This window comes from Saccopteryx bilineata, chromosome 3, assembly GCF_036850765.1.
Source record: "Saccopteryx bilineata isolate mSacBil1 chromosome 3, mSacBil1_pri_phased_curated, whole genome shotgun sequence".
Classification (NCBI taxonomy): domain Eukaryota; kingdom Metazoa; phylum Chordata; class Mammalia; order Chiroptera; family Emballonuridae; genus Saccopteryx; species Saccopteryx bilineata.
In genome coordinates, this window is record NC_089492.1 from 163,943,386 (window position 1) to 164,231,743 (window position 288,358).

The 288,358-nt window shown below is 42.3% G+C and overlaps 2 protein-coding genes, 2 non-coding genes and 1 pseudogene across 4 annotated transcripts; 2 read left to right on the top strand and 3 right to left on the bottom strand.

Annotated features, from left to right (window-relative positions):
- Positions 1-20,089: 20,089 nt before the first annotated feature.
- ADAM30 (ADAM metallopeptidase domain 30) lies at positions 20,090-22,369 on the bottom strand. The gene has a single exon (XM_066266494.1). It carries the CDS (start codon positions 22,367-22,369, stop codon positions 20,090-20,092), a length of 2,280 nt encoding a protein of 759 aa, XP_066122591.1.
- A 16,162-nt stretch (positions 22,370-38,531) lies between these two features.
- On the bottom strand, positions 38,532-216,661 carry NOTCH2 (notch receptor 2). Its single transcript, XM_066268137.1, has 34 exons — positions 216,321-216,661; positions 167,548-167,629; positions 134,093-134,352; positions 130,520-130,855; positions 119,243-119,365; positions 98,297-98,530; positions 96,849-97,004; positions 95,959-96,147; positions 94,936-95,049; positions 94,029-94,142; positions 91,432-91,665; positions 87,697-87,807; positions 79,017-79,209; positions 76,644-76,789; positions 75,367-75,480; positions 72,500-72,619; positions 71,728-71,880; positions 67,734-67,962; positions 66,778-66,979; positions 65,292-65,445; positions 62,793-62,977; positions 61,082-61,214; positions 58,089-58,325; positions 55,526-55,638; positions 53,754-54,256; positions 52,062-52,409; positions 51,338-51,480; positions 50,931-51,141; positions 50,398-50,494; positions 48,802-48,970; positions 46,996-47,297; positions 44,711-44,858; positions 43,953-44,050; positions 38,532-43,105 (listed from the first exon to the last, which is right to left on the bottom strand). Exons 1-34 carry the CDS (start codon positions 216,391-216,393, stop codon positions 41,717-41,719), a joined length of 7,413 nt encoding a protein of 2,470 aa, XP_066124234.1. The 5' UTR covers positions 216,394-216,661; the 3' UTR covers positions 38,532-41,716.
- TRNAT-GGU (transfer RNA threonine (anticodon GGU)) lies at positions 60,644-60,719 on the top strand. The gene has a single exon. It is a non-coding gene; the product is annotated as a tRNA-Thr (tRNA).
- On the top strand, positions 108,168-108,566 carry LOC136328669 (ubiquitin-conjugating enzyme E2 D3 pseudogene; annotated as a pseudogene).
- On the bottom strand, positions 110,586-110,661 carry TRNAD-GUC (transfer RNA aspartic acid (anticodon GUC)). Its single transcript has one exon. It is a non-coding gene; the product is annotated as a tRNA-Asp (tRNA).
- Positions 216,662-288,358: the final 71,697 nt, after the last annotated feature.

Genomic DNA, 288,358 nt, shown 5'->3' on the forward strand with positions numbered 1-288,358 from the left:
TAAAACAGAAAAAAAATTTTTTCAAAAGATTAATAACTTTATTTGTTTACATATAAACTGGAACTAAAATAACAGACAATAACTATTGGAGTGGATGAGATTTTGGAATAAAGTTAAAATGTTCTAATACCTGATACTGATTAAATTTAGACTTTATAAAAATTATTTTATTTATTATTTTTTAAATGTTTACTTTATTGATTTTAGAGAGAAGAAGGAGAGAGAAAGAAACAGGAACTGTTCTTGTATGCCTTAACTGGGGATCAAACTGGCAACTTTTGTGCTTCAGGACAATGCTTTAACCAACTGAGCTATCTAGCTAGGACAAAAATTTTACTTTGAGGTCCTGGCTAATTGGCTCAGTGGATAGAAAATTGGCCTGGTGTTAGCTTGCAGAAAGAGGGATGCACAAGGCCTGGTGAATTTTATAAGAAGTTTATTTATGCATCTGCGAACAGATGGGTTGAGACCCTAGCTGCGTCAGCAGCGAGAGGCTGAAAAGCCTCTTCCAATATGGGACTGAGTTTGGGTGTGTTTCTTGCTGCAGGGGGAAAACTTCTGTTACCTGTGGATTTTTTTTTTTTTTTAATTTTTATTTTATTTATTCATTTTAGAGAGGAGAGAGAGGGAGAAAGAGAGAGACGGGGGGAGGAGCAGGAAGCATCAACTCCCATATGTGCCGTGACCAGGCAAGCCCAGGGTTTTGAACCGGCGACCTCAGCATTTCCAGGTCGACGCTTTATCCACTGTGCCACCACAGGTCAGGCTACCTGTGGATTTTTATACACTGGGGGAGGGAAGGTGGTGCTAAGTAAAGAATGCTCAGGTAAGTGATGGAGGAATGACTAAATGTCAGGGTGCCCCAGGGTTGGACAGAGGTAAAATATAATCAGGATTGCTCAGGTGGAGAGTCACAGGACCTGCCCTGGCCCAGGGTCACCTAAAGCTCAACCTGGCTAGTTGAGGCTATTGGTAAGGGGTCCTGGACCCCGAACCTAACACACAGCGAATGGACGTCCCGGGTTCAATTCTCAGTCAGGACATACAAGAGAAATGACCATCGCTTCTCTCCCCTTTTCTCTCCCCCTTCCATCCCCTCCTGCAGCCAGTGGCTTGATTGGTCTGAACATCAGTCCTGGGCACTGAGGATAACTCGATGATTCGAGCATTGGCCCCAGACCGGGATTTCTAGGTGGATCCTGATTGGAGCATATGCGGGAGTTTGTTTCACTATTTCCCCTCTGCTTGCTTAAAAAAAATTTTTTTTGAGTATGTATATGCATTTCCAGAGTACCATTTGTTTAATGCAAACTTGATGTTATCTATATGATGATATATTAAAATTGAAGCCTACTTCCATCCAGGAAAACTTTCCCAGACTTAGCCCCCTTCTGTGACTCTAGTCTCCCACACTGACCTTCATCCACTCATACTTGTGCTCCATCAGCACTGTGTGTTGGTATTTCCTGGGACACACCATACAAGGTCATGGTCTCGTGCCTTTTTGCCTATCATTCCTTTTTGCAATGTTCTTCTTTTGTTTAGTCATATTTATTTACCTTTTAATTAATTCAATAAATGTTGAATGTTATTGTGGATGAAAAAGTGGTTCTACAGAAAGTAACCTCACAGGGAGATCTGATAATAAATTTCTAATGGGGCAGGTCACGGTGGGTAGTCATACCCTAGGCAAGTAACTTTTTTAGTAAAAGATTTATCATTGCCTTAAGCAAGTCCTGTTCATTGTTTTTGTGTATCTAGGTTAACACACACACTTTTTTTTTTAAGTGTGAAGAGGGGAGATAGATATCTGCTTGTACCCTGATTGGGATCTACCTGGCAACCCCCCTATGGAGCCAATGCTCTGTCCATCTGGAAAGGGTTGAATCAATACAGCCATGGCTGTGGGAGAGAGAGACTGAGAGAGAAGGGGGAAGGAAGGAGAAGCAGATGGTCGCTTCTCCTTTGTGTGCCCTGACCAGGAATCGAACCTGGGATGTTTGCACACCAGGTTGACGCTCTACCACTGAGCCAACTGGCCAGGGCCTAACACACCTTTGAAATAAGCTAACCATCCTCAAAAGAGCACATAATCTTGTTAACTATCCTATAATCCAAATCCTGCCTTGCTTTCTCCCAACTCCCTGTAATCTTTCTTCTGTTCCCTTAAAACAGGGGTCCCCAAACTACGGCCCGCGGGCCGCATGCGGCCCCCTGAGGCCATTTATCCGGCCCCTGCCCCATTTCCAGAAGAGGCACCTCTTTCATTGGTGGTCAGTGAGAGGAGCATAGTTCCCATTGAAATACTGGTCAGTTTGTTGATTTAAATTTACTTATTCTTTATTTTCAATATTGTATTTGTTCCCATTTTGTTTTTTTACTTTAAAATAAGATATGTGCAGTGTGCATAGGGATTTGTTCATAGTTTTTGTTATAGTCCAGCCCTCCAACGGTCTGAGGGACAGTGAACTGGCCCCCTGTGTAAAAAGTTTGGGGACCCCTGCCTTAAAGCATAAAAGAAATTGGCAGAACTCTAATTCTTAGGAGCGTTTGAGATCTCCTTTCCTGGTAATTGTCTTCAGTTTGGCTCAAATTCTTATGAAAATTCTCTACAGGTTTGGACATTTTTACATCAATACTATTAAGTGCTAGGGTCTGCAAGTGTGAGCGTGGGTGTGAGTGCAATGGTGAAGAAAACAAGAGGTAAGTTTGAAGACCCATCTGGTCCCAGACTGCAGGAACTTCAGTGTCTCGGCAACTTCCTGTTGGAAGCTTTTCCTCCTTCTCCGCTGACAGCAGAGGTGCTTCTCCTCTGCTCACCTACCACATGCTTGTACTTGTCAGTGGTCCCCAACCCCCGGCCATTTGGTACCAGTCCACAGAGAAAGAATAAATAACTTACATTATTTCCATTTTATTTATATATAAGTCTGAATGATGTTTTATTTTTTAAAAATAACCTGATTCCCTCTGTTACATCTGTCTAAGACTCACTCTTGACACTTGTCTCGGTCACGTGATACATTTATCCGTCCCACCCTAAAGGCCGGTCCGTGAAAATATTTTCTGACATTAAACCAGTCTGTGGCCCAAAAAAGGTTGGGGACCACTGACTTAAATTCTGTTTTCTGTGTGTCTTCCTAATAAATCTCTAAGCCACTTCAGGTCTGGCATCATGCCTTCCTCATCTCTACAACCTTATGCTCAGGAGTTTCAATGCCAAATGGACCAGAAACCAAACCTGCTCCTTTCTTTTCCTTGGTGTTTGCTTCTAGAGGACAAGCAAGCTCATGCATGTCCCCCCACCCCCAACCCCCAAACAAAAGCTTCACTTTTTTTTTTTTTGAGAAGACATTCACCTCTTTTTGAGAAAGAAATGTTTTATTATCTTCTCTTGGAAGAATTCATAATCTAAACCCATTTACAGTATTTTGCCTTCATCTACTAGATTCTACTAGAATTCCTGAAAAGACCTCCTGCAAGTGCAAATACATGCTATGCCTCTGCAGAAGGGAGATAACATTTTTGAAAAGAGGAAAGTGGTTTTAAATACTTATAACAAAGTGAATTTTCTGATGGAAAATAAAACATGAACCTACCCTGGCCAGATAGCTCAGTTAGTTAAGAGTATCGGCTGGAAGTGCAAAGGTTGCTGGTTCAATCTCTGGTCAGGGCACAGACAGGAACAGATCAATGTTCCTGTCCCTCTCTCTCTCTTTCCCTTCCTTTCTCTAAAATCAATGAAATAAACATTAAAAACAAACAAACAAAACCATGACCCTCCTGTGATATTTCCACTAATATTCAGTAAGCTCTTGTTAAAAACAAAGAGCCTGAGGCCCAGGTGGAGCTGCTTGCCCCAGGACACAAGCCTAAACCACAGTTTCTGCTCCTCTCAGGAGTGGAATTTGAAGCTGGAATTTCCTGATCAACACTGCTTAGGTCATCTGTCTGGTAACAGCCCTGCCATCCCCTTCCCCCAAAGACAGGTGACCTTACCCGCAACAATCCTTTCTTTCCTTTTGCTAACTCTTTTGTCCTATCCAGGTTCCTGCACAAACCTTGTGTCACCTGTTGAGGGGTTCTTGCCCCCTTTCAGGATAGAAACCAAGCGAGCAGGCGAAACAGATTCAAAAGAACAGACATTTACTAAAAACTGGGTGAGAGGAAAAGGGAGGGAGAAGGAGGTCACACCGGCAGAGTTTGCCCCTCACCCCGCCTTCCCTGCCTCACAGTAGTCTGGCTCACAAAGTGCGTATTTCTGCGCAGGTGCAGACTGGATCTCTTTCTACTCCAGGTTCCCACCAGGGACCGGAAGTGACTGATGCTACACATATCTGGAGGCTACTACATCAAACAGTGCAGAGCAGGAAAATGGGAGTAGGTTTTTTGTACAAACTGGTAAATGGGAAACAAAAGAGAAATTGTTTCTATTGGCAAGGAAGCTTAGAGACAAAGGGAAATTGGAGAAGTGAGTCCTGAGAACTTGAAGGAATTGTGGGCAGTTTAGAGGGAGAAGGGTGTAGAATTTGAATTTCAGTTAAATTTAGTTAGATGTTTAAGCTGACACCTGGGCTATATACTTCACTAAGAAATCTCTGTCATATCTGCAGGATGTTTTCTGACTCCAGTTGTCCTTGGATGACAGTGACCCTTTACCTTCCTCTTCAAATGACCAGTGAACTCCATTTTGAGCCAAATAGTGGAGCTTCTCATTGCTTCTTCATTTGAGGTCAAGGAATAATTTTCTCCAGCTTCGGTGTGACAGCAAGTCACTTAGTACACATTTTAACTAATGAACAGTTCCTACTTTACTGTTGGTGCCTGTTGGAAGTTTTGTAAAAGGTCATTTTTTTGCCTTGCCTTGGTGGCTCCATAGACAGAACCTTGTTTCTGCATACAGAGGTCGCAGGGTTGACTTCCCATCAGGCACAGATGAGAAGCTACCTGTGAATGCACAACCAAATGGAACAAGTAAGTAGAACAACAAATAAGTGTTTCTCTCTCTCTCTCAAATCAATGAATAAAATTTTAAGGGTATTTTTAAATTTTTATTATTTTTGTATCTAAATATTTGAATACTATTAGATTGGCATGAAGAAAGAGCCTCAGCCAGGCAGAGGCGGGGGGTTGGAAGCACATGATGAAACAGTCAGTGTGAGAAAGATGAGATAAAGGTGCTTTAGGATAATGTGGAAAATGAAGTCTGGTAGAAGGATCTGGGGGAAAAATCTTAAGTGACTGTATAATGCAGTGGTCCCAAACCCCTGGGCCGTGGACCGGTACCGGTACAGGTACGTGGGTCATTTGGTACCGGTCTGCAGAGAAAGAATAAATAACTTACATTATTTCCATTTTATTTATATTTAAGTCTGAACAATGTTTTATTTTTCAAAAATGACCTGATTCCCTCTGTTACATCCAAGACTCACTCTTGACGCTTGTCTCGGTCACATGATACATTTATCAGTCCTACCCTAAAGGCCGGTCCGTGAAAATATTTTCTGACATTAAACTGGTCTGTGGCCCAAAAAAGGTTGGGGACCACTGGTATAATGAATGGTAAGCCTTGAAATTTTTTAAAATTCTAAATCCTAAGAAAACAGCATAAACTACTCATTATTTAAAAGAAAAAAGACTATGGAAGAATTCTTCCTCACACCCCTAGCGTGCACATTTTTACAATCTTGGACTTTGTCCTTTCATATTTGACAAAGATATTGATCATGAGCACTGCTTCAAGCAAACCCTGTGACATCCCATGATTCTGGAACAAATCCTATCAGCAGGAGAGATGAAATGAGTCATTGAGGATGTGTTCATTAACTTTTACTGCCATGGAAAAACTCTAGTCTTGAGGACAGTAGAGTTTCTGCCCACTCACTTAGCCTTGATGGGGACAGGTGGCACAGAGCAACCTACCCTCTCCACGTTTCCTGGACAATCTATTATGTATTTTGTGGAAAGCTCTGTTAGATAGAAAGCATCAGTTGATTTGCTCAAGAGATGCAATGGAAGTTATGCCACAAAGTCAACTGAAAAGTAGACAAATAATACACAGATGATGTATGATAGAGTTGCACACCGGAAACCTATATAATTTTATTAATCAATGGCACCTCAATTAAAAAAAAGTCTTTATGTGACTAGCTCCCTCCTACCCTCCTTCCCTCCATTCCTGCTCTCATTCTTTAAGTCACTTCATTTTCATTGTACTATCTACTTGCTTCTCTTCTGAGGGGCCTTAGCATATCACATCTTTCAAATGACTAGGTGGAAATGAAATTCCCCTTGTTGCCAAATTCCTCATATTCTTCATATAATTTTTCTTGTTTTGCATTTTAAAATGATTTTTATGTTCCTGGCTGGTGGCTCAATGGATAGAGCGCCAGCCAGCATATGGACATCCCAGGTTTAATTCCTAGTCAGAGCACATAGGAGAAGCCACCATCTGTTTCTCCTCCTTCCCTCTCCCCCTACTCTCCCTTTTCCTCTCCCATAGCCAGTGCCTCTGTTAGTTTGAGTGTGGCCCCAGGCACTGAGGATAGCTCTATTGGCCTCAGCCTCAGGTGCTAAAAATAGCACAGTACTTGAGCATCAGCCCCAGATGGGGATTGCCAGGAGGATCCCAGTCAGGGAACATGTAGGCATTTGCCTCACTATCTCCCTTCATCTCACCAAAAAATAAAAAATTATAATGACATTATTTTATTAAGTTTACTTTACATTGAATAAAATGTACATACCTTAAATAGGAAACTGGAAGGATTTTGACAAATCTAAACACCTATATGTAACAATACCCAAATCCAGATCTAGAACATTTGTTACCCCAGAAAACTCTTTCCTGGCCCTTCCCAGTCAGTCCCCAATCAAGGCAACAACTATTCTGACTTCCAACAACACAGATTAGTTTTGCCTTTAAAAAAAAACTATTATATGAATGAAATCCTATAATATGTACTGTTATGCCTGGATTTTTTTTCACTTGACATAAGGTTTTTGTGACTCTTCCATGTTGCCACCTGTATTAATAATTTGTTATCATGCTGAGTAGCATTTTGTTGCATGAATAAAGCACAGACTGTTATTGTGATCACTCCTTTAGTTGATGGACATTTGGCTGTTTCTACTTCTGACTAAAACTGCCTTGGACATTCTCAGTCCCTAGGTGGACATATGTTTTCATTGCATGATTAGTGGTGGGATTGCTGGGCTGTGGGATGGGGGTAGATCTGAGTTTGTTTGAAAGTGATAAACTGTTTTCCAGAGCATTTGAACCATTTTACCCTCCCACCAGCAATGGATGAGAGTTCCAAGCATTCCACATCCTCAGTGACACTTGGTGGTGTCAGTCTTACTATTTTCCTTTTACCGTAAAAGGTAAGACAGTCATGGCCTGTGCTGTAACTGATCACAGAGGATAGAATTAAAAACTGCCCAAAGAAAATGATCTAGACTTTAAGGAGAAGAGATTTCATATGTGGGAGAATCACTCTTTCTTTCTGGGCCACATTATTGTTTCTAAAGTAATGGCACTGGAGTGAATAATTTCTGAGGCATTTCTAGTTACAACAATGAACTTATTTATATTTTTTTCTTATTTTCCAAATGAGAGGAGGGGAGATAGAGAGACAGACTTCCACATGAGCTGGACCGGGATCCAACCAGCAACCACCATCTGGGGCCGGTGCTCTGTCCATCTTGGGCCATGCTCCCAACCGAGCTATTTTTAGTGCTTGAGGTAGGGGCTCCACAGATCCATCTTCAGTGCTCGGGGATCAATGTGCTTGAGCCAATTCAGCCATGGCTGTGGGAGGAGAAGAGAGAATGAGAGAAAAGGGGGAGGGGAAGTAGAGAAGGTTGCTGTTCCTGTGTGCCCTAACCGGGAATTGAACCCATGACATCCACAACCTGGGCTGACTCTCTACCACTGAGCAAACCGGCCAGAGCCCAATAATGATTTAAAGGGAGGCAGGCGAGCAGAAGTTGTTAATGCCTGGGCTTTGGCATCAGAGACTCTCACTGGGCTCTGCCACTTCTTCACTGGAGGCTTACAATAGATACTTAGCCCCAATTATATTCTATTTTCTTACTAATAAAATCAGATGTGAATTGTACATATACCATAGAAATGTTAAATATTTCTATGGTAGATGAATATTAAATGAGATAATGAATGCAAAGAGTTTTGCATAGTAAGAACATAATAACTATCAAAAAAAAATTTTTTTTTTAAAGTTTTATTTTTATTTTTATTTATTCATTTTTAGAGAGGAGAGGGAAAGACAGACAGAGAGAGAGAGAGAGAGAGAGAGAGAAGGGGGGGAGGAGCTGGAAGCATCAACTCCCATAAGTGCCTTGACCAGGCAAGCCCAGGGTTTCGAACCGGCGACCTCAGCATTTCCAGGTCGACGCTTTATCCACTGCGCCACCACAGGTCAGGCTCAAAAAATTTTTTTAAATGGACATTTTTAAAGTATATGCTGGGGGAGAAAGTGGTATTCTCATGAACATGGCCAACTCTCATGTGGCTCTCATGATGGAGAAGGCAATCTCCCTCCTGGGATCTTCACAGACTTGAAGGACTTCATTATCACAAAAATTTTCAAACATAAAACAAACTTGGCCCTGGCCGGTTGGCTCAGCGGTAGAGCATCGGCCTAGCGTGCGGAGGACCCGGGTTCGATTCCCGGCCAGGGCACACAGGAGAAGCGCCCATTTGCTTCTCCACCCCTCCGCCGCGCCTTTCTCTCTGTCTCTCTCTTCCCCTCCCACAGCCGAGGCTCCATTGGAGCAAAGATGGCCCGGGCGCTGGGGATGGCTCTGTGGCCTCTGCCTCAGGCGCTAGAGTGGCTCTGGTCGCAACATGGCGACGCCCAGGATGGGCAGAGCATCGCCCCCTGGTGGGCAGAGCATTGCCCCATGGTGGGCGTGCCGGGTGGATCCCGGTTGGGCGCATGCGGGAGTCTGTCTGACTGTTTCTCCTTGTTTCCAGCTTCAGAAAAATGCAAAAAAAAAAAAACAAAAAAAAAAACTTAAAAGACTTTACAAAGGTGATATATTTTTACCCGGATACTCATCACTTAGAGTCTATCATTAGAATTTTACTATTCTGGCTAGATCACATACTGATGCATTTACTATCTCCTAATCACCTATAAATCTCTGTTGGTGTTCTCTTTATGCATTTCAAACTAGATTGCAGACATCAGTACACTTTTCTCTAAATTCTTCATTGTACATATCATTTACTAAAGTTTAATATTTATTTTGCTTTTTATTTTGAGGTACATTTTACATACAACACAATGCACATATCTCTAGTACATATTTGCAGAGTTTTGACAAGAGCAAACTAACATGTAAACCAAACCATTTAAAGATATAGAACATCTCCATCACCGTAGTTCTCCATGCCCCTTCCAAACAAATTCCTATCCCATCTATAGGCCAGTACTATTCTGATTTTTTTCATCATTGAGTAATTTTAAATTTCATAACTTTTATCACTGGAATTAAAGAGTGCATACTCTTTTGTGTATAACCTCTTTCAATTAATAAAATGTTTTTGAGATTCATCTATGCTGTTCTTTGTATCAGTAAATCTTTTCTTCTTATTGTTCTCTGTTAGTATTTCATAACAAATATATCAAAACTGATCTATTCTATGGATAGATATCTGAATTTTTCCACTACTTTGCTATAATAATAAAGTGGCTATTAACATCCTCATATAATTCATTTTGTGGACAAGTTTTTTTTTTAATTTTTTTATTTTATTTATTCATTTTTAGAGAGGACAGAGAGAGGGAGAGAGACAGAGAGAGAGAGAGAAGGGGGGAGGAGCTGGAAGCATCAACTCCCATATGTGCCTTGACCAGGCAAGCCCAGGGTTTCGAACCGGCGACTTCAGCATTTCCAGGTTGACGCTTTATCCACTGCACCACCACAGGTCAGGCAACAAGTTTTAATTCTCTTAAATAGAAACCTAGGAATTACTGAGTAATAGAATAGGTAGTTATTTAGCTTTGTAAGAATCTGCCAAACTTTCTTCCAAAATGCTTAAAGCGTTTTACATTCCCACCAATTATATATGAGAAGGGAGAAAGCTTTTGCTGCTTCCAAATGGTTTTCCATCTACATGTGTGCATTTGTTTAACTGGAGACATGGCTGATGAACCACCATCATCACCCTGGGCTTTAGAAAGTAGGTTAATAGTGTAAGGAATCCCAGGACCAGCATGAGCTCTTGTCAGACCATGCAGGGCACTCAAGTGATTAGGGCAGAGGAGTCTCTGAGGTCAGTGGGTGGGAAGTGTCTCATGGTGAGTCATTACACCTGGTATCCCTTGAAGATAAGGATAGTAGTGATACTAATACTAATACTACTAATAATATCATATCTCAAAACCCAGGTGTTGATAGATTTAAAAGAGAGGAATAGAGGGTTAATACCAAGAGGCAGCCAGGGGGCATTAAATCTGAGCGTTGGGGTCAGAGTGGAGTTAAATATACACGGTTTTTGAAAGAAATCACCAGTTGTTCTTTCAGAGCAGACATTTTTTGGGGGGAGGAGGCTTATTTTTTCCTGTAATATAACCCATATGCTTAGCTGAGAAAGCTTCTTTATATTTCTTCAAATGACAATGTCCTCGATCAACAATTTGCTAAACATTCTTTAGATAAGAATTTTATGGGCGTCCTTCATTGGGTTCAGCCTTAAAATTAATAAATCTTATGGTTTTATTGCAAAGCCTTGTGTTTGTTTTCTTTTCAAGATGACATAATTTATAACATGCAAGCTTTGTCTCTGTCTCCTCCCTTTATGTACACATCAAATGAGCAAACATTTGGCCATGGCACAGATGGTCACAGAGTTGGTTCAATACTGTGAATACAGCCACCAGGAATCTCTTATCTAAAATGGCCCTAGGAATGCCTGGACATAGGGGATGGAAGGTGTTCAACTAGCTCCTTTAGGATATGTGCTTCTAGAAACAAAGTAGTTGAAAAGAAACCAGAATTACAGAAGGTCAAGCCAAAGGAGAATTTAGATGTCATTGATACCTCTTCCTCCTCTTACAAGAAAGAGAATGGAACTGAACCATGGGTAGGCCCGACTTTCGTGCTTACAGTTCACTGGAGATCGTACAGTTGGTGAAAGGGTACTAGAATCTAGCCAGTTCAAATTCAAGTGGGTTTACTTGAAAGGGTAAAGAAGCATCTTGCTGAAACAAAGCATGACTGGGCTTTATGGGCTTTGGCTGGGGAAATGAGAAGCCATTAGTGGTTGATGCAGTGATGCTGGGATAAATGGTCTATCCTTCCTTTGGGCATCTATTCTACTCTCTTGCTCCTCCCTTAGGCGCATTCCTTGTGTTTTTACCAACATATAATCGAACTGGCTGCCCAGCCACAGTACTGTGTAACCCTTTAGGTCAGACTGAAAAGCATGAAATGGCTGGCTTTTTATAACATGTCTGTTAGGATGAGAGTATAACATCCCAATATCTTGACTCCTGGCTTAGTGATTTATCCTAAACTTTCTTTTCAAAACGTGAGCACAGATAGTGGACGATCTTAGCCTCAGATCCCTCATTGTTAAGTCAGGGACAGTAACAATTCTACACTGCAGAGCTTTTGTGAAGATTAAATTCATTTAATGTGTGTAAATAAAACAATGCCTAGAAAGTATGATACTGGTGTTACCCAATATTGTTATAGGGTATTCTCCCCCACTCACCCCTCTTTCCACTTGCTCCAGATCCACACTGACCTCCAGAGACAGGTTGTGTGGCGGAGACCCTCTGTAGGCTAGAGGTAATGGTGGGAGACGTTGCCATGGGTTTTACTTTCTGACGTTGGTGGGAATAACAGAATTCTGGAGAAGGAGAAGTGAAGGACAGGAGAAAGCTCTTACCCATCTAGAGGCAAGGTAGGAATAATTACCTTGAGAGGCAAGGATATGTGGTGGTGATGAATTATCCTGGGGTCCTCAGGAATGAAATAGATGGGAAGCTTTCTACAAAATGGTTTGATTTACATAATAACTAGAAAAATGCTAGTGTGGGGTGACAGAGACTTGATTGAGTCACAACAGTGGGAATTTGTGACCCCTTGTCAGTTCTTGGACCTGGAACTCCTTGACTGAGGAACAAGAGTATGTGGGCTTATTTGCTTCTGGCTGTGAGGAATGCTAATCAATGAGGATTGTGGTGATCATGAAAATCCATCACTCACATCTCCAGCTGCAGGAAGCATGCCTCACCCGCAGCACCAGCCGGTGTGCTCTAGGTCTGACACCATCCCAGGCCAGCACTAGCCCAAGAGAGCCTCAGCTCCCTGCCCTCCAGTGCAACCTTGTTCTATACATTTTCTAAATATTTATTATTATTTCTCCTCTTAGCCATGATTTATTTATCAGTGTATTAAAATTTAAAAAAATTCCAAATATATGTAGTTTTTGTTTATCATTTTGTAATTGTTTTATATTATCTGTAGTTGATTTATGAGAGATTCTGGTATGTAAGATATCTAATTTTGATGATGTGAAGGGTTTTATGAGCCAGTAAGAGACCTGCTGAACTTACTTGCTCTGAGCTCCAGCACTGGGACAGTGGCTCAAAAGTCACCAGGAACATATGTAGAGGAACTGAGTTGTCTGGCTTTGGGGTGAGAGTTGGAAGAGCAGCTTTCTCCTGGACAGAAGTGCTAGAAGAAGCCATTGTTCCTTTGCTGAGCCCTCCCCCAACAGAGCCAGCAGGCAAGTGCCATAGCTGAGTGTTCATCAACCTGGCTTACACTGTTCATCCACCCTGGTGATTCCCTGAGGCCACACCCCACCCAACTTTCAGGCCCACCCAGGTCATTTCCAGAGGCTTTTCCATACAAATGGTCTATCAGATATCCTATTTTATCTAAAATCTCTCAAACAAGCAGCATCTGGCCTTGGCATGCACCCTACCTCTTGATAAATGGCCCCAGGCCTGGCACTAGTGGCAGCTGTCCTCAATTTGTAGCTTAGCTTCTCCCAGGAACCTCCAGACCCATTAGGGGTGGCAGCCATCTTTAGCTTGCTCTGTAACTCATGCTGGGTGGCCCTGGGCAGGGCACAGGCAGAAGCTGGTCCTTGCCTGCATCTCCTGGGAGGCCCCAGGGCCAGTGCACCTTTGGTCAGCTTCAGATCATGCTGTAACACCACTCCATCACCCCCATGAGCAACACACTCAAGAGGCAGAGTCATTGGACACCAGAGCCCTACTGAAGGGAGTCTTTCTCCATGGGGTCAACCTTTGCACAGAAGATCTGCTATATGCTTAGCCAGTCCTTGCAGCCCATTGGCCTGGGGGTAAATCCCTCCCATTGATGTGCCAACAGCAATCAAGGCTCAACTACAACTGAAGGGTATACACGGCCCACATGGGGGATGCACCTGGAATGCCCAGCTCGCATGACCAGTAAGGCTGGGCTCTACCCAAGACTGGAAAACATAGCAGCTCTACATAATAAATAGAAACAAACATAAGGAGGCAGCCCAAATGGGAAGGCAAAGAAACATGTTCCAAATAAAAGAACAGAACAAAGCTCCAGAAAAAGAACTAAATAAAATGGACACAAACAATTACCAGATGCAGGTTCAAAATTCTGGTGATAAGGATGCTCAATAAACTTAAAGTAAGAGTATAGGAACTTAGTGAGAACTTTAACAAAGATAGAAGCATCATAAAAATGCAGACCAAAAACATAAAAAAACCCAGTCAGATATGAAGAATACACTAACTGAAATGAAGAATACATTACAGGAAATCAGCAATAAAGTAGATGAAGCAGAAGATAAAATTGGAAGATAAGAAAGCATAAAACACTCAGACCAAAAAGAAGTAAGAATTAAAAATAAATGAGGATCATTTAAAGAGCCTTTGGGACAACTTCAAGCATACCAACATTTGCATCACTGTGGGTACCAGAAGAAGAAGAGAGAGAGTAAGGGATAGAAAACCTATTTGAAGAACTGATGATGGAAAACTTACCTAACCCTGTTGAAGGAAATAGACACACAAGTCCAAGAAGTGCAGAGTCCCACAAAAGATGAACCCAAAGAGGCCCACACCAAGACACATCATAATTAAAATGCCAAAGGTTAAAGACAAAAATAAATTTTAAAAGTAGAAAAAGAAAAGCAGTTTGTTACCTAAAAGGGAGCTCCCAAAAGACTGTCAGCTGATTTCTTAACAGAAATTTTGCAGGCCAGAGGGATTGGCACAAAATATTCAAAATGATAAAAAGCAAAAACTTACAGCCAAGATTACTCTATCCAGCAAAGAATTGAAGGCCAGATAAAGAGCTTCCCAGATAAGAAAAAGCTAAAAGAGTTCATCAACACTAAAGCAGTATTACAAGAAATATTAAAGGGTCTTTTTTAAGAAGAGGAAAAAAATATATATGAATAATAAAATGGCAACAAATATTTATCAACAATTACTTTAAATATAACTTGATTAAATGCTCCAATCAAAAGATATATGCATATATAGCTGCATGGATAGCAAAATAAGACCCATGTCTATAAGGGAGCTACTTTAGATGGACACACACAGACTGAAAGTAAAGGATAGAAAAGATACTTCATGAAAATGAAAAAAAAAAAGCATGGGTAGCAATACTTGCACCAGATAAAACAGATTTTAAAAACAAAGGCTATAAGAGACAACAAAGGACCCAGCAATTCTACTTCTGGGTATTTATCTGAAGAAAATCAAAACACTAAATTGAAAAGACATATGCATCCATATGTTCATTGCAGCATTATTTACAATAGCTAAAGTATGGAAGCAACCTAAGAGTCCATCAATAATAGATGAATGGATAAAGGAATATGACTCAGCCATAAAAAAATGAAGTTTTGTCATCTACAATGACATGGATGAACCTAGAAGGCATTGTGCTAAGTGAAATAAGTCAGACAGAGAAAGACAAATACCATATGATATCATGTATATGTGGAATCTAAAAAACAAAATAAACAAACAGAAGACCAGAAACAGACTTATAGATACAGAAAACATTTTGACAGTTGCCAGATGGAAGGAGGGTTTGGGGATGGGTGAAAAAGTTGAAGGGATTAAGAAGTACAAATTGGTAATTGCAGAATAGTCATGGGAATGTACTCAGATGGGTACTAGATTTATCAGAATGACTACTTTGTAAATTATATAAATGTCTAGTCACTGGGTTCTATACCTGAATATAATATTGTATGTCAACTGTAACTGAAAATAAAAAATATTAAATTGGGTGATGGGTATACAACATAATCAACGGTTCAAGTGCTATAGAGATGTTTACCTGAAACCTATGTACTCTTTTTTTTTTTTTGTATTTTTTCTGAAGTTAGAAGTGGGGAGGCAGTCAGACAGACTCCCGCATGCACCCGACCGGGATCCACTTGGCATGCCCACCAGGAAGCGATGCTTGGCCCATCTGGGGTGTTGCTCTGTTGCGACCAGAGCCATTCTAGTGCCTGAGGCAGAGGCCACGGAGCCATCCTCAGCGCCCGGGCCAACTTTGCTCCAATGGAGCCTTGGCAGCAGGAGGGGAAGAGAGAGATAAAGAGAAAGGAGAAGGGGAAGGGTGGAGAAGCAGATGGGCACTTCTCCTGTGTACCCTGGCTGGGAATCAAACCCGGGACTTCCACACAATGGTCCAACGCTCCACCGCTGAGCCAACCGGCCAGGGCAAAACCTATGTACTCTTATTGATCAATGTTACCCTGTTAAATTTCATTTTCTAAATAAAATTTTAAAAATATATATATATATTTTTTACAGAGACAAAGAGAGAGTCAGAGAGAGGGATAGACAGAGACAGACAGACAGGAACGAAGAGATGAGAAGCATCAATCATTAGTTTTTCGTTGCATGTTGCGACGAGCTTAGCTGTTCATTGATTGCTTTCTCATATGTGCCTTGACCGCAGGCCTTCAGCAGATAAAGTAACCCCTTGCTCGAGCCAGCAACATTGGGTACAAGCTGGTGAGCTTTTTGCTCAAACCCGATGGGCCCACGCTCAAGTTGCGACCTCGGGGTCTTGAACCTGGGTCCTTCTGCATCCCAGTCCAACACTCTATCCACAGCACCACTGCCTGGTCAAGCTAAAATATATATATTAAAAAGGAAAAAAAACAGTTCGGCAAAGGACATTTTCCCACAGAAGATATAAAGATGTCCCATAAGCTTATAAAAAGATACTCAACATCACTAATCATTAGGAAAAAGAAAATCAAAATCACAAGGAGATATCACTTCATATCCATTCGGATAGGTAGTACCAAAAACAATAGCAAAAATGAACAAACAACCCGACACAAAAATAGCAGATGTTGGGGAAGATGTGGAAAAACAGGGACTGCTGTGCATTGCTAGCAAGAACATAACATGTGTAGTTCTGTCTAGGGCAGTCTGGTGCTACTTCAGAAAATTAAACAGAATTATATGATCCAGTAATTGTACTTCTGGGTTCAGATAAAAAAAGAACTGAAAGCAGGAACTCAGGTATTGATATTTGTACACCCATTTTCATAGCAGCAGTACAATAGGTAACAGGTGAAAACAACCTGAATGTCCCTGCATAAAATGGATAAATAAACTGTGGTCTACGTGATGCTCCTTGGCATAAGATAGGGTTTTGTCTTTAGAAATGTATCATAAGTTAAAAATATAATAAGTCAAAAAAGCATTTAACACATCTAACCTACTAAACAGCATAGCTTATCCTTGCTTACTTTAAATGTGCTCAGAACATGTATATATATCTACATACAGTTGGACAAAATAACCTAACATAAAGCCTAGTTTATAATGAAGTGTTGACTTTTTCATATGATTTATTGATCACGGTACTGAAAGTGAAAAACAGAATGATTGCATGAGTAGCACTTTTGCATTCTTGTAAAGTCAAAAAATTGTAAGCCAAACCATCACAAGTTGGGTCATCTGTACATCCTATGAATTATTAGTCAAGCAAGGAAATTCTACTACATGCTATAACAAGGGTGAAACTTGAAGGCATATGCTAAGTGAAATAAGCCAGACACAGAATATTGTATGATTCCACTCTCATGTGCTACTTAATCGAATTCATAGACACAGAAAACAGAATAGAGCATCAGGGCCACAGGGAAGAAGCAGTAGGAAGTTGTTATTTAATGGGGATAGAGGTTCAATTTTGCAAGATGAAAAAATTCTGGAGATTGGTTTCACAATAAGGTGAATGTATCTAACACCATTAAACTAAAAAAATATAAGATCCGAAACTGTAAAATGTTTAGAAGAAAACATATGGAAAAAGATCCTTGGCATTGATCTTGGAAATGATTTCCTGGATAACCCATGAAAAACACAAGCAATAAAGAGCTAAAATAAACAAGTGGGACTACAGCACATTCAAGAGCTCTGCATAGTGAAGGAAACAATCACTACATTGAAAAGACAACTTGGAAAATGGAAGACAATGTTTGCAAACCATATATCTGAAATATATAAGGAATCTAAGATTCAACAACAAAAAAGCAAATAATCCAATAGAAAAATAGGTAAAGGACCTCAGTAAATATTTTCCCAAAGAAGAGTTCTAAATGGCCAAAAAGCATACGAGAAGATACTTAACAGTATTAATCATAAGGAAAATGCAAATTAAAAACACAATAAGACATCACCTCATAACTGATAGAATGGTTATTATTTAAAAAACCAAGAAATCACAAATGTTGATGAGACTGTGGAGAAAACTTAAACACTGTTGGTAGGAATGCAAATTGGTACAGCCACTGTGAAAAACAGTACAGTAGTTCCCCCCAAAATTAAAAATAGACCTACCATATGATCCAGCATCCCATTCCTAGGTATATATAAAAAGGAAATGCACTCTATATTTCAAAAAAGAGATATCTGCACTCCCCTGCTCAATGCAGTATTATTTACAACAGCCAAGACTTGGAAACAACCTAAGTCTCCTTCACTGGATGAATTGATAAAAAAAAAAAGTGATGTGATGTGATGTGTGTGCACGGTGGAATGTTATTCAGTCATAAAAAGAAATCCTGTCATTCGTAACACCATGGAAGAACCTGGAAGGCATTATGGTACCTGAAAGAAGTCAAACAGAGCAATACAATTTCTACGTGGTATTACTTACATGTAGAATGTAAAAAAAAAAAAAGAAAAGAAAGAAAGAAAGCACTAATTTCATAGAAACAGAGACTAGAGTTGCCAGAGGCTGGGGGAAGGGGAAAGTGGGTATATGCAGGACAAAGGTACACATTTTCAGTTATAAGTAACATGGTTCTAAGAATCTAATGTACAGCATGGTGACTGTGGTTAGTAATACCCATAGTTAATAATATACCTGAAATTTGCTTAGAGCTCTCTTAAGCATTATCACTCTCCTCCAAAATTAACTATGTGATGAGACAGATCTGTTCATTACTTCGATTTTGGTTGCCATTCCACAATGTATATGTATATCAAATCATCTCGTTGTATGCTTTATATCTATACAATTATATTTGTCAATTATGTCTCAACACAGTAGAAGAAAAATGGGTAAGATGGCAAATATTATGTACTTTTTATCACAATTAAAATTTTATTAAACACATTTTCTAGTGGGTAAATATCCATACAGTTTTTAAATAAATCCTCTCTCTAAATTCACTTATTTAGTATCTATAAAAGGCTTCCTTGAATAATGTCATTACTTTTCAGTTATGTGATGTTGAGCAGATTATTTAACTTTGTTGTGCGCCAATTTCTCTTTTGGGAAGGGGGCAGTGATAATAGCTACCTATCAGAGTTGTTTTCAGGAGTATGCCATTGATACACGTGAGACTTTCAGAACACTGCCTGGCATGCAGTGAACTCTCAATAAATGACAGCCAGCGTTACCATGTTTGCAGTTGTTAATCAATGTCCTTGTTGATTTTTTTTTAGGATATTTTCTAGTGATGCCCAAGCTTGACAACCACAAAATAGGGGTTATCTTGATGGTCTCTGAATAAAAACAGACCCCAAGCAGTCTACGGGGCCACTATTGTGAGGCATCTCAACTTCTATAATTAGAAGAATGACGTGGCTAAGAAAAGAGGAGATTAGAGTGGGGATAGTGGACTTGCAGTGACACTTGGAGAAGGTGTCCTGAGGCAAGATCAGAGAACAGCAGGAAGGCTCAGCCTAAACAAGATCTGAAAACACGTGGGCTGACAAGGTCTGGGAAGGATGAGACCCTGCCTGGGCCGAAAAGGCAGGCACTGACTCCTCCGAAGGGTCACTCAGTCTTTCTCTCCTCCCTGTAAAGCACTGGACAAAGGGAAGAGAATTTTTGGAGGCAGCATGGGAGTACTTGGGAGTGGAGGGTGTTCTTCACTTTCTTATGACCAACCTAGGGGTGTGACAAACCTAGAGCCAGGCATCCCTCAGCATACATGCACACATGACTTGTCTCTGTGAATAGAATCCCAAAGCACAGAAATTGTTAGGTCCTTGACCCCTGCACAGTGCCAGGGCTTGTCATCATTTACATACTGTGGAGCAAAGCATGAGATTAGCTAGTATCCTCAATCCAAATGAGGTCACCCCAAAAACTGAGTCAAAGGCTGGAGTGACCCATATAGTGACTGTACAGAGGAATATACTTATCTGAGTGATACCTTCATAAAGTGTCACTATTTTTAAAATGTGGGGTCACCATTTGTTGTTCAGGGTGGGACACAGGCACAGACATTTTCACTGATCACTGTGAGGGAGGCAGAGACAAAGACAAATAATTGCTTTGTTCACTGGGATTCTGAGAGACAGGACTTGACTCTGAAAACCACTGTAATTCTGTTGTAATTCACAACTTCCAGAGCCTTAGTGTTTGGAAAAGCCATTAGGGCATTCTTCTCTGGACATGTAAACCCTAATCACGAACGGAAGGGCAAGTAAATACTAGGAAAGTCAAGGGCACTGATTTGTTTCCCAAACAAGAATGTTGTTTATTGGCTTATCAAAACTAGAAGGAACAGAAAAAATTGGAGGAACAATGAGCTTGTTCACTCTTTGACCCTGCCTTTTGGACCAACTGCGAATTTCCCGATTTCTTTTTGTTCTTTTTTAACTTTGTTTGCCTCAGGTTTTACAACTTCAGTGTTAGTTGGTGGTGTTTCTTTTTGTCTGGGTGTGAAATAATTTCCTATAAGTCGTCTGAAAACCACAATAATCACAGAGATGACTAACAAAAAAAGGCGCACTAACATAAGGGACACGATCTGAACTGAGTCGGGCACCTCCACTTTCAGCAGTCCCGGGGGCCCACTGTCAATGCTTCCTCCGTACCCTGCATGCTCACAGAATGGAGGCGCCCAGCCATACAAGCAGTGGCAGTTTTTGTTATTATTGCAATAGCCTCTGTGGTTGCACTTCTCTGGCAAACAGTCAAATTTCAGGGCTGAACTATTCAGACAACTTCTGTTCAAACACACCCGATCCTTTCCACAGGAAGTACCGTCATTTATCACACCAATGTCGGGGATCCCCATGGGCACCATGGACAGCTGATAGCCTAGGCCCCAGCACAAAAGATTTTCATTCCGCAGATGAGTAGAAATGATGTTAGTATGATCTGGCATATCAGGGAGGGTTTTGACATTTATACACTGTACCCTGCCACATTCCACATTGCTCTTGGTGCACTTTTTATAGTCACTAATTCCTTTAACACCACAGTTCCCATATTGATCACCTATAACATTAACTGCTTCATAGCACTGATTAGGAGCTGCCGTGGCATCAGGTCCAAAAATGCTCTGGCACTGCATATATGTGGATTGACACCCCTTCCTGAAACAACGGGCTTCATACCTGCATGGTGTTCCATCCTGCTTATATGTGTCATTTGGGCAGAGATTTGAGGCCCCCGTACAGTACTCTGCAAGGTCACATTCATTTTCTTCCTTCCGACACATATACCCAAATGGACGAAAGTGACAATTATGACAGCAAAGCCCAATGCTACAATTGGCACCATGTTTCAATTTACAACCTGGTTGACAACACTGGTCTCTTTCACAGTCCTCTAATGAACCACAGTCACATTCTTCATTGTCTTCCACAATTTTGTTTCCACATCTCTTAATCACAAAATCTTGTCCTGGGATGTTATTTAGACAGTCTCCTTCTTTACGTACGTGGTTAAAAAACTGGATACTACTACAATTACTAAATCCATTTCGTCCAGTGCCCATGATGCAACTACGCCTACCGTTACATACGCAATCTTTTGCATCATGTAACATTCCCATGCTATGGCCCAGATTATGAGCACCCCAAGTGGCTGGTCCAAGGATACTTGCATCTGGAAAAACACTTACAGATCCAGCATATCTCTTAGTACATACTTTCCCCCAGGACCATGCAAGAGCATCTATATAATGTCTTTTCGTGTATAGCTGTGCCCAATCTATTGTAAACTTAGCACTTATTATATTTCTTTGGTATATCAAAAATTGGCCTAATGCTTGCTGTAATGTTGGTAAAGCAACATTTGCTCTGTCTTGATCTGTCCATACTTCAAGTGCGCTCAGTAGTATTCTCGTATGGAGTTCCTGAAAATAAGTGTCCATAATTGAAGTCAGAAGAATGGCATCATCTGTGACGTCACTAAGATTGGAATTTGAATACAAATATCTCTCATGATCAAAGAACAGGCCTAGTTCCAAGTATTTTTGGTGCATAGAGGGTCCAGTAAAGTCCCTTATCCTAGCCACATTCTTATGCTGGGCCATCTGCTCTTTTATTTCATCTTGGGGTAAGCCACAGATCTGATCATGAAATTCCTCCTTGTTCTTCAGTTGATATATGACATGTTCAAAACTGGAAGAGGTCTTGAGGGGCTCGATTTGGTAATCTTTGCCATCAATTTTCAATATGCCTCGGAGACCCCCCGTGCATGTACTTAAAGTAGCTTGAGAATTCTCAACTCCTTCAATCAAGCCCATATAGTTGCAGTCCCTGGGTATGTAAGGGTAATCTTCCAGAAGTTCCCCCTGTTCTGTGTAGGAGAAAACCTGAAGATGTCGGGGCAACAGAAACCTCTTGGGCCTTAGGTGGAGGACATGCTTCTGACCTTTTACCTGCAGGAGGTAGGACACGTGGTTGGCCACACCCTGCTCCCTTCCCCAGCTCAGCTTTTTGGGGATAGTGATTTCATACGACTTAAATTCCAACTCTGGGTGAAAAATTAAATCCTCGCCAAGGGAGTCAACCAGGAGCACCGCCAGAACCAGCACGGGGAGCAAATGGCCTTGGGAGAGTAAGGTCCTCACTGACCTCATGGCACAGCTGGGCTCCCCAGTTGAGTCAACCCCTGCACTTCTAGGCACCGCCGCTAGAGGCGTGGGAGCGCAAAGTGCGGGGTCGGAGCAGGCAGCGTGCTGGAGCGCCAGCCTAGGTCTGGGATGGGTCAGGGCGCAGGGCCTGTCCAACGCATCTAGTTCGTTTTCTGGGCGGTGCCGTTGGGCGCACGTGGAAGAAACCAGAGACAGGTGCGCGAGAGTAAAAGAGAAAGGACGGTATAAGATAGAGAGCTTGAGGACAGAAGGAATGGAGAAATAGGAGGAAGGCAAGAGAATTTGTTAAGGCTGACTGCATCCTGTGCACCCCTGATGTTTTCTAGGCCTCCGTGCTTAAATCGCCACCACACCATTCCCAGTTTCCCACTGGAATGCGATTGAGGAAAAGGGAAGGAGCCCAGAGCCTGCAAAAGGAGCAGGAGAGCCTGAGAATATCAGTTAGACGCTACACCCGGATCTGGACCCCAGGCCCAGCAGCACCTGTTTTCAGGCAAGAAAGTTTCCCAGAAAGCTTCACTTTGTCAGGTGGTTTTTCTGCTGTGTGTCCGTGAGGTGCCAGGGGATCAACACGATTCGTTGGTGTGTTTGCTGGTGGGAGCATCTAGGAAGAGGAAGGTACCTGAGAAAGAGACAAACCAAGAACTTTTAGATAATAGCAAATAGTTGCTTATGTTTTTAATATAAAGGATGGGCAAGAAAGGAGACCCCAAAGATCTGCTAAGAGCCAGTGTCAGACAGAGGAGGGACTTGTCCATAGATAAACCACAAAGTCATAAAGTCTGTTCAGGGATCTGTCACAAGGACATTTTAAGGTTTGTTCTTGGGAATTCATTCTGGCTGCATTCCAAGGAAAGTTTTGAAAAAGCCAGGCTTGCCCTGGCTAGATGGCTTGGTTGGTTAGAGCATCCTCCTGAAGTGCAGAGAACCCTGTCAGGGCACATACAGGAACAGATCGATGTTCCTGTTTCTCTCTCTCCCCCTTCTCTCTCTCTAAAAACCAATAAAATAAAGATTAAAGAAAAAAAAAAAAAGACCAGGCTTGAGTTAGGAAGAGCTGGAAGAGTTAGTTAAGAAGCTCTTGTATAACAATCCAGACAACCAATGTTGTCTGTAGGCCAGAAATAATGGCATTGGGGCTTACAAGAAACACATTATTTGTGGAAGGCTTATTGTGTGCCAGGTACCTGCCTAGGCTTTTTGGATGGATCAGTCCATTAATTCTTCACAATAACCCTATTTTGCAGATAAAGCGAACCCTATTGTTACCATTCATATTTTGCTCATGAGGAAACCGAAATTGTACTTTGTTTCAGATGGTGATGTTTGTGACACAGTCGCTACAGACATCTGGGCAATTACACCACAGAGCCTGTATTCCTTGGTCACCTCTGTGCTCTCTCTGGGGAAAGACACAAATGGGCAGCTTTAAAAAATATGAACTGATGCAGACTCTGCTGGATTTAATGATTGAATGGATTCTGCCTGCAATGAAAAAGGCAAAAATTAAAAAGAACATTCACACCATACTAAACAGCCAGAGTAATCAAAACAGCATATTACTGATATACAAAACAGACATACAGAGCAATAGAACCAAATAGATAACCTAAAATTAAACCTACACCTATGGTCAATTAATCTATGAAAAAGGAGCCAAGAACATACAATAGGGTAAAAACAGTCCAGTCAACAAATGGTGTTGGGGAAATTGGACAGAAACATGAAAAAAATGAAACTAGACCACCTTCTTACATCATTTACAAGAATAAACTCAAAATGCATTAAAGATTAAATATAAGACCTGAAACCTTAAAACTCCTAGAAGAAAACATAAGCAGCAAAGTCTCTGACATTCTTCTTAGCAATATTTTTTTCTGACATATCTTCTCAGGCAAGGAAAACAAACAAACAAAATTAACAAATGAGACTGCATCAAACTGAACAACTTTTGCACAACAAAAAAACCCATCATCAACAACAACAAAATAACCTATTCAATGGGAGAAGATATGCACCAAATTATCCATTCCATAATAGGTTAATATCCAAAATTTAAAAAGAACTTATACAAATCAGCAGCCCCTCCAAAATTAAAATAAATAAGTTCAATCTAAAAATGGGTAGAAGACCTGAATAGACATTCTTGATGGCCAATAGACGTATGAAAGATGCTCAGTATCATTAATCATCAGAGAGATGCAAATTAAATCCACAATGAGTTATTTCCTCACCCTGTTGGAATGGCTATCATCAATAAATCAACAAATAACAAGAGTTGGTGGGAATGCAGACTGGGACAGCCAATATGAAAGACATTGTGGAGGGTCCTCAAAAATTTAAAAGTGGTACTTGCCTTATGACCCAGTGATTTCACTTCTGGGAATATATTTTTAAAAATCCAAAACATTCATTTGAAAGAATATATGCACTCCTATGTTCATAGCAGCATTATTTATAATAGCCAAGATATGGAAGCAATCCAAATGCCCATCAATAAATGAGTGGATAAAAAAAGCTGTGGCACATATGTGAAATATTACTTGGCCATAAAAAGATGAAATCTTACCATTTGCAACAGTATGGATGGACCTAGAGGGTATTACACTAAGTGAAATAAGTCATTCAGAGAAAGACAAGATATAATTTTAATAATATGTGAAATCTAACAGATTTAAGGTGTCAGAGGAGAGGAGGATGAAGGGAATAAGAAGTACAAATAGGTTGTTACAAAACAGTCATGGGGATATAGATTACAGCATAGGGGGTACAATTAACAATATTATAATAACAATGACCATTATAATAATTTTTAGTACCATGTAGATACTAAAAATATCAGGGGAACACTTTGTAAAGTATATGACTGTTTAACCATTAGTCTGTACACATAATACTAATACGAACGAGTACATATTGAATATAAACTATAATTGAAAACTAATTTTTTTATTAAGTGAGAGGAGGGGAGGCAGAGAGACAGACTCTCGCATGCACCCTGAGTGGGATCCACCCAGCAAGCCCTCTATAGGGCAATGCTCTGCACATATGGAGTCATTGCTTCATTGCTTAGCAACCAAGCTAATTTTAGCACCTAAGGCAGAGGCCAGGGAGCCATCCTCAGTGTCCAGTGCCTGGGGCCAACTCCCTTGAACCAACTAAGCCATGGCTATGGGAGGAGGAGAGAGAGAAAGAGAGAGAGAGAAAGAAGGGAGAGAGGGAGGGGTGGAAAATCAGATGGTCACTTCTCCTGTGTGCCCAGGAATCAAACCCGGGACATCCACACACTGAGCTGATGCTCCACCACTGAGCCAACTGGCCAGGGCCAAAAATAAAAATTTTTAAAAAGCAGAGTTGAGGATATTTATATAAATTTATTGCCTGTTACACAGTGTAAAAAATAGCTATTTCTGCTTGGTATAGCATGATCATCTTATGATGCCTCACATTTATTTGAACTCTAGTATGTAAAAATGTTGGCTTTGTAACCATATTTGATACATAGATGGCTATATGCTATTCTATGTATTTAACTCTTATGACATCTCCACAAGGGATCAGGTAGAATACAAATAAATGCTTGTTGATTGAAAATAAAAAGCTTCTTTGATTTCTTTTAACAATGTTGTATAGTTTTCAATGTATAAGCCTTTCTCCTCCTTGGTTAAATCTATTCCTAAGTCTTTTGTCCTTTTTTGATGCTACAATAAATGGGATTGTTTTCATAATTTCCAATCACTGTTCATTGTTATTGTATAGAAATTCATCTGATTTTTGATTGTTGATTTTATAACCTGCAACTTGGACAAATTCATTTGTTAGGTCTAATAGTTTTTTGGTAGCTATTTAAGAGTTTTTATATATAAGACCATATCATCTGCAAACAGAATCTTTTAATTCTTTTTATTTCTTTCTTTTGCATGCCTTTTATTTTTTTTCATGTCTGAGGTAGTTTCATTCTATTCCTAGTCTGTTGAGTGTTTTTATTATGAAAGTGTTTTGTCAAATGTTTTTTCTGCAGGGATTGAGATAATATGTTTTTGTCCTTCATTTTGTTAACAAGGTGTTGATTTTCATATGTTGAACTATCCTTGTATCCTGATATAAATCCCATCTGGTCATGATTCTGTTAATGTGCCACTGAATTCTGTTTGCTAGTATCTTATTTACAACTTTGGTATTGATTCATCAGGGATATTGGTTTATTGTTTTGTTGTATTTTGTCTGTTGTTGTTATCAGGACAATGGTAGCCTTATAGAATGAGTTTAGAAGTGACTCTTGGCCCTGGCTAGTTTGCTCAGTGGTAGAGTGTTGACCCAGTGTGCAGAAGTCTTAGGTTCAATTCCTGGTCAAGGCACACAGGAGAAGCAACCATCTGTTTCTCCCCCTCCCCCCTCCCACTTCTGTCTCTCTTCTTCCCCTCCCACAACCATGGCTTGATTGGCTCAAGTGCATCAGCCCCAGGTGCTGAGAATGGCTCCAGGGAGCCTCTGCCTCAGGTGCTAAAAATAGCTTGGTTGTGAGCATGGCCACCCATCAGCAGAGCATCGGTCCCAGGTGGGGGTTGCCCCAGTGGACCCTGGTTGGGGTACATGTGGGGGTCTATTTATCTCCCCTCCTCTCACTTAAAAAAAAAAGTGACTTTAGTTCTTTGAAGAGTTTGACAAGGATTGGTGTTAATTATACATTAAATATTTCCTAGAATTCTCCAGTGAAACAATCTGATCCTGGGCTTTTATTTGCTGGCAGATTTTTTGATTACTGCTTCAATCTCCTCGTGAGTTATAGGCCTGTTTACATATTTTCTTTCTTCATAATTCATCTTTGGTAGGTGATATGCTTCTAGGAATTTATCCTTTTTATTTTTTATTTATTCATCTTTTCAGAGAGGAGAGGGAGAGAAAGAGAGAGAGAGAGAGAAGGGGGGGGGGGAGGAGCTGGAAGCATCAACTCCCATATGTGCCTTGACCAGGCAAGCCCAGGGTTTTGAACCGTCGACCTCAGCATTTCCAGGTCGACGCTTTATCCACTGCGCCACCACAGGTCAGGCAGAATTTATCCATTTTTAATGTTATTTAATTTATTAACATATAATTGTTCATAGTAGTTTCTTTTCTTTCTTTTCTTTTTAAGTGAGAGGAGGGGAGATAAAGAGATAGACTTCTGCATGCGGCCTGACCAGGATCCACCCGGCAAGCCCCATCTGGGGCCAATGCTCTAATCAACTGAGCTATCCTCAGCACGCAAGGCCATGCTTGGACCAGCTGAGCCACTGACTGCGGGAGGGGAAAAGAGAAGGGGTAGAGCAGCGGTTCTCAACCTGTGGGTCGCGACCCCGGCGGGGGTCGAACGACCAAAACACAGGGGTCGCCTAAAGCCATCGGAAAATACATATTTATTTATTTATTTTTTGTATTTTTCTGAAGCTGGAAACGGGGAGGCAGTCAGACTCCCGCATGCGTCCGACCAGGATCCACCCGGCACGCCCACCAGGGGGCGATGCTCTGCCCCTCTGGCCAGGGCCGGAAAATACATATTTATTATACAATACACTTTTAAATAAAATATGTATTTCTGATGGCTTTAGGCGACCCCTGTGTTTTGGTCGTTCGACCCCCGCCGGGGTCGCGACCCACAGGTTGAGAACTGCTGGGATAGAGGAAGGGGAAGAGAAGCAGACGGTCTCTTCTCCTGTGTGCCCTGAGGATTGAACCTGGGGCTTCTGCACGTCGGGCTGACACTATCCACTGGGCCACCAGCCAGGGCTGAGAGCTTGCTTCTTTTTTAATGTCAGCACCCATTGCTACGAATTTTCCATTAAGTACTTCTTTTGTTGCATCCCATGTTTTTATATGCTGTATTTTTGTCTTCATAATTTTCTAAATTCCCTTTTTCTTTCACTAATTTGAGGATTAAAAGTTCATTGCTTCATTTCCTCATATTTGTTGATTTTCTTGTGCTGTTATTTCTGGTTTCATTCCATTATGATTGGAGAAGATATACTATATAATTTTTCTTAAATTTGTGAAAACTTAGGCCCTGGCCGGTTGGCTCAGCAGTAGAGTGTCAGTCTGGCGTGCGGGGCACCCGGGTTCGATTCCCAGCCAGGGCACATAGGAGAAGCGCCCATTTGCTTCTCCACCCCCCTCCCCTCCTTTCTCTCTGTCTCTCTCTTCCCCTCCCGCAGCCGAGGATCCATTGGAGCAAAGATGGCCCAGGCGCTGGGGATGGCTCCTTGGCCTCTGCCCCAGGCGCTAGAGTGGCTCTGGTCGTGGCAGAGCGACACCCCGGAGGGGCAGAGCATCGCCCCCTGGTGGGCAGAGCGTCGCCCCTGGTGGGTGTGCCGGGTGGATCCCAGTCGGGCGCATGCGGGAGTCTGTCTGACTGTCTCTCCCCATTTCCAGCTTCAGAAAAATACACACACACAAAAACAAAACAAAACAAAAAAATTTGTGAAAACTTATTTTGTGGCTTTATATGTGGTCTATTCAGCAGAATGTTCCATATGTACTTGAGAATGTCTATTCTATTGTTGTTGGGTAGAGTGTGCTGTATATGTCTGTTATGTCCAGTCGATCTCTAATGTTCAAGTTCTCTCTTTTCTTAATTGACCTTCTATTTATCAATAACTGAAATTGTGCTATTGAAGTCTTCTTTTACTGTGTTGCTGTCCGTTTCTCCCTTTAGTTCTGTTGGTAATTCCTTTATAGATATATTACGGTGCTCTAACATTAGGTGAATACTTACAATTATTATATACCCATGGCCAATTGACTCTTTAATTATATTTCCCATGTTCTTAGTGACATTTTTTGCCTTAAAGTCTAATTTGTCTGATATAATGAGAGCTAGTCCTCTCTCTTTACACTTCTAATATCTTTTTTCACTTTAGCCTATGTGAGTTCTTACATCTAAAGTCTCTTGGAGGGAACCTACAGTTGAAACTTTTTTTTTTTTTTAATAAATTTTTATTAATGGTAATGGGATGACATTAATAAATCAGGGTACATATATTCAAAGAAAACATGTCTAGGTTATTTTGTCATCAAATTATGTTGCAAACCCCTCGCCCAAAGTCAGATTGTCCTCCGTCACCCTCCATCTAGTTCTCTGTGCCCCTCCCCCTCCCCCTAACTCTCTCCCTCCCTCCCTCCCATGTCCTCCCTCCCCCCCCACCCTTGGTAACCACCACACTCTTGTCCATGTCTCTTAGTCTCATTTTTATGTTCCACCAATGTATGGAATCATGTAGTTCTTGTTTTTTTCTGATTTACTTATTTCACTCCTTATAATGTTATCAAGATCCCACCATTTTGCTGTAAATGATCTGATGTCATCATTTCTTATGGCTGAGTAGTATTCCATAGTGTATATGTGCCACATCTTCTTTATCCAGTCTTCTATTGAAGGGCTTTTTGGTTGTTTCCATGTCTTGGCCACTGTGAACAGTGCTGCAATGAACATGGGGCTACATGTGTCTTCACGTATCAATGTTTCTGAGGTTTTGGGGTATATACCCAGTAGAGGGATTGCTGGGTCATAAGGTAGTTCTATTTGCAGTTTTTTGAGGAACCACCATACTTTCCTCCATAATGGTTGTACTACTTTACAGTCCCACCAACAGTGGATGAGGGTTCCTTTTTCTCCACAGCCTCTCCAACATTTGCTATTACCCGTCTTGTTGATAATAGCTAATCTAACAGGAGTGAGGTGGTATCTCATTGTAGTTTTGATTTGCATTTCTCTAATAACTAATGAAGCTGAGCATCTTTTCATATATCTGTTGGCCATTAGTATCTCTTCCTGGGAGAAGTGTCTGTTCATGTCCTCTTCCCATTTTTTTATTGGATTGTTTGTTTGTTTGTTGTTGAGTTTTATGAGTTCTTTGTAAATTTTGGATATTAGGCCCTTATCTGAGCTGTCGTTTGAAAATATCAGTTCCCATATAGTTGGCTGTCTGTTTATTTTGATATCAGTTTCTCTTGCTGAGCAAAAACTTTTAATTCTGATGTAGTCCCATTCATTTATCTTTGCCTTCACTTCTCTTGCCATTGGAGTCAAGTTCATAAAATGTTCTTTAAAACCCAGGTCCATGATTTTAGTACCTATGTCTTCTTCTATGTACTTTATTGTCTCAGGTCTTATATTTAGGTCTTTGATCCATTTTGAATTAATTTTAGTACACGGGGACAGGCTGTAGTCGAGTTTCATTCTTTTGCATGTGGCTTTCCAGTTTTCCCAACACCATTTGTTGAAGAGGCTTTCTTTTCTCCATTGTGTGTTGTTGGCCCCTTTATCAAAGATTATTTGACCATATATATGTGGTTTTATTTCTGGGCTTTCTATTCTGTTCTATTGGTCTGAGTGTCTATTTTTTTGCCAATACCATGCTGTTTTGATTATCGTGGCCCTATAATATAGTTTAAAGTCAGGTATTGTAATGCCCCCAGCTTCATTCTTTTTCCTTAGGATTGTTTTGGCTATTCGGGGTTTTTTATAGTTCCATATAAATCTGATGATTTTTTGTTCCATTTCTTTAAAAAATCTCATAGGGATTTTGATGGGAATTGCATTAAATTTGTATATTGCTTTGGGTAATATGGCCATTTTGATTATATTTATTCTTCCTATCCAAGAACAAGGAATATTTTTCCATCTCATTGTATCTTTTTCGATTTCCCTTAACAATGCTTTGTAATTTTCATTATATAGGTCCTTTACGTTCTTTGTTATGTTTATTCCTAGGTATTTTATTTTTTTTGTTGCAATCGTGAAGGGGATTATTTTTTTTGAGTTCGTTTTCTAATATTTCATTGTTGGCATATAGAAAGGCTATGGACTTTTGTATGTTAATTTTGTATCCTGCGACCTTACTGTATTGGTTTATTGTTTCTAATAATCTTTTTGTGGAGTCCTTCGGGTTTTCGATGTATAGGATCATATCATCAGCAAAAAGTGATAGCTTTACTTCTTCTTTTCCGATATGGATGCCTTTTATTTCTTTGTCTTGTCTGATTGCTCTGGCCAGAACTTCTAGCACCACATTGAATAAGAGTGGAGAGAGTGGACAACCCTGTCTTGTTCCTGATTTAAGGTAGAAAGTCCTCAGTTTTATGCCGTTTAATAGGATGTTGGCTGATGGTTTATCATATATGGCCTTTATCATGTTGAGATATTTTCCTTCTATACCCATTTTGTTGAGAGTCTTAAACATAAAATTGTGTTGTATTTTATCAAAAGCCTTTTCTGCATCTATTGATAAGATCATGTGGTTTTTGTTCTTTGTTTTGTTGATATGGTGTATTATGTTAACCGTTTTGCATATGTTGAACCATCCTTGAGATTCTGGGATGAATCCCACTTGATCATGATGTATTATTTTTTTAATATGTTGTTGTATTCGGTTTGCCAGTATTTTGTTTAGTATTTTAGCATCTGTATTCATTAGAGATATTGGTCTGTAGTTTTCTTTCTTTGTGCCATCCTTGCCAGGTTTTGGTATGAGGGTTATGTTGGCCTCATAAAATGTGTTTGGAAGTATTGCTTCTTCTTCAATTTTTTGGAAGACTTTGAGTAGAATAGGAACCAAGTCTTCTTTGAATGTTTGATAGAATTCACTAGTATAACCGTCTGGGCAGGACTTTTATTTTTGGGGAGATTTTTAATAGTTTTTTCTATTTCCTCCCTGCTGATTGGTCTGTTTAGGCTTTCTGCTTCTTCATGACTCAGTCTAGGAAGGTTGTATTGTTCTAGGAATTTATCCGTTTCTTCTAGATTGTTGTATTTGGTGGCATATAATTTTTCATAGTATTCTACAATAATTCTTTGTATTTCTATGATGTCTGTGGTGATCTCTCCTCTTTCATTTTGGATTTTATTTATTTGAGTCCTGTGTCTTTTTTCCTTGGTGAGTCTTGCCAAGGGTTTGTCAATTTTATTGATCTTTTCAAAGAACCAGCTCCTTGTTTTATTGATTTTTTCTATAGTTTTTCTGTTCTCTATTTCATTTATTTCTGCTCTGATTTTTATTATCTCCTTTCTTCGGCTGGTTTTGGGTTGTCTTTGTTCTTCTTTTTCTAGTTCCTTAAGGTGTGAAGTTAAGTGGTTTACTTCGGCTCTCTCTTGTTTGTTCATATAGGCCTGAAGTGATATGAACTTTCCTCTTATTACTGCTTTTGCTGCATCCCAGAGATTCTGATATGTCGTATTTTCATTTTCATTTGTCTGTATATATCTTTTGATTTCTGCGCTTATTTCTTCTTTGACCCATTCATTTTTTAGAAGTATGTTGTTTAGTTTCCACATTTTTGTGGGTTTTTCCCCCTCTTTTTTGCAGTTGAATTCTAGTTTCAAGGCTTTATGATCAGAAAATATGCTTGGTACAATTTCAATTTTTCTAAATTTGCTGATATTGTCTTTGTGGCCCAACATATGGTCAATTCTTGAGAATGTTCCATGTACACTAGAGAAAAATGTATACTCTGTCGCTTTGGGATGAAGTGTCCTGTAGATGTCTATCATATCCAGGTGTTCTAGTATTTCGTTTAAGGCCACTATATCTTTATTGATTCTCTGTTTGGATGACCGATCTAGAGCCGTCAGCGGTGTATTGAGGTCTCCAAGTATAATTGTATTTTTGTTAGTTTTTGTTTTAAGGTCAATAAATAGCTGTCTTATATATTTTGGTGCTCCTTGGTTTGGTGCATATATATTAAGGATTGTTATGTCTTCTTGATTCAACTTCCCCTTAATCATTATGAAATGACCATTTTTGTCTCTGAGTACTTTTTCTGTCTTGTAGTCAGCATTATTAGATATGAGTATTGCTACACCTGCTTTTTTTTGGGTGTTGTTTGCTTGGAGTATTGTTTTCCAGCCTTTCACTTTGAATTTGTTTTTATCCTTGTTGCTTAGATGTGTTTCTTGTAGGCAGCATATAGTTGGATTTTCTTTTTTAATCCATTCTGCTACTCTGTGTCTTTTTATTGGTAAGTTTAATCCATTTACATTTAGTGTAATTGTTGACACTTGTGGGTTCCCTACTGCCATTTTATAAATTGCTTTCTGTTAGTTTTGTATCTAGTTTGATTCTTCTCTTTTGTTTTTCTATCATTTGTTTTTGTTTGTTTGTGTTCCATACTTCTTTCCTCTGTTGCTACCTTTTTTAAGTCAAGTGTTTTTGTGGTGGTTTTTTTAAGGGTGGTTACCATTAAGTAATGAAAAGGGTACCTACCATATTCATTGTAGTACCCTATCTTATAAGTATTTCTGCACTTCATCATCCTTTGCTACTGTTAATCTCCATCCTCTCCCCCCTTTTTTTCCTTTGTTGTCACAGTTTAAGTTTGGTTTTATTGCGTTCTTGGTGGAGCTGTTACTTGTGGTGTTGTTTTCTTTTGTTCTTTGAATCTGGTTGGAAAACCCCCCTTAGTATTTCCTGGAGTGGGGGCTTTCTGTTGATAAATTCTCTCATCTTTTCTGTATTTGTGAATGTTTTTATATCTCCTTCATACTTGAAGGATAGCTTTGATGGGTATAGTATTCTGGGCTGAAAGTTCCTCTCTTTCAGGGCTTTAAATATTGTGGTCCACTCTCTTCTAGCTTGTAGAGTTTCTGCTGAGAAATCTGATGATAATCTAATAGGCCTTCCTTTATATGTTGTACTCTTCTTTTCCCTGGCTGCCTTGAGAATTTTTTCTTTGTCATTGGTTTGTGTCATCTTTATTATGATGTGCCTTGGAGTGGGTTTGTTGGGGTTAAGAAAACTTGGTGTTCTGTTTGCTTCTTGAATTTGAGGCTTTAGTTCCTTCCACAGGCTTGGGAAGTTCTCGTCTATTATTTGTTTGAGTATATTCTCCATTCCATTTTCTTTCTCTTCTCCCTCTGATATACCTATTATTCTTATGTTATTCTTTCTGATGGAGTCAGACAATTCCTGTAGGGCTTTCTCATTTTTTATTATTTTTGAGTCTCTTTCTTCTTCTCTCTGTTGTGCCTCAAGTTGTTTGTCTTCTATTTCACTAATCCTATCTTCAATCTGGGCTGTTCTGTTAGCTAAGCTTGTTACCTCGTTTTTCAGCTCGTGAATTGAGTTTTTCATTTCTGTTTGATTTGTTTTTATCGTTTCAATTTCCTTGGTAATATATTCTTTGTGTTCATTGAGTTGTTTTCTGATCTCCCTATATTGCCTTTCTGTGTTTTCTTGTATATCTCTGAGTATTTTTAAGATTTCTATTTTAAATTCTCTGTCATTTAGCTCCAAGGCTTCCAATATGTTGTCTTTTCTCCATAGATTTTTCCACATCTATTTGTGTTACCTCTCTTTCTTTTGTATCCATAATATTTGATTTCCTCTTTCTTATCGGCATCTGAGGGTGGTCTTATTGATAGCACTAATTAGAATTAATAAAGAGTAAAAAGAAAAAAAAAAAAAAGGGTAAAACACCCCACAAAAAAAAAACAGTAATAATTTATTATTTCCCCCTTTTTTTCTCTCTTCTCTTTCCCTCCTCTCCCCTCCTCAGGGAAATATCGTGCCTATAATGGAGGGCCTGATTTGGGGTGAAGAGTTCAAGGGGCAAAAAAAAGGGAGTAGGGACCTACTAAATGCAAAAAAAAAAAAAAAAAAAAAAGGAAGAAAATCTTAGACAAGCATAAGATGATTTGCTTGTAATTGATGGTCAACTAAGAGATATAATGAGAGGGATAAGAGGGAATCAGAAAAAAGGACCAAAAAAGAATAATAAAGAAGAAAAAATAAAGATAAGTAAAAATCTGTTGTATTAAGTGGAGCGAAGACTAAATACAATGGAGACCTTGGGTTGGGAGGACCCAAAATGCCACAAAAATAAACAAGAGAAAAAAAAAAAACAAAAGCAAAAAAGAGAAATAAAGCCAAAAAAAAGCCTTGAGTCCCAAATTAACTAATTTGTTCGTGATTGAGGATTATATGGGAGGAAAGTAAAATGAGAAAAGAAAAAACGAATACAAAGGAAAAAATAAGAAAAAGAGAAAAACGAAGGAAGAAATAAAATAGGAGGAGAAATAAACAAAATAAAGCAAGACAAAAAAAACAAAAAAAAAACAAAAGAGGAGAGAGTGAGAGTTAAGTGTTTTGGAGTATAACCTTAAAGGAGGGTGAGGATGAAGAAGAAAAATAAAATGCAACACTCATGGGTAGTGTAGTTCAAGAAAGGGGAAGCATAAGATGGGCAGAGAATAGAAGGACCGAGGTGGAGGAAATAAAGGCAAAAAGATAGAAGAAACAAACAACAACAACAACAAAAAAAAATTAGTGGATCAAGTTGTAAAGTCTGTGGGTTTTTCTTGATTTTGAGAGGTTAACTTCTTCCTTTTTCTTTTCTCTCCCTCTTCCTAGTCGGTGACTCTGTACCCCAGGCTCTGCCCCTGTGTCACTCTTAGGTAGGGATTTGCAGTTGATGGGATTCTATGGCAATGTCATATAATTGGCTTTAGTCTTGCTGGAAGTAAAGGCTTGTTGGCGTTTGCAGGGTCCAACGATGAGAGAGTTTGCTTTCCTGGATTCTCTCTCCTAGTCCCCCCTTTCTGAATTAGCAGCCTGGTGATCCAGCTATAAGGCTGCAACTGCTTCTGCCTGGGGAGTAAGAGGCTCAAAGAGCTGGGAAATCCCCATTCTATCCCCACTCAGTGCAAGGCTTTGGGAAAGGCTCTGAGAGTCAGGGCCTCCAGTGTAATCAGGCGGGGGTGGGAGTCAATTGTTGTCAAGGTGACTGTTCAGCGCCTATCATTTAGTTGGACCTCTCAACCCAGGCTTTCCATACTTTGTAGCCTGTTTTTGGAGGGAAGAAGAGGCACTAGTCTCTGCTTACGACTAGTGTAGTATAGACCTTATTATCTGCCAAGTCCTTCTTGTTAGCGTTTATCCCTGAATATGGAGGCTCTATCAATCAGAAGTTGCCCCCGCCCCTTTAGCGAGAGGCACTAAAAAATATCACGCCTCTTGTCTTGGATCGCTGAACTGAGAGAGATCTTATCAATTAGAACCGAGGGTGCGCAGATTTTATGGGTTAAGCTAATTTCAGTGATTGGGTCGCAGCTGTGTTTCCGAAGGTATTTTAGGCTGCCTGCGCGCGCCCCTCCCCCAACGCTTGTTAGCTTGAATGGCTGGGTGAGGTGCCCCGCCCACGGAGAGAATCTCCCAAGCCTCTCCCGCTCGCCCCGCCGCTGGCGGCTGGACCGCACCAGGCGCAGGATAATGGAGCCCCCTGGGTGTGCGGGCCAGCAGGGCGCCCTGGGCGCGTGGAATGCCCAAGGCACGCGCGCGAATGGGGCGCTCCGGGCACCGGTGGCCGGCGACCCCCACTCGCAGTGTGCGGGCCGCTGGGAACGTCAGCGGTGCTCAACCAGACCGGGCGCGCGCGCTGCGGCTCGCGGGGGCTTGCGGCGGCTCGCGGTTCCCAAGTATATGGGCTGACTCACCGCAGGCGCACTCCCTCGCGACTTGAATGAGCGTCGCTGCGGTAGCTTCCTCCACACCCTCGTCTCTCAGATTCAAGTGATAACAGTCCTTTTGCTTTCAGTTTGTGTGGAACTCCGGAATGCTCCGAGGATAAATTTTTCTGTTTCTAGTTGATAAATTTGTTGTGATTTAGGGGAGAGCTGTCGGACGCGCTTCTCACGGCGCCATTTCCGTGACGTCCAGGGTTTTATTTAAAAATCTTAAAGCAACAGCCTTCCCCAAAGCCATTGCAATAGCTGGTCCTGTTCTAATATTTCAGGAATCCAGTTGAAACTTTTAAAAATATGTTTTTCCATCGGTATGTTTAATCTGTTTACATTTAAAATAATTACTGACCAGGCGGTGGCGCAGTGGATAGAGCACTGGACTGGGATTCAGAGGACCCAGGTTTGAGACCCCGAGGTCGCCAGCTTGAGTGCGGGCTCATCTGGTTTGAGCAAAGCTCACCAGCTTGGACTCAAGGTCACTGGCTTGAGCAAGGGGTCACTCGGTCTGCTGTAGCCCCACGGTCAAGGCACATGAGAAGGCAATCAATGAACAACTAAGGTGTCGCAATGAAAAACTTATGATTGATCATCTCTCTCCGTTCCTTTCTGTCCCTATCTATCCCTCTGTCTCTGTAAAAAAATAAATAAAAAATAATTACTGACAGTGGTGGGATTTAGCCAGTTTGCATCGGTTCGGCAGAACTGATACCTAATTTTTTGTTGAGTTCAGTGAACCGGTTGTTAAAATGGCACTTGTAATCAGGGTTCTCTCTAACGTGAGTGCCTGGGCAGCTGCCCAATGTGGAAATCACAAAGTTACATTCCTTACCTTTTTATTTTTTTATTTTTATTTATTTTTTTAAAGATTTTTTATTTATTCATTATAGAGAGGGGAGAGAGAGAGAGTGAAAGAAGGGGGGAGGAGCAGGAAGCATCAACGAAGCATCAACTCCCATATGTGCCTTGACCAGGCAAGCCCAGGGTTTTGAACCGGCAACCTCAGCGTTTCCAGGTTGACGCTTTACCCACTGCGCCACCACAGGTCAGGCCCCTTACCTTTTTAAATGTTCATCTGCGCAACAGCACATTTTAAATGCCTGCCTGTAGTAATGTTCATTCTGTCCATAAGTGAAAAAAATTGCAAGTGAGGATGCCAATAAAGAAGCAATATGGAAATATCTTAAATAAGTTTTATTGTTTTTTGTCAGGTATTATTTTTTTTTCATTAATATTTTAAAATTCTTTTCCTAAAACATAATCTAGTTTTGTTTACCTCTTTTATTTTTCTTAAGTATTAAATGCATGAAGTAATAGTTTTTTATACTTAAAATGGTCATTAGAGCAGAGAACTGATTGTTAAAATTATTTGAATCTCACCAACTTACTACCATTTAAAACACTGTTTTTATGTTAAACTATTTTACTGCTTTTTACATCTCAATGTCTTCCTTTGTGTTTCATTTATATATGTGTTAAAGATTTTACTGATTTTAGAAAGAGGAGAGAGAAAGGCAGGGGTTGGGAGCAGAAAGCCTAGTGCTGGGCCCCATGGGACTCAGAACGAAGATAAGGACTTGTCCCTAAGCAAATGACATGAGCGAAGTCACTGCCAGAGCAGGGAGGCAGGACCGAGGAATAAAAACTGCCATGCTACTGAGCTTCACATGTAACTGTTTTTATTTTGTGATAAAAATGCTTTCATATAAATTTCATCTTAACTACTTTTAGAATGAAACTTTGAAAAGTAAAAACGAAGTGTGCATTTTCCTTACTAGGTATAGTTAGGAAAATGCAGTCATTTTATTGGTTACTAGGCATCTCATACATACAGATATAATATCATTCAAGAGAAATGTACATAAGGAAGGAGCCACAGTACCAAAGTCAGGGATGGGAGCCTCAGGGCATACAGCATGTCCTATCAGATAGTCATCATGCACCCAACATGTTGGTGAAGGTCAAACTCCCCACACCAACTGCCCACAGTACGTTAGACCTCTGGTTCTTTCCCATGCAAGAATTATGAGGGAGCAAATGTGCTACTAAGATGACATCATGGACTTGGGCATCACAGCAGATTGATTAAAATCGTTAGCTCCCAGTCTCTCTTGCCCCCAACAACTGACCTCCCTCACCATCATATAAGTCAGAAGACAACGCTTAATACAAAACAAAATAAACAAAAAAATCTATCCCCAGAGGATGACAGAAGAGTCAAATAAATTCATACAAATAAACCAAAAAATAGGGAGTTGACCTATATACGGCATAAAAACTGGGATGCCTTAGAAGTTAGTCTGCCATTTGGAACCAAGTGAGTCTCGTTCTTACCCCTCTTTTATTAGGTATGATACAACTCAAGGGCCCTGAAAACCTAAGAGACTGGCCAATGCCTGAGAGGCAGAATCTTCCTCTTCATCACTGGAGCCTGTTGTCTGGAACTGCAGCTTTCACATTCCTTTCTCCTAAACCCAAACGATTCCAAGCAGAAACAAGCAAGTTAGGCCTACACTGCGCTTAGAGAGGGAGGAGGATATAAAAGATCTAAGCTGCTGGATCAGAGGCTGATACTTTCAACATGTGGGGCCAGAACAGGGTGAGCAGGGAGGTGGTGTGGTGGGGTCCACAGTGATCCAGGCCTATAGGTCCCCCCATCTGTGAATTAGCAAATGGGGCCAACGACAGAAAGTCAGCATTTAAAATGATAAAATGTTACCCATTATGAAAGGGGCTGGCAGAGTTCCCACACAATGGAACAAAATACAGAATAAACAGACACTCTGCTTCTATTAGAGCAGAGTTAATTGTTTTTGTTGGTTCATGATCTGGGGCAGGACTGAAGCAATCATCTGTAGACTCATGCTAAGACACATAGGACTTCTATGTGGGGCCAGTCAGTAAGCAGGAAGCACTGGGGACACTGCTGGCCACGGCAGGAATGAAGACTGTCATTCAAACCAAAACAGAGGAGGCAATTCACCTGTTAACATCCACCAGATGCTCCAGCAGAACTCTAATGTCCCAGGTGTCATGACATCAGAGCACCAGGCAGGTGTGACAGTGTGGCCATAGGATTTGCTGACTCAGAAAGAAGGGGAAAAAACTGTCCTCCTGTTTCTAGTGTTAACTAGAACACATCTGCCCTTGTCAAAGGGTCAAGGAAGTTGACAAAACCACAAATACAAAGGACAGACTTAGGTGAGATGCAATTCCAAAATGAACATGAGGATGACAGGGACTGTGAATCTGTAACTGTCCCTTATTGTCTAGAAGGCAACTGCAGGTAAAGAAAATGTTCCTGATAAGTTTCTTGTTAGTTACCTACAAGGTGATGTCATGACTGCTTCAAAGGAAATGAAATGGTAGCAAAAAACACCAAAGGCTGCCTCAGAGTTCCTCCTTTCCAACCTCCTTATAGGACTTGGCTTGACCCTAGAAAACTAGGCCAGCGTTCTATTTCCTGCCCTTGAAAATCGCTGTGTTCAGTGAGAACGTACTGGGTGCACTAGTGACCAAGACCAGACCATGTGGGAGGAAGACTGGAGGACAGCCTGCGGTCAGAAAGGGAAGCGGGAAGCAGAGACTGATCACCTGACAAGGAAGGGAAGACTACCATCCTGGGCACCCTTGAGCAGAGAAAACTTCCATTCTAGCAGGTGAGGAAATACCATTTGAGACACTGTTTTCTCTAAGGATTGATGGAAGGAAAGGCTCAAGATATAGGCTAGCTTCATCTGCTGGGTGAGTGAGGGAAGCACCCGAGGGCTCTAAGGTCTGGGAACTAATGTGTTTCACATTGGAGACCATGCTCAGCTCGGCAGGACGGGAAGGGATCGGTCAGAGGGTAACACTTCTTGCATTAGTAGGTCATTCCAACATCCCAAATTTTTGTGTTTGTTTTTGTAAATGGGATCAGAGTATCTACACTGCCAAGGATAGAACTTCACACTAACAAGGCCCACAGATGGAAAAGTGGATTCTTCTCCCTCCTCCTGTAAGGTTTATTATATGAAGCCCTGTGGGCAGGTAAGAGAACTAGCTGCAGCCTCTGGAGGGGCTCTCCTGTCCCCAAATTGGGTTCAAAGAAAAATATTTTGTTCCTCTTCTAGGAAAGCTATTATGTAGGAGAATGCAGTGTGTCCATTTTCTAAAGAAACATACTAGAAAGGTTTATGCTGAGAACCATAACCAAAGTGAACCCTGTGAGACTTCCAGGGACACTGGACAGTGGGAGGGAAAGGAGGCAGAATGTACATTCCAGAACAGGAATGATGGAAGGCACAAAGGCCAGGCCCTATGACTTGTGGAGGGGCTACCACCACAGAGGTGCAAAACTTAAAAGCACCACATGAAGTCAAAAGATCTTCCAAGGTTGAGAAAATGAGACAGGTCACTTCACTTCAGCTAGAATTCCAGGGCACAATCCCAGGATTCTAGTGTAGAATCTTCTTGTGGGTATGACAGAAGCCACCAGGGCTTAAAATGTAGTCCAGGCTGCAAGAACGTCTGGGCTACAGCAGGCTTCCAGTCTTGTCTCCAAATAAAAGAGCGTAAACATGGTTCCCAGTCTTGTATTCATCTTGCACGTCTACAAAGTGGCTTGATGGACAAGAGGTTAGAAAGAGTCTTGTCACCACCCCCCGAAAAAAAAACTCCCCTGCAAATACCCAGTGAAACTGATGAAATTGCTTTCCTTGCATTATCTGGAAGGGAAGAGAGTGTTCTCTCTTCTGTCTTCAGAAGCTGGTTCCAGAGATTTCTTCATTGCTCTCCGGATGGCCTTCATTTTCTGCTCAGCAGCATGTTCAATAGGCAGTTCTGTCCCAACATGGGAGGCAGATTCTTTACGCGTAAACCTGCATGTTGCTGCGTGGTGGCTCAGACATGTGTGTCCCAGGTCCCCGCTGACTTCCTCCAGCACCGCCAGGAGTAGGGCTGGTGGTCACATCTGACCAATCAGAGGCAGAGTGAGGTGACGAACTGGACCACTGGTCAGGAGACTCTGGGGATGGTGTCAGGTAGGGATGCTCACCCTGCAGGTGGCCACTGTGACTGGGCGTTCGCTCAGCAGCATTTGAGGAGGCATAACTATGCTGTGAAGGGGGCGTGGGGTACTTGCCCACAGAGGCTGGGAAGGGATGGTAGGTTGGGAGAATGGTCTGAGCAACCTGCCCTTCCTGCTGGGGCATCATGGCAGTGGGGAAAGCCATACTGGGCAAACGAGCCATTTCTGGAATCTGGTACATTGTAGGCAGGGGGCCTGTAACAGCTGGAGGGCAGTTGGACTGAGGCTGGGGTGCCCCAGCTGGCTGGGCCATATTGCCTTTGGGGATCAGCTGGAAAGTCACAATAGGGGGCAAGGGTTCCTGAGGGGTGGTTATATGCTTCCCTTCTGGTGGCCTGCTCTGGGGAGCCAGGCCAGGAGGGGTGCCCTCAGCCGGCGCGAGTACCATACCAAGCATCTCGTTGTACTGGCTGTCATTCATCTCCATGCGGTTCACCCACTCTGCTGGGACAGGGACTGGATGCAGCCTGCCCAGGCTCCCCGCTCCACCACTGCCTGGGGGCACCATGTGGTGGTGGGAGAGCAGCTGGCTCACCGAGGGAAGCACAGTGGTGGCCCCATGAGCCAAAGGCTGAATCTCATGGAGGTTAGAGAAAGACAGTGCATGCTGTGAGTGGATGGGGGCCGGGGGCCCAGCAGTGGCCAGCAGAGGGTTGGGCGAGGCCTGTAAGAGGCCAGGGGAGGTAATCATTGGGGAGGATGTGGTGTCAGAAATGTAGGTGTGAGGGGATTCTAGGGAATCAACAGGGGATAAAGTCACTGAGCTCTCAGACAGCTGGCCCTTATCACTCAGCGACTTCTTCCTCCTATTACCCTTGGCATCCTTGGCCTCCTTGGCCAGGTTAGACAGGCTAGTGAGCATGGCACTCTTGGCATTGGGCCGTCTGGGTTTCTTGCCCATTGGAGTGTGTTTCAGACTGAGGAAAGATCTGTTGGGCCCACAGATGACAGGGGAGAGGGCAGCAGTCAGCACAGTGCCTGGAGGGCTTGGTGTTACATTGTACTCATCCAGGAGGCGCACAATGTCATGGTGCATGCGTTCCCGAGCCACATCCCGGGGGAGACGGTCCATGTGGTCAGTGATGTCCCGATTGGCGAAATGGTCTAACAGGATCTTGGCTGCTTCATAGCTCCCCTCCCGGGCAGCAAGAAACAGAGGTGTCTCTTCCTACAGAACAGGCCCAGAGAGAGCAAGTTAGCAACATCCTTGAGGATAGCAGTGTTTCTCAATCTTTTTATTATTGCCTCCTTAGGCATTTTTTCCAAACGACCTCCCTGTATGAAATTTAAATAAAACAGATAAACTGTATTCCTACTATGTGCTGAATGGATACCTATACTTTAGACAGAAAAAGAGGAAGATTATTTCACCCTGCCCCAGAACCCCTTTTGCCCATTGTGGGCAGGATCACCTTAGGTGGAAATGTGTGAAATAAAGCACGCTACTGATCCAGAGACTCACTTAAAAGAACACCAAGCTTATCAAAGTAGGGTTCTAAGGGGAGAAGAAGTTCAAAATAAGAAAGCTAAGAGGGAAGAACCTAAAGGATGTGCAGAGCAGGGAAAATAATAGAAATAAAAGGAAGCAGAGAAAATACTTGGAGAAAACCTAAAAAGAGGGAAACCAGAAGATAAAGATGAGCCACAGAGGATAGTAGCCGTTCCACTTGGAGCAGGAAGATACCTGGTGTCCAAGCACAGACAAAGCCCCAGGAAACAAAGAAAACAAGCACGGGAAAAGGAAGAAAGCATGAGGCCAGGAGGGGAACGTCAAAGAAAAGCAAAGCAGGGAAGGCAACAGCAAGCTTATCTACAGAGCAGCCTGGGTCAGACAGGACTGAGCAGGCAGACGACTTAGCCCCGCCCCCCCCTTGCTTCGCCTGATGCCCTTCTGCAAGCTCTCCAGAACCAGCTCCTGTCCCCTGCTTCCACCTGCATCTCCACCTATCACGAAAGGAGCTAGGGGAGAGAAGGGCACGGCTATGCCTGCCCTCCACTCAGAGCCCATACTGCACCTTGTTGTCCTGCATGTCTCGGTTGGCCCCATTTTTCAAAAGCAGAAGTGTCGCCTCCACATTATTGACAGCAGCTGCCCAGTGAAGAGCAGATTTTCCTGTAGGGAGAAACATTCGTAGAAGCAGACAAGGGAGAAGGACACATCCCATTCCCAGTATAAGGGAGCATCGTGACTTGCACAAAGAAACTGGGCTGCCCAGAGAGCAGCAGGAAGTCTGTTCTCGCTGGGGGCCTATAGGGAAAGAAGTGTTATCTTCTTTCCCTTTGCTCTAGAAATACTTCAGTACAGGCTGCTTAGCCTTCAGAAGACCGCTGGGTATAAGAATCATTTGTCTGTGGCACTCCTGTCCTGCACATGGTGGAATCTACTCTGTCACACACTGAAGAAAATAACCTCTTTGTGTCTTACATGCTTATATTTAGGATATCTAACAGTACCCCCACCCCCAGTCCCAGTGAACTCAGCTCTCATAAGTCCTCATGTCAAAGTGGCATGCCAGAGACCTTACATAGGCAAACCTTTCACAGACCTGCACTGAAGTCCAAAACCTCTCACTAACAACTCTTTCCCATCTTCATCTCTGGACCTCCCAAATGGCTCAGTTCTCTGAGCTCAGGGTGTTAAAAGGAAGAATGAATGAATGAATGAATCTTCACTGAATCTGGATCTGAGGTAGGTCTTTAAGGATCATGTAACAACTCTGCTCTTTAGAGGAATCTTTGCAAGTAAAAATCCCAGCCCCCGCCTTGTGCTCACCATGGTCATCCACTGCATTCACATCAGCTTGGCAGTTAATCAGTTCTGCCACCATTCCCTCCACAGCCAGGCGAGCTGCCAGGATCAGTGGTGTGGTTCCATCGTTCATCCTAGCATCTAGATCAGTTACTCTGTTGCGGATCAGAATCTAGAAGAAGAGAAAGTAAAGACAAGAGGGTTACCCAGATTAAGGATGTAAGGAAGCTGAGAGAAGAAACAAGGCCATCATAGCTGAGGCTACTCTAACTTCCTGCAGGACAAGAAATGTCTTATTTTTGTGCCCAAGTTACCACCACGGTCAATCAACACATGTTTGCTGGATGAACGAGTGAACAAACATGAGCTCAACAGACAACAGTCCCCTGTAAAGTGAAGTACTTCTACTTTCTAAAGAAAGAAGAGGACTGTGGGAAAATATCACCATCTCAAATACGGTGTACAGAATGCTTCTAATTTCCTCATAAGGGTGTAATAAAAGGGCATCAAGGAGGACACTGTGAACCCACTTAAAGAAAACCACAAAGGACCATGTGGAAGCCCATATGGTCAGATTAATCTACAGGCAGAAGCTGACAATATCAAAAAGGCTTCGTAACAGGTTATCACTCCCATCTGATATACTCATTTGGGAGACATTTTGGCACATCAGAAAACATGGTGATTAAGAATCAGAAGATATTAAAAATTACAACTAAACTACAGAACTATCATTCAGAACCTCCTGAAATCTGGCTGAATGGAAATTGTAAAACTAGGTAATTTAAAAAAAAGAAGCCACATTGAGACTGGGGGCGGGGGGGAGATGGGGAATGGGTTGGTTCCACAACCACGTGTGGCAAATAAAAATTGGGGGGGGGGGTTATCTTGGTTGCGGAGGTCTCTCCTGAGGATCCAGGATCCCAACCCCACACCAGGCCCTCAACCCAGTTCTAGGAGGAGAAATCCCCATAACTTCTGGCTATAAAAATCAGTGGGAACTGAGGATAAGGAAGACAAAGGCTGCTGGAGCCCCACACAGTTTCTCTGAAAGGGCCCATGTACAGACTTACTGGGACTCACTCCCTCTGAGCTCCAGTACTGAGGCAGCAGCTTGAAAGGCACCAGAGACACACGGGGAGGAATAGAATTATCCAGCATCAGAGTGAGAGCTGGGACAGCTTTCTCCTTGACAGAAGTGCTGGCAGAGGCCATCTCTCCTTGATAAGCCCTTCCCCCTCAGAGCTGGTAGGTGGGTACCATTTCTGAGACTATCAAGCTGGCACACACTGTGTGCCTCGCCCTGTGATTCCCTGAGACTCCTGCACCACCCAACTTTCGGTCTCACCCACGCTGTTTCCAGTGGCTTTTCCATTTGAATAGCCTGGCTGACTCATGCTTCAGATTTCCCTAAAATCTCTCAAACAAACAGCATCTGGCCACATCGTGTCCAGTATCTCTCCCTAGGTCAGGGGTCGGAACCTTTTTGGCTGAGAGAGAGTCATGAACGCCACATATTTTAAAATGTAATTCCGTGAGAGCCATACAATGACCCATGTACGTTACGCATTATCCAATAAAAATTTAGTGTTGTCCTGGAGGACAGCTGTGATTGGCTCCAGCCACCGCAACCATGAACATGAGCGGTAGGAAATGAATGGGTTGTAATACATGAGAATGTTTTATATTTTTAACATTTTTTTTTTATTAAAGATTTGTCTGCGAGCCAGATGCAGCCATCAAAAGAGCCACATCTGGCTTGCGAGCCATAGGTTCCCGACCCCTGCTCTAGGTGGCCCCAGGCTCGGTTAGCAGCAACCAGGCTTGATTTACAGCTTGGCCTCCCCTGGGCACCTCCAAATCCAGCACGAGTAGAAGAAGCTCATGCCAGGTGGTCCCGAGCAGAACACAGGTGGTGGCTAACTAGGCCTGCACCTCCCAGGTGTCCCCAGAGCAAGTGCACCCAGTGGACAGCTTCGGGGCACATTGAAACCTCACCACCCAACTACCTCCATAGGTCACACACTCCAGGGGCAGACTCAGCGGGCACCTCAGTCTCTTGGAAGTAAGTCCTGCTCTGTGGGGTGGGTCAGGACTTGCAGCTGATCAGCCTGGGGAAAAATCCCTCCCACTGACGTGACAAAAGCAATCAAGGCTCAACTACAACAGGAAGGTGTACACGGCCCACATGGGGGATGAGGGGTGGGGGTGGGAGGAAGGGTGCACCTGAATCTAACAGGATGTTAAGTGCCTTAACAAAGATAAGACATTACAGATCATAAAGAACCAACTCTTCCCATGTTCTTTACCTGGAAGACACCTTGGGCATCAGCAGCCACTGCAGCATGGAGAGGGCAGCGGCCCATGTTGTCCTGGGCGTTGGCATCGGCACCTGCATCCAGGAGACGCTTGGCGGCATCTGCCCGGGAGTAGCGTGCTGCGAGGTGCAGGGCCATCTCGCCAGTCCGGTCTGTCTGGGCCTGGAGGCTGGCACCCTGGTAGACCAAGTCTGTGATGATGTTGGCAGAAGAGTCCTCTGTGTCTTCATCTTCGTCACTCATATCTGAGCTGCCTACTCGGAGGGAAGCCAGCATCAGTGGGGTGCACCCATCTATAGGAAAGGAAAATCCCAAAGAATACTCAATGAGGAGAAAGACATTAATGTTCAATTAATCCTACATTCGGAATAGTTCAATACGAGTGAAAATTATTGGTAGTAATTTTTTTCATTTTTCTTAAGTGAGAAATGGAGAGGCAAAGAGACAGACTCCCACATGCTCCCCAACCGGGATCTACCCAGCAAGCCCACTAGGGGGTGATGCTCTGCCCATCTAGGACCTTTGCTCCGTTGCAACCGGAGCCATTTTTTAGCACCTGAGGTGGAGACCATGGAGCCATCCTCAGTGCCCAGGGCTAAAATTTGCTCCAACCGAGCCATGGCTGCGGGAAGGGAAGACAGAGAGAGGGAGAGGGAGTGAGAGTGGCAGTGAGAGAGAAAGAGAGAAAGAGAGAGAGAAGGGTTAGGAAGAGGGGTAGAGAAGTAGATGGTTACTTCTCCTGTGTGCCCTGACTGGGAATCGAACCCGGGACATTCAATGCTGGGCCAACGCTCTCATGGAGCCAACTAGCCAGGGCCAAGTGAGTGAAATTATTCTGATAGGAAAATATCCTTGTGCTTCTTGTGGTCAATGGGCACCTCCTTACTCTTCCTCTGATAATGTCCTTTCTATAGAGTAGTGAGACATAAAGAAGAGGTTCTTCTTTAAGTTTATCAAACCTTTCTGTTCAAGTTTCTAAGTGTTAGGTTATTTTAAAATGGACATTTTATTTATTTTTTTAAATTTAATTTTATTGGGCTGAGACTGGTGAACAGGTTTCAGGTGCCCAAATCTACAATACATCTCTGCACACCATATTGTGTGTTTAACTGCCTCAAGTCAAGTCTTCATCCATCACCAATTATCCCCCAATACCCTCCTCAACTTCCCTCTTCCCCTTCCCACCCTGGAAATCACCACACTGTTGTTGACTGTGCCGATGAGGGTTTTTTGTCCTTTTTTGCTCTATTCCTCCACCTCCCTCACTCAACCCCCTACACTTGACAGCTGTCAGCCTGCTATGTATGAGTCTGTATTTCACTTGTTAGTTCATTTTGTTCATTAGATTCCACATATAAATGAATCATATGGTACTTGTCTTTCTCTGACTGGCTTATTTCACTTAGCATGGTGATCTCTGGGTCCATCCATACTTGGACAACATTTTAAAATATTCTATATTAACAGAACTATAGGCAGTAAGATACCACCTACAGGCAATAAGATACCAGCTGTCTGACCTCTGCTTTGGTATATGATTTTTCATCCTACTAAAATCTATTCCATATAATCAGCCTCTTTTCTCAAGCATGCTGTTATGTGAAGCAATGTGAAATCCTTCTCACACAAGTTTATAATTTCTGCACGCCTGTATTCCTTAGGCATTTGTGTCTTCAAGCTGAGTTAAGAGTCTGTGAGATTGACAGGGGGTGCATCACCAAGTACAGCAAACACGGGAATGACAACACACAACAGGGCCAGGCACGGCCTTGTGAAGGGGGAAGCTGGGGTGCTGACCTGGGCCCCGGACATTCACGTCCAGCACATCCACCTCCTGCTCTGCCTGCGGAGGAGTGAGAGCCAATGACGGCGTCCTACGGATGTCTGCGGCTTCGAGGTGTTGCTGTGTCCACGGGCGTCTATCAACGGGATCTTCTTCTTCCGAGAGTAAAGCCTCATCTTCAGCCTGAAAGGGGACAACTCTTGCTATTAACCTGGCCCACCACCAGGAACTGCAGACACAGAGCTAGTCTGGCCTCCCCCCATTTCTCTTCATCTCCTTCCCAGTTTTCTCCCCACTCCTACTCTGACCTTCTGGGTTTGCACCTGCACCAGTCACCCACGACTCTCATGATGTGGCTCCTATTTACCTGTAGCATCTGTACAACTCTCCCGACCTCCCCATCCCAAACTGCAGGCTTCAGCCTGGATATGTAACCTTACCTGCCTGACATTCTATTTATAGATCCCTACGGCAGCATTTTCTTGCTTCTGGGTGTTTGCTCATGCTGTTCCTTCTATCTGCGCTAGTCTCTCCCAATTCTTGAACTCTCAAATAAATTTAGACTTTAATTTCTTTTGTTGGTCCTAAAAAGCACATTCTGCTCACTTCTACTTAACTGACATGTGTTAAGTACTCACGTGGGACTTCACAACCATCCCTACCACTGGACTGTGTGAGGTTCATGAGAACAGGGGACAGCCCTTTTCCAGGCTGCCTGCCTAGATGGTTTCAATGCCCAGCACACAGCAAGTATTCAGAACTCAGGACATATTTGCTAGGCAATAATTATTATTATAATGTGAAAAACATCCACCTTTTATGGAATATCTAGTATGTGATAAAAAATAAGGGAGACACTTTACACGTACAGCTGTATTTAATCCTCACAAAACTCACAGAGAAAATAATGATTAATATCCCTACTAAAAGCCTTATTTTACAAATAAGGATAATTAAGTACAGCAAATAATTTTGCTGGCTATTAGATAGCAGAGTTTTGGACTTGACTCTGATTCTGACTGTAACTACAGCAACGCTCTCAGCCACTGCATGCTTGTATCACTCGAGACACTTCCCCACACTGAGTGTCCGTGGGTGCACACATACCCAGCCACAGAGAGCTGCGGATGCACGGTCTCCCTTTTCACACCAGCCTCAGCCCAATCTCCCTCTTACTTCTCAATGGTTTTTGTTTCCTAGGCTCAAGATGAGGAGTCTCTAAAGTCAACGGTCACTGGCTTTATTCCACTGTTTAATTCCACCTTCCCTTCCGGAAGCAGAAATGCCCAGATAGAATAAGGGAGAGATATAGCCATGTAGGAAATTACTATTTAATACACATCAGTCCTTATTTGACAAGTCCTTATTTGACAAGTATCTATGGCACTTCAGGAAGGAAGCATGTTTGTTTATTATTTTTAGAGTTTTTACTAAGAACATATATAGGTAACCCAAGGGTATTGCTGACCTAAAGAATTCCTGTTGTGACAACCTGGGGTAGCCACAGGCTGGGCAATGTATAAAGACTATCACTCCCATTTGGGACACTCTGGCTACCAAGGACAGAACCTGAAATGTGACCAGCTAATGTCTGATGATGTCCAACTTACCTTGGCTTTCTTTGGCAGGGGCCCTTCCTCATCAGCCCAATGTTCACTTGTTCCAGACCGAATTATGTTAGCCTCCGAGACTTGCACTGAGAGATTTCTGATATGCCAGGATTGTGAAGAAGAAAACAAGAGCAGAGGCACAGCACCAACTAAGATAGCAGATTTCAATACTTTACCCACCATGACACTCTCATTGCTATACTCAGACTTGTAGGGGCCCTGGTGCAGAAAGGCGGGGCAGTATTTCACATCCCGTTACATGAGTAAACATCCTTCCCTTTTCAGAGCTTACAACAAAAGTACACCCCGACACAGAAGCTGAGTACCCGAGCGCTAACATGTATACAGCAGAGATACCCAGACTCTGCCTGTTTATTCCTTTACTCAGTGGGCATTTGGAATTACAGTCAAGTGTGATAACGTGGCGTGGCCAGAGCTTAGAATTAAAAATCATGACTCAGAAAGATCTGCTTTTCTGACTGATCCCTGCTTATCATGACTGTGAGTTGTGGCGGGTTGGCAAACCAGCTTACTTCAGCCCCACGGCATCCTGCCCCACCGGCTCCCGGCGCTTGTGATTGCTGGAGTCCCGGCGGAGGATGAAGCCTTCAGGTAACCAGAGAGAGCCATGTTTACGCTTGCGCTTTGCCATGATGACGCCCAACAGCAGGATGAACAGGAAGATGACCACCGCAACGGCAAACAGATAGAGAAACTGGGGGCGTTTTGGAGTTGAGGATTCACCTGGAAGCACAAGTGACAGGAAGAGTGCAGAGGAAAGGTCAGCCCGATGAGAGCTCTAACCCTGCCTGCAGGGCAGTGCCAAGCTCCCCAGCCCTGACAACCAAAGGGCTGCACGTAGAAAAGTGTGCCCTCTCCTCCTGTGCCACAGGTGACACCTTCCCCTCGCACTACTCCTGTTCCCAGCAGTGCTACTCACTGATGACGGAGACAAGGGGGTAGGACAGGGTGCCCTGGATGGCATGGGAAGCCAGAAGGGCCGCTGCCGCGTCCGTGTTCTTGAAACACTGGTCTGAGTCCTGGACACACTGGCGGTTGTCCATTTCCAGAAACACCTTAGAGCTGTGGGTGCCAAGGGAAAGGGGAGGAGAGGGAGATGGTGAGGAACACTGTACCATCCAGGCAAGCCAAGTCAGAAGCTGCGTGAGCCGTCCTTCGTCCCTGTCAGGCCTGGCCTCACCACCACCTTCAGATGCTGCCTCCTCCAGAAAGACCTCAGAATTACAATACATTCCATTAGATCCTAAACATTAACTCCCACTCAGGGAATGTCTCATCTTCCTTGGCCTGGCTGAGTCCAAGCCTTCTGACCCTGGTCACATGGCTGAGAAGCCAGTGAATACAAAAGGAGATGAACTACAGGGAGCTGAGGCAATCTGGCAAGAGGCTCGGGGTCCCGGCATCTGAGGCCTTTCTGACATCCCCCTCCTGCTTGTTCCAGCCCGCCTGTCAGGATCCCAAGATCAAGGCAAACCTTTACCCTTTCACACAGATACTGGAATCGTGTGTTTGTTTTACCCAGTGGGCTGTTCTATTTGTTTGAGCTTTGCATTTTGATAGTTTCAGTTATGACTTTTTCTGGGTTTCAAAGTGCTTAGATTTATCAAGTTAAACTTTAAGGAGGTCAGAAAACAAAAACCTACCCAGCCACCTCCTGTTCCTGATCATCAGGAAGGGACCTGCGTGCCACCCTCTGCTTCTTCATGGCAGCTGACTTCTCCCCATAATAGGGGTAGACCATGAGCTTCCCCTGAGAGTCCTGTTTGATGCGCAGGTTGGTGTGCAGCAGGGTGCCTAGTGCCCGCAGGAAGCTGCGAGCATCCTGGAGGAGCTGTTCCGGTGGCATCAGCACCACGATCACCAGGGTGCCCTCCGCCAGGTTCTCCGGCCGGTCAGCAGCACAGTCCAGCCCGTCCCAGCCACACTCCTCACTGTTGCAGCCCTGGTCACAGTGGTTGTCTTTGAAGTGGTCTGCACAGTACTTGTCATACCTAGGTGGGGGATAGAGAGAGGGATGGGGCTCAGAAGAACTGGAACTTATTTGGTTTTCCACTGGGAACTACTGTGGATTTTTCCTACCCGTCTTCTGCAGCCCAGACCAGACCCCACATGCCCATGAAGCCCTCCTTGAATGTCCCATCCCTGCCATCGTAGAGTCCAGAGTCTACGCCACACAACACCAGTGACTGCACGCTGTATGAGACAACGTGGTTCCCACTAGGTCACATGGGCTTATGGGCCTCCTGGCGGCTCATCTTTTTAAGTCAGATGTGTGTGAACAAAGCTCTATGCCTGAAATGAAATTCAACCTGGTTCATGCCTCCTGTATTTTTGTATCCACTGCCCCTGGTGAGGTAATGATGGGCTTTTGGAAGTAAAATGTGTTTCCAGAAACTGAATACAGACCTCTGAACCATCAAGAGTTGCTATACAGAGGACCTTGTCAATATGGCCTATTTTTTTCCCAATCAAGACTAAATGTCAACTATGGAAGGTGGGTGAGGAGGTGTGTCTCATACAGGATACCACTGGTATAGCCCCTTTCAAATACTGGGAAAAGGACACCGAGTCCCAAAATCTGAATGATGCACAAATCATTTCATCTACACTGCCCCACAGTGCCCCCTCCCAAGCTCTTGGCAGTCACACCATTTGGTCCAACCTGCCATGCCAGCTCAGTGAGAGTATGAGGCCTCCGGAAGTGCTGTGCACGCTCTGATAAGTGATCTAACCTCCCAGGTCTCGGCACCCCCCCACCTTTGAAAGACCAGTCACAATACCTACGCCTCACAAAGCTGTTGAGAATTCATCAGGGTCAAACTGAATGGGATGGCTAAAAGGAAAGTTACTCTGTAAACCACAAAGCACCTGGTAACTGCAAAGTGAAGACAGGAGGATTAAGTAGCCCAATCTAGCTTATGCTTCCTGATGAACTAGAGGGGAAACCCAGTCTCAGGGACAGGGACGGGGTAAAGAGACAGAGGTACAGACCTTTTCATCCATCCTGCAGGCAGGTTATGTGAGACGCTGCCTGAAAGTGGGTAACACCACTTCAAGTTATTTCCCCAGGAGGTCACGAGAGCAGCAGGTGAGAAGGCAAAACTAGGCAGAGAGAGGGTGGCGGTGCAGTGAGCACTCCTGGACCTCTGTCAGCAAGGGAGAGCACAGGGCAGCGTGCGATGGGACAGGCTGACACCAGGGAGAAGGCCTCAGGGCACCAGTCTGAAAAGCAGAGGCAGCTTGGGCCGAAGTGCTGGAGTGGTTAGAAGCGAGAACAAGAAACTATGTGTGTTAGTGACAGTCTCCCGCATCTTCCAGGGACCCTGGACCCTTACTTGCATGCCTTGCTGTTTCCCTGGCATTCAAAGTTGTCAAACAGGCACTCGGCTGTGTTGCATAGCTCATCACACTGGTTGTTGATATAATCCCAGCAGGGAAGTGGGGAGGAGCAGTTGGCCCAGGGGTTCTCCATGGTGAGGGAGCAGTCTCCCCCATCCCACTGGCAGGCATGGCTGTTGCAGGCCTCATCGCAGATGCCGTCCCGAGCTTTGTCAGCACAGTATTGGCTGAGACAGGTGGCAGCGGGGGTGGGCGGGGCCATGTACCATTCACAGCGACTGCCCCAGAACGGTGGAGTGCACTGGCAGGAGTAATACGGGGGCTGGCGCTGCGGGAAGCAGCTTCCCCCATGCTGGCAGGGGCTACTGACACAGCCTGACTCGCAGTCCTGGGGGTTGGGGCAGAAACAGCGGGGGCCTGAGGCCGTGTGGACACACTGCTCCCCTCTCCTACATTTCACTTGTCCACAGCTGCTCTGGCATCTTGCGCCGGAGAATCCCTGGGGAAATCAGCAAACAAATGAGGATGGCGGATCAATTCTTGAGGACATGTCCCATGGCCCCCCCACACACATACACCACTAGGGAGTTACAGACGAGAACCTTGGCTGAGTACCCCCCTCCCCACAGCCTCCTGGATCAAGTTCTAGGAGAAGATCTCATCAGGTCAATGTACATGTCAGGGTTAAAAGTTCCATAGGGTGATGCAGAGTCTATCAATTTAAGAGATCACCTCCAAAGTAAGTCCACAGGTTGTGGTGGGATAAGGCACAGGTAAAACTATATTAGCACCTTTCCTAACCATCATTAGATCACTAATAGCCTGACCAGGCAGTGGCACAGTGGGTAGAGTGTCATCTTGGGATGCTGAGGACCCAGGTTCGAAGTCCCCAGGTTGCCAGCTTGAGTGCAGCCTCATCCAGCTGGAGCGCGGGCTCATCAGCTTGTGTGCAGGTTCACTGGCTTGAGCCCAAAGGTCGCTGGTTTGAGCAAGGGGTCACTATCTCAGCTGTAGCCCTCAAGGCACATATGAGAAAGCAGTCAATGAACAGCTAAGGTGCTGCAGTGAAGAACTGATGCTTCTCATCTCTCTCCCTTCCTGTCTGTCTCTATCTGCCCCTCTATGTCTCTGTCTCTCTCGCAAAAAAAGATCACTTATATAATGGCTTTATAGGAGTGCAGGCAATCATATCAGGAGTTCTGAGTGAATAAAACTTTTCCATGTCAGTTCATTCTTAGACTTCCTGCTTAGCCCAGGCCAACGTTACCACCTAGGTCTCCTGTTGGCGTCTCCCCACACAGTGATCGCTGTTTCAGGGAGGTTTCCACTTCTGGCAGTGGCAAAAGAGTTTGAACAGAAAATGGCTAACATTAGGCTTACTTCCAGTTTAAGAAGCACCTGGCCCTCAAATAGCCCTGGTAAGGAATGGAAACAAAGTAGCATTTCTAACCAATTCTGTTCCCATCTGGGCAGCAAGACTGCCTTTCTGCGTAGGACCCAGAAGCCTGAGACAGTAGTCCTTTATTCCAGGGAAAATCCCACCACTTCTTGTGGTTCTCCCTTAGTGCTTCTGATGATCGACAGTCACAGATTATGGAGCTCACTGTTTTGGGGAGTATCTTAACAGCCTAAATGGAAAACCCAAGCACATTCTTTCGAAGGAACTAAAATAAGAACCTACCCACCAAGAAAGCTCCCCACAGAACCTGGGAAAAGCAGATTTACACTCAGTTTTGTCAGACTGTATGGAAGACAACATGGCACTTACCGGGGGACAACGGCAAATGAAACCATCAGGCATGTTGCTGGCTGCAGAACAAGTCCCTCCATTCAAGCAAGGCTTCTGGGGACACACATCCACGAAAGTCTCACAGTGACGACCTCAAAGTGGACATGAAAAGGAGCTTTAAAAGGCAGAAGTAGGGACTGCAAGTCACCGAACAGAACCCTGCTGGGACAGGAGCTGACCAGAAGGGTCAGAGGTGGAGGAAGGGGGATGAGAGTCCCATTCTAAGCCTAAGGGCACATGAGAAGATAAAACACTCACTGGACCTCAACGTGACCGGCCCACACCTGGATCCCCTCACCTGTTTGTCTACATCATGAGCATGCATGGCATACATCCTGACTGACTCACAGAACGGATATGAAAAATGACTCTAAAACCATCACCACCAGAAAAAAAAGGGGAAAATGACAACTTTTTTGGGGGAAGGCACTTAGTTTTCATCAGTCAAAAGGCACATTACCAAAACTGTTCATTACATTTTGCTGACATTGTCTGCTTCACACGAGATGCAGCCCGAGGCCAACACAGATAAATGGTGATTTGCAATTTATAGATATTTTTCACCTGTAAAATCTCTTCAGTCCTATTTTTTAGCCTTTCTGTAACCTGATTGGCACTGCTTTAAAACTCAGCTTCACTTTCCCACTGCTCCACAATAAAGTGAGCTCAGCATCTGGATCCTGGGGAGGCCTGGGGAGGCCGGGCCACCTGGCAAAGAGCAGGAGACAGGCACTGTTTGCCCTGCAGTCACGTAGAAGAGAAGAGGTGACTTTACAAAGGAAATTCGAGTAGTAATCATTCTGGCCAAGTAGAATGAAGAGCCATAAATCACAGGTGTTCTCCTCTTTAAATCACAGCAGCAGCCATCACCCAAGAGTAGCCACTGCATGAAGACGGGCTCCAGGACCAAGGTCTCTCAATGCTCATCTCATCAACAGCACCCCACAATCATTCCAGTCAGCGAGCTCCAGTCACAAGCGGGGGAAATGCATGAACACCACTTCCTGGCCCCCTGACGCAAGGCAGTCTCCATTCCTTGCTCATCTGTTTCCCCCTTTCCTTGTCAGTGCCTGTCACTGCCGCAGAGAAAGGATGCCTCAGTACAGCGAAGGAGCAGAGGCAGCTGGCCACCCTAATGCCCCCAGCACACCGTGGCGGACGTGAGGCTGTGGGCAGATGTTCACTCTCCTGCCCAGTGCGACCTCAGTGGGTATGACGCACACAACACACTGTTTCTCTTCTGATACTGCAGCCAGGCATCCTTCATATGGCAAAATCCTCCCCATTCTTTATAAAATCCCAAAGTTCTTAAAGGTAACGTATCTTCAAATTGGAAGAAAGGAAGTCTAGAGATGGTCTCAAAATGCAGCCTAGGCCAACTCGCCGAATTATTAGCAAGGAGACCACTCAGCCTCTTGTCTGACTCCCAAAGGTACACCACAGGGTAAGAAGGGAAATGACCCCAGGAACACAAGACAGACTTCTAAATGGAGTCTCTGATGATACTGCCACCTTGAGACACAAACAACTATTTTAGTCTCCAAAGTCACCAAACTGCCCTTTTCCAGAAGTAACTAGTGAGTGCCTATGACAAAGCCCCTATTCCGATTATCTTCATGCTCTATGATGAAAATAAATAAGAGCTTGAGAGAAGTCTTAGCATTACAGGTCACCCTAGTGACTGCAGCAGCTTCCCAGTGCATGACCCCATCCACTGACTGGGCTCAGTGCACCGCAGTGTGGATCACTTCTGCCAGGGTCCCGGAAGACCCTCCGCCTCTCTGCGTCCCAGAGATGAAAAGGTCACAGTGGCAGTGAGTACAGTAACTCAAGTCATTACATGCCAAATGAAGGCAGTGTGATGAAGCCAAAGTTAGAGGTAAGGGTCCTGAAAACCAATCACTCCTTTGCTCAGATGAAGAGTCCTGTGGCTGGCTGGTGGTGACGGTGGTACGACACTGTGGGTGTGATCAGTAGCACTGAACGGTACACTTGAACATGGTTAAGATGGTCAACACTGCTATGTGTATTTTATCACAATTTAAAAATGTTATTTTGCTCAACTACTCCCAACATTCTTTTGCTATACATTGATTTTATATGCATGTATGTATATGTGTATATATGGTAGACACACACATACACATGTAGAGGTTGGCAAAAGTAGGCTTACAGTTAGTATGAAAAACAACACAGTAATTAATAATATAAGAATCAACTTTCACGTACTTTTAACTATAAACTTACCTTTGCCCACCCATTTATAATGTATATACATACATAAAGCAGAAATACAAAGAAAATAGAATGCTATTTTGCTCAGATGAAAAGAGTTCTGTGGCTGGCTGGCTGGCTGGCTGGCTAAGACTGATTAAAACATCTGTGGAGCACAGATGTAAGAAAACAACAGGGCCCTTGCATGAAGCTGGGCTAGTGTTTCCTGCAGAGACAAGCATCCCTCAGGTCTGAGCAGGGTCACAGAGGCCCATCCTCTTCAGGAGACGTGCTTGCGTGCTGGGCCAGAGCCTCTGGCGGCGCTCACCAGTGAAGGCGCTGCGGCAGACGCACAGGTAGTCATTGGTGAGCTGCACGCAGTCCAGGCTGCCCTCGGAGCTGCAGGGGCTGGAGAGGCACTCATTGATGTCCCCCTCACATCGCTCTCCAGCAAAGCCAGGCAGGCAGCGACAGCTGTAGCCCCCAATCTTATCCACACACTGACCACCGTTAAGGCAATGGGGCCCCCTGGCACAGTCATCAATGTTCTCTTCACAAAGCAGGCCTGAAAGAAAGAGGAGAGACAGTTAGGACAGTGCTTAGAACACTGCTTGCCAGCAAGGACAGTCCCCCATGCTGGCACTTTCAAAATTCATCACTTAATAAAAAAGAAAAGGTCTATCCTAAAACTATCTCTACTTAATACCAAGTTCATGGTCTAGCACTGATTAACTATTCAGTGAACACACCCATGTACTCTCCCACATTTCCCAGTCTCCCCTGGAGTCAGGGTGAGATCATTTTACTAATTCTGGCCAACGTCTTACTATGAGCAGTTGTGATGGCAGACATGAGGCTATGGGCCGCACAACACACTGTTTCTCTTCTGATACTGCAGCCAGGCTGTATACACTTCCAGACAGCTATACAACCCTGTAAGTCTGCTTCTCTGCCCCTACTGAGGAGGCCATGAAGACCAAGTACTTCAAACTACACTTCTAAAATTCACAGAGAAGCAACCCAACACACTCAGGAATTTGAGTGACCAAAACAAAACAAACAAAAAACAAAACCATTGTTGTGTTAAACTACGGATATTTGAGGATTAATTTGTTATTACCAGAATCTTAGCTAGTCCTCAAAACAATACACTTATTCAAAGGAATAAACTAATAATCAAAGGTGACTTCTACTTTTGTTTCAACTATTGATTTCTAGTGCAGAGAACAACTCTCCTATTCATGGGACAAATCTTTAAATGTTTAGAGGCTTGTTTCTTCTTAGTTTTCTTTCCACTTTAAACCCACTGCTCATAACCAGCCTACTACTTGGGTACTATTCTATTTTAATTTAGCCAAACTCTGAACTCAAGGAAAGATTTACTGACACAAAGGTCTAAGTAAGTATAAATACTTCCTTGACATTCTCTTTAATATTGAGAATGAGTTTCCCACCACTGTGGATGGCCTCTTACATTTTCCCTCTACAGGCTGTTAGAACAGGTACCATTATAACTACATCTCTTCTTCTTCTTTTTTTTTTTTTAAAGTGAGAGGAGGGGAGATAACAGTCTCCTGAATGCGCCGGGATCTGTCCAGCAACCCTGTCTGGGGCTGATGCTCGAATCAACCGAGCCACTGGCTGCAGGAAGGGAAGAGAGAAAGAGATTGGGGAGGGGGAGGGGAAGAGAAGCAGATGGTTGCTTCATCTGTGTGCCCTGATGGGGAATCAAACTCAGGATGTCTGCACACCGGGCTGACACTCTATCCACTGAGCCATCAGACCAAGGATACAGGCCTACTACATCTCTTTTAACAAACAATACTTTGAGCTCCTTGCAGGAGACAGAGGCCATAGCAGAATGACGGCTCCACCGTCCACAGTCCAGGACTGTGTCTCACCAGGCCTCACTGCAACCCTTAGCTACAGTAAGGCCGTCAGGCTCCTCCTTGGGTTGATGAAACCAGGCAAATATTTTCATCCATTTATTTTTCCACCTTAGGGAGGCAAGACTTTGAAAATTTTAAAAAATACATAAGCTGGTAAATGTGAATTTATTCAAGAGGCCACTGGTTGTTTTTCCTTGAAACTCCAAGAGATCTTGCTAACCAGGCTAATTTTGTTGCAACATTATACATTTCTACATTCTGTTTCTTGGAACATAAGATGTCAACATGATCCAAACAGCACTAAAAACACCAGTCAGAACTTCAGAGCCAGGCAATAAATGAGAGAATGAAATGGCTGAGTTACCAAAGTTTAGAACTAAATGTCTGATTATAAAAAAACCCACGGCCCTGGCCGGTTGGCTCAGTGGTAGAGCGTCCGCCTGGCGTGCAGAAGTCCCAGGTTCGATTCCCGGCCAGGGCACACAGGAGAAGCGCCCATCTGCTTCTCCACTCCTCCCCCTCTCCTTCCTCTCTGTCTCTCTCTTCCCCTCCTGCAGCCGAGGCTCCATTGGAGCAAAGATGGCCTGGGCGCTGGGGATGGCTCTTTGGCCTCTGCCCCAGGCGCTGGAGTGGCTCTGGTCGCGGCAGAGCGATGCCCCAGAGGGGCAGAGCATCGCCCCCTGGTGGGCAGAGCCTCGCCCCTGGTGGGCGTACCGGGTGGATCCCGGTCGGGCGCATGCAGGAGTCTGTCTGACTGTCTCTCCCCATTTCCAGCTTCAGAAAAATACAAAAAAAACCCAAACAATGCTTTCTACCGAAATGTCAAGAATGTTGTGCATACCTGTTGTAATAGCTATGACTTTGTGGTTTATCCCCTTAAATACTGCTCTCTCCCTAGGCTCGGGGCTGTTAGCTGTTTCTCAGCTAGCAGTCACCGGCTGGCTAATAAAGGCTTTTTAAATTAAAAAAAAACCCAAAAAAACAAAAAAACCAGGCCCTGGCCAGTTGGCTCAGTGGTAGAGCGTCGGCCTGGTGTGCGGAAGTCCCGGGTTCAATTCCCGGCCAGGGCACACAAGAGAGGCGCCCATCTGCTTCTCCACCCCTCCCCCTCTCCTTCCTCTCTGTCTCTCTCTTCCCCTCTCACAGCTGAGGCTCCATTGGAGCAAAGATGGCCCAGGCGCTGGGGATGGCTCCTGCCTCTGCCCCGGGCGCTAGAGTGGCTATGGTCGCGACAGAGCGACGCCCCCTGGTGGGCGTGCCGGGTGGATCCCGGTTGGGCGCATGTGGGAGTCTGTCTGACTGCCTCCCCGTTTCCAGCTTCAGAAAAACAAACAAACAAACAAAAAAAACCAAAAACAAAATCTCAACAGTAAAATTGGTTTATAACTTAGAGACTTCCCTGGATGGAGAACAGGTAAGGCTGATGTCATACCCCGAGTGCCTGGTGGGCAGGAGCACTTGAAATGGTTCACCAGGTCAATGCAGGTGCCTCCATTCTGGCACGGCTGATTCTGGCACTCATCCACTTCATACTCGCAATTGACACCCTGATATCCTGGGGAGCACTGCCGGAGCAAACAGAAAGACAAGAACTACTGGACCATCGCTGGAAACAGGCCATGAGAGCGAATGAGATCGGGAACGTTACTGCGACCCTCTGTCCCGCAAGCTCCCCCAGCTCTTGTATATTTCTCCAACATCGTCACACTCCCAGTAGTCACCCTGTGCGGGCTGACAGCAGCTTACCAGCATGTACTTCTCCATGCTGAAAAAGCCATGTTAAAGAGAAGGCAAGGACCGAATATCAAGGGATAGGATAGGGCCCCTGGGCAAAACTTCTGTCCCTCCTGTGTGCAGGCTGTCCCACCTTCAATACACACGTTCCTTTGGATGTGAGGAGGACGCTAGCATTGAGTCAAGCAGTCTGTGTGGGTCTCAGTAAAGACCCTGCATTTGTTCATCTCTAGGACCAGGGAACCGTATGCACGTTGAGACAGGCTGCAACTGGGGGGGTGAGGGAAGGGAGGTGGGAAAGCAAGATGTGGGATTTCAGGGCTGATCAAGAAAAAAAGATACTGACCACAAGGTGGCTTTATTTGGGCAATGCTGTGACAGGTGTCAATGCAGAGGAAGTCCTCCATAGCACACGATCACCCGAATGGGGAAGGAGGATAAGAAGAGAAGGGAAGGGGTAACTGAGAGGGATTAACATGTTTGGTGATGTCACACAGCAGCCAGGCCAAAGTCTCTAGGTCGGATAGCTTTGAAGGGCAGCAGTGCTTGGGGTCTTATGTTCTTGGGCTTAGCTACAGCTAGCAGATACTGGGTGCTGTTTTGCAGAATACACAAAGCAGGTAGGCCCAAAATGCCTAAAAATCTGCTTATTACAGCTACGTTTAAAACAAAAGGATGTGTAAAGTTCTGAGTTCAGCACTGGTAGCCTCTGAGCTAACGCGCCCCGCCTGCTATGAAAAAATAAACATCTGGGGGCAAATGCAGAGGCCACCTGTGGCTCATGCACCAGAGGTGGAGAAGTAAAGCTTTTCTCGTTGTGCTTAGTGGCCTGCCTTGGTATCAAATTCATGTCTCTGGTACTGTGTTAACATCTTGCTGAAACCATTTTCAGCCCTGACATTTAGACAGTGAGATGTCCCTTAAAAGACACACAATTCCTCAAATATACAATATAACAGTATAATGCCACCCGGAACAGTCTGAGCAACATTTTTTGGAAAGAATTATTAGTTGACTGCTCAGACTGGATACAAAGATGGCATCATCAAAGGGACACTCCTCACAGTGGCTTCTCCTGTTTACCTGTTGTTCAGGGCACCGCCGGGGCCACGGGGCTGGATCGGCCTGTGAGTGTGCCCAGGCAGTAATTCTAGCTCTGAATCCCAGAGGCAGTGCTGTGGAAGTGAGATCGTTCCAGAACTCTATGGGAGTATCTTACCAGAGCTACGTTAACTTACTGCACAGGGGACTGAAAGAGACAGTGATGAGTACATACTACAACGGGGACTGGTTAAAAAAATGTATACACTTGTAAAAATAAGACAGAAGCAGCTAAATTCAACATGCTAGTGTTCACAATAGTGTCGCCATCTCCTAGGAGGTCTCCGAGGGGCGCTGACTTATCTTACCTCACATCTGTATCCACCAATGAAGTCACTGCAGGTGGCTCCGTGCTGGCAGGGGTTGGGTGAGCATTCGTCCAGCTGCTCCTCACAGTAGCTCCCTGTGTAGCCCAAAGGGCACTGGCAGTGGTGTGAGTTGCCAGCATTGATACAGACGCCTGAGTGCTGGCACAAGCGATCAATGGGAAGCCCTGGGAAACCCCATGAAGGAGAAAACGTCACAGAAGAGCACATGACATGTCAGGTTCAGACCAACTAATGAGCAAACTCATCAAGCCAGCTGACACATCTAATTTTGATTCTTGTCTAATTCATGACCCTCAACACAAGACATGTATTGGAAATAAGCCCTAAAAGTGGAATATACCTTTGTTTCATTTAAAATATATTTCTCATTTTTATTATAGTCCACATACAATGTTTTTTTTTTTCACATAAAATGTTGTATTAGTTTTAGGTGTACAACGTCATCATAATTTGACATTTATATATCTTAAAAAGTGATCACCATGATAAGTTTAGTAACCATCTGTCACCATACAAAGTTTTATGGTATTATTAACCGTATTTCCTATGCTGTACATTACATCCTCATGACTTATTTTATAACTGAAAGATTGTACTCCTTAATTCCCTTCATGTTTTTAACCCATTCCCTCAACCCCTCTCCTCTGACAACCATCAGTTTGTTCTTTGTATCTGAGTCTTTTCTGGGTTTTTTTTTTTTTTTTAGATTTCACATATAAGTGAAACCATCTAATATTTGCCTTTCTCTGACTTATTCCACTTAGCATAATATCCTCTAGACATCTATGTTGTCACAAATGGCAAGATTACACTTTTTTATGGTTGAGTAATATTTCCTTGAATATATACCACATCTTCTTTATGTATCATCTATGATAGAATGTACAATGGAAAAAAGTCTCTTCAATAAATGATACTGGGAAAGCTGAACAGATACATGGGAAAAGTGAAGCTCTACCACTTTACAAATTTTTTTTCCATTGATTTGAGAAAGAGGAAGGAGGGGGAAGGGGGGGTAGGTATCGACTCGTTCCTCTTAGTTGTGCACTCACTGGTTACATGTCATGTGTGCCCTGACTGGGGTTTGAACTCGTGACCTTGGGAGTGCTGGGATGATGCTATCACTTAGCCAGGGGCTAATATCAGCCACTTTTTTTATATCATAAACAAAAACTCAAAATGGATTAAAAATTTAAATGTAAAACTGATACTATAAAACTCCTAGAGAAAAACAGACAGTAAAATCAACAGCATTGGTCTTAATATTTTTTTATATATATTTCCTTCGGCAAGGGCAACAAAAATAAACAAATGAAACTTTAGCAAAATAAAAAGCTTCTGCACAGAGAAGGAAGCCATTAACAGACCGAAAGGACAACCTATTGAATGGGAGAAGATACTTGCAAATCATATATCTGATACAGAGTTAATATCCAAAATATAGAAAGAATTCATATAGCTCAACATAAAAAAACCAAAACATTTCCATTTTTATAACGGGTAGAGCACCTGAAAAGACATTTCTTCAAAGAAGACATAGAGATAGCCAACAGATATATGAAAAGATGTTCAATATCACTAAACATCAGGAAAATGCAAATCAAAATCAGTGAGATATCACCTCACACCTGTCAGAACAGCTATTATCAGAAAGTCAACCAATAACAAGTGCTGGTGAGGACATGGAGAAAAGAGAACCCTCTTGTCCTCTTGGTAGGACTGTAAACTGACATAGCAACTATGGAGAAACAGCATGGAGGTTCCTCAAAGAATTAAAAATGGAACTGCCATATGATCTAGCAATTCCACTTCTGGGTATTTATCCAAAGAAAAACACTAATTTGAAAAGATATGTGACTCCTCCATTCATCACTGAATTATTTACAACTGCCAGGATATGGAAGCAAGCTAGGTGTCCACTGATAGATGAACAGATAAAGAAGAAGAGGTACACTAATACATTGCTTTTTGGAATCTCTAAACCTCTTCCTCTGCCCCTTCATCTTCCATCTCAGACCAGAGCCAGAGCTGTGCCCCCCAGCACTGTCTGTCCTTTTTTCTTTTTTTTTTTCTTTTTTGAGACAGAGAGAGTCAGAGAGAGGGACAGGTAGGTACAGACAGACAGGAAGGGAGTGAGATAAGAAACATCAGTTCTTTGTTGCGGCATGTTAGTTGTTCATTGATTGCTTTCTCATATGTTCTTTGGCCAAGGGGCTACAGGTGACCAGGTGTGGTGCAGTGGATAGAGTGTTGGACTGAGACACAGAGGACCCAGGATCAAAACCCTGAGGTTGCCAACTTGAGTGCGGGCTCATCTGGTCTGAGCAAGGCTCACCAGCTTGAGCCCAGGGTTGCTGGCTTGAGCAATGGGTCACTCTGTCTTCCTTCCCTCTCATCCCACAATAACACTGTCTGTCCTACGAGGCTGCTGGCCAGTCAGTACTTCAGAGACTGACCCTCAGGCCTGAGGGGTCTTACCTTTGCGGGAGGCTGCTACGTCACAGGACACACTGGGCACATCACAGTAAGCACCAGCCCACCCAGACGGACACAGGCACCAGGACTCTGCTTTCTCCTGAACGCAAGTACCTTTGTTTTTACATGGAGACCGGCTGCAGAGGCTCACCAGGGTCTGGAGCAGAGGCAAACACACCAACATCCACATACAAAAAGTGAAGAAGAGAATTTACACTGCATTTTAAGAAATTAAAGAAAAGCACTTAATTTTTTTAAAAGGCCCTCACACAAGCCTTAAACTATTAATAGATCCACTGTTCCCACGTAATCTAATCGTTGTATGTAGTCCAATTCCTCTTAGCTCTGCTATTTAAAAAGTTCTTACCATACCATAGAAATTTAAGCCACCCTGTAGGGCTAGAAGCAAGAGTCAAAGCTGTCAGACAGGTAAATAACTCTCTGTGGAACCCCATGTGAGAAAGCCACATGGGTTTTGAGCAAATCTGTCTCTGGTGACATGAGTAAAAGGACTTAAAGTCTGTGAATAAACCTAAAACCATCAAACAGCTTATTCTGAGGGGAGAAAATTTGGCTTATGAACAACATGAGGCAGAATGTGCAGACTGGCACCTTTCTCCACAGTTCCCATGAGGGGCCTGGTCTCTGGGGAGAAGAAGGCAAGTTTACAATACAGAGAGGAAGGCACATTTGTGAGAGAAGGGGTCCATGCGGAAGGGCAGAGTGTTCCGCCATCATTTATAATCTCACATCACAAGAATGAGCAGACAATGGCAAAAGCTGTTTCACATGCAGAGGTGGTAAGAGTTGCATGTCCAACACAGACAAAGCCTTGCTCAAGTGCACCTGGAAGGCTAGTGAAACTTGGCCATTTCTAAAGTCTTTAGAGTTCTGTAATTCTATCACTTTAGCTTTGTTTTAAGAGGTAAAATAACATAAAATTAGATACAATGTTTGATATGCAACTTTGGAAGAGTTACTTTGTCTCTCAGGCACTCAGTTTCTCCTTGCAGGAAATGAGAACCTAGACTTATTGGTTCTGAGGGGTCCTTCCAGCCTGAGAGTCTACAAAAGTATAAATTTACATATTTGAATTTAAAAGATGAGAATATTACATGATAGGGCATCATACTTATTATCCCCTTTGATACAGTATCTGACCTTTAAAGATCGGACTGTGATTGTTCTCTCTTCCCCTTTCCTTTTCCAATGTAACAATGAGCTTACTTCCCACATGTATTATATTTCCCACAGTTCTCAGTGAGCCTGGTAAAAACAGGCCTCCTCCTGCTCATTCTCATCGTCCTGCCAGTGTCACTATTTTGGAATCTATCAGCTATTAACAAGCTACCTGATTTATCTCAGGGACATCCCTGAGATCTAGAATTTTCTCTTTGAGGATGGGCTTATTTATTCTGCCTAGAAGAGAAATAGGTACAATACTTTGGTAGTCTGAGGAAGTAGAGTGAGTGGGCTGGTATCTAATTACCTGACAGTTTTTCCCAGTGTAGCCCAAGGGGCAGGTGCAGCGGTAGGTCCCCAGGCCATCAAAACATGTTCCTTCGTTCAGGCACGGATGTGAGTTGCACTCATTGATCTTATGAAGGCAGAATGGGCCGGTGAAGCCCACAGGACACAAGCAAGAGAAGGAGTTAATCCCGTCAACACACGTGCCACCGTTGAAACAGGAGCTGAGAAGCAAACAGGGAAAGCACCATCAGCTATGTCATCTGGTCCTCTGACCTGCTATTTAAAAAGCAAGGTTCCTGGAATCTAAGATGCTACAGAGGCAAATACTCCTGGGCATCCCAAATTCCTACATCCAGTAAATTTTACCTTTTCCTAAACTAGACTGGCTGCCCATTGGCCTTGAGTCCCAGCTTCCTTTCCACAGCCCAGAAGCTTACATAAGTATCTAAAATGCTGTTTATGAGAGATTTCCTGAGACAGTGAAGGTTTCCAGGTTTTACCCTGTCCTTCTACATCATATTTCATTTTATCCCTAAGTCAATTTAATTTAAAAGAAAAGTGCTAACTAGATGGTTCTTGACTCTAGATTTCTTTATGAAAGAGAAGTACAATAAATTTGTTGATAATATTTAAAAAAGAAACAGACCTCCCAGAAATTAAACAGTGACGACAAATCTGCAAAAAAATGGGAATTTTAAAATTGTCAACTAATAGGAACAAAAGAAAAAGAGGAGAATTTGTTTTTTGTTCAGAATTATAGCTCTTACTGTTCCCTAAGCAGGGAATAAGATGATGACCCATCCCACTAGGCTTGTCAACCCTGGGCCTTGGAGCTGCTAACTACACATAGGAGTCAGGACTGGGCAGCAGAAGCTGCCTGTGGCCTGGCCCCAAGGGGATGCCTTCCTCCACCCTGCAGTCCCAGTCCTGTGCACCTTTCCCGTAAGACACTGACACCGCGTGCTGGTGGCTCACCTCTCAGTGCACTCGTCGATGTTGTTCTCACAGTGGACGCCTTCAAATCCCACCTGGCACTTACAGGTGTAACTGTTGACATAGTCAGAGCAGATGCCTCCATTCTTACAGGGTTCGCTCAGACACTCATTCAAGTCTGCCTGGCACTTGTCCCCAGTGAAGCCCGGAAGGCACAGGCAGGAGAAAGTATTCACTTCATCCACACAGGAGCCTCCATTCTGGCAAGGATCTGAGTCAGTACACACAAGAATTAGAGCTCTGAACAGCAGCAGTAATTTAATCTTAGTTTCATAATGGTGAGTGGCCTGACATGAGTCATACAAAGAGCTATAACAATGCTGACTTTCCTGCATGTGAACTTTTCCTTAACTCTTTGCCCTGACTCCTCCGTTTATGAACATGAACGCAATCTTACTTGCCCTAGTCTTACCCTGTTTGAACTGCAATGAACTTGACAGACACTACAGTTTTGCAAAATTAAGAGTCATAACACTTGCACCCCCCCACACACATTTACAAACCAAACATGTGCCCGAACACACAGAAGCTCAGAAAAGTCAATAAAAATTTTCTGAAGCTGTACGGGACAGGGAGTGAGTGGGACAGGACAAATCAATCAGCCTCTGAGCTGATCCATCAGTCTTTCTTTTCTTTTCCCGCCATTCCTGCCTTTCATTCTTCCTCTCTTTTTGCTTTTAATTTTTAGGTTTGGATAGAATCAGGATACAAAAGTTTTTTGTTTTGTTTTTGTATTTTTCTGAAGTGAGAGGCGGGAAGGCACACAGACTCCCACATGCACCCAACCAGGATCCACCCGGCATGCCCACCAGGGGGCGATGCTCTGTCCATCTGGGGCGTTGCTCCATTGCGGCCAGAGCCATTCTAGTGCCTGAAGCGGAGGCCATGGAGCCGTCCTCAGTGCCTGGGCCAACTTTGCTCCAATGGAGCCTTGGCTGCAGGAGGGGTAGAGAGAGGTAGAGAGAAAGTAGAGGGGGAAGGGTAGAGAAGTAGATGGGCATCTCTCTTGTGTGCCCTGACCAGAAATTGAACCTGGGACTTCTACACGCCAGGCTGACTACTGCTGAGCTAGCCAGCCAGGGCACAAAGGTTTTTTTAATTTTAAATATCGCATAGCTCAATCTCAGAACACATTTTATATTCATATCAGTTAATCAACAAATTTTTAGCTACCATCAGGCTCCATCATCCACAATTTGATGGCATTCAAATCAGAATAAGAAAAATGAGATGCAGCCTTGCTCTTAAAGACTTTAAAATATAGCCTGACCAGGTGTGGTGCAGTGGATAGAGTGTTGGACTGAGACACAGAGGACCCAGGATCAAAACCCTGAGGTTGCCAACTTGAGTGCGGGCTCATCTGGTCTGAGCAAGGCTCACCAGCTTGAGCCCAGGGTTGCTGGCTTGAGCAATGGGTCACTAGGTCTTCTGTAGCCCCTTGGCCAAAGAACATATGAGAAAGCAATCAATGAACAACTAACATGCCGCAACAAAGAACTGATGTTTCTTATCTCACTCCCTTCCTGTCTGTCTGTACCTACCTGTCCCTCTCTCTGACTCTCTCTGTCTCAAAAAAGAAAAAAAAAAAGAAAAAAAAGACTTTAAAATAAAATTGCAAAGATAGGCCATAAATATATAAAGAAAACTAAACACCAGGTAGGTAATGGAACTCCTATTTTATAAAAGGAATATTTAATACACCTTGTTCTTCCATTAGTCTCATTTAATTCTGGGGCTCACCTGTAATCTCTACTATAGACAGTAATTGTAAAACTTGTAGTATCCCTTCTAGTTCACAGGACACAGTATACAGCTAGCATAATTTCCATGGTAATTTACTGAGTTATTTTAAATTAATTGTAAGCATTGCTAGTTTTATTTCCAATAGAAAAAAAAATTTAAATACTGAAAAATTTGACTGACATACTAATTAATGTGAGAAAGGAATCCAAATGGTTTGATCCACTTCCTTAAATTTCTCCATCAGTTATACCTAGAACACACTAAATTGCAATAACGCAAAAAATAAATGAATAAATAAATGCACATAGATTTCAAAAGAAATAAAAGGTATTATGGTTGTATTTATTTAGAGTTAACATGTTTATCTCTGTAAAAAACATCATAGGACTCTAAAACTAGCAGCTAAACTAATCTAGAATGGTGAATTTAGCAAGAAAACAAAATTACTCTTTAAAACAGTATACGAAAAAAAATAACTCAAAATAGATTATGGACCTAAATGTCAATGCTAAAAGTTATAAAACTTTCAGAAGAAATCAAAGAAGATAAAACCTCAGTGGGTCAAAGATTTTTTTTTTTTTTTTTTTTTTTTTGTATTTTTCTGAAGCTGGAAACGGGGAGAGACAGTCAGACAGACTCCCGCATGCGCCCGACCGGGATCCACCCGGCACGCCCACCAGGGGAGAGGCTCTGCCCACCAGGGGGCGATGCTCTGCCCCTCCGGGGTGTCACTCTGCCGCGACCAGAACCACTCTAGCGCCTGGGGCAGAGGCCAAGGAGCCATCCCCAGCGCCCGGGCCATCTTTGCTCCAATGGAGCCTTGACTGCAGGAGGGGAAGAGAGAGACAGAGAGGAAGGAGGGGGTGGGGGGTGGAGAAGCAAATGGGCGCTTCTCCTATGTGCGCTGGCCAGGAATCGAACCCGGGTCCCCCGCACACCAGGTCGACGCTGAGCCAACCAGCCAGGGCCCAGACAAAGATTTATTAAACAAGAAACATGAGCTATGAAAGTAAACAATAGGTATATTGAATTTTATCAAAATTATAAACTCTTCCTCTTTAAAAAAATTAAACAGAAGCTATATGTTGGCAGGAAATAGTTGTAATGCAAATATATGACAGAATATTTATCTAGGATATAAAGAACTTTTCAAACTTAATAAGAGAATCAATTTTTGAAACGGGCAGATTTGAATAGATACTCCACTAAGTAAGATATAAAACTGGCCAATAAGCACAAGAAAGATACTCAACCTCATTAATAAATAGGAAAGCAAGTTAAAACCACTGTAAAATGCTATATGCATCCAGCAGCATGGCTAAATTAAAATGAATGATCAAATCAAGTGGTCCTGAAGATGTGATTTATGTGGAACTCTCATACAATGCTTATAAGAGAGAAAATAGTACAACCACATTGGAAAGTATTTTGACAAACAACTTTGTAAAAAGTTAAATATACACTAACTACATAATTCATTTAGTCATCTGTAGTCTAGCTATTTAATCAAGAGAAATAAAATCACATATTCACAGATTTTTATTGAAGCTTAATCTGTAATACCATCAGACTGCAAAAAAGCTAAATGTCCTACTAGTGAGTTGTACGTCCAATAACGAAACACTACTCAGCTATAAAATGAAATGAACTATTCACACACACAGCATGGATAAGTCTCAAATAATATGCTGAACGAGAAAGTCACATTCCCTCTCCCCGCAGAAATAGTTTGTATTATAGGATTCCATATATAAAAATTGTAATAAATGCAAACTAATCTACAGAGGTAGATGCCCGATTGCCCGGAACAGGGAAGAGAAAAGGGGTTAAATTACAAAAAATAAGAACACTTTTAGGAAGATGGATATGTTCATTATCTTGAGTGATAGTTTCAGTTGTCATATATCAAAACCCACTGAATTATATATACATTTAAAATATTGGCAGTGTACTAAGTGTTAGTTATACCTCAATTTCTGCTTAGAAAAGAGCTATCATAGCACTGCCGCACGCTGTCAACGTAAACCATTATGTGGATGCTTAAAAGAGATTCCGTTGCTTTACCTCCTAAATCTTCAAAAACAAGATTTTAAAAATACTAATATTAAAGACACAGGATAAACTATGGGGGTGGCCAGTATTGGCAACAAGAGGCCACGGCCTCCACTGAGCTCCTCTGTGCCCCCGGTGTGCTGTTCTGTCCCTTAGGGCTTCGGAGCGGCTGCATACTCACTGGCGAGACAGTCATCGATGTCCTCCTCACAGTCCATTCCGCTGAAGCCCGGAGGACACTCGCACATGTAGCTGCCCTGGGTGTTATGGCAGAGACCTTGGTTCATGCAGGGCTTGGAGACACATTCATCAATGTCAAGGGTGCACCGCTGACCTAGGAACACAGGAGCAATGAATGGTCCAGTCTTTAAAAGCTGACTTCCAGAGAAATTTTCGTGGGACCTGAGCCTCAGTTGAGGTAGATGGGGCTACTCTATGGGTATTCTGGTCAGTCCCCTGCTTTGAGAAGTCCCTTAGGGCTTCTATGCCCCCAGTAAATTGCTGCCCAGTGCTAAACTTCCCTGTAGGACATCAGGGTTTCAGATACAGGCTGGAGTCTTCCAGCCACTAGGGGATGCCACATACATGCAAAATGGAAAGAGTTTCTAAGTCATCCCAGTTAGCAGCTCCTATACAAGGCCTGTGTTCAGGACAAAGACCCAGACCAGTGATCAGCAAACTCATTAGTCAACAGCCAAGTATCAACAGTACAACGATTGAAATTTTTGAGAGCCAAATTTTTTAAACTTAAACTATATAGGTAGGTATATTCCTTATCGAGGTAGCGTCCACACGTGGTATTTTGTGGAAGAGCCACACTCAAGGGGCTAAAGAGCTGCATATGGCTCACGAGCTGCCGTTTGCCGACCACTGACCCAGACCTACCATGTATTCTGATGACCTGACTACTTTAAAAAAAAAGCCTTTTGGTTTCTCCCCTCTCGCGTTTTTACCTTGCCAGCCAGGAGCACACAGGCAGGTGTAACTCTCAAAATTCAGTGCCTCTTTGCAAACAGCAGCATTCTCGCAAGGGTTTGGAGAACAGGGGGCCAACACAGTCTGACAGTTCTTGCCTGCAAAGCAAATGACAGAGTTTATAGAGAAAGCTGGCCAAGGAAATGGAAATTCCTCCAAATTCTATACCAAAGGATGCTCTCTGAATGCAAGTCTAAGTAGTGGTTAAGACCTTTGGAATCTGAGACATTTGTGGTCCTTCAAGTCTTGGCTCTGACTTGATTACTAACTGCATGGCCTCAGGCAAGTTCTCTTCTGGGAGCCTCCCACTGAAGTAAAATGGGAATCAGGATGGCCCATGACTCCTAGGCTTTTTGAGGCTTAAGTGAGAAAATGCTTACAAAGTCCTTATAGCCTGGTGCACAGAGTGAGTGCTCAACAACAGGTGGGCTGCTCCACCTTCATGTTAGTTACTATCACGAGAGCCTGCATGCACTGGGCCCCCTGCAGCAACCAGGAGTGACAGTTTCTGCATCTCCCCAGCTAAGACTCTGCTTACTCAGAGGCTCAGCCACACAGGTCCCCCTTCATGTGAGCAGGAAGAAGCAACAGCATGGCCTCCTGTTCCTCACAGCTTCTGCTGGCCTGTTCCAGAAGGCACTGAGGTTGATCAGGAGGCCAGAGGCAGAAAAAAATAATTCTGACTTCCTAGTAACATGTCTCCTCATACTGACATCAACAACATGACATCGGTATTTGCCCATTATTTTCTGCCTTAGTTTGCAGAATATAGGCTTCTAGCAAAAAAAACCAGATGCTCTTATTACAAGGAAGATGAGGTTGTTTTTCAAGTCAAGTCATAACTAACTCAATTTAAAATTTTATTCTAAAATTTTGTATTCAGAAAAAAAAAGAAATACCATATTCCCCCCATGTATAAGACGCTCTCATGTATAAGATATACCTTAATTTTGGGGCCCAACATTTGAAAAAGATGTATTACATAAAGTTATTGAACTCAAGTTTTATTCATCATACAACTCCTCATCACTGTGAAAACTCCCATCCATTAGCTTGTCTTCATCTGTGTCTGATGACGAATCACAGTCGTCAACAATGAGTGTAAAAACAAGCATGAAAAAGTGAGAAATGAAAAAAAAAAGTGAGAAATGCAAGTAAAAATCTACAACCACTATATAAGACGCACCCAGTTTTTAGACCCCATATTTTTTGAAAAAAGGTGCGTTATACATGGGGAAATACGGTACTACAAATGATCACCAATATCTGCAGCCAGCCTTGAGTGTGTGTGGTCAGACTGGTGGCTCACAGGGGAAGACCCTGCTGCTTTGTTCCCCACATGCTGGCCAAACTCAGTGACACATGGAAACCTTCACTAATCTTGGTACTAAAATTGTACCTGTGTGGGCTTTCAGTCTAATATAATTTCTCAAGTTCACACATAGTAAATCCTTTTATTGGTATCCTCATCTGAAGAAAAACCAACAGCCAGCATATAGTCAAATATTCTTACAATATCTGAATAGCAAGAAAACAAATAATTTCAGGATGAACTGTACACATGTCACATTCAGGTACGTCTATGATGTGCTGAGTACAGTGACACCTGCTAACTTCTCCCCACAGCTGTCAATTCTGTCTTTATAGTTTTCAGTGAGATGATCTCCTCACTACCAACAAATGTGGTCAGTCGCTATGAAATGGCAGGGTAGAGACTGTCTTTGTCTGGGGACAGCAAGGGTTAACCTTGATTTTATCAACCAGGCTGGCCAAATGCCTTCCCCTAGATCAGCGGTTCTCAACCTGTGGGTCGACCCGCAGGTTGAGAACTGCTGCCCTAGATGAACATTTCTCCTAAAGCCGGGCGAAGGGAACAGTGCAGTGTGGAGTCTTTCAGGTCAGAATCATGCTCCTGGCCACTCTGCCACTCTACACTGCTTAGAGTCACTGGTCACAGCTCCCATGAGCAGCCTAGGACTCCCAAGCAGGAGGGCTCAGCCATGCTCTCGCCTGCATGCTGCACACTGGACAACCATGCAGAACTGTCATCCATGTTTCTGTTCTGTTCCCCAGAGACGAGGAAAATAGATGACGAGGGGGTAAACAAGCCACACAAATACAACCAATCACAAGACAACAGTAACAGGCAGGAGAACACAAAGCGGAAATGTCCAAGCACACTCTTAAAATAGCACCTGAAATAAAGATCGCCTGGTATGAACTGAAGTCACACCCAAGTCTTCCATGTGTGATCACCATCCAGGGGCAACACCACTCTGAATGAGACACAGTTGCACTGAACGTGAGGAGAAGAATGGCAGGTAAGAGGATAAGCTGTGGATTCAGAACTTGGATAGAGACCACCACCTATCTCTGTGACCTTCTGCAAGTATCCTCTCTTTGCCTCAGCTTCTTCATGTACAAAATGGTGACAGGAAATCCTATTTGTAGAATTATTGTGAGAACCAGAGTAAATAATTCAAAGTAAGTCAAGTGTCTGGCACACAGTGAATTCACTGTAAGTAGCAGGGTATTTTTGAAACTAAGACTAAGAACACAGGCCATGGAGACATGGGGTCCATTCACATAATGGACTAAACTATCCACTATGCATCAGTTCAACCATAAAGAGCAAAGAAGGCAAATAAGTCTCCCCAGCACTGGCATGGAGGGAGGCCAGAGAGCTTTCTCAGAGCTCAGGATCTGGGCAGTGAGGGAAGGATGGGCGACGGGGAGTCCTCAGAGTGTCGTTCCTGGCCCATAGGCTCCGTTTCTGCGACACAGAGGTTTAGAATGACAAGGCGGGCCCGAGCGTCCCCTCTATCCCTGCGCCTACAGGGCTCACCTGTGTATGGCAGCACACAGTGGCAAGTGTAGCCACTTATGTCATCCAAGCAGGTTCCTTGGTTCAGGCATGGATTTGAAGCACATTCATTGATATTCACTTGACAGTTATAACCTGTGGGCAGGAAAGAAGAAAGAGCAAACACAGTGAAACTGCCTGTTAGCCTCATGATCTGAACCACTAAGCACTCCTCTCAGTGCTAGTACTTCCTGAAGTAACCAAGCTGCCTTCCCCTGATCCAAGACATGAAATCTACTCCCACCACAAAAAGAAAAAAAGGAAAGAAGCATTAGTGGGGACAGGACAGTACCCTACACTATACTTCTGTGCTTCTTCAATAAGGACTGGCTCAGAGCCTTAGACCAGAGGAACTACAGGACTGTAAAAAAACAAAAGTATGACCTGGGAGTGCCGAGGGCTGGCTAGCCAACAACCACCCGATTATGGATTGTGCATTTTGATTCTTATTTTGTTTGTTGATCAGCAAGTCTCAGTGACATAAAGAAATAAAAGTGCTTTTAAATCTGTAAGTTTCTTTGCAAAGGTAATGTAATATGTCAGTAAATTAATGACTAAAATATGGTTTCAGAAAATTTTCAAGTCATCAAATAAAGGGACTCTGAAACATACTGATGATTCACAGCAGCCTGGTACAATTTTTGAGTGGGGAATTCAATGCTAAGTGAGTAAAGCAGTTCAAATATGAATGAATTATCCACAGATTTCTCTCTCATGAGTTTCCAAGAGAAAACTGATGGCAGAAATACAAGTGACAACTCCAAAAATAATTGTGTGCAATATGCCCCTATTATGCCTTTCTCCAGAAGGCCATAGGGAACAATGTGCCTACGAGTATCTCAGCATATGACAGAATTTGCTGGAAGGTTTGAACACATGAAAGCTTCCATGATATTACTGCTATCAAAATTACAATGAGACAGTATTTTCATTCTACTCTCAATATCTCTTTTGAATTATAGAATCGAACCTGCACCAAAAAGCTTACAATTCGAACCTATCCAAAGCTATGTAAGTGGCATCCTAGGTGCTCACCTTCAATAGCATTGTTTCAATAGCTCTCCTCTCCACTAGGCTGAAAGAAGAATCTGTATCTATTTATGTTTTTATTTCCTAAGTGCCTCATAAATATTAGGTGCTTAAATTATGTATGTAGTATAAATGAATAGAAAAAAGAAAAGAAAGAAGCAAGTAAGCCTAGCAGTATGTAATATAAGAAGGCAGAGCAGGGAGACTGAAATATGCACTTCTGTCTTTACCTTTAAAGCCCTTCTTACAAGTACATCTGTATCCATTCACCAGGTTGTCACAAGTTCCTCCATTCTGACATGGATTGGAAAGACATTCATTTTTGTCCACTTCACAGTTGATGCCAACCCAGCCTGCATCACAGAGGCACTTGTATCTGAAAGGAGATAGAATTCTTTACTAAGGCAGATGAATGCACAATTGAGTCAGAGTTGAATATAGGATTTGGTGAAGAAATGAGAGACAGAAGATGAAGGTAAGCTAATCTCATTTCTACTCTTCTGGGGACTTATGAACAAGGTGTGAAGCATGTGAGCCCATCTGGAGTAAAATGACCTTTCTTCCTGGTGTTTACCTGGTTCACAAAGATGCTAGAGAAATTAATTATACTGAGCTTTCATATGTAAAGAGCATTGTTGGTACCATACATTAGACCAGCGGTTCTCAATCTGTGGGTCGCGACCCCGCCGGGGGTCGAACGACCAAAACACAGGGGTCGACTAAAGCCATCGGAAATGTATTGTATAATAAATATGTATTTTCCGATGGCTTTAGGCGACCCCTGTGTTTTGGTCGTTCGACCCCCGCCAGGGTCGCGACCCACAGGTTGAGATCCGCTGCATTAGACCAATCTGAAAGACACGTCAACATGGATAAATCTGCAGTTGTTTTCTTATATATAAAACTAAAGTAAAGCAAACATTAGGATCATTTGTTTCTGGTACAAAACAGAAACCCAGGAAGCAGATTGGTATCAGAGACTCTAAGTCACTATGAAGATCTTCTGGATTTCTGATGTCTGAGATATGCTTTGTTCTTACTTGAAACCCTTCCCCAGAAAGCACTTAGGGTACTGAGCAGAAAAAGGATAAAAAAATTAAAGTTGATTAAAATATATGGACATTGCTCACAACTTGCACATCACTAGCACTTAGGATGTGGTAGCAGGAGATGACAGCCTCCTTGTAGAGATTTTTTAGGAAAAATGTGGATGGGTTGGGATGCTTTGAAGGCTGTGCTACTCTGAAGCAGGAATAGATGAAATTCATCTGAAAAAATAACTTGATTTCCAATTTGCCTGTAAACACACTCTTCATTATTTCACCTGTTTTAAATAAAGCAATATCCAGAGCCATGTCCTCTGGCAAGCATAGCAAGAGTATAGGTCTACCTCATAGGTGACACTTTGTGATTATAGAAAATTACCTAACACCTGATCAGCAGTGGTGCAGTGGATAGGGTGTCAATCTGGGATGCTGAGGTCCCAGGTTCAAAACCGGCTTGAGCCTGGGTTCATCTAGCCTGAGTGTGGAACACTGGCTTGAGTGTGGGATTATAGACATGACCCCATCCATGGTCGCTGGCTTGAGCTCAAAGGCCACTGGTTCAGCCACAGCCTTTCCAGTCAAGGCACGAATGAGAAGCAATCAATGAACAACTAAAGTGATGCTTCTCGGCCCTGGCCAGTTGGCTCAGTGGTAGAGCGTCGGCCTGGCATGCAGGAGTTCCGGGTTCGATTCCCGGCCAGGGCACACAGGAGAAGCGCCCATCTGCTTCTCCACCCCTCCCCCTCTCCTTCCTCTCTGTCTCTCTCTTCCCCTCCTGCAGCCAAGGCTCCACTGGAGCAAGTTGGCCCGGGCGCTGAGGATGGCTCCATGGCCTCTGCCTCAGGTGCTAAATGGCTCTGGTCACAAACGGGGTGATGCCCCAGATGGGCAGAGCACTGCCCCCTAGTGGGTGTGCCGGGTGGATCCCGGTCAGCGCATGCGGGAGTCTGTCTGACTGCCTCCCCGTTTCCAGTTTCAGAGAAATACAAAACAGAAAAAAAAAGTGACGCTTCTCATTTCTCTCCCTTCCTATCTCTCTTTCTCTCTCTCTCTCTCTTTCTCACTGGAAAAAAAAGAGAAGAAAATTATGTACCAACATATCACTAACTCTATAGGGCCTGCATACCGCAAACATTTTAGCCAGGCCCCGTCTGAATCTAGCTGAGTACACTTCTACTTCAGAGGCACACACTGGTAATGTATTAGAACAGAATTGAGCTTCTTTAAGCAGGAGAAAGACATAGAGAACCTCCCTCAGAACTCAATCTGGCAATAAATATTAAAAGCACAACTGCCAAAGACTCATAACCCTGCCATGGGTTTCTCCCATGTGCCGACTACCCACACGAGGAAGCCATTGCCCCTTGCTTTCCACCTGCTCAGTTCCTGGAGGTAGGGAAGAAGGGATAATTCAGAAGACTATGAAACAGACTGCCAAACCTTTAGCTGAATCTCAGCTCAAGTCCCTGACCGACATCTACAGGGTCTGGCCAGAACTTAAACCCATCTGGCTTGCACAGGTTGCTCAGAAACTACTACTGCACAGCAGCTACTCACCCACTGAGGCCCCCGGTACAGTTCCCGTGGATGCAGGGGCTGCTCAGGCACTCGTTCACCTGTGAGTAGCAGCTGGGGTGATGGGGCCCCTCGGGGCATACACAGCGGAAACCGTTCACATTGTTGATGCATGTCGCACCCTTGCGACAGGGATTGGAGGCACACTCGTCAATGTCAACGTTACACCTCTGCCCTGTAGAGAAGGGGGACAATGTTTGTCAAATCCAAAATGCTTAGGGAACAGACACAGAACCGAGACACTGTGTTGGAATCTTCATCTGCACAGGCACCAAACAACACCATTAAAAATACAATACCAGAAAGCACTCCATGCCAAGAGGGAGAAGCAAGCAGCACTGTCTTTTGATAAAGAAGCAAAGTTAACAGAGTGCTGGAATGGTGTGTAGTGTTCTGACCTACATGTCTTCTTCACTCCACCCTAGAAAGGGGAAACGCCTTGAGGATTTAGAAAGAGAATATCAGTCACCAAAGTACTTGACGTTTCTCTGAGTAGTCTCAAAGAAACTCATCTTATCACTGTCCTCAGCTGGTTTATCGGAAATTCATGGTTCCAGTTAGTCAACTTCTCACATTTCTAGGTACAGCAAACCTCAATAAACTAGAATGCTAAGCAAACTGAATATTAATTGAATGATTAATTTGGTTAAAAAAAACTTTTGCTTTCATTTGTAGAGCTGTATTAATTATCTGCCTCAGGAAGAATATTATATACACACACACACACACACACACACACATAAAATGTCTTCTGATAACAGAAAATCATTTAGGGTCTTTCAATCTAGACCAGTGGTTCTCAAACTTCAATATGCAAAAAGAGCTGCTTAAAGTACTTTTTATTTTAAAAGGAGATTCTTAAGTCCCATTACCGTGGACTGTGATAGGTAGGGACTAGCAAACCACATTTTAAATAATGCGGGCGGTTCAAATGTACTACATTTTGAGAAAACTCTGATCTAAACAATTACTAGGTTATCATCATGGAATAATGTAACTGCTCAGAACTTACGAAATTGAAGCATGTTCTTCCTCTAAAACATATCTAAGATAGTACTTCGAACAGGTACCTGCTACAACCTTAATATTTATCACTTTAAGCTGAATAAAGATACCAGTTATGAGTTTTGCTTTGTTACATTTTGACTGAGATTTAACTATACATTCCACAATAATAGAAAAGTTTAAAATAATCCATAATTCTGTACGAGTGGCAACAAGTAACTGTTATAAAGGAACTCACAATTTTTTATTTTTTTTTTTGCATTTTTTCTGAAGCTGGAAACAGGGAGAGACAGTCAGACAGACTCCCGCATGCGCCCGACCGGGATCCACCCAGCACGCCCACCATGGGGCGACGCTCTGCCCACCAGGGGGCGATGCTCTGCCCATCCTGGGCGTCACCATGTTGCGACCAGAGCCACTCTAGCGCCTGAGGCAGAGGCCACAGAACCATCCCCAGCGCCCGGGCCATCTTTGCTCCAATGGAGTCTCGGCTGCGGGAGGGGAAGAGAGAGACAGAGAGGAAAGCGCGGCGGAGGGGTGGAGAAGCAAATGGGCGCTTCTCCTGTGTGCCCTGGCCGGGAATCGAACCCGGGTCCTCCACACGCTAGGCCGACGCTCTACCGCTGAGCCAACCGGCCAGGGCCAGAACTCACAAATTTTAAAGACTGCAATGTTCTGACTCAGAAAAAAAACTCCATTTTTATTTAAGAAAGAGTAACCCTGCATTTAGAGCAGGAAATTCCGAATGAAATAGACACACTCCCTTAAAGTATGGGTATTAACATTTTTTCACCCTCCGTTGCCCTCTACACCATGATTGGTGGTTCTTTTGGTAAAGACCCATAATCTGGTGTGGTTGCTGTATTCCTCTTAAGTGTTTTATTAATAACTTATTTTAAAATACGACTTCCTTCGCCTCAACCTCTAAATTTTTTAGATGTTTGCCAATGGCACCAAGACAGGAACCAGAACTCTGCAACTGCAGAGCTATGCTCAGCCTGCAATGCAGTGGAGAATGAGAGGGAAAAGCCTTCATTTTCTGTCCTTTTTTGGAAGCATCTTCTCAGAAGCCACTCTTTCCAAGTTTTCTTCATTTGCTTTTAAAACTTTCCAGAATCAATTTCTGAGAGAGTTAAGTGCAGCCTTGTGCAGTCTCCTACGTGAACTGGCTGGCGGCTGCTTCCGTAATCATGTCCTAAACTTCAGGAGTTCCTACGCAGCATCAGAAATGCCCAGTACAAAGTTACGAACCTTGTTGGGCTCAGGAACTACTGAGTGAGAAGTTAACCAATGTTTCTCAGTTTGTGTTTAATTAGTGTTTAATGAATGAAATCACAGGATAGCTCAGACTCAAGAGTCTGTTGTTGGATGTTAGAGGTCCCATATTTGAGTTCTAGTCATTTATTGAGCAACACTTACTGTTTCTTCTGTGCCAGACATTGTTTTAGACAATGGCTAAAAAGACGATCAGAAAAGTCCCTACCTTCTGAACTCATAGTTCTAGCTGTGTGATCACTAACTGATAACATGGGCATAAGCCCTATCTCTCAGTTGCTTCACTTGCTAAATGGGGATAATAAAACTCCCCTATCCACTGTTTTGTCCTGTTAATTATTTTATTGAGATATAATTGACATGTAACATTGTATAAGTTTCAGGTATGATACATACGTGTGTGTGTGTGTGTGTGTGTGTGTATCTCACATCCTTTTCATCCTTCATCCATTGATAAGACACTTAAGTTGTTTCTATATCTTGGCTGTTGTGAATAATGCTCCAATAAACATGGGTGTGCAGATATAACTTCAAGATACTGATTTCAATTCCTTTGGATACACTCAAGAATGAAATTGCTGGATCATATGGCAGTTCTATTTTTTTCTTTTTTTTTTTTTGGTATTTTTCTGAAGTTGGAAACGGGGAGGCAGACAGACTCTTGCATGCGCCCGACCAGGATCCACCCGGCACGCCCACCAGGGGGTGATGCTCTGCCCATCTGGGGTGTTGCTCTGTTGCAACCAGAGCCACTCTAGCGCCTGAGGCAGAGGCCACAGAGCCATCCTCAGCGCCTGGGCCAACTTTGCTCCAATGGAGCCTCGCTGCAGGAGGGGAAGAGAGAGACAGAGAGGAAGGAGAGGGGGAGGGGTGGAGAAGCAGATGGGTGCTTCTCCTGTGTGCCCTGGCCGGGAATCGAATCCGGGACTCCTGCATGCCAGGCCGACGCTCTACCACTGAGCAAACCGGCCAGGGCTATTTTTAATTTTTTGAGGAACCGCCATACTGTTTTCCATAAAGACTATTTTACATCCCCACCAACAGTGCACCAGGGTTCCCTTTTCTTCACATCCTAGCCAACATTTGTTATCTCTTATCTTTTGATAATGCTACACTATCAGGTGTGTCATGATATCTCGTTGTGGTTTTGATGTTCATTTCCTGATAATTAGTGAGTTGAGCACCTTTCCCATTTGTATGTCTTCTTTGGGAAAATACCTATTCATGTCCTTTTGCCCTTTTCCCCACCCTGATTCTAAACATTTGTTTTCTTCCATCATTTGTGCATTTTTGGAATGTATATACATTGCTTATACTTTTTCCAATCACTTTCTTATGTATGCAGTCTGCATTCCCCATCATACTTTAACTCTCTCTAAAGTCATGAACTCATTTTCTACCACCTTTGCTGCAGGGCAGTGCTCCTCACTTCTTGTTCTCAGCAGTGCCCTCTGCAGCACATGTTGTGCAGCCCACTGCCGGGCTGGCTAAGGGACAGGGAACCAGAAGCAACTGCATATGCAACATTTGCAAGTTAGTAATTTATAGACAGTTATACATGTCATTACTTACTAGAAACTATGATAAGAGATTGACATTATAAAATATAGTTATGTTCTTTCTTGTATTTTGGTGGTTTTCTATAGTTTTATAATGGTACTGTAATGATGATTAGCTATACTAGTAGACTTGTTACTCATGGTTAGCCTTTCAAAGGTTACTTGAAAATCACTAGGCTTTGGCAAACTGTGAAGCTTTCAAAACTTCACCTGTTTCAAATAATACTGGATTTCTAAATACAATGATTTACAGCTTAAAATGACATAGTCTGTGTTTAAATCAAATAGCTTTGAGAGTTTGTGTGGACACTTCCAGTATTGTCTACTCAGAAATTATTGGAAAATTTCTAATAATATTTTCTAAAATTATGTTTAGCTATTCCCGTCTATTGTGTTTTCATAACTGAGGAATAATAAAATACAACATTATATTTATTTCAGGTGTATTGTACAACACAACTTGGTATTTGTACATACTGCAAAATGATTACTACAATGTCTCGTTAACACACATCACCATATATAGTTACAAAATCTTTTCCTTGTTCTTTGTCCATTTTTAATTAGATTATTTGCTTCTTTCTTACTAAGTTATATGACTTATTTTTATGTATTGGATATTAGCCCCTTATCAAATGTTGTTTTTATAAATATATCTATAAAAATGTATTTTGTATATTATAAATGTTTTTTCCCATTCTGTAGTTGCCTATAACTTATTGTTTCCTTTGCTGGATTAATGCAATCTTACTTGTTGATTTTTAAAAAATCATTGCACACGCTTTTTAGTTTCTTATCCAAGCTCTCTACTTTTATGGACTTAAGGAGAAGTCAGCAAAATAATGAATGTGAAGGTAAAGCTGGTAGTTTATAAAATCGAAAAGCACCTTATCAAAATAGCACATGATTTCTTGGTTTCCCATTCAGTCGGTAAGTATAAAGAGGCCTGAGGAGAACAGAGATGTTACTCTTAAAAAACAACAAACTCCCTTGATAAGATGCATTCTGAAGAAGGACTACTGTATATATAAAATGTATTTTGCAAAAACCTAATGGTAACCACACACACACACACACACACACACACACCCAGAATTGAGACACATAATATAAAAAAGGAAGAAACAGAAGGGAAAAAATCAGAGAATACCACCAAACTAAAACAACAGAGAAAAAGGGAAAAGGAACAATGGAGACATAGAGCTACCAGAAAACAAATGGTTAGGCAACCTCAATACACCCATACTCAACCTAAATGTAAATGGCAAAGAGTAACAGTAAAAAAAGGCAAGAGTAGCAGATTATACAAAAAAATAAAACTGCCTTTAAAAGGTATACCTCAGCTGCAAGGAAAAGTATTAGAGTAAGGGTGAATGGGTAAATGATTTTCTTTTCTTTTTTTATTTTTGTGAGAGGACGGGAGGCAGAGACAGACTCCCACATGCGCCCTGACTGGGATCTACCCAGCAAGCCCACTAGGGGGCGATGCTCTGCCCATCTGAGCCCCTGCTTTGTTGCAACTGAAGCCATTTTAGTGCTGAGGCGAAGGCCACGGAGCCATCCTCAGGGCCTGGGGTCAACTTGCTCTAGTTGAGTCTTGGCTGCAGAAAGGGAGGAGAAGGGGGGGGGAGAGAAGCAAGAGGGGGAGGGGTGGAGAAGCAGATGGGTGTTTCTCCTGTGTGCCCTGACCAGGAATTGAACCTGGGACTTCCACACTCCAGGCCAACACTCTACCACGGAGCCAACCAGTCAGGGTTCTTTTCTTTTTTTTGTATTTTTCTGAAGTTGGAAACGGGGAGGCAGTCAGACAGACTCCCATATGCACCTGACCGGGATCCACCCGATATGCCCACCAGGGGGCGATGCTCTGTTGCAACCAGAGCCATTCTAGCGCCTGAGGCAGAGGCCACAGAACCATCCTCAGTGCCCGGGCCAACTTTGTTCCAATGGAGCCTTGGCTGCAGGAGGGGAAGAGAGAGACAGAGAGGAAGGAGAGGGGAAGGGGTGGAGAAGCAGATGGGCCCTCCTCCTGTGTGCCCTGGCCGAGAATCGAACCCAGGACTCCTGCACACCAGGCCGATGCTCTACCACTGAGCCAACTGGCCAGGGCCTCTTTTCTTTTTTTAAAGGATGTCTTAGTTCTTTATTGATTGCCTTTTAGAAAGACAGAGAGGGATAGAGAAGGATAGAGGGGGATAGAGTGGGACAGAGAAAGCATGGAGGAGGAGGAGGAAGAGGAGGAGGAGGAGGAGAGGAAGAGGAGGAAGAAAAAAATATATATACACACATGATAACAGAAGGGGATATGACTTTGGGTGGTAAACACATCATGTAAGACACAGGTGATATACTCCAGAATTCTACACTTGAAACCTACATACATTTATTTTTTTATTTTATTTTATTTTTATTTTTTTGTATTTTTCTGAAGCTAGAAACGGGGAGAGACAGTCAGACTCCCGCATGCGCCTGACCGGGATCCACCCAGTACGCCCACCAGGGGGTAACGCTCTGCCCACCAGGGGGCGATGCCCTGCCCCTCCGGGGCATCGCTCTGTTGCGACCAGAGCCACTCTAGCGCCTGGGGCAGAGGCCAAGGAGCCATCCCCAGCGCCTGGGCCATCTTTGCTCCAATGGAGCCTTGGCTGCGGGAGGGGAAGAGAGAGACAGAGAGGAAGGAGAGGGGGAGGGGTGGAGAAGCAGATGGGCGCTTCTCCTGTGTGCCCTGGCCGGGAATAGAACCCGGGACTTCTACACGCCAGGCCGACGCTCTACCACTGAGCCAACCGGCCAGGGCCAGGAAACCTACATACATTTATTAACTAATGTTACCCCAATAAATTTAATTAAAAAAATTTTAAACTCCTTTAAATCTGTTTAAAATGTAGTAACAAAATAAAACAAAGGAAAAACTAAAGCATCTCACATTGATAGATCTGAGTATATACCATAGTTGTCTCTGATATTTTCAGCAGCTGGTTTAAATCCCCCATCCTCCCCAAAATCCCAAACCAGACTAGAAAACAGTTCCAAGAATAGGGTACCACCCAGTAATCAAAACATTCCATTTTTTGTTTATGCAGTCTCATTCTACACCTTAAGTTTATTTTAGAATATTTTTAGCCTATGTCCTCCCTCCTTGACCTTCCTGGTTTGCTGAATGTTACCAAGAAAGAAACTATGACTCACTGATATTTCCAAAAAGAAGGCATAGAAAATGCTTATATACCTAAAAAGAAACCACAACAGACACCTGCTAAGGCTGACCAGTGAAGTGGGAATGACTGTGGGCTCTAGAGTAGGATCCCCTGAGATGGATCCTAGCTATAGTGCCCTACTGATATTACTCAACTTCTCTAAGCTATAGCCTTCTCATCAATACTGTAGGAATGACAACAGCAGTGACAGTTAAATGAGATTAAGCACTTAATTTAATGTCTAACTCAAAATAATTAAGTTATTAATAAATGGTAAGTATTCTCTTATTTAACAAAAATGCATCTAATATCCTATCTAGCAGGAATTTTGTATATCTTGTTGACTGTCACCTAATCTTGTAGTAATAAGTTTCAGGACATAGAAGTACACTTGGCCACCACCAGTAGTGCTGGGCACCGAACATGAGAGCTTTCATTATACATGTCTTCTGAGCGATCTCCCATTGAACAGGGATCACAGTGACACATGCAGGCCATCAGCATTCCTCTCCAGCATCCACAATCACACAAAGCAGGAGCATTGTAAAATACAGAGGAATGTAAGTTCCTGGCAGGCAAGAGGCAGACTTTATTGGCTCCGGTCGCCTTTTGACATCACAACTAAAGAGGCTTTGAGGGAAGTTTCTCAGATTGGTTGCAAATGACCTCATGGTATTTATTAAATGGTCACATCATGATGTTAGTGCCTGGTGTGAGTGGCACTTTCTAGGAAGGATAGGCTACGCACAGTATATGCCCCCTGATGATGACATTAAGGCACAGGTGTGTAAGGACCTGTTTCCTCAGAAGCCTCCGAGCACTTTTTAATCAGGAGGGTAAAAGATAATCGGATTAACAACAAGAAAGAAAAGAGAAGATGTGCATACATCTTCATGCATACATGTGTAAATGCTCTAGATGCTTATAGTTTAAGAAGGATTCAAGCCAATTTTCTTTTAGGCAACAAAGTTGTTCCTCTTACAGAGAAAACACCTCAACTGTGCTAGCCAAATGAGGTTGGTTCTGGCTTCATCCAACAAGCTCCCATAAGAAGTAGTACTAAAAAAAAAGCATTTAGTACTTCACAGAATTTGACCCTGGCTACGCCATCACAGAAAGCATTCACTACCCAAGTGTAAAAAAATAAAGGTGGCTTTGGAAGCTATCTAACTCAAGCACAGTGAGTGACAGAAATTCAGGGTCTGACTAGACATTCTTCTCTGGTAGCTATAAACACATGGTCTGAGAACCTAACTAATGAAAAGTTTCATGTTACAGTTTAGGGAAGGCCTGTAAGGAGAAAACTGGGCCAGAGAAGCACAAAAACATACGTCTAACCTTCTAAGAGACAAAGAAATGAGAAACATTTAAAAAATAACTCTCCTGCCCTGGGCACTGAGGATAGCTCGGTAGATCTGGGTGTCAGCCTCAGATGCTAAGGATAGCTAGGTTGTTTTGAGCATTGGCCCCATATGGGGGTTGCTGGGTGGATCCCGGTCAGGGCACCTATGGGTACCTATCTCCCTTTCTCTCACTTAAAAAAAAAAAGTAATGCTCCTTGAGATGCCCTTTTACCAAAGGAATGGGGCTGAAGGTGCATTCTCCTTCAACAAAAAGAAGCCTTACCTGTGAATCCTGGTGAGCAGACACAACTGTAACGATTAACTCCATCCATACAGACTCCATGGACACAAGGGTTACTTGCACAGTCATCAAAATTGATTTCACAATTAATACCTGCAAGGACAAAAGCAATGCGGACCGATGCAACACTACCAGAGAAATATCCAGGATGTGTATGCGTGATGCTAAGTGTTAAGAAGTCTAGAGTAGCCAGCCAGCCAGCCCCAGGGGAGAGCAGCAAGTCTCACAGTGCAATTCTCCAGACCCTGCCAGGGGGACTACGAGGGCACATTGATCTTTGCCATCACACTAACCCACTTTTGGCCTTTCTCACTGACATGCAAAAACAATGGCAGTAAGTCTACTGGCATCTTGGCAGGAATCAGAGCAGTGGCACCACACTGTGCTAGGTCACTGATCGCCTCCGTACACTCCCAGTAAACACTAACCAAAAAAACAGGTGCACTTAAGAATGACTTTGGTGAAGAAGTCAAAATTATTAACTTTACCACTTTACTATATCTTGACCCTTGACTATACTTTGTTCTGTGTGATGAAGTGGGAAACAGACGTGAAGCAGTTCCACGGCACGCCACATACAGAGCTATCTCCGGCAAAGCAGTGTGTGGTTGAGTCAGACTGAAACAGCTGCTTTTCCAAGGAATCTAATTTTCATGGAAAGAACAACTGACAGACGAACCAGGGCTATTGAGACCTAAGTATTTAGTTCATATTGAATGAAAGAAGAAAACCTGTCATTCCAAAACAAACAAACAACTGATAATACTGTGCTCCAAAGATAAAATTTAAGCTTTCACATGAAAATTAGAATTTTGGAACTTGCATCTACCCCTACAAGCTTGAAACTGACAGTCACTATTCTGGGCTAAAGTTCAGGCTAAATTTTAAAGAGTCTGGTAACTTCCTTCTGGAGTGTGCTGCCTTCCACCTGGTCTATTCCCAAAATGAACTGTACAGTCTGGCTATGTTAAGAAAGGTTTAACTAAAGATATGGGTAACTACACAGGAGAGACTTACCTGTCATTATTGTTAGCATTATTTGGTAAAAATACTCATGATATTTCATGATTAATTTAACAAGAATTTAGTGATCTTTTTTGAGTACTATAGAAGAATACCTTGGTGATTTGAAAAGTCTAAAACATAAAACCTGGTAATAAGAATGATAAACTAATAAATGAAACTTGAGTGATATAATGCTATACTTTTGATTTACTTTGTATTAACATTTATTAATAGCAATAATTTCATCAAAATTTATTAATCCATTATTATGTACAAAGTACTCTGCCTCCCACTTCACATAACTTTTCTCTAATCTTCTAACTCAACCATCAAATCAAGTTGTGTGACACACATTTCATCATGACTTGTACAATCACAGCAGCAGAATGGGATGTGCTCTCTGGACTCTACACTGTTCACCATGCCATACTGGTCATTCTGTGAATGATGATGCTCTGTTGCCTCTTTATCCACAAAGGAGGCAAGGGTTTCCATATTTCTTATACACTTGTAAGAAATATGTCCAGCCCTTGGCTGACAATCCCGATTTATCCCCATATGACCAAGCAGGCCCTAGAATGCTAGGTCCAGTGTGACTTCATCCTCAAAACCATGTTTAATTTGAGCAGGAAGAATCACCTGGTCCAAGCTGGGCCAGTGTGATTTTCTCACTGGAATGTAGAACCATGAATTATGTGACCTATGGTGTATAGATGGCCCTGCTTCCTGCTAATGTCTGCAAAGCTTTATTATTTATTATTGTTGCAAACTCATTTGAAATCCATAAGATGCTTTTTTGTGCTTTCAATAAATTCCTTCTGCTTGGTGATTAATAATTCTTTAAGCTAGTCAAATTGGATCATGTGATTCTAAATCAAAAATAACTTAAAACAGTGCCCCATTATAAGAACACAGGTGAAAAAAGGCGTTGGCAGTGAGTGCGGGTAGTACCTCCTACTTTCAGTGCCCAGCGAGTAAGAAACCACAATAGCAACCAGCACATTATAAAGCATCCCTTCTACGTACACACTCATCCAACCTAGGACCATACTATGAATAGTTGTAAATTCTTACTCTAGAACTCGAGAGTCTATTCATAAGGATTAACTGAATGAATCCCTTCACCCAGGGCCTTACATGCCAGGTCTCTCTCCAGCGATATAGGATTCCTTTATGTTGTCTGGGTCTCTCTGCTAGAATTCTCCTAACAGCCACAGGAGTGCCTCTCTGGCAGCTGCTGAGGTTCTGGGCCTTCCTTCTGTGCTGCCTGCACAGCACTCACATTCACATCCTGCTTCTCAGTGACAGCTACGTACACCTCACCTTCGCTGTCCTCCCCAGAGAACACACCTGATACATCCTGCTGTGATGATATCAACACAGAGAAAATGAAGTGCTTGCTAACCCACCACTCACCCAGGCTTCCAGTATGCTTGCTCGAATGGGAAGGAGAGCAAGGCCTGAAACAGCCCCACCACTCTAAAGGCCTCCATTCAATTGCTTGTAAGTCTCTCAAATTTCTTTTCATACTGCAATTTCTCATGTCTGGGGACCAGCCCGGAAGCAAATTGCTTTTGGAAGGTTGCACAAAGATCTATTCAGTGCTTTTAGTGAGTTATCTAAACATAGGGAGGGGGAGGCATTTTCCCTGTGGAGGCATGGGATGTTTTTCATATGCTTGAGCAACTGAAAAAGGACTTTGTTTCCAAACCTGGCATGTACGAGGTCCTGGATGAAGCCCAGGGCCTTAGACAAGTTTGAAGGAATGCATTTGGAAATAACAAAATAAAATGAGGGCAACTAGCCACCTCCCCCATCTTTGCCCCCTACCTAGGATGTTTTCCTTAGATGGAGAATAAATTCTTAATAAATCACTCTGCTGTACCGGCAGGCTCCCTCCTAACAAAGGCACACACTAGTTAACCTTCCACTAATACGTTTTCCTTTGATCTGAGACATAGTACTTCTCTGTCCATTAACCACAGTCGTGACCATAATTATTCCTCCAGTAAGTAAGTAAAACAGAACCCAGTGAGACCTGTGTAGTGTTGCTGCTTGAGAAAAGAATTCAGCGTTCCCCCAGCAAGGAGCAGCATGTCCTCACCACCAAGAGAGCCGGTCAGCCGGAGTCAGGAAACCGCAGTGGACGCGGGAGGAGAACCGCTGGCTCTGCATTTTAATTCCCAGTGACTAGGGGTGGAGGGGGTGGCGGTCTCTCCCCTCCCTTACAGTCCCCACCAATGCCCAAAGCCACCAGAGACAAACGGCACAAGACAAGCATCACATTAAGACACTGGACTCTGAAACAGAAAAGTATTGGACAGACAGGCTAAAGGGTGGGTGCAGGAAAGGGATGGGGTGGGGGGACAACCTTATTACAATAGTCTGTGGTAGAGGCTGCAGAACAAAAAAAGACAATAAAAGCAAGGTTTTCAATTTTAAATAATAATTTCAGTGTCTTGAAATGGTCTGCCTCTTTTTAGGGAAAACACATACATAAAATCACCAGCTCTATAGAACTCTTGTCTAATTTCTTCCCTGGCCAGAGCCAGCTCCCTCAGCAATGTTTCTGCCTGTGGCTTGGGCTGTGCTTCTCAGAAAAAGGACTGTTTTTCAGGGATTTACCCATGTGCCGAGAAAGTCGGAGGCATCTGCATAAACCGTTTGGAGAAGCAGGTAAAACGCCAGAGGCAACAGGCAGGGAGCGCTTACCTGACGTGCCCGGCTGGCAGTTGCACTGGTAGCCATTCACCAGATCTATGCAGCGGCCCTCATTCAAGCACGGGCTGCTGTAACATTCATTGATCTGGTCGCTGCAGATGGCGCCCATGTACCCCGGGCTACAGATGCAGGTGTAGGAATCAATCCCGTCCTGACACTGGCCATGGTGGCAGGGATCGGGGTTACAGTTGTCGATGTTCTCCTCACATAACACGCCCGTGAATCCTTGGGAGGAATGACACGGAGGCTTAAAAACAAGGCAGGGATGCCTCACTTGAACACGTGGATGGGGCCACATCCAGGGATTTGGCCACTCCACGCCTAATTCACACTGCAGGAAGGAGCAGTTGAGACAGACTATTTGCACTGATTTTAAAAGCAGACCTAGAGAGTTGTGCTTAAAATAAAGTTCTTCAAGTCAAATTTGTAGAATTCAAATACCCCTTTCCCAGTGATCAGTACTCATCGCAGAGATGCTTTAAGCACATCTTCATTCCATATCGGGCTTCAGTGGGGAAAAGCTCCATGTTTCTCCTGACGCTGTTTACCTCTATATCCCTCTCCTCCAAAACCTGACATGCAGGTGCTACAGTAACAGTGTCAGGGATCTCATCTTCCCAATTCTGACTTCAGAAGACAGAGGACTTTTCTTTATTTCTCTCAACTCTTCCCAGAGAACTATGCATATATAGTAAGTTTTCAATAAATACTTGTTGAATAGAATGAACAAGTTATGAGCATTTAAATGAAAAAGGGACAAATGAAAACTCTATGCAGCATGAAATCTCTTCTAGAAGGCTCTCCTCCCTTACGACCACGGCCTCAGGGATTCCCGCCTCTCTTCCACTAAGGCTGTTCACCATGAGCACAGTCTAGCCCAGGGGTCCCCAAACTTTTTACACAGGGGGCCAGTTCACTGTCCCTCAGACCATTGGAGGGCCAGACTATAAAAAAAAACTATAAACAAATCCCTATGCACACTGCACAGATCTTATTTTAAAGTAAAAAAAAACAAAACGGGAACAAATACAATATTTAAAATAAAGAACAAGTAAATTTAAATCAACCAACTGACTAGTATTTCAATGGGAACTATGCTCCTCTTACTGACCACCAATGAAAGAGGTGCCTCTTCCAGAAGTGTGGCGGGGGCCGGATAAATGGCCTCAGGGGCCGCATGTGGCCCGCGGGCCGTAGTTTGGGGACCCCTGGTCTAGCCAGAGGAGGCCACATCAGGAACTTCTCCAACCAGAGACAGCAGTTCAGGACGGGAGAAGGAAGTTCAGTGCTTCCGCTGATGGGGCCTAATCTAAATAAGTCTAGTCAGTGGTAATGTTCCAATATTACTAAAATTGTTTATTTTTGTGACATAGTTTGCTTTTTTATGATCAGATATGCACATATTTTATATTAAGAACTCATTCTCTCCTCAAAAAAGAGTCTTATATTATATTCCTAACTTCTTTTTTTTTTTTTTTTTGTATTTTTTCTGAAGCTGAAGCTGGAAATGGGGAGACAGTCAGACAGACTCCCGCATGCACCCGACCGGGATCCACCCGGCACGCCCAACAGGGGGCGATGCTCTGCCCATCTGGGGCGTCGCTCTGTCGCAACCAGAGCCACTCTAGCGCCTGGGGCAGAGGCCAAGGAGCCATCCCCAGCGCCTGGGCCATCTTTTTGCTCCAATGGAGCCTCAGCTGCGGGAGGGGAAGAGAGAGACAGAGAGGAAGGAGAGAGGGAGGGGTGGAGAAGCAGATGGGTGCCTCTCCTGTGTGCCCTGGCGAGGAATCGAACCCGGGACTTCTGCACGCCAGGCTGACGCTCTACCACTGAGCCAACCAGCCAGGGCCTCTAACTTCTTTCTCAGTTAAGCAATGGGATAAAAAGGAAATCAGAAAATCACCTTTTCTAATCATTTCTAGTGCTTTCCTACAATTCCGGTCCTGTGCGGAAACCAATGTGTGATAGGGCATGTTTGGCTTATTCAGATCATTCCCAAAATGGGAAATGTGGCCACAGATCAGAAATGTAGACTATTTCTAAACAGATCCTTTTTCACACTAGTAGCAGAATTCTGGAACGAGGACTCACACTTCTCAGACAGAGCTCCCACACCTGCTCAGAGACACACCTGGCTCTCACGCATGCATCCTCTTTATGCAGGAACCCTCTGCACTTGCACATAATCACTTTTAAGATTTCTGCACCTTTGTTCAATCATTTCCCTCAAGAAAGACAGCGAGAGGCTTCCTACTGAGAACCCCAGTAAAAAATAGCTTTCCACTGGAATGCGTCCCTTTCCCCAGGGAGCAAGTCAAGCCAGCTGGAAATTGACCACTGCCAAAATCTGTCCCAGAAAGTCACGGACACTGAATGGACATGTCCCAGGACAGGCCACTATTGTGGTGGAGAAGAAGGCAGGTGTTGTGGAAGGGAACAGAGATAGCAGCAAAAACTGCTGGGACAAGCTCTCTTCAAACACAGGCCAGCCCCGTCAGTGGACTGGCAGGCAGGGCCGCTGGACGAGGACAGCCCATGGCTTTGTGCAGGTGGACCCACCGGAGGAGTAAGTATGGGAACACTCTTACCTGTGGCACACTGGCACTCGTAGCCATTCGGGTGATCAATGCACTTGGCCCCGTTCAGACACGGAGTGCTGGAGCAGTCATCAATATCAATCTGGCACACGGGCCCAGTGAAACCTTCAAAGTACACAGGGACGACACAAGTCAAAGGGTCATCCTATGTCCTTCTTTACTAGAAGAGCACTGGGTTAAGTGACTGGCAGGGCTTAGACCAAAGGGTCAGCAAAAGTAAAATGATTCTCCCCACAGGTAACTGGACAACTGGGTGAAGCTCCAGGCACCAGCGGCACCTGTGTGTGTCTCCGCCTCTGCTTCTTCCCCACACACATTTCACCTCCAGGTAAAAGAGGGTAGGGGGTTCCAGGCGAAGCACGACAGCCAGAGTGCAGTGGCAGAAGAAGGGGACCTGCCCCCAAAAACTACAAGAGACGCTACCGTGCACGGCGGAGCTCGCGGCCTGTCTTCAACAACGGCTTTGGGAACAAAAGGAGAGGCAGAGCAGTCTTTGGAAAAAACTGACTTGCGTTGTCTGTTTCTGGACTTTGAGGTGAAATGTCTAAAAGTAATAACCTCACCAACGGGCTCTGAGACAATGACCCATGGCGGGAAAAAGTAAAATCCTGAATAGCCTAAACCTTAGGCCTCTGTCAGATACGAACTTTCGGAAACATACAAGCAGACAGAGAGGTCATGGGCCTTTTGGAATAGACTTGGACATCTGGCCACAAATGGCTGAGAGACACACTAGATGAAACAAATGCCCCGTTCTGCACACACTCTCCTACCCTGAAGCTCTCACTTTAATGACTTTCTTGTGTACGGCTCACACACAGTCTCTCCCTCCTCTTCCCCCTGTGGTCAGTCAGCTCTGTGCTTTCAGAGATAACAGGGGCAGGTGGTGGGCACTTACCAGGTGGACACAGACACTGGAAGCGATTGACTTTATCCACACACTGCCCATTGTTCACACAAGGGTTGCTGTGACATTCGTTTATCTCCAATTCACAATGCACACCTTTGAAACCTGAACAAAAGAGACCACACAAGTGGCTCAGAAAGAGAGAAAGGCATATTCTAGCCAGGAAAGCATAAACTTGCAAAGATTATTATATCCTCTGTGAGCATGAGGACAGGAGGACTGGGCCATGATAGTGACAGTTACATCAGACAGGAGAATCCTCTGGGATATCCATGTCACTATAAAGAGGGGGAAGAAGTTACCTCCAAAGACACTGGTGAGACCTAGCATGCCAACAAAGACTGTGCCACATTCTCTGACCAGGTCAACCTTCGCTTTCAGGATAGTACCAGGCCCATAGGATGCCCACCACTTGCTCCTAAAGACCAGTTAAGTCAGAGATGCTGCTGCTCTCATGGTGCAAGTCAAGGTCAGGAGAGCCTCCCAAGGCTAGAGCGACTGGCATCCTTAGTGAGGAAGCAGTCACTGCCAGCCTTCACCGTGAGCTGGCTCCGCTGTGCTCTCTGAAGACTCAGGAGTGGTCCTTGCCGAAAAGCTCCAGACTACAGCTGATTAACTGTGGGGACATCACTACAGATAAATGGCAGGTTCCTATATAATTATGGGTAAAACTAATTTCTATAAATGGAATACATAAGGGAATCAGGAAAACTTGCTATTTTAAAGAGTTTTATGGTAAGTTATTAAATTAAAGAATACTTGAATAAAAACAATTCTGAAATTTTCTATGTTTCTGAGTTTGACAAGATAGGCTTGTTTATCTGGGTCTTCATAGCTCTAAGAATTCTAGCACTGCCTCACTCCTCACAGGTCCCTTGGCCAGGAACCCTGTTGTTACCAAGAAGGGAATGCTATTGGTGCTCATGGAATGGCCAGTGTCTCGAGTGCCCCACCTCAGGGAAGCACGGTTTAGTGCCTCCTGTCTAGACCCCGCACACGGAGGGGCCCAAGTACCTGGCATGCACAGACACGTGAAGCCTCCAATCTTGTCCAGACAGGTGGCATCGTTCTGGCAGGGGTCTGAGTGGCACTCATTGATGTCCATCTCACAGCGAGGCCCTGCGTAGCCTTTCAGACACTCACAGTGGAAGGCACCGTCGGTGTTCACACATTTCCCTGCATGCTCACAAGGATTGCTATTGGCTGAGAAAGACAAGAACCAATTATCAGGATCAAAGCACTTGATAGAGTTCCCACAAATGTGGACTACAGATGTGGATCTAATTGTCACAAGCATTACAGCTAGGCATTTAATAGTCTGGTTCTCAGTTTCTTATTTTCTTGTTAACAAATTAATTAAAAGACCAGGGCAATCTCAAGTCTCATGTGTCTCTGCTGCTCTTTTACAAAACTGTCTCTAAGGCAGGGCTTTATGCTAAGAATCACCATATTTCTCCATGTCCAAGACACTCCCATGTATAAGATGCACCTTAACTTTTGAGGCCGAAATTTGGAAAAAAAAATGTATTACATAAGTTATTCATCATAAAAGTTTTATTCATCATAAAATTCATACAACTCCTCGTCCATGCAAAAAAGTGGGAAATGCAAGTAAAAAACCCCCTACAACCACTGTATAAGACGCACCCAGTTTTTAGACCCCAAATTTTTCGAAAAATTGTGCATCTTCTACATGGGGAAATACGGTAAACACAGACTGCCCATATATTTTAATTTCCCAAACAGAACATATGACCACACTGAGAAGTTAGCTGTAAACAGTGGGCATGTAACAGGGGATCTGAGGTTGGGAGAGGCATGCTCCTCGAGAAGAAATGCTCTAGTTTAAATACTTGTTGAGCTCGACAGACACATGGGGGAGGGGAGAGTCTCCGTGAACTCACCCATGGTACACTCATCCACGTCCTCTGTACAGTCAGCCCCTTTGTAGCCTTGTGGGCAAGTGCAAATATACTGCCCGTTCAGGGGGTTGGTATCACACAGTGCCCCCTTGTGGCAAGGATTGCTGATGCAGGCATCATCCAGATGACATAAGAGACCTGTGGCAGAACAAAGAGAAAATAAAATGTCTCTACTTAGGGAAGAGTTGTCTCTCTCACAGAGGAGAAAAAACCTTATATGGGTTTATAATATTCCAATATGGAAATTGAGGCAACTTTCACCTGATCCTACCTCAGAGACATGCTGCCAAGTAAGAAGTGTCTGCAGACAACCCTGGTGTTCTCACCCTATCCCTTGGCTAGACCTCTCCTTGGGGGTAGGTCACAAAGTGAGACAGTTACATGACAGACAGGCAAGTGGTGATAATCTTCCTATGGCACTGCCAGATTGAGCTAACAAAAACAGAGGATGCCCAGGTCAATAGTAACTTCAGATAAACAGTAAGTCATTTTCTACTGTACATACAAAATACTGCATGGACCTGTATTTTATTTGGCAACCGACTTTCCCAAGATCACGTTACCTGGTGACCACGGGGCACCAGCATCTCACTAACTTCAGAAGAGAAAAAAAGCCACTGAATACCATCTGCTCTGCTGGGCATATGTTGATCATAGCATCAACACGCCTGTCTCAGGTGCCCTCGGGACTCTGAAGGTATCAGCAGGCCCCGTGTTCTGCATAGTTCACATGGGAACTGGGTTTTTCACTCTGCAATTAGCTTAAGAATAGGTAGCTACTGCTCCTTTTACAAAGCTGGAGGTAGGGCTTTTGGAAAGGCCTAAAAATGAGGACATTTCAGAAATGCTGGGCACAAAATTCTCTCACCCAAGCTATCTTCTTCCATCACATTCCTCCCTTCCTTGCTCTCTACTCCTGAAACCAGAAGCTGTCAAAATGAAGAGCACAGCAATACTAATAGTGAAGTCAGTAAAAACCCTCCCTCAGAGGAATGTTTCTACAGATGCTGACAGCTGGAATGCACTTACATGCTTCTGTCCTGCCAACCTCTCTGAGTCAATGGGTTCTTTCTTCTTAATATAGAGTCCCTCCATCCATTTATTAGTAATTTTGTCTTTATTTCTGACATGCTTTTCAACCTTGAGGTCAAAAGATGCTCCCAAGGCAATAGTGACTTTCTTTTTTTCTCTTTTTTAGGGTAAAAGACTGAGGTACATAAAGTTGAAATGAGAGCCAAAGGTGCTAAGTAAGAAGACTAACTTCATAGCACTCTGGCTAATGATTACATTTCCAGAGTAATCTTGAGTGATGGGTTCCTACCAATAGTAATTAAAAGGACCCAGCTACCTGAATGAAGAGAAGATGGCAGAAATCTGAATGCTCATGGGCCCCTACCCCAGTTCCAACTCTGTCCTTCTGCTGGGCTCACCTGCCTTTCCCTCTGGGCACATGCATGAGAAGGAGGCCACTCGGTCGATACAGGTGGAGCCTGCAGTGCAGGAGGCAAAGGCACAGTCATCGATGTTCTCACTGCAGTCATCTCCACTCCAGCCATTCACACACACGCAGCCATAGCCTCCATTGCGGTTGGTGCAGGTGCCACCATTCTGACAGGCATTGGGCTGCAGCAGGCACTCGTCCACGTCCTCTGTGCAGAACTGCCCTATGGGGGGGGAAAGTGCTTTGATTAGGTCTCCTAAGTCTCCAAGGATCAGCATAATGCCAGCCCCCCCCCCCCAAGTCTCCACCCTAATGTGACTTGCTGCAGATTAAGGCAGCAGAACGCACAGCAGATCAGGTTCCCACAGGGATATTAGGGCCACCTTGAGCCCTCCAAATGCTCTTATTCTACGCCAATAACTTTTTTTTAAAAAGTGAAAGTTGCTATCCCTAGAAACTCTGACAACATGAGAATTTAGCCAATATGCTGAGGAGAAGATAAGTCTTTTAGGATTCTTGCCTCAGTTACATTCCTGGGATGATGAATATGTAACTGAGAAGAGCGAGGAAACATGAGCCTAAGAGATAAGCAAGGAAAAGAATAATAAGAAGGAATGTAAAAGTCAAAATGTTACGGCAATTATTCTGTATCAGAACCATCAATGTCAGCAAGCTGGTTATGCTACTGTACAATAGTACTGCAAGGTGATGTCACTTCTGAGGAAGACTTGGTCAAGGGTGTTAACACAACTGCATGTGAAATTACAATTATCTGAAAATAAGTTTAATTTAAAAATGAAGGTAAGGGCAAGCTAAGGTAGGAAGATTAAGGACAATAAAAGCCTTAGTCAAATATGGATGTGACAATAAAGCCGAGATGACGAGAGGGTACAAACTGCTCAGCCTGAGTCCCCCCCCCTGGCCTCAAGGATGCAGATTTGTGGATAAGACACAGAATGTAGACCCCATGTAACAGAAGACAGAAAAAAGGTCAGCTCTGGCTGGGTAGCTCAGTTGGTTAGCGCGCTATCCTGGTATACCAAGGTTGCGGATTGGGTCCCCAGTCAGGGCACAAACAAGAATCAACTGATGAATACATAAATAAGTAGAACAAACCACTATTTCTCTCTCTCTCAAATTAATAATTTTTTAAAAAGAAAGGAAAAGGGGTTAGTATGCTCTGCTTGAAAAAGAGCAAACTGGAGAATAATAGACACAAGGCCATTATGGGCTCACCGCAGGCACTACAACAGCAATGGATGGGGGACTATGGAGAAGGCTCTTGGGACCCATGACCAGGAACAAAAGCATGTCTTCAACTCATAAGCAAGGAATTTGTGATTAACAAGCAGTTTAGTGCTAGGCCAGTTGAACTGTAAAACAAGCTGATGAACTGGTCTTATTGGAGGTCTTTTAAGGTCAGTTTAGAGAGCTACCAAAGGGAACTAATATTAAGGTCATTTAAATTCTCTAAAACAAGCACAAGTGGCTAAAACTCAAAAAACTTCAAGATGTCTTTAATTCTTTTTTTGTAAAAGAACTCAATAACTCAAAAAGACAATCTGAAGAAGAGGCTTCTTAATGAGAACGTGCACGACGCTTACACTCAGAAAGTGCGTAGGCTATCCCTAGTCCCCAGGATACCTAACAGTAATTTAATTGGCTCAAGTATTTTCAAAAAACCTGCAACGTGCCCAGCCATGTAGCCATGCTAACGGGAGCTAGTTGTATCTGCTCTACCCTAACTGACTACCCATTTTATTTATTTATTTATTTATTTATTTATTTATTTATTTAGAGAGCTAGAAAGGGAAAGGAGAAGCGTCAGCTCCTAGTTGTGACACTTTAGTTGTTTATTGATTGCTTCTCATATGTGCCTTGATTGGGGGGCTCACGCTGAGCCAGTGACCCCTTGCTCAAGCCAGCGCTCTTGGGATCATGCTGATGCTCCCTCATTCAGTAATCTCGTGCTCAAGCTGGCGACCTCAGGTTTCCATCCTGAGGTTCCAGTTTGACACTCTAGCCACTGTGCCACCGCTGGTCAGGCGAGCACCCATTCTTTATACTCATTACACTCATTGCAGAACCAACATCACTCTACTGCACTTATTTAATGGCACATCTCCCATCACTTGACTGCAACCAACCTCTCAGTTCAGAGGTTGTTTTTTTTTTGTATTCCCTGGTAAGATTCCATGCCTAGGATGGCAGGACGAGTATGTGGGCATCTCTGAAACTCCGTGCTCAGCGACTCCCTTCTGTGCACCTTGCTCGTCCCACTTCATCTATATAATTCCTGAAGGAGCCACCAGGTCTTTACACGAGCATACCCTCCTGGGCATCGCTGACTGATACAGGAGGGCATCTGATACAAGTTATATATCACTATATCTCTTTCCAAGCTTCTTGACTGAGGACCTTTGGGTACATGAACCAAAAGAATAAAGTGGCTGGTAGAGAAAATAATAGAGGTTAATCAGAAGTGCACACAAAAGAAGAGAATCACAATGCATTCAAGCTAATGGTTCCAGTTGTTCCTGAAGCCCACTACTCCAAACCCTTTCAGGGGCACAACTATTCTGAGAGGTGTCCCTTAGTGGATTTCCCTAACTTCAAATAGGAACCTGTCAGTTGCAAACCAGAGTATTTACCAGTACAGAGTTAGTGAGTGAGTGCACGCACTGGCGATGACTTCTCCCAGGGCAAATGATGTCATCTATTACAGAAAGCTCTGCTCCCTACTGCACTGACAGACAGACATGCTACCACAGATGTGTAATTAGGACACAGGTGGGATTTAGAAATAAAAACATGACCAAGCAGTAAGTGAAGAGTTGCTGTAACCTGGAAATTCCTGAGAATCTTATCTCTTACACTTCTGCTAACTTAAACATCTATGCTACCCTTAAACCAAATGACTTGCTCAATGTGAGCAATTTAGATGTTATTTTTCTTTTTGATTGGCTCTGTGATGATTCTGAGTATAAAACAATCTGTGTTTAAAAATATCTAATGTATTCCTCATGTATTATAATACCCACACATTTATATACTGTAATAAGACAGACTAGGTAAATAAAAAGTACGTGGAATGCAAGTTTGGCACTCTCCGGAAAGAAAACCAAAAGTCATTAACTGCCTGCTATGAAGTAGGCATTGTGCTTGAGCTGTAACCAAAATTGTGTCATTTATAGTTGAGGAAATCAGGCTCAGAGAGGTATAATAACTTCCCGAGTGTGAAGTTTTCCACACTGAAGGAGCTGGGATTTGAAATAGAGATACCTGATTCTAAAAGTCTCAACAAAGATTTGAGATGTGAATCTCACCTTATCCAAACCATCTCTGCATGCCTCAGGTTCCCAAGCACACAGGCATGAGGAAGTAGAGAGGATTAAGAAGAGGTGAGGATTAGAATCATGACTCATATAATCTGTTTACTGGAAAAATTTATGAGTGCAGATTACTATCCAAAAATCAAATGGGTTCAGTTTACCATTTTTTGAATGAGATTGATTTTTGAAGGTTAACAGAATACCTTAGGATTGTATATCTTAAATATATACATACTTTGCGATAGAGAAATCAAATCTAGAGGCAATAGCACACTGGCTTATAAGAATTTTCTACAGAATGGATTGTTTTTCTCTAAATTGCAGGCACATTTCTCCAGAACTACATTCCTTCCCAAGCTCATTTCTGCCAGAATTTTTTTTTCTTTTATCTCCACCTAACTCCAATTCTATCAACCATTTTTTTAAACTCAGAAGGTAGAAAACAGTAACCAAGGTGGCCACTACAGTTGCTTATTCAAAAATTCCCTATGGAAATATCTACTGAGACACTGCGCTTCCTTCGTGTCACCACCCTGTTGGCCCAGCAGGAACCCAACACAGAAGCCCAGAAATAAGAAGCTCAGAAAGGTAAGGTGGCCTTCCAAACCCAGATTAGCCTGACTCCACATCTACTGCCTTCTACCACAGCACAAATAAGTATCCAACTCTGGATTTGATCAACAACATCTGCAGCTAGGTCCTTGATCCTAGGATTTATTTATTTATTTGTTTGTTTGTTTATATTTATTTATTTGTTCTTGTATTTATTTATTTATTTATTGAGTGAGAGGAGGGGAGGCAGAGACAGACTCCCACATGAGCCCCGCCAGGATCCAACTGGCAAGCCCACTAGGGGGAAATGCTTTGCGCATCTGGGGCCCTTGCTCTGTTGCAACCATAGCCATTTTTTAGCACCTGAAGCAGAGGTCATGGAGCCATCCTCAGCACCCGGGGCCAACTTGCTCTAATCGAGCCATGGCTGCAGGAGAGGAGGAGAAGAGAAAGAGAGAGACAGAGACAGAGAGAGAAGTGAGAGGGTGAGGGGTGGAGAAGCAGATGGTTACTTCTCCTGTGTGCCCTGGCTGGGAATTGAACCCGGGACATCCACATGCCAGGTTGAGGCTCTACAACTGAGCCCACTGGCCAGGGCCAACTCTGATCCTAGGATCTTAAAGCATGCTGAGAAGGTATAAATGCATGAGACAATTAAAGACCATCCTTGTTAGAAATGAGTAAAAGCAAAAGAAATTAATTTAGTATGGTAGAAATGTACTATATACTAAAGTAGGAAAATGTCTTGGTGATCATCTAGAGCAGTGGTCTCCAACCCCCGGGCCGCGGACTGGTACCGGTCCGTGGGCCATTTGGTACCGATCCGCAGAGAAAGAATAAATAACTTACATTATTTCCATTTTATTTATATTTAAATCTGAATGATGTTTTATTTTTTAAAAATTACCTGATTCCCTTTGTTACATCCGTCTAAGACTTACTCTTGACGCTTGTCTCAGTCACGTGATACATTTATCCATTCCACCCTAAAGGCCGTTTCGTGAAAATATTTTCTGACATTAAACTGGTCCGTGGCCCAAAAAAAGTTGGGGATCACTGATCTAGAGAACTGGTTTTCAACCTTTTTACACTTGGGGACTGATAAAAAGAGAAGAATTATTTTGGGGATGACTAAGGCAGAAATCACCCTGAGCATAAGCAAATTTGACTGAGATCACTGGGTATATGATCTTCATACAACATCAAGATGCTTAACTCTTTTGCAGACCTACACAAATTTCTGGCGGACCAGCGATTGAAAAGCACTGATCTAGAGAGGTGGGGTGCAATTAGGTCATTCAGCTCTTCCTACTTCATCCTGGGCTGGAGGGACGTGCTCACTAAGGGTGGTAATACTTGGTCTTGAAGATACCAAAACAACTAAAGTATACTCTTTGTGGCTGGGGTTTAAAAGGAGAAAGGCTGAGAATTGTTTGAAGCTATGAATCCAATTATGAATTCTGAACTTGATACAACAAGCAAGGGAGTTATCATAGGCTCATGGGGTGGGGGTGGGGGGAGACAGGAGCAAAATTGCCTTTGAAGATTAGTCTGCAGTAAAATGTAGGAGGGACTAAGAACAAACAACTTTCTATTAATAGGGAGAGAAGGAAGGAGCACTAAGTTATGAGCTACCTAGCACATAAAAGCCTCTGGTGAAACCATGCTACTAAATCCTCAACAAACAAGTCTCAGCCTGTATCATCATCTGTCTCAACAAACTGCTGTGAACTCTAAGTATGTTGTACAAAGCTCAGTTAGACAAGTTTGTGGGGGTGTCAATGATCCCTCTGAGCAATATGACCTGCCACATCGTGGGGCTGTAGCCACTTAACACTAGAACTAAGGTCCTTCCCCTTTTTGTGTGTAAAAGAAAAATAAATCACTTATTTTTAGAAACTACCTTCTGGATTGCCACCATTAGTCTGGACTAACTTGGTATAAAATGCCACACAGCCAAATCCTTTCCTGACACCTTAAATGCTTAGAGCCTCCTGTAACTACCAATAATTTCCTGGCTGATAGTTCTGCCTCACACATGTATCTGAAATTCATATCTTCCCTTCACACATTTTACTCCAGCCATGACAGCTTACTGTTGGTTCCTTAAAAATTAACTTCTTCCCTATCTCGGAACCTCTGTATATCCTGTTCTCTCCCCCTCAAATATTTTCCTCCCACTTGTTTATATGGCTGGTTAGTTCTCCTTCCACATTCGAATGCATGAGGGCAAAGGTTGTGTCCACCACTCACCTCAGTTTACATGTCAAACACTGTACCAGACCCTTGGTATCAGTGGTGAAACAGACCTTAGACCTAATCCAATGTGTTCATTTTTACTGATGAGGAAAGTAAAACCAGACGGGTACAGTGACTTGTCTCCATCTGCACAGCAAGTTGGAAGAACAGTTAGAGACAAAATTAAAAATGAAAATCGTTAAGTGCTGACAGCAGATCAAGTTAGTTTTCAAAATGGGGAAGGGGACTCTGAGCTGACTGTTAAGGGACAGGGCAGGATTAAAAACCACAGGGAAGAGAAAGTGCCTCAGGAATGCTTCTAAGGAAAACGACACTCTGAATTCACCACTAGAAATACAGCACGCTGTGTCAGCCTGACAGGCGCAGATCGCTCTCATTCTGATTGCTTCTAATTGTCATCCTATTGTCTGAAAACCATCGGCACATTTTGGTGCAGTGTGGCAATAAATATAACAGTGAACCCAAGGGGACTGCTGAAATGGACACTACGACCTGGACCTCATTAGCATCAAGTTCTAGCCCAGGGTGCTGCGGACCATGAAACAGATACCAGTTGTGAGCTGCAATACCCTGGGATACAAACAGCTCATTGTAGCTTTCTCAGGACACCACAAACAAACCATCAATCTCACTTGGAGTTACAAGGACTGAGAAATAAGAGGAGGAGGGGGGGGGATAGAAGAAAAGAAATGATCGCTGAGCCTTATCACTTTGGGAAGAAGTCTTCTCCCTTCCTAGTCATCTCTCAACTGTGAAGTGTGTAGGAAAGATTTTTATCACATGAATGGCCCTGTTAAGGGTCAACTCTCATTGCAACAGCAATCACCACATGAGAACATATTTTTTAAAAAGAGCCTGCCTGGCCCTTGCCCTGACCCTGCTACCTCCTCTTCTGTAGTTAAATCAAGAGAATTCGGTCTCCAATATATGCTTCCAACCAGTAGTCGCCCAAGCTCCTGAGTGGTGGAGTTTCATCTCTTCATTTCATAGCAGAGCGTTCTTATAACCTCTGATCTACAACTACAAAACCTTCTCTAATACAGCTTTTCCGTTCCTCTGCTGAAGTGAGAGGACAGGGATAAGCCTGACCATTCTGCCACCTGCTGGGATGACCACTGGTCGAAGCATTTCTGTATAAACCCTGGAGTCCGCAGGGCCTGCCTCGTGAGAGAATGTGTGTGCACAAATATGAATGTGTACATGAGGCCAAGGGTATATAGTGGCTGAGGGGGAATGCAGGGATGAGGATACACGTATAGATAAATGCAAGAGTCTCAGTGAATGTGAATGCTGCCACAATTCCTAGACATCATCACCATTTTCCAGACTCCTCAAAAGCCTGGTTTCCTTGCATCCTGATCAATAAACTTACTAAAGAGTCACCAGAATGGTACCAACGTGTACAGTGGACTGTGCCCTCCCTCTCATGGCTTCCATTATACTTAGGATAAACTTCTAAATACTACCCAGGTTTTCTGCTCATCTTTCTAGTTTCTTCTTTTGAAAGAGCATTAGCTCTACCTTTCTGGCTTCTTTGCTTTTTCAAACTTATCACAATTTTTCCCCCTTTGGGGTGTTTGCACATGCTGTTCCCTTTGCCTGGAACACTCTTATCCCCACCTTTTTCTAACTAATTCTAACTTGCTGTCCAGACATGAAATGTTACCTTCTTAAAGAGACATTGCATGCTTACCCCAACTTCAGTTATTTCTTCCTCTTAATATGCTCTCCTCTTTTCCTGAAGGCATTTATTACAGGTCAAAATCTTGAAATAATTACCTGATTTATATCTCTGTTTCTTACTAGATTTAAGTTCCATGAAGAAATGGGTGGTAGCAACTCACTTCATGGGTAAATCCTCAACACTTAGCACAGTGCCCAGCTAATAATACAAATATTGATCTACTTACGACCTATGCAACTTACAACCATTCGACTTTACGACCACAATCGCTAGCCACGACTGCTCTGCATCTGGCAGCGCAAGCAAGCGTTGCTCAGCTGGGGCATACGACAGTGTGGACTAGCTTCCGGCAGCACTACCATCTCTGTGTGCACCATTTCAACTGTTATCCCAGACTCGGTACAGCAATTTGTGTTTTGTGTCTTGGATATTTTTCATCAAACCCCTCCCAAGATGTCTACCAAGAGGAAATTGTCTTTGCAAATATTAAACCAGTTGTACTGGTAATGCAGTGTTTTACTTAAGCCTGAAAAATGTAAAAATAAGAAACAAAATGGTGTAGAGATGATACAAATGGCATAAAATGAACAAAGAAACTGATATATGACAATAATAAAAGAAAATTATGATAAAATATGACTTAAAGATTTTTATAACATCATTTCACACTAATGTACATATAGCCTACTCAACTTACGACCAAATTGTGTTACGACTGGTCTGTCGGAACCAATCGTGGTCGTAAATCCAGCACTAGCTGTACTATAGTTTGAGTACAGGGGTTTCTCGTGTTATGACAGTCTCAACATACGACGTTTCAAGTTTATGATGCTCACTCCCAAAATACTTAAAAATTTGAGATGTGAGTGTTTCAGCTTACACTGTTAGAACTGCACTTACAGACTATGTAGGTGAACTAGTTTGGTTGTGTGAGGAGGAAGAATACATAGTAACATAGTATATGAGTGAGGGAGTTGGACTTTTTCTGTGGCTTAGTTGTGTTTTTATGTTCTAGATTATGATTTTACAACTATGTTAGGATAGGTAAGTGACTTAGGCTAGGGTGTGTTTTGATTTACACCAAAATTTGGGTTACATCACTGTAATAGGAACGGAACTGTGTTATAACCCGAGGACCCCCGGTAGTATTCAAAAATATCTGTTAAACAAATGTTTATATGCTCCTGCATTCTCATAAATCACTTTAATCCCCAAATAATACTCATCTTTCATCTCCTTCACACCTTTAGGGTGTCTCTATTCTATTCATACTTCCAAAGTCTGCATCAACCCTTTTTCTCTATCCACCAATCAATACATACAACTTCTCATTCCACCCCCACTCCTCAGCTGCTGAACTCCATCTCATTTGGGTAATTCTACATTATAGTGGGTACCTTCCCTCTTAAATTCAAACCTAAGATTTCCCCAAAGACTATATCCCAGTCAGCCCTCTTTAAGAGAGGTCCTCCTCCAATTGCTTCCATTTGCATGAAGGTGAGTAGGCAAAGAATCCATGTTTTCTTTATTTCTTACTTAAAGCAGTAAAAAATTATTCATTACTTCCAGGTACAAGCCATTGTGTTATGTGCTTAACTGGTTGTCAAAGGTAATCCTTTCATACAATTACAGTACTCCAGTTTGGCAGATGCAGTGCAGTCTAGTTCATACTAAAGAAAGATACTACAGTATCTCAGGAAAGTAAGGACAGAGACCCTGAAAGAACCCAATAACAGACCTAAATTTGTATAGATGATGGCTGGTCAGAAACAAATGGAAAATGTAATGCCCCAATTCATTCATTCATTCAACAAATATGTGCATGCTATATGCCTACACACACTGTAATTATATTGGTGAATAAAACAACTGTGGCTTCTTCCCTGCAGAACTTTTCGACAAACAGGGGTTTTACAACTAAACAAACAATTATACAGACGGTGAAAACTGTTCTAAACGATACATGTTGTCTTGGGAGCACAAAGTAGGAGAACAGAGAAGAAGTATATTCTCCAGGACCAGCTGGGGACAATATGTTTCCCTGGCAAGCTACAATCATGGCACCTAATGACATCCCATATCAAGGCAGTATCTTCTTTTTGACAATTTATTTTTCTATAGGCTATCCCTTCAAACAACCTAAGTTTGCATTAACAACAAGAATTTATTATCCAAATATTAACAGTAATGGTAGCATTTGGCTCCATATTCTAAGGTCATAGTGGTCTCCCGGTTTAACTATTTCTAAAGTTCTTTTATCCACTTGTTTGCTGCTGTGTAATCCAAACCCAGAGGATTCGCTAGTGCCAGAGATTGCACGAATCTATGAAATGGCCAGAAATAAGTACAATAGAATATCTGGGGAACAGACTCAGAAGCATGCCATCCAAAGCTACCTTAAAGTCAGAATAAGCTGCATTATGGCTGGATGAACCTGAAATTAGATAAAGGCTGGCTTTCTATGTTAATCAGGTTGTGTAAGAGTTTGTGCGTGTGTGGGAAGGATGAAGAGGAGAGTATTTCAGGCAGAAGGAAGTGTATGTACACAGGTTTGAACAGAAGAGAAAACACAGCTCCTTTGAGGCAATGAAAAAAATCAGTGTGGTTCAATTATAAGGCACGTATTGCAGAGATAGGGCTGCAGTGGGAGCTATAATGCAGAGCCTTGGAAGTCTATCTAAAGACAAGAACAGAGATTCAAAACACTGAAGTGTTTTAAGCAAAGAGGCAACACAACCCCACTGGTGTCTCAGAAAGCCCACTCAGCTGCTGTGAGGAGAATGGACTGAACTCCATCTCACCCTTCCAGGTCAACAGCAATTGAAAACACTGTAGTGTTCCAGGGCTCCTGTGGCCACTGGGGCAATGAGAAAGTCCGCAGTGTATCTGGGGCAAATTCCAGTTGCAGCAGCACCAAAGAGCATCCAGCTTGGACTGCCTGGTGAGCAACAGAGGCTGTGCCCATGCTGGGCGTTCTGCTGACCCCTGGCAGAGCAGCTTCTCCACACAGTGAAGACAATGATGCCAAGCTTCAGTCCTCCTCCTAGAGGCCCACACTGTTTCTCTCCCCAACCTGCCCTGGGCTGCTGGGCTGTTGTAACAGTTTACATCAAGAGCCCCTCACTTCATTGGGAGAAAAAACTAACTGCAGCAGGGGTTCCAAAGAGAATCAGCCTATCTAGTTATGGGCAAGCAGTGACCTCGAGCAGAACGAGTAAAATGGAAGAGCAACAACATGGGCCCTTGTAAGCCATCCTAAAACATGAAAGATGGGGAGCATGCCACTGAAGATATAGGCAAAGGGAGCACTCATGAAAAATAGTCACTTCCAGGTCCTGGCCGGTTGGCTCAGTGGTAGAGCATCGACCTGGCATGCAGGAGTCCCGGGTTCAATTCCCGGCCAGGGCACACAGGAGAAGCGCCCATCTGCTTCTCCATCCCTCCCCCTCTCCTTCCTCTCTGTCTCTATCTTCCCTTCCCGCAGCCAAGACTCCACTGGAGCAAAGTTGGCCTGGACAATGGGGATGGCTCTATGGCCTCTGCCTCAGGCACTAGAATGGCTCTGGTTGCAACAGAGGAATGGCCCAGATGGGCAAAGCATTGCCCCCTGGTGGCCGTGCTGGGTGGATCCCAGTCGGGCACATGCGGGAGTCTGTCTGACTGCCTCCCTGTTTCCAACTTCAGAAAAATACAAAAAAAAAAAAAAAAAAAAAAAGAAAGAAAGAAAAATAGTCACTTCCAGGGACTAATACATTTTAGAAAGAACCGCTTCTGTATTCTCAAGAAATGTAGACACATGTAAGCTCTAAAAAGAAATGAAAAATAATGTAGGGCACCAGACTCTGATGAGAGAAGGCAGGCTGAGAGAAAGTCAGAAACAGAGTAGACCTATTTACAATGAGTAAACGCTGTAATAATATAAAATGCAGTTCAAATAAAAATCAGAGCTGGAAGCTACAAAGGACAGAACTAACAATGAAGAAAAATAATTCAGTGTTATGAATAAAAAGCTTAAGAAGTTCTCATAAAATGCAAAGGAAAAAACAGTAAATTGAAGTACCGAGAGAGAAGATTTCGGCCACGGGGAAGAATGGAGACCTAATGCAAAGATAATAGGTGTTCCTAAAAACACAGAAACAAATGAAAAAGACAGTATTTTCTTTTTTTTCTTTTTTCCGAAGCTGGAAACGGGGAGGCAGTCAGACAGACTCCCGCATGCGCCCTACCGGGATCCACCCGGCATGCCCACCAGGGGGCGATGTTCTGCCCCTCTGGGGCGTCGCTCTGTTGCATCCAGAGCCATTCTAGCGCCTGAGGCAGAGGCCACAGAGCCATCCCCAGCGCCCGAGCCATCTTTGCTCCAATGGAGCCTTGGCTGTGGGAGGGGAAGAGAGAGACAGAGAGGAAGGAGAGGGGGAGGGGTGGAGAAGCAGATGGGTGCTTCTCCTGTGTGCCCTGGCCGGCAATCGAACCCAGGACTCCTGCACGACAGGCCGACGCTCTACCACTGAGCCAACCGGCCAGGGCCAAGACAGTATTTTCTGAGGTGAAAACAAACCTGAGTCTGTAGATCCAAAGGGCTCAAAAAGTACTAGGATAAATACTGATAATCAACATTAGTTAAAAATTTGATGTGAGGGAGAGGAGACAGAGACACACAGAGTGACCTGTCTGACATTGAACTTTCCTATAATATGACAAAAAGCAAAGGAACAATGTCCAGGAACTTGATAAGATTAATTTAGACCCAAGAATTCAATATCTAGGCAAGATGCCATTTGTTTATAAAAGCAACTAAATCAAAAGGTATTTTCCAAAAACCCAAGAGCTCTGAAGATATGCCCACATGTAAATTTTCTGGGGGAAAAAATAATACTCAAAGATGTACTAATTTAACACACACACATACACACAAAAAAATAAAAAACTCAGGAATGAAGCCATTGGCCATTGTGATAGAAATGTACTGGTTGTTAACACAAAGCAAGTTACACATAGAACTAAGTCTAAAACATTCTAAACTGGATTATAAAAACAGTATAAATGTCAAGATAATTTTTTAAAAATATGTATAATTTTAAAATTCAATGCTAATAATACTATAATATAAAAATCTAAATGCCAGTTCATATAAACAAAATCTGGAGAGTGAAGCTTGAGACAATATTCCTTCTCTTACAGAAAAGGCAATTAATATAGTTTCATTTTGATACTAAAACATAGAGAGAAGTATTCAAATCCAAATATATCTAAACATGTATACCTTTAAAAATAAAGAGAACACTAAACACTATAATTTAAATCATCTCACCTCTGTCTATTGTCCTCATGGACCAATTTCCACCTCCTTAAACGGATCACGCACATGGCTTACGTTCTTCTCGCTCTTTCCTCTCCCATCTCTCATGACATCAATATCTGGGTTAGGTACCAGTAAGGTCATTTGGGTCAAGAGTTCTTACTGTTCTCAACTCTACAGACCTCCATATCACAAACAGACTCACGTTCTGGATCTCATTATATGACACTCCCTGTTCCAATTCCAAGATCTCAAGCTTGGTATACTCTCTGACTATAACTTACCATCATCTCTCTCCTTTCTCATTCACAATAACCATTTCACCTCATTTGTTCCCCACTAAAATTTGTAAAACTAAGTCCCTCTTAAATAACCCAGTTCATTAACCAACCCCCTTCTAGCTCTCTTAATTCTTAGGCTAGCCAAGGTTCTATGGCCGGGCATAGGAATAAAGCTTCCGTGACCTATAGCTCCAGCTCTGCACCTCCCTCTCTCCCTTTTCCAGCTGTATAAAATCTTGAGTCAGTGACTATGCCCACTCCTCCCCTTCCTCCTTCCTCAACACTCACTTTTCTTTTTAACCCCTTGCAATCTGGCCTCTTTCCCTCCTTTTTATTGAAACCACATTTTATAAGATTTCTAATGAATTAAAAAATTCTGATTAACTCTGTGCAGTTATCATTCTTGCTTGAGTGTCCTGGTTGTCATCCATTCAATGAACATCATTTGTTAAAACTGAACCTGGGAATACCAAAATTAAGTAAGGCCAGTTCCCAATCCTCCAGAGGCTGACAGTCCACTAGGTGAAACAAGCATATAAGTCAGAAAGATTACAGGTACTACAACAGAGGAATGTGGAGTGGAGTTAAGTGCACAATCTTAAAACACACCCCTGACTTGGTGATGCTATAATGGTGAGCTCCTTCCCAACTTCTACACAATCCCCCTTCTTTTTCTTTTAATTTTTTATTTTATTTATTCATTTTAAAGAGGAGAGAGTGAGAGAGAGAGACAGAGAGAGGAGAGAGAGACAGGGGAGAGGAGCTGGAAGCATCAACTCCCATATGTGCCTTGACCAGGTAAACCCAGGGTTTCGAACCGGCGACCTCAGCATTTCCAGGTCGACGCTTTATCAACTGCACCACCACAGGTCAGGCTACACACTCCCCTTTCTTATCTTCCTTCTTTGCATCCCTTTCCTGATTCATTTTCTTCAGTGTAGACATTCTCACAATTCGGATCCCAATCCTCTGTTCTTCTTACTCCACACACCTTCCCTTACAGACCGATACAGTCCCAACGCAACCAAAAACAAGACTCAAGATCTGAGTCTCTAGCCCCTACTGTTGTTCTGAACTCCTAGGTCTTACTGCTGAATGTTTTTCTCTTGGAAAACTCACATCAAACTCACCATCTTCTCTAGCCTATTTCTCTGTCAACAGTCCCCACATTCTCCCATTACTCAGATTCAAAACAGGAGTTAGCTCTTCTCAATCTCCCCCTCATTTGATGGTACTTAGTCCCCAACTCCTCATCATCCTTCTTTCAAATTCACATCCATTCACACTTTCTACCTCTATTATGGTTGTGCAGACTTCTTTCTACTAAATCTGATCCTTCCTTAAAGATAGAAATAAATGTATCTCAAGACTCCTGTGGCATCTAGCATAGTACACTGAATACAGCAGTTGTGGGGGCTTTAACAGCCATGGAAGAAAACTGGCTCTCGCCTGGAATGTAGCCAAAGCTGGACACTGAGTCGTGGATGAGGGTAGAAAAGTTCCCTCAGTCTTGCCTCCGCATTTAGTGCGAGGCTTCACTAACTGCTTACCGCTGTTCCCACCAACACAACACTCGTCAGCCCTTAGACCTTTGGGGTGAGGGTGCTTCAGGTTAACACTCTGGCAGTCTGCCCAACTGACAGCAAACTGAAATTGGGATGGGGAGGCAGAATTCCAGAAAACAGGCTCATTATGAAGCCCTGAGCATCAGAAGTAACAGCAGAGAGAGTGAACTGGAAGGTGCATTCTCCCATTCTCCATGCAGAATGCAAATAAGAAAACTTCTCCAGTCCCAGATAGAATTCAAAGGCTTCCACTCTCAACTAAAAGGAGCAGAAAAGTGGTTATAAGAAAAGCCTTATCCTAGAGAATAGCTGGTCCTCAAGTCGAGGCTAGACTGGAATAGGAGTGTTTAGTTCAAAACCAAAATACTACCATGAAAAGACTCCACTTTCAGACATGAGAAGTTCATGCAGTACCTCTGGCAGTATATCCTTGCTGGCTTGTGACAAAATTTTTTTTACTGAAATTGGAGCAACAAACAGCAAAGGGAATCATAACACACGTTTTGGGCTCGTTGTGACACAAAGGAAAGCCTAGAGAAAATGTGGTCAGTTTTGACTGGCATCCACCGAGCTTCCATTGTCTGCTTCTGCTCTGAGTCCCAGAATGCTATTCTAAGCCCAAACTGAAATTACGCTCTGGGTTAGTAACAAGCAGAGGAAAATAAATCATGTCTGCCCTAGGAGTGAACCCAAAACCAAGAGCTGCCAGAGAGGAATTTGTGAGTTGATTTCAGAGGTAACTTTAATTCTAAAGGAAATGAACCTTTAAAAAGAAGTCAAGTAACAATCTACATAGACAAAACATTAATCTACACTGCCTTAGTTAATTTGGGAGATTTTCATAACTTTTTTCCTTCAGTGGATATCAGCCAGACCAGGACTTCTCTCACATCATGGTCGATGGTCGGAGCCAAACGCAGTAACAGTGAAAACATTTGGGCTCAGGCTTCATCAAATCCGTAGGCACACTTCAATTTTGTAAAAAACACCTCTCTCTATAACAAGATCCCAATAAAAAAGTCAATCATTTGTCCAACCCCAACATCATTTCTTTCTTCTACTTGGGCTTTAGCTTGTCCAGAAGGCACAAACTAATACTAGATATAATACCTTGATAGCAACATCAGGTAGAAAGGGTCCGTGTTAGGCTGGAGAACAGCTCTGCCCACCACTGATGTGGAACCACAGCAGAGCAGCCACACTTTCCTCTAGTGAAGCCAGCACAGGGCCCCCTTTACGGATAGCTACCAGTCCACCCTCTATCCCCCGGATTCAAAAAGGATACACCCTCACCATGGCTACCATTACTCCCCAGGATCAGAGAAGATACACCCTCACCATGGCTACCATTACTCCCCAGGATCAGAGAGGATACACCCTCACCATGGCTGCAATGGTAAATACCTACAGAACATCTATGCACCTAAAATAGTGTTGTCCAACAGAAATATCTTAGAGATACATATGTAATTTTAATTTTCTGGTAGCACTTTAAAAAGAAACTGGTAAAATTAACTTTAATACTATCTTTTATTTAATTCACTGTATTTAAAACATCATTTTAGCATCCAATCAATACTTAAAACATTATTAATACGACATTTCACTTTTTTTCATACTACACCTGCAAAATCAGGTATTCTACAATTGTGGTACTCCTAAATTCAGACCAGTCATGTTTCAGGTGCTTAATATCAAGATGTGGTGGCAGCCCTGGCCAAGGGGCTCAGTGGGTAGAGCATTGTCCCAATGCACGGAGGGCATGGGCTCAACCCCCCGTTCAGGGCATGTCCAAGAAGCAATCAATGAAGACATAACTAAACAGAACTAAATGGAAAAATAAGTTGATGCTTCCCCCCCCCCACGCCCATCTCTCTCAATCAATGGAAAAAAAAAAAAAAAGTTGTGGCTAGTGGCTACCGTATCACAGCATAATATAGAATGTTTTACATGATACTTGTTTGCTGAGTAAATGAAAAACTCAAAAAGCTTTTTACCGCATCACTTATTCATCCAACACCCCAATAAAGTAAGGAAGAGCTATTAGTTCCATGGAGGGCAAATAAAGCCTTAAAAAAAAAAAAAGGAAGCTGACTCATTTATCCCAAATCAAACCATAAATAGACTTGTAAACACTTCTGGTCATCCTGAAGTCTAAAACTTGCTGCAAAAGACTGACCCTTCGTATGTATACACACAACACAGTATGTATCAGGCTATTCTCATTAATAATACGGCAAGTTCCCAACTCTTCTTTTATTTCAAATTGATATCGAGTTTTTTTCAGCTGTATAATTCCAATTCCATCCATTCTTTTTTAGATAGCTGGCAACTTCATTCCCTCATGAGTAGCCTACTCTAACCCTTCCTTCTCTGTTTCTGTTTTGTCCAAAGCCAGACCAAACAATTCATGCTTCAACTGTACAGCTGGAAATTATTAAAAGGAATTCTGAACAAAGTTGTAATAAAATTCTTAGGTATAAGGAAGAAAAAGCCCACCAGACCAAATATAAAGCATTAACTTAATGTTAACTTCTAATCTCAAAGTAATCAGATAAACTTTTAAAAAGGAAAAACACAAAAAATAAATCACCACACCAGAACATAATATAACTATAAATTGAACTTTCAATCAATGAAAACAAATCAGAGTTCTTAAAAATAAAAAATATTAAAGACAACTAATAGAGTAAATTTGTAGAGGAAAAAAGACCACAGACTGAGCACAGACTTGGAGTTCATTAAGACTGGGTTCAAACTCTAGCCCAACCACTATGTGCCCTGAGTAAACTGTTTAGGCCTTTTTGTATCCATCAACTCCAAAAAGGGTATATAATAAATTCTACCCTAATGCAGTTATTGCAAAGATTATACAAAATAAAACATTGTAATTTGCACCATATTTGGGTGGTAATAAACATTAACTCCCAGCCCTCAGCCGCACCCATTTCTTTAATTTGTATAAAGCAGAAAATACTAATCTGAATTTATAGCTCTAATACCAATAGAAATAGGAACTCTATGAACCCAAATTATCTTTCTATTCTTCTCATAATGAGATGGGAGCTCAGCTACATGCTACTGAGAACAAAGGTCTATAAAGAGCTCTAGAAACTGGTGTCATATAGAAGAGTTGACCCCCTGCCCCTGTAACTTGGTACTTACCACACCTCGAGAATATAATGCCAATTTTAATGTTATGAACATTATCACAGAGGACTAGATGGGACAGTGAGGAAGCCCAGAGCAGAACACTTAGCTCAGCCTATAGAGAAGTGAAAGAGGTCACAGAAGGCTTCCTAAAGGAGGTAACCACTTAATCTGAGCCAGGCAGGCAAAAATGGTGATGACCATAGGGAGAGGAGAAAGGACATCTAGAGAAAAAAAAAAAACCAGTATCAAGGGAGACACAGGACATGGCAGATGCAGGAGAACTGGAAACAGTTCTGATGGCTGCAATATGAAATGCTGCTGAATGCATGAAAAGCCTGGAGAAGCAGACAGGACTGAGGCCAGGAAGGTGTTCATTCATACCAAGTGGAAGAGCCTGGTATTTTATCTTGTTGGTGATGAGGAGAGCAAAAAAATATGGCTGTCACTGGAAATCAAAGAACCAGCAGGAGTCAAATAGAGAAACCAAAGACTGAGGGTCACTTTAAGTGACAGCAGATCTAAAGAAATAAATGTTGCCACAGTGAATTTATCCATCATTTCTACCATCCTTTCTAGAAATACCAGAATACACAAAGAAAAAAATATCTCATAAGGACCTTCACAGAAAAGAGGTATTTATTAAACATCCTGGGGTAAGAAATTTTGGTAAAATACCATTTTACTGGGAAAGTTTCCCCCAAGATTTTTTCCCAATTAACAGCAAAGCAGGAAACTGAGTGGTATCAAAGAAAAATCGGCAATGAAATCACAGTATCAATTCATCCTAATTGGCATCAGAAGCCTTAGTATCATCCAGAGCCACTCTCCCCCAGGGCCAGGGAGAGTTGAGAACGGGGTCAAGTTCCTAAAAAGTATCTCATCCCGTTCAATACCACTGTGAGGGGCATTAAAAAGAGAAAAATTCAAATCTTTACAAAAGGTTGTCATATAATTAACTTCACAGTAATTTTAGTTAGAAAAAAAAAAGGCCTTATAAAATCTACTAGAGAAATGGCAAAAGCTAAAGAGAGAACAGGACAGAAAGAGCAGAGGCTAGGGAGCGAAGTCCTAGTACCAAGATAGCAAAAAGAAATTCTAGGGGAGTCCAATTCTAGGGAAACCCGGTGGGAAACTATTAAAAAAGGACAGTTTGGGGATTAAAAGCAGAAATGTGTGCCCTTCCAGGAAATTCTGTTACTAAAGTTTTAAACCCTTTTAACCATTTTTTATTCAGAGTCTACAGCTCTAAAAAATACTCTAAATAATTAACTGCTATCGATAAGGAAAGCAATTTGCAGCACTAAATACCAGGTAGCGTTGGCGGCAATCCAACATCAAGACTTCTTTTCTGGGCACCAACCCTCACTGGTACTATAGTTTCTTCCTCAACTGTAACTTAATCTTGGGTTTCCACATTAAATCAATCAATTTCTCTCAAAAGGCTCCATTCTTTATCACTTAATCAGTTCTTAATTGTCTCCACTTTCAGTTAAATAAACAAACAGAAATTGGATCCAAATGTCTGCATAAAATCACTTCACTTTCTTTTTTTTTTTTTTTGTATTTTTCTGAAGCTGGAAACGGGGAGAGACAGTCAGACAGACTCCCGCATGCGCCCGACCGGGATCCACCCGGCACGCCCACCAGGGGCGAAGCTCTGCCCACCAGGGGGCGATGCTCTGCCCCTCCAGGGCGTTGCTCTGCCGAGACCAGAGCCACTCTAGCGCCTGGGGCAGAGGCCAAGGAGCCATCCCCAGCGCCCGGGCCATCTTTGCTCCAATGGAGCCTTGGCTGCGGGAGGGGAAGAGAGAGACAGAGAGGAAGGAGGGGGGGTGGGGGTGGAGAAGCAAATGGGCGCTTCTCCTATGTGCCCTGGCTGGAAATCGAACCCGGGTCCCCCGCACGCCAGGCCAACGCTCTACCGCTGAGCCAACCGGCCAGGGCCATCACTTCACTTTCAAACAGGAGTGGGAAAATCTGCTTAAGACAATATTGGAAACTTTCAAGAGGTTGTAAAATTAAGCAAGAAGACCCTTCTAGTGTCAAAGGCCAGAAAATCTATTTTTGTCCTATGTGCAAAAAGGATACAAGAAAGGGGAAAACAGAAATGTAGATGGATGTTATAAAAATATGTCATCAAGAGTGCCTGCCCAGCCCTTTGCATAATTTAGGACACCACAATAAGAAGAGACAGGGTTCTGTCTGCAAACAAACAACAAACTCTGAACTCTTGAAGTCTCTATAACTCCACCTTTTCGTAAGTTGAAGAGTATTCTAACAGCTTTTTCATAGCAAAACTTGACAAGTTGTAGTGTCTTTTTTTCCCCAGTTTCATTGAGATATGCTTGACATAAAACACTGTTTAAGGTCCACAATGTAATTATTTGATATACATAGATAGCAGATAATTACTAAATAAGATTAGTTAACATATCCACTACCTAACATAGCTACCACACGTGTGTGTTAACATGTATAGTTTTGCACTGAAACATGTTCTTTTCCACTCAAACATTCATGATGCATCTAGTATGTTCCAGGCAGTGTGCTACTTTTCCCAGATAACTCAGATTCTGTAAAGAATGCCCTTCTCTCATATCTGCTACAGCACCCAGCATGGTGCTAAGGTCAGAGCAGCTGCCCAATAAATACCTGTGAACACATTTCTTTAAGAGAACACAGGAGAACACGGAAGGTCAGCACAGTGATTCGGCACAGAGATCCTTGTGACAGGTGCCTACTTCACCAATTGCCCGCCTCTGGTTACCAACCTATGCCTCATGCTGGCCAATTTGCCACCCTGTGCATACCTGTCCACTGAGGAGGGCAGCGGCAGTTGTAGGTGTTGACCCCGTCCACACAGACCCCTCCATTCTGACACCTGTGGTTAGGGCAGTCATCAATATTCCGCTCACAGGTGCTGCCTTCAAAACCTGGTCAGAGAAGAATAAGAGAAAGTGATGACTGCACAGAGGAAGTGACTTTACCTCCCAACACGGCCATCAGCACGGCCCCACTCATGACTGAGGCCCACCACCAACAGCCAGCTGACCTAGGGCTCACCATGTTAAAACCCCACAAGTTCCTACCTCCTCTTGCCTCCAGCACAGCCAGACAGTTAAAGTGACTCATTATGCCAATGACATGCTTTCACAGTTACCTCACAAGTATTTCAAAGTGTGTCATGAAATAAAATACCAGAGAAGATAAATTTCTACTTGGGACAGCTCTTCATTGGTTTTTCAAGAAGGGGTTGAAGATTTACCCCTGGTTCCATGTTAGATTACTGAGAAGAACAGGTAAAAGATTATCTAATTAGATTTACATCCTTCCCCCCTTGGGATAACTGCTTGGGAAAATTACATGGGGGTGAAGGGCATGAGAAAAATATTGAACTTAAAGTTTGAAGATATAAGACAGGTTCCAACCTCACTACCTAGAACAGGAGTCCCCAAACTGAGGTCATTTATCCGGCCCCCGCCACACTTCTGGAAGGGGCACTTCTTTCATTGGTGGTCAGTGAGAGGAGCATAGTTCCCATTGAAATACCGGTCAGTTTGTTGATTTAAATTTACTTGTTCTTTATTTTAAATATTGTATTTGTTCCCGTTTTGTTTTTTTATTTTAAAATAAGATATGTGCAGTGTGCATAGGGATTTGTTCATAGTTTTTTTTTTTATAGTCCGGCCCTCCAACGGTCTGAGGGACAGTGAACTGGCCCCCTGTGTAAAAAGTTTGGGGACCCCTGACCTAGAAGCTACTTACCACCTGGTAAATTCCTTGCTCTGAATCAGCTTCCTCGTCTGTGAAATGACGCTGACTCCACCGGCCTGTCCTGCCTTTCTAGCTTGTTACAAGTGCCACATCACAAGTCAAATGCAATATAAATATAAAAAGCTATCTGAAAATGGGGTGGCATTATTACTAATTAAACTTCCCAACTCTTCAAAGTCTTCACCCTCCTCTTGACATTTATAGCATTGCTTCCTTCCTCTTGATTTTCCCCTTTTATGAAAAATGAAACTAGCATAGCAAACTGTACCTCACTGCCCACAGTAATTTAGGTATTGGGCTTTTCCCTTTCTTTCTCCTCATAACCAAATCCCTTAGCTATTTAAAATAAAAGGCTACCAGCTTTTAAAACAAGACAATATGCACTAAACATTATCCTATTTGAAATATAACATGTCTACGTACTTGGCCTCTTCAAGATGTCTGTTAAGGTTCCCTCTCACACAACACTTCTTGAGTCTCATACAATGTACTGGGGAATGTAAGAGTGAGTAAAAGAAAGAGAGAGTTCCTGCTTTCATAGCCTTTACAGCTTGCTGGTTGTGAAGACATTAATCACACCTTACTTTACTCATTCCTTACCACAAGTGACTGTGGTATTGTACACCTGCTCTGTGACACCAGAACATGGCTAGTTTCTCTGAATTCATTGGCAGTCATGTGAGTATAATCAAGTGGCCAAAATCATTTCCCAGAGACCAAGGGAAATCACAGAAGATGGGGATAAATGAAAGTTTGACTAGAGAAAATTATTTCCCCTTGTATTTGGTGCTCAGGTCATTCAAGCAGATGAATCGCTAAATTTGAGAAAGACAATAAAAAATTTCAGACACAGATTTTAAAAAAATTATCATATTACTCACATATGTGTAATCCTATGAAAGTCTTACAAATGGATAAGTCAGAAAATGTTATGATAAAATCTACAGATCCACCCAGCAGCAGTCCCCAAACAAGAAATCAAGTTCTATGTTCCCAGTCTAGCTCTGGTAATGGAAATAGCCTTTAGGGTGTTAAAGTTTCAGTTTTAGAGTGTGGGAGAGAACTCGGGTTCCTGATCCACCATTGCTAGAATCTGTGAGGTCTGGTGATGTTCTAGAATGGGTAATGGTCATCCGCCCCCTAATTTGACCCCTCTGGTGACTAAGACTAAATATAATATATTATTGACTAGGGTGTCAGAGAGATGATGAAGTCTTTGCAACCAAACTATAAGGACTGGAAACGGTGACTCTGTATTTATATAAGCCAATGCTACAACTACCTGAATTCACCAACCACAGACAAATTAAAAAAGCAGAAGCATTTCAGCATAACTACAACATACAAGAAATAAAATATTTCCTTTTTATGACTAATTGTTCTTTGAGGTAGTGCTTCCCTGCCACTAGGTAGACAGGTAAGCAGGAGAGAAGGGATAGAGTTACTTCATGGTTAAAACATGGGACTCTGGGCCAAACTGCCTAGGTGCAGCTCTCAGTCTTATCAAGCAATATCTGAGTTAGTATGGACAAGACACTTAACCTTTTCTCCCTGGGGGAAAAGACAGGATCTACCTCAAGGGATTGTTGTAAAGGTTAAATGAGTTAGATATAAACAACAACAACGACAACCTTTGATTCAATAAATGGTGCAATTAGGTATCAACATCCAAAAGAAAAAAGTTGGACCCCTTCCTCACAACATGAACAAAAATGAATTCAAAATGGTAGTCAAAATTATAAAACTCTTAGAAGAAAACTCAGAAGTAAATCTCTGTGACTTGGGCTAGGCAAAGCTTTCTTAAATATGACCAAAAAAATTAGCAACAAAAGAAAAAATAGTTTGGACTTCATTAAAATTAAAAAAACATTTGGGCTTCAAAGGACACCAACAAGAGTGTGAAAAGACAGCCCACAGAATGAGAGAAAATATTTGCAAATCATATATCTGAGAAGTGTATCTAGGATACACAAAGAGCTCTTAAAACAATAATAAAAATACAATTTATATTATAGTAAAAAGACAACCCAATTACAAATGGGTTAAGGGTCTGTATAGACATTTCTCCAAAGAAGATATACAAATGGCTGATAAGCACATGAAAAGATGCTCACCATCATCAGCCATCAGAGAAAAGCACATCAAAACCACGAGATAAAAAAAAAAAAAATATATATATATATATATATATATTTTTTTTTTTATTGGTATTTTTCTGAAGCTAGAAACGGGGAGAGACAGACTCCCGCATGCGCCCTACCGGGATCCACCCGGCACGCCCACCAGGTCGCGACACTCTGCCCACCAGGGGGCGATGCTCTGCCCCTCCGGGGCGTCGCTCTGCTGTGACCAGAGCCACTCCAGCGCCTGGGGCAGAGGCCAAGGAGCCATCCCCAGCGCCCGGGCCATCTTTGCTCCAATGGAGCCTCAGCTGCGGGAGGGGAAGAGAGAGACAGAGAGGAAGGAGAGGGGGAGGGGTGGAGAAGCAGATGGGCGCTTCTCCTGTGTGCCCTGGCCAGGAATCGAACCCGGGACTTCTGAACGCCAGGCTGACGCTCTACCACTGAGCCAACTGGCCAGGGCCAAAACCACGATTTGATATTAGTTCATACCCACTAGGATGGTGATAATCAAAAAGACAGATAATAACAAGGATTGGTGAGGATGTGGAGAAACTGGGAAACCTTATACACTGTTGATTAGAATGTAAAATAGTATAGCCACTTTGGAATACAGTCGGCAGTTACATAGTTAACACACCACTCAGTAATTCCTCTCCTAAGTATATACCCAAAAGAAATGAAAACATGTCCACACAAAAACTTGGGCAAGAATGTTCATAGCAGCATTATTCATAATAGCCCAAAAAGTAGAAGCAGTCCAAATGTCAATTAACTGATGAGTGAGTAAGTAAAATGTGGTAAATCCATACTATAGAATATTATTCAACCATGAAAAGGAATAAAGTATTGATACCTCCACAACATGGATGAACTTTGAAAACATTAAGTGGAAGAAGCAAATCACAAATGATCACTTACTGTGTGTTTTGATTTATATGAAATGTCCATAACAGACAACTCTACAGAGACAGAAATTAGATTAGTAGTTGCTTAGTGCTGGGAGGATGGAGAGTGACTACTAATGGGTACAGGGTTTCTTTTGGAGTGATAAAATGTTCTAAAATTGACTGTGGTGATGGTTATACATATTATTGAATATACTAAATACCACTGAATTTTACCCTTTAAAAGAGCATAACAAACAATATGCAAATTATATCTCAATATCTTATTATATTAAGAAGGAAAGCACTTAAAACAGTACCTCATGCTTTACAACTGTTCTACATATATTAGCTAATACTATTAATCAATGGGATCAAAGCATCTCTTAAGAGATTACCTGCTCTAACCTTTTTATGTTACAGATGAGGAACCTGTGGGGCCCCAATCCAAGTTTCCATGACTAGCAGGTAGAGGTCTGTACTGAACTAGGAATTTCCGCTAGTTTCAATCAGCATGTTCTCTGGGACCTCAGAGTTCTCTTTCAATAATCTGAAAAACTGTCCTTAGGTCAAAAGTTCCCATGTCTGAGAAAAACTCATGCCAAGTCAGTTCTCCAAAGTTAAGACAGGATCTGTTTTAAAAAGAGAGACAGAACTCTTTTTCGAAATAGCTAACAAATTCTTGTAAGGAAGTTTGGGGCGGGGGTAAAGTTTACATGAATAAGTTACAATGCAATCACTTCTTTAAAATATATTTTAAGGTTTCAGGGAAAGGGAAACAGACAAGGCTCCAGACCTGTGTGTGGGATGGGCGTAGCAGCTTACAGAGAGGCTCCCATGACCGTACTGAAAGGAATCTACTGCTTAAAGCCAATTCACATCCTTAAAAGGCCATGAGGAGAAATTAAACTTAGGAGGAACATTTTAAGACTGCTGTTATAAAACCGTGGGCCATGTAACTGATAAATAATGGCAGTGAGGGTGGGGAGCAAAGGAGAGTCCTTTGAACTTGTCATCCCACACAGAGAACAGCATCTCTCCAGAGAGTGTCCATATCTTTCCGATTTCAGACCCCGGGAGGTGTGAGGGTGAAAAGGCTAGATGGAGAGGCTTGAAGAAGAGAACAAGATGGAGAAGATGAGATGGCACAGCCCGATTCTCCCTGGCCAGGCTGAAAGTGCCAGGAAAAGCTTCCGTGCACAGGGATTAAAGAATGAGGGAAAACCCAGAGATGCCTGCAATGGTGGGAACAAAGGCAAGAAGGTAAAAATCGACAAGACTTCCTTCTTCTCCACCCCCTGGAAAGAAGCCTGTCACAAAAGCACCTGGTCCTCCTGTCTAGGTCCAACTGATCTTCTTGGCACATATCTTCCATCTTCCAAATGAGCCAGATGAGCTCACTGACCCCTATGACTAGCCCCCCTGGTCCCGGGCCACACCACCCACCCTGGCTGTGGCTCCTGCCTGCCTCTGTTGGAATCTCCCCAATGCTCTACACTTTCCTTTCTAACTTTAGCAACAAAGAAGTCGTGAAAGTGAATAAGGAGATTCAAAAGAAATGAATTCAGTACATTTTAAAAAATTATGTAATATAGGAATTCTCTTCTGTATCACATTCAATTCATTCACTTGTCAAATACTGAGCCTCAATTCTGGGCCAGGCACTAGCTGGGTACTGGGGGAAAGTTAAAAAGAGAGTGTCTACTGGGAAAGATGAAAAAATAAACACTCTGCTACAGGTATACAGGTTGCCAAAAGGCCCTAGAGCAGGGGTCGGGAACCTATGGCTCGCGAGCCAGATGTGGCTCTTTTGATGGCTGCGTCTGGCTCGCAGAGAAATCTTTAATAAAAAAATAATAACGTTAAAAATATAAAACATTCTCATATATTACAATCCATTCATTTCCTATCGCTCATGTTCATGGTTGCGGGTGGCTGGAGCCAATCACAGCTGTCCTCCGGGACAACACCAAATTTTTACTGGATAATGCATAACGTACACGGGTCGTTGTATGGCTCTCATGGAATTACATTTTAAAATATGTGGCGTTCATGGTTCTCTCAGCCAAAAAGGTTCTGGACCCCTGACCTAGAGGGTCTCTTATCCCCAAGGGGGGAGGGAAAGCAGAAGGCGTTTCAGAGAAATAGGTGCCTTTGACACATCATAAAGCCTGAGTTCTATATAAAAATGTGGAGTGGGTGCGTGGGGGAAGAAGGTGAAAGAAAGCTAAGGAGAGAGCATTGGCAAAAGTACCTAGCATGGGAGAACAGGAAACACTTCTGAGAATATCAAGAAAACTGGACATGGGGCCCAAGGCAAAGGAGCTAAACAATGCACTATGGAAAAAGGCATCAGCAGATTTCTGCACCTGCTCCAGAGAAACTGCCAAGCTATGACTGCCACGATGCCCAGGAGAACATCGCACGCCCTGTGTATGAGAATGCAGGCTATGACTGCCACGATGCCCAGGAGAACATTGTATGCCCTGTGTATGAGAATGCAAGAGGGGATGCTTTCTAACAGTTAAAAAATTTTTTAAATTTACTGATTTTAGAGAGAGAAGAGGAGAGGGAGATAGAGAAGAGAAGGGGGAGAGGGAGGGAGAGAGGAGGTAAAGGGAAGAGGGAGGAAGAAAGGGGGGAGAGAGAGGTCGATTTGTTCTTCCACTTACTCATGCATTTACTGGTTGAGTTTTATATGTGCCCTGACCAGGGATATGCAACCTTGGCATATTAGGTCGACACTCTAACCAACTGAGCTACCCAGCCAGGGCTATTTCTAACAATTTTAAGCTCAGCAACAACGGGGAAGACATAAAAGCCACAAAATGTGCGTGGCTTTATTCCAATGACATAGGGATAGTACACATAATCACCCTGTGAAGTATAGGGTGGTTTACAAAAGGATAAATGCTCATTGTTCAGAGAGGACAGATCAGACGGCTTTTTATAAAGTTTTTAAAAAAATCACAGAGGAATAAAAAGATATGGGAGAGAAAGAAAAAGGGAAAGTACATTGGGGACTATTTAATCCAACTGTGAACTCCTGAGGCACAGCCAGTAGGTTCAAAAACCCACTGTTTGCGTATTATATGTGCGACTTTTTTTTTTTTTTTTCATTTTTTTTCTGAAGCTGGAAACAGGGAGAGACAGTCAGACAGACTCCCGCATGCGCCCGACCAGGATCCACCTGGCATGCCCACCATGGGGCGACACTCTGCCCACCAGGGGGCGATGCTCTGCCCATCCTGGGCGTCGCCATGTTGCGACCAGAGCCACTCTAGCGCCTGAGGCAGAGGCCACAGAGCCATCCCTGGCACCCGGGCCATCTTTGCTCCAATGGAGCCTTGGCTGCGGGAGGGGAAGAGAGAGACAGAGAGGAAAGCGCGGCGGAGGGGTGGAGAAGCAAATGGGTGCTTCTCCTGTGTGCCCTGGCCGGGAATCGAACCCGGGTCCTCCGCACGCTAGGCCGACGCTCTACCGCTGAGCCAACCGGCCAGGGCCATATGTGTGACTTTTTAAAATGTCCACATACACAAAACCAGACTAACTCATTCTCTCCCCACTTGCTGGCCTTAATCCCAAAATACTGTGAGTCAATGACTGAAAAATTTATTTTCTATTTTGTTCTTCTGTTAAAATTATTCTGGCTGAGTGCCCCACCTTCAGAGCATCTGCTACACACTGCACTTAATGGTAGCGTTGTGAGGGTCCACGTTATTAACAGCTGCTGATCCGAGGAGACAATGAAATACAGTTCCTGGGTCTAATTCTATTAGTACCCTCTTGAATATATATTTTTTTCTTCCCTCTATAGAGAAATACTTCTTTCTTTGTCACACAAGGTAAGTCATTTTTTCAGTTTTATTCGCAGTTTTAATGCCCCCTTACAATAATACTAAAATCAACTCACTGTAACAATAGTGCCCTTTGCAGGAAAAGAACTATAACTAAACCATTTCAGTATAATCATTAGCTTATGTGGCGTTCACTGACTTCCAGAGGAGAAAAGCACTCAAAAACTCTTCTTATACAGTATTAGAGAATACAAGAACAAAAGGAGAAGCCAGACGAAGATGCCTGCCACCAGGAAGAGAATGAGAAGATCACAAAAAGTTACATTCCCAATGCTGCGATATTATACTTAACTCAGTCAGTCGATAAATACTTGTGGCCCTGGTTTTAGGTGTTTGGGATACATCATTAACAAAAACAAAGGTCCTAGCTTTCATGCTGGAGAGGGGAAGAGGGAACAGAATTTGGAAAAGATAGACAATAAACAATAGACATATGAAGTAAATTATATAGTGCAAAAATTACACAGTAAGAAGATAAGTGTTCTAAAAAAAGAGGAGAAAAAGTAAAGAAGGGCCAGTAATTAAGGGGCTTTGGGGGACAAGAATAATCTGAAAAAAGATGATCAGGGTAGGCCTCAACTGGAAGTACAGAGACTTGAACTTGAAATGTGATGGGAAGTGGCCATCTGGGAGTCACACAATAGTTTCACAAGCAACTCTGCCTCCTCCTGACTTGGTTTCTCCATTTTTAGCAGTGAAATATTGATTCGCTTCAAATAAAGGTGTTATTTACATTGAGACAGTAGTCACTATTTTATGTAACATTTTAGTTATTTAGTCATTTAGGACAGTGTGGAGGGCAATGGACAGAAGCACAAGAATGGTGTTGCATTTATCAAAAAAAAATATTCTAAAAGAAGATCATCTTCCAGGCACTATATGTGGAAATAAAGTTAATATTTTCCAAACTCCACCTGGGACATAAAAACTAGGAGCATAAAATCTTACAAACTGTGCAAATACCTATTTAATCACAGTGTTACTGCCTCATCTGTTCTTTTGTATTATTTTTTAATGTCCTTCTATACATTGTCCAAGCTGATGTCATCTGTTTTATAGATCATGGGATCCTGAAAGGCAAGAACTAGTCTACCTAACAATTTTTAAATGTCTGCAAGATGTCATACTTGAAGATATTAACGAATACTAGTCGATTGTAAGTAGAAGTATCTCTTTTTTTCCTTACAACATGAACTTACTTTTCTTTCTAACTCAAAAACCTCATAACATTTAACAAAAGTTTCAGACACATTCAAAGTCCCTTCGGGGTAGACAAGCAGTGCAGGGTGATGCAGGTAAACTCAAAGCACAGGCTTTGGAAAGAACCTGCCTGGGTTTTGGGACTCAGCCCATTAGCAATGCAACTTTGGGTAAATCATTTGACATCTCCAAACTGGCGTTGCTTCACCTGGGGAAACTTGAAAAATAATACCTGTCCCTAAGCTTTTGTGTAAATGAGCTAACAAATGCAGAAGGATCTGGCATCGTGCCTGACTCATAAAAGGCATTAAATAAATGTTAGTTTTCTCTTTGCCAAATCACCACCCCCACCCCCCACAACCTCAACACACACACACACACACTTCTCATCAGTGAGTAAATAAATGTCTTGCTTTAAACTACAAGCAGAGCATAAGAGAAAGCCAAGTTCTCCTCACTGCATCCCAGAAGCTTGGCAGCCTCTCAGCTGTGGAATCCCTGGTTATTTCCTTTCTCAAGGAGGAGATACTATTCTGGCTTGACAGAGCCTTTCCTGACATACTCTCAGAATTCTCTAAGGTTCTTATCGCGGCTAACGAATAACAATGCAGAGACTATGGGGGTGAGTAATCACTCTCTCCTAGCTAAAAACTTCCTTTATTGACTTCTCTAACTTCCCGTCAGTATTTTGCTGCCAAACCAACCGCCTGTTCTAGGCACCTATTAAAAGTAATTCTCTTGAAGCTTAAAAACACATGTAGCCTTCCTTCCACAGTAAATTACACTAACCTCAATTACTAGACACTAACACTAGTAGCCTATTAGAATATTAGTAAAATTAAATTGTTCACATTTCTATGTCCTTCCTTAACCTTTGAAATGAAAACAGGAATAAAGAAAGATACATTTTAGCTATTCTTTCTACAAGATAATGTAGATGACAGCAATATTATGTCAATGCAGTTTATTTAGAGTCTAGAGTGATAATATAAATATTATCTACTCTTCATTAAAAGAGAAACTGAAAGCCAGGCAGTGAGAGCTCACTCTTATGGCTTATGGTTAACAGTGTCATGTTTTCTATGACGTGGCAGTCTTGTATCGCTGTCAGAGCCCAAGCACATAGCAGTGCCTAGAACATGACTGGCTGTCAGTAAATTTTCACTAAATGAAATAAATAAATCCCATTTGGTTTTATTCTGGGGACCAACGTATGACCTTTAATTCCCAGAAAAGAAAATACACAAGCCCATTACATGTGAACCACATATCTTCACACCCAGAATCAAAAACTCTCATTCCCAAAGATTAGAGAGAACAACTTCTTTTTGAGGCAATTCTACTTACTTAGCACATTATTGCCCCGTCCAGTTTTCCTTCTTTTGTTTTTGTAAGGAGAGTAATTGTATAAAAACAGAATCTTTGTTGCTTAGTAATTCATCCGTTCCAGCTGCTTGTGTTCTGTTCCCAATCAAAATTCTGTTTTCAGCCTCATCGTTTTTATAAGGAGTTTAGTGAACTGGCCAGGCTTGCTCCTTCCTCCACCTCTGCAGATGCTGGGCCCCCCGTTCCCATACATGATGCCTCTTTTTGTAACTATCTTGGGGTTATGTATGATTGTGCCATGTACAACCCATCAGTGTCCATTCATAAAGTGCTCACTGATTAACAGAGCACCACCCCTCACCCCAGTTCCCAAACCCTCTAGCTTCAAGTCAGGACAGGGTTACCCCAAAGTCAGAGAGGGTAGCTGGAGAGGGCTCTGCAGGACAGAAGCCTGGGGAAAGTCACAAAGGTGTAGGTGGGTACATGTAGGTAGACAGGAAAATATTTTTTTAGAGATAAAAGCATATAGGAAACTTGATCACTTATTATTCAGTTTAAAGCATGTCATTAACCACAGCAATTTTCACTAATTCTTGTGTTCTTTTCCACTCCACATACTTGTCTACCCCTTTCCCATAGCTATTTCTCTTACTTCTGTTTCTCCAAAAAGGATAATAAACAACTTCCTAGCCCCTCATCATCATAAACCCTGACATGTTAAATTACCCCCTGCTCAGTTTATACACCACATCAGGCCCATAAAACTCTGTCTTCATCAGTAACGCCCCTCACACAAAGTTCTCACTTCCCCTTTTCCCTGCTGGGAAGGGCACCTTCTAAAGGAGCAAATGGGCCATACCCACCACCGTCCTTCTGCGCAAGAGGTGCATCTCCTGTCCCAGGACGTGAGAGAGATTGCTTACCTGGAAGGCAGTTGCACTCAAAAGTGAAGTCACCCGTCTGCCGGCAGGTGCCTCCATTGACACAGGGGGAGGGTGCACAGGGCACGTAGAGGCTGTCACAGTGCTGGCCTGTGAAGCCCTGGGGGCACTGGCACTGATAGGAACCTGGCAGGTTGAGGCAGGTACCACCATGCTGGCACTGTCCTGGAATGTCACATTCATTGATGTCAGTCTCACATTTCTGCCCTGTGAAGCCTGCAAGGCACTTGCAGGAGAACTGGTTGGACACAGTGGTACAGGTGCTGCCATTCGCACAGGGATGAGACAGGCAGGCATCAGTCCACTGGCAGTGGTTACCTGGGGGAAGGAAAACAGATCTCAGCACTGCTCACAAAAATGGGAGCTGGCCCCGCCCTCACCACTCCACGTCTCCCACCCAACAGGTGATCTCCGGGAGTTACTGCATGGAGAATTCCTAAGCTCTCTGAACAAATAAAATGTATTCATCTTTTCCATAATATATAGTCACACACAGACCTCTTCGAAGATACAAACACGTCAATACTTCTTCTATTTCCTTTAAACACAACACACATGCACACCTATTCTGGGAAACATTTTATTAATTGTGGGGCTGCTATCAATATTGCTTGATGTGTCTGAAGAGGATGAAGAGTCCCTGGTTCCTTGTTTATGAAAACTAGACAGAACTAGAAGCTGTCATGAGACTAAAAGTCTAGAGAGGTAACTCCTGTGGACTCTCTCTGGTAGGAAAGTTCCAGAAGAAGCAAGAAGGCTCTAATGTGCTGGACACTAAGGCATGACTACAGGAAGCAGAGTAGAGAAAGGTAGAAAGAAAAAAAAACACACCCATGCTGGTATTCAACTTGGTATTCATGTGGCTTTGTGCTTTCATTAGCTTAAGCTTTTGTTACAAACTAAAGATATGAGAGTCCCCGGAATCCCTAACACTCCAAGTGGCTGTCAAAGTAAACATCCAAATCTTTGGCCCCATTGGGAAGCAAATGACAGTAGTGACAGCTTTTGTAAAAGAGAGAACAAGGTAACACTGAGCACAAAGAACTGCTCTCTGCCCATCAGGAATGTCAAACCCAAGGGGGAGGTGCACTAAAACTTGGGCACAACACATACATCTAAGCAGAAAGAAAATGAAAAAAAACTGCTATTTTTCTTCTACTTTCTCTTCATTCCACTGAGTGCTACTTACCTACAGTGGAAAGGAGATTAATGGTTACTTTTGACAACCATGTGTATCAGTGTTGGCCTATAACTGAAATAGGTCCCTGAACTTGGTTTTCTACAAATGTTACATAGTAAAAGCATTAACATCCTGCCTCTGTTTCTTCATCTAAGAGGGTATATCAGCTTCTAAAGTCAGACTGGGAAGGATATAAGTCTACCATCAAACCAAGAGGGTGAACTTGATGTGGGACGGACAAAAGTGGCAAATGTGCAAAGATGATCAGACGTGGCAACATCAAGAAGAAACCCTTCTAATGGCAAAGGGAGAAATTTTAATTTGGGGATCATTTCAGAGTAACATTTTAATTATAAAAAAAAGGCATTACTGCCATTTCACCCAGTCAGGATTAAACTCTTCTAAATGGGCATGGCCTCCCTTTGCCTGTGGAACAAAACAGCTCAAAACTAATAATCAGGAAAGATTTATTCTCTCAAAGACTCCCAGCACTGATGTATCACAGTCACAACAAAGATAACGGACCACCCCTACTGTTATCTACACCAGTGGTCCCCAACCTTTTTTGGGCCACGGACCGGTTTAATGTCAGAAAATATTTTCACAGACCGGCCTTTAGGGTGGGATGGATAAATGTATCACATGACCGAGACAAGCGTCAAGAGTGAGTCTTAGACGGATGTAACAGAGGGAATCTGGTCATTTTTAAAAAATAAAACATCGTTCAGATTTAAATATAAATAAAACAGAAATAATGTAAGTTATTTATTCTTTCTCTGCAGATTGGTACAAAATGGCTCACGGACCGGTACCAGTCCGTAGCCTGGGGGTTGGGGACCACTGATCCACACCTACCAACACCCTTTAATGAAAAATCAATAGAGCAAAAGTTCCAAACCAAATGATCCAATCTCATTTTCTAAGTGTGTTTTTCATTTTTTCCTGATTATATTTATAGGATTATTGGTGCTGTGGGGAACAAAATGGTGACTGGTTCTCCTTTTCTCATCCAACTTAATAAACACTTCTGATTCATTCTGAATAAAGCTCAGTGCTACCTTTGAAGAACCCATAATCTACTCAGATGAGAGATGTAAAAAATGAATTACAATGAATTGTGACACATAAAATAATAGAGCACAGAGACTAACTGCCTAAAGAAATAATGAAAGGGCCAGTGAGCCAGAGTTTTAAGTAACATTGGGTAATCACCAATTATAGAAAAAGGTATTCCCAGCAAAGGAGTGTGCAACAGCACAGAGGCAACAGGAAAGTGTGACATTTTCAGGAAATGATGAGAATGATGGCATGACTGGAGCTCAATGCTTGTGGGAAGGTGAGGCTATAAAAAGGTGTAAGGGCTAGACTGTGAAGGGCTAGGGAAGCCGTGTAAAAGAGTTTCCAATTTTCCCAGTGGCTGATGGGAAGTCATAAGGCATTGTAAGCAGGTGAGTTTATGAGAGGATTTGCATTTACAATGAAAGCTATGGTAATCTGACAGGTGAACAAATGGGAAGGTGGTAAAGGCAAGGAGACCAGTTAGGAAATGACTGCAGAAGTCCAGGTGAGAGATGACTGGGAGAGTAATTGCAGGGCAGGAGAGTAAATGGAGAGGAGCAGACAGGTCAGAGGTAACTCAGAGGGTGATTGATTGGGTGCTGAGTCTAACGGAGTTAAGGATGAGGGAGAGAAAGTTTCTAGTCTGAAGTACTACTTGGAGTGTATCACAATTTATATTACCATGTTGAGTCTGAGGTACCTGTTGAATTTCCAAGGATAATAGGCAATACATAGTTAACAACATGAGTCTGAATGTCAGGGTTAGGATGAAGCAAAAAGATGACTATCAGAGTCAATAGCAACTGATGAAGACAAAGACAATTAAAGCAATCAGAGATCATGAGATTCCCAGGGAAAAGCTGGAAGACTTAAAAGAGGCCTCAAAACAAAATTTCAAGGAACACAAAAATGCAATGGACAAGGACAAGGCAATGCAGAAGCAAAAGGAACAATTGGAGTTCAAAAAGTCATAACAGCCAATGCCCTGAATGTCCAGGGAGAGAATATTTCAAGAAGCAAGTGATTAACAGCTTTTCTTCCGGTGACAGTGAAGTGATCCTGATCCCCAAGCCTGACATGTATACTTTCAGCAGTCCAATACCTCTGAATATTTGACTCTTTTTTCTTCCTCCTCTTTTAAAACTCTCAAAAGGAAGCTAAAAATAGTTGTTTAGAACATTCCAGTTCCTTACCATAATATTAAGTATGTACCAGAGTTGGGGAACCCTTAAGAGCCAGATGTCAAGATCTAAAAGATGCTAAATAAAGAGACATACTGAGAATAGTAAAGTGTGGGCCAGAGTCCCATTTGATACCTGTAAAACCAACTTGGCAGGTGCACTCATAGTTATCCTGGCTGAGCACATGACAGGTGCCTCCATTTAGACAGGAGGGAGATGTATAGCAGGGGTGAGTGGTTGAGTACTGGCAGTCCTCGCCTGTGAACCCCAGAGTACATTGGCATGTGGCTTTCCCCAGCATGGCCTGGGCCACACACATGCCTCCATTTTGGCAGCGGTTCTTCTCACAGGGGTCTCGATGTTGACAATATTCTCCCAAGAAACCCTCTGGACACCTGTGTGGAAAAGAGAGGAGTCCATAAGAACATTTGCCGTCTTGCAGTCCAGAAACGTACAAGATAATGCAGTCCAGTCAAGAAAATACTAGATTGTGGACTGAGAGCCCGGAAGGTACAGCTGTATAACTGCCTTACTTTAAGAGAAGAAGTGTTTAGAGAACTTAATTAACCACATACTCCATTGTCCTTTTGAGTCTAGGCTGGTGACAGAATATTAGTTGGTGATCCAGCATGGTCTGCCAGGGCCAGTCAGCATGACTACTTAAAGGCAAAATGCAACCATATTTTTTCATGTATATACAGGCTGGTATGGTGTAACAGCACCTTTTTGTGTAGCATTGTTGATACATGTCTGTGCAAATTCATTAACTTTCATTTTGATTAAGCCATTGGGAAGGATTAAGACATTCATATAATTATGCATGGGCTGACCCTCTTATCCTCTCTAATTTAAAGTACATAAAATACCACATGTCTTCTCTCAATTAAGCATTAAGAAATAGTGAGTTCTCTTTTTCCTGTTTCCACTGAGACACCAATCAGTCCAGATTTCTGGGTTATGTTCATGGAGTTGAGCCTATGATGAAGAAAAAGGAGGTACAGAAGAAATAGGGAATGGTTCACAGGGAAAGTGTTTTTCCTTTCAACCTAAATCTGTTTAGATATAAGTAGTAGGCAGCTTCTTTTTAACCAAATTAAAAAAAGTACAAAATATAATTAAAATAACATTAAAAATATCTGACTGTATAGACACCAAAGTGAAGAAGGGAAAACAATTCCAGAGTGGCATTCTATAACATTTCCACATGGTGTATTGAGGAATTTCTGTATATATCACCCACTGATTCATAACACGCACCATCCCAAATTATCTGTAATAGATGTACTTAAAACAATTTTCTCTGAACACCATTAAAAAGGCATGGAAAGTGTCCATTTTCATAATGAAGAGGTTGTTTAAATGTGACCCCTCTCTAAGAAGAATTTAAAAGATATATGATGACTTTGATTCTACCATATATTTTGCCACGTGGCTGTCACCCCCAATGATTCGTTTCAGAACGATTTCTCCATATTTACTTCTAGGGGCACAGAAAATTAAATCTACAACAATGTTCCACCATTACCTCAAAAATAACACATTTAATTAAACCCTAGATCTTCTTTCTCAAAATCAGCCCCTGGGAGGGGCGTTGGGGACTGGGAGAATGAGATGAGGGGATTAAGAAGTACAGATTGGTAGTCACAAAACAGGACCATGTGAAGTGCAGCATAGGGAACAGAGCCAATAGTATTGTGATAATCGTGTATGGTGCCAGGTGGGTACTAGAAATATCGAGTGGGACACCATGTAAAGCATATGGTTGTCTAACCACCACGCTGTATACCTGAAACCAACACAAAATAAAGTTGAAAGTAATCTGTAATTGAAAACCAATAAATGAATAAAAACCTGCATGTGCGTGCGCGATCACACTCACAACATACACATACATACACACACACAAACACACACACACAGACATATTTCTGCTGCTATTACAGCTTCTTCAACCCAATCACTGTGTCCTGATTCTCCCAGTCTTCCAGACTTGAAGCACTGGCATCATGTTGTATGTACTTCTTCCTGCCTTTGCCAGTCATACCCCCAGACTTTTAATTAGCCCTTGGTTGGCAAGGGGAAAGTCTTTAGAGGTCATAGTTATTGAGAAAAGAGGAGAACCAAACATTAGGGAACTAATATAGAAAATGCCCAGAAGAAGTACTCAGTAGCTAAAATGGCTGAGGAGGAAACATGTGGTAAATAGCCACAGTGGGAATGATGTAATTAACTACAACCTCTTCATGCCTTCCCAGTGCTGTGCACAGTCGGCACACAGAGCCAGGGGCAGCCGGAGCTTCCAGCATCTGCACGAGCAGGTGAAGCTGGAGAAGAGAGGCAGTGAGAGGTGGGCACAGCATAAAAACCAGAGGCCACCTCCAGTTTCCAGCAAGGAGTCTGCACCACCTCGTTTGGTCAGGCCTATTTGGAGTCCTGGTGCTGTAACCTTGGACAATATTCTTAACCTCACTATTAGTTTTCTCAGATTGCAAATAGTAAGACTTAAACATTGTGGGGTTGTGGTAAGAATCAAATAAAATCAAGTATGTGAAAAACCTTTGTATTAAAAGGATTCACAAATAAATTTTTTTTTCCCTCTCTTGTACTTACCGAGGAAAATGATGCATTATTTAAATCACAGTTTGATTTGATAATAGGTTATTTTCTGTTTTGTTTTATTTTTTAAGTTGGGGAGTAAAACTGCCAATGTAGCATAGCTAAAATTAACTCTGAGCTATATTATTAAAAGCATTTGCAACTTATTCAAGAAATCTGTTCTGGATAATGCGGTCCTCTGGACATTAAGCCTGGCTGACAACACTTGATTCCCTCATATAGGAATTACCTTGTAAATAGTGGCAAACTTTTAAATGTGGGTGGGCTCTGCCCAGGTACACTACCATGACCTCCCCAACACTATCATGTGGCATCTGCTCAGCGAATGCAAACTCACTGAAGTGTCAGCATCATAAACACATCATGAAACCAGAAGTTTCCCAGGAAAACAGAATGAAATATGAAAAATTCTGGCGCCAAACAAAAGTACTCCTGAATTATTACTAGGTTCAATCTACACTGTTGCTCCTTCTATGGAAAAATAATTTCAACTACAGTATGCTTAAGAAACCAATAAAAGTAGAGGTTGGCAAAGTGCTCTGGAGGGTGCACTCAGGCCCACTGCCTGTTTCTATATGGCCTGCGAGCTGAGAATGGTTTTTATATTTTTAAGTGGTTAGGGGGAAAAAACCCCAAAAAAGGATATTTCATGACATTTGAAAAAATTATGTAAAATTAAAATTTCAGTGTCCATAAATAAAGTCTTATTGGGACACAGGCACACACCTTTATTTATGGATTGTCTGCAGCTACTTCTGCACTACAATAACAGTGTTGAATAGTTGCAATGAGACTATATGGCCCACAAAACTAGTTTTATTATCTGGTGCAGAAAAGTTGTCAAGTCCTGGGTAAGAGAATATATGAAGCCTAATTCTGTAAGTAGCATCCTACATGGTTATTAATAATGATGTTTTGATGATGAAAAAGATGTTCTCATATCTGTTTCCACAAAGAATATTACACTTATTCATTCCTCCAACAAACACTTAGTAAGTGTATTATCTGTCAGGCATTGTTCTAGTGCTAGGAAAATCCTTAACTTGGGGACTTGAAAATTCTAGTAAGAGAAAACAGAAACAAAATTAATAAGTAAAATATCTAATTTGTTAGGTGCAGTTAAGTGCTATGAAAAAATAGAACAGGAAAAAATAAAACGGAAAAGGATAGAATTGGGATGGTAGGGGGTAGACAGAAGTGAAGTATGTTGGTGTTAAATAGGAAAACCAGAGAAGACCTCACTGAAAGGGCACATTTGGGCCAAGACCTGAATGAGGTGATAGACTAGCCATGCCAGTATCTAGGGGAAGCGTGTTCAAGGCAGAGGGAACAACAAACACAAAAGCCTTAAAACAGAAAACAGCCCTGGCATGTCTGAGGAACAGCAAGGAGACCTCTGTGGTTCTACCAAAGGGATTAATTTTAAGAAAAGAGTAGCTGAAAACAGATCGACAGCTGTCACCAAAGGCAGATCACGAGGTGCTTTCAGGGCCCTGTAAAGAAGGATTCAGAGTTTTACTCTAGTGAGATAATATTTAGACATGATTGATGTATAACTGATAATATTCTCCTGAAGTCCATACACAGAACCACATCTTATCTTTATGTGAAACTAGACCTATTGTCAGTATAATAATAAAGACTTAATTTCTTATCTAAGACGTTCTCTGCGGCTAGACATCAGCCCATTTCTTTACAGTGCAACTCTCCTTTAACCTACATTTTTCACTAAGCCTCATTTCCCTTTCACAGCCAAACTCCTGTAACTGTGGCCTAGCTTCATAGGTGTTTTCCTTTCCTTTCCATCTACTTCTTACTTATCCCTTTGTAACACAACTTTCCTTCTAATTATTGCCCAGAAACTATGTTCTAAGAGCAATGACTTTCACCTTGTGAAGTTCAGTGGTCTCATCTGAGATTCCATCAGAAGGAAATTTTCCTCCTATAGGAGGTATTGCTTCCATCATTTAAATCCTTTTTACATGTGGCCTTTGTGACTCCCTCCAGCTCCAAGCTCATCAATGCTTAATGCTGATTGCTCTTCTCCTTCCCCATCAATTCTGGCCACCTTAAAAGTTCAAGCCTCAGCTGCCCTGCTCTGTTCTCTCATATGCATTTGTTATTGCTGTTGTTCATTTGGCTTTAAACAACTACCATCATATAATATACAGCTCCAGTTCCCCATGTTTACTAAAGTCATCTCCTTCCCCTAATATATACTGCCAATACTTGAATCGAAACATTTAAAAAGTGGCATCATTTTTCCATAAGACTTCAAATTCCTCCATTTTTCTAAGGTTCTATTCACAATCTCAAAAGTCACTTTTGGTTAATCCTTTTAAGTTACATATAGTTTATTACCATGTTCTGACACTCTTGTTAACTGAACTCCTATAATAATTATCATTCAAAAATTCTAATCACCTGCCTCAGGACAGACATCTTATTGCTGGCTTGTTCCCACTTCCATTCATCCTTGGAATAACAGAACCTTGGGATTCAAGACAGCCTAAGGTAATTTCTACTCAGTGAGACAATTCTTCGTAAAATATTACTGAAAGATGATTAGCAGCCTGTGAGAAATAGTTAGAATTTAATAAATGTTGAGATTATTGTGCCTGCTATTAATAGTTCAAACTCTAGAACCAGACCACCTGGAATTCAATACCCACTCCCCGTTTACTCAATGAGTGGTCTTGAGCTAAACCCTCCTTGTTGTAAAATGGATTTAATAATAATGTCTACATCATATGGTTTTTAAATAATTGTAAAGCGCTTACGATATCTAGCAAGCACATAGTAAACGCCATGCATTTATTAAGTAAAATAAAATTACTGGCTCACTACTTCAACAAGACAACAATCTTTATTATGGGTGGATCCCATTGATGGAAAGCATTTTCTTCCTGAGGTTGAGAATCCTGCCTCCCACTTAGGTATATACCCAACATAGCTAAAAGCACAAGTCCACCCAAAATCTGTAAAGAATGTCTGTAGCAGTATTATTCAGAATACCCCAAAGTGGAAACAATCCAATGTCTATAGCTGATGAATGGACAAATAAAATGTGATATATCCATACAACGAAATATTGTTTGGCCATAAAAAGGAATAGAAATCTAATACTTGCTATGACCTGGGCAAACCTGAAAATGTCATGCTAAGTGAAATATGCTAAACACAAAAGGCCACATATTGTATGATTTCATATTTATAAAATATCCCAGAATAAGCAAATCCATAAAGATTAAAAAGATAGATTAGTATGCACAGGGGCTAGGAAGAGGAGGAAACAGAGAATGACTACTAACGGCTAGAGATTTTCTTGGGATCGGGGAGGAGAGGATGAAAATGTTCAGAAATTAGATGATTACACATATCTGTAAATATACTAAAAATCACTAACTTGTACAGTTTAAAAGGGGAAATTTAAAACTGTATAAATTATATCTTATTTTTTAATATTATGCCTGCCTATAATTTCCACCCACCGGCTAGCCTTGTCCTCTAGAACAAAAAGGAGCAAACCTTCTACTCTTAAACAAAGCCCCTCAAGAATGTGCAGATAGTTGTGTTAGTCCTTTGTTTTCTTTTTTCCAGGATTCAGTGCTTTGGCCTATTTCTTAGTATAAAATCATTTCCAGGATTCCTCATTATTTCAGTGGCTCTTCTATGCTTAAGAAAACAACAACAATAATAACAGTCACTGACATTTTTGAAGCACTTATTATGTATTTGCTAAGAATTTCACAGCTGTTATCTCTTTTATTACTCCCTAGAACAGTGTTTTATATTATCATATCCATTCTGTAAATGAGGACCTTGAAGGTTAGAAAGAGTAAGATTTCACAGCTAGTAGACAGAAGAAGTATCAATCCTCTCTTGGTCCTCCCACTAGATCCGTGATGGCAGAACTTTTTATAAAAACAGCCCACTTTTGCAGTGCTGGTCAACCTGGTCCCTCCCGCCCAATAGTGGGCATTCCAGCTTTCATGGTGGGTGGTAGCAGAGCAACCAAACAGCGTCGCGATTGGCCCACCATGAAAGCTGGAACACCCACTAGTGGGTGGGACCAGGTTGACCAGCAGTGCATAAGTGGGTGGTTTTTCTAAAAAGGTTTGCCATCATGGCACTAGATGATTCTAGTTCATCAAAACCTCTTTAAAAAAAATATTTCATGCAAATGGAAAGGAAAGGGAAAAAAAGCTGGGGTAGCGATACTAATATCTGACAAAATAAACTTTAAAACAAAGGCTATATATAGTAAAGGATAAAGAAGGTCACTATATAATGATAAAAAGAACATTACAATAGAAAGATATAACTATTATAAATATATATGCGCCTAATATAGGAGCACCTTAATATATAAAGCAGATTTTGATGGACAAAAAGGGTGAGATCAACAGCAATACTATAATAGTAAGGGATTTTAATACCCCACTAACATCAATGGATGGAACCTCCAGACAGAAAATTAACCAAGAAACAGTGACCTTAAATGACACACTAGATCAACTGTATTTAATAGATATCTTCAGAACTTTTCACTCCAAAGCAGAATATACATTCTTTTCAAGTGCTCACAGTACATTCTCTAGCATAGACCACATGTTAGGACACAAAACAAGTCTTAATAAATTTAAGAAGATTGAAATCACACCAAGCATCTTCTCTGGTCACAACGACATGAAACTAGAAATCAACTACAATAGAAAAACTGAAAAACATTCAAACACTTGGAGACTAAACAGCATGCTATTAAATAATGAAAGGGTTAACAATGAGATCAAAGAAGAAACCAAAAACTTCCTTGAAACAAGTGAAAATGGAACATACAACTCAAAATTTATGGGACACAGCAAAAGCAGTCCTGAGAGGAAAGTTCATAGCACTACAGGCATAGCTTAAGAAGCAAAAAAAAGCTCAAATTAACAAGTCAACCCTGTACCCAAAAGAACTAGAAAAGAATAACTAAAGCCTAGAGGAAGTAGAAGGAAGGAAATAATAAAAATCAGAGCGGAAATAAATGATATAGAGGAAAAAAAAACCCATAAAAAAACAATATAGAAGACCAATGAAACCAAGAGCTGGTTCTTTGAAAAGGTAAACAAAATCGAAAACCTTTAACCCAGTGGTTCTCAAAGTGTGTGCCTGGGCGCACTGGTGTGCCCTAGAAGGTTTCCAGCTGTGCCCTATGGTGCTCCAGAGATATATGTGCCTGTTGGGGACCAAAAACCCTGTTGCGATTTTGGAGTTTAGATTTATGGGGGACAGAGGTGTGGGAAATTGGCTATAAACTGAAAATCTGCCCAACCTCACTGGCCTGATTAGGTTGCAAAAGGCTGTTAAGCTGCTGTGGTACTGGATTATTTACACTACCCCTTATGTTCCCGGGAAAGACTGGAGGCAAGTTTCTTCTATCCTTTGTTTGGTGTAAAGTTAAGATGATATGTATGGTGTAGCTTTTGGATTGATGATTAAACATAAGGAATTGTCTCTTGAAGCCTTCTGGATTTCTATAAAAGTAGAATATGTGGCAATATCTAAAAAAGCTTTGAACATTTTACTACAATTTTCAATATCCTATTTATGTGAATTAGGATTTTCTACCCTCAACACAATTAAGAGTAAAAAGAGAGGAATTCTTCAATCTATTGAAGAAGAAATGAGAGTTGGCCTTTCAAATATATGCCCAAACATTGAAGAAATCGCTAGGACACGTCAGGCTCATGTTTCTCATAAACACAAAAATGAAAAAACTTAACACATTCGCGCCGGGACCTGACGAATTTGCTAAATCTTACTAAGAATGTATCTTTATATATAAAAAGATAACTTTTTTGTCATTCTTAAAATTTTTTAACCCCTTTTTAAATGAATTCTAAAAAGCGTAACTCAAAAAATGTATTTTTAATATCAGAATAAATTTAATTTTGTCATATTTACTGTATTTTGTTTAATTACCATAAAAGCATGCCTGGACTTTATATTTTTTTCTTTAATATTTGACTTAATTATTATAACATATTTCTCAGAAATTTGTATACAGTGCACCTACAATTATTTGTAGGATTTTAAATGTGCCCCAACCTCTAAAAGTTTGAGAACCACTGCTTTAACCAGACTCACCAAGAAAAAAAGAGGGCTCAAATAAAGTTAGAAATTAGAGTGGAGAAGTAACAGCTGACCCAGCAGAAATTCAAATGATTGTAAGAAAATACTATAAAGAACTATATGCCCACCTGACCAGGTGGTGGTACAGTGGATAGAGCGTTGGACTGGGATGCAGAAGACCCAGGTTTGAGACCCCGAGGTCTCCAGCTTGAGGGCGGGCTCATCTGGTTTGAGCAAAAGCTCACCAGCTTGAACCCAAGGTCACTGGCTCGAGCAAGGGGTTACTTGGTCTGCAGAAGGTCCATGGTCAAGGCACATATGAGAAAGCAATCAATGAACAACTAAGGTGTTGCAACGCGCAACGAAAAACTAATGATTGATGCTTCTCATCTCTCTGTCCCTGTCTATCCCTCTCTGACTCTCTCTCTGTCTCTAAAAAAAAAACAAAACTGTATGCCCCAAAATGGGAAAACCTAGATGAAATGGATAAATTCCTTGAAAAATATAATCATTCAAAAATCAATCTGGAAGAATCAGAAAACCTAAACAGACCAATTACAACAAAAGAGATTGAAACAGTTATCAAAAAACTTCCAACAAACAAAAGCCCTGAACCTGATAGCTTCACAGGCGAATTTTACCTAATATTCAAAGAAGAACTAACTCCTATTGTTCTCAAGCTATTTCAAAAAATTCAAGAGGAGGGAACACTTCCAAGCTCCTTTTATGAGGCGAACATAATCCTCATTCCAAAACCAGGCAAAGACAACACAAAGAAAGAAAACTATAGGCCAATATCCCTGATGAATTTAGATGTTAAAATTCTCAACAAAATATTAGCAAATCAGATCCAGCAATACATGAAAAATAATCATACATCATGATCAAGTGGGATTTATTCTGGGGAGACCAGGCTGGTACAATATTCACAAATTAATCAATGTGATTCATCACATAAACAAAAGGAAGGAGAAAAACCACATGATAATTTCAATAGATGCAAATAAAGCATTTGATAAAATCCAGCACCCATTCATGATCAAAACTCTCAGCAAAGTGGGAATACAGGGAACATACCTCAACACGATAAAGGCCATCTATGACAAACCCACATCATACTCAATGGGCAAAAATGAAAAGCAATCCCCTTAAGATCAGGAACAAGGCAAGGGTGCCCCCCTTTCACCATTCTTATTCAACATAGTTCTGGAAGTCCTAGCTACAGCAATCAGACAAGAAGAAGAAAGGCATCCAAATTGGAAAAGAAGAAGTAACTTTCATTATTTGCTGATGACTTGATACTGTACATAGAAAACCCTAAAGTCTCAGTCAAAAAACTACTGGGACTGATAAATGAATTCAGCAAGGTAGCAGGATATAAAATCAATATTCAGAAATCAGTGGCATTTATATACACCAACAATGAACTGTCTAAAAGAGAAATTAAGGAAACAATCCCCTTCACTATTGCAATTAAAAAAATAAAGTACCTAGGAGTAAATTTAACCAAGGAGGTAAAAGACCTGTACTCAGAAAATTATAAGACATTGATAAAAGAAATCAAGGAAGATACAAACAAGTGGAAGCATATACTATGTTCATGGATACGAAGAATAAATATCATTAAAATGTCTATTCTACCCAAAGCAATATATAAATTCAATGCAATTCCTATTAAAATACCAATGTCATACTTCAAAGATATAGAACAAATATTCCAAAAAATGTATATGGAACCAAAAAAGAACAGAAATAGCCTCAGCAATCTTGAAAAAGAAAAATAAAGCAGGGGGTATCACACTTTCTGATATCAAGTTATACTACAAGGCCATTGTACTCAAAACAGCTTGGTACTGGCATAAGAACAGGCATACACATCAATGGAATAGAACAGAGAACCCATAAATAAACCCACACCTTTATGGACAACTGATATTTGACAAAGGAGGTAAGAGCATACAATGGAGTCAAGACAGTCTCTTTAACAAATGGTGCTGGAAAATTGGTCAAATACATGCAAAAAAATGAAACTAGACCACCAACTTACATCATTCACAAAAATAAAGTCAAATGGATAAAAGACTTGAATGTAAGTCGTGAAACCATGATCATCTTGGAAGAAAACATAGGCTAGGCAGTAAGCTCTCTGACATCTCTTGCCACAATATACAGTGTGTCTGTAAAGTCATGGTGCACTTTTGACCGGTCACAGGAAAGCAACAAAAGACAACAGGGAATGTGAAATCTGCACCAAATAAAAGGAAAACCCTCCCCGTTTCTGTACGATGATGTGGCAGCATGTGCGCATGCACAGATGATGACGTAACACCGTGTATACAGCGGAGCAGCCCACGGCCATGCCAGTCGAGATGTGGACGGTACAGAGGAAAGTTCAGTGTGTTCTGTGGCTCGCTAAATTCGAATCCATGACCAAAGTGCAATGTAAATATCAGCATGTTTATAACGAAATGCCACCACATAGGAATAACATTACTCGGTGGGATAAGCAGTTGAAGGAAACTGGCAGTTTAGTGGAGAAACCCCGTTCTGGTAGGCCATCAGTCAGTGAAGAGTCTGTAGAGGCTATATGGCAGGGGTCCCCAAACTTTTTACACAGGAGGCCAGTTTACTGTCCCTCAGACTGTTGGAGGGCCGGACTATAAAAAAAAAACTATGAACAAATCCCTATGCACACTGCACAAATCTTATTTTAAAGTAAAAAAAAAAAAAAAAAAAAAAGGAACAAATACAATATAAAGAACAAGTAAATTTAAATCAACAAACTGACCAGTATTTCAATGGGAACTATGGGCCTCCTTTTGGCTAATGAGATGGTCAATGTGTCCTCTCACTGACCACCAATGAAAGAGGTGCCCCTTCCAGAAGTGCGGCAGGGGCTGGATAAATGGCCTCAGGGGGCCGCAAGCGGCCCGCGGGCCATAGTTTGGGGACCCCTGCTATACGGGATAGCTACATAAGGAGCCCTAAAAAATCTGTGTGTGAGCCCTGGCCGGTTGGCTCAGCGGTAGAGTGTCGGCCTAGCGTGCGGAGGACCCGGGTTCGATTCCCGGCCAGGGCACACAGGAGAAGCGCCCATTTGCTTCTCCACCCCTCCGCCGCGCTTTCCTCTCTGTCTCTCTCTTCCCCTCCCGCAGCCGAGGCTCCATTGGAGCAAAGATGGCCCGGGCGCTGGGGATGGCTCTGTGGCCTCTGCCTCAGGCGCTAGAGTGGCTCTGGTCGCAACATGGTGACGCCCAGGATGGGCAGAGCATCGCCCCCTGGTGGGCAGAGCGTCACCCCATGGTGGGCATGCCGGGTGGATCCCGGTCGGGCGCATGCGAGAGTCTGACTGTCTCTCCCTGTTTCCAGCTTCAGAAAAATGCAAAAAAAAAAAAAAAAAAAAAATCTGTGTGTGAGCCCACATCAAACTGCACTGAATAGGTATGAAACTGGGAGAGTTTTCCTTTTATTTGGTGCAGATTTCACATTTCTATCATCTTTTGTTGCTTTTCTATGACCGGTCAAAATTTACTGATTTATATCCACAGGCAAGTTAAATAAAGGACAGGATGAACAAATGGCACTATATCAAACTAAAAAGCTTTTGCACAGCAAAAGACAACATGAACAAAATAAAAAGAAAACCCATACAATGGGAAAACATATTCACCAACACGTCCGATAAAGGGTTAATAACCAAAATCTATAAAGAACTTGTAAAACTCAATACCAGGAAAGTAAACAATCCAATCAAAAATTGGGCAAAAGAACTGAATAGACACTTCTCTAAAGAGGACTTACAGATGGCCAATGGGCATACGAGAAAATGCTCAACATCACTAATCATTAGAGAAATGCAAATTAAAACCACAATGAGATACCACCTCACATCAGTCAGAATGGTGCTCATTAACAAAAACAACACATAACAAGTGCTGGTGAGGATGTGGAGAAAGGGGAACCCTCCTGCATTGCTGGTGGGAATGCAGACTGGTGCAGCCACTGTGGAAAACAGTATGGAGATTCCTCAAAAAATTAAAAATGGAACTGTCTTTTGACCCAGCTATCCCACTTCTAGGAATATATCCTAAGAATAACAAATCACTGATTCAAAAGAAGAAATGCATCCCCATGTTTACTGCAGCATTGTTCACAATAGCAAAGATCTGGAAACAGCCCAAGTTTCCATCAGTGGATGAGTGGATTAAAAAGCTGTGGTACATATATACAATGGAGTACTATGCAGCCATGAAAAAGGAAATCTTACACTTTGTGGCAACATGGATGGACCTGGAAACTATCATGCTAAGTGAAATAAGCCAAGCAGAGAAAGTAAAATATCATATGACCTCACTCATATGAAGAATCCAATGAACAATGTGAACTGAGGAATGGAAGAGAGGCAGAGAAAGGGTTAAAGAGTCCAGAGGGAAAGCAGTCATAGGGAAAGGGGATGAGAGGAAGGGATCAAAGAAAAGAAAGACATTAGGGAATTATATACATATATAACACAGAGAGAAAGAGAGCAGGATAGTAAATCATAGAGGGAAAGGGGGAAGGGTGGTGAGGGGAGGGGGCTTGGGGGTAGCAAGGAGAACACGGGGGGTGAAGGGAGATATATTCGGGGGAACACTTGTAACTATGTAAACACAACAATTTTAAAAAATAAAATATAAAAAGTAAATTAAAAAGCTGGAACCTAAAATGGTAGGAAACACCCACAACCCACATTCTCACTGGCGCAGCGCAGTTGCATCATCAGCCTGTGAGTGCTGTTTCTCCCACTGCAGCCTAAAATTCTGTTTACTTTTTTAGAAGCCACAAAGTACTATTTCGTGCTACTGAACACACGGCCAGTTAAAACGCCCTGATATTTTTTACATATACTATTTTTATAGCACACTCTTCTGTACTCACACACCATGTCTGAACCCAATGATTGAAGCTATTATTTGTTCCTTTTAAACTCACCATGTTGAATCTTTATCCCGCGTTTTCCTGATTGAGATAATGTTTGCACTTTATTCATATGATCACAGAATTTCAGTACTCACCATATTTCAGAAGCCAACTGGTCTGAACGCCTACTGCACTGATGACACCAAGGCTAATGGACCTGCCTCCAGGTGTGTGGATTTAGCAATTCCCCCTAGTTTTGCACCATCCATAACTGTGTCTTTTTCTTTACCTAGATCTTTTATCAAAACATAAAAAAGCACTTGACTGAAAGTGTTCTACTAGGTCTTGCCCTGAGACTGGCACCTACTCAGTCAGCTCTTATCATCTTAACAGCACCATCATCCTATTCACACCTCTCCATCATAGCCAGGAAATTCCTTGCTGACACTAATCACACTGCTTAAAGAATAACCCTTTGAAAGCACGATTTTGATCATGTCACTTCTCTGCTCAGAAACAAGTACTAGTGACCAACCCTATAAATCCAAGTCCCTTAGAATCTGTGACTGCACTACTGTCTGCACTACTTAGTAGTTCACAATACAAACACTGCAGATTACATCCACACTGCTGTCTACTGATCCCTATATAAAAATTCTTCTTTCTACTTTCAAGTGAGAAATACTGTGCTTTCCCATCATTGGGTCTCTAATTTATGTTCCTTTCTTCCATATTTGCTTTAAAGATCTGCTCAAAACTCATGTCCTCCAAACCATCTTACCCAGCTCTGATCCCTCTAACAGTGGATGCAATGCCATGCTATGCACCACATTATTTCTGCCAGGATGCCCTCCTTCACTCTAGCCATTGTTTTGTCTTTTCTATGCCTCTGTCAAACTCCTACTTGATTTTCTGGGTTGTTGGGGTATAGGGGGAGGAGTGAAAGGGCATGTCTTGAGACCCTGGTATACTACAAGCACCTATGCAGCATTAGGCAATGGTTCCAAAGCAGGTTAAATTTCATAGGATAGATGAAGCCAGTCTCTCAATCCAAATTTGCTACAAATCCCCTTCCAACCCCACACTATGCTCTGCATGGTAGAACACAGGCCAAATCAACTCTAAGAATCATCCTGAGGTACCAGATTATCCCTCAATCCCCAAGAGGCTCAGCAGAATTACAGACATGGAAAGAAAGGGGAGAAACGGGTGAGACAGCTAGAAATAAAGACCCATGTTCCCTACAGCAAGAGACCTTTCAACTCTGCAAATCCCTGTTCAACTCTAATCCAAATACACCACATACCCTGCTAATCTGAGTGGGAATTAAGACTCTGCCTGAAAACAAGAGCATAACTAGCTCTCTTCTTGAGAAGGCTCAAGTTGAGTCTGGGTTACGGCTAATCACCCCAGCCCCCCACCCACAAATCTAGTCAGTTACCCCAGCAAAATTCTTCAGAAATTAGCCTCCATCTTGAATAAAAGTCTATGTAAAATATATTCTAAAATATAACTGAATAAACCTAACAGCTGCCTTTTGTTCCCAAAACTATCTGAATGCCCCCTCCTGGAAGGAATCTATCACTTAGTTTAGTGGTTCCTTGATGCCTGCCTCCTACGCTGTCCCCCTCCGCTAGCCTGGAACTCTGAAAGAACACTGTCCACAGAGGAGGCTGTGGATACAGGGAGCCTTCTGGGGGGCTTTTTTCCTGTAAAATAATCCCCAAAACTGATCTGATTATTTATCCGATCCATAGAGATACATATATATTCATGCGTTTTCTGACACAGTCTGCCATTTCTGACATGAAAAGGTCTACACTTTCAGCATTACTGTATACACACACGCTCGCACAGCAATGAGGTGAAGAGGAGAGAAGGAGGGAGAAAAAGTGAGAAAAACAAGGGGTTCCTCCTAATGGAACTAGAAAACTTTTCAATAGAGAGGGTGCCCATACAGCCCCCCCTCAGCAAAGCAGATGAAAGCCAGATCTCAGCTCTCACGTGTCACTGGCAGCCGGGTTTCGTTTACATGTAGCCACTTTACAGATTTCAACGACCCTGGGGTTTGAATAGCAATTCCAACTTATCTGGCCAGCTGCTTCTCAGGCTCAGTCTCCCTAGTTAGTAACGCAGGACAGAGAAATGTGTTCTTTCAAGCTGCTTAAGTGAAGAGCCACTCGTCTAGAGAAAAGTTGACAATCCTGCAGCAGCGTGTCAGCTCCAAGATGACTGAGGTCTGGGCAGGAAATAAGCCCCTTTTCCAAATCAAAGCCTGTGTTCTGGGTCCTTATTTTCTCAGAAGAATGTTCTGTGTCTGCAGGGTGAGCCCAAATTGCATCCAGGGCTTTGCTGCCACTTAGCTGTTAGCTTTTTTAGTGAGGATTTGGTCATTAAAAAAAAATGAAACAACAAAGCAAAAACCCCATCACATAAAAGAAGAAGAAAAAAGGGGCGGGATTTACAAGAGCTATTTCAAAATCATGATTTTTTAAAAAAAACTATATAGAATGTGGAACGGAGGGGAAAAAATGTCTCATATGGGGTGTGTCGGCCCTGCAGCTGCTCCTCATTAAAGCTCCTCTTTACTCCCTCTGGGCTCGTTTCCAGCAAAAAATTCTTTAAACAGAACTCTGCTTTCAACCCACTTTCTTCTTGCTCTGGGCCTCTCTGCCCCCAATCCGCAGTGGCAGCCTGCCCTGGCTGAGCTCGAGAAGGGGGAGCTGTCGTTAAGGTAAATGAGGTAACAACAGGGTGGGGGGAATAACAAAACTCAGAAACCAAATTAAGCACTGGTCCAGCAACAAAGGTCTGCAGTTTGAAAGGGACCCCAATCAGCCTGTTCTTTTCTGTGACCAGAATGCCAGCCTAGTTTCCTGCCCCCACCCCTGCTCCGCCTGGTAAAATAGATAAAAATAATTGCTAACAGCCAAGACTAACTGTAACCAATGAAAGTTCCTATTTAACATTGAATTCCCAAGGCTCTGGTTACAAACTTCTAGAAGCCCTGTAGCCTACAGAATCAAGTAAAATAAACTCGGTTGGCATTCAAGAGGCTCAACCTATTAGTCTCACTCATGGTTTGCCTCCTCCCAATACCTCCACAGTCTGACATCTCACCAGACTGTCAACTTGTTAATTTCGTCACTCTGTGTAAAGGTAACTAACTGGGTTATGCTAATTACTGATACTGTGAGAAAAAGAAAAAGGAAAAAGAAACATAGTACATGAAGACTTCTAGCTAACTTCCTGATAGAGAGGAGAAGAAGAGAAGAAACTGTCATGTTGACTTCCTGCCATTCTCTCTCCCACTCTCACTCCCCACCAAAAAACACTATAGCTTACTCAGCAAGATGGGGAAACAAAACAAACAAACAAAACTTAAACAAAGTATTCATGTGCCTGACCTGTGGTGGTGCAGTGGATCAAGCGTGGACCTGGAACACTGAGGTCACCAGTTCGAAACCCTAGGCTTGCCTGGTCAAGGCACATATGGGAGTTGATGCTTCCTGCTCCTTCCCTTATCTCTCTCTCTCTCTCTTCTCTAAAATGAATAAAAATAATTTTTAAAAAAGACTAACATAAAAAGAAGTATTCATGTACAAATATTGATCTACTTATGACCTATGCAACTTATGACCATTCGACTTTACGACCACAATTGCTAGCCATGACTGCTCCGCGTCTGGCAGTGCAAGCGTTGCCCAGCTGGGCACATGACAGTGCGAACCAGCTTCCGGCAGCACTACCATCTCTACATACACCATTTCAACTGTTACCCCAGACTCAGTACAGCAATTTGTGTTTTGTGTCTTGGATATTTTTCATCAAACCCCTCCCAAGATGTCTACCAAGAGGAAATTGTCTTTGCAAATATTAAACCAGTTGTACTGGTAATGCAGGGTTTTACTTAAACCTGACAAATGTAAAAATAAGAAACAAAATGGTGTAGAGATGATACAAATGGCATGAAATGAACAAAGAAAATGATGATAAATAACAACAATAAAAGAAAATTATGATAAAATATGACAAAGATTTTTATAACATCATTTCACAGTACTGTACATATAGCCTACTCAACTTACGACCAAATTGTGTTACGACCGGTCTGTCGGAACCAACTGTGGTTGTAAGTCGAGCACTAGCTGTATAGAGTTAGAACCCCTATTGGGCTGGTTTGTGGTAAAACATTTTCCAGGGCTTTGCTGATTGGATGTAAAGGAAACAAAGTCAAATATACAATCAGTTCTCTCTCTCTCTCTCTCTCTCTCTCTCCCCCACACACACACATTTTACCACAACTAATAAATAGAAACTACCAGATACTTTAGGACAGCCCATTTTCCTACTATGTAAATTCAGCTTCCGGAACAGAACATTTCTGCTTTTCTTGCAGAGGTATTTCAGAAAATGTTAATCTTGGTTCCCACATTAGACTGAATGCTTCCAAATTAAAAGTTTCCCACAGGAAAAGAATTTCACAGGGAATTGTGAGGCTGGGAATCATCTGAAACGCCACCTCACTTGGTTTTCATGTGTTCAGGTTTTTCACTGTCCTCCCTTCATCTGAATAAAGCAGTAAAAACACACTGATTTTCATAAATCCAAACCCAAAAGAATCTGCGGGGGTACTGCTCTGAAGCTGTTCATTCACAGCATCATTCATCTTCATCAGGGACTCTGAAATCAGTAACCCCTGCATGGGAAACCAGGCTTTATTTACATAAGAATTTGCAAATGCCCTTATCTTCTATTTTGCAGTCTGGGCTCATTTATCAGAACTCCAACACCGAACTGAGCACCCAGTCTATTCCATCATCACCTGGAAAATTGGGCAAGGGCACACTAATGGTGCTGAAAGATGGTGCTGCCACTGCAACACAAGGTGGTCTTTCCTCTGTCTTCTAGCACACAATCAGTGCCTCACCATACGTCACCACAATGAACCCTCAGAAAGCGTCTACTGTGATTAAAACATGGCACACATACTCTAAACATATGAGTTTACAAAAGCACCCTTAACAGTAGCCAGTTGTTCCCAAGCTTCGCACTGTAGTAGTTATGGCAGAGAGCCTGCAAATGCTTAGAAAGCACTCTCCAGACTACTAATGTCCTGTCCACATTTAAGTGGATTTTAGATGCTATTGTGATTATTAAACTATAATGGTAGTATAAAATGGTTATTAAGTTCTTAGTGGATCCCCATATGCATTGTATTCAAACGAGAGACTGAGAAATGGTTTCATCCCAAGAGCATCCCTCCTTTACGCATTACATTCTTATGCATTACTCACTTCTTTCAGCTCCCAGAATGTGCTACAATACACAGCTTCTCACCTCCAGACCTTTGTACATGCTGTCACTCAGCCCAAAACACTTTTTCCCATCCTCTTCTCAAAGCTAAGCCCTAAAATTACTTTAAGGTTCCACTTAAACGTTTTTTCCTTGGAGAAAGAAGCTTGATACTCTCTGTATATTCTCATAACCCTAAACCAGCATATCTCTTATTATACTTTATTATGAACATGTATCCTCCCCAACAAACTAACATTTGTTCATCACCACACTCCAGGTGCCTAACACAGTAAGTGGCATAGAGAAGGCAGTCAACTATTCAGTGCTCATATTCTTAATAAAAGCCAAAAGGCAAAACAGAACAGTCTGTGGAATCTCTATACCTTAAAAAGACCCTATTTATACTAAAAGTCTGGGAGCTTCTAGGTTGAGATATTTACTCAAAGATTATCAAAACAAATTAACATTCCTGATATATAGAAGACTTTTTAACTTCCATTCATCCCTAAATCTTTCAAAGTGGGCCAGCCAATGCCATATGGAGACTTTTTTAAAATCACATTTTCCCCAAAACATGACATTAACACACACACACACACACACACACACACACACGGCTTCATTTCCTCTTGCTCTTTTTATTAATTTCTGATAAAACACTGACTGCATGAACCACCAGGAGCCTGGAGCCCTGCGGGACAGAACATCCCCAGCCTCAGAGGAGTGCACTGCTGGGTACTTCAGAGACTGATTAACAAGACTTTAAGGAAGAAGAGTGTGGTGCTTGCATCTGTTCTCTGAGTAAGTGGATGACTACTTTCCAAGTTCTGAACTCCAAAAAAAATGAACAAAACAGTTCCAAAAGCTATCGTTTGATCTGAAAAGATTCCTAGAGTTCAAAATAATTGTACCCAAATTGTATAAAGCCAAATGTGCCTGTAAAAGTAAGCTAGAGAAAAATCTGCATTTCCTCAAACTTTAAGAGGGCAAAAATATTTTTGTAGATTTTGAATAAATCATTCTCACCCTGGCCAGTTGGCTCAGTGGTACAGTGTCGGTCCAGCATGTGGAAGTCCCAGGTTCCCTCCCCGGTAAGCGCCCATCTGCTTCTCTACCCTTCCCCCTCTCCCTCTCCCTCTCCCTCTCTCTCTCTTTCTCTCTCCCTGTCCCCCCTGTAGCCATGGCTTGATTGGTTGGAGAACATTGGCCCTAGGCACTGGGGAGGGTTCCCTGGAGCGTTCACCTCAGGTGTTCAATATAGCTTGGTTGTGAGAATAGCCCCAGATGGGCAAAGTATTAGCCCCAGAGAGGGGTTGCTGGGTGGATCCTGATAAGGGTGCATGTGGGAGTCAGTCACTCTAACTCCCCTCCTCTCACTTGGAAAAGAAGGGGGGGAAAAACCATGTCTAGTGGCAGGTAAAATGTATTTAATGCATTGGAAAAATATGATACATATATATGAATAAAAATATAACTAGCATATTGTTTTCAAAAATATCTCACCCAAAACCTTGAAAGGCTCCCAGATCTTTTTGATAGAGTGGCTCCCAACAAACCTTCCTCTGGACCAGCCCTGGCTCTGCTACTAGAGGTTCACTTTGAATAAGCCACTTTTACCTCCCTGAGCTCAACCTCCTCATACATTAAAACAAGATGCTTGGGCAAATAATCTCTACTATTTCTCTAGTTCTAAAATGGTGTGATTCTATCAGGGACATTCCATAGTCCCTCGGATATGAGGAACTCAAAAGAATTTCTAGTGTTTTGTTTTATGGAACATTAAAAAACAAAATGTACAGCTAGAACTAAAATTCTTGGTCTTTCAGAAAAATTGCCTCGAAAAAGCCCTAAGTTTTTTTTTTAACCCTCCATATATATTATATATTAATACTATATATAATATAAATACATAATATATGTTAATATTCAGCCACATCAGTTCCTTGAGGGCTGATAGCAACAATAAAAAAATATAATGCTGAATCTTTCGATTGTCTAAGTAAGGCTGGAGAAACAACTTTCAGTCCCAGTCTACATTCTAATTAGTTATATAACACAGAATAAGTCATGTGGCAGTATTAAGCCTTGGGCTCCTCACATACAAAACAAGATGGGTAGAAAAGGTGCTCACCAAAGTTCCTTCATTGTCCTAAGTATGATGACTCTCCAACTTTGGCTTTTCAATTCCCTCAGCAATACTGCCCATGGATGCAATACTTGCTGATATTAATGCCTGGGGTCAGTGGTTGTGTATGTCTCGCCATTCTACCTATTCTAAGCAAGGGCTCCCTGGGGCAAGGAGTGCACCTAGTGCCTCTTCTTCTCTATTCTCCACACTGCCTACAAATTATCCTTGTAAATGCACTGACAGTTCAACACTTGTACAATGAACTGCTGCACAATTTATACTCTCACCTAACCCCTTGCAGGAAGCATGGGGAAGCAAAGAACAAGCAAAGGAGAAAGAAAAATATATTTAAACACATGAACGATAAAAAGGAATCCTGAACTTAAAAGAGAAAAAAAGTCTTAGCATCTTCCCCAAACAACTGGCCAACATGAGAGCCCATTTAGTTCAGCACAGAGTGGTGGTAGACCCTGAAGTCTCTTTATGGAATCTGAGCTGCTATTATTACACAAGGCTAAAAATGACTGATGTGCTTATAAAACAACAGTCTGGGAAGAGATGCACCAGATTTAAATTTGCAGGGAATCAAACACTCAAATCCATGCAGGACCTTTTTCCAGGTATCATTTTCACATATCCTCTCAACACATTAGGGCCTGTCTTAGTCCCCCAGGTCATGATGCTTAGAATTTAGGAAAGAATAGGTAATATACCATAATGCTTCTGTGGAGATAAATTATGAACACTGAGAATCAGTGACAGCCTTTGCCTGGAAGGAAATGAGTCAATGTTTCATTAGTAATCAAGCTGTCCATTTTTGAACAGTGACCCAGAAATTCAAGGCTGTAAGTTTTAACAGCGCGAGCTAGCAAATCAGACACTACAATCATTACATACAAATAGGACTAAAGCAGAAAAACTGAAGTCAGAGAGGTTCCTGAGGTACTCCAGGATGACTGAGGTTTCAGAAGGGGCTAGCTGCGCAGTGAAATAATTCCTCCAGGAAATGTGTCTGGCTTCTACAACAAGAACCAGCATTTCAAAATCTTAAAGGAACAGGTGATTAAATGGCTAAGGCTCTCCCATGGTTGAGGCAAGAGAATCATAACCACTGTCAAATGTTTTCCAAACAGAATAGGCAGCCTTGATTTACTCTGGATAATTGAGGGTTTGGAGATGTACTACGTCATCAGAGGAAACAGCAGTAAGAATGTGAGCTAATTTGGGGTAACTGGGCATCTGGCTAACAGATACTGGCTCACTCGGTATCCCTGACCTGACCTGGATCGAGCCAGTGAGGTGCTGGACAGAGATGTGAAGCTCGGATACCTGACTCTCAGTCCAGAGAAGGCCCTATGTTGTGGGTGAAAACTCACCCTGTTCTTAGTGTTGCTGCTTTCCCGTCATTCTGCCTATCCCAGCCCATTCTTCTTGCCTCGGAAATTCTTGAGTTATGACTGTCAATGGTGTCCACAAGCCTATCTGGCTGCTCTGTTCTGGAAGCAGTACAAGAATCTACAGTCAAGTCCAAAAAGGTGTGATGGGGACACAGGGAGGAGGTGAGTGCCCCAGCTGTCCCCTTGTCTTGTCCCCAGGTCTTACCCCTTATCTCTCACTCCTATATTCTACCTACAAGCATGCCAGCCAACATCTGCTAAGGAATGACTTTTAAGGCACTTGTCTGTTGCTACAAAACCAGATTAATCCACATACTGGGTTAGTAAACCTCACACAAAGGCAGAAGGGAGTGACCAAGATGTAGAAAAGTTTCAAAACTATGTCATTGAGAAAAAAAATGAGCCCTGGCCGGTTGGCTCAGTGGTAGAGCGTCGGCCTGGCGTGCAGGAGTCCCAGGTTCAATTCCCGGCCAGGGCACACAGGAGAAGCGCCCATCTGCTTCTCTACCCCTCCCCCTCTCCTTCCTCTCTGTCTCTCTCTTCCCCTCCTGCAGCCAAGGCTCCACTGGAGCAAAGATGGCCCGGGCGCTAAGGATGGCTCCATGGCCTCTGCACCTCAGGCGCTAGAATGGCTCTGGTTGCAACAGAGGAACAGCCCAGATGGGCAGAGCATCGCCCCCGGGTGGGCATGCCGGGTAGATCCCGGTTGGGCGCATGCGGGAGTCTGTCTGACTGCCAACTTCAGAAAAATAAAAAATAAAAAAAATGAAGATGTTGGTAATGATTCTGCCAGGAAATAATAGCGCTTTCACTTCCATCATTCTACCTATCCACCTCCTAAAGCATCAAGAGTATGTTCAAATTTGTAACCCTAAGTTACCCACTAAAACTCTTCTGATTTTCGTCCTCTGTCCCAGCTGCTCTCTTATCTGAATCACCATAGTTCTTAACATCTATGCTGCTATATCGAGCAATTACAAATGGTTTTATTTTTACACATATGTACGCCTCATCTCCCCAATAAGATGGTGAGGTGTCAGAGGACTGTCACCATGTCACATACTCTTCCCAATACCCACCACAGTACTCAATTATAGCAGCTGGCTCAAACAACACAGTGTGATGAAACTTAAACTCTTCCTTGAAGAGTTATAGACTGAATGTTTGTGCTCTTCTCTACCCCCACAAATTTGGATATAGAACCCACTTCCCCAATATGATGGTATTTGGAGGTAGGACCTTTAGGAGGTAATTAGGTAGATGAAGTCATGAGTGTGGGATGCTCACTATGGGATTAGTGCCCTTATAAGCAGATAAAGTAACCAGAGCTCTCTCTCCTTACCATGTGAGGGTATAGTAAGAAGGCTGACATCTGCAAACCAAGAAAGACCTCACAGAGAACCAAGTCAGCCGGCACCTTGATCTTAGACTTCTCAGCCCCCAGAACTGTGAGAAATAAATGTTTGTTGTTTAAGCCACTCAGTGTGTGGTAGTCTGTTATAGCAGCCCAAGCTGACTAAGACAAAGAGTGAGGATCCTACAGTGCTTTGGAGTCTATCTGACTTTCAGTATTCAGGATATAAATTTATAACATAGTAACTGCAGGAAAGTGGCCTGAATCTATAGAGACTCAGTACCCAAAATGCTACTGTTCTCTAGAAGTCCTAACCTGGTTATTTTCTCATTAACACCTACTTACCTTCTCCTCATACTTGTGGGAGGGAAAAGTATTGGTTATAATATTCCAGTTGGATGTATTCACTGAGTAATATCACCTGTTACTTAAATAATGCCTTTATTAGTCTTTGCTTTCACTTTTCTTTTATAAAGGCCTTTTCATAAAGATCCAAGTAGGACATGTTTAGGAGAGGAACATTTTAAACAGAATATAACTGTATTAACAAGGACAGGCTGAAGGCAACAGTATAAGAATCAGTGATACATTTTTGGACACAAAGGACAAAGTACTAGTGAAGATTCCTGGCAATGGCAAAACATAGACAACTTTGGGAAGCCCCAGAGAAACTATGGTATACCTTAAATTGGGATGTAAAGTAAAACGTAGCTAATACAAATATGGAAACAAAATTCCCACATAATACATACACAGTGGGGTGAAGGAGACCATAAAATTCATTCCCAACTACAAAGTCCCTAGGTACGGATGCTGAGAGGAAGCTTAATGAAACCTCCATCATACACACACATTTATGCTCGCTTAACAGAGAAGACAGTACTTGGAAATTTCTAGATAATCACATTTTTATCACATTCTGATATTCCCCGCCCCTCTGTATTCAATCTTGATAAAAGACGGACAGCCAATATTTAAAATGAAGGATTTAATTAAGCTACTCCAGATCCTGAAAGAGAAGTATTTCTGATCCTGCTTAGTCACAAGAACAAAAAAGGGGGCAAAATAATTCCTAAATGAATTAATAGTGCTGACACACCACTATGGGACAATAAGAAAGACACTATACACATGATTATGGTTAACCTGGGAACTGTGCTAAAAGACGTCTAGTTCAAGTAATGTCTCTTTGTGCCAGGTTTGCAGGCCAAAATTAGCTGATTTACTTATTGGCAGTTACCCAAGATAGGCAAAAAAAACACAGGCCTAGCCTAAGCACCACCCTCTCTTAACACTTAAGTTTATAAAAGTTCCAACCTAAAAAATAAAAATTAGTGAAAAGCATATGGGAATTCTGTTGTTATATATCGACAAGAAGCTGATAAGCAAGATATCCCTTATGAAAAATTCCCAAGGAACACTTAACATACTTGTTTAAGAGGATGTTTCAAGGATATGTGTCACTCACTTAGGAATGATACTGTTGAAGGTCCAGATCTAAGTCCTCAAGGAAACCTCACAGGACATATACCTGGAACTTGTTATGCAAATATAAGGTGCTATGTTTAATGGCCTGTGGTTCTGCTCTGGCTACAACATTTATCAGAAGTCACTGAATCTGACCCTACTCGGGTTCACAGCTGCCTCAAATCTGTCTGGACTTGCTCATCTTCCATTAAGAAGAAGAGAGAAGTTTCAAGTTTTTTCATTCAGTTTTCTCTGCTAAAGAGCATTTTAAAGGACAAGACCCTCTATCCCCACCTTCACTGCTCTCGTCTTATATTTAATCTGCAGGAATTATACTAAGATTTCAGGTCAAAGGCCACTTCCAAAGAATGTGGCATTAGCCAAGCCTGAACCCTGTACACTCATGTGGCTTACAAGCAGGTTCAATATCCTAGTATTCTCTGAGATGCCTATGCCTACCTAATATTACTGTCTCAATTTTATTTTTTTTTATTTTTTTTTTCTTTAATTTTTCTGAAGCTGGAAATGGGGAGAGACAGTCAGACAGACTCCCGCATGCGCCCGACCGGGATCCACCCGGCACGCCCACCAGGGGAGACGCTCTGCCCACCAGGGGGCGATGCTCTGCCCCTCCGGGGCGTCGCTCTGCCGAGACCAGAGCCACTCTAGCGCCTGGGGCAGAGGCCAAGGAGCCATCCCCAGCGCCCGGGCCATCTTTGCTCCAATGGAGCCTTGGCTGCGGGAGGGGAAAAGAGAGACAGAGAGGAAGGAGGGGGTGGGGGTGGAGAAGCAAATGGGCGCTTCTCCTATGTGCCCTGGCCGGAAATCGAACCCGGGTCCCCCGCACGCCAGGCCAACGCTCTACCGCTGAGCCAACCGGCCAGGGCCTACTGTCTCAATTTTAAAATCAGGAACTATATAGAGTTTTAACAATATCCCTTAGCTGAATAATCACCTTTCCTATTCTTTCAGATGTTCCACATTTCCTTAATAGAAGGTCCTGTTTGAACTACCACTTTAAAATAAGCAATTTTCCCCCATTTTACTGGTAGGCAAATTGAGACTCAGAGTGAAAGCACATTTCCTAAGAGGTCAGCTACCTAAGAGTTATGTGACTGTGGGCAAGTTATTTAACCTTTCTGAGTTTCCACTATAAAACAGACATAATAAGACTAAGTACTTTACATGCGGACTAAAATGCATGTAAAAAATTTAATTGAGCACAAAGTCTAGCACATAGTAAGTGCTTGATAAATATTAGCCAGCAAAATATTCTTTAACTTGTCAAAGATCTGAGTGGCCACAGGAATTACAGCTGAGAATCAAGTTTATCTGACATAAAATCCTATGTCCTCTCCACGTCACCAGACAGGGCACTTCCAAATGCCTTAATCCACTTACCAGTGGCAGACTGAGCTATACTGGAATCTGGAGCAAAAGAAAAAAATCATTAATACTGCTCTCCTCTTTACTTAATATTTGGATATCGCCTGACCTGTGATGGCAGAGTGGATAGTGTCAATGCTGAGGTCGCAGGTTTGAAACCCTGGGCTTGCCCAGTCAAGGCACACACAAAAGCAACTATCAGTTGATGCTTCCCACTCCCCACCCTGCCATCCTGCCATTCACTCTCTCTAAAATCATAAGTAAAATCTTTTTAAAAGAAATAAAATTTGGATATCTTTTATCATAGTGTTTTGAATTAATTTTGATTTGTGAACTACTGCATAAAAATATTATTTATCTTGATTACTGAGTTTTTTGGCACCCTCTTGAACTTTATGCCTGAGACAAACGCCTCACTCACCTAACCCTGGTGCCAGCTCCATTCACTGGCGGTTCACACTCAGTCATTTTACAGCTGACTTTATGAGACTCTTTAAGAAGTCCAGGTTAACCAACTGATAATTAATTATATGGCTTCCCAAAGAACTGTGAAATAATGTGATAACAATATCAATTATGACCACAGACTTGAGTTATGTATTACATGGTTACATACGGTATACATAAACAGCGTGCACTAAGTAATTCATGAATAACTCCTTAAGCATCACATTCAACACACACACTCTCTCTCTCTCTGTGAAAGGTAGTGAGCCAAAAAAGCAGCATTCTTCATTTGATGGTAAAGATAAAAGAATTATGAAAAGGTGGCCAGGCTTTTGCTAGCACCTGCCAGCAAAACTTGATGTGCTGCTCTGTTAAACAAGGAACCTCACCTGAAAGAACTGTGAGGGCAGAGCCAGCTTCAGCAGAGCAGGAGGAGAAAGGGACTGGGCAGCTGGTGTTTCTCCCAATACACCTCTGATCTACACTGCCCCAGAACAGCGCTGGGCACACTAACAAGGTACGTGAGAGGGGAAAGCCGTGACTGTAAAATGCCTTCCTAGGGGAGCACCATCACAGCACAAACACCGCTGATATCTCCTCTGCTCTGAGACAGCTCTGGAAGATTCCAAGGGCCTCTGCAGACCCTGACTACACAGAAACCTATTTACAGTACAAAGCAACTCCTCCAGTTTTCTTGGGTGGTTTTAGGAGGCCTGGACCACCACCTTTACTCCCTAATCCTAGCAAGGAAAGTCAATAGTCATGAAAAACTAATGTTTCTTATAGCTAGTAGACAAATTTTAGGTAAAATGTGACACAAAGTTGTATTTTATAACATATTTATAATGATTTACTTTAAAACGTTGTTTTTAGTTAGCTACTTTGGCAGAAAGTGGGGACTCTCAAATGTGACCCCCAATCCACAGGAACCTGTGTAACTTGTGGTGTCTTTCCACTACTTAACAAACAGTTTGCTAGTTACCTTGTTAGGGGTATGCAGATCATTTTTTTTTTTTTTTTTTTTTTTGTATTTTCCTGAAGCTGGAAACGGGGAGAGACAGTCAGACAGACTCCCGCATGCGCCTGACCGGGATCCACCCGGCATGCCCACCAGGGGCGACGCTCTGCCCACCAGGGGGCGATGCTCTGCCCCTCCGGGGTGTCGCTCTGCTGAGACCAGAGCCACTCTAGCGCCTGGGGCAGAGACCAAGGAGCCATCCCCAGCGCCCGGGCCATCTTTGCTCCAATGGAGCCTTGGCTGCAGGAGGGGAAGAGAGAGACAGAGAGGAAGGGGGGGGGGGTGGAGAAGCAAATGGGCGCCTCTCCTATGTGCCCTGGCCGGGAATCGAACCCGGGTCCCCCGCACACCAGGCCAACGCTCTACCGCTGAGCCAACCAGCCAGGGCCAGATCATCTTGAAAGACTACTTTATAACTATAATTTTTATCATTAAAACTACTAGCAAGTAACATATCAGAACAACTCTACTGCTTTTAATAATTAAAAACTCTGGACAAAATATTGAAAGTACCAGAGAGCAGCACTGGCTGGTGAGCTCAGTGGTAGAGCACAGCCTGGCATGTGGAAGTTCAAGGTTCAATTCCTGGTCAGGGCACACAGGAGAAGCAACCTTTTGCTTCTCCAACCCTCTCCCTCCCACTGCCATGGCTCCACTGGAACAAGTTGGCCCGGATGCTGAGGATGGCACCATGGCCTCTGCCTCATCCACTAAAATGGCTCTGGTTGCAACAGAGCAAGGGCCCCAGATGGGCAGAGCATCGCCCCCTAGTGAGCTTGCCAGGTGGATCCTGGTCAGGCACATGCGGGAGTCTGTGTCTCTGCCTCCCTGCTTCTCACTTAAGAAAAAAAAAGTACCAGAGAGCAACCACAAGCAGGCAAAAACTAGAAGGGATATGGGCCTCAAAAAAAGAAAAGCAAACTATATAAAACCTACATGCACACAGCTTTTTCCCTGAAGGTGTCCCCCAGGCCCTGTAGCAGAAAAGCAACAGAATGCAAGCAGAAAATGGACTGGCTGAGCAATCCAAGGAGTCTGGAACTGTCAAAACATCTGGAAGAGCCTAGAAAAGACAACACCACAGAGGGGGTAGTCCTAAAATATGCATGCAACTCCACTCAATTCCTTAAATGATTCCTGACTATGCATGAAAAAGATGATATTTAGGAACCCAAGTAGAAAGCAAGAGTTGGAAGGCTGAAAGGCTGAGCATGGTTCTAGGGAATGGGAGGTTTGAATTCAAGTGCTAACAAATTGGAGGTGCTAGGGAAACACCCTGGGTTTTGGGAAACACCTTACATTTCCACTGAACCTCCTTAGGAGTCATACATTGGGAGTAAGACTCATATCCCAGGACTAAGACTTAAACCATTGGACTAAGGGCAAAACAGACCCACCATAGCAAAGCCTAAAACCAAGTCTTTCATAGGATCAAGGTAATCTTCCAGTAAATGTAGCTGCCTGCTAGAACAAAACTCAACATTCTTTAGTGGAAGATAAACTATCAATATAAGATGCATCACCCACAAGGCCCAGTAAATAATAAAAACTACCATAAATATGAAGTAAAGGAAAACTGTATCCATAGTTGAGAGAACAAGTTATTGATAGAAACACACCTAAAGACAAACCAGATGTTAAGAATTGGCAGATAAGAACTTTAAATAATTATGATAAACATGGCATGAAAATAAACACTTTATGAATTTTACAAATCATAACATCATCCAGGCCCTGGCCGGTTGGCTCAGTGGTAGAGCATCGGCCTGGCGTGCAGAGGTCCCGGGTTCGATTCCCGGCCAGGGCACACAGGAGAAGCGCCCATCTGCTTCTCCACCCCTCCCCTTCTCCTTCCTCTCTGTCTCTCTCTTCCCCTCCCGCAGCAGGGCTCCATTGGAGCAGGGATGGCCCGGGCGCTGGGGATGACTCCTTGGCCTCTGTCCCAGGCGTTAGAGTGGCTCTGGTTGCGACAGAGGGTCGCCCCGGAGGGGCAGAGCGTCGCCCCCTGGTGGGCGTGCCAGGTGGATCCCAGTCGGGCGCATGCGGGAGTCTGTCTGACTGTCTCTCCCCGTTTCCAGCTTCAGAAAAAAGAAAAACAAAAAAAACATCACCCACACCCAAATTCTAGTGAACATGAATTGCTCATGATTTTTAATCAAACTGGGATTTGGAATGGTTTATATTGAAAGTCTGAGACAAACTACTTCAATGTGATTAATGACCGCTAAACTTAATTATATAGTTACACCTCCCAGTAGGGCATGGGAGAGAATGAAATGTCTCATCTCTCTGAAGTGAGAGGGCTTTACTAAGATCCGACAACAGCTATTTAGAAGCAATAATTGAGTTTTATGCAAGATTACACAGGTTCTTCTTGTCTGGCATCCCAATCTAATCACAGACTGATTGACTACTTAGGCTCCTAACAGTGAGAAAAAAAAAAATAGTTAAACTGTGTACAAAACTAACTTTCACAAGTACTTATCCTCATCCCTCAATGTGATCTTATCAAGGATTTCTATAATTTCTGTAAACAACCATTATATTTTAGCTGAATCTGTTTTAGCAGCATTATGCTCTTGAAACAGATAATCAGATACCTGTTACTTTAAAACATTTTCCATTAATTTCCACTCCCCCCCCAAAGGAATTTGGCTTTAACTTTCTTTTTTTAATCTACTAAGCAATCTCATGAATAAAAAGATAATGATATGCCCTGCATTTCTGATGTAATTCTTATAAACCTTCTAAGTGTTCTAATATTCATTTACAATTTTGTGAAAATAATATTTACTGAACAAGCTGGATTACCTACCGTCTTTCCCCAGGGAAAAGGCAAAGTTGATGAAGAATATCGAAAGGTCTGCTAAGTAGATGTTATTTTTGCTTAAAAGTTTGCTTAACATTCTACAGAGATTGGCATGGGATTGTAGGGATGCCTGACTTAGCCTCCCTGATACTGTTCTTGCCTGTTTTTCCTGTGTCCACTTATGCTGACACTGACCTCCTACCGACGCTAATATGACTTGTATGGAGGCTGAGAAACACTCTTTTTGCCCAAGTTTTGTTGTTCGTATTTGTCTCCCAAAAGGATGGCCTCACTTGTTTTTGTTTTTTCTTACTTAGATCATTCTCAGGGAGCTGTTTCCCTCACAACAGGCTTGGAGGACATCTGAGGGACCCACCCAGAACTAGACCCATACACAACCCATCCCATCAACAATTAACCAGTATCCAGGGACAGATTTTGGGCAGCTCTGTTTATGTCCCCCACAAAGTGAGTTCCCTGTTCCCTAGCAGTACTTCTTCAAGAAAATGGGGGCAATTTTGTCTCTCTCACCTTGGTCGAAGCATTGGAGAACAGCAGCCCATAAATCTGTTTCCTCCCAAAAGTGACCCTTAGTGTCTTCTCCTAGTAAGTGCTCTAGAACCATCTCTCTCCATGTCAGATCACATGTATGTAAGGTTGACTATTAAACCTATTCAAAATTCTCCTATGTAAGTCATCAAGATGAATTATCTCCAAGTACTGTAGTTTGAAAGTAAACTAAATCCCCTCCTTTTACAGTACTACCACCCTACATGCCATGTGAAGCAAATAAAATCTTTAGAGGATAAGACCAGTTTCTTAAGACAAATAGATTTTTTTTTAATGTAAATGATGATGTCTACTGAGCATTTCTGGTTCAAGAAACACATTACTAAGCACTAGCTACATGCCAGACATTACAACTACACAAGGATGCATAAGACCAGGAGGAAAAACAAATACATCAACCTAGTAGGAAAAACAAATACATCAACCTAATAGAAAAAACAAATACATCAATAAATGATCATAATGTAATGGGTTAACTATCACAAGAGAGCTGAATAATAGAATAAAGGAAGTAACTAAGACACCAGATGCCAAAAAGGGACGAAACAAGATTTCAGCAGCTGATTCTAAGGTATTAAGTTCCTTCCCTTATTATCTCCAGTTGTTTCCATTCTGTGGGGGAGAATGCATCACATATTTTGGGGTGGCTTTTTTCCAGCTAGGAAAACTAAGTAAACCCCACATAATCGGTTACATAAAATAATTCATTCCCAATGTTATCTTTATTCCAATCCAAACAACCTATTATTAAGCCTCACTGTCATTAGAGCTTAAAATATTTTCATTTCAGTGAAGAAATTTTTTTCTGACTTGGGGAAACTCGTGTTTATGACATTAAAGAACCTAGACTCTGGTCAGCATGAACTTGATGGGAACAAATGTCATTACTGTCTTGATGGTATTTGATTAAACGTCCAGAGAAGAAACAAAAGCATTTTGGATAAACTCCCTTAAAAAGTTTATTAAGCAAACACCTGTACCAAAGCAAAAAACAAAAAATATATATATCTCTCATAAAAGTATTAAAGAAGATAAATTTCATATTATTAAATCTTATTTTCTATGATATAAACAGAATGAGCACATATTCCTATAAGAATTTTTCAATTGAGTTAGAAGGAAAATAAAGATCATAGGATATCTAGAAAAGCTATTTACTATTGACTTTTCTTTTAGAGAGAGAGAGATGAAAGAGAGGGAGAGGGAGGGAGGGAGGGAGGGAGGGAGGGAGGGGGAGAGAGAGAGAGAGAGAGAGAGAGAGAGAAAGAGAAAGAGAAAGAGAAAGGGGTGGGGCAGGAAGCATCAACTAGTAATGTTTGCTTCTAGCATGTGCCGTGACCAGCAAGCCTGGAGTTTCAAACCAGCAACCGCAGCGTTCCAGGTCAACACTTTACCCACTGCAATACCACAGGTCAGGCGAAAAGCTATTTTTATGAGATTATCTCACAGGCTTCCTCAAACAAACAAAAAATATGGCTAGACTAGATGGTTGGAGAAAAAGAAAAGAAACACTCTTGAAAACTAGCCTCTGCTTCATCCTTATTCTTTTAAAACCACATGACACAGCCCTGCCTCACCCCATCCTCACAAGTATGTGTGTGTCCTCCTCCAGCACAGTCTCTTTCTGAGTGTGTATACTACCAAGGAAGAGTTTCATACTGTCATATCCGTGCATACTAAACAGAATTAAAAGTTAATATCTATCTAGTTTGACTTAAACACAAGATCATCACTAACATGTTGACAAGTGATTCTACAGGTTTGCCTTAAACTGAAAAATGTAAGAGAATGTACTCAGTATGTATAAACTAGCCTAGTTAATTAAAAACTAGCTTAGTCTTTCAAAATATTCACAGAAAAGTCTTTTCACAATGAAAAAGATAACAACAAGGCAATAAGGAGTTCTTATTAGCCATTCATATCATAATCGCATCCTTCCATCCTCATCCACACAAGAACTACATAAGAAAAGTTAGAGAGCCCATAATATTTCACAGAAGTATTGAAAATAGAACTGAATTTTGTCTAGTGTTCTATTGAGGGAAAATAAAATTTGTGACGAAAAAAAGCAGAGAAAAACTTACTTGCAGTATCCTGTCCCATTGTGGTAGGTAACACATATTCCTTCATTTACACAGGGCTCATAACCATCCCGACACTGCAATGCTAAAAATAAAAATAAAAACAAACACACATTAGAAATAAGTCACTAATCATGACCCTCAGGCATCAAAGAAATGTTATCCTGTCTAAGTCAGCATTCATTACCCATAGCCAGCCTGATCTGGGTTTCCTTTTAGAGTTTTAATCATTTTATTTTCTTTTGGCATCTGAGGTCATAGAAGCATGGGAGCACCTCCCAAATGTCTTCTCCCACTATAACTGCATTGTAGTCTTGAATGATGCTTTTAATTATCTGTCCTTGATCTCTCCAGCTGTTACTTCCCTATCTCCCAATGATCCTAGGGAGATACAAGCTATAACAGCCATGACATGCCATGAGTGCCTTGGAATTTGGATACTTCAGATGAGTAATGTAAAGATGCATCAGTGCATATTTAGGAGTACCTGGGCAGATGCTAGGTCACCATAATATTAATTACTTAAGCCTTCAGGTGAGATTTCCAAAAAGGCCACTTGAAGAAATAATCGGACACATCCATAATATTCATTCAACAAACTGTAGTTGAGAGCCTAGTATGCACCAGACATTATATCATGTATATTAGGACCCGGATAAAAAAGAACTGGAATACATCGAGAAATAAAACATAATCTTTAACTTGAAGAAGAACAGACCATGAACAAAGGTTACAGAGGAAAGGGATAAAAATAAAGAAAATGAAAAAGTTCATTTAAACATAAAGATAACATGATAATTCTCAAATTCTTGAACCCCAGTCCCTTTACGGGCCAATGAAAAAGCCCTTCATCACCTTAATCCCTCCCAAAAACAGACTACTCAGAAATAAACAGCATAGTAGAAAGTTTCATTGATTTAAGCCAAAAGAGGAGGAAAGCTATCCAAAGTCTGCCAATCATTGCTATATAATTAAAATATCTTGATTGTTTAGCTTTAGGAGTTGACAATTTCATCACCAAGATGCTTATTATAATTCTAATTACTGAAAAGGCAAGACAGAAAGAAACCTAGCTAAACAATAAAAACCAAATGAAAGTCTATGAACTTTTTCTGGAAGATTATTAATTTTTTTTTTATTTATTCATTTTAGAGAGGAGAGGGAGAGAAAGAGGGAGAGAGAGAGAGGAGAGACAGAGAGGGGGGGGGAGGAGCTGGAAGCATCAACTCCCATATGTGCCTTGACCAGGCAAGCCCAGGGTTTCGAACCAGCGACCTCAGCATTTCCAGGTTGACGCTTTATCCACTGCGCCACCACAGGTCAGGCTGGAAGATTATTAAGATTTTCATCTCCTAGGATGGTTCATACATAAATACCCGAAAGCAAAACTGAGAAGTCTCCACTGTGTTTCCGCCAGCCACACCACTCTGAACAACTGTGCAGTATCAGAGGCTTTAGGCCTGCCCTCCCTGGGCATCAAAACCAGCTTCTTATCACAGCAGGGCCCAGGCATTAGCTGGATGTTAGAGAAATTCCACTGATTACTGCATAAGAACCCTGTATTTGCCCAGTCCTGTTATCAACTGATGGAATTATCTGAGAACATGTTTACAAAAATCTCATCTCTTAAAATAGTAATAGTAAAAAAACAGTAATAATACATAGCACTTAACTAAATAACAGGTACTGCCCTAAGCATTTCACATAGACTAATTCAATCTTCCCATCAATCCTATTGAGACAGTACAGAGACTTGGGCCCAGGAACAGAAAATACTGACTGGCCAGGAAGCCAAGTTGAGACCAGGTGGCTAGAAAGAATGCAAGATGTAACCACCCCTTCATTCTCTACTCAAAAAAGGAAGGTAGCTGATTTTATCTTCCTTCTAAATGCCTGCTTAAAATACTGACCCACATGCGCAGACGATCACGGCTTAGCCGCTATATGACCCTCATAGGGTGGCGATAATGAGCAATGCCACCATCTTACCCTCGTAGTGCAGGTGCAGAGACAGTTGCCAAGCAACCCAACAGAAGAAGAAACATGCCCTGACAAGAAAAATTCCACTCACAAGCCAACGTTTGCACAAGCCACGTTTTTGCGCAAGCCCGCCTTTTTGCGCAAGCTTGTCTTTTTGCGCAAGCCTTTTTCATGCAAGCCTGTCTTTTCATGCAAGCCCACTTTGTCCCCAGCTTATAAAAGCAGCCGAGCAGAGCCAGCCTGAGCCCCTTCAGAGGACTTCCTTTACTTGGTGCTGCCTCCCTTGCGCTCCAGCATAAATTTAATAAAATGTCTGGAAAATTTTCCAGGGTTTCCTCAATCTCTATCTTAGCGAGCCCAACAATCCTAATGATGGTAACATTTATGGCACTCTATGTGTCCCTATAGCAGCAGGACAAAGCTGAGAGAAAACAAGTCACAAGTTGGCCTCACTGCACTTGATGAGCAGTCAAACCTGAACCTCTGATTCAGCATCAGTGTGATCGGTGAGTGTGTCTCCCACCCCATCTCTAGCCCTCTCCTCCTGCCCAGATAGATTTTCTTTCCTAGACTGTTGGTCTTTTTCTCTCATATGATTGTCTTGTCTTGTCCTTATGTCCCTGAAAGTGGGTGGTCTTTTTCTCTCATATGATTGTCTTGTCTTGTCCTTATGTCCCTGAAAGTGGGTTTAAGTCCCACTGCAGTTCTTGAGGTTTGGTTCGAGTTCTACCACCACAGTTGAGTTAAAGTCTCACTGCAGTTACAGTGGCAGACAGATGGATTGCACCCTCTGTCCCAGCATGAGTGTCTTGGATCTGACTCTTGAGGTCAAGTTCCAGTCCCAAGGCAGGGTCCGACTTCCACCACAGAAGTTATGCCCGTAGGCAGACAACTGCTTCCCTCTGCTCTAAGCGTCTTGGTTCAAGTCACTCCCAAGGTTGTGTCCCAGTCCCACCTCAGAGGTTAGCTTGTTTTTGTGTTCTGTTTCTGTTTTGTGTGTGTGTTTGCTTCCACTTGATGAGACTGACTTATAGCCTACTCTCTTCAATACTAAAAGAATAAAATATAAATTAGTTTTCTTTTACAATGTGGCCTAGCCCCAATATTCTCGGATCAAAAAACAATACTGACCGTAAAGGAACAGCCCTGAATGGGCTTTCTGCCTGCAGTTCAGGGATCCCTGACCAGTAGCAACCTCTTCAGGTTCTGTCCAAGCATCTGCCTAGATGGATTTTTCCAGGGACGGACCTGTAGTGCTTACCACTGGTCAGGCTTAGCTGACCAACAGCATTTTCATTTTGCAGTGAGGAAATTAGGTAGTTGATTACTGGAACTGTATCTGTTATTTGTTCAATCAATGTCTCAACCTAGCCTTGGAGTTTTGTTTTAATGTATTTCCCCATGTATAAAACACACCCTTTTTTGAAGAATTTGGGGTCTACAAATTGGGCATCTTATACAGTGGTTGTGGCATTTCAAATGCCATAGATGAACTGAGGACAAGGCAATATATGAAGACAGTGATTCATCATCAGACACAGATGAGGACAAGATAATATCAATAGATGGGAGTTTTGACCGTGATGAGGAGTTGTATGAATTTTATGATGAATAAAACTTGAGTTCAATAACTTTATGTAACACTTTTTTTCCCCAAATTTCGGGCCCCAAAATTAAGGTGCATCTTATACATGGGGAAATATGGTAACAAATTGGTTTTGAATTTAGTGTAGAGCTAGCAAATTAAATCTGAAAGTACAGTATGTTGGGGGTGAGGGGTATATGAATGTATGTGAGAGAGACATGTTGTATGCTGATGTTCTTTTAAATGATTTGACTTTTAGGAACCACAGGTCTTGGTGACCACAGCAAACTCCTTTGTGAGAGTTGACAACGTAAAAGCACTGCTCTCTTCCCCAGCCTCTTGGGCAGTTCCTAGAGGCTTGGGGATGTCACACACTCTTCGGGCTTGTACATGTCAAAGCAGCTGGCAAAGGTAGCCTGTCCAGAGCACAGTCCCCTGATTTTTTGGCGGTGCCCAGAGAGGCATGCAGGTGGCGGATGTTCCGAGTTCCACCCGCTTCCCTGGGTTCTAATGGTTAGGACCTGGTACTCTTACCATCACAATCCCAGTTCAGTTCCCAGTCAGTTTAACCCATAACTTGCTTGCTGCAGCCACCCAGAAAGAGAAAATATCTCATTTTTGCAGTTTGCTCTCATTGAGGGGATCAAACACAGGCGTAAAATGGCATCTGAGGCTTCTACTCCTCCCCCAATCTGTCTCCAGACACCTGGCAGGGCAGGAATCATCCTGTGCTCAGGCTGCTGCCAGTGCCATCATCCTCTGGGATGCTTTAGATGTGGGTATTCTGAAGCTGCTCTTACCCTCTGAGCTTTCTAACTTTATTGTTCATCTTCACTTTCCATTTCCTGTTGTTTGTGTTTATCAACAAGTCCACCTTAAGAGGCGCCCTTGAAGGGGAGGATCCCAGGCCTCTCAGAGATAACAGAATACACTCTACGTATGATTGGCTATAATTTTTAAATGGCTCTAAAGAAATTCTTACAGCATGCAAAGCTGTGGTCAACTGAGCAAAATCTTAAATTAGTAACAGGCTAACCCAAATACTTTTCAGAATCACATGATTTGGGCTGGTTTGGGTTTGATTTGGTTAAATAGACATACCTTTTTTTTTTTAATTTTTATTTATTCATTTTAGAGAGGAGAGACAGAGAGAGAGAAGGGGGAGGAGCTGGAAGCATCAACTCCCATATGTGCCTTGAGCAGGCAAGCCCAGGGTTTCGAACCGGCAACCTCAGCATTTCCAGGTTGACGCTTTATCCACTGCGCTACCACAGGTCAGGCTAGACAAACCTTTAATATCATCAGAATTAAATAATACTTTTATTCTACCTGGGTTTATTAGTTAAATAAGTTCATGTTATTTCTGTGGCAAAATCATCAGCCAGAAAAATAACTTGGTATAGTAAAATTTTCATAAATAATCTAAACTTAGTAAGTTACTTCATAAGTAATCTAAACCTAGTAAGTTAAATATAAGTGGGATAAAAAGTTTCTCTTAGGTTAACTCTTTAGCGATAATTATAGTGTTTATGTAATTAAATTGTCTTATAAATCTCTCTGGTAACTTGAAACCTTTGCTAACTAAATTAAATGACTGGTATTCACTGAATGTCTTGAACATTTCCAAAAAGATAAAATAATAAAACATTAATTATTCATAATGCTTATTATAAAGAAACTAAAGACATTTGGGTCCACTGGTAAACATATTTTGTGCCACATTAAAAAATTGTGCTATGACCCTAGCCGGAGAGCTCGGTTGAGGATCATTTCGGAGCATGAAGGTTGCTGGTTCAATTCTCCCATCAGGGTACATGCAGAAACAGCTCGATGTTCCTCTCTCTCTCTCTCAAAAAAAAGTGCTATGAGAAATATATTCTTTAGAAAATTATTAAATGTATTCATAATGTATCAATCTAAAGAATACAAATTGCCTACTTTTTAGTTGTCACTAAAAATTAAAGTTTATAAGAGTTCAGGTTTCTAATTCAGTTGGAAAGAAACTATGTTTTTAGTGACAGAAGGCATATGATATGAAAATAATTTTTTGAAAGAATTAAAAGAGTGAGGTTTGTCTTAAAATAAGGTTGGTTGTTTCTGAATGAGTAAAGAGACAAACTAAGAGGTACTAGAAAAGTTACAGAAGGTCAGTGAAAAAAATCTTGAGGAAATTTTATATACTACAGTTTAAATAAGATTAAAATTTAAGTAAATGAATTTAAATATCAAGTCAGCAAATGCAGAATGCGAGCTTGGTTCTTTTTCATTCTGTTAAAAAACAAAGCTTTTCCTATATTTATTGTTCCATTCAGATAAGATTATAAAAATATTTCTGCCTAGAAAGCACAGATTCTATTTTATTAAAATACATGTCATATTGTTTTAATTAGACCCTTTGTTACTTACTAAAACAACCTTCTGAATCCTAAGAACTACAGTTTTGCTAACCTGCATTTTTATTTAAACCTTTTTATTGTCACTTTGGGTAAATAAATAATTTAACATTGTTTCCTAATGATATATGATCATTTTGGTGAGTATGTCTGACAAACTTTCCAGGTTCTTTGAACTGAAAAAGAAGACATTTTTCTTAACCTAGAAATGGTTTGGGGTTGTTCCAATGGGCCTCTGTAACATCTCAAAGGATTTGTTTTCTCTTTCTCTCCTTGCAGGGAGAAGTTTTGAACAAATTAATTAGTTCTATTTGATATGCTTGAATTGCACAGGAAACTTTGTCAGCTAAGGAAATAGTTGTGTTGCATCTGTGTGCATATATTTTTGTTATTAAATGGATATTATATATTGGAGACTATATAAAAATCTCCAGGAGTCTACAAAGTCCTGACTCAATACTCATTTGTAATTCTTGTTATATTAAAATATGTTACAGAAAAGCAAACTTATTTGTCAACTGCATTATAATCAGATATACAACTATGTCGTTTTAACTTTTAACATTTACAATCATTGTTTACTTTAAAGCTTCTGTGAATATGTTTCATCTTCAGAAAGATACACGGAAAGGACTCTAAGTTATTCTAAAATAAGAGTTTTTCTGAGAATATACTTTCAGATCATACCTTTAAATTGGATGAAGATTTATAAAGCTCTAAGGAATAAACTGGATTCATAAAATGCTGACAAAGGATCAAGACAGGCAGGAATTAATTATACAGGACTGAATGAACTGAGGATAATTATTTTTATAACTTTTTGTTGGAAATATTGCTGATTTTTAAATATTTCTGTCTTCTAGATAAAAGGAACTTGTTTTCTCCTAAACTACCTATGACTTAGAGCAGTTTGGTAAATTATGTGTTTGTAAGCCATATAAGAACATTTCTGGCCCTGGCAAGTTGGCTCAGTGGTAGAGCATCGCCCCAGCATGTGGATGTCCTGGGTTTGATTCCCAGTCAGGGCACACAGAATCTGCTTCTCTACCCGTTGCCCTCTCACTTCTCTCTTTCTCTCTCTCTCTTTCTTCACCTCCTGCAGCCATGATTCAATTGGAGCGAGTTGGCCCCAGGCACTGAGGACGGCCTGAGGCACTAAGAGCTTGGTTGCTGAGCAACGGAGCAACACTCCAGATGGGCAGAGCACCGCCCCCTAGTGAGCTTGCCCGGTGGATCCTGGTCAGGGCACATGCGGGAGTCTCTCTGCCTCTGCTCCTCTCACTGAATAAAAGAACAAACAAACAAAAATTTCTATTTTTCTCCCTACTTGATAACTCCAGAAATGTGGGGTCTCTGAATGAATATTATTATTTTCATGGCAATATGATTGTTTGCATAAATTCAAAAGAAAGTTTTCTCTTATTATAATAGGACACACTTGGAAACTCTTGATGTGGCATTGACTGAAATGTCATCTTTGAAAGAAACATGCGAAGAGGACATGAACAGACACTTCTCCCAGGAGGAAGTACAAATGGCCAACAGATAGATGAAAAGATGCTCATCTTCTTTAGTTATTAGAGAAATGCAAATCAAAACTGCAATGAGATACCACCTCACACCTGTTAGATTAGCTATTATTAACAAGACAGGTAATAGCAAATGTTGGAGAGGCTGTGGAGAAAAAGGAACCCTCATACACTGTTGGTGGGAATGTAAAGTAGTACAACCATTATGGAAGAAAGTATGGTGGTTCCTCAAAAAACTGCAAATAGAACTACCTTATGACCCAGCAATCCCTCTACTGGGTATATACCCCAAAAACTCAGAAACATTGATACGTAAAGACACATGCAGCCCCATGTTCATTGCAGCATTGTTCACAGTGGCCAGGACATGGAAACAACCAAAAAGCCCGTCAATAGATGACTGGATAAAGAAGATGTGGCACATATACACTATGGAATACTACTCAGCCATAAGAAATGATGACATCGGATCATTTACAGCAAAATGGTGGGATCTTGATAACATTATATGAAGTGAAATAAGTAAATCAGAAAAAAACAGGAACTGCATTATTCCATACGTAGGTGGGACATAAAAGTGAAACTAAGAGACATTGATAAGAGTGTGGTGGTTACGGGGGGGGGGGGGGGGAAGAGGGAAGGGGGGAGGGGGAGGGGCACAAAGAAAACTAAATAGATGGTGACAGAGGACAATCTGACTTTGGGTGATGGATATGCAACATAATTGAAAGACAAGATAACCTGGACTTGTTATCTTTGAATATATGTATCCTGATTTATTGATGTCGCCCCATTAAAAATAAAATTAAAAAAAAAAAAAGAAAAAAGGAAACATGCAAGGACTCTGGATCTCACTAGAGAGCTGTAGGGAATTAAGACTGATTTACAGGCTGATAAACACCCCTGGAAAAGCAACCTGGAATCTTCCTTATGTGGTTCACAGCAGTCTTTCCTGGTAAAGAACAAAGGTTACTTTCCTGGGAGATGGCAAAGGAAGAGCCTCAAGGCATTTTGGGAAACCTGGAGAACCAGAGTTCACTCAAATCTTTGGTATTGCGATGGCAACTATGTGGTTTGGCTTCTTAGCCCTGAAAGACTAATTAAAGTTCAATCTGGAAACGTCTTATAAAATTCCAGATTCAAAAAAGCCTATATGATCAATTACTATTCTTGTCATACTTTCATAACAAACAGGATGATTCAATAGAAACCATAATACACAATTGTAGTTCTTAGATTCTGGCCAATTGATTATCTTTAAATTTTTATTTTTTTCACCTGTGGACAGACTGGATCCTGATTTTTCCTAATGAAAGTGTTTGGCTGCAGTCCTCTGAGCTATTGTTTCATTTTTCTCCCATCCTTTGCCTTGGAATTATTGAAAAGTAACCTTTTTATTTTTTCTGAGCCTTGCAATTACAGACTTCAGCTGGACAACATAATGTAACCTTTGGAGAAATCGTCACAACAGGCTACCCAGTTAAAAGGAGTACACCCTGGAAATCCAAATTAAGTCTGGGAAACCATTAAAGGCTACCTACACTGCTTACCTGGTTCCTTCCCCTTTTGGAGCCCCTGGTGGCCCTTCTACTTCTACTATTATTTGGTCCTTACCTCTGTAACCTTCTCATAAAGTTTGTCTCTTCCAGATTGCAACAGTTCCACATAAAGTGATAGTCATGCAAGGTTTCCAGCCCATCCCAGACAAGGAAGACCCAGGCCCTTACTACTCTTTAGATCAGAGAGTAAGAGAATTGTATTTCTCTCAAGTATAGGGATAAGGCCCTTGTTCAGCAGAAAGTAGTTACAGAAGAGACTTCCAACTCTAAACCTTTAAGAACAGGAAGGATAAAATCTCTCAGGGGAAAGTGAGACTGTATAGGGACTTGGGCCCAGAACAGAAAATACGGGGTGGCCAGGAAGCCAGGTTGAGGCCAGGTGGCTAGAAGGAATGCAATAAGTCACCACCCCTTCATTCCCAACTGAAAAATGCAGAGGTATCTGATTTTATTGCTCTTCTGACTGCCTACTTAAACAACTGATCCACATGGGCAGCTGATCAAGCTTTGGCCACTATATGACCTTGCTGGCGTGGTGGTAATGAGCAATATCACCATCTTGCCTCCACAATACAGGTGCAGATACAACTGCCAAGCAACCTGGCAGGAGGAGGAAGCAACCTCACTCTGACATGAAAAATTCACTCCCCAAACACTTCACAGGTCTGCCTTTTCACAAAAGCCCACCTTGCCTCCCACTTAGAAAAGCAGCCATGGAGAGCCATCCCCTGAGCTGGATCAGAGCACCTTCCTTTCCTCTGAGTTGCCTCCCTGTACTCAAGCATCAGCTTAACTCTGGAAATTTCTCTGGGGTTCCCTCTCAATTTCTGTCTTGGGGAATGAACCCCAGAACCCTAATGCCAGTAACACTGAAATAGTTAATTTAATTATGCCCATTCCACAGAAAGGATAAGTAAGTTGCCTATTGTCATACCAGTGAATTAAGAAGCCAGAATTTGAACCTAGAAACTCTGGGTCCCATGAGTCTGAGCTCTTAACTACAATGACACATTTTCTTCTCAGGATGGGCAGCATGGGCATTATTATACCCACATACTAGAACGTGATGGCCAGGAAGGTTCAATAACCCATTGTAGGACACCACACCACTAACTTTGGCAGTACTTGGGCTTGGGACCCATGTCTCTTACGGAATTCAGGCCCCTCTCCGTGACTACTATTGGGATCACACAAGCAGTCACTAGACTGCAGCCTGAACAGGAAGATTCAGGAAAAGGGTCATCTTGTTGTCTATATCCCACTTCCCTGTAAGGCTCAAATGTTCCCTCTTCCCACACTGATAAGCCCAATGCTACAACTATAATTAAAACAGTTAATGTCAGGTTATTTCCTCCATACCAAACTTCTCAAAACTTTTTTTTTTTATTCTCTTTGGACATTTTTATTAGTTGCAATGAGAACTTCCTACTTTTTACTGTTTGCTTTTTTTTCTTTAAATAAAAAAAAAAAAAGAAAACCACTCAGAAAGAAATTACCCACAGGCAGAGAGCAAACTGCAGCTCGCACCATCCCATCCCCCTGCGGGAATCCTGGTGCAGTGGAGGGAGTCGGGAGACTGAAATCTTTCTCTACCACTCTTGAGCTGTGCTGCTGACTGTAAGCAAAGCACGACCTCATGCGGGCTCATTTCCCTACCTGTAAACCAAACTAGGGTGAACTAAATGCTCCTGAAGGTCCCATGTGACCCAGCAGTGACACCTCCCTCATTAGAAGTATATGAATGGCATGCCCGGTACCTAGAGAAATCTATGCAGAAAAGCAAAAGGACCTAGCTGACCATAACTCAAGAGAGCCATGAATGCAAAAAGGAAAAGAAAAAAAAAAATCACAGTCTGTTGCTAGTAAGTGTCCTGACAAATCAATACAGTGACAGATTTAGAGAAATGCAAACAAGACAAAGTCAATATGTGGCAATCAATCTTCCAAATAACTTTACAGCCTCATGTTGGTGAACCAGTCAAATTCAGTGACCAAAAAGGAGGTGGGTTTATCGGGCTAATAATTAATGCCATTTGGCGGACCTGCAGGGTCATGTTACCTTGAACCTCTAACATTTACTAAACCATGACTTCTCAAACTTTGGTGTGCCTCAGAATCATCTGAAGGGTCTGCCGGACTCCACCCCCATGATTCTGATTCAGTGATGCTGATGTTACCTGTCCAAAGAACACTTAGAGAACAACAACAGCTTAAGGCATGAGTGCCCACTTTAAGGGCTCCCCGAAGACTATACAATGCACTAGAGCAGTGGTCCCCAACCCCTGGGCCACGGACTGGTATGGGTCCGTGGGCCATTTGGTACTGGTCCGCAGAGAAAGAATAACTTACATTATTTCCATTTTATTTATAGTTAAGTCTGAACGATGTTTTATTTTTTAAAAAATGACCAGATTCCCTCTGTTACATCCATCTAAGACTCACTCTTGATGCTTGTCTCAGTCACGTGATACATTTATCCGTCCCACCCTAAAGGCCAGTCCGTGAAAATATTTTCTGACATTAAACCAGTCCGTGCCCAAAAGGGTTGGGGACCACTGCACTAGAGGTCTTGGATGCTCTCATATTGGCTGAATTAACTGAAGAAAAATAAAATTTGAGACTCATGACTTTGCCTGGGGGCCATTTCTAAATGAATACTGTAATTATTTGTTGTATGAAGAGAAGTTAAAACTCTGACAACTCAAAACCATGGCAGTGACTGGAAAAGACCTCATTTCAAAATTCAACGTACTTTTTTTCCAGTGTAAAACATAAATTTAACAGTAAAAGTAAAAGCAGCTTCACATTTGTGGGGTAAAAAACTCAAAATGCTCAAGTGTATGCGTGTGTGTGTGTGTGTGTGTGTGTACGCCCTCCACAAAGGAGACAAAAACAAGGAAGAGTAGTAGGTTTCAATTTCATCACCCCATCAGAGGGCAACGTAACATAAAATCTAGAAGCCAATTTCTAATTCTCCGTGCAGCATATTGGGGACTGGTCGTCTAATATTCAGAGCATACAGAGCCCCTAGTATGTAAGTTACAGGCCCTGTTATCAGGGATACCACAGCTAACAAAATAAATTCCTGATTTCTAGAAAAAACAGCTAATAAATAAACAAATAAAATTATTTCAGACAGTAGTAAGTAATAGATTCTGTTGGAAATAGAATTCAGTTATCACAAAGTAATCACAAAGGCTGGATGACTACAGAAGGCCTGTGTTAGGAGGTATCTTTAAGATTTAAATGAACAAGAATCACGAAAATATGGGGAAAGAGTTAAGTCCAGGCAGAGGAAACAGCAAGTGCACGGCCCTGAGATGGGAATGAGTCTGGTATTCCAGATTCAGACGGCTACAGATTATTGAGCAAAGAGGGGAGTAACTGGAGACAGGCCAGAGAGGCAGGCACGGTTAGATCACAGCTTCTGCTCCAAGCTGAGGGTAAACTACTGGGCAACTTTAAGCAAGAAAAAACGACAGTCAGATTTAAGTTTGAAAAGTGTCAAGACTGTACAATGTTCCAGTGACCATTTTTTTCTTCCTTATAGAAGCTTACTCAAGTCGTCCATTTTTAGACTAGGCTGAAGATGCCCACTTTCTCAGCTCCCCCAAAATGGTCAAGATTTTATTCTAATCACATCTAACCTTCCAGAAGCACCATGTGCAATGTGTCACTCCACCACTCTCTAACCCAGTGATTTTCAAGCACTGTCATCTCATGGCACACATAAGCTAATTACTAAAATTCTGCAGCATGCCAAAAAATCTATTTTTTTGCCAATCTAATAAAAAAAGGAATAATTTTTATTCGTCCACACTAGACAGCTATTTTGTATTGGCTCTTGTCATTTTTTATTTGACAACCTAAGGCTAATGAACTTGAATAAGTCCTAGAACCTTGTCTGGATGGACTGAGTTACACTTAGTCCTAAACAACAAGGGTTAATTTCTTAAGGTTCTTTTTGGAGTGATTCTGAGATTGATACTAAGAGGGTCTGCTAAAGGTATATAATAAAAGCAATTTTTATTTTGTTCATATTAGAGTCACTTGGGTTGGTGACATTCCCTCTTTTCCTACCCCTGACTTCCTTCCGTTAAAATATATAAACCATGACAATAAGAATTGCTTTATTCCTGTTTGATTTCTATACAATGCCTAGAAGAGGGCCATGCTCCCAGTAGTTGTTCAACAAATATTAATAGAACTATGTTAAAATTGAATGACATATTTTTCCATATGCATTTTAGTTTTAGGAAATCACTTCTTATGCCTGCAGTGCTATGCCTTTTCTTTCTTTCTTTTTTTTTTTTTTTAAAGAGCAGTGGTCTTTGGTTTTTTGTAGTAGTTTATACAAGGCAAGACCTTCCACCAGCAAGAAGATTACAGCTCACTTTATTGCAGTTTTCTGGAGCCAAACCTACAGTATCTCTGAGGTTTGCCTGTAAACACAACAGCAAACAACAGAATGAGCTGTCATTGATTTTAACCAGTTTCAATGCCTCAGGAATTTGCCCACATAGGGACAGGCCCAAGGTGTCTGAGCTTGATGGAATCATCCCTAAAATTTTCTCTAGGCATTTACCTAGGTTTTCCAGGGCTTTTCAGAATCGTGCCAGGTACCTATCACTGTTTCAAAGCCTCCCTTTGTGTTTTAGGAATCTCTTAAATAAAAGTCTGCACCCCAGCCAGTGTAATCTGAGCAGCCTTCGATGTGTTTCACTTGTTGTATTAACATGTAATCGCATTAAATTGGCATTACTGGTTGCTTTGTAGCCTCTTCAAATAAGCCTGTCCATTGTCTGTCTCACATGATTTTTTCATACCTTGTTCCCTCTGCCTGCAGTGCAGTATCTGTTTGTGCTTCCATCCATTGCTCACTCAAAAGACACGTTAATGCCTTGAAAGGTTGGACTTCCTAAAGTGGAGGTATACAGGGCCCTTTTAATTTCCTCTTCAATGTGCATGCAGATTTCAAAGTAGCAGCATTTTAGAAAGATGAAGTCTGAGTCTACACTCTAGGGCAGGGGTCCCCAAACTTTTTACACAGGGGGCCAGTTCGCTGTTCCTCAGATCGTTGGAGGGCCGGACTATAAAAAAAACTGAACAAATCCCTGTGCACACTACACGTATCTTATTTTAAAGTTAAAAAAAACAAAAATAGGAACAAATACAATATTTAAAATAAAGAACAAGTAAATTTAAATCAACAAACTGACCAGTATTTCAATGGGAACTATGGGCCTGCTTTTGGCTAATGAGATGGTCAATGTGCTCCTCTCACTGACCACCAATGAAAGAGGTGCCCCTTCCGGTGCGACAGGGGTCGGATAAATGGCCTCTGGGGGCCGCATGCGGCCCGCGGGCCGTAGTTTGGGGATCCCTGCTCTAGGGCTTCTGCTGTGGCTGGTTGCCATTGCTTCAGGCAAATGGTGTCTAGAAGGGGTTCAGGAAAATGAACACAAGCACAGTTCTCTAAAACGACTGCTTTCATTATTACTAAAAATAGGAGAAATGAGGGCAGACAGAGAGACATCAGGGATTTGCAGTAATTCTTGTAGCACCCTGCAACTGCAAACAACAAAGCTTTCACTAAATTTTTGTTCCGTTTTTTTGGGATCAAGCCATGCAAAAAAAAAAAATCCAAACAAACAGAAGAAGTGCAGAAGCTTCAAATCCCAAGTGGCACATTTAAATAAAAACAAAGTACAGAAACATCTGTCTTCCTCCTTGAAATTCGTCTTGATTAAAAGGCAAGTAAATGCAACAAGGGAGATACCAATATTTTTCTGATAATGTTCCAAGGACTTCTCTGCCCTTTACAGATATGAAAATATGTTTTTTCTACTTAAGAGATGTTGATACCAGACTCACTGAGAATATTAAGGCTAGCCTATAGGGCTCATAGCAAAATATTACTATTTTTCAAAAACACATATGCCTTTATTTAAGAAAATATACCAACAAGAAGTGAAGTTATAAATAAAGGTATTTTGACATTAGTAATAGAATTTTTGTTTTATAAAGATATTCATCCCAGTGACTTTCTCTCACTGAGCTGACAAATCTAAAATAATCTTTGATTTTAAAAAATCCCAATTTTGCCCTATTTTATAATATTGGATTTATTTCAGAAAACAAAACCCATCAACATTTGCTGTGCTATACTTACTTATACTAGGCACTGTGGGTCATGCTCCCTTTTTCTTTTATTTTTCCGTCTTTTTGAAGACTGAAGAAAATTTTAATTTATTTGTGAGCTACATTTTAATGTCCCAGTTTGGGGCATGAAAACAGGTTTGGCTCTTCCATATGAAATGCAAGATTTGAACTCTCTGCATATGAATCAGATGTGGCTCATTTGTTAATGATCACCTCCACACAGAAAACACTGCTCGCTCCTCTCTTCCTTCTCTATCTTGCTAAAGCCTACTTTCATACCATAGATAAGGCATTACGTTGCTTAAGAAGCCCTCAGAGACCCTTCAGTCTGATTCATACGGTACCTTTCTTCCCCCACTATATCTTAAGAAGATGTGTTGTTAGTGCTGGCTTACACATCTCTCTCACCAACCTCTGTACAAATTCCCTAAAGGCAGTGATCATGACTGGCTCATCTCTGTATCCCCTGGGACCTAGCCCAGTGCCTGGACCACAGCAGGTATACTTAGCACTCATAAGATAGTCAATGAACTAACTCCTGTAACTAAGACAAAACCTATTAACAAACTCAACAATCTATTTATATGTTTAAAATTATCTAAGGCTCCAATTTTATTTAGTAAGTATAAGGATACCCAAATGTGACTGTCCCTATTAATTCTGATTTCATTTTGTATACTCCTATACAAAATGAGGACAAAATGCTACAAATTTCCTGGCCATTAACAAGATAAAAAGTTGAGAATGGAACTATATTTTTCTAATCTTCGCAAAATTAAAATTTGTGTGAATAAAGATACACTCTTTCCCATGAATCTTAAGCCATGTGCATAATGTTAAGAATTGATGACCGTGGCCGGTTGGCTCAGTGGTAGAGCAGCAGCCCAGTGTGCAGGTGTCCCAGGTTTGATTCCTGGTCAGGGCATACAGGAGAAGCACCCATCTGCTTCTCCACCTCTCCTCTTCCCCTTTCCTTTCTCTCTCTCTCTTCTTTCTTCCACTCCAGCAGCTATGGTTTCATTGATTTGAGTACAGTGGCCCAAGGCACTACAGATGGCTCCGTAGAACCTCTGCTCAGGTGCTAAAAATAGCTCAGTTGGGCGCATGGCCCCAGATGGGAAGAGCATCGGCCCCAGATGGAGGTTGCCAGGTGGATCCTGGTCAGGGTGCATGTGGGAGCCTGTCTCGCTATCTCCCCTCCTCTCACTTGGAAAAGGAAGAGGAAGAAGAAGAAGGAGGAGGCAGAGGCGGAGGAGGAGGAGGAGGAGGAGGAGGAGGAGGAGGAGGAGGAGGAGGAGGAGGAGGAGGAGAAAAAGAATTGATTGAAATGGGTTGAATAGAAGCAAAACAATTTACATGTAAATGGAAAATACAGAAAACAGAGCAATAAAAATTCCAAATGAATAGTAAGCTAATATGTTTTCATTGTACTATGCCATTTTCCCCTTGAATAGATTCACTGATACACATCCACAGAACAATATGTACCAGTCTGATCCAAAACATCCTCAATGTGTTTCTTTGCTATAAATATGTACCCCTTTGTAAAATGACACTGACCAAAATAATTCCAACGTTTACATGTCCAAAAGGTTCAGGGTCTTGATGTAACAAAACCCAACAAGGGGAAGAAGCTATATTATATCTAGATGTTAAATTATTTGCCACAAAAAGGGCTACATATATTTGTGTACTTCTTACTAGTCAAAGAAGACCAATCGAAGTGTTGTTATTCCATTGTCTAATCTTATACTATTATCTATTCTGTTCTACGACCTATATCTGTTCTGTTATCAGAGACAAATTCTGCCTATCACCAATTTCCTGGGCTTTTAGTAAATGCCTCCTTCTTAAAGCTTCTTAGAGACTATTTTGTTAAGTACAGCTTCATTTTTTAAGCCCTTAATTTTAAATATATGCTTTTTAAAAAGTACCCTTGCTGAAAAAGAATTTTATAAATATATATAATCTTCTTCCTACCCATGCAAAAAAAAAACAGTGCTCTTTTCGTTTAAATTGTTTAGAATGCTTTTTAGATGGAGTAGGTAATTTCTATTGTTTGTTAATTTAGAATAGACCACCCCCAAAAAGAAAGAATAAGTTACAAAATTATGTTAAAAATGAAAAGAGAGGTCCTGGCTGGTTTGCTCAGTGGTAGAGCACTGGCCCGACATGTGCATGTCCTGGATTCGATTTCCAATCAGGCACACAGGAGAAGCATCCACCTGCTTCACCACCCCTCCCCCTCTGGCTTCTCTCTCACTTCTCTTTCTCTGTCCCCCTCCTGCAGCCATGGCTTGATTGGAGCAAGTTGGCTGCAGGTGCTGAGGATGGCTCCATGGCCTCTGCCTTGGGTGCTAAGAAGAGCTTGGTTGCTGAGTAATGGAGCAACGCACCAGATGGGCAGAGCATCACCCCCTAGTGGGCTTGCCAAGGTGGATCCTGGATGGGGTGCATGTGGGAGTCTGTCTGTTCCTCTCCTCCTCTCACTGAGTTAAAATAAAAATGGAAAACCTAAGTGTTATATGTTATTATATAAAATCATGGAAACTGCCTGGCCTGTGGTGGCGCAGTGGATAAAGCATCAACCTGGAAATGCTGAGGTCGCCGGTTCGAAACCCTGGGCTTACCGGGTCAAGGCACATCTGGGAGTTGTTGCTTCCAGCTCCTCCCCCCCTTCTCTCTCTCTCTCTCTCCTCTCACTTTCTCTCTCTCTCTCTCTCTCTCTCTCTCTCTGTCTCTCCCTCTCCTCGCTAAAATGAATAAATAAAAAATTTTTTAAAAGAAAAATAAATAAATAAAATCATGGAAACTTCCCAAAACCAAATGGGGAAATCCAAGAACAAACTCAGATTTCCCCACAAGCATTCTTCCCCACAGCCTTTGAAAGAACCCTTGGATGGTAGCAATGAAGTCTGCTCACAAGAACTGAGTCAACAGAACACCATAATAAATGTGCTGTACTAATGGGTTATAGGAATCTGAGTCCTACATAAAGCCCCACTACATGGATAGCTAACTGTTCTGAAGTCATAGTTTGTAGAAGAGAAGCTTCTAACATTTGGGTTATTTCTCTATTATCTGGGTCACAGAAGTTCTATATCTTCAGCCCAAAACAAACCCTATTCACCTATGGACAATATTCAACTCCAAATTCCTGCATATATCACTGAGAACTGTCTAAGCCCCAAAGCTCAAAAGGTCCTATAAATCCAGAATATTCCAGATAAGCATAGAAACCAGCATTGCAAAGAAACTATTTAAATCTGGAAGTGGTTGATACGTAGTATTCCCATTTCCAGGGAACATACCTGGGTCAAACAACCTTGAAACATAAAAGAAGCTAGCAAGAAAATATCCAATCTTTATTAAATATTGAGGGGAGATAAAAACATGAAATGTAGTCCCAAACTTCAATGTTTATTTAGCTTTGTTTTCGGTTGCTCCCTTCTTTTGTGTCTTCACACACAAATCAATGCCAACTCACATCAACATAACTTGGGCCCCAAGGTCAACAGAAAAAATATATAATAAAGTATACTTAAAGATACTTTAAGTTGATGAAGAGCTCCTAAGTTCAATGCCCAATCGACTCCTCTTAAATACCTAGTCCTCCAATTCCATGAATCTTGCAACTACTCATCTTTTTTCTTTACTGAGATTGTAAGCAAGAATTTATTTCCAAGACTAGTTTTCTGAGGTTTTAACAGCCCGTTTAATAAAAACAGCTCAGCACACCAACAGATAGTCAACGATCTGGTTTGCACAGGCTCATGTCCATTCTTGCTCCCTCAACTGCTGATGGATGAGCAAAGAAAAACAGCAAAGACAGAAGATGTGTGCACACCAATAAACAACAATACTGGAACTTAAACTCCACACCTGTGTCTTCAAACACGGGAGATCTAGGTTTCTCCATTTGTAGCAACATTTGATCTAGCAAACCCCAAAGTCACATTCCCTTTGACAAAAGTGATAGGGTGTTTTGTTTTGTTTATTTGTTTTTTGGTTCTAGAGGCCAAAAGACTTCTCTTGTTCCAGCTTCATTCAGTCTAGAGTGCTCAGAAAGAACAAAAGAAATTACTTAAACGCCAATATATTAAATTAAAATTTGGGCGGGTTAACCCTGTGGAGGTGTTGACTTTCTGGAGCCTGGTGCTTCCCCTTTTATAAGTAAGCCATAAATACCTAGAGAGAATACAGAAAAAAGAAAAAAGCAGATGCCCTGGCCCACAACCCATTTCATTTGCTTTATGGCCACTCCTCTTGCCTGGCAACCCAAGGGAGTTCCAGCAAGACAGACTCCAGACCGGGCAACACCTACACAGTGTCTGCTCCACCTGCTTCAACCCACTCGGATGCCAGGCACATGGCAAATGACTGCAAAACATTTGCTGAGCAAACTGGGGAAGGAGCAGGACAGTAGTTTTCTGTCTTCCTCCAAGAAAACATAAACAACTCCTTAATTTCCCACAAAAGGAGACAAAAATAAAATCTGCAAAATGATAGTTTATTCTAGCTTTCTAAGATCACAATGACCTGGCAGAGGAGATAATTTAATCTTTTGTTTATCACTCTTAAAATATTCTCCTCAATAAAAATTCATTTTATTTTGGAGACAAGGAGTGACACTCATGTTAAACAAAAGGGATTTAAAGAGGGAGTTTTACCAATTATACCACTCAGGCTCAGTGGGAACGTCCTCCTCACCATCACCTCATCACATTAACCGGATTAATGCTGGTTTTCCAAGGGACTTAAAGCAAGTAACCCTCAGTCCACGCAAAGGGGCAAAGGATTGAGTGAATGTGGTTATTAGCACAATGCTAGTAATAAAATAACATTTCTCCTCCTCCCTACCAGAGCACACAATTACCTCATCGAAAACATTAAAACCTAGCCATTGTAATCATTTTGGCTACAGGCCTAAATATAAGTTACCATAGGAAGTCTCAAATACTCTTAAGTTTTATATTAAAAACATCAAGTGAATCAAGTATCCTCCTCCTCAATGTAATCTGGCTTTAGAATGTTAAGACAAGTTCATAAATTTGAGCAGAGTGAGCTTCCCTTCCCCCTCCACAGAATAGAACCCCAAATCGGCATCCTTCCAAAAATGCAATACTTTACCCTCAGTAATTAGTCAGTCATATCCTTAATTAGTTAGCTGGTCAGTGTCCTTCCAGTAAAATAACAGTGACTGGCACCTACCCTACCTAAAGACAGAGCTGGTGTTGTCTTGGCAACATGTATTTAAGATTAACATCCCAGCTTCTAAATGTGCATGCAGGTAATTTCAGTTGATTTCTGAGTTCCCACTCAAACCTACCAGCATGCTAAAGCCCATGTGACACTTTGGCCAAACAAATCAGAAAGTTAACTTACAACCTTTGATTTCCCAGCCCTGAGAAGGCTGAATGAACCCATAGGAACTGCCCAAAGACAATGACAGTGCCTTCCTAATGTACAAATGTGTTCATACAATCTCATCTGATCCCCACAACAACCCTGGAGGGCCTGTAAATTGGTATGAGCACCATCTTACAGAAGAGGAAAGGACAACTCAAAGAAATATGGGACTTGCCGGAAGTCATTCAAATCAAGATGGCCAAACCAGCCTGAGAACACAAATTTTTTACCCACTAATCCAACATCTTTTCACTCATGCAGTTAGAAAAACCTGATATGCACCCAAACTTTCAAATCTCCATAATATACATTTATGATGGTAACATTCACATGTAGCTAAGCACCCATGGACTAGCTATGTATATAAAAAAGTTATGCCAAAGATCAGCTAATGACCACATGCTTGTTAAAAACAAACTCAGGACTGAGTTCCCAGGACTAGAGGGGACAGCAATGCTGCATTTCAGGACTACTCTTCACAAACATGCCCTAATAAGGACAGACATCCATTCATTAGCATCAGCCCTACCTCCACAACAACATTTTTCAAAAACTTTTGAAAACTTGCCAACTCTGGGATTCAATCTACTGCTATGTATTATTTCTCAGAAAAAAACAGAAAAACAAACTACCCTGTGAAGTAAAAGAATGGGTGAAATTGTATACAGAGTGCTTCCTTTGTAAAACTGTAACTAGATACTATTTCTTCTGAATAACAGAATAACATCACAGAAGCAAAGGAAATTATGGAATTAGAGCATAAAGATGATCACACATTATCATGACAAGATTTTACTCTTGAGAATGGTGACCTTATTAAAAGTAAGCAACTCATCACTATTTGATAAAGTTACCCACAACTTAATTGATCAGAAACAAGTACCTCCAAGAACACATCTGCAGTTAGGTTGGTGAAAACTGAACACAAATTGGAGAAGTGTGAACTGCTACCCAGAGAACACAGGGCACCACTAATGTTGTGAACCAGAAATGCCTAGCAGAGAGTATTTCCTTCATCGGGTCTGTTTCTCTCCAATTGAAGGAATCAACTGAGAGGAGAAAAAGACAAAAACTCACCTTCCCAAACCAAGAAATAAACTAGTCAGACACATACCCTGAATAACACTGGCTCCCACTTGAGGAAACTTCAGACAGCTCACAGCACTATTTTTCCACAAGGCTGAGAACACCAGATTCTTGTCTTCCAAAGTCAAAGGAATAAATTTCATCACCATTGTTTGGTACAACGAGCCATAAAACACCACCTTACTTCATGTCCACACCACTAAAGAACTGTAGAAAATAATGACACGGTAAAATAGATTACTTTTCTGTTTCCTTAAGACATTTGTTTTAAATTTATTTTTCCCATTGATTTAAGAAGGAGAGGAAAGAGAGAAAGGGAGAGAGGGAGAGAGGGAAAGGAAGAAATAAATGGGAGGGGGAGAGAGAGGCATCAACTCGTCCCACTTAGTTGTTCCATTTCGTTGTACACTCATTGGTTCCTTCTCTTATGACCCCTGACCGGGGATCAAACCTGCAACCTTGGCATACAGGGACAATGCTCTATCTACTGAACCACACAGCCAGGGCCCCTTAAGACATTTTTAAAGGATATCTGATGCCATTACCAACCGTGGTCCATGAATTGATAGGTGAATTCAAAATAGAGTTTTAAACTACAATTAATCTATAATAAATAACATACTCTATTCTCTAATTCAGTTCATCTGAAATCAGAAATCTAAGGAAAAAAAGGATTTTTGAGAAGTCGCACACAAAAAGAAGACTAAATGGCTATATAATTGAGAAAGAAAGGAAATGGGCAACTTTTTTCTTTTCTTTTTTTTTTTTTTTTTGCATCTAAACCCCACTTTTGAAACAACAGCTGTCTTTGCTCAGCTGGAGGAAAACCACAGGGCTTGGAATAACTCACTTAATGGACTGTCCCATCTTAAGCGAAAATGACACTGTTGACTCACCCGCAGTAGGACATGTGCTTGGTTTAACTCGTTTTTCCAGTAACAATAATGAACTGAGCTGCTCTAACACTGGAATGATCTGCACCCACACAATTGAAAAGACTATTTGGAAATACGTGTAAAGAATATAGATGGCCCGAGTTTGCCTGGCTCTGCTGTGTAGCCACAGTGAGTTTTACTCCTCTCTCCAACGTGCTTCCCAGAGTCTCTCCACAAAGGACAGCAAGTGTTATTCCTTTTTATTCCATTATAAAAACAGAATTTCTGCTAATTAACCAAAATAACCTTTCACTGCATTCGCTCACTATTATCTCTGTTTTAGCTAATCCCCATAAACCTGGGCTTCCAAACTCTGAAATGAAATACAGAGTTATTTTCTTTACTTCTGATTACAAGCCTTGCTCAACTTTGGGTGATACCGTAAAAGACCTACAATGAATCAACACCCCTTGCTTGGTACAGGTATCATTCAACAGTATTCCACAGGAAAGTGTTGTATATTCTCCATCCTACGACTCTGTCATTTCTAGTTTGTTCCCTAGTTCAGGCTGAAGGAATTATTACTTTTTCAAAAAAAGTAAACATTTACTAAGCGCCGATATGGATTAGGAAGCAGGTTAATCAATATAATGGTGGGGAGAGAAGGCTTCATGACATCGAACAAAAGTTCAGCCCCAACGCAGACCATGAAAGGGAAGATGTTCAGTCTCCTTAAATCAAAACCAGCATATTTTCTTAAGGGAAGATTCAACCTAATTCATAAATATCCTCCATCTTTATCTCTTGCACTCTGGAAAAACAGCTTTTTAATGCAAGACTTAAGTTCAAAAACTGTGTTGCAGAGGGACATTAGAAAAAATGCAAGTAAATATATAATCTATCTAATGAAATAGCTTTGACATGAAGGTCTTCAATTTTCATTCTGGACCAGTGGTCTGCAAAATGGGATGTACATCCGGGGGTAGAGGAGTGTAAGACCATTTACTGCAGTACCAGAAAAACTTTCAGACTATCTACATATTTACATTCTAAAAAACATATAATTACACTTTACTAAGAGATAACACAAGCATGTATGGTTTAATAGTTTGTACATGAATATAATTTAGAAATATCTATTTACTTACTTGGAGGAGAGAAAGGTTTATGCTCAAAAAAACGTTTTTCTTGAGGCATACATTTCTTTTTCAAGTTTAGCAGTTCCTGCTTTAGTCCTGCATTTCACAACTAGGACACACATAGCATTTGGGGGAAAATGCAAAGAAACGGGACAAACCTGGTACATGTTCCTGGTATCTCTATCTCTATTTCATTTACTCTTGGGTAACTGACAGTCATTCTTTTCTGTAATCAGGTGCTTTCAAAGACAACTCTGGCAAACAAGTCTTTGGATGAAAGGAACCCCAGAAGGATGACCAGGTTCTATGACCAGCTATTTGTCACCAAGCCATTTAGCTGAAGACCAATCACTTCACTGTTTAAGCCTTTGAAGCTCCTTCTCACTCAACTTCTGACTCACAAGTTAAGGTTTTCATCCCACCCTTCCTTGCTTCTACATGTCATTCCTCTAACTAGACTGCATTAGCCTCTCCTGCCCACCAATCTCGGCCTGGGTCTGCATCCCTGATGAGGTCCTGACTTTGCTGCCGTCAGCTTCCACAGACCATTTGAATGATGCTAGAAGGCCCCTGCTGGGAGGGTCTGTAAGCATTCATGTTATTCCCAAGTGACCCCCAGTACTTCTGGGCACACCATGAGCCCGTGGGAGTAAAGTGGGGCAACATTCTGCACGAGGTACCAACATATGTCGTCACCTGATCATGCTGCCGATCTGTGGTCCTACCCCCGATGCAAATCAGCAATATACTACATAATGTAAGGAGAAAGGTTAAAGGAACCTGAAGTCCCCACCTAACTAAAGTACGTGGTGTGGCACAAGAAAATGAAGCTGAGACCATGAGGAAAATGGCTCTGAACCTGGCAGGAACAAAATGAGGAACTGGGGACAGCACAGAGAAGTGTTAACTCGTGCTGGCGGGATGCCCCCTTCACTCAAAACAGCCAAGTTCACATCACAGCCACCCTGTCAAAATAATTTCTGATTAAACGAGTTAATACGTGAAACATGCTTACAGCCTGGCACCATGAGTTCATATTCTCTTCATGCCATCAAGCACACCAGAGCTAGCAGGAGAATTTAATCATTACCTACAGGCTTTGGGTGATCCGTGGCAGAATTTTCACCTACCCAGAGCAGGCTGGGATTCAACTTCCCTTTTCAGACTTTGTCAACATCTCTAAAGGTTCCATGGCATACCTCCCATCACATGGAAAGAGAAGGCTCAATTCCCAGGCAACGTGGCACACTTCTCAGGAAGCAGTAAGGTGTGAGGAATCAAGTAGAGCCCGGGGCAGAAGTCAAACATCTTGTCTCTCTTCCATTACTATTTTTATGCTCTTGAAAAATTACTTACTTCTCAAAGGCCTGAATTTTCCAATCTGCTTTAAAAAATGATTTGATGACCTATGATCCCATAACCAACAAGGCAGTAGCTTGTAAACATTTTTTACAGGGTTCTACTGTAAGAAATATAGTAAGTCAGAACTCAATGTTCACAGAGAAAACAAAAATTTCAAGAAACAATGCTTATTCTGACTGTAATATTTTCTACTTTATTCCATTTTTCCCCCAAAAGAGTGCTGGCTGAGACCTACCATACTGGTTTCATGACCCACCAGTGATCACAGTCTGTAGCTTAAACACTGGACTAGTGAGCGCATGGTGGCACCAAGTGTGGCCTTGAGGCGGGCAGACCACGCTCCACTACCTGGCGGCACACTCTTGGGTAAGTTACCAACAGTTTTGAAGCTGAAAACACCAGGGTTGTTCTAAGATTCAATGGGAGAAATGTAAAGCACTTAGCCACCCGGTGTAGGACACAGAATAAGCACTCAATCAAAAGTTATGGTGATGATTAATAACAGCAATGCCATTATTTCTAAATTCAAAGATTCCAAAAGAGAGTCAAATAAGTAGAAGGGAGCTAGGAAAAGAACAGGCTCATCTGTGAGCTGCAGTAATGAGCTGGACTGACATCAGGTTAGCCCTGGCCTAGGCTCATGAAGTTCACAGACGAGGGGGTTTCTGTGCACTTTCTTCACAGTATCCCCTAACAACTCTAACAGTCCCTGGCACACAGTGGATACTCACATTTTTGTTGAATTAATTAATTAATTAATACATCCGGAAGCTTTCCTCTGTACATTAGAAGAGCTATGAAAAAAATCCCAGCCAAGCTTGCATAGAGCTCCCTTTGCCCTAAAACTTGAACACCTGAAATTGCTCCTAGTCTGTGGTTCTCCGTGTGTAGCTCTCCAAACAACAGCAGCAGCACCTGGGAACTTGTCAGTAATGCAAATGACCAGGTCCCACTCCATGCCTACAGAATCAGAAACTCTGGGAATGGGCCCAGCAATCTGTGTTCTAACAAAGCCCCAGGACCTGAGACACACTCAAGTTGAAAAACCACTATTCCAAAACATGCTGACTTGGAATCGTATGCAGCCCCAGGGAGCAACATGGACAGTCAAAGGGACTCATGGGAAGTTCATTAGTCCTAGGAACTAGTTACTCATCTAATACTGTCAAGACTCTTTAGAGCTGGCTATGCCCTCCAAGGGAAGTTCCCAAGAGTTGCTTCTCCTCTTCTGCTTCTCCTTAGCTCACCAACAGGAGCCTACACTTGAAAAAGAAGTCCCTTGACACAGGCCTGACTTTTAAAAGGAATGCAAAATCTATTTCTTAAATGGTCTCTGCTACGCAGGTTCCCTCAGCTCACACTGTTCCAGACCAGGTCTCCTGACCACAGGCCCAGGGTGCTTCCTGAAACTACATCACTTTTCAAAAAATGAGTTAGGTCTCCCAGCCTGCACACAGCAACCTTGGCACTGAAGTTATATGGCACTGCTCTACCAACACCATACATTTGACCACCTGCCAAATCATCCATTCTGTACACAGATATATGCTTCAGAAATATCAATATTAAAACTTCAACATTGGCTCTGGCCGGTTGGCTCAGTGGTAGAGCGTCGGCCTGGTGTGCGGGGGACCCGGGTTCGATTCCCGGCCAGGGCACATAGGAGAGGCACCTATTTGCTTCTCCACCCCCCCCCCTTCCTCTCTGTCTCTCTCTTCCCCTCCCGCAGCCGGGGCTCCATTGGAGCAAAGATGGCCTGGGCGCTGGGGATGGCTCCTTGGCCTCTGCCCCAGGCGCTGGAGTGGCTCTGGTCGAGGCAGAGCATCGCCCCCTGGTGGGCAGAGCGTCGCCCTTGGTGGGCGTGCTGGGTGGATCCCGGTCAGGCGCATGCAGGAGTCTGTCTGACTGTCTCTCCCCGTTTCCAGCTTCAGAATTTTAGAATAGTAAAGAAAAAAAAAAAAACTTCAACATTAAACTTTATAATATGTCAATAAGTCAAAGAATGCATTTGTATCACTAGATTGAGTCTGCTCCTTCAGAAAGTCATGGAGAAGCTTGCTAATTTCTATCAAAGCTTCATTTTCCAAAAGGCATCTTAATCAGAAGCCCAACAGTGCCACCAGACTCTTGTTAGAAACAAGACTTAGGCCCTGGCCAGTTGGCTCAGTGGTAGAGCGTCGGCCTGGCGTGTGGAAGTCCCGGGTTCGATTCCCAGCCAGGCACACAGGAGAGGCACCCATCTGCTTCTCCACCCCTCCCCCTCTCCTTCCTCTCTGTCTCTCTCTTCCCCTTCCGCAGCCGAGGCTCCATTGGAGCAAAAGATGGCTAGGGCGCTGGGGATGGCTCCTTGGCCTCTGCCCCAGGCACTAGAGTGGCTCTGGTCGTATCAGAGAGACGCCCCGGATGGGCAGAGCATCGCCCCCTGGTGGGCGTGCCGGGTGGATCCCGGTCGGACGCATGCGGGAGTCTGACTGTCTCCCCGTTTCAGCTTAAGAAAAATACAAAAAAAAAAAAAAAAAAAAAAAAAAGAAAGAAAGAAATAAGACCTAGAGAAAACACAACGATTTTTATCAAATGACAGAAAAACATAACTATCTTCTTTCCACTCTGGAAAGAATCGCTACCATAACTTCCAAGGGTAAAAGGGTACCCTTTAAAAACAGGGTCCATATTTCTGCCAATAAAATAATCATCCAGTTATACACCAAGAGACAGACAGAAGACCTGGCTTTGGTCTCAGCTGGCCCTGGCACCTACAGGGTAGCTCTGGATTAGGTCTCATAGGGTCTCTGACTCAGTATCCACAAATGAACACACAGCCTAGTAAAAGAGATAATGTACATGAAAGTGCTTAGATATTGCAAACTATTAGATAATACCTTCTCAACATGCAAATTTATTCCTGTGAATCAATTTCTTCCCTCCCAGTCACAGGACCAAAATGATTTATACTAGAAAGTGCTCATCAGTGGTTTGACAGCAGTTGTAACATAAAATGTAAACCAGAATAGACACTGAATACTTTTGTACACATAAAGCAGCAGGAAGCAACAGACATGAAGCCTCTCAAATGACAAAGATATATGTTAGAAAAATGATCCACAGTACTTTGGGCCCTTCCTTGTTAGGTTGGCAAAATATTTGAGCTGGAAAAACATCGTATTCAAGAAGAAAATGTTTTGCAAAATAAAGTGAATTACTTCAAAACTTCACAAAAGGGTATATTTAAAGAGAAGTCGGGACACAAAGGGTTAGGGAGGGCTAGTTTTTGTCAGATCTGACATATTCTTTACTATGGGCACACTGTCTTTTCATGTGGCCCCAGAGAACAGTGGAGCCATTGCTGTTGTTGATAATGACGACCAGATGCTGATGGGATGATTGCACAGCGACAGTTCTCAGACTCAGGTCTTGTGTAATTGGGTGTGTCAATCTATGTCACTCCACAAATGGTTATTAAACTAGTTACAACTTCCCTAAATCTTTTCACTAGACCTGAGCGACATTCTGGAAAGTTACTCTCTCTGCCAACTGAGAATAGGCACTCTTATATAATAATTTTTAAAAACCAGTTTCAAGGTCTACCCTTCCTCCCAACACACGTGCACATGCGCGCACATACACACACACACAGATAGCAGGGATGTTTATTTAATTTAAACATCATCAAATTTGAAATTTGAAACTTTACCAAAACCATAAGTATTCCTTTATAACAGTGAATGTAACATGTCTATTAATTTCAACCTGTCATAAATGAAAATATATACAATCAACCCCTAATTTTCTATGAACACATTATCTACATTTTGGATAATCTATGTGCCTCAGGAGTAATCCTGCCATCAAGGTTCTTGGAATGAAGGAGAAGAGGAAATGCCAGCTCTCATCATGTAGACATGCCAAATTCTTCCCAGCGAGAGAGAGATGTGGCCCTGAAGTGACCAGATGGCAGTGACCTGCAAAAGGAAGCTCTCAGATGACCACAGGGCATGGCCAAATGTTCAGCTGGATTGATGGAGGAGTCAAAATGGTCCACTTGGCATTCAGTTGATAGTAAGGTGTCAAACCTTCAACTTGCAATAAGCTGTCCTACGCTGTACACCAGAAGGAACGTGTGCTGAGATGGCTTCGGTGAGTGAAAAGCACACCTTGTGAAATGCACTCCGTGGGAAGACTAGCATGGTTTCATACACCAATACATGCAAACAAGACAGAGACTCATATAACTTAGCAGCCTTAGAACTAGCAAGCTAAACTGAAGTACAGTGTGTGTGAGCTTGATCATTTTTCTTTCCCCATGAACATCTGGCCATTAAAACTTCAGCCATCCTGCATTTTCTTTCCTGAAATGTATCAGTTACAGTTCCCACAGAAGCTAGCTATGCATTTCCTTGTGGGTGTATGTGTAAAACTACTATAACAAAACATTTTCTATTTCCTCATTTTGATCTAAAGGGAAGACAAAATGCTCAAGTGCACTTACATAAGTGACAGTGCAATCCTGACATGCTTATCACAATACACAATTTATATTCTGTTTAAACTTAAAGGTTATGATGATTAAGGAGAGAAATGCCAAAAGCTAAGAAATGAGGTTACACTAAGCAGTAGCCCATGCTGTGTGCTCTTAAGAGACCTTAGGAAAACTGGAAAGAACAGCAAAGTCACTTCAGGCCACTCAAGAAGAAAGAACTAAGGCTTTGAGATGTTAAAAACAGCTGAGGAAAAGTACTAAGAAATAGACAACAGAGCACATAAAATGCATGTACATGAACATGACATTATGGACCCAGTGGCAGAATATCTGGAAGTTGCGATGTAGTAAGCTGAGCCAGCCACATGCTGACATTTTTACTTTGGATCTACATCCTGTCCAGGTAACAGGGATAACTGGTTACTGCAGGCATAAAATTGCATTAAGAAAAGCCAATGACTCATCGAGGGAAAGAATCCTCCACCTCTGTTCACTGCTGACATGCTCAAACTGACACAGCAAATTAAACAGAAAGGAAGAGAATCCTTTCATAGCATGGAGAACAGAATTCAGGCTTATAGACATTATGGAGGAAGCAGTGTGGTATGAAACAAGAACTACAGCCCTAGAAATCAGAAACTGGGTTCGAATCCTGGCTTTACCATATACTCACCATGTGATCCAGAAGAATCTCCATAAGCCAGTGGTTCTCAAACTTTTTGAAGTCAGGGCACATTTAATTCCTACAAATAATTGTAGGTGCACTATATACAAATTTCTGAGAAACATGTTATAATAATTAAGTCAAATATTAAAGAAAAAATATAAAGTCCAAGCGTGCTTTTATGGTAATTAAATGAAATAAATATGACAAAATTAAATTTATTCTGAAATTAAAAAAAACATTTTTATGTTACATTTTTTGAGTTATGCTTTTTAGAATTCATAAAAAAGAGGGGTTAAAAAGTTTAAAAACGACAAAAAGTTATCTTTTTATATATATAGATACATTCTTAGTAAGATTTAGCAAATTCGGCAGGTCCCGGTTTAAATGTGTTAAGTTTTTTCATTCTTGTGTTTACGAAAAACATAAGCTTGATGTGTCCTAGCAATTTCTTCAATGTTTGAGAATATATTTGAAAGGCAAACTCTCATTTCCTCGTCAATAGATTGAATAATTCCTCTCTTTTTACTCTTAATTGTGTTGAGTGCAGAAAACCCCACCATACATATCATCTTAACTTTACACCAAACAAAGGATAGAAGAAACTTGCCTCCAGTCTTTCTAGGGAACATGGGGGTTAGTGCAAACAATCCAGCACCACAGCTTAACAGCCTTTTGCAACCTAATCAGGCAAGTGAGGTGGGGGGTTGGGCAGACTGTCAGCTTACAACCAATTCCTCACACCTCTGTCCCCCCAAAATCTAAACTCCAAAAACTCTTGTTGGTTTTTTTGGTCCCCAACAGGCACATATTTCTCTGGAATACCATAGGGCACACCTGGAAATCTTCTAGGGCGCACCAGTGCACCCTGGCGCACACTTTGAGAACCACTGCCATAAACTATTTGAGATATATTATTCTCATCCGTAAACTATCACCAGTCCTCCTTCCTTACCAGAGTTCATTAGTGGCTCAAATAGAATCATGTTAAGAAAAGTGATTATAAACCTGGAGGCACTATTTAATGTTAAATACTATTTTATGTAAACTTCTCAATCCTAAATTTTGTGAAACAAAAAACCCTCATCATCTAACCCAGAAATGATAAACTACTAATTACATGATTCAGATTAGTTTACATATATCTATAAGACCAGCCCAAATGGAGGTGAGAGATATATATGTGTTGGACTGGTGTAACCAACTTCAAAAATTTTTTAAATTTCCCTATTGCTCTCCTGGTGTCTCAACAATGCTCAGAAATGACAAGCAAGAGTGCTAATCTCCTCAGCCTCCCCAAGCCTTCTCTGGCACAGAAATCCGACATAGGCCACTTCACATGCCTGATTAGATAAGCTCCCCCAATGCTGAAAACCAACTGCTTCTAACATTTCAAATTTGATTTCCATGAAGATTCAGAGTTGAAAGATAGAAACAAATAAGCCAACCAAGTAGATCCTCCTCATGAAAAAAGTTTGCCAGCTTTGACTTGAAACACTAAATAATTTTTTTTTCTACAAATCAATTGCTTCTGAAGTCAAAGATGCAAGATGCTGCAAATCCTGAGCAGACAAAGTATCATGCAGTTAATCTACAAACTTGAAATTACTAGACAACAGTGCTTTACTCTTTTTTAGGTGACCCATAATCTGGCCTTGGCAATGGAGCGGAGCCTAAAGTCAATCATTAAAAGAAAACGGAAACAAGGAGGTCCAGAGACAAGTATTCCCAGCCCGTAACTTCCAACTGGGGGAATTACCATGAGGTTAATTAAGTTCAAACTTTGGGGGATCCCGCACTTGAGGGCCAATTCTGTGCTCAGAACCATGCAATTAAATGTTGTTTCCAACATTTACCAATAATCCTGCAAATTAGGTACTATTGCTATTATTCCCATTACATAAATAGGGGAACTGAGACTTATAGAAGTTAAATGGCTTGCCCAACATTCTTAGCTAAGAATCAAGAGCCAGGTCGAGCTGGTTCCAAAACTCACTAGCCACACTAAAGTAAAAATCAACATGTAGTGAGGAAGGGTATCTAAAAGTCATTCCAAGAGATAATTAAAAAATAAACAATCAACTTCCACTGTCATTTACCTCTTTCATTATCCTTAATATCCCTGGACATTCTCTCCTTCACCATTCAACTGGCAGCTAATACAACTAAACCTTAAAGAGAAAGTCCAGTATGTTTGCAAGGACCCACATGTCTGAGCATTCATCTGTAGGACTGTATCTTAAAACAAAAGGGATTATCTGTTGGTATCAAACACACTTCTCTCATTTATTACTACAGACAACCATCAATTTTCAGTAACAAAGGAGATAATAATAAGAAAAAAGTTCACAGAAAATAAACCCCAAGGTTATCTCCTCATGCTTTTTCTATAATGATATGTGTACAAATGCTGCACACAGTTAATTCCAATGTTCCCAGGCCAACATGGATAGTTTTAGTAATTGGCTATGTCCACTGTTCACAAGCTGAGGCATCCAATCATTTGACGAGCTCTCTTACAGCCTTTTCAGAATGACACAAGCACACAGTCAAGAAAAAGCTACTTATAACTGAAAAAGCTGACACACATATGACTCTGGATTGCCATTTTCAATCTTTCAAAATGTTTTTATTAAAAAGAAAAAGTTCCACATTCATTCCTGTTCTAAATTTACTGAAGAATTTCTTTTAGGATCAAGAAGTTAACAGAGAAAGAAATGCTAAATAACTCCCCTTGGATTATGACAAACATTATCCATTCTTCCCCTTTCAAAAAGGTTTAGAAAGAACAACTCAAAATGGAATATTGAAATATAAATCATTTCCATAGTATACAAATGTTTACTCAGAGGAAAGATGTCAAGAAGAGTAAAACTTAAGTCAGTTTAGTACACAGAATATTAGTAAATCCAAAGCTACATTCACCTGTGAGACTACAGACAGTGGCATCACTGAGAGTGAGTATGTATATGAGCTTTGGGACCGGGGAGAGAGACTCCAGCGCCCCCTGGTACCCCCAACACCACTGGCAAGCCGGTGAGCTGATGCCCAGCCATTAACCTTCTCGTAAATAGGAATCCTAACATCCACTGTGAGGACTAAAGGAACAAGTAAAGCACTTTTTCCCCAGGCAGCTGTCACATAACAAACCCTCAGTATATGGAAGCTATTGTTACTTCTTACAAGCTCTGTGAGGACAGAGACCGTTGTCTGTTTTTTTCACTCTATTAATAAGGAAGCATGCCCTTGTTAGCTTTCATGCAAATACTCCCAGTTCCTCCAAAGTGGCACTCTCATTTGTCTTTTAATTACATTCAAATACTGCTATCCTTGATGTATACCTCCTCTTTTACTGTAAATAAATGGCTTCAGCTGCCTTTTTGGAAAGATTTAAATTATTGGAAAATATTTCAAGTGTTTTAAGGGTATATGAGTTAACATATGCACCACTTACATTTTCTCTAAACAGTGTACTTATGCATAATTATAAATATCTCAGACTATAAAAGAAAACCTTTCATAGTACTCCCACAACTGAAAAACAAAGTCTTAGAAATAATTATAGAGGGAGCAGAAGGGAGTGGTAGGAAGAAGACTGTTTACTAAATCAGCAAATAAAATTTGGAGTTTTGTCTTAAAACAAAAAAAAACCTGACAACCATTGGCTCAAGGCTGCCAAAACTTCGAGAATAAGCAAACTGTCATAGGAAATGAATCTTAAAATGTAAAACCCTTTTCTGAGAAAGTACCTCCACCAGTCCTGGCTAAACCAATTCTGAATCACCAATGACACTAGCCCTGCTGGGTTGTCTTAACCACTACAAAGACGTCCAAAGGGACGGCAGGGGCTCACGGGCAAATATTTTCTCTGCTGTCACTGACGTGCTCAAAATGACCACACTGCTCCCCTCCCCCACTTTCCCCATTCCCTTAACTGTTCCATTTTCAGATCTCAAAAAACCGAGGGTTGACACACTGATACATCATTTGAGTAGTGAGTGTAGAGGAAAGGTCGTCTGACTAGAAAACAAGAGCTTAGATTCTGGCCACAACCTTGACTTTGCTCTGGGCCTTTTGGTCAGTCACATCTTTGGGCTTTGGACTACATGGGTGGTTCCCAGACTGAAATCCTCAAATCTCCGGAAGCCCCTGAACTTTTAATAACAGATCTTGGGATATTTTTATTATTTCAAAATATCAAACTGAGGGACAGTCCATTAAGTGCGAGAAGACTAATTAACATATCAAATATTCTGGCTTTAGGCTAGTACTCCACATGGTAACACTGGATGGCACAGGATGGTTGTCATATTGAGGAAATTGGGGAACAAAAGGGTTTAACCTGATATTGTCCTCAAAACTATACCTCAGAAAACTCAGTGTCTGTACTAAACATAACAACCAGCCACAAATGTCTAGTTAATAAATAACAGGGAAATAATTGTACACCTATCAATGCAATTTTTATAATAGACAAAAGTTGTTGTTTTTTAATTGGAAGTATACCCCATTAAGGGAACAGACTCAAATACAATGCCCTTATATGTTCATAGGGTCTCGAGAAACCAGTGAACAATCTACATGCTACAAAGGTGAAGTTCCTATTTCTCACCACTTTTGACTAAAGAAAAGTGAAAGCAAAAAAAAAAATCAGTCCATACTGCAACATAAAATAACACACCACCAGCAATGATTACTATTTACTGCCCTCTTGCTATGTGGCAGGTACTGTACTATGAATTTAACACTTATTAACTTATTTAATCCTCATAAAAACCCTAGCAATCACATGCTGCTATTATCTTCAGTTTATAAATAATGAAAATGAGGCAGAGTGCTTAAGAAACCTGCCCAAGGCCCTGCCGGTTGGCTTAGCGGTAGAGCGTCGGCCTGGCGTGCGGGGGACCCGGGTTCGATTCCCGGCCAGGGCACATAGGAGAAGCACCCATTTGCTTCTCCACCCCCACCCCCTCTTTCCTCTCTGTCTCTCTCTTCCCCTCCCGCAGCCGAGGCTCCATTGGAGCAAAGATGGCCTGGGCGCTGGGGATGGCTCCTTGGCCTCTGCCCCAGGCGCTAGAGTAGCTCTGGTCGCGGCAGAGCAACGCCCCAGAGGGGCAGAGCATCGCCCCTGGTGGGCAGAGCCTCGCCCCTGGTAGGCGTGCTGGGTGGATCCCGGTCGGGCGCATGTGGGAGTCTGTCTGACTGTCTCTCCCCGTTTCCAGCTTCAGAAAAATACAAAAAAAAAAAGAAAAGAAAAAGAAAGAAATCTGCCCAAGGATACAAGGCTAGTAAGTACATCTAGAGCCAGGCTTGGAAGGATCCCCACCCTCATTCCCCATTAGCTGACAACTCTCTTACAAAGAGAAGTCTCCAGAAACATACACAGGATGTCCCCAAGAAGAACCTTCAGGAGTCGGGCCTTTACTCCTGAGAGCAGCCCTTCGGAAGGCTCATAGCTGTGGCCCATTTGGGCCTAAAGACTCATCCTCAATGAGAACTCCCCTCCTTTCAACCCAATTGGCTTGTCCTGGTGATAAAAATCAGCTGAGAGAAGGTCCATCAGTCAACTAATGCCTATCCATTTTTTACTTATTTAAAAGATATAAACAATTCCTAACAGCTGGCCCCTACATTCAAAACTGAATACTTTTCTAGGTACACATATTATCAAAATATGCGTCTTCAGTGTACAGGAATGAGTAAGGGTTATAGAGACAGACAGGCTTAGCTTTAAATCCCAACTCTGGCACTTATTAATTGCATTTTCCCAAGCATGTTGTAGGCCTCAATTTCCCCAATATGCCTACTCCCCATCTTGTAGGGTTGCTGATATATAACTATATAAATGCACACAAAGCACCATGGTTGGCTGCAGGCCCTGGTGTAAGACAGACATTTGAATCCTGGCTCCATCCCTCACGAACCAGGAGATTCACTGCAATACCCAAAGCTATGAATCTAAGCTCCAATTTCCTTATCTGCAATATAGGTAAATACCATCTACCCCAAAGGATAGCCATGTGAATTAAATGAGGAAATATATGTAAAGGCCCTAGCAGAATGAAAAACATATAGTAAGATCTGACAAAAAAAAAAAAAAAAATTAGGCTGAAGTTTAAAAGTCAAACCCCAAGTTTAAATCCCAGCTCTGTCACTTACTATCTGTGGCTAAATACCGATACACAAGTCAGCTGAGCCCTCTGAGGCTCAGCTGCCACCAAGGTTTTTTGTGGATCAAAGGCTATAAGTATGTGCGAGTGCTCTATGAACGCTACATTGCTATGTAAACTTTGGGACTGTTTCACTTTATAAAAATAAGCTTTATGTTGATTGTATTTACTGGTCCTTCCAAATGCTATCTTTACCTTTAAAATGGAAAAACTGAGGCAGAGAAATTTTAAGCCATAGAGGAAGGCTAATGGTTCCAAAAGCAGGACAGAGAAAAGGACGGAGCCAAAATAAATTCAGACCACGACAGAGCAGAAAACTAATAAGCCTTCAAGAAGAAAGATGAGGATAATGCTCATCAACCTGGTTTTAATCGACAGCTTCACATGCTGATTAAACTTCATGCTGCATAGTCTAAGCACAGAATTCTCTAATTTCCTCCTAGAAACAATATTAGACTCCAGTGTGAGATTCCTTATCAAATCACTTTTCTCATCCATAAGTTAATTTTGTGGATCTGGCACAGAAACAGAGACCACTGAACACAAACTGAAATCTCCCTCTCACTGCTAGTCCCTTAACTACAGCTTAGAAAAAGGTCTCAATCTTTCAAGGGAGGTTTCCTTCTTTGGTTGGTCCAAAACATCCAGAAATGTGCATTTCCTTGTTCTTCAGGTCTCCTCATCCTAAATATGGCAATAGCTGACAAACAACCAGCCCAGTAAATTCCAATAATACTTCAGAAAGCATTCATATTGCCTGAAATTTCTCTCAATCAAACACTTAAGACCTGCAGGGCCTCTCTCTGCACAGAGCAGTTCAGCTGGAGCTCTTAATGTCACAAGCAGCAGGGTGTCTAAAGAACACACAAATGTGAAAAACAAGCAATCTACTCTTTTTTATTGCAACATTCTCCAGCAACAACATTGATCTCCTCCTACCCACTGTGCACAGGGCACTGCACTACCGCAGTGGGAGGCTGGAAGGAGAAATGGAAAAAACAGGTGGTGTCCATGGGGTGCCAAAACAACAGGTTGATTCAGTCAGTTCTGTCCCACAACTAATCAATATGATGAGGGGAGAGGGGAGGGAATTTCAGTCACCCTGTTGTCTGACCAAACTGAATATCTATTAACACTATACAATGATCAATTAGATCAAATGTCAGATTTATAGTCCATTAGCCCTGCCTCTCAGAGATGTTACCTCCACAGTCTTGGATATCTATCTAGGAAGAGAAGATAGAAACGGATTACCCTCCACCCACACAATATCACATATTTGGCTCCAGAATATACTGTTTTCCTCCAGTATCTTTTTATAAAGTATTAAAGCAAACGTGCATTTCTTGACAGCTTGTTGATTTATGATTCAGTCAGATTAGAATTTTAAAGTAGCTACAGCGAATGCCAGTATTTAACACACAAAATATTAAACAAGTTCATTAGAAATCAAAGGATTAAAAAAATTAACCTATTTAATAAACAACTTTTATATCAATATTGGTGGCAATTTTATACTATGTAGTTTAACCTGTTGCACCATATTTAAGATAAACAGAGGACTCATATATTTATTATTTAAAGAGCTTTTCAAATGAGTAACCAAAAATAATCACCTTAATGGGTTAAAAAAAAACCCCAAAAAAACTTAAAATAAGTAAGTAAAAGAAAAGACAATACAAATGGTCACTGACCATATGAAAAAACATTCACCATCACTGTAGTCATGAAGGCAAATTAAATTGAGGTATCATTTACCACTTATCAAATTAGTAGAGTTTTAATGGTTAGGAATGCTGACAAGCTGCTGATGGAAGTATAACTTGATCAAAGTATATGAAAGGTAATTTGGTGGTGTGTATCAAAAGCCACAGAAAGGTCCATACTCTCTGATACAATAATTTGACTTCTAAGAGTTTATGTTAATGAAATAATTATTCCTACAGTAGGTTATATACAAGAATGTTCATCATAGAATTATTTATAATTCTAAAAGTTGGAAATTATAAATAGATTTCAATTTAAATGAAATATAATAATTCTTAAGGTAAAACAGTGGGAAGCCTTTAAAACCAAATTCTTAAAAAACATTTACATATGTGGGAAAATGTTCACAATATTTAAACAGTGCAGAAGCAGGTGGTCAAACTATATGTACATTAAAATCCCAATTACAACAGACACAGAAAACATTAGAATGTATCAGACTAGTAACTGTGGGTTTTGGTTGAAGACGACTAGTAACTGTGGGTTTTGGGATTATTGGACATTTTAATTTTCTCTTATGTTTTCCTGATTTTTAAAAATCACTTTTTGACATATTAATTTTTCTTCCAGAAATCTAACTTAATGAAAAAATCCTAAAGAGGGAAATTTCTTTCTATATAAAAATGATCACTATCATTTATACAGGAAAAAAAAAAAGTGGAACCAACCAAATACACAAGCAGAACAAAGGAGAATAAACAAAACACAGTAAGCTTATTAATTAGAATGTTATTTAACCATTAAAAGTCTATTTATAAAAAAATATTTATAACCACTGAAGGCAGAACAGACAAATTGTACATATCTTTGGAATCACAACTTTTTAAACTAAAAATAGGAGGCCCTGGCTGAATAGCTCAGTGGGTTAAAGCAGTGGTCCCCAACCCCGGACCGCAGACCGGTACCGGTCTGTGGGCCATTTGGTACCGGTCCACAGAGAAAGAATGAATAACTTATGTTATTTATGTTTTATTTATATTTAAGTCTGAACGATGTTTCATTTTTAAAAAATGACCAGATTCCCTCATGTTACATCTGTCTAAGATTCACTCTTAACGCTTGTCTCAGTCACGTGATACATTTATCCGTCCCACCCTAAAGGCCAGTCTGTGAAAATATTTTCTGACATTAAACCGGTCTGTGGCCCCAAAAAAGTTGGGGACCACTGGGTTAAAGCATTGTCCCAATATGCCAAGGTTGTAGTTTCTAACCCCAGTCAGGGCACATACAAGAATCAACCAATGAATGCACATCTATGTAGAACAACAAATAAACGCTTTCTCTCTCTTGCTCTCTCTCCTTCTCCTTCTCTTCCACTTTCTCTCTTCAATCAATAATTTTTTATAAAAAAAAAAAAACTAGCCTGACCAGGCGGTGGCGCAGTGGATAGAGCATTGGACTGGGATGCAGAGGACCCAGGTTCGAGACCCCAAGGTCGTCAGATTGAGCGCGGGCTCATCTGGCTTGAGCAAAAAGCCCACCAGCTTGAACCCAAGGTTGCTGGCTCCAGCAGGGGGTTACTCGGTCTGCTGAAGGCCCGCGGTCAAGGCACATATGAGAAAGCAATCAATGAACAACTAAGGTGTTGCAACACGCAATGAAAAACTAATGATTGATGCTTCTCATCTCTCTCCATTCCTGTCTGTCTGTCTCTGTCTATCCCTCTCTCTTTCTGAAGAAAAAAAAAAAAAAAAAAAAAAAATCAAGTATGCAGCTGCATAACTTGAAAAGAAAAAAAAAAAACTAAAAATAGGAAAAAATACCAAAAAATGTACACCAAATACCACCACCACCTCCACAAATCTTGTACAAGTGCCAGAGAAAATCAACAAAATATAGATGAATTATGTGTATATTTAAGAAATAATGCTGTTGCTCTGTAAACCTACCTTAAAACGTTACAATGTTTGTAGTTATAACCATTTTCATTAAATCTCTTAGAAAGTATGTGTCACGGGAGTCATGATATAGTTACTTACTTTAAATAGTAACATAATGCCTAAGACTTGCACGATTCACAGGATTTTTTTTCCTCTGATAATCCTCATAAAGATTAGAAAGTGCTTTAAATGTTATAATAAAGTAAATATCCTTAATGTCTACAATTAAAGAAGATCTAGCAAATAAAGGCATGCTCACAGCAAAGAAAAACATAATAAAAAGTAATAACCAAAATACACATGTCCACAAACTTCAATGAGTCTCAACACTTTCTGGACAAACAAAAGCAGGTGAAAGCAAAGAATTAAGCAAAAGTTTCTTTGCCACTTACTCCAGTTACCATTTTGCAAAATTAACACACATTAGTTTTCTAACTATACATATTTAAAAAGTCAACAGAATATATTAGTGAGTAAACAGTATTCAATTATTCTTATTTGAATCTAGGGCAAGTATACCAACATAAGAACCTCTCCCTGTTAGGTTCCAGTTAAAATGGGCTAGTACATCTTTGAAGCATAAAAGCCTTCCAGGTCTCCTCACAAAAGAGGGATGAGAGTAAAAACAGATGAAAAAGAAGCAAACAACAATTTAGAAATGCACCTGCCTCTGAACAAGGTACCCTACTTTAGAATGTAACCACAGCTTCTCATACAACACTTTATTCAGCAAGCAAAATTGTATTTTAAAGGGATGCTATTTGTTCAAAGACAACATATTATTAGGGAGACAATATCTGACTCCAATCAAAATACTATCATCATGTTTTCCTTACCTCACAAAATACACACACGCTTTCTTCATGTGAATAAATATATATGAGGGTGGGAGAGCTACTCTTAACCCAGAAACAGGTTCTGCAACACCCACAGATCCAACCTGTCTTTGTGAGACAATGATTCTGTCTTGGCATGATGTGTGCTGATGTTAAAGAACCAGAGCCAGTGCCCCGCTGCCAATATCTTGCAATATCCTGCAAAAGAACTGAAGACCAGAAACTGCCCTAAGGCAGGCCTCTCGTGAAGGTGATTTATTCAGTCCAATGGGAAGAGAGACCCTCACTTCCTGGCCAGAAGACCAAAGGTACCAAAGCTGGACCAAGGCAATTTCATCGGTGGCAAGGGACAATAAAATGACAACCCCTCCTCAAGAGTTTGCTCAATCATATCTAGTAAAGCCCAAACTCTGAGGAGCTGGTAGAACAGGGTTTTGCCAAGACAAGCACAAGAGGGTGAGGGAGATGTTAGTATGATTAATCAATGCTACCCACCTAAGGCAGCAACTCTGGGTGTGTCCATGCCACACCTCAGTCATTGCTGGCTGTGAGGAGAAGATCCTTCAGCTACTGCCACTGGGAGCTAAAGCTTCCAAAGAAGATACTTCCACCTTAACTTGTCCTAGATCATGCTTGGCATCCAGGCTGAGAACACAGCCCTCTCTCTTGCCACAAACCCACTAAGTGACATAATAGATACCACAACATGTGCCAACTTTATATTTACACACTCGCCAGACAAAGGGTCTTTGTCTTTTCTCCAAGTCAAGTTTTTGTATTTCTAAATTACAGTGGAGAAAAAGGAGAGCAGCACACAAACCCAGCAGGGGTGAGCTGGGGGTCGCTGTTCCCTGGAGGACCTGGTGTTTATTCTCTCAGACCCTACAGCTCTCGATCACCCTGACTGCAGGAAACTGCGTTTTAGAGAGTGTAGATAAGTGACTAAATGACTGTATTTCATATTCCTACTGTATGCTCACTTATCTCTATAACAATGCTTGGGAGCAGGGCTCTATCTTCTACTTGGTCAGGGATTCCCACACATCTAGAACATACCCTGTACTCTCTACCATATGATGCTCTAGGAAACACACAAATTAAGGATGAAAATACACCACAATCTTCCCTAACATACCACTAAGAGAGCTACCAAGATAATAAATCTTAAGAGTCAACAGATAGGACTCCTACCAGAATACTATATGGAAACATATATCTACATATATAAATAAGTCAATACAATAACTGTTTCGCTTTCTCACTCCAAACTATGGCTTTTATCATCCCTCTTAGTCTTACTCTTCTTTTTAAGGTCACAGCTGCTATTCCCCTCAAAAAGGAGAGGTGGGGAGAGGAACAGAGCTACAGCAAACCTCTAACCACCATCAATGAATACCTCAGTCTGTCCCATCCAGAGGTCATGAGTGTATTCTTCCAGATCCAAAGCCACTTCCTTCTTCCAATCAAGGACAAGACCACTGAGTGTCTTGTCAGAGGAACACTCCTAGGCCCCTTCTGTAGACTGCTCTGCTCTGTTCCAAAGGTTCTTACTTCCTCCTTTCTTCTTCTTTTTTATTCCATGTGCTGCAGTGGCCCAGATACTCCACAAACATGGCTGCTTGAATGTGTGACAATTCTCTTTTTGCACTAACACATGCAAAGGAGAGCCCTAACATTAGATGTGTTCATGGGTTAACAAAGCAGATGTCTCAAGGGCACCATCATTCACAAGAGCTGAGGATCAAAAAGACTGTAGAACTCCTATTCACTCTGGCATCACAGCTAATACTCCGATGGAGAGATAAGGAGGCTGCCACCAAACTCATACATGACATACATGTCAGTCCTAAGATTTTGGATAGTTTGCAGATTTTTTTTAAGACAAAACAACTTTATTAACCTTATGGAGATACCTGAGCAGCTTCCTTTTGCCCAGTGACCTAGACATTCAACAAGAAGCACTTTCAAGAGGAAAGAAATGACCACTGGACCCATCAAAGCATCCCACACCTCTACCACCACCAGAGAACAAACAAATGAAACTAAACAAAAAAACCCTGCCTTCCTCAGATTTATTCTTCAGAGATTCCAAAACATCCCTAATATCAAAATTATCTGGTTATTTCTTCAATATACAAATTCTCAGACACTATTTCAGACCCACCAAGTCACAATGTCCAGGAGAACACCCCAGATGGGATCATCTTCATGCCCCTCCCTGGGCTGAACTCCTTGGGGGGCAGATGTCAGATGTCAGTTCAGTAAAAGGTACCCCTTTTAGATCCAGCCACCCACATAAGACTCATGACTACCTGAGGCAAATTCCTGAGAATATGCGAGTCAGAATAAGATAGATTCCTTGTAAGAGGATCACATCCAGCATGGGATGGACAGAAGGACTGGATAAAATTTAGAGTTCCTGCCAACACATAAGTTAGCAAAGAGGGAAGTTTCAGCTACTCATTAATTAACAAAAAGAGATAGCATAAAAGTCTGTAGGTGGGGTCAGCTTTCAACTGATCTTTCTTTTCAAAGGAGAAAGGAACATAAAGACACATCTGACTCACCATCAGCCTTTCCTCCAGGATGTCTCAGAGGTGAAAAGGACAGAGCAGGAGTCACAGGTGATGTGACCAAAGACTGCTGCTTGCCAACACTGCATATTGGGCACATACCAGACAAGTTTTGTGGACCAGAGAAGAGATGGATGTGACATAACCCCTGCCCTCAAGAAGCAAATCTTGTGGTGAAGATAGTTCACACATTTTATGGTTTTCTCAAATTTTTATTTATTTATTATCTTGCCTTTAGAGTTTCTGTCATTGGTAGTGGTTTTCCGGGAACTCTCTTGGTGGGAAAAAGCACTTTGCCAAATGTACATAATCTAGTTGAGTGAAGTTTGTAATATATATCTCAAAATGAAAAAAAAAAATCTCAAAAGAAAACCATCTAAACACAAACTTAGTTAAGTCTAAATTATAAAATTAAAAAATATTATTCCAAAAGTCTCTAAAATGATCAAATTACAGTAAGTTATGTATGGTAATTCTCAACAAAATGATAGAAATTGCTAGCGCAGTAACATAGTGATACAGGAAGCAGTAGGAGCAACTCAGGTGAGAGGCAGGGAGTGGGTGCACTGCCACTGCAGCTAACTTCCAGAGAGGCAAAGGAACCTTATGAACTGCAGAAGCAATCAAAAAAAAAAAAAAAAAAAAAAAAGAGAGAGAGAGAAGAAACCAGAGACAGAGAGAGAGAGAGAAATCCAAAATAACAAGTTTAAATAAAACATCTGAGGAAGGGGAAAAATTGTTTATTTTCCCCCAAATTTAAGGTAAGCAATGACCCTTGCAAATAGTATTTTTTAAAACTGTCTTGGCGTACCATAGTAGTGCAGAATAAGAGGATAACTAAAAGTTGTTCAGTTGAACAAACATTTATTGACAGTGTATCAGAGGGCAAAGCACTGTTCAAGGTACAAGGGTAGGGGTGTGAAAAGTAGAATAAATACATAAATGGAAACACAAGTTTTCCCCTTAAGAAGCACACATGAACAATAAGCACTGGAGGATGTTCTAAGTGGTTTGTGTACATGAGTTCACTTGCACAAGAGGTATAAGTGGTGTGTAGAACAAATGAGGTACTGGACTGAGGGCCAGAAGACAGAGATTCTAGTCTAAACCCTGGAAGTGGCTCAGTGACTAGGGACAAAGAACTGAGCAAACAGAGGACCAGTATAATAACCCTCCCACAAATTACCAGACTGATTAATAAGAGACCTGGAGGAGGATTCGCTCTTCTGGCTCCTAGTCCAGTGATCTTTCCAAAATATCATACATATAATATGTGTATAAAATACACACATAAAAAGAGAAATGTAGAAGAAAAGAAAACCTTTTTACTTCAAGTCATTTGCAGAGAAAGGAGGAAAGAGAGAAGAATCAGGAAAGGGTGGGAGGAAATTGTGGGGTCAAGTTGTGACATCTAGATAGAAATATAAAAAAATGAGTGGCCTGACCGGGCGGTGGCGCAGTGGATAGAGCATAGGACTGGGATGTGGAGGATCCAGGTTCAAAACCCCGAGGTTGCCAGCTTGAACGCGGGTTCATCTGGTTTGAGCAAGGCTCACCAGCTTGAGCCCAAGGTCGCTGGCCTGAGCAAGAGGTCACTTGTTCTGCTGTAGCCCCCCCCCCCCCCCCCCCCCGTCAAGGCACATGTGAGAAAGCAATCAATGAAAAACTATGGTGCCACAACGAAGAACTAATGCTTCTCATCTCTCTCCCTTCCTGTCTGTCTGTCCCTATATGTCCCTCTCTCTGACTCTCTCTGTCACAAAATAATAATAATAAGTGTAAACACAATATACAGAGAATGTAAGATCTCTTATCATACTCTCATCCATATCAGGGTTTTTATTATTTTTTAACTCTAAAGCCATTAAGGACAAACAGATAAAGGGTCCAAAATTATATATATGAATGAAGACTAAAGAAAAAGAGATAACAGAGAGAAAAAAGAGAGTGAGAAGCTTATAATGATATCATTCAAATACACAAAGCCCTTCTAAAGAGACAACGGGAATCTACTGTGCCCAGATGAAAAAGTGGTACTATATTCTATAGCTTTTATGTTAAACAGAGGGTTAAAGACTGGAATGGCTAATGTTAGGTTCATTCTAGAAATTATTAAAATTAAGAAGGAATGATCCCTGCCTGACCGATGGTGATGCACTGGATAAAGCGTAGACCTGGAATCTGAGGTCGCAGGTTCAAAACCCTGAGCTTGCCTAGTCAAGGCACATAGGAGAAGCAACTATGCTTCCTGCTCCTCCCCACCCCTTCTCTCTTTCTCTCTTTCTCCCTTTCTCCTCTAAAATCAATAAATACAATCTTCAAAAATATAAAAAAAACTGACCCCATATCATATACACACCTGAAGGCAGAGTAATAAACTATCAGTGGGTTCCAACCAAGTTACTGTATTAGAATCACCTATAAACCATGAAAAATAGAAATTCTCAGGCCTACTGTGTCAGAATCCCTGGGTGTTGAGTCCAAGAATCACTCCAGCTAATTCTGATGCAGCCAGGACATGGAGCTTTGTTCTATTACAGTGGACAGGGTAAGGAGGAGGGTGAGGAATGGCATCAGAGAGTGGGAACTAGATCAATGCAAATTTTGTGGGCAAAATAAAATTTCTGTGGGTATGCTATTTTTAAAATGTAATGTCAGGCTGTTCTAAAGCATCCAAGCATATCCCACTGAATTTAAACATTTCTAAAAGTCCCAAAGTCAGCAATCACAATCCAGGTGAAGCAGAAGTTACTCCTCCATGCCAAAAGACTGCAGAAGAGGCAGTAAAGTGGGAATGGTACAGAAGACATGGGTAAATATTTTTAAAAGCCAAAATATTGGGAAACAAAAAGAAACTAGAAATAATCACTCTCCTTCATCCCCCTTTCCCCCCAAAAGGGAATAATAATATAGCAAGAAAGAAAAAGGAAAATAGTTTCATTTCCATCTGAAAAAAAAATTGTTCTTTGTGATTTTTTTTAAGCAAAAGAAGATCTGCAGCTGAGAAATCATCTAGCAGGCACAAAACCAAGAAGTCACTTCAAATTGCAAGGCAAAAGAAAACAAGGAGCGAGGGGTGGTCTTGGGTAGCTGTTTAGACAAGCAGACAGATGGGTTGACAGCTCCTTGCCTTAGGAACTCAGTGATGTTTAAATTAACTGGCCACAAGCCAAATAAATACAGAAACACTCAAAAGTTTGGAAGGGTGTGTTAGAATGGGTACCTTGGCAAAACACAATAGAAGATTAAGAAGAGTCAAGACACTGAAAAGATTTAAGATTTGTACCAAGCCACAAGTTTTTAAATTTCTTCCACTGCAGTTTAGTATCTGAAGAACACCCGACTAAAAATCAAAATATCGAAATCTTGCCTTTTGAGCACTCAACTTGTCCACCTAAAATCTAGCTAGTACTAGCAATGTTTCATCAATACAGAAGTAAAAAAGAGAACATCTTTCTGTGTACTGAGATCCCAGAATGAGAGAAGCCCTGTGTGTCAGAATAATTCTATTTTTGATATCAGCCTTATCATTTAACACTTAATTTTGCAAATTGCTCTGCAATCATATTTATTATTACCTCCAACTCTCTAGAGTAGGTTGTTTCTTTAGTTCTAGTTCATAGGTGAAAAGACTAAGGATCATGAAGATGAAGTTATTTACTAAAACAAGTTAATGGTAGACCAAGAATTGTAACCCTCAGTCTAGCCCATTGTTTATACTCTGCGCCACTCTGAAATCTACACTTATGCTAAAGTTCTTACTCAAAGAAAAAGGCAAAACACATCGTATGTGTTTTGTTAAATGGTCCCTCCTCCTCCACTTCTGAAATTTTTAGGGACCTAGAGGTGTTTGGAATTTGAACTTTCCAACAAGGGTCTGTCTGGTTGGTGCTCAACAACCCAGCACTGTGATAACCTTGTTCTCTTTATAAACATCTGTGATTGGCATGTCGACTGCCTGTTAACAATGAACAAAGAGCAAATATTTTCTGAAGCTCATCTTCTTAACCTTTTCTTTGCAAACAGACATAGTTCATGTACCAGTTTTTTGGGGTCAAGCTGAAAAATTCCTTCAGATTAGGCTACTTTGAGTTCAACAGATACACACAAGGCACCATCCCACTGGAAACAGAGAGTACAGAAAAAAATAAAACACAGCCCTGTCCTGAAAGGACTTTATGAGTATCTTTGACTGTAATGGGTTTAATATACACTCTCTTAACTAATCCTATTAGCTGGATAATTTCATTCCCACTTTACTGGCGAATTCAAACAGCAGGGCTGCATTTGAACCCAGGATTACAGAACTGGGTTCCAAAGCCCAAGCTCTTTCCACTAAACAGTCTGAAGAAATTTGGAATCTTGAGATCGTGGGTGGGATGGGTAAAAATGATTCGATTTCCTTTCTTTGATCCAACCGTGTTCAGAAAGACTGTTGCAAATACCGAACCACAAAGAGGCATTCTAAGGAAGCACTTTGAATTAACGCCTCCACTTCTCCTCACCTCCCCGTGCCCCACCCCCAACCTGCCAAAAGAGCAGCGAACGCGGCTGCCAGGCTGGAGAAGTTGGTGATCGTCACACCACATTCCTGGGGCTGGACACAGACTCTGAAACAGCGCCGGAGCTCCGCGCCTCGGAAAGAATTACAGCAGTTGAGATTTTTAAATCATGTGCTCAGCATGCAGCTACACCAGTTTTCCTACTGCTCCTGCCTCCACCTTTCAGAGACTCGAGCACAACAGCCTGGGTTCGCCGGGAGCGCAGAACCGGGGTGTCAGGACTCGGGCGCGCCGCACCACCCTGGCCCCAGCCACGCCACCCCCTCCCCGCCAGCCTGCGTGCCTCCCCTCTGCCACACTCCGCGGACGGCGAAGGTGCGAGCAGCTGGGCTGGGAGGCTCTGCCCCACCGACCAGGCCAGAACCTGGCATTCCTTGGCTCGGCCCCTCTGCGGTCCGCGGCCGGCGATGGATTCTCGCGGACAGCCCGCCCTCGGTTCCCCTTCAACCCCAAGAAACGCGGAACCAAAAGGGCAGGACTGCCCAACACCCTGAGCTCCTTGCTCGAGAAAGGGAGTTTCTGAGTCCCGCCGCGCGGCCGAGAAGGCGTGTGTGGGGCCACCCGCCGAGGGAAGCGGGCGGCCGGGAGCGCGGGGGAGGGGACGTGCCCGGGAGCGGCCCCCACGATGTCCAAACTTTCGAGAACCAAGTGGTCTCGGTCTGCGCCGACGGCCAAGCCCGGCCTTCCCGCACAGAGGTGGCCGGCCGAGGCGGGGGCGATGGGGCGCGGACCGCGCCGCGAGGACAGCACCCCCAACCCGATACTCACCACGCGCGGGGGCCGCGCCGCACAGCCAGAGCGCCAGCAGCGCCCACAGCCCAGCCGGGCGCAGGGCGGGCATCTTCTCGGTCGCCTCCGCCGCCGCCGCCACCGCCGCCGCCGGGGCAGATCCACATGGGGAGGGGGTCCCGGCAGAGGAGCCCCCACTTTCACCTCCTTCCTCCTGCTGCTGCGGCTCACGGTCTCGCGCTGCGCCCCGAAACGCAGGCTCAATGCCTCCACTCCGTGCACCCTCAGTCACCCGTGCCCCAACCGCCGCCTCAGCCGCCGCCCGAAGTTTGGCTGCAACTTTCTCGGGTGTGCAGCAAAGCAGCCTTGTGTGTCCTTCCGCCTCGGCCGCCTCCTCCCACCTCAAGCCCCGCCCCCGGTCGGCGCGGCCCGGCCCCGCCGCTTTCAGCACCCAGGGGGTTCCCGCAGGAAGAAGCGCCGGCCGGAGCCGCGCGCGGAGTGATCTACTACGAGTCCTCAGACACCCCCAGGATCCCCCAACCCGCCTCGGGATCCCCCGAGGCGCCTCGACGCCGTCGGTGCTGGAGCGCCTGCTCCGCCCGGCCTCTCTGCTCGGGTGGGACGCCGAACTTCAGACACTACGGTGCTAAAATCTTGAACTTGCAGTGAGAGGCATCCCTAGTCCAGTGAACTAGGTATCGCCCCACACCCACACATTCACAGACTCCCCGGCTAACTGGGGGGAATGTGGGAGCGGACCAGTGCTGTCAAGGAAATGGGGGTAGGGTTCCAAAGCTATTGCAAGTGAACAGTGCCATCAACTGGGTTATGCTGCACCATTCACTCCCTCATTCATGCATTCATTCATTCATTCGGTCGTTTGCCCGGCACAATAGAATGGTACTAAAGACGCAAACGGAACAGCTACTTTTGAGTACCGAGATTTTGCTGGTGTGGGTTGAGAGATTCAGGGCAGGCTTCATGGAAGAGCTGGGATGACAACTGGATCTTAAAAGTTTAGTAAATTTAAAAGGACAAGGAGAGCAGCTAAGTTTATTCATTGTAACATTGTAATAGCCCCATATTAGAAACAACCTAAATGCTCACGCATAGAAGAATGTATGGTATATTTATAAAATGAAATGCAACACAACAATTAAAAGACTGTATTCACATATGTCCATAGGGATAAATCTTAAAAATAAAATAATATTGAAAAACTATCAATAATTGCAGAAGGAGATATAAAGTAGACCATGTATATCTACTTAAATTTTTTCATAACAATACCATATATTATTTAAGGATGCATACCATCCAGTATATAGTGAAAGAATAGAACCAGAACATTGGTTACTTCATGGGAGGAGAGGCAGGGTGTGATCAGGCATGGGTACAAGTGGGCTTGTTATTTGTAAGAAAAGAGCTGAAATAAACAACAGCAATAAGAGTTTGTGTGGGCACAGCATTCCAAGGGAGAGCCACCATAAAAGCAAGGGGACAGAATAGCAGTGACAGAACTCAAGGAGGGAAAGGGGTTTGGGACCAGGTCCTGCAAGACCTTGAATGACAAACTGAAAAGGGAAAGGGGTGAGTGAGAAGGGGGGGGGGAGTAGTTAACTCTCAGGTCATAGGAAATCATTGAAGGTTTTTGGTTGGGAGCGAGACTTGATGGAAAGAAAGGTTACTCCGATAATCCTGTGCAAAATTGTCAGGAAAAAAAGATGAACTTTTGTTTACCAAGGGGCAGTCAAGCGTTTGTAAAACAGTCCAGGCAGGCATGGGTGATTAAGGCTTGAATTAATGAGATAGATGTCAAAGGAAAAGAAAGGGATGTATCTGAGACAATCTTGAAGAAAAGAAAAAAAAGATTTGGGTTAGGGGAACAGGCAACCCTATGTGACTAATGGGATGGAGGTTTATGGTCCTGTTGGGAAGGGAAGTCCTAGTCACAGAGCCTTTCCCTGGCTCCTGCAGGATAAAGTCCATACTTCTAAAAATGATAAATACAAGGCTTTTTCTTTGCTGGGTCTCCTCTCTTGTCCTCTCTGCCCCATTGTGAACTTTACACAATAACGGTATTGAATAACTTGAGATTCCTCCAAACATATTTTCTTGTTTCAGTCTCTGTACCTTCTGTCCCTTGACTTGGAATGACTCTTGTAGTCTCCCTCCCCTCCTCCTCTTGGTGAACTTCTAATTATTCATCCTTCAGTCCTGAGAAGGTTTTGCTGATACTGTAACAAATTCCTCCCCCTCACAGACAGTCCCTCCACTGTACTGCTTCTGTATCATACACTGATATCTATTTTTCACACAGGACTGTTTGTATTTTTCTTTTCAACTAGACTTGGAGGTCCATATGGACAAGGACCATGACCTTATTCATTCCCAATGTCTATCACATAATTGATGTTGAATGTAAAATAGAACTAAACAAGTACAAGTCGCTATGATCATAAGCCTGTGAAATTCCCAACCGGATTTTAATAAGCACTTTATAATAGATAAGCAAGTGCTATTATTAAAAGTGAGTGCCTTGGGATGCTAGAAACCCTCTTCAAAAATAACATACTCAACTTGTTTTTGGAATTTCCCTTGTGCAAATAAGTTCAGAGAAAGATAATAACATTACTTTTTATTTGCTGATGCCTAGTTATTAACTTGATCATTCTCTTTACTCAGTAAATACAGTTCATAGTGACTTGGTGTATATGATTTTTTTTAAACCCCCCAAACCTTAGTTTTATCACTATTAAATATATTCAGAAGAATGTCAATGCAGTCATTCCCAAAGAGCATCTCCAGAAAGACTGTGGCTGTGACACTACTATGACAATCGGTGCAAGGTTTTTCAAGGTGATTGTTTAAATAAAGTGATTATTATGTTAACATGTAACATTTTGGGATTTGTTATAATGTTAAACTTATTGCATATATTCTTATAATGGCAAGAGGAATAAAGAGTAAATGTTAGGAATGGAAATAGAGGTTATGACTGAAAGGGTGTTGTTAAAGACATGTTTTCAATGAAATTATTGATATAAATAGGTAAAAAACAAAAAAAGGGAGCTGAAAATCAAGGGAAGAAACCAGAATCAGCAGAGATTGAGCGATGAAAACAAGTAAGTCCCACTCATCAACCAGCATTGAACCAGGTTGAATATTTACCACAGGACAGATCCCATATGAGGAATAGAGGGATTAAGAAAGAGAGACAGTGATCAACAATTAAGATCCAGTGGGACAGTTGAGGGACTATGAGTCCTGGCTCAGCCCGGGGCGGTTGGGAAGGCTTCCAAAACAACCTCAACACCTGGACTAAAATTGGTGAACCAAAAGATTATTTAGTGATCTATGCTGTTTCAACCAAGCAAGGGAACAAGTATAGAGGCAGTTGAACAATAGAAACCAGAGCCTGTTCCCGAAAGTGGGAAGATAAAGACTTAGGCAGGGGCTATGGGAATGTAGAAAAGATGGGCATTGGCTCCTAGTTAGTGATTGCTTCAATGAGAAAGGGAAGGTCCATCAAGGAATCAGCAATAACCTCAGTATCTTGAGGCATGATGGACACAGGAAATAAAGGGGAAGGGAAAAGGAGGTTTGCTAGATAAGATAAGCAGGCAAGATAAGAGATCTATGTAGCCAGAAGAGGGGAAACTGTGTTCAGTATCAGCAAGGACTGTTGACTGCTTTAGGGAGAGCTGGGAGTAGTGGGACTGATTAAAAGGATGAACTTGCACTGAAATATGCTTTCATATTGTTGGCCTTTCCTCAAAGCTAAGCCTCAATTCTACTATGTGCATGTAGGTGGCTATTTCACTATTTCCTTGATCCCAAGCGGAAGCCGGGTGTGGGTGGGGGAGTCTTACGGTGGAGTCCTAAAACTCAAAAACAGCTAAGGATGTGAAATGCCAGGAGCTGCCTAGAAATATTAGCCCCAAATGTACTCAGCAGTTTAACTGCTCAGCTGGGTTGGGAATGGTCTGCCCCAAGAACAGTGCTTCTAGTCAAAGCAAAATCTCCTTTATAGGAGGAATTAGCATGAAAACATTCATGTGATCCTATAACTAATCACAGCTATTGCTATTCCTCAACATTCCATAGTTTCACTGATACAAAAATGGATCTCACAAACTTTCCTCTGAAAAAAAAGTCTGTGTCCAAGCTCAAATTAAAATCTATGGACACCCACCCCCACCAAAAAAAAATCTATGGACTATTAGCAGTAGAGAAACATGAGAAAGGGCCATCACTAGTTTTTGTTTTAGTCAAAGCTAAAAATGTACGTATATGTCTTAACTAATTAAAACTTGTATGTAGAATTGAGCCCTTATTTGTTTTCATGTCTGTTCTTTCAGATCTAGTGAGCTGAATAAAGCCCCTCAAGGGCAGAGATCCGATGGTATTTGTTTATTTTACCTCACTTCTAGCATGATAGTGCACATATGTGCTCAATAATGTATGATTTAAATAAATATTGAATGGGGAGCATCTATATCTATGTGAATTGGAGAGAGATGCAAGAGTGGCAGAAGGTCTAGGTGTTTTGGAGAATCCCAGGCTGAATCAGTGAAACATGATAGATGCTGCAGACAAGCTCTGGCGTACATATCAAGCACAGGTTGAGCTATTCCACGCATTTCACCATGTGCCCCAGGAACCCAGGAATGTGTGATGCAGGAAACAAAAGGAAGGTTTCTTTGCAAAATAATGCCTTGCATTTGTGCAGTGCTTCAGGCTTTCCAAAAACACTTTTAAGTATATATCTCATTGGATTCTCACGGCAGTCAGCAGTCGTGAGAAAGAGCCAAGGCAGTCATTATGATTCCCATTTCACAGATGAGGAAACTGCGATAAGAGTTTAAGTGTTTTCCTAAGGTTAAATAAGTAATTAGTGATGGAGCTGAGACAAAACCCCCAGTTTATGCCTTCTGATCCAGTCTCATTCCACTCTTTCTGCAACAGTGGGAACTACATTCAAGATGATTTTTGGTGTAGTGACCTCTGGGCAAAGGTCCACCAGCTTCTTATACTTCCATATTGGTTTAGAACAAGCTGACCCACTATAATTATGAAGCCTAAGTAAGCAAATGCATTCTCTGATTTAAAAGCATTGTTTTTTTAGAGTCTACTCTCTGCAAAGCACATTCTTGACTCTGTGGCAATACAGACATGTATCAGCCTACACTTCTGTTCTCTGGAGATGACAGAGTGTTGAGAGGTTGGGGGAACAACATACAAACAACATAACTACAGCACAGATAAAGCACAGGGCTGTGGGGAAGTAGAGAGCACTGTGATTAATTCTAAGGCCAAGTTCATTTTGCTCAGTTCCCAGCCTGTAAGATATGAATGACTTGATGTGACCTGTACAACTAAACTATAAGTAGTGTAGACACAAGGACCTCCCTTGTTCATGTTTGTAAACCCTGTCATAGTTGGTTCTTTGCCTTGCACAGAACATAGAGTAAGTGTATAGAGCATAGAACACATTCTAGGAGGTCCACCAGGTTCAGTCAAACAGAGGCAAGTTCCAGAAGGCAGAAATCAACCCAACCTCAAGATTAAAACTACTCTTAGAATCAGGAACCAGTCAGACCCTTTAAATGAGCCTAGACACAATTGTCTCTGTTCTAATTGAGGGTATAAGCAATATAAGAAACTGTAATTTGGGCCCTGGCTGGTTGGCTCAGTGATAGAGCATCAGCCTGGCATATGGAAGTCCCAGGTTCAATTCCTGGTCAGAGCACACAAGAGAAACAACCATTTGCTTCTTTACCCACTCTTCTCCTCCCTCTCCCTCCCTCTCTTCCCCTCCTGTAGCCATGTCTTGATTGGTTTGAGCAAGTTGGCCCCAGGTGCTGAGGATGGCTCCATGGCCTCATCTCAGGAGCTAAAATAGCTCAGGTGCTGAGCAATGAGTAGCAGCCCCAGATGGACAGAGCATTCCCCATAGGGGGCTTGCCAGGTGGATCCTCACTGGGGCGCATGAGGAAGTCTATCTCTCTGCCTCCCTCCTCTCATTTAATTAAAAAAATAAAAGAAACTGTAATTTGAGCTTCTTGATATATTTTTGCCCTTTTAAGAATGTGATTGTTTGAATTTAATATCAAGGAGCAGGAAATTTAAGATTGTCCTTGTATAATTAACTCTTCTCATGTATATATACTATATGATGAATGGTACCTAGAAAACCTACCTAGGAATCCAAAATTCTCTGCTAGCCATGAGATAAGCAGGAAAGGTAGTATAGGAATGTTCACTTCCTAGCATTAACTGACTTAAATTTTTCTTTTTTTTATTTTTTTTTATTTTATTTTTTTTTCATTTTTTCTGAAGCTGGAAATGGGAAGAGACAGTCAGACAGACTCCTGCATGCGCCCGACCGGGATCCACCCGGCACGCCCACCAGGGGCGACGCTCTGCCCACCAGGGGGCGATAATCTGCCCATCCTGGGCGTCGCCATGTTGCGACCAGAGCCACTCTAGCGCCTGGGGCAGAGGCCACAGAGCCATCCCCAGCGCCCGGGCCATCTTTGCTCCAATGGAGCCTCGGCTGCGGGAGGGGAAGAGAGAGACAGAGAGGAAAGCGCGGCGGAGGGGTGGAGAAGCAAATGGGCGCTTCTCCTGTGTGCCCTGGCCGGGAATCGAACCCGGGTCCTCCGCACGCTAGGCCGACGCTCTACCGCTGAGCCAACCGGCCAGGGCCTTTAAATTTTTCTTTTAAGTATTTTATGCTAGGAGATAATACACATCAATTCTTAATTTATATATCCATTGGCTGGTTGGTTCAGGGGATAGAGTGTCAGCCTGGAGTACAGAAGTCCTGGGTTTGATTACCGGTCAGGGCACACAGAAAAAGTGACCATCTGCTTCTCTTCCCCTCTGTCTCCCCCTTGTCTCTCTCTTACCCTCTTATAGCCAGTGGCTCAACTGGTTCAAGCATCAGCCTGGGGAACTGAGGATAGCTCAGTTAATTTGAGCATAGTCCCCAGATGGGGGTTGCCGGGTAGATCCTGGTTGGGGCACATTTGGGAGTCTGTCTACCTCCCTTTCTCTCACTTAAAAAAACCCAGCTGACCTGTATGCACCAGGATGTCTCCCCACTGGAGAGCACCAGAAATCCACAACTGGGTAATTAGCAAACCCCAGTACTGTGGGGTGAGTTGTTTCAGTGCTTCAGTCACTTCAGAGGTTATGCAACTCTGGATATTTGTGAAATGTTAGGTGCTTGTTCTCAGAGACTTCAATGGTTTCTACCCAACATTGTTAATGTTCTTCCCTCATGGGTTAGCCAAGAAATTCTTGAGCAGTGAAGTCCAGACATACAAAAAGCTTCCACCTTTAAAGTATGGAAAAGATTTTCATAGTATCTGAGTGCAGATCACATCTAAGCCCCCTGAAGCAGAGGAAAAGGGAAAATTTTCTTATGTGGAATGCAAAGTAGTTAAATAAGTGTGAGGATGGGGGCATCAAAAGTAAGGAAAAGAAATCCCATTTTTGAAAGTAAGCATTAAAAAATCTCCTGCTAAAGTAATTCATCAGGAGATAATTAATGGCTGGCAACCTGTATTTACAATAGAAGCATACATGGCCTTAACGATGGGGTTTGCTTCTGAAAACATTCTAATTAAAAAGGGAAAGAGTAATTTTATAGGAAAGTACAAATCAGTGTTGTGTATGTGTGCTAATGTGTGCAGGGACAGGGGTAATTGCTGGCTGTAGAGTGTATGTGTGCTAATGTGTTGTGCGCAGAGACAGAGGTGGTAATTGCTGGGCTCTGCGCAGGTATTTCTTGCTGAAGATAATGACCTTGTACATATACGAATAGGGTTTCCAACAAAGCTGAAAGTACATCATTGTTATTTGTCAGCGTGGAATGGAATGTGAAATTGGAACTCATCAGGTGCACGGTCACTGTACCTGATCTGGATGCAACTTGTTTTTCTTTTTCATCATTCTGATTTCTGTACTAGAAGTAGTGGGGTGATCACATGGTAAGGTATAAAAATGTCAAATCACTATATCATACACCTGAAACCAATATAACCACTATGTGATTGTATACCAACTATACTTAAATATAAAACATGAATTAAATAAAGAAATTTAAAAATCATGCCATATGATTCCCCTGTTCTCTTGCTCGGATCACTGGGCTAATCATCTTCCTGTCACAGCTTTGACTCCTTCCCTCCTACCACACTCACTAAAAGTCTAAGCAAGACAAGAAGAAGAGATGCTAGCAAGGCAGAATGCTCCCCACATTGAGATCTACATCCGGAGCCAGGAAAGTACCCTTCATTGCCAAGAAGAACCCTGTGTACTGTTCACATCTCTGTTGGCTTCTTTTGCAAGATACAGTTACCTCAAAAGCACCTTCCTTAATGGTCCCAAATCTTAGTCTGTCTACTGATGTCTATCATTTAAGATATTTACTAAAGACAGTGGTTGGGGTTTAGTTATTCTGAAGGAAGTGAAGGAATGGATAGGCTGAACACAGACTGGTGTATATAAACTCCTGGAATTAAAAGACAACCTTCATGTTTGAAAAAGGCAAACTTAGAATGTGCCAGAAGTTGTCTGTTTTCTTACTCATCCACCACTTGTGGTTTTGAGGAGAAAAGGGAAGTAAGAAGAGCTGAAGAGAAGAAAACCAGAACAGAGGAGTGGGAGAGGAAGGGGAAAGGGTGCTCGGGAGTAAGATGCACCTGTTTCGAGGTGGGGAAGCAGCAGAGACACTAGCAAAAGAAGAACCAATGTGGAGTTCCTCTTTGCACGTCTCCTTCTTCCCTCCTGAGGGCCTGGGGTGAACACACAGCATTGTTCTCACAGGGAGAGAGAACTAACTGCCCTCAATATCCTCAGATACCTTCCTGGACTCCCTCCAAAGAATTCGAAATGGCCAGGCCACATGGGTCCCTCCATCATCAATATTTGTATGCAATAATAGCAATCACATTAACAGTGATCATGGCAGTAAACATTTCTGGAGTGCTGACTCTGTGTCAGGTATGACTGCATTAAGCATTTTACCTACTTTATTGTTTGTAATGCTCCAACCAGTTTATGAGTAGGTATTATTATTCCCACTTCACAGACAGACAAAAGTGAAGCATGAGAAGTTGCCCAAAAGTATATAGCCATAAACAGTGGCATAATCCAGGTCCATATGCCTCCCCTGGTGGCACAGAATTGATCTCGGGTTGGTATCTATGCCACCCTATGTGTCTCTGCCTCAGAGATCTGGTCTTGTTCATTGCTTGGACTACCCACTTGAACCTGGAATAAGTTGTCCTATAATCATCTATTGTAAACCTAGTCTCCCAAGTTTCTTGAGACAAAGGCTTGATCACATTTGTCCTTTGTGCTGCCCTACAGCATGATAGCCAGTCTTTCGCTTGTCAGCCTCCAACCCTGGGGTAACTCAAGGACATTATGTCCTTGCTTCTGTTCCTCAGATGAGAGAAAGTCAATTTTGCACGGTGGTTCCACACTGAAACTTTTTATTCTGAAATACTCTCTTCTAAGTGTACCTAATCAATAACGAAGCACCTGACCAGGCGGTGGTGCAGTGGATAGAATGTTGGACTGGGATGCAGAGGACCCAGGTTCGAGACCTCGAGGTCGTCAGCTTGAGTGTGGGCTCATCTGGTTTGAGCAAAAGCTCACCAGCTTGGACCCAAGGTCGCTGGCTCAAGCAAGGGGTTACTCGGTCTGCTGAAGGCCCGCGGTCAAGGCACATATGAAAAAGCAATCAATGAACAACTAAGGTCTCACAACAAAAAAGTGATGATTGATGCTTCTCATCTCTCTCCGTTCCTGTCTGTCTGTCCCTGTTTATCCCTCTCTCTGACTCTCTCTCTGTCCCTGTAAAAAATAAAAATAAAAAAATAAAATAAAATAACAAAGCCAGTAGGGAAAGAACCAATTCTATTTATTACCATATCTTTGCTTAAATCATAAACCAAAAAACTTATTTAAAAATTACAAGAAAATCACCTATAATACCACCACTGATCACATTTTGGAACATTTTATTTAGTTGTTCCTTCATCTGCACATTTCAAATAGTTATAACCAAGACATACATGCAGTTTTTATCCTGCTATCTCAGCTAAGTCATATATCATAAATCTTTCCTTTGTTGCTACATAATTGTCATATGTAGCATTGTTAGTTTCTGCATGGTGTTTTGGCACCAATGATAAATGGAGCTAGAATACTTTCTCCATTAGCATCGGCCTGGGAGTCCAGAGTTGTCTATTTTATTGCTGAGAAAGCCCCTGCAGACAATCCTCTTATACTGTTTCCACTGCCAAGACCAGAGGGGTGAATGGGTAGGCCCTCCAGCGGCTAAAAAGGATCAGCCCAAAGAGCCCCCTGCTGCTGTTTTGTAAGCTCACTGCCATCCCACCAGCACCACCACCGCTACCTCCATGGCATTTGCAAAACGTCACCACTCTCCTGCATACCTCTTTCCCTCTTTCTGTTCCCTGTTTCCGTCCCAACAAAAGGCTTCACTTCTCATTTCAATAAAGACATCTCTTGGCTTAGATATCATCTCCCCTATAAAAATACCCCTCGCTCTCCCACTTTGCTACTGGGGGCCATCTAAAAACTCCTCCAACCCTCTCGTTCCACCTCCCAGTTTCTCTCATGTACCCACCCTTCCTTCCAGTCCTGTGTCCTGGAGGAAAGAAAGTCTTTCCTCCATGCCAGTGCGAATCTTTCTTTTCTGGCCATCGAGCTCACCTGCGTCTGCCTTTTGCAAGACCCTTTGCCATTCATTATGCTTTTACCTCCACTGTCACTGTCATTCATCTCTTCTTCTCTGCTGGTTTAATCCCCTCAGCCAACAGTCTTATTTTAGCCTAAATGCATTACACACCACACACATTAAATTTGGCTCAAATTCCTGTTTTGTTTGTTCTTTTTCACTCCCAGATCTCTTACAAGAGTAGTTTATCCCTTGCTGTCTTTACCTACTCAACTCATGATGGGTTCCTTTCTCTATATTTATTGAGCATCTACAGTGTGAATACAATGGGTAAATAGATATAAACAAGGCAGTCCCTACTCTTGAGGAGTTTCTCGCTAGTGGAGAGACAAAGAGTAAACCAAACAACACTACACAATAAAAATACGTGTCATAATAGTATCTAAAGAAGGGCTGTCTGGAGAGGCAATTGAAAAGACTTCCTGAGAAGTGACAGCAGTTAGGCCTTGAACAATGAATTCAATATTGCCAGGTAGAGACTATATATATTGAGTTGGGAACAGTGCAGGCCTGACAAAGGAAACAACTTATGAAGAGGTCTGAGAAACCACAATATTAACGATTACTTAGGGAATAGCAGACAGCTCAGTTACCGTGAGAGCTGAATAAGATTTGTTTAGGTCAACGGTTCTCAAACGTTAGCATGCATGTGTCAGGATCACCCATGGGGCATGTGAAAACACAAATTTCTGGATTCCATACCCAGAGTTTTGGGGTGGGGTCTGGGGTAAGGCTGGGTAATTTGCATTTCTAGCAAGTTCCCAGGTGATTCCAATGCTGTCAGTTTGGAGGCCACACTTTGAGAATTACTGGTTTAGTAACCCGGCTTCTGCTTGAATTGTTCTAGTAAAATCACTTTTAGATGTCACCAAGATATTCAACTGCCAAACCCAATGAACCCTCGGTTCTCATCCCCTGGACCACTTTGCAGCATTTTGATACAATTGATGACCTCTTAACTGGTCTCCCAGTCTCCAGACTCACCTTCTTTCAATCCATTCACTACACTGAAAGCCACAAGACTGTCCAAAACAGAATGGTAAACCTAGCACTTTGTACTTAAAATCCTCCAGTGGCTTCACATTCCCTGTATTTAGAGTCCAAATTCCATTCTGGCCACCTTTACCTCTTCTCCTGCTGCTGCTCCGTACTGCACAGTCTATGTTCCAGGCACTGATCCTACCAGCCAGTCTCCAGATGTGCTGTGAACTCACATGCTCTTCACCTCTGCATACGTACTCCCCTACCCCAGTATGCCCTTATTCCTCCCCTCCTTCAACCATCCTACCCCTGACCTGTGGAATTCCAGCTCAAGGCCTAGATCCAATGTCATCTTCTCTGGAAAGCCTTCTTCACTTTTGTTGTGCTTTTCCCTGAGCCCCTCTACAGTTGGTTTCTGCATATCATATATAACATTTAACAATTACTTGAACATATGACTGCTGAATTGTGACCTACTTGAGTATATAGTCTGATTCTTATTATTTTTAAAATTTATTTAAAAATTATAGTTGGCATACAATATTATATTAGTATCAGGTGTACAACCTAATGGTGAGATAAGAATGTATCTTGTGAAGTGATCGCCCTAAGCCTAGTACCCGCCTGCTGTCATATGTAGTTATTACAGTATCATTGACTATGTTCCCTCTGCGTACTTCACATCCCATCTATCTTATTATTTTTGTTGTTCTCATAGAAGACATTCAATTAGGTGTGCTGAATAAATGTTGGGTACACAGAACACATAATTAATGACTTGAATACGTACTTGCTGCCTCCCCAGTGGAACCCAGTAGTGGGTAGCAGACAAAGGGGAGGGAGGAGGACATGAAGAGAAACTTCGTTAATGAGCAAGAGCAAAGGTGCTACCTCACACCCATCTGACTCCCTGATGGAAAGGATGAGCCATGGGCTTTTCTTTCCCATGACTCTCTTGCTTTAATGACATACCGGTTTGTCAGCTTCGTGGACCAAGGCAGTTATGCAGCTGCCTTCCTTGCTTTTGACAAAGTACTTTCTGGGAGACTCCTCCAAAGATAGGGAGTAACATCTGTGTTGATTGAGCAGGAAATGCTTCAATTGCTTGGCTCCCTGAGCCTGTCCCCAGCAGGTAGCTATTTGCGTCCCATTTCTGTCCCACTGAGAAGTGCTGCACACTTTCTGCCTTTGGGGAGAAAGATCCTTCCCATTCTTCTCACACACACCCCCCATGTTACCCTTGTATATTCTGACTTCTGTGGTGACCAGATCCTGCAGAAATAAAACAGGCGGGCTGTTGTTGCTATATGGCCAAGCTGCGTTCTCCCCATTCTCTAATGATACCATGGATTAAGGAAATATCTAGCAGCTAATGTGCTCAGAAAGCCATGCCTTTGGTCACCTAGGCTGTTCCTACCTCTGTGCAGATATTCCTGTGAGAGCAGTCATTTATTTCGTGACGACTATGTGCTAGATGTTTCCATACATGATATCATCAGCTCATCACAACATGCCTGCAAGATAGTTCTCTGTATCTTCATTTATCAAAGATTTTGAGGCTCAAAGAAGTTAAATGACTTCTCCAAAGTCAACAATCCAATGCGTGTGGTAGGGGTAGAATTTAAACCCACATTGTGATAATTCCAAAGCCTTTATATTTTCCATCTTCCTACCATCTTGGAGAATTGAAAAAGGTTGAAAGTTATAGACTCAGCAATGTCACAGCAGGGATTAAATATAAGGTGTCCTGATTTCCCAGGACAGCCTAGAAATAATCACTTTAATTATTAAAGGAAATGTTTAAGTGGGTATGTCTAATGTTCCAAAGATTTATAAAACTTAAAAAATATGTTGAGGCCACAATGTAAAAATGACCCAGAACTGGAAAAGCTTCCTAATTGCCCAACGGTGCACCCTGTCTCTGTGCTCTTAGAGCCAATGGTCAGTCACGTGCACTGAAGCAAAGATGCTTCCCTATCCCCTAAAGTCACACATTTATCTGTAGTTCAGACTCCCACTCAAAGCTGTGTTTTTAAATCTTCCCTTCATTCCTTCCCTTCCCTCTGGAGTATGAAGTATCATCAGGAAGAAGGAACAGGAGTGTGACCGCAGGCACAACTAGTTTGACTAAATATAAATGATTATTTGTAAAACAAAGCCAATTTTAATAAAACAATAACTTTTCTCTTTCTTCCTGGCAAACTTGACCCTTAAAGAGTAGGTTTTCCTGAATAGTTCCCTGTTCCACGGGTGCTCTTGGCATTGTGAATAAACAGAGCTAATGATAACATCCATCAGATTGTTAAGCACACAGAGTGGGTGATAAAGTCAACAAGAAGTTGAAAACAAGATTTACCATGGATAAGCTGCCAAGAGTTGGCTATAGATTCAAAGTGGACATTGTGGCTCATCCTCTTCCCCCCTCAGTTTTCCACCCCAACAACATCACCCCTGCATCAGCATTCACGACAAAGTAGGAAAGCAGGAGAGAACGGAAATTCAGTAGTCCGGTATGAGAGATGAGTACATAGCATAGACAATCTGACTAGTATAAATGCAAAGATTTACTGGTAAATTCTTTTTTTTTTTTTCAGAGGCAGAGATAGACAGGGACAGACAGACAGGAACGGAGAGAGATGAGAAGCATCAATCATCAGTTTCTCGTTGTGACTTCTTAATTGTTCATTGATTGCTTTCTCATATGTGCCTTGACCACGGGCCTTCAGCAGAAGGAGTAACCCCCTGCTGGAGCCAGCGACCTTGGGTCCAAGCTGGTGAGCTCTTTGCTCAAGCCAGATGAGCCCGCGCTCAAGCTGGCGACCTCGGGGTCTCGAACCTGGGTCCTTCCGCATCCCAGTCCGACACTCTATCCACTGCGCCACCACCTGGTCAGGCTTACTGGTAAATTCTTAATGAATACTATGAGAGAACAAAGAAGAGCATTTTAAAAGTCAAACAACCAAGTCAAGGTCAGACTCTAGAAAAACAAGTAGAGAAATGATTGTGGGTTTCCTCCAAGGAAGATTTTTTTTTTTGTCCTATCCTCTCTCAAGCCCAGCCAAGCAAAGTCTAGAGTCTGTCTATTGTTCAAAAATTTAAAATTGTTTTCTTTGGATTATTCTCACTCTTGTATTTTCCTTGCCTCTTTTTTCAAAAGTAGGTTAAAGATATTCAGGTTTCCCTGAACATATTAATGAGTTAGTCATGATTACAACTGCATCATTTAAATTGCCCAATGGGTTGAAAGGCTGCCATGAAAGGAACTTCTACAAACACAAGAAGGGCTATGTTTCATTTTCTTATGTTGTAAAATGTGCATGAGGAGTTACCTCCAAGATGATTAGCATAAAAGCTGAGAGGACATAGGTAGGCTACTATCTCAATGGAAACTGTTGCTTTTGTTTCTTAAAGGAACCTGTGCATTGAAACTAATAAGGAGAAGCTTCCTGCTAACAAATGTAAAAGGGTTTCACAGTTCATGGCACATAAAAAATGCTCAAAATTTGTTTCCTAGATTGGAATCTTCTCCATCATTTACTTCCCAGACAAGTAACCAACCCTAGCTACCTCTGTTTCTTCGTCATCCGCTCTTCTAAGTTAAACTTGTAACTCAAATTTCAGTCTTATAACCTATCACAGTGTTTTTCACTCCCCTCATTGCCCTCCTAAGCAGCATTTTTAGGCACTTTTCAATCACTCTCCCATGACATTTTAATACCACAGATATATGGTTATATCAGTTTATGTATGTATATCTGCATTTTATACATTTAAAAAATGAGCTGTTTTCATCGTCCTGAAGCCCAAGGGTTGCTGGTTCAATCCCCACTCAGGGGATATACGGGAACAGAGATCGATGTGCCTTTCTCTCTCTCTCTCTCCCTTTCTCTCTCTAAAATCAATGAAAGTAAATGTTTTTAAAAATTAAGTTGTTTTTATCCCTCAAGAACCATGTTGAAAATGCATGACCTATGAGATCAAAGTAGACACAACAGACGCAGATCACAGAACTAGATGCTACATGATACCAACTTGGGAAAAAATCCAAGCAGGTAGCAGGCATGGGAATTTGTCTAGATTGGGCTTAGTATGGGTCAAGACAGACAGCTGGCCACAGAGGTTAGCCAAGCAGGACATAGGTTGGAGAATACAGCTGAAGGTAGTTTTGGTAGAAGACAGGAGATCAAAGTTCAAAGAAGGCAGAAGTGTGGAGAATATTGGTCCATTGGGTCAGAGAATGCCTCATTCAGAGAAATCCCAATACCCAGAGAAGTTCCATGGAAGAGAAATTACTCTTAGGACTGAAGGAAGATTAGCCATTTTACCTTTGATCCTAAGAGCCTCTGGACCACTAGGTTGACTGTGCCCCATTGATGAGAACATCTGACTATTATAGGGGAACACATCAAGTTGGTCCCTGTATTCCCTGAGAACTACCCACATTACCACATACTTTGAACCCTCTATGTCAAATGAAAAAACCAAGCCTTCCAACCTGACTTGGCGCTGTGTTGCAGTGTCATGGACTCGGGCATTCAAACAGATTGATGGAATAAGAAGTTTAGTTCTCCTCTTCCTCGAGTCATTTATTCTCTGGAGATCCTTTCTTGCCTGACCTAACAACAGAGTGGTCTCAGGGCCCTGACTGAACACTCACTAAACTGTGCTTCCTAAAACCATTAGGACCTCTCAGTGGCCTTTCTCATCGACTTCCCAGTCAGCATCTCAGTGATTGTTGGTGCTGCTGTGCATGCTCTTCTCTTTACTTAGAGGTCAGTCACTAACTCTGCTCTTCATCACACTGCTTCTATGAGTCTCCTGACACTCTGTGTCATGTCCAATTTCTCCTTCCTTCTTACCTTTCTCAAGGGCATCCTTTGTCTTCGATTCTTTTCTGTGGCCCTCCATGCTCAGGCATGCACATGTTTGGTTTAATTTAACAAACTTGTTGATTGCTTGCTGTATGTCTAGCACTGTTATAAACAAGATATGGTCCTTGCACACGCTTGTGGGAAAACAAATACGTGCACAAGCAAAACAATGTGAGATATGTAATACAGATAAGTACAAAATATCTTAGCAATGCAAATGAGGAAGTGATTGTCTCTTGAGGAGATCATAAAGGCATTGCGAAGAAAAGAATTTTCATTTGTGCCTTGAATGAATAGAGACTCAAACAAAAAAGTTGGAGGAAGGGCATTACAGATAGACGTAGATGGGAAAGGCAGGGAAAAGAAGGGTTAGAAAGTCCACATGACTCAAGGGATGCCAGGTGTGACAGTGAGGCTGGAGGGGCGGGGGTGGGGTGGCAGGAGAGAACCCTGGAGAATCAGGGCACCATAGCTTTAGTTACCATTTAATTCTATATCTCTAAGGCTCATAAAAATAGGTCATCACTGTGCCTCGTACTTTTATTTTCTAAAAGTAAATTTTGTTCATATTTACTATACATCATGTACTGTATTGAGTGCTGGTGATATGAAGAGAAATAAGCTACCCTCTCAAGAGCTCAAAGTATGGTAAAGAGATAGGCATGTTTAAAAATTTAATGTACACACTGAGGCTAATCCAGGCCGTGATGGTATTATATATATGACACAAAACAGAATGGAGTACAACTATGTGGAAGGATTAACAGAGGATGCTTCAGAAAAAAATGCTAGCTGAGAAGTGAAGTATTGGCCCTGGCCAGTTGGCTCAGTGGTAGAACGTTGGCCCAGTGTGTGGATGTCCTGGGTTCATTCTCAGTCAGGGCACAGAGGAGAGGCACCTATCTACCTCTCCACACACACCCTTCCTCTCTCTCTCTCTTTACCTCCTGCATCCATGGCTTGATTTGTGCGAGTTGGCTCCAGGCACCAAGGATGGCTTCATGGCCTCTGCTTCAGGTGCTAAGACCAGCTTGGTTGCTGAGCAACAGAGCAATGCCCCAGATGGGCAGAGCATTGCCCCCTAGTGGGCTTGCTGGGTGGATCCCGGTCAGAGCACCTGCAGGAGTCTGTCTCTGCCTCCCCTTCTCTAACTGAACTAAAAGAAAGAAAGAAAGAAAGAAAGAAAGAAAGAAAGAAAGAAAGAAAGAAAAAAGAAGGAAGAAAGAAAAAAGAAAGAAAAGTGAAGCAGTTACCAGAGGAAGGGAGTTGTGGAAGAGGGAGTAAAAAGGGACAAATATGCAGTGACAGAAAATTATTTTAGTTTGGGTGATGGGCACACAACACAATCAACAGTTCAAATGCTATAGAAATGTTTACCTGAAACCTAGGTTCTCTTATTGGTCAATGTCACCCCATTAAATTAAATTTTCTACATAAAATTACTTCTAAAAAAAGAAAAAAAGAAAAATGCTAGCTGAGCTGAGCTTTAAGAGATCAGTGGGCATTGGATGGCATGACAGGCAGAATAATGGCTCCCCAAAGATGTCCGTGCTCTAACCTGTGAATATGTTACTTTGCATGACAATGGGGACTTCATACATTCAGAGAAGATGGAAAGATTACTGATCACCCAGGTGGGTGGATAGATTCACAAGGATCCTTGTGTAAAAGGGAAGGGGGAGTATCAGAGCCAGAGGAGATGTGACAATGATAGCAGAGGTGGGGATGGTATGGCCATCAGCCAAAACATGCAGGGAGCCTCTAAAAAAGACAAAGCACAGATTCTCTCCAGACCCTCCTGAAAATGTGCAGCTCTGCTAATAACTTGGTTTTAGCCCCACAACACTAATTTCAGACTTCTGATTTCCCAAAAGGTAAGATGACATGTGTGTTTGTGCCACAACGTTTGTGGTCACTTTTTGCAGCAGCCATAGGAAACAAATAGGGAGGGAGCAGTAAGCACAGGTGGGTGGAGCACAGTCGTTGGAAGGAATAGCATGAGCACAGAAGCAGGACTAGCATGCACACCCTCGGGCGGGGGCAGGGGCATAGGCAGCTCCATGTGCTGAGCTTCAAGGGCCACCAGGTAAGGAAGGAGCAGAAGAAAAGGCAAGTACTAAGGCCCTGGCCGGTTGGCTCAGTGGTAGAGCGTCAGCCTGGCGTGCAGAAGTCCCGGTTGGATTCCGGGCCAGGGCACACAGGAGAAGCGCCCATCTGCTTCTCCACCCCTCCCCCTCTCTTTCCTCTCTGTCTCTCTCTTCCCCTCCCGCAGCGAGGCTCCATTGGAGCAAAGATGGCCCGGGCGCTGGGGCGGCGCCCCAGAGGGGCAGAGCATCGCCCCCTGGTGGGCAGAGCTTCGCCCCCTGGTGGGTGTACCGGGTGGATGCCGGTCGGGTGCATGCGCGAGTCTGTAGGACTCTCTCTCCCCGTTTCCAGCTTCAGAAAAATACAAAAAAAAAAGAAAAAAGAAAAGGCAAGTACTAGATGTAGGGGGCCTTGTAAGGGGCTGTGCTGCCACAGGGGTTAGGTATTGCATAAGCTTAGAGCAGGGGTCGGGAACCTATGGCTCGCGAGCCAGATGTGGCTCTTTTGATGGCTGCATCTGGCTCGCAGACAAATTTTTAATAAAAAAAAAATAATAATGTTAAAAATATAAAACATTCTTATGTATTACAATCCATTCTTTTCCTACCACCCATGTTCATGGTTGCGGGTGGCTGGAGTCAATCACAGCTATCCTCCGGGACAACACCAAATTTTTATTGGATAATGCGTAACGTACACTGGTAGTTGTATAGCTCTCATGAAATTACATTTTAAAATATGTGGCATTCAGCCCTGGCCGGTTGGCTCAGCGGTGGAGCGTCAGCCTGGCGTGCGGGGGACCCGGGTTCGATTCCTGGCCAGGGCACATAGGAGAGGTGCCCATTTGCTTCTCCACCTCCCCCCCCTCCTTCCTCTCTGTCTCTCTTCTCCTCCGGCAGCCAGGGCTCCATAGGAGCAAAGATGGCCCGGGCGCTGGGGATGGCTCCTTGGCCTCTGCCCCAGGTGCTGGAGTGGCTCTGGTCGAGGCAGATCGATGCCCCGGAGGGGCAGAGCATCGCCCCCTGGTGGGTAGAGCGTCGCCCCTGGTGGGCATGCCGGGTGGATCCCGGTCAGGCGCATGCGGGAGTCTGTCTGACTGTCTCTCCCCGTTTCCAGCTTCAGAAAAATACAAAAAAAAAAAAAGTGGCATTCATGTCTCTCTCAGCCAAAAAGGTTCCTGACCCCTGGCTTAGCGGGTAAATTGGGAACCATTTCATGGTTTTAAACAACAAAGTAAAAATACTAGATTGACAGAAAGGCGGACAAGGAAAAGCCTGCCAGGGAGATCATTTAGGAAGCGATTGCGGAAGTCCTGGGGGAGGAGCTGCAGCTCAACTAAGCCCTGTGCAGAGGAGGAGAAGTGAGAATGGAGACTTTTTTAAGACTCAGAGAGTGACAGAACACTGGGGGTAAAGACAACAGGGAGAGTCAAGGAGGACCCCCAATTTCTGAGAGCCTAATGGATAGCCATGCTGCCTCCTACTTGGATGGGGAAAACTAGAGATTTCTCCCAATTTTCCTTAGATCTATATTTTCTTTATTTTAATGTCCACTAGGCTGATTAGTCTCACCAACCTATATTTAGATTGTTCTTAAATTCTCCTGGCTGGTTTTTTTTTAATGTTCTCCTTTTCCCTATACAATCCATGCTCAGCGTTGTAGTTACAACAACTAATTCAACAGTCAACAGATACTTATTTAGTGCCTACTAGGTACCAGGTACTGTTAACAGACCCAGGGGATATTCTAATGAACAAAACAATTTAAGAAATAAACTGGCTTGCATTTAACCTAGAAGGTCTTTCCAGAAGCTAATTTTGGACACACTTCCAGCACCAATTCACATCTTCCACAATGACTTTCAATTTCCTCTCACCTTAGGTCTAAATTTTTTGGTGTGTGCTCAAGCTCTCTGTCAACTACCTTGTTCCAAAATAACTGTAAGAAGCTTAACTTACAAACGGGTTGTGAACTAAAAGTAGTGCTTCTCAAACTGTCTGTGGGTTTCTTGTTTTTTAGTTTTTTCTAAAATTTCCAAACTACTGTGGTATCTCACCTCGTCGTCCTCCACATGACTTGTGCCCAGGTCATGTCCCATGTGAATCACTGTGTGAATTTCACAACACCCAAACACACCCAGTACCCTGCTTAATGACAAGTCCACTGATGAAGTGCTGTATGTCACAGCATTCTTAATTTATCAAGTGATTTTTAAAAAATATTTTATTTATTCATTTTTGAGAAGAGAGAGAGAGAAGGGGGAGGAGCAGGAAGCATCAACTCCCATATGTACCTTGACCAGGCAAACCCAGGGTTTCTCTCTCTTTTTTTTTTTTAATTTTTTTTATTTATTTATTCATTTTTAGAGAGGAGAGAGAGAGAGAGAGAGACAGAGGGAGAGAGAAGGGAGGAGGAGCTGGAAGCATCAACTCCCATGTGTGCCTTGACCAGGCAAGCCCAGGGTTTCGAACCGGCGACCTCAGCATTTCCAGGTCGACGCTTTATCCACTGCGCCACCACAGGTCAGGCCAAACCCAGGGTTTCAAACTGGCAACCTCAGTGTTCCAGGTCTACACTTTATCCACTGCGCCACCACAGGACAAGCTCAGCATTCTTAATTTGACTTGACAATTTTTAAATTCTTCGTCTCCATTTCAACACTGTCCACAGAACACATGTTGAGTCCCCATACTTACAAAGTCCCTTTCTAAAACAGTTTTGAGGAATCTGGAACAAATTATAGGGTGATCACATGTTCTGTTAGCCCACTAAAACCTATATTGGCCATGCTAGCTTATAGTATTCCTATAGACCCTGGACTACATGGAGGCAGGAGAGTAAAGGTTCTACAACTGCTGTTTGGTACATCACCATTTTAAAGAGCAAATACTTCCCATTTCCCTTCCTTTTTGTTTTTCTCTTACTTCTTTAGTCAGCTACCTCCTTAACCGAACCTCAACTTATGCAAATGAAGAATTAATGTGAATGCCCCTCAATTCTTTCTCAAGTTCCTGCCAGAGATAGTCTAATCACCTCAATTTCACTAGCTCTAAATAGATGAAGCCATTTTAGCATAAATCATAGTTTAATTCAACCTCAGGCTTGTGGGTCTGGGAAATAGGAGCCTTTTGTCTCGGATTCACTGGCTCAGAGCTGGGGCTGGCTTATGCTGGACCTCCTCCAGCCCCCAATGAGCATGTTTGCAGCCTTTTATTACAGCTCTTCCAGGACCTTTTATCAATCCTCACCATCTTTATCTTTTCTTCGGTTTCAACACCACTAACTCTTTCTTCTCTGTGGAATGAACTCTTTTTCTGTGGCTACCATGATTCCACGTTGGATTTGTTCCTACTTCTTTGTCTACTCCGGTGTCGTCTTTGCTGTCTGGCTCTCCTCTCTCTCCTTTCCCAGGAGTCCCATCCTAGCCCTTCTCCTCTCACTCACAGGATCTCCAGGTGCTCTCATCCTCTCCTGGGCATTCCATTATCATCTAGATATCCTCATGACCTGTATGCATTTCTAAGTAAGAAACACATAATTCCAACTCTCTTCTTAATATCTTTATGTATGTAGCTCACAAGCATCACAAATTCAATTTAATGTTATTTTCTAAAACCTCTTCTTCCCATATCCCATGTCAGGACACAGGTACCCATTTAAACAGTCAGGATAAATGCTTAAAATCATTCTTCACTCCTCTCTTTCTCTAGTTCCTCATCTTCAATTAGTCCCCACTCACCATTCCCCCGCCACTGAGTCTCTCCAATCATCCTCCTTTTCTCGTCGCCACTGCTGTGCTCCTGGCTCCCATCACCTCTCACCACCACCAGGCACAGTTCTCTGAACCCTCCAATTAGCAATGTCATGCTGGACTTGGAGCTGCGGCCCCAACCCTCTCTAGGGCAGCCTCTACTTAGCTGCTGCCTTGTCTTTCCTCTCAACAGGCTCACCCAATTATTCAGACTCTGGAATATTAAACTTCACAACTTTTTTACTAGCTCCTTAAAATACAATCAAAACTCCTTTCTTAGCATAGATTAGCAGGACTTTCACATACAGGCCTTGACTGGCTTTTGTAAACATTTCTACAATACTTTAACAACAACAACAAAATCACCATATCCCACAGTCCGTCCTCTCGGGTTTCTTTAACATTTCTCAAACATGCCACCATTTCCAAATTATCTCAGGCCTCTGCATCGCTATGCATTCTATTATTGCCATCAGATATGAACCAACCCCAGCCCTCTATCTTGATGGGCTATTGATCATTTAAGATGTGGTTCACACACTTTATCCTCTGGCACAGCTCCTCCAAGTACAGGTCAGGGCTCCTTCCACTGTGTCTCCATAGCACCTGGTAGGGACCTCTGTGGGCAGTGCCTTCAGTGGGGCTACATTCTAGAGGTACCACGAAGATGGTGCTGCCATCAAGGAGTTTACCTTCAATTAGTAGAGAAAGATATAAGTGTAAATAGTAAATACATTTATGAATTTTTTTTAAATCAATGTTACAGAACACACTAGATGCTATAGGATAAGTGTGAGCAGGACACAGTAGACAATAAACAAAGGAAGGAGTATTTAATTCTACCTGTGAGGGTGGAGATTAGAGAGGAGGAACCCAAGGAAATAAGCCTTCTCCCTTTTGTGAGAGAGGGCATTCCAGGTAGGGAGCAGTGTGGGCAAGGTCCTGGCAGAATGGAACAGCATGCCACATGGAGGGAAAAGTAATTGGTTCCCTATGTCTGATCTCCCACACTAATATTGATGCAGTTAGACAAGAGATCAGAGCACAAGGAGGAGTCACTGCAGGGTTTTAAGCAGGAACAGACAAAATGTTCCCATTTCTATATTTAGAGAAATCATTCTAGCAACAGTGTACCGAGTACAGTATAATGCTTTTGGGCGAGTCTATATATCCACTCTCCCTATTAGATTTTGAGTTCCTTGATGTGAATTGAAGTATCATATTTCCTTCGTTTCTACCTTCTCAGTGCCTAACACACTCATTCACCAAGCAATGAGCCAGAAACTATGTGACATCAGGTCTGAAGCGTGGATCTGAGAGTCAGGGGAGCCAAGCTTAGGCCAGCTCGTGTTTCAGCTCAGTGAGACATCAGCAAGTCACTCTGTGCTTCATCTGTAAAATGGTGGCTTACTCAAGATCATCTCTCAGTTCTCTTTTGCTCTAACATTCTGTAATCCTATAAGGGAGGTTTCTTTTTCTGAAAGTTTGCAATCAATATTTGGTAATATAAATAAGAAATCTGTCTCTAGTTTATAGAGGTGAGAGGTAAGAGCTTAGTGCACCATGAAGCTCAGGTTGAGCCAAAGGTTGAGCCATTCTCTGAATAGTGAGCAATGATCCTGGTTAAATCATTCACACAATAAAGGGGCAAGTTCTTCCTGCTGAAGTGGGTACAGAATTGACTCCTCAAATGTTTGAGACTTTTCTGAGAAAAATAAACAGAATTTAGATTATTGTTGTTGTAAGCCTCTACGTGGTAAGACAAACACATTTTGAAAACCTTAGAAGCTTGAGAGAAACTCAAGTCTTATCCACTTGTAAATTAGTTCTCTACTGATTATTAGCTCAGCAGAATACCCAGAGCCCTATCAGTTTCTCCATGTCCTTTTCATAATTTTTGTGTGCCTTTGACTTAGTAGAATATGCTGTCACATTTCTGCTTCATCAGTGGCATGCTGGTCTGATTACCAGAAAATGAGGATTTCTAGGAACAGGGCCAATTTCTACTAAAAAACAACAACAACAAAGGTTTCTCTTAGCCTTTATTCTATTTGATCTCTATCTGGCTGAGGCTTACAGCTTTCAGCTAACTCATAAAACAACTTTTTAAAAATTTTTTTATTTTGGGGCTTTTTTTTTTTTTTGGCTGATATGATTTTACTATCTTTTATCCAGAGGGTTTTTCTCTTTTTAAAAAATTTTTATTAAAGTAACTTATGAACATAGCTCTAAAAATTGCATAGTAATTACCATTCTTCTGAAGTTATATCATAATTTTTAAGCAAATCAACATTCAGAGTTGACACGATGATGACTCTGTAAATTTCTTTTTTGTCTGAGCTAAGTAGAATGGCATGACTTTGTTCTCTTTCTTATTCAAAATTTAAAAATATTCCTAGTTATTAATTGGTTCTTTTATTTTCTCTTAATGTATACAATTGTTAATTCTAAATTTTATTTATTTATTTATTTTTTACAGAGACAGGGAGTGAGTTAGAGAGAGGGATAGACAGGGACAGACAGACAGGAACAGAGAGAGATGAGAAGCATCAATCATTAGTTTTCCATTGCGCGTTGCAACACCCTAGTTGTTCATTGATTGCTTTCTCACATGTGCCTTGACCGTGGGCCTTCAGCAGACCGAGCAACCCCTGCTGGAGCCAGCGACCTTGGGTTCAAGCTGGTGATCTTTCGCTCAAACCAGATGAGACTGCGTTCAAACTGGCGACCTCGGGGTCTCGAACCTGGGTCCTCTGCATCCCAGTCCAACGCTCTATCCACTGCGCCACCACCTGGTCAGGCTACAATTGTTAATTCTAAATACTTCCGTAGCTCTGTCATATGCCTCTCAATTCTGTTTTCCACAGAATTAGGAAGTTAGTTTTAGCTTTTTTATCCAGCTCCCCTTCTCATATTCCAACCTAGATTGTTTGCTTCCTAGACCTCCTGTTTTTCTTAATTAAAATAAATTAAATTATTTTTTTAATTGAAAGTTTCTTTTGTGTATTCTTCTACCATCATCTTTCTCCACTGATATTGGAATATAATTATTTAAACCTAATTTATTAAAGAATTTGTTTTTAAACTTTAATAGCATTTTAGCCTTTTCCTAAGAAATAATACTATCTAATATTAAGCTCAAATACATAAATGATCTAATTTCTTAATATGCTATCTATTTTCTCTTTGACTACATTCTCATACTAAACAATGTCCCTGGATTCCTTTTTACTGTAAAACACAGGTGATACATTTGTGCCAGGGAGTGGCTTATAAACCAGCTCCAGTAATTTGGACATGATTCAACTGAATTGAGCCTCTTTTATTTATTTTTTTTTAAGTTTTTATTTATTGATTTTAGAGGCAGAATAGAGAGAGTGAGAAAGGCAGTGGTGGTTATGGGCTTAGTTGGAAGCATTAACTTGTAGTATTTGCTCCTTGCATGTGCCTTGACTAGGGAAGCCCCAGGTTTCACACTAGCAACCTCAGCATTCCAGGCTGATGCTTTACCCACTGCGCCCCACAGGACAGGCTAGCCTCCTTTAAAATAAGACTTTAGAAAAGGAAAGAAACCTGTTTAGTAGTTCAGTGGATACAAAAAGAAAGGTAGTGGTGACGGCACCCTTCCTTTATTCTCTCCCACACAAACTCGCTCCAGGTGGGCAGTGAAGCCTGTGATGCCAGTAACTCCTTGGGCTTTGACGTAGCTGAGCGTAGACTCTGTTTTCAATTGCTTGGCTTGTCCTTCGAGAATGAGCTAGCAGGATGGATTGGGTCTCACAATGTCATCTAAACAAACAAAATGTCGAGTGCAACAATTTTGCCTCCAGAGAGGGGCTTGGCTTCTAACAGTTGTTCTTAAGAAGAGACAAGACTGTCCCTGACTGGTCCATCTCTCTGAGGCTGTTCTTCTTCTTCTTCTTTTTTATTAAAAATTTTTTTTCTCATTGACTTGAGAGAGAGAAGATGGGAGACAGAGAGAGAGTGAGAAACATCAACTCATTGTTTCACTTAGTTGTGCACTCATTGGTTGCTTCTCATATGTGCCTGGATGGGGGATTGAACCCATGACCTTGGCATGCCAGGATGACACTCTGTTCACTGAGCCACCTGGCCATGGTCCTAAGGCTATTATTATTAAGGGGCTTATTATCATTGGCACAGTTACTGTAAACCCACTAACAGCATCTCATTTTCATTTTTTGAACTGCATCTGAAATATATTTAGGAGTATGGGATTAATGGTGCTTAGGAATAAAAAAACTCTAGCCAGGTCACTATGACACAGTAGAAAGTTCTAAAATTTGCAGCAAATTTTGAACCAAAATGCATTATTTGAAACTGAAGCAGGATATAATTTTAGCTTCTCTTTTATCTTGTGAAGAAAGTCAAAATAACATTCTATGGAGAAATTCCCAATAAAAAGGATGTACTTTCTATTCCTTTTCTTATCTCCAAAGTGAAATGATTATAAAAACTTAAAAAATATCCTATGCAAGAAATAATAATGGGAAGAAGAAATGTTATCACTCCAGATGAGTTTCTCTTCCCCATCCTAGACCTAGCAGAACCTGGAGAAAATAACATAAGAGTTACTGAAATACTAAAATATCATATATTAATACATAATTAGTCTGACTGCATTCCCATCCACTTCTTTTTGGTGACATTTTCCTAAGCTTATTAAATGTGAAAAGGTTAGCCTTATATCAAACCTGGGAGAAATGAGAGAAAATTGGGTATTAACTTCAGAAAATGGCAGATAAGAAAAATGAAAAGGACTTGGGAATGATCCAAGATGGTGGCAGAGTGGGTGGAAGTTATACGTATCTCCTCCAAAACCAAATCAGAATTACAACTAAATTGCAGAACAATCAACCTGAATAACCAATGGAAGACTAGCTGAACAGAAGTCTTATACTCAAGGATTTACAAAAGAAGCCACAATGAGACTAGTAGAAAGGGCAGATACATGAAAGGGCTGGCCCTGTACCCACAAGTGGCAGTTGAGAATCAGAGGGATATTTCAGCTGCAAAAGTGGCCCCTGAAGAGTGAGAAGTCTCAACCCACAGCACCAGTGCCAGGATGAGGAGCCCATGAAGTATCTGGCTATATAAATCAGCAAGGATTTTGTTTACCAGGATGAAATGGGAGATGGCTAAAAGCCCAGCTGCCCTCTTAAAGGACCAACACACAAAATCTAATTTGTGGGCACTCACCCTGGGCTCTAGCAGAGAAACAGATGTTCAAAGAGGACTGGACTCACACAAGGAGAGATTGGGTTGTGTGGCTTTGGGGAGAAGGCTGGAGAGACAGCTGCCAATATCCCTGTGCTGAGTCCCTCTTTCATGCCCATGGATGCCATCTTTCCTGGGTCAAGCACTCCCCTCCAAATGGCATCAGCCTAAGGGAATGACGCCCCACCCTCTTGACTCCCAGTGGTCCCATCCTGCCAAGCTCCTGCTAATTGGAGGAATTAGCTCGCTGCAGCCAGCCTGGGTCCATGTTGCAGACTTTGTTGGAAGGCTCTCGAGGAGGTCTGGGCAGATTCAGGGGATGTCAGAGATGTACAGGGAGAAAGTGAATGGAGTGGCTTTAGGGTGAGGGCTGTTTTTCCCATGCCTCTGACCTGAACCACCCCCCTTACAGCATGGGCCTGAGGAAATACAGTAGCTGCATCCTCCCAATTCACTGCGATCTCTCCTTGCCAAGCTCACACCCTACGGAGGAGTCTTCTGGTTGCAGCCAGCCTGGGCCTGCATTGCAGTCTTTCTTGGAAGGCTCTCAGTGAGGTCTGAGAAGACTCAGGGGGTGTTAGAAACACATAGGAAGAGACTGAGTTGTGTGGCTTTGAGACAAGGATGATTTTCCCCCACATGCCCTGAGCAGTGCCACCGTTCATGTGCAGAACCTACCCTCCACAGGGCCTAATTTTAATTTCTTTTAGCCTGATGACCTCTACTGGTTCCACCCAGAGGACTCCCTGAGACCCGGCCCCACTGCAAAGGTCCACAGGCCCCAGGCACATGGTGGCTGGCATTGGTATACACTGAGATTTTTGCTGAGTGGCCTCAGACTCAGCACCAGTGCCAACTTTGAATCTATATTAACCTGGCGAACACTACTCGTCTCTATTTCATAACTCAGAATTTGCTTCACATATCTCATGTGCTGCCAGAGGCTCTTCAATGGCTGAGCCTAACAGGTAGCCAGCAGGTGGAGAACCTCAGAGTGCCGTAGGAATTGTGCTTACCTTCCCCAGACTCTGTACTAGTGAAAGCATGCCCCAGTAAACAGCTTGGCCCTTCCCACATACACTCAGGCCCAGAACAGGCAGTCACCATGTGGCTTGCTTTGTAGCTCCAAACAGGTAACTCAGGACCTCTTACAAGCAGCATTTGACACTGACCTACACAGGAGTCTCTCCTAAGAGGTACCAGAACCAATATATCCAGTGGCTGGCATTAGTGCACAAGAGCATGACTTGATTAACTCCACAAACAGCAAACCCAAAGGGAGATCTTGGCAGGCACCAGAACCTCCTGGGACAAATTCCACTTTATAGTGCCATCTTTCATACAATTGTACAATATTGCTCATACACTGTAGTCAGGGTCAATCCTTACAGTCAACCAGCTTGAGGGTCAAAGCCACCCACAGATTAGCCAACAGCAATGAAGACTAGACTCAGAAAAGGGATATTCCTAGAGAATCTAGATCAAATGATCAGAGAGACTGTACCAGTGAACCCCACAGGAAACCTACTAGATAAGGCCACCTTGCCAAGACTTGGAGACATCTCAGATACACCTAAAACACAGAAACAGATACAGAGAGGTGCCAAAATAAGGAGACAAAGAAAGAACAGAAAGAACTCCCAGAAGAAGAATGAAAAGAAATGGAGGTAAGCAATCTATCAGAGTTCAAAACAACAGTTATAAGCTCAAGAAACTTAGTGAGAACTTCGACAAAGAAATAAGCATACAAAAGGACATAGAAACCATAAAAAAGAACCATTCAGAAATGAGTAATATGAAGAATACACTAGAAGGAATCAAAAGCAGACTAAATGTAGCAGAGGATTAAATCAGTGATTTGGAAAACAAGGTAGCAGAAAAAAAAACTTTTTAAATGAGATTTCTCTCTCTTTCTCTTTTTAGAGAGGTAGGAAGAGAGAGAGACAGAAACATTGAGCTGCTCGTGTATGTGCCCTGACCGAGGATCAAACATGGCAACTTCCACACTCTGGGACAACACTCCAGCCAACTGAGCTATCTGGCTAGAGCTTAATTTTTTTATTTATTTTTTAACTTTTTTTTAGAAAGACAGAGAGAGCAAGGGAAAGAGAAGTATTTGTTGTTCTACTCAATTGTGCTTTTTTTTGGGGGGGGGAGTGCTTCTTGTGTGTGCCCAGACTGAGGATTGAATCTACAACCTTATTGTTTTAAGACAACATTCTTAACCAACTGAGCTAACCAGCCAGGGTCAGATAATTGGACAAAATTATGCAAAAAGAACCAAACAAAACACCAAACATGAAACTAGACTACCTTCTTATACTACACACAGTAATAAACTCAAAATGTATTAAAGACTTAAATGTATACCTCAAAATCATAAAACTTCTAGAAGAAAATATAGGCAGAAAAATCTCTGACATTTCTTTTAGCAATATTTCTTTTCTGACATATCTCCTTGGGCAGAGGAAATAAAAAAAAATAAACAAATGGGACTATATTAAACTAGAAAGTTTTTGTACAGTAAATTTAAAAAATGAAAAGACAACCTTCTGAGTGTAGAAGATATTCACCAATGATACAGCCAATAAGGAATTAATATTAAAAAGTCATGAAGAACTCATACAACTCAACACCACACACATACACACAAAACCCATTAACAAATGGGCAGAGGACCTGAACAGCCATTTATCCAGAGAAGATGAACAGATGGCCAATAGACACGAAAAGATGTTCAATGTCACTAAAATCAAAGAAGTACAAATTAAAACCTTAATGATATATCATCTCACACCTATCAGAATGGCTGTCATCAATAAATCAACGAACAAGTGTTGATGAGGGTGTGGAGAAAAGGGAACCCTTTTTTACTGCTGGTGGGAATGCAGACTGGTGCAGCCACTATGGGAAACAGTATGGAGATTCCTCAAAAAATTAAAAATGGAATTGCCTTAAGACCCAGTGATTCCACTTCTGGGTATACCATATTTCCCCATGTATAAGATGCACTCTGTTTTGAAAAATTTGGGGTCTAAAAACTTGGAGCATTTTACACAGTGGTCGTAGATTTTTTTACTTGCATTTTCCACTTGAGGAGTTGTATGAATTTTATGATGTATAAAACTTGAGTTCAATAACTTTATGTAATTCATTTTTTTTTCAAATTTTGGGCCCCAAAATTAAGGTGCGTCTTATACATGGGAGTGTTTTATATACAGGGAAATATAGTATATTTGAGGAAACCAAAAACACTAATGCAAAAGAATATATGCACCTCTCTGTTCATTGCAGATTTATTTATAGTACCCAAGGTAGGGAGGCAATCCAAGTGCTCATCAAGACAGGAGTGGATAAAAAAAGCTGTGGTATATATATACAATGGAATATTACTGGGCCATAAAAATGAAATGTTACCATTTGCAACAGCATGGATGGGCCTAGAACAGTGGTCGGCAAACCGTGCTGATGAGCCACATGCTCAATCAACTCATGCATGAATCACGCGCACCTCCCCTATGCTGCATATCCTATGGCGCGCCTCCCCTGTGCTGCTGCTGTGTATCCTGTGGCGCCTCTCCCCATGGCCTCACCAACCGATACCACCCCCGCGTACCTGTGCTCCCGCATGTGACATTTTGTGTAGAGCCACACTCAAGGGGCCAAAGAGCCGGAGAGCTGTGGTTTGCCAACCACTGGCCTAGGGAAAGAAGCAGAAGGTATTTTGTGGTTCCCAACCCCTCTGGGCCTTGTTTTCCCCATCTGAAAAATGAAGAATGTGAAAGCTGAGGCTGTGATTACCTTGGAAAGGAGAGGAGAAAGGAGGGGGAAAGGGGAGGAGAAACAGAAAGGGGGAAGGGGAAGGAATGGGGAGGGTTGGGGGAAAGGAAGGAGGAAGGGGGAGGGGGAGGGGAAGGAGGAGGGAAAAGGGAAGCCACATGCTCACTCAACTCGTGCATGAACTGTGTGCCTCCCCCCCCCCCCGCACTGCTCATTCTGTGCCGTGTCCCCTCACCTGACCCACCAACCGACACCCCCCCCAGAGTCACACTCAAGGGGCTAAAGAGCTGCATGTAGCTTGTGAGACACGGTTTGCTGACCACTGGCCTAGAGGGTAGTATACTGAGTGAAATAAATCAGGTCAAGACAAATACCATGTGCTTTCACTTATATGTGGAACCTAAAGAGCAAAAGAAATGAACAAACAAAATTGAAACAGACTCATAGATGCAGATCAGACTGATGGTTGCCAAATGGGAGGGGTGTTAGGGGCAATGGGTGAAAATGTTGAAGGGATGAAAAAGTACAAATTGCCAGTTATAAAATCTGCCATGGGGATGTAAAGTACAGCATAGGGAATGTAGTCAATAATATTGTAATAACAGTACAGTACCATACTGTACTGAACATACTGGGGAAACCACTCTATGAAGTATATGATTATCTAACTACTGTGCTGTACACCTGAAACTAACACCAAGTAATATTGAATGTAAAGTGTAACTGAAAAAAATTTTTAATGCAGTTCCATTAAGATCTTCAGCAATCAAGTGAAGTAAATAAATAAATATAAATAAAAAGAAAAGAAAAAGGTAATTTTTTTTTGTATTTTTCTGAAGTTAGAAATGGGGAGGCAGTCAGACAGACTCCCACATGTGCCTGACCAGGATCCACCCGGCATGCCCACCAAGGGGCGATGCTCTGCCCATCTGGGGCGTCGCTCTGTTGCAACCAGAGCCATTCTAGCGCCTGAGGCAGAGGCCACAGAGCCATCCTCAGCGCCCTGGCCAACTTTGCTCCAGTGGAGCCTTGGCTTCGGGAGGGGAAGAAAGAGACAGAGAGGAAGGAGGGATGGGGTGGAGAAGCAGATGGGTGCTTCTCCTGTGTGTCCTGGCCGGGAATCAAACCCTGGACTCCTGCACACCAGGCCGATGCTCTACCACTGAGCCAACTGGCCAGGGCTGAAAAAGGTAATTTGGTTATAAGATTTGGGATCTAGGGTTTGAGTTATACTTTTCTAAGGCAGTTAAATATTTCATTGGTTAATCAAGGGTATGAAAAATTATGTAATTGTTTCTCTGAATATTTAGATAGCATTTTAATATACTATTAAAGAATCATGTCATATTTTTAGAACTGCGTTTTAGATCTTTACTTTTGTTGTATAAATGAAGAATTGATATCTTATCAGAAAAAAAGGGTACTAAAGATGTGATCTTTAAACTCCTAGCCTATTTTATTGTTTTATCAGATAATTCACTTTTATTCAAGGTGAAGAAAATGAAATATATGGAATTAGAATACTAAAATTAACAGAAAGTAAAGAGAGAGAGAGAGAAAGAAAGAGAGTGAGAGAAAGCAAGGAAGAAAGAAAGAAAGAAAGAAAGAGAAAAAGAAAAATGAAAAGATGAGAGGTACCTTCCAGATTTTAATGCATATAAATAAACAAATTTTATGATCTTATTGAATATTAACATTACCGGTGTATAGGTTGCTTTCCCATAGTAGCAACTAGAACCTGTTAAAAAACGGGTTCTGAAATTCTGGTCCAGCTTCTTTAAGAATGGCTCTACATGGTTTGTTCTCAAAAAAGTAACTCTACACTTACTTTGTTTCTTAAAGGGTTACTACTACCTCTTGTGAAAAAGAGGGCAGAAAAAGATGATTTTAAAAAGTATGCTTGTCATTTTGTTTCAAAAAGAAAGTTAACAAATTTCAGGGGTAACAAATGAGCACCAAACATTTACACATCTAAGGGTGGTTTTAGGAAATTATTTACTTGGAGATACATACTAGGGCAGTGGTCAGCAAACTCTTTAGTCAATGGAGCCAAATATCAACAGTACAACAGTTGAAATTTCTTTTGAGAGCCAAATTTTTTAAACTTAAACTATATAGGTAGGTACATTCCTTATCGAGGTAGCGCCGGCATGTGGTATTTTGTGGAAGAGCCACGCTTGGGCCAAAGAGCCGCATGTGGCTCGCGAGCCACAGTTTGCTGACCATTCTACTAGGCCAGCTAAGTCTGCAGAGCCAATGCAGCATGGTGGCTGCAAGCGCAGCCTCTGGAGTCAAGTTGTCTGATTGTGAATCCTGGCTCTATCACTTTCTAGTCATGAGGTCTTGAACAAGTTACTTACTCTCTGTGCTTCAGTGTCCCCATCTATAAGATGGAAGCAACAATGGTTTCTACCTCAGAGTTTGAATGGATGGATGCATGTAAAATGATCAGAAAAGTGCCTGGCACAGAGTAAGCACTTAATAAATGTTAAGATTGAATTACACTGATTAAAATTCTTCATAGCAATGAATGGCCTCAGTTTTTGATGGGGTATAGATCATAGATCAAGAAACTTTAAAAAGGGATGGTAAAATTGTCTGTCTCCTAATATCCTGTTTACATTAAAGCAGCAATGGAAACCTTTATAGCTGGAGCCTGTACCTACAAACATATATCCAAAATTAAATACGGGTGAAAAGAAAACTTTTATTTTGGCTCCTCCTCTTGTTCATTCTCTTATTCTTTCCCCTTTTTCTACAGGCATAACTTTTTTTTTTAATTACTATAAGTTGAGTACCAGTTATAATAAAGTCACTGGGCTAGATTCTGTATAGGAGTCAACCACATATGTGTTTCAGAGTTAAATAAACCATTAAAGTGATCTTACAATCATGTACAACATTGTTACTGGGAAAACACATTCCACAATGGCAAATAGTTGAGTATTCATCTCCATGAAGGCCTAGGGTTATTGATGACACCATCTCTGTTTCTTCATTACTCTTTGAGTAATTAAGACAAATACTCTTGCCTGGGAGAACAGGCATGATCTTGTAGGCCTACTTGTTGGCTGAATGAACTAGGGCACATGCCCTAAGGGAAGTTCATTGCCAGGTTGCCATTATGAGTTAAGTGGTTACCAAATGTGTGTCTTAAAGAGTTCTGGGTGAGATCATCTCTCCAGAGTAGCCGCACACTGACCTCTGCTCCTGCAGTGACTTAAAATCCTTACACCCTTCAGAGGCTTCCCCACTGTGAATCATGGTTTGCCATATAATGAAGGAGTAATGGATCATGCCCTCCCCCGGATTTGCTGCTGTTTCTCCTGAGTGGTTTGAAATACAGTTGTTAACAATGGTTGGTAGGCCCCGCAATTCAGGCACATTGTTGCTGTTAAGACTGAACATAAAAAGCCACTCTTCCCCCATATATCATAACTGCGTTTCTGGAAATTACTTATAAGAAAACATAGTTAATTTGTTTATAAAATATAAAAAAATACCAAGTTGAGCATAGAAAATAAACACAAATTCCAGGTACAATGCAAGTATTGTATCATAGGCCATGCTGTCCCCAGCCTGACCTCACTGCCCAAGCTGATGTCTGCCTGGTGCAGATGCAGTCCTGTGCGATCTTCATGCCAGTGAGAGCCAGATGTCATTCCAGTTCTTTCTCCAGAAGAGTGGAGAAATCAGGAAATCGCTTATTTATAGCTTGATTCCCAGCACTAGGTCCAGTGCCGGAAGCCAAGCCTGGCCTATACAGAACACTCAGTAAACATTGATTGAATGAACAAATAGGAGCCCTCTAGGACAGTGGCTAGTGTGACTTGGGATGGATTTATCTGCTTGAAGCTTCTTATGTGCATTAGGCTTCACTTTCCCTACCTGCCTCTCACCATGTGTGGCTGACCATCCCAGCTGGCTCTTCTGATCCAGTCATCTGCTTCTAGTTTCCTCTCCAAATCCCCCGGGAGGATCCTGGGATAGTCTGCAATGCCAGCTGATGAACTGGAGTGAGGAGCTGGAGTGAGGAGGGGAGTGGGACGTGCCAGACCTTCTTAGTTGGGCCCACTGATTCCATTTCCCTAAGCTGAGGCCTGTTCCCAGGGTCTCTTCCATTGCCTAGGAACCTCGTGATCCACAACCTTGAGTCCTAATAGTGAGAATCCCTCTGCCCAAGGCTTTGTACTGCTTCCTGACTCACTCCTTGGATACCACTGCCAGAATCTTCTCTGTATTATGACTCAACTCTGATTCTTTTTGCCATAAGGTATTTTACTCTTATCTGTTTTGCAATTCAAATCCAAGTATGAAATCTACCTTAACGTATATTCACCACAGATTTGCTCAAAGCTCCCAAGGCTTGAGTTTACTTGGTCTGTTATGTTCTTGGTTTTCCCTCAGCCACTCTTATCTTTCTGAAAGAAATTGAAGTTACCTCCCTCTTAGAAGGAACCCTGCTTTCCTCATTTGATTTTTATGGGCTCCTTCTAGTAGCAGGTCAAATTCTTTCTTCCATATTTCTAACCAATCATCAATTTCTTTCCTTTCCATTTTTTTTTCTGTTTTTCTCATTTCTATCATATCAATTAAGGCTTTTGTTAGTTCTTGCCTCAGTTATAGCAATACCTCCCACATGGTCTTCTTACTTCTCATACCAGTTTATACTGCCCAGCCCTTATGATCTATGAGCCCTGAGGCAAGTTATTTTTCCTCTAAGGCCTAGATTCCTCATCTATCTAATGGGCATATTATAAATCCCTTGTAGGGTTATGATAAATATAAGCAAATGTGCTAGATTCCCCCAGGCTATAAATCCAGAAGCAAATTAAAAATCTTGGCCCTGGCTGGATGGCTCAGTGGTAGAGCATTAGTCAGGAGTGTGGATATTCCAGGTTTGATTCCTGGTCAGGGCACACAGGAGAGGTGACCATCTGCTTCTCCCCTCCTTCCCCCTCCTCCTCTCGCTTTTCTTTCTCTCTCTCTTCTCCTCCCACAGCCATGGCTCAATTGGAGCTTGTTGGCCCCTGGCCCTGAGGATGGCTCCATGGCCTCTGCCTCAGGTGCTAAGAAGAGCTTGGTTGCGGAGCAATGGAGCAACACCCCAGATGGGCAGAGCATTGCCCCCTAGTGGTCTTGCCAGGTGGATTCCGGTCAGGGCGCATGTGGGAGTCTGTCTCTCTGTCTCCTCTCCTTTCACTGAATTAAAAAAAAAAACTTAATAGTTCTCATCCTCTCCCAAATATTCTGGGAAACCCACAAAATGAATGAATTCAATGAATATCAAATACTCTGTACTAGTCACTGACCTGGGCCCTGGGGACAGAGCAGTAAATACATAGACCGAGACAGTGCTTTTGTGGTTATAAGTGCTATGGAGAGGAAGTTAGGGTAGGGGGTGCTAGGCAGTGTTCAGTTTTATACAGGGTGCTCTCATTGAAAAGGTGTTGCTTATGCAAAGACATTAGTGAGCAGATCTTATGTGTGTTCTTGAATTGGTCACACCATCATTTATTGTTACAATTAGCTTAACTAGATACCATGATGCTGGCTGTACCCACACCATAGTGAGCTAGAAGCCACCCCAGTGCCTCATTTGGGGACTTAACATTATTCCCCTAGCCAACAATGCTTTTGAAAAACAGGAAGTAAGAGCCTGACCATGTGGTGGCCCAGTAGATAAAGCATCAGCCTGGGATGCTGAGGGCCCAGGTTCGAGACCCCAAAGTCACCAGCTTGAGCGTGGGGTCACTGTCTTGAGCACAGGCTCATCTGGCTTGAGCATTGGCTCACCAGCTTGAGTGTGGGGTCACTGGCTTGAGTGTGGGATCATAGATATGACCCCACAATTGCTGATTTGAGCCCAAAGTTCACTGGCTTAAAGCCCAAGGTCACTGAGCTTGAGCCCATGGTTGCTGGCTTGAGCAAGGGGTCACTGGCTCAGGTGGAACCTCCTGGTCAAGGCACATATGAGAAAACAATCAATGAGTAACTAAGCTGCTGCAACTATGAGTTGATGCTTCTCATCTCTGTCCCTTCCTGTCTGTCCCCCTCTTTCCCTCTAAAAAAGAAAAAAAGAAAAAGAAAAAGAAAAGGAAAAAGAAAAAAAACAGGAAGTAAGAGAGCCCATTGTTTCAGCATTAATGCTCAAGCTAAACTGCTACTGAACCAATGTCGGCTACTATTATCTTGCTACAAGTTAGACAGTAACTTTCTATCACCATAGCTGGCCCCATGGTGCTAGCCTTGGGGGAAATTGAAGGCTGAAGAGCCCCTACGATGCCTGTCAGCACCCTTTTTCAAATTGTAAAAGGAAAAGCTCTCTTCCTGAGTGCTACATTCACTTACCCACTCACTGATAGGCCTAGGGCATTGCAGAGTTTCATAAAATGGTTCTTTCTGTTACACAGAAGTCTTTCTTTGTTTTCTCCTAAGAAGAAACATGCAAGGAAGCTGAGTAAGGTCCTGGCCCGTGACAGCCAGACTGACTTCCAGGACTAAAGCCCAGCTTTCTCATTGCAGACTTCTTCCTCAACAAGTTGTGTACTCCCTATCAGCAATCAGCCTATCCCTGGAACTCTCTCAAGACATATCTATCAATGGCTAAAACCCTACTGAAGCCAGGATTTGAATTTTACCCACAGCAAACTTCTCAGCCTCCTTGTAAATCAATGCATGCCAATCATCGCTTGAGGGGAAGGCATACCATCTTGTTCTGTATCACAGACAGATCTGTCTTAATTCTGGCTCATCTGGGCCTTTGTATTACACAGTTACTAGGAACATTATTATAAATTCTGGCATGATTCTTTTATGGAGTAGGTACCCCCCAAATTAGTAACTATCGTAATTATGAGAGTAGTTGAATCATGGAAAATTATAAATTTATTCTTTATTATTTTTACTTTTCAAAGGGCTTTGTGAAATTATGTATCATATAATCAGAATCAATTTCTTAAAATTAAAAGAAAACCAACTCTTGGCATGTAGCTGTTTTCTTCCTTCCCTTCTCATCTAAACTAGGCAGAAGTGTCGTCTTAGACTCACTCTTTCCACTTCCTCAACCTGCTTCTATCTGGTTGCTGCCCCAACCATTCCTCTAAAATTGCTCTTACTGAAACCACCAACTATTTCTTAATGTTATTCCCTCAGGACTATGCTGGTGGGCTGGCAAAGGAGGCACTCTTGGGTAGATGATAACTTGGAGCAGAGTTAATTTGAGTTGAAGAAAAGGAGGTTAGGGGGCAAGAAGTGAGACCATTTCATCCAAGCTAAGATCATCTTTAGCATGATCTAAAACCAAACTTGAAAATCCAAACATTCACCTTGTCCAAGAGTCAAGCATTCTAGTTGGAAGTCAACTTACCTAAGCAGAAGAGGAAGTCCAGCAACAAGTCAGCTTCAAACAGGTAATAAGCTGACAAAGTAAGGTAGTCTCAGAAGGAAGGTACAAGAAGATGGCAAGCCAAGAGGAATTGCAAATTCAGCAGGTTACCAGCTGCATCTGGTTGGGCTTTCCTGGGAATGCCTGATGCGAAGTCCTAACTTACAAAGTCACTTTTCAGAAATGTGAGATGGGCTCCCAGGAGCACTCCTACACTGGATATGTCAACAAAGTGCCTGCCACACCCAACTTCCTCTTCAAGATGAAACTGCCCCACCCACAGCCCCCTGTTCTGAGCAGCAGAGCTAGGTGGTTCTTTACCCAGGGATGGCTCCTGATTGGACCAAGGATTGGCCTTTGACATGCGGCTGCCCCCCAAAAAACCAGGGCGTGAATGCAAAAGATGAGTTCAATCAGACTGACAAGATGAGGTCCATCAGATTCTCTCTCCTTCTGGGATTTGAATTGAGAAACCTGGAGATAATGGGGTAGTTAGCTATGAAAACTGAAGATGAGAGGGTGCCATACAATGGAGTAGGGGCCCTTGAGGACTATGGTTATACAAACCAAAGTATGAGGAAGCAGAGAAATATGCTACAAAAGCAGAATTTATAAATAAGCAGCAATTATGCAGAAGAGAAAACACATGAAATGTAAACAGAATTTATTAGTTGGAATAGGATGAGGAAAAGGCAAACCTGCAAAGAATAGCTGAGAAATGGTGTACCCTGTTATGAAGAGCCTGTCATCTGGCTCTGCTAAAAGCTATTTTCCTGCCATCCAAATTTACTAAGGTTCTTGTGTCTTCAGCAGACCAACCCTAACTTCTGGGGTTCCTTGCTAATGTTTTTTGGGCTAATGTTTTAAATGAGCTAGGTCTGATTGTATGTGTTTAGGATCCATCACTGAACAAAAGGGAAAAAGTAGTGAGAAAAAATCTTTCATTTCTTTTGGTAGGGTCTCTGATTCAAAGGGCCAAATTAAAATGTGTCTTCACTTTTGCCCATGGTCCTATTGGTGAGGTCAGCCATGGTGTCATAATGAGTCTGCTTTTTCTTGGGAACACAATTATATTTATCCTCCCTCATCATTGGGGTGGTGGTTAAAGAATCAGAAGAAGAGAAAAGAATATAAGCTAAGAGACTGGATATAGAGGCAGCCAGCTAACATAGGACAATGGCAGTAGAGTGGCTGGAGGTTAGAAATTTGGCCATTATTGATCTTTGGTGAATCAGTTTTCTCAGCTAAAAATTGGAAGTAAAATACATAGTATCCTTCTCCTTGCACTGTTGTAGGATTAAGTGAGAAAATGTATGCAAAGCATTTAGCCCATAGTAAGTGCTCAGTAAATTATAGCTGTTGTCGCTGGTGGTTTTATTATTAACAATCGTCTAGCTTTCATGTTTGACTGTGCTGCTAGGGAGACAATTAGATGGCATCATATACTCAAGCCTTCTCTCTGTACCAGAACATGGCACCTTCATCAAAATTCCTTCAAATTGGTGCATATCTTCCCAAGTACTATCTCAGAGAAGTATCAATGGAACCAGGGAGAACTGATGCAAGAAAATTAAGGATGAAAACCACTGTTGCATAGGAAAACAGTTCTGGAAGGAAGGGAACAATAAATTCGAACAGCAAAGTCTGTGGTGGCAACACTGGCCAGAGCAGCCAGCTGTGTGGGAGAAAGAGAGAATGCAGGTATTCCCTAAGCACTACTCTTGTCATCCATCCAGGGGTGGTGGACAAGTGAAAGAGGACTTGATAGGCCCAGAGGCTCTGGTTGGAAAGCAGTGCTTTGACAGACCATGGAAGCAGGAACTCTCTTTTGTACCATCAGGGTACAGTGGCTGGAGTGGATGAAGGAGCGATGCAGGGAGGGAAGCATGCCATCTTTATGAAGCTGTCAGTCATGATTGGAAAAGAGGGCAGACAGAGATAGAAGTCCCACAGATGGAGTACTGGAGGTGTGTGTAGATCAGAAGTCACAGATGCTGTTCAGGAAGACCCAGTTATCTTTGCTTGAGGTCCAAGTGTTGTCATGGTTGTGAACACATGTTGAGAGGGCCACGGATTGTGTTTTGGGAGCAGAATGGATAGGTGTCAGCTGATGATGCAGTCAGGCCTTTTTGGTGAGATGCATGCCACCTTACTCTTATTCAGGACATCTCTGAGTTGCTCATAAGAGGTTCTAGATCTGGATGAGGCCCACATGGAGATGTCTGAAAGTTGACTACAACACTCAAGCCAGAGTCTCCCAAGGCTGAGTGCCTCTGCTGTCCCTGGTACCTAGGCTTACAATACAGGCCCCTGCTCTGTGGTCCTGTTGCTGGATGTGTGCTGATGGAGCACCTGACGCATCTGAGATAAGGTGAGCCACCCACATAACATGAGCTGAGCTTCCAGGTCTGTTCTGGCTGCTCCAGGCCACTGCAGACTGACTTCACTGACTTCACTTCACAGCTTAGACCCTTTGCCTTGAAGATATCTTGAGAGCAAGCCATTCTCCTTCCCAAACAGGGATACAAACAGGGATAATAGAAGACTGGACAGTATTCCTCCTCCATCAGGATGGTCCCTTCACAGTGTTGCCAGCATCAGTACCAAGAGTGTAAGGTTGAACTAGGTTGGGTGCCAGCTGCCTAGAGTTGGCACAGGTTAAGAAGACATATTCTGGGGCTGGACTGCCCACATTCAAATCTTAGCTTTTACTTCTTAGCAACATTTTTTTTAACCTAGAGGAATTACTTTATCTCTCTGTCTCAGTTTCCTCATCTAAAAAAAAGCAATAATAACAGCACATATCTCATAGGATTATTAGGACTATTAAGTTTGTTACTATAGACTCAGACAACAGTGTGGGGATTGCAGGAGGCAAAAAGGTGGGGGTGGGGGAGGAGACTTGACCAGGGATGGTGAACACACAATGCAATGTACAGGTGATGTTTTGTAGCATTGTTCACCTGAAACCTGTATAATTTTATTAACCAATGTCACCCCAATAAATTCAATTAAAACTAAAAAAAATGACTGTCTGGCACACAGTAAGTTCCTGCTAAAGCTATAATGGGGCAGAGGTAAAGGGAGTCTTGAGTTGCCTGAAAAATGGTGTCAACCTCAGCACATCAAACCAACTTCCTTCTCTTTTTTAGGAGGTCAGGAAGTCATGACTAGGTCAGTTGCACAAAAAATAACAAATTGTTATCAAGCATATCTTGGAATGTCTAGGTGTCCTCAAGTGACAAGGAAGGGGTCTATCAGTCCAGAATTAGCGGCACCTGGTCACAATGGACTTGGTCCAAAAAATGCCACACTTTCCTGGAGACTGTGTTGGAGGTGCCAATGCCTCAGGAAATCCAAGACTGTTGGGCTAGAATGTTACTTAGGCCTCATTGCACAGGGTATATGTGCAGATATTCAAGAGTATGTTAGGATATGGCTGAAGAAGTGCAAAAACCATCCCTTAGATAGCCATGCAGGATACTGAGCATTTAAAGTTGCCACAAGTTAAGGGACATCAGGTTCACTACGAACTGTCTACATTAGTGGTTTTTGATGCCAGATGCCAGTCCATGGACCTGTGCTGGTCGCAGAAATTAATCTTCATACAACATCAGGGTGGTTAACTCTTTCATGGACCAGCACAGAATGTCTGGTAGACTGTCAACTGTTGCAAAACACTGCTCTAGACACTTTTAGAAAATGATCTTTCATTCTTTATATTCCAAATACAGCTAGTGAAAGGCAAACAAGGTTATAGGAATGGAGACGGTCTAATTTCACGAACACCCAAAGCTGGCCCAGGGTGAGCATGAGGGGACCGGACAGGATCAGGACTGCAGTAGTCCTAGCAGAGGCCCAGTTCTTCGCTTTTCTCTTTCACAAAGTGTCCCAATGCCTTTTTGAGAGAAGTAGAGGCCCAGTAGACCCCAAGGCCTATGAATTCCACTGAGTCTTAGGATATGGGGGTTGCCAGATACTTACTATAGGACACCTAGTTGAATTTGAATTACAGATGAACAATGAATAATTTTTTTTAGTATAAGCAATCCCAAATGTTGTATGGCACATTCTTATACTAAAAAAGATTTGTTGTTCATTTGAAATTTAATTTTAACTGGGTTTCTTGTATTTATATTTAATATCTCTAGTAATCTACTGAGGGTGTGGAGGTGTGGTCGTGGTAGCACGGTGGAGACGTGCAGCCTCCAACTGAGTGCAAAGAGCAGAGATGTTAGAGGAGTCTGGTGCCTTCACCTTACAGGGGTTCCATAATACTGGCTCACTCAGTTCAGGTCTCTGGGAGTGAAGCAGGTCTGGATACTTCTCCATGCTAACACTGTAGCTGGCCACTCCATGGACATCAAAGGCTCTTGCCAGTTAGTCATGGCTGTGAGAAAGTCCCAGTGGTGCCCACAGAGTGATCTTCCAAACTGTAGTTGGGCAATAGCATCCGGCTTTTTCCATACATGATAAGTCCCACTTATATAAGTGTCCTCTGTCCCCAAATATAAATCGTGCATTTCCATAAACTGCTGGAACTAGATTAAAAAGCATGGCCACTAGGAGGGCAACTGAAGACAGAGATCTTGCTCTGACCACAGGCATTGCAAGACTTGGCAAGGTCTGAACAGTGACTTGTGATCTCAAAGCCAGCACCCCTGTTGCTAGTAATTTGTCACGTCTGCAGAGAAGATACAGCAGCCACCATCTGAGATCACACTCCTCATTTCCCTTCTGGGAGCTGAGATGCTGAAAATTAGCAGGAAATGCAGCCTTATAGACTGAGGGACAGTGTCTGACCTCACTCTCTCAAGTAAGAGTGGTTAGTAACCAAAAGTAGGGATATGGTTCATAAGCTAAGAGAGCATTTCAGAATCTCAGACATGTACAAACAGGTAGAGCCCAAAAGCCAAATCACAGAGACTTACCTAAATAGGTCAAACCATCAAGACAGTCTCTAGAGGCAGAGTTCAAAGAGAGTAAACCAGCGGCAGGCCAATGTTTCCACAGTCAGCACATGACTAGCCATCTGTGGTTCATTCTTTTACCCCTGGGGGTCTAGGGGGGAACATGGCTGGTTACAGATGCTTTTGGGAGGTTAGAGGTTCTGTCAGGGACTGGGCCTCCCTGTCAACAGCAATGGACATTTCCCAGCCCTGCTCTTTGAGTACTCTGCTGTCTGCTGCTATTAGACACTCTTTCTTTGTTATCACTCTCTACACACTTGGGTTCTGAGAATTTGTACTCTTCTAGTTTTCTCCTATCTGCTTTTTTTCTATTTTCTTCAAGGGCTCTTCTTCTTCCTGATTCTTTAAAAAAATATGTTTTCCCATTGATTTGAGAGAGAGATAAAAAAACAAGAGTATTATTAAGTCATTGTTTCACTTAGTAGTTCCTTTTAGTTGTGCACTCATTGATTGCTTCTTATATGTGTCCTGAAAGGGGTTTGAACCTCTGGTGCATCAGGTTGATGCAAACCAGCCAGGGCTTCCTGATTCTTAAATATTTATATTCCTCAGGGTCCTGCCCTTGATCCCCCTGCTCCTAGCTTCTCTTTTTTCCACAGTGCCTGGCTAGTCTCAGTTGCTATTGTGGTTCCAAATTAAGGGCATATTTGATTGAAATGTGGTTTGTGGAGACAAAGGATGTGGGTCATTTAACAATGTTTAATGAGACTTGCATGAAGTTTTTTTTTTAAGCTTCTTTAGGCTTCATAGTCTTATCTACACACTGAGGATGAATAAAACCAAGTAGCTTGTAAGACTGTTATAAATATTAAATAATATATGTGAATTGCTTTGTGCAATGCCTGACATAGTAAGTGCTCAATAAATGTAATCATCTAGCAATAATTTATTATTACTTATATGCTGCTGAATCTCAGATCTTTGTTGCTAGCTCATTACTTGCTTGGGGACCATACTCCTATGTCCATCTGTCTACTATATATTTCTACGTCATGTTCATTGGGTCAAAAATAAATCTGATCTTTTCTCCTTCTCCACCTCCTCTTCTTCTCTATTCACTACCTCAGCTGCTGGCACCATCATTCATCAGTCACCCAGGCTGGAATCTTGGAAGTCATCCTTGACTCCTGTCTTTTCCTTCACACTTGCCTTCTACCTCTGCTCCTCATCAAATCATTCATTAGAATCTGATGATTTTGCCTGTTCAGCTCTTTCAGTTTCTATTGTTCTCTTATTTCTTGATAAAAATCTCTTGACATTGTAGTGATTCAAGGCCAAGGCTCTGGCTCTTATGAAGTTTATGACTTTGGTGACAGACTCCTGTGGTTGATGATATTATTATTCAGAATACTCACTGCCCCTGCCTATGGGGCCTAGAGGAGAAATCTACATCTGTTCTATTGAATCTGGCTTGACTATCAACTTGCATTGGCCAATGATATGTGAACATATCTGACATGTGCCAATTCTGACTAGTTATGAGCAATCTAAGCAGCAGCTATCTTAGTTATCATGTGGTTTCACCATTGCCCTTTCCCCCTGCTGTGACACCACCGTGTCCCCAATGCAGTCTGCTCCTTCAGCCTAAATCTCAAATAAAAAGGATGAAACAGGGCAGCAACCATTACATGACATACACACAATATGAACAGAAAATAAATCTTTTTTTTTGTTAGACTATGGAGATCATTTGTTACTACATCATAACCTAACCTGAACTTACTGATACAGTCCTTTCAGGATTATTCACAGAATATTTGAAGCTGATGCACAATGATATGAAAATAAGTGAGTCATAATGATGCAGGTATGGGCTTCTCCAACAAAATGAGCAAGCTGGATATGCTACCAGGCATCCCCGAAATGTGACACACGAAAATTGTTCTGGTCCAAGTTCTGCTTGGCAAAGTACATTTTTACCATTTTGAAGATGTCAGTTGCTATAGGAGTTTTCAAAAGAGGCCAAAAAAATCAGACTTAAAATAAAATCTATTGTGTGTATACATAACAGGAGGGGCCTGAAACAACAGCTGACTGAACTGAGAGATACAAGGATGCACAGAGCTGTATATTGATGCTGAAGGAAAATGGCATTGCTGTGAATTTATTTGTGACCTACTTCAACATATTGGAAGAAATGTCAGCAATCTAAGGGTTGGTAACATAATTTTACAGAATTAGAATTTTACCAGCTTCAAAATTCTAACTTCATCACAAGGCCCAAATCAGCCTGACCATTTCTAGGGCAAGGACCTTTGCTTGGCAACAACAGTAACAATAACTATAGGTAATGACAAATGATCACATATATTTAACTGTGTTAATACCAATAGATGTTAAACAGACAGTACTTTGCAGTTTCATGTGACACGTCTATGTATTAACAGGGCCTTTCAAGAGCCTAAAATAGTTTTGACTCAATACTAAATACTCAATACTTAATATTAAAGCAGTTTCTGAACCTCAGCATATTGACATGTAAGGTCAGATAACTCTTTGTTGTGGGGATTGACTGCCTTGTGCCTTGCAGGATGGTTAGCAGCATTCCTGGCCTTATCCATTAGATGCCAGTAGCACCCACACAGTTGTGACAACCTGAGGTGTCTTCCTACTCTAAAGGAATGACTTTAGTGGTGGGAATTGAGAAACCATGGCATACGAAACTGAAGATACTCTGGAGTGGACAGGCTTTTAGGTTTCTCTAATTCATTCAGGTAGTTAGCACTTCACTTTGCTTATAAGTCAAGCCAACTCTGCTTCCATTCCTAGTAACAGCTGTTAATTGAGGGTCTATCATAAATATAATTTGCATAGCAAGCAGAGCATGGAGATTAAGCACTTGGTTTCAGTGACAGACAGGCTGGGTCAGAATCCTGGCTCTGCTATTTGTTTGCTGGGTAACCAAGGGTAAGTTTCTTTACCTCTTTGCCATTTTTCCTCATCTATAAAATGAAATAGCATAGTGTATATGAAATAACATAGGGTTGTGAGAATTCAATGAGTCAATGTTCCTAAGATGCTTAGAACTGAGCCTAGGTTATGTTTACTGTTATTCTTAACTCGACAACAATTCTGCAACTTAAACAATATTATCTCCGTTTTATATATGTTGAAGCAAATATTCATGGAAATCAAGTCCAAAATCATATAGCTGCTAAATTACTTGGCCAGCAAGAAGAGGAATCATGATTCAAACTCCAGGACTGAAGTGTCTCTCACTATACCCAGACTGGGTTAAGCCTGGGAGCTAAGGTTCTCTTTCAGGGAAAAAATTGGTACTTGTCCACTTGGCTTGTTGTCTTTGCATGGAGTAGTGGAAAGACCCACTGGGGCCTGGCCGGGTAGCTCAGTTGGTTAGAGTATCATCCCAATACACAAAGGTTGCAATTTTGATCCCCAATCAGGGCACATATAAGAATCAATCAATGAATGCAGAAATAAATGGAACAATGAATTAATTTCTCTCCCCCTTTCCTCTTTCTCTAAAATCAATCAATCAATCAATATAAAAATTTAAAAAACGCCTACTAGTTAGAGGTGGAAAACAGCCTTTAGCATTGACTAGTTGTGAGAAGTTGGGCCAGTCACTCGAAGATCCTGAGGCTGTTTACTCATCTGCAAAATGGACACAAAAACACCTGCTCTGCATTCTTCACGGGTGGTGGTCAGAGTGATGTGAGAAAAAGTGCAGCAGAGCTCACAATGTAAGATCAGAAATGACACCCTGGCAGCTTTATGCTGCTGGGTTGTAATGGCTAAGACCTCTCCTGCCCTTGGCCGGGTCATTCATCAGGCCCCATGTGTGCACAAGCACAGGCGGGGCCTTCTCCCTCCAGGTCTAGGGTGGGTAATCTGGGAGGTGACCCCAACATGAAGGCAGCAGCTGCTGCTTATCTGCAGTTAGTCATCCACCCAGACAGATGAGGTGTCCGTGGTGACCTTCCTGCCTCAGTGACTGTGGGAACTCTGGACTTTCCAAGGCCAGAGGGTGGGAACGTAAACAAAATGGCCCCTACTGAAGCTCCAGCCTCACCTCCTCCCTCGGGCTGCTCCAACCTAGAAGGAGGCACCAGAGATGATGCAGGCACCACCGCTGAGGGTGTGGAGTGAAAGAAGCCGGGGCGCTGGGGGTCGCGCCTCCCCCCAGCACAGTTCTGATTCCCGCAGAGGTAGATGCTTCCTGCCAAAATCTCCGCCACCGCCACCGCCACCGCCACCGCCACCGCCACCGTCGCGTCTTTGCTGTCTACACGGCAGAGTCAGAAATCTATCAACCGGGTGGAAACTCCTCTTCCTTGTTCCTCAGCAGGTTTATCACTGTGTTCCGTAGACGGCTTCCCGGTTAGTCATCTGTAAAGAGCAGGGAGTTCCAGTCTTTTTCTAGCAAAAGGCAGCAAACACGAGGGAGTGTGGCAGAAAAGGCTCCTTCAGCCCCCTTTCCTGGTCTGTGGAAGGCTCGGTCAACTGTGGGCTGCCCCGCGTGGACACCTGTGCTATTCTTTACACCCATTATTTCTCCACGCTTTTCCTGTGCATTGGAGTCTTTTTCTCAATTCCTGGCCATTTGCCGCTCCACATTTCCTCACTCTTCCAATGGCACCTCTCAGAGGATTCTGTAGCATTTAAGTCAATTTCTTCCTTCTTCTTAGTGTTCCTCCTCTCCATCTTTCTGTTGGCCAGCACCTGCTCTGCACTTAACGTATGTGCCAGACGCAGTAAGGGTACCAGGGACATGTCAATCAGCAAGCAAGATAAACTTGATGACTTCTTGTAGCTTACATTCTATTTGGGAAGACAGATATTGGGCAAGTACTCTCAAAAACAAGGCATTTTGGGTGTTTATATCCGTAGGTGCAAACCCAGACTAGCTCAGGAAAGTCTGGTTGATGAGATGTCAGGGTTAAGCCTAGAAGCATGGGTGTTGCTCAGGTGATGGGTTGAGGAGAGATGAGAAGGTGTGAGAACAGTGTATGTGAAGGTGCTGAAGAAAGACAGAGCATTTGCAGAACCCAAAATGAATAGCAGAGCAGCTTGTGGTGCATGCCCTGGGCTGTACCCTCCCCGCTGAGCTATGCTTTGTTCCTAAACACTTCTGCCTGCTCACCCACCATAAACCCTGTCATGTATGCTCTTTCTTTGAGGCTCTGCTTTTTTCCTTCCATGATTGCAATCTCAACTGATAATTTCCCAAAATGGGTTTGGAGTCTGGAGATTGATTCTTACTAATTATACCACGTGGCTGTACACCTGACCGAGTGACTCAGCTTCTCTGAACTGTGGTTCCTCACTAGTAATACGAGCTAGTAATGTGCTAATAGTAATATTTAATAATGTTTACTCTGGCCTGACCAGGCAATGGCACTGTGAATAGAGTGTTGGCCTGGGATGCTGAGGACCCAGGTTCAAAACTTGGAGGATGCTGACTTGAGCGTGGGCTCATCCGGCTTGAGCACGGGCTCAACAGATTGAACGCGAAGTCGCTGGCTTGAGCGTGGGATCATAGGCACGACCCCATGGTCTCTGGCTTAAGCCCAAGGTTGCTGGCTTGAGCCCACAGTTGCTGGCTTGAGCAAGGGGTCAATGGCTCAATTGGAGCCTCCAGTCAAGGCTCGTATGAGAAAGCAATCAATAAATAACTAAGGTGCTACAACTATGAGTTGATGCTTCTCATCTCTCTCCTTTCCTGTCTGCCTGTTCCTGTCTGTCCCTATCTCTCTCAAAAAAAATTTACTCTCCGCTAAGTGCTTATTGTAGTTTATTGCATTTAATCCTCGTCAACATCATGAGGTAGGTAATATTTTTATCCCTTTCTATCCTTCTCAAAGGCTTCTTGAAAAGTTCGAATGTGACACTATCACAAATGTGCTTTGTCACCATTAAGGGTTAACGCCAAAATAAAATAACATTACCACCATGTTCAATAAGTACATACGTAATGACTAAACTCATTTGTTGAGTGCCACAACAATTCTGGTCTATACATAATGAAATGAAGCTCAGAATCTTTTGTGTCTGACTCCTAAGCAAACCAAGCAAAAAGCAGTAGCAAGAATGAAAAATGTGGTCATCACCAAAGAGCTAATTGTATGTAGTGGCAAACCACCGAAGGGAGAATTCCACAGATGTGACCCTGAACCTCGAAGTAGGTAGTCTGATGACTGCCACTGTCTGGGACTCATACCCAGAGAACAGGGTGAAAGCTCAGAATCAGGTCCCGAGTAACACTGAGGTCATATCGAACTTACTGCCCACTGTGGAAGGGTCCTGCAGGGGGCTGAGTGGCCTGGGAGAAATTCATAGGTTTAGAGTAGAATTCAAGGTTGGGGCTGAAGCCAGAGGGTCTAAGTCTCCTGCTAGTCTTAATACATGTCTATCCCCTTTCTCCTCTGCATTACAGAATTTTTTTCATGCCAAACCCCAGTTCCGGGAAATTATTTATACATGATACACACACTGATGTAATAATGACGGATTCTTGAAATGTCAGTTTCTGAAAACGTGGGTGTGTATAACAAACTAATATGAATATATGAGCATGTGGGTTGATGTGTGTGGGCATGTGTGTCATAGAATGGCTCCTATAATTACACTCCCCCACTTGGCAAGAAGTGGCGCCGGCTCCCCGTGCAATAGTCAATGTGGGAGAAGTGACACCAAAAACAGATGAGGTGAAAGAGGGTAACTGTGGTTTGATGCTCACAGATTAGACAATAAGCAATGAATAAGAAAGTCAGCCAGCTGAAAATGACTTGCATGCAGACTCTTCCTAGGGATTAAACTCCTGTATACGATTATAGTACACTTTGTTTAAACTCTTTCAAAGTGCTGTGAGCTTTAATACCCATTTCCCCCTCATAGCAAAGACAGTCTATCTTAGAAGTGAGAACACATTCTGGGTTCAAATCCCAGTGCCTGCAGATTCTGCCACTTACTGGTTGAATGATATTGAGCAAGTCATCACATCTGTATGCCTGTTTCTTCGTCTCTGATATGGGATGACTACTATCTACCTTGTGGAGCTCTTATAAGGATAAAGGAAAATAAAACGTGGTGAGTGTTTTGCGTTCAATATTTAGGAAATGACTACTTGATAGTGTTTTTACAAGTGACAGCACAGATGCCCAGAGAAGACAAGTTCCCCCTCTGGGTCCCTCCCAGCCCCCCCCCCCCCCCCCCCCCGCTAGTTTAGTGGCAGTACCAGGGGAAGCAGTCAGGCATCCCATCTCTGGCCCAGGGTTCTTTCTACTCAACCACGTGGAGCACCCACCGCACACTGAAATGACTTTCAGGTTACAAGAGACTTTTTGCATGTAACCTCCTTAATTTGCACTACTCTGCCAAACACGCACATTAGCAGGTTCAGAACTCTGAAGAAAATGTTTATAAAAGACCTCCTAGAAAATTCATTTAGATCTGGGGTGGCCTGAGGAGACCCAAAGAGCTGTGTGTGAGAAAAAAAAAGACACCCTGCCATACACCTTTCAATTGTGGACATGGAGATTGTTTACTTTGAGGATTGAGGTGACACAATCTTTAATCCAAGTTGGCTATGCTCTGCCACTTTCCTCCACCATTAGTGGGTCTGTGTTCAGCAATGTAAACTCCGGAAGTAACGCAAAACCGGGGAAGTAAATCTGCCATTTCACCTCTCACCCCACACTGCCTCCTCCCCTCCTTTTCTGTCAGTGCCCTCAAGCTTTAGAAAAGCACTATCAATTCCCTCTGCTCAACTTCCATTATGAAAACAATAGACCCACACAGGACTGGGGTTAGAAGCCAGGGGCTTTCATCCAGGTGTGACATTGGTTAACTATGGCGTCAGACAAGTTCCATCAGTCCCTGGGCTTTGGCTTTTTATCTTTAACATGAAAAAGAGCATTGACTGAGTGCCTGCTTTGTGCCAAGTGCCTTTGGTGATGTCATTTTAGTCTTTTTAAATCTGTATTTAGGCAAATGAGAAAATAAAGGGGCAGAGAAGCTAAGTAAACTGCCACAGGCCCAGTTGACAAGAGGAACCTGAGCTGAAATTTGAACCCAAATTTCATCTTGAGCTAGTAATCCAATACAATCTATAATGCTCCTTTCTATTCTGATACTATGCTGTGCCCTGAACTCAGTCAATAGTTGGCTGAGTTAGTCACAATGAGTCATTCCTCCACGGCCTGCGGTCTTACACTGAATAGGCAGAGGCTGGGCAGGGATTTACAATAACCCTTATTTGGCCAGCTATTATTACATCAACTGTACACCTGATGTTATAAGTAGTTTCATCACCATCAATTGAAATTTGATACTTGCCTTCATCTTAAATGCATCTTCCAATAAAAAAACATTTCCCTGGAACTCCTTCCCTTATCCTTCATTGGAAGCTTAACATTTATATAATTGATTTAATTTCAAATGTGGAAGGCTGTTTATTAACAAACCAAAGATAGTTCACATTTTTATGTTTAAGAGATTCTAACCCATATAGTATTAAGCACTGGTAGGAAGAGTATTTGATTCCTGGGAAGTGGGTGGATGAGGATATTGCTGAGGAGCACAGAACAGGGAGTTTCCAGCCACTCATCATTGTGGTGGAGATTTGTCCTTCCCCCTCTTATTCTTGGGTGCCTCTCAAGTTGGACTCAAGTAAGAATTTAACACGTCTCAACTGTAACTTCACCGCATAATGGCTGGAAGAGGGAGACACAGTGGAGTACAGCCCTCTCTCTGGGGGGAGAGACAGGAATACTAAATGTTACCTATTCCTTTGGTAGTCAACCAGATATATCATGGAACCTAGTTAATTCACATTGTAGTTATGCTGTCTGAAGGTAAAGATGATGTTTGTTTTATTTTGTTGTTGCATCTTAAGGCAAGCCCAGTGGCTAAATATATAGCAGGTGCTCAATAGTGTGTTTTAAAAATGCACAGGATAAGGCAGGCCAGTAGGAAGATGATCAGGGGAACCTAGGCCTTGGTTGGCAAACCGCAAGCCACATGAGGCTCTTTGGCCCCTTGAGTGTTAGCAAAGGCCAGCTGAGGAGTACCCTAATTAAGTTAGTAACAATGTACCTACCTATATAGTTTAAGTTAAAAAATTTGGCTCTCAGAAGAAATTTCAATGTTGTACAGTTGACATTTGGCTTTGTTGACTAATGAGTTTGCCAACAACTGACTAGGCCATCACTTTATTAAATGTAAGTTCTCAATTTAAATCTACCTGAAACATATGACATCAGCTCCCTGAGAGTAGTGACCATATTTTAATCATCTTTGTGTTCCCTAGGATTTAGCCTTATATAATAGGGGCTTAACCATTTCTATGGAACTGAATCATCTTTAGGGACTCCAATATGTAGTAAAAACATTCTAGACGATAATATGTTGGAAGGATAAAAAAAAATGGTTGAGTGATTTGAAGATAGTAATGTAAGGATGATAACAATGTTCACAAATGTGGTAATGCTGGAAGACAGGATGTTCCTGGAAGGAAGGATGCCTGTGCCGGCGAAGCTGTAACCAAAGTTGTCCAGGGAAGTGTTGTGATGACTGAGTCCTCTCTCTGTTGCTCCCTGGTGCCAAAGGGAGTCCACTCACGCTGGCACTTTAGGGAAGGTGATTCCCCAACATTCCACTCCGTTTTGCCCCATCATCTCCTAACGTCCAGAGTATCACAACTCTCACTGATCAGACTATGTTTTCTTTTTTCCTGTTCTCATATACGGCCACTTCCTGATCATACAAGTTGAGGCTCAGGATGGATTTCATCATCTTTACTCCTGAATCCGGTATCACATCCCTCTTCCTCTCCAGTGACAGCTTTTCTCCAAAAGGGTAGGGGAGGAGGCTTTCACTGTACTCACGAGTCCTCTCCTTGTACTACCCTCCTAAAGACTGCCATGCTCAGTGACTCCAAGCTTATTTCCCATTCTACTTGTGACTGCCATCAGTGGCAACTTCTACTTAAGAGAAGAAAAACATACTTTTCCATCTTTAATGGGACACCTCTGGTTAAGAGGGCATCTCATTTTTTTAAAATTTACTGATTTTAGAGTGGGGAGAGAGAAACATTGATTTATTGTTACATTTATTTATGTATTCATTGGTTGATACAACTTGGCACATCAGGACAACACTCTAATAACTGAGCTACCTGATCAGGGCTTATTTTATTTTATTTTATTCTATTCTTTTAAGAGGGCATCTCATTATGTAAGAATCCCACCATGAGTAGAACAGAGGATTTAGTGATGCTTCATAGATTTGTGATTGTCGGGTTAACCTAGATGTTGACTCAAAGTTAGCATGAATAGGAATAAATAATGGTTTTGGTTGGGGGTGAGTAGGACTCGTTTAAAGTCTGGAGAGAGCCTGACCAGGCAGTGGCACAGTAAATAGAGCGTCAGACTGGGGCGCAGACGACCCAGGTTCGAAACCTTGAGGTCACCAGCTTGAGCGCGGGCTCATCTGGTTTGAGCAAGGTTCACCAGCTTGAACCCAAGGTTGCTGGCTTGAGCAAGGGGTCACTCAGTCTGCTGTAGCCCCCTGGTCAAGGCACATATGAGAAAGCAATCAATGAATAACTAAGGTGTCGCAACAAAGAATTGATGCTTTTCATCTCTCTCCCTTCCGGTCTGTCTGTCGCTATCTGTCCCTCTCTCTGACTCTCTCTCTCTCTCTCTCTCTCTCTCTCTCTCTCTCTCTCTCTCTCACACACACACACACACACACACACACAAAATAAACAAAACTAAAGTCTGAAGGGATCAGGGTCCTACATGGATGAATAAGACAAGAAATATTGGTGAACGGAGCAAGAAGGTGGGAAACATTTAGATAAGAAAATAGACAAAAGAAAGAAATGCAGAGAACTTTAAAGTCCATATTGAATGTTTGGGAAAATAACAATAATTAACATGACCCGGCCAGCACTCTTCTAAGCTCTTTACATAGATTACTTCATATAATCTTCACAAGTTTATGAGGCAATGAGCTAAAGCCTGCCAGGCTTACATGCCTCTGCTGTGAGGAAACAGGGACACTGGAAGGTGGGCTTCCCCCTCGCTCCTCTAAGGGAGGGTTCAGTCTCTTCCAGCCCTGCTCCAGCCACCTATGACCTAACTTTGCCCAGAAAGCTGGGGTTTGTCACTGAAGGCTGAAGGTGCCCAGGGCCGTCGGCCCCATCTACGACACTGTGGATGAGCCTAGGGTATTTCTTCCAAGAAGCAGGTAAACTGATCTCATTCGCACAAGGGCCACTTAACTATGTCTTGCCTGAATAGTCAGGTTTTTTATTCTTCCCTCAAAGATCTCTGTTGTGGGTGTTGATAGTCCTATTTTCTGCTGCTTTGCTTAATATATAGTGTTTCCTTTATCCCTCCTACCTCAATGCCCCACTCATATTTCAGGCTGGGACCTACTCTTAATTTAGAGCTCTCTTTCCTCCTTTTGCCAACTTGTATTATGAATTTACCTTTGCCACCCAGCTTAGTGTATCCCAAGGTTCTCTTTACCAGGCCACAGTCACAGAGCTCCAGGGAAAAGCAACCTGGTCTCAACTCTCCAGGCAGAGGAGAACAGGAGCTCCATATCCACGCATGCTGCAAATGGCTTTTTCCAGTCTACCTGAATCATTACCAGCTAGAAGCAGCGGTCATTGGGACTTGGACATGAGCTGCAAAGTATAGAATGGTGACAACAATTCCAGTGCCATGCGGACTTTTCCTGTGGGGAACTTTCCTGGACTCCTGCTCCCTGTGACAGCTCCTAACAGACTGAACTGTGGTTGGGTTGCATTTTTCAGGGATTTGGCATGGTGATGGGGTCAACTTGAACTTGGGGAACATGTTAAGGACACTACTCATTTATGGATTCTTGCTGTATTCGCCAAGAGTTTGCTTAAAGGCTCTTAATCACTGTAAAAAAAATAAAATAGAGGACTGGATGAAGAAGATGGGGCACATATACACCATGGTATATTATTCAGCTAGGAGAAATGGTGACATCGGATCACTTATAGTGGAATGGTGGAGTCTTGGTAGCATTGTGCGGGGTGAAATAAGCGAATCAGAAAAAAACAGGAACTGCAGGATTCCATGCATTGGTGGGACATAAAAGCGAGACTAAGAGGCATGAACAGGAGTGTGGTGGCTATGGGGGGTGGGGGGAGGGAAGGAGGGAGAGGGGTGGGGGAGGGGTACAGAGAGAACTGGATGGAGGGTGGCGGAGGACAATCTCTCTTCGGGTGGTGGGTATGCAACATAACTAAATGACAAGATAACCTGGAAATGTTTTCTCTGAATGTATGTACCCTGATTTATTGACGTCACCCCATTAAAATAAAAATTTATTTATAAAAAAAAAAAAAAGTTTATGAGGCAAGTGTTAGTATTATCCCCACTTTACAGAATAGGAAACTGAGACATAAAAGTATGGAGTAATTTACCCAAGTCCACATACAACTAAGTGGTAAAGGAAGCTGGAATTCAAAGCTGAAGCTCTCTTCTCCACTAACATTCATTCAGCACTAACTATGAACTAGGTAGTGTGCTTTGGTCTAGATCTGGGGTGACCTCATGACCCCAGGAGACCCAGGATATGTGGCAGAAACACATATCCTGTCATATCCTGTTCAAGTCTCAACATGTAGATTATTTACATTGTGAATTGATTTTACTTTGTGATTTGTGTGAAGCAATCTTTAAATCCTGTTGCTTTTTTTTATTTCTATTTTTTAAATATTTTATTTATTGATTTTTAGAGAGAGGAGAGAGAGAGAGAGAGAGAGAGAAGGGGGAAGAGCAGGAAGCATCAACTCCCATATGTGCCTTGACCAGGCAAGCCCAAGGTTTCGAACTGGCAACCTCAGTGTTCCAGGTCGACGCTTTATCCCACTGCGCTACCACAGGTCAGGCCTAAATCCTGTTGCTTTTTTTACACACATCCTTTCTACAAAATATTTGTATGTACACTTTGGAAATGTGTATAGGTTGTGGTGTTTTTGTTTGTTTTTTTTTGTTTTTTTTTGAGAGAGACAGGGAGAGAGAGAGACAGGAACATGGAGCTGCTCCTATATGTGCCCTGACCAGGGAATCGAATGGACAAGCTTCATGCTTCAGAGCTATCCAGCCAGGGCTTAACTTTTATTGATTTTTTAGAGAGACAGAGAGGGGAAGGGAGAGAGAAGGGAGGGGGAAGAGGGAATGAAAGCATTTGTTGTTCCACTTAGTCATGCATTTTTTGCTTCCCATCTGTGCCCTGATCTGGGATTGAACCCACAACCTTGTTGTTTAAGGGACGACACTCTTAACCATCTGAGCTAACTGGCCAGGATCATGTTGCGTGTTTAAATATTCAAACACAATTTACCATTATCCTTCAAGATCATGCCTCATTCGTACCTCTAGTTTTTAGCATGGTTTCCATTATATCCCTTGGAGGAAATAAGCCAGTCCTTCCACTTTACAGACAGTGAAAGTGGCTTGGAGGATGTCAATGACTTGAGCAAGGTCACAGGTCAAGTTAGCAGCATTTGGCTTACATCAGGATCAATAGCCTCACTCTCTCCAGCCTGATCCTCTGAGGGTCGCCTGTCCTGGGGTCCAGGCCACATTCCAAATTGGGTAAACTGGTGCATGCTGCCTGTCTGAAATTTCCCTTGTGGTTTTGCTCACATCTGGTGTTTTTCACTTCTCTTTCTAAACACGTGCTTTGATCCTAATGCTGCTACAGCAGAAAGATGTCCATGGTTCCAAGGAGCACAGTTAACTTAGTAGGAGGTGAAAGATACTCCTCTCAACAGGACTTATAAAAATAAACAGTATCAGAGCCTCACCATGTAGTGCTTGAAACACTTCCCGGAAACCCCAAGATTTAGAGATAGCTACATTGTCTCTCTGTAGCCTCCAATCCTCTAATGTGCCTGGACTCCTAGCCACCCCCCACCCCCTGCCCCTCTCAAATGCCCAAAGGGCTTGAAGTCTTATGCTAGTCTTGCTCTTTGTCATTCTCAGCAGACACAAGACAACAACTGGTTAAGCGTCTTCCACAAGAATTCTGTGGTCATAACTCTGTCTCATATACACTGAGCTGAGAACCATGTATATTTACTTCCAGAAAAGCCTTATCTACAACTAGCTTTCCTGTTGTATTTATTTTATCAAACTTTGTTATTCATTCTGCCCTTTACCTTATCTTAGTAAGTCTGTTTCTTAATTATAAAAGTATTTTTCCATTATAATGAAAACTTTTGGGGAAATAGAGAATAAGGAAAAAAATTCACAATCCTAGTACTCTAACATAACCACTATTAATTATGTGGTTTGTTTTCTTCTGGACTTATTTTCCGTGTGTGTGTGTGTGTGTGTGTGTGTGTGTGTGTTGTTTGTTTTTACATAACCAGAATCATAATTTACACACAATTTTTATATTCTCTTCTTTCATCACTTAATATTATATTATAAATGTTTTCCCATGTTACTACATAATCTTACAGATATAAAAGGAAAGGGGAAATGTATCTTTTGGCAAAGGGATTGGGACCTCCCACAATGGAATGGGTTGTGACTGGCATTTGTAGAGATACGAATCATCCCTTCAGGGCTAGGATTTAGGATGGGAATAGAGAAAAAATAACTGATTACAAAGAATTAAAACAGCCCCTTAATTTATTAAAATCAATTTGAAGTCACAGATAGCTAACTTGAAGATTCAAGACAATTAACCCTCCTTGTTGAGATAAGTCAGAGACAAGTCTAAATGTTTGGGTAGTATCTACCTAAACAGTCTCCAGAAAAGAACATCTTATCCCAGATACAGCCCGAAAGAGGGATATTTGGAAAATACCCCTCCTTGGGAAAGAGCATGTTCCTATGAGCTGTGGGAAGTTAGAAGCTCTATTGCTCACTCTGCTTCCATAGGGTTTTCATAGAAGAAATGGTGGGGCGAGGCATTCTTTGTAATGGAAGGAATTGTTTGCTGCCTGAATGCTTTCTCCCTTATCTTGATCCTTCTTTCCCTTTCAATCACCCATCAGACAGTCACCTCAAACTAAGACATCCCTCTCTTGCTTTTCTTTGCTGACCCTCCCAAACCCAAGGTGTCTAGCTAGCTCCTGTGCCATCTCACTCTCCACCTTCAGCCTTACCAGGTGAGGCCAGGGCTGAGCAGTAGCCACACCTCTGCTTAGCAGCCATGGTGAAGTCTTCTTCTTCTTTTTTGTTTTATTAAGTGAGAGGCAGAGATAGACTCCTGCATGCACCCTGACTAGACTCTACCTGGCACTGCAGGTCTGGGCTGCTGCTCTGTTGCTCGACAATTGAGCTATTTTAGTTCCTAAGGAAAGGCCATGGAGCCATCCTCAATACTCAGGGCCATCTTTTGCTTGAAACATTCGAACCATGGTTGTAGGAGGGGAAAAGGGGGGAGGGGTGGAGAAGCAAATGGTTGCTTCTCCTGTGTGCCCTGACCAGGAATCAAACCTGGGACTTTCACATGCCAGGTTGACATTCTACCACTGAACCAGTCGGCCAGGGCTGAAGACTTCTTTTAAGAACTGAGCAACCCCTGAATGACAAATGCCCTGCTTTACTTCTTTGAAACTGTTCTCCTGACTTTAGCGATCCCAACTGACCTACTAGGTGGTAGCTACTTTAATCCTTATAAGAATGCTGAGATGGGTGTGGCTCTTCTCAAATTACAACCAAGGAAGCCATAGCCCAGGATTTGTCTATGTAATAATAGATAATATTGTAGAGATAGATGTAAGAGAATCCAGAAAATGCCCAGAGGTGCAGGAAAATGTACGAAGCAACATCACCCATTATCATCCACTTTCCCAGAAGAACCAGTTAACTTATTTATAACCTGCATTTCCTTTCAGTTGTAGAGGCCAGGGGGAGAGAAAAAGGACAATCCATAACATGGACGGGTTTGGGATTATAGCGTTTCTGTTAGTTCGCTAGGGCTAGCACAGCAATGTACCACAAAGTGAGTGGCTTACACAACAAGAATGTATTGTCTCACGGTTCTGGAGGCTAGAAGTCTAAGATCAAGGTGTCAGTGGGATTGGTTCCTTCTGAGGGGAGTGAGGAAGAAAACATTCTGGCTGTTCCCCTGGCTTCTGGTGGTTTTCTGGCAATCTCTGTTTTTCCTTGGCTTCTGGTGCATCATCCCTTCCTGTGCCTACATCTTTGCTCACCCTCTCTGTGCATGTCCGTCTCCACATGGCATGCTTTTCATAAAAACAACAGTCACACTGCATGAAGGAACTACCCTACTGCAGTATGACCTCATCTTAACTTGAATAATTACATTTACGATAACCCTCTTTCCAAATAAGGGAACATTCTGAGGTGCTGGGGGTTAGGGCTTCAACATATGAATTGGGATGAGGAAGGGGACACAATTCAAGCAGAGCAACTATTTATATACTATTTAATCTTACTTTTTTTTTCGTCACTCACTACTCTCCATTGAAAATTTTCCGGGACAGGTACATTTTCATCAGGGAAAGGGTCTGCAGTGCACTGAGGCCTCTGTGGCCAGGGAGAGAAGGCCTGTGGGAGGCACCACCATGAGAAGCAGCCCAAAGTTGTGTGGGGGGAGGGCAAGAAATGAGCAAAGCACAGAGCAAGGGCAGGAATGCTGTCAGCATGTTGACTGCTGTGTTGTCTGCCTCACAGGTCTTCCCAGTGCTCTCAGGAACACGTGTTAGACAGACAGGCACACTGCCAGGGCCGCCCAGTTTCCTTGCGACCAGCCCCGCCCACCTACCATTATTTAGCTTGGAAGACATCCTGGAAGGAAGACAAAACCATAGAAACAGGCATGAGGGAATAAGTGTGAGGAAAGTTTTGGAAGGCAAATGTAGAAAATTTGTCAATGATGGAGCACTATAATATAACAATTCAGAAGTCCTATGTAGAGTCGGAAAAATGTATTTTCAAATTCTAGCTTTCACGCTCATTTTTTTTTTTTTTTTTGCAACATCTTGGGTATTATTATCCAGTCTTTTTAAGCTTCAATTTCCTGCCCTAGTAATAGTTTCTATTCATTAGTTTGCTGTAAAAATAAAATTGAGGTGATATAGTCCTGGTGGGATAGCTTGGTTGGTTAGAGCAGTGTTTTTCAACCAGTGTGCCGTGGCACACTAGTGTGCCATGAGACATGGTCAGGTGTGCCGTGGGGAAATTAACCATGGGTCCCCAAACTACGGCCCACGTGCCGGATACTGCCTGCGGAGACTATTTATCTGGCCTGCCATCAGCCGCCTTCATCAGAACATAAACATTCCCCTCACAATCCCTCCAACTATCAGCGACAGGAAGAGTGGAGGCACAGGGAACACTCACTGACCAATCACCTTCTAGGATTCATCCCGACCACTAGCGATGAACCAATAGTAGGCTGCCTCTCATCCATACCCAGGAAGGTCCCTGCTCGGGCTGCCGCGCACTTGTCATTGTGTGGCCGAGGCGAGTAGTTGAAGTTGCTACTCCTTCCCATGGTCCCGATTTCTAATCCTGGTCAGGACTGGAGGTAAATGTTGCCACCACTAGATGAAGCCTCAGCCTCAGCTGGTTATGTCTATCCTGATGGTGTATATAGATATTTGACATTTTTCTTTTTTTTTTAATATTAATATTTTTTTATTAAATTTAATGCAATGACATTGATAAATCAGGGTACATATGTTGAGAGAAAATATCTCTAGATTATTTTGACATTTGATTGTGCTGTATACCCCTCCCGCAAAGTTAAATTGTCTTCTGTCACCTTCTATCTGGTTTTCTTTGTGCCCCTCCCCTCCCCTAACCCCTCTCTCCTTCTTCACCCCCTCCCCCCTCCCCCAACCCCCCCGCCCCTGTTGCCATCACATTCTTGTTCATGTCTCTGAGTCTCATTTTTATGTCCCTTCTATGTATGGATTCATCTCAGTTTTTTTTCTGATTTACTTATTTCACTCCGTATAATGTTATCAAGGTCCATCCATGTTATTGTAAATGATCCGATGTCATCATTTCTTATGGCTGAGTAGTATTCCATAGTATATATGTACCAAAGTTTTTTAATCCACTCGTCCTCTGACGGACACTTGGGCTGTTTCCAGATCTTTGCTATTGTGAACAATGCTGCCACAAACATGCGGGTGCATTTTGACCTTTTTCTTTTTAAAAGAGGCCCCGCAGAGGGTGATATACAATGCATCACAATGCATCACAATGTTATCTAACTTTAAAGCTAAAGTTTGCTGATCTTCCTTTGGACAGTTTTTGGTTATCTGTTGCCAAGGAGTTCCCCATTCTGGCCAACAAAGCTATTTTGACATTGCTCCAGTTTTCAACCACTTATCTATGCGAGTTGAGCTTCTCAAGCTTGACTGCAATAAAAACTAAAAACAGAGACTGAGAACTGTTGAGGAAGAGCTTCGTGTGTGTCTTTCTACCATTCCTGCCAGGATATCCCTTTTGTGTTCATCGAAACAGGCCCAGGTTTCACACTGAGTATAAATACATTTATTATTAACTATATGTATAATATGTACTGTATTAGAGTGTCATTTTGGTAGGTGGTGTGCCCCAGGATTTTGTAAATGTAAAAAATGTGCCGCAGCTCAAAAAAGGTTGAAAATCACTGGGTTAGAGCATCATCCAGAAGCGCAGAGGTTACTGGTTCAGGGCACTTACAGGAACAGATCTTATAAGTTTCTTTCTCTTTCTCTCTCCTTCTTCTCTCTCACTAAAATCAATAAATAAAATTTTTTAAAAAAATTTAAATGAAGTGATAGATATAAAAGACTTAATGTAGTACCTGGCATGAAGAGAGCACTTCATTCATTCATTCTTTCATTCAACAAATATTTGGTATCTACTGTTCCCCGGACTGTGCTGAATTCTAAATACACAGTGTGGTAAACAAACCCAGCAAGGTTCCTGTCCTTATGGAATTTACACTCCAGAAAGAAAGGCAACTGTTTAAGCAGATATGCATAATAATTAAAGTCCATAATTTTAAACATAAGTATAAATAATTTAAAGAAGAAAACTAATTTCTAAGATGGAAAGTGGGACATTTTCGTTTGGTGGGGGTAGGGAGGGTAAGCACTCTGAGGAAGTGATAATAAATTGAGACCTGAAAGTCAAGTTGGAAATAGCCCGGTGGAGGGGTGAGGGGCGGGGAAGGGAGTCCCAGGTAGGGGAATGGGGCCCAAGGCCATAAGAACTGGGTCAGTAGAGGAACTGAAAGAAATACTGGTATGACTGGAGTATAGTGGGGGAAATGGGGGAATTCAGAGAGACAATGAGGACAGGTTTTAAAAGTCAAAAACTTAGAGAGGTTGAGGAGGATGACTAAATGGGACCAAAGGATTTTGCAAGAAGCCCTGTGACCCGTGAGGCAGCAGGTCAGAGTGGGAGTTAATTGCTTGAGGTGAAGAAGTACAATGTGGAGAGGAAGTGAAGGAAGAAGGAAGTTAGTATATATTCTTTTTAGAAGTGTTGCCATGAAGGAGAAGAGAAAGTTGGGTTGATAGCTACAGGGAGAATTTCTTTTTTATTTTTACTTTGGGTGGGAGAAATTTTGAGCATTTTTTAGGCTGAGGAGAAAGATCCAGTGGCTAGAGACTGAAAACAGGAAGAGAATGTAGGACTGAGTTAGCTTCCAGGAGGCCCCATTCCTGTGGGTATTTTGTCTGCAATTAGAAAGGGGTAGACTCTGGTGTCTTGATTGAATCTCAGAACGAAAGGATGTGATTTCAATTGTAGAGATGGTTAATCAAAACTCTGTAAAGGTGAAAGAGGTTATTGGGCAGATAAGTTTGTAAATTGTAATTTTATGTTCACTTTATTAAAGATGGCGCTGCCCACATGAATGGCCGTCACCTAGGGGATAATATTACTTTCTTGCTTAGGAACGAGCTTGGTTATGCTAATGTGTACTGGAGGAGGGGATTGTCCCACTGAAAGGTTTTAAAAGGAGGAGCTAGGAGGCTGTTTTGAAGAAGAGGAAACCACCTTGTTCCAGGGGAGAGAAGCCACATGGTTGCAGAGGAGGCAGGGAGCAAGATGGAGGTCTGTAGAGGGAACTGAGTGAGGCCTTTGATTCTAGGAAAAAACCAGAGAAAGTCAGTGGCTTTGGGAGCCCTGGGTGGAAAGGGAAGTCTTTTCCCGCTGTGTGTGTTTCCTCGCCCACTGGTTGTGAGCCGGAATAAAGGAAGGCCCACCAGTTCTTGGCTCCCTCGATTCATTACAATCTGCCCGAATTAAATGGGAATCTGCAAGAGCCAGGTGGCTGTGATGGTGGCCGCGTCTACTGGCCTTACAGAGGTCAAGAAGTACAAATTGCCTGTTATAAAAATAGTTACTGGGATATCAAGTACAGCATAGGGAATATAGTCAATGACATTGTAATTACTATGTATGGTATCAGATGGGTACTAGACTTACTGGGATGATCACTTCATAAGGTATATAAATGTTTAATCACTATGTTATACATCTGAAACTAATATAATATTGTATGTCAACTGTAATTGAAAAAAAATTTTCATCATTTTAAAAGTTCTGTATAAAGCATTTCCATTTATTTTTAAAAATCAAAACAGATTTTTAAATTTGGGGTTTTAAAGTAGTTGCATTTAAAGTAAAATTTCAAAAAGTTTACATAAGATGCAATTAATAATTTATTCCACTGACACCTTAGTGCTAGTAATAGCCCCCTGTGGGCAGCTGTGTTAGGTTTGCTTGCTGGTGTGCTGGCTGCAAGGGCTTTTGCCTGATTGATGTATGAGCACAGGGCAGCACCACGTGTGTATGGCCTATATAAGGCTATGCGTGCTTGCACTCAGGGGGATTGTGGACTGCCTGTCTGCCACTGTGAGGGTCCGTTTTGCTGTTTGTTTGTCTGAGAGGTGGTTTTCCCTGCCTGTGTGCTTGTCCGCCATTGTGCGACTTTATTAAATGGAATGGCCCAACCCTTTCCAGCTCCACAGTTTCTCTATCGTCTGCCCAAATCCAATGTGGACCAGCCTGGCCTTGGCCACCGGCGTTACATCCTCTTAATATAATCGCAGTTTTATTTTTGAATTGGCTAGAATCCTTTCTTGGCACCTTACCTTGGATCATTTCCTTGGATTCAAGCCCTCCTGGGACAGCTCCAGATTTCAGGTCAGTTTGGTATCAACAGCTCTTTTAAAGATTTTTAAAGTCTTAATTTCCCACTGCTAATCATTTTTCATTTCCTGCCTTAACAGGAGATGAAAAAAGGCCTGCTGGTTGATGACCTCAAGGAACAAGAGTGCCCCCCACTTCCCCTGCTCCCCTGTCAGCTGGGACTGGTATCCCTTTTGTCTTACCTGCTCTTTTTTCACACAGCAGAAGAAAAATATGTTAATTTAGTTATTTATATCAATAGAAGAATAGTTCTACATTATTAAATAGCAGTGCCTCCCTCCATCCCCTCCCATTTCTCGTCCCCAGAGGAAATCACTCCTAATGTTTTAACTAATCCTTGCCCCCATTTTTTGTATCACCAATCTCTAAACAGCTACTTCCTACAATCTATTAACTTCCACCTGCCCATACCCCCCCACACACACACACATTTTCTGACTTATGTACCTGTATCATCATTAAATTGATACTCAGTGCTTAAATTGTGTTGAGTAAATAACTGCTATTCACACCTGTGTTGTTAATAAATTATGATCACTTTCCTCAATAGTATCTTGCTTTCTCTGGAGTTAATTGCATCATTTTTCATTTGCCTAGATGTTTCTCTGCCTGTGTCACTAATGTAATTCCTACCCACTCTCCCCCAGTTGTTTGTTTCCTCTCAAATGTTCAAATTTGGTGTTTAATGAATTTCACCTTAAAGTTTTTCCAGAGCCTTCCGATCTGCTCTTAGTTGGGCTAATTCATCTCTAGGCTTGCTGTTGAAGGGAACCAACGTTTTGACCTTCTAAAGCTGCCTTTGGGACATTCATTTTAAGCTGTTTATTTTTTTTTTTATTTATTTTTTTTCTTCTTTTCATTTTTCTGAAGCTGGAAATAGGGAGAGACAGTCAGACAGACTCCCGCATGCGCCCGACCGGGATCCACCCGGCACGCCCACCAGGGGCGAAGCTCTGCCCATCAGGGGGCGATGCTCTGCCCATCCTGGGCGTCGCCATGTCGCGACCAGAGCCACTCTAGCGCCCGGGGCAGAGGCCACAGAGCCATCCCCAGCGCCCGGGCCATCCCTGCTCCAATGGAGCCCCGGCTGCGGGAGGGGACGAGAGAGACAGAGAGGAAAGCGCGGCGGAGGGGTGGAGAAGCAAATGGGCGCCTCTCCTGTGTGCCCTGGCCGGGAATCGAACCCGGGTCCTCCGCACGCCAGGCCGACGCTCTACCGCTGAGCCAACCGGCCAGGGCCTAAGCTGTTTATTAAGAAACAAGACTAAAAAAGAAATTTAAACACCTCCCTCCAATTTCAGGCCCAAGATCTTCAGGCAGAAAAAACTGTTTTAGGAAGAGACCCTTGGCTTAATCACCTTAAGTATCTTTAGTGTTAGTCAGGAAGACTCCAAGCCTGCTAGCTGGGTACCCCTTGTGTCCCATTGTTTCTGAGCTGCCTAGCAAGTATTTTCCTGCTGTATAAGTGTCCTCAACTACCTATAAATCACCTGCTGTCACTTCAGAAATATAATACCCCATCAACCCCCCTTTTTGTTCTTTGTACAAAGTGCCTTATATGTCCGATGTTGCATCACTGCCTGCCTTTGGAATTTCCAGTGTATGTGGATTCTCCATGTGCACACATTATATATAACTTAGATTTTTTTCCTGTTAATCTGTCAGTGTTAATTTGATTTTTAACCCAACTAAAAGAATTTAAAAGGTGGGAAGAAAAGGGAAAAGTATTCTTTTTTTTTTTAAGGCTTCACCCAGTACAGCTGTCACCTTGGGATCTCCCTTCATCACATCCTGGGAACTCCCTTCACCTGTTATATTGACTGCTCTGGTTCTTGGATTGCACTTCTTTTTTATTCTTGACTCACTCCATTGTTTGGTGGAGCACATCCTTCAGTAATTTTCTGAGGAAGATGTCACAGGCCACCAATGCCCTGCCCACAGTCTCGGCATCTACCACATCCATGCATTTTAAATTGCCAGCAGAAATATTTCTTACCCTAAGGACTTTTTCTGGCCACTGAAGGTTCAATCAGAAACTCTTAAGGAATTAACCCCCTCCTCCCTAGGAACAACCTTTAACCAAGGACTGATAAGAGGTGATAGATAAACACCCCAGTTTCTTCAGCCCTGAGTAAGGATAACTTGGAGGCACACTTTCTACATTGGTCTCCAGAATTCCCCGCAGGAATCAAGTCCCAGCTGTTTGCAGTAACTCGCTGGACTTGTTGATTTCCTTGTTGCACTTCCTACTGCCTTACAGGTGTTTCCAGAAATCATCTCCCAAATAAACTACCTGTGCTCGTCTGTCTTCTATGTTCTTGCTCTTATCTTTATGCTTTACTTTCTACTTTCCAAATCTCCTGAAGTTTTTCTTTTAATTTTGCCATCATATTTAAATTTCTAAACTCTGTTTTGTTCTCTAAAGTATCTTTTGTGCCCTGGCCGGCTGGCTCAGTGGTAGAGCGTCAGCCTGGTGTGCGGAAGTCCCGGGTTCTATTCCCAGCCAGGGCACACAGGAGAAGTGCCCATCTGCTTCTCCACCCCTCCCCCTCTCCTTCCTCTCTATCTCTCTCTCTCTTCCCCTCCCACAGCCAAGGCTCCACTGGAGCAAAGATGGCCGGGGCGCTGGGGATGGCTCCATGGCCTCTGCCTCAGACGCTAGAGTGGCTCTGGTCGCAACAGAGCGACGCCCCGGATGGGCAGAGCATCTCCCCCTGGTGGGCATGCCAGGTGGATCCCAGTCGGACGCATGAGAAAGTCTGTCTGCCTCCCGGTTTCCAGCTTCAGAAAAATACAAAATAAATAAATAAATAAATAAATAAATAAATAAATAAAGTATCTTTTGTTTTTAGAAGTTTCTTTTTTTAAAAAAAGTGTTCTGTTTTTATTTCATGTGTGCACTCTTCCCTCTTATCTCTGAGGATATTAATAACTTATTGTTTATTTTCTCAGAGATGCTGCTGTTGTCAAATTCTCTTTAGGGCATTTCTCTCCAGTGTGTCAGGTTCCCAGAGCAAACTGTCATCTCCCGGTTGAATGCTATTAAGGAAGGAGCCCCCCTCCCCCATTGAACCAAGAAGCTTCAAGGACATTTTATGTTTTAGGCCAAGCATTCAGAGAGATTTTGTAAAGGACACCTTTGTAATTGTATGACATGTACTGTTACTGTAATATACTTCATTTCCTGCTTTGGAGTGCCTGTGGTGTAGACAGCAAAGCAAGCAAAAGGGATAGAATGTTGGCCAAAATAAGTTTGTAAAAATATGATTTTTATACTTGTGTGTGATTTACAATGAGAGCTAGGCAACACCAGTTAAAAATGGTCAGTGAAGTTACAGATTGTCTTCCTGCTTGGGAAGGGCTATTATTTTTCTAATGGAGAGGTTTTCATACTAGAAAGTTTGAAAGAAGGAAGGAGAAATTAGACCACCCCCTCTCCTATTCACTGAGGAAGAAGAAAAGCAATGAGGAATGCGGGGGAGGGGGTCTAAATAACCCCTTCCTCTCAAAAGTTTAAGACCTTAATGGGCGATTTCCACCGCTTATTCTCTGATATCACTTAAACCTCCTCCCATCCTGAATTCGTGTGATTGAGGTGTACCTCTAGACCAGGGGTTGGGAACCTATGGCTTACGAGCCAGATGTGGCTCTTTTGGTGGCTGCATCTGGCTCGCAGACAAATCTTTAATTAAAAAAATAATAACGTTAAAAATATAAAACATTCTCATGTATTACAATCCATTCGTTTCCTACTGTTCATGTTTACGGTTGCAGTGGCTGGAGCAAATCACAGCTGTTCTCCGGGACAACACCAAATTTTTATTGGATAATGCATAACATACATGGGTCATTGTATGGCTCTCACGAATTATATTTTAAAATATGTGGCATTCATGGCTCTCTCAGCCAAAAAGGTTCCTGACCCCGATCTAGACAAAGAGGATCACGAGCCCCCTTGCATGTGAACTTGTGTTCTGTAAAGGGTATATAAGATGTAAGAAATCTAATTTCGGGGAGCATGTGTCTTTGGAGTCACTAGCCCCACATGCTCTGCTGGCTTCTTTTAATATATAAATTCTTTTTTCCTCTTATAAAGTTTCTGAGTGTCTGGACTCCCTTGGGTGGCTTTCCTGCAACACTATGGTTCTACTCCCTCCTTAAGGGAAGAAGGCAGGATTTCTGGGTAATCTTTTTCACTGTATGCTGTCCTTTCACACAACTGTGCCTGGTCTTCCCTCTGTCTTACTCTCCCACCAAAAGAAAAACTTCCATTCTTTGGCCGTTGTGGCCTGACAGCAGCAAGGTGCCCTGGGGATCCTTGGGACCTCAATGCCTCTGACCCAACTTTTAAGTCATCCTACTTATTTTAACCACAGCTTTACTCACAAAATACTCACAAGAGTACCTGGGGTGGCCAAGCTCATGGAGGATCCTGAAATGTAAAGTGAGTTGCTTTAGCTTTCTCATCAGCTAGCTGAGAATTCTGCTTTCTCGGGTCTCCTGAGAAACTCTGGAAACACATAAGAAACTGGTAACAGCACCTACGCACAGGAAGAAGGTCAATGACATACTTTTTGTAAGGTCGGTGGATGAGGGATGGTCACGTGGGGAACTCAGACCCGCCCACTTTGGCTAGGACCGCCCACAATCAAGCCCGCCAAAGGAAGCTTCCCAGGAACCATTTGGAAAGAAGCGATCATCTGCCAGCCAGTGAAATTTTACCACGTCATAGTAGCTCCACTTCCCTAGAGGGACCCTTTAAATATCTCCCATGCGGTTTAATCCGTGCAACTTCCCTAGCCTCCATCTTTCTTTCCTCGGGGCCAGGGAACCTTGCTGGGCTGGGATGTGCGCTCTGTACTCAATAAAGCCGTTTATTATTCCACACTTTGCGGCTCCGGCCCTCTTCCTTCCTTCTTGGCGGGGAAAAATACCTTACACTTTTTACTTTGTGCTTTTTTCTTTCTTTCTTTCTTTTGGTTTTTGAACCATGTGAATGTATTACTTCATCAAACATTAACTTTTGGTTGAGCCCTTGGAGAGAGTAAAGCACAGTGCATGTGTTTAATCTGTTGTCTTTAACGAGGAATCTCCAGTGTTGTTTTTGAGATTTCTGTGAGGCAAGAAAGCAAAAATAAAAGTCAGGACACCAAAAACAAATTGGAAAAAAAATATTTGCAACTAATATGAAAAAGAGCTTTTCTTAAAATATGAAGTTCTTACAAAAGAATTAAAAACAGATCAAAGTCTAATAGAAAACAATAGGCAAAGACTATAAATAGAATACATTGGAAAAATAAAAAAACAAAGAAAAGAATACATTAGTAAATCAGTGCAAATGGCTTTTAAATGAAAGAAAAATGCGGCCCTGGTTGGCTGGCTCAGTGATAGAGCATTGGCCTGGTATGTGGATGTCCTAGGTTTAAGTCCGAGTCAGGGCACACAGGAGAAGCATCCATCTGCTTCTCCACCCCTCCCCCTTCTCACTCTCTCTCTTCATCTCCCACAGCCATGGCTCTGTTGGTTCTAGCACATTGGTCCCAGGCACTGAGGATGGCTCTGTGGAGCTTCCACCTCAGGAACTAAAAAGAGCTCAGTTGCCAGCGTGGCCCCAGATGGGCAAAGCATTGGTTCCAGATGGAGATTGCTGGGTGGATCCTGGTGGGGGCAGATGTGGGAGTCAGTCTCTCTATCTCCCCTCCTCTCACTTGGAAAAAAAAGAAAAAGAAAAAAAAAAGAAAAATGCTCAACCTCACTCATGATTTTAAGAATGAAAATCAAAACAATGAGAAACCATTTTTAACCTATCAGAATGGCAACATCATAAAAATATGATCATATGTATTGGCAAGGTGAGGATATAGGAAGATAAGAAATCTAAAACATTTTTTATGTTGTTGAAAGTTGCTGCAGTCTCTTTGTATTATAGTACTATTTTTTTTTTAATTTAGTGAGAGGAGGGGAGGCATCCCGCATGCACCCCACTGAGATCCATCAGCAAAGCCCATTAGGGGGTCATGCTCTGCCCATCTGGGGCCCTTGCTCTGTTGCAACCAGAGCCATATTTTAGCACCTGAGGTGGAGGCCATGGAGCCATCCTCAGTGCCCAGGGCCAACTCACTTCAATCAAGCCATGGCTGCAGGAAGGGGGAGGAGAAGAGAAAGAAAGAGAGAGAAGCAAGAGGGGAAGGGGTGGAGGTGGTGAAGCAGATGGGTGCTTCTGTGTGCCCTGACTGGGAATCAAACCCAGGACATCCACACACCAGGAAGACATTCTACCACTGAGCCAACTGGCCAGGGCCTGGTACTATTAAAAAGTTACATCCTTTGACCTAGCAACTTCACTGACAAAATTTATCCTATGAATATTCTTGTTCTGGGCATTTATATTTAAGACAGCCCTGGCTGGGTAGCTTGGTTGGTTAGAGCATTGTCCTGATATGCAGAAGTTGCTGGTCTGATCCCTGGTTAGGGCACTTACTGGAACAAATCGATGTTCCTGTCTCTCACTCCCTTCCTTCATTGCTAAAATCAATAAATAAAAATTTTTAAAAGATATACTTAAGACATATTTACAAGGATACTCATTACAACCTAATTTGTAGTTATAATAACTGTAAGCAACCCAACTGTTCACAATAGGAGACCGACTACATTGACTATAGTATATTCATTCTATATACTGTATGGAATACTAAGCAGATATTAAACAGAATGAGATACCTTTATATTTATGAAATAATTTCCAACATATATTGTTAAGTTTAATAACAAGATATGAATTAAATGCATCTGAATGACTCCATTTTTGTTTTGGTGATTTTTCAAGTATTTTTTCTCAGATAAATAGATGTATTTACATAAACACAGAATATCTCTGGAGAAAGACAGAAACTAGCAATTATGGCTACCTCTAAAGAGGGGAACTGGGAAAATAAGCAGTTAAGAAAGAGAAGACTTGCTTTTTTTTCCTCTTAAATACTTTTTAAAAACTTTCTTTTTCAAACCAAGTCCAATCCAGAAGGATTGGAGATCTAGGTTTAGAGGTTACATATCCAGAAACAACTTCTAGAGCA

Coding starts and splice junctions, on each gene's coding strand:
- ADAM30 (XM_066266494.1), bottom strand. CDS start 22,369: ATGAGGTCAGTGAGGACCTTACTCTCCCAAGGCCATTTGCTCCCCGTG.
- NOTCH2 (XM_066268137.1), bottom strand. CDS start 216,393: ATGCCCGCCCTGCGCCCGGCTGGGCTGTGGGCGCTGCTGGCGCTCTGG. Junction 119,366..130,519: donor TGAGTGCAACTGCCTTCCAG/GTAAGCAATCTC, acceptor TTCTCTGACCAG/GTTTTGAAGGCAGCACCTGT. Junction 48,971..50,397: donor CCCTGCCAAAGAAAGCCAAG/GTAAGTTGGACA, acceptor GTCCCCTTTCAG/GCTGAAGATGAGGCTTTACT.